A 288358-nucleotide genomic window follows, 5' to 3' on the forward strand; every position below is an offset into this window, starting at 1 on the left:
TATTTTTTTAAAAGTATTAATCTACAGCCCTAAATGAGGGCTCCATAAACTATGGTTTCGAAATCATTAAAATTCGAATATATAAAAAAGATGAGGTTAACGCGGAAAGCGGGCCTACAAAAACTAACGAAGGTGAACTAGCGGTTGGTGAACCTGGGACGTCGTCTTCTCTCCTAACAGAGGGTGACGATGCACCCTTGTCCTCTCCAATCGCGAATGCACCCTCTACAAAAGTCGTGGACAGTCCATCCTTAATGGAGACTGAGGACGACCTTATAACATGATCCTTCTGAGCGAGCACGAACTCTTGGGTTCATCCTCAGACTCAGAGGATCAAAACAAAACCGTGGTGGAGGTTGATCTGCCTAATTGTAGCCAAAATGCTGCATAAAGGCCTCGGCCTCACTTCTTCTCCGTCTGGCGACTAAGGGGGAAGATATTGTCCTGATCCAAGAGCCATGGATTGCAGGATCCGTTGTTCGAGGACTCAGGACTCCTGGATACTACACACTTTGTGTGACAGATAAAGGTGAACCTAGATCTTGCATACTAGTGAAACGTAGCCTTAATGTATTTTTACTCCATCGTTTCAGTGACAAAGATACCACCGTAGCTATGCTAGAAACAACCAAAGGAAGTTTCTGGCTGGTATCGGCGTATCTTGGGCATGACCACCTTGGCCCTCTCCCTGGAAAAACCCTGGAGAAAGTCGACGCTGAAGCGGAAAGGCAAACGATCCGCCTAATTATTGGGAGCGATGCTAACGCTCATCATACTGCATGGGGCAGTACGAATATCAACGACAGAGGTGAGTCTCTTTTTGATTATATTCTTGGTACTAACCTCTTAGTAAGTAATGTTGGTAATGAACCAACCTTCATAACTAAAACTCGACAAGAAGTCTTAGACATAACTCTTGTCTCAGATAGTATACACCATATGATCTTGGACTGGAAAGTATCCAAAGAACACTCGTTCTCTGATCATAGATATATCCAGTTCAATATAAATGTGGATGATAACCCGAGTCCATTGACTTTTCGAAACTATCGGAAAACTGACTGGGCTTTATACAGGAACTCATTACAGAGTTTACTAGAACCTGGACTATCTAGTCCTTCCTCTAACGCTAACGAACTTGACAACAAAGTCAATGACCTTACCTCAGCTATGAACACATTGTCCACTTATACACATAAGAGGAAAGAGGAAACCACAATGGTGGGCCTCAGAGCTTGACTCGCTCAGGAAGGAATGCAGGAAACTTTTCAACCGGGCCAAAGCTGCAAGACTAGCCTCTCATTGGGACTCCTACAAAGAATCCCTAAGAATCTACAAGAAGGCACTAAGGAAATCCAAGCGATCTTCTTCGCGATCCTTCTCTGGCATGATAGATGAAACTTCTGAAGCCTCTAGGTTACGGAAAATTCTTTCAACTAATCCAGCTATGCCAAGCTGCTTGAAAAATACAGACGGCTCCTGGACAAATTCAAGTAATGAATCGCTGAATTTACTATTGGACACTCACTTTCCTGGTAGTTCTCTTACCGAAACTTGCAACAGTTTTATACGTTCAAGTTCAAATACAACATATCCACAAGGTCTAATCACACAGGATAAGCTACAATGGGCTCTAAACAGCTTCAAACCATTTAAAGCTGCAAGACCAGATGGAATAATACCAGCAGAATTACAAAAAGCTTCTGATATAATTGCACCAATCCTTGATGCAATTTTTACCAGCTGTCTTTACCTGGTCCATGTTCCCTCGGCATGGAGAGAAGTTAAAGTTGTTTTTATACCTAAAGCTGGTTAATGCTACCAAGTCAATCCTTAAGATCTACGACCAATAAGTCTATCATCGTTCCTTCTTAAGACCCTGGAAAGATTGATTGATATCCATTTAAGGGCACGTATCGATACAAGACTTCTGTCTTCGTCTCAACATGCCTACTGTAAAGGTAAATCGGTGGAAACAGCGTTACACACTTTAGTACGCACCATCGAATATTCCCTCCATCATAAAGAGTTCACTTTGGTTGCTTTACTTGACATCGAAGGCGCCTTTAACAACGCGGTCACATCTGCAATCACATCTGCACTGACATCTCTAAATGTAGAGAGTTCGCTTCGGGAGTTAATTCATATAATGCTTACTAGCAGAATAATTAACTCAAAACTGGGCAACTCTTCTTGCAGACGATTCGTTAGTAGAGGGACACCGCAAGGTGGTGTTCTATCCCCTCTCCTCTGGAACCTAGTGGTGAATGAAATCCTAACTAGTCTGGATGCGGAGGGTTTCAGAGTGATAGCTTATGCGGACGACGTTGCTATAGCAGTTTCAGGAAAGCATCTTAATATCCTAAAAGAACTCTTACAAAATGCTTTGAACAGACTAATACTTTGGGCTGATCGGTGTGGACTGGGTGTTAACCCACACAAAACCGATCTGGTCTTATTTTCGAGGAGATACAAAATTCCAATTATCAACCCTCCTTATATTAAAGGAATCCAATTAAAATTCCCAGACGAGGCCAAATACCTAGGTCTTGTCTTAGACAAAAAACTAAATTGGAAACACAACGTACAGGAAAGAGTCAATAAAGCTACTGTAGCTCTCTTTTCTTGCAAAAAAGCTATTGGTAATAAATGGGGTTTACAACCCAGAATCACGCATTGGCTATACACATCGGTAATCAGACCGATTTTAACGTACTGTGTAGCAGAATGGTGGACTGCTTTAGAGAAAGGTATAAACAGGGATAAGTTAAATAAAGTCCAACGTTCAGCCTGCCTATGTATAAGCGGATCGTTTCGCACGACCCCGTCTGCGGCACTGGACACATTGCTCTACCTTACACCTCTTGACATATTTAGTAAACAAATAGCTGCAAGCTCTGCTATTCGCCTCAATGCTTCGTCGCAGTGGACTAACAACAACATTGGCCACTCCGTAATTCTAAGGTACTTAGAACCAGTTCTAAAGCACACAGACTACACCATCTCCCAACTACAATTCGACAGAAACTTCCAGATTTCTATACCTACCAGATCTTTTTGGGAGGATAGGACATTCTTGGAGGATGAGTCAATCCACTTTTACACAGATGGCTCAAAGACCAAAGAAGGGGTTGGTGGTGGTGTGTACTCTGAAAGACTGAAATTAAGTCTCTCATTCCGCCATCCCAATCATTGTAGCGTGTTCCAGGCGGAACTTTTGGCGATTAAGGAAGTCTTGTCTTGGCTCAAAGAAAACGTGATCATCTGATATCCGTATTTTCTCCTACAGCCAGGCCGCTATCAAATCTCTGGACTCGGCCTCTACAAACTCTATAACAGTGCATAACTGTCGATCATCTCTAATGGAGATGGCGCAACAGTTTAATATTCACCTTTGCTGGGTGCCGGGCCATAGAGACATTCCAGGTAACTGTAAGGCAGATGAACTCGCCAGGAACGGTACAGTACAGTCCATCCTACCACGTTTGGCAAGTACTGGCATACCAATCGCTACTTGTAAACTGCTACTAATGCAAGACGCTGTGAGGAGGGCAGGCACCAGGTGGACCAACATCACCACGTGTCAAGTCACAAAAAACATCTGGCCAACACTGGATTTAAAACGTTCAAGGTGCTTGCTCTCTCTAAGCAGATCGCATATAAGCTCGATAATAGGTGTCATAACCGGACACTGTCTAATAGGAAAGCACGCCACGAGACTAGGCGTATTCTCAAATGACTTTTGCAGAAGCTGTATGGACGAGGAAGAAGAAGAAACGGTTCTTCATCTTCTCTGCACATGCCCTGCTCTAGCTCGAAAACGCAAGAATTACCTAGGAGAATTCTTCTTTAACGATCTAAACGATCTAAATCATATCGGTATAATCAGCCTCTCACGTTTCGTAAGGGACTCTAACTGGTTCCATTGAGCTTAGGAGGAAGCCTCAAGATTCATGTGGTATCACAATGGGCCATTGAACTGGCCTAAGTGTGTCCGTTCCATCTTGGACAGCCACTATAACCTAACCTAACCATTAATCTACAAAAATACCACTGCATAAATTTGGAACATTTGAATGTCTCTTCTGTTAACAGTTTGACTTAGGACACAATAGGAAGTTACCAGTGTGGGTGGTATCCCAAAATTAAGCAGCATTTCAATTTTTGAACTCGTTTATTAAACATAAATGGTTATCACATAATACAAATATACATAAGTATGTACTTATAATATGTACATTTTTAAAACACACATATGAATCTAACATGTAAGTCTAAGCCTCAAGCTCAGTCTCAGGCTCAGGCTCAGTTAGTTCATCAGCAGGCTCAACCTGTTTTACACCATGGTTATTTATAAGTGATAAGATATGTCGTGAACTTGGCGTCACTATACTTATATCAGAACAACCTTTATAGTTCTTCTGAAACGGTCCACAACCCAAACCAAGACTGCCATCTTCACATTTACCCCAATTATTTCCTAAAATTGAAATTATTGTTATTTATTTTAAACTTTCATCAAGTCCTTACAAACAACATATAAATTACCTGCTACATAGTTCCATCTCAAAACACAGTGCATACAATTTAATTCTGGAGGAAAAATTACTGTTGCATTTAACCATCCGACCGTTTCATCAATATAAAACTTATCACTGCCATCAGCCAATAGAATGGGATTTTCCTTAAAACAATCCTCAGATTCTTCATGAAACTCGTCCAAGTTGCAAATATCGAAGTAGAAGAAACCCATGTGGTTTACGATGACTTGTATGCCCAATTCGACCTGGGATTCATTAACGTACTGTTTGGTAATTACTCCCTCTCCAAAGGTTCCACCCAGTTCATTGGGACGAGGTGTTGGTAAACTGTAATCATCTCCACACAATCCACATTCACCAGCATTAGTACCCCACATTACCTGGAAAATAAAGCTCATGAGGAATGTAAAGATAAAATAAAAATTAGTTGCAAAACTTAAATCGGCTCCTCCACAATTGAGCATGTTATCTTCGTAATTTTTCGGGGCTGATTCATCATATCGCCACCTAGATGAACGACTAACAGGATCTAAAAGCATTCCATGACCAATTACCTTGGTACAGAAAATATTAAGGACTGCAATAAGCGTTGCGATAGGATAAAATTCATGTTTAAACATATTATAATATACTCTTATTGAACAACTTTTTACGGTTCTTGAACTTTTGAAGCTTGAAATGATGTGGTTGTCTCCGGTTGTGGTTCAATAATATACAAAAACGAATATTAAATTTTAACTTTATATATATTATTTTGTTTTATTTTTGAAAAACACTAATTTTCACAACTTTTAATTTGTCATCCATCATCGGGCGTATAATTGACTCAATTATAAGTCAATTATACGCCCGATGGTGACAAATATCCGAAACGCGTCGAGATATATCAACCAAATTAAAAGTTGTGAAAATCATTTTTTTTTTCAAAAATAAAACAAAATAATTTATATAAAGTTAAAATTTAATATTTTTACCAAGTCAATCCTTAAGATCTACGACTAATAAGTCTATCATCGTTCCTTCTTAAGACCCTGGAAAGATTGATTGATATCCATTTAAGGGCACGTATCGATACAAGACTTCTGTCTTCGTCTCAACATGCCTACTGTAAAGGTAAATCGGTGGAAACAGCGTTACACACTTTAGTACGCACCATCGAATATTCCCTCCATCATAAAGAGTTCACTTTGGTTGCTTTTCTTGACATCGAAGGCGCCTTTAACAACGCGGACACATCTGCAATCACATCTGCACTGACATCTCTAAATGTAGAGAGTTCGCTTCGGGAGTTAATTCATTTAATGCTTACTAGCAGAATAATTAACTCAAAACTGGGCAACTCTTCTAGTAGCAATTCGTTAGTAGAGGGACACCTCAAGGCGGTGTTTTAGCCCCTCTCCTCTGGAACCTAGTGGTGAATGAAATCCTAACTAGTCTGGATGCGAAGGGTTTCAGAGTGATAGCTTATGCGGACGAAGCGGACGTTGCTATAGCAGTTTCAGGAAAGCATCTTAACATCCTAAAAGAACTCTTAAAAAATGCCTTGGACAGACTAATACTTAAGGCTGTCCGGTGTAGACTTATTTTCGAGGAGATACAAAATTCCATTTGTCAACCCTCCCTATATTAAAGGAATCCAATTAAAATTCTCAGACGAGGCTAAATACCTGGGTCTTGTCTTAGACAAAAAACTAAATTGGAAACGCAACGTACAGGAAAGAGTCAAAAAAGCTACTGTAGTTCTCTTTTCTTGCAAAAAAGCTATTGGTAATAAATGGGGTTTACAACCCAGAATCACGCATTGGCTATACACATCGCTAATCAGACCGATTTTAACGTACGGTGTGGGAGTATGGTGGACTGTTTTAGAGAAAGATATAAACAGGGATAAGCTAAATAAAGTCCAACATTCAGCCTGCCTATGTATGTATAAGCGGATCGCTTCGCACGACCCCGTCTGCGGCACTGGACACATTGCTCTACCTTACACCTCTTGACATATTTAGTAAACAAATAGCTGCAAGCTCTGCTATTCGCCTCAATGCTTCGTCGCAGTGGACTAACAACAACATTGGCCACTCCGTAATTCTAAGGTACTTAGAACCAGTTCTAAAGCACACAGACTACACCATCTCCCAACTACAATTCGACAGAAACTTCCAGATTTCTATACCTACCAGATCTTTTTGGGAGGATAGGACATTCTTGGAGGATGAGTCAATCCACTTTTACACAGATGGCTAAAAGACCAAAGTAGGGGTTGGTGGTGGTGTGTACTCTGAACGACTGAAATTAAGTCTCTCATTCCGCCATCCCAATCATTGTAGCGTGTTCCAGGCGGAACTTTTGGCGATTAAGGAAGTCTTGTCTTGGCTCAAAGAAAACGTGATCATCTGATATCCGTATTTTCTCCGACAGCCAGGCCGCTATCAAATCTCTGGACTCGGCCTCTACAAACTCTATAACAGTGCATAACTGTCGATCATCTCTAATGGAGATGGCGCAACAGTTTAATATTCACCTTTGCTGGGTGCCGGGCCATAGAGACATTCCAGGTAACTGTAAGGCAGATGAACTCGCCAGGAACGGTACAGTACAGTCCATCCTACCACGTTTGGCAAGTACTGGCATACCAATCGCTACTTGTAAACTGCTACTAATGCAAGACGCTGTGAGAAGGCAGGCACCAGGTGGACCAACATCACCACGTGTCAAGTCACAAAAAACATCTGGCCAACACTGGATTTAAAACGTTCAAGGTGCTTGCTCTCTCTAAGCAGATCGCATATAAGCTCGATAATAGGTGTCATAACCGGACACTGTCTAATAGGAAAGCACGCCACGAGACTAGGCGTATTCTCAAATGACTTTTGCAGAAGCTGTATGGACGAGGAAGAAGAAGAAACGGTTCTTCATCTTCTCTGCACATGCCCTGCTCTAGCTCGAAAACGCAAGAATTACCTAGGAGAATTCTTCTTTAACGATCTAAACGATCTAAATCATATCGGTATAATCAGCCTCTCACGTTTCGTAAGGGACTCTAACTGGTTCCATTGAGCTTAGGAGGAAGCCTCAAGATTCATGTGGTATCACAATGGGCCATTAAACTGGCCTAAGTGTGTCCGTTCCATCTTGGACAGCCACTATAACCGAACCTAACCATTAATCTACAAAAATACCACTGCATAAATTTGGAACATTTGAATGTCTCTTCTGTTAACAGTTTGACTTAGGACACAATAGGAAGTTACCAGTGTGGGTGGTATCCCAAAATTAAGCAGCATTTCAATTTTTGAACTCGTTTATTAAACATAAATGGTTATCACATAATACAAATATACATAAGTATGTACTTATAATATGTACATTTTTAAAACACACATATGAATCTAACATGTAAGTCTAAGCCTCAAGCTCAGTCTCAGTCAATATACTTATATCAGAACAACCTTTATAGTTCTCCTGATGCGGTCCACAACCCAAACCAAGACTGTCATCTTCACAATTATCTCCTAAAATTGAAATTATTGTTATTTATTTTAAACTTTCATCAATTCCTTACAAACAACATATAAATTACCTGCTACATAGTTCCATCTCAAAACACAGTGCATACAATTTAATTCTGGAGGAAAAATTACTGTTGCATTTAACCATCCGACCGTTTTATCAATATAAAACTTATCACTGCCATCAGCCAATAGAATGGGATTTTCCTTAAAACAATCCTCAGATTCTTCATGAAACTCGTCCAAGTTGCAAATATCGAAGTAGAAGAAACCCACGTCGTTTACGATGACTTGTATGCCCAATTCGACCTGGGATTCATTAACGTACTGTTTGGTAATTACTCCCTCTCCAAAGGTTCCACCCAGTTCATTGGGACGAGGTGTTGGTAAACTGTAATCATCTCCACACAATCCACATTCACCAGCATTAGTACCCCACATTACCTGGAAAATAAAGCTCATGAGGAATGTAAAGATAAAATAAAAATTAGTTGCAAAACTTACATCGGCTCCTCCACAATTGAGCATGTAATCTTCGTAATTTTTCGGGGCTGATTCATCATATCGCCACCTAGATGAACGACTAACAGGATCTAAAAGCATTCCATGACCAATTACCTTGGTACAGAAAATATTAAGGACTGCAATAAGCGTTGCGATAGGATAAAATTCATGTTTAAACATATTATAATATACTCTTATTGAACAACTTTTTACGGTTCTTGAACTTTTGAAGCTTGAAATGATGTGGTTGTCTCCGGTTGTGGTTCAATAATATACAAAAACGAATATTAAATTTTAACTTTATATATATTATTTTGTTTTATTTTTGAAAAACACTAATTTTCACAACTTTTAATTTGTCATCCATCATCGGGCGTATAATTGACTCAATTATAAGTCAATTATACGCCCGATGGTGACAAATATCCGAAACGCGTCGAGATATATCAACCAAATTAAAAGTTGTGAAAATCATTTTTTTTTTCAAAAATAAAACAAAATAATATATATAAAGTTAAAATTTAATATTCGTTTTTGTATATTATTGAACCACAACCGGAGACAACCACATCATTTCAAGCTTCAAAAGTTCAAGAACCGTAAAAAGTTGTTCAATAAGAGTATATTATAATATGTTTAAACATGAATTTTATCCTATCGCAACGCTTATTGCAGTCCTTAATATTTTCTGTACCAAGGTAATTGGTCATGGAATGCTTTTAGATCCTGTTAGTCGTTCATCTAGGTGGCGATATGATGAATCAGCCCCGAAAAATTACGAAGATAACATGCTCAATTGTGGAGGAGCCGATGTAAGTTTTGCAACTAATTTTTATTTTATCTTTACATTCCTCATGAGCTTTATTTTCCAGGTAATGTGGGGTACTAATGCTGGTGAATGTGGATTGTGTGGAGATGATTACAGTTTACCAACACCTCGTCCCAATGAACTGGGTGGAACCTTTGGAGAGGGAGTAATTACCAAACAGTACGTTAATGAATACCAGGTCGAATTGGGCATACAAGTCATCGTAAACCACATGGGTTTCTTCTACTTCGATATTTGCAACTTGGACGAGTTTCATGAAGAATCTGAGGATTGTTTTAAGGAAAATCCCATTCTATTGGCTGATGGCAGTGATAAGTTTTATATTGATGAAACGGTCGGATGGTTAAATGCAACAGTAATTTTTCCTCCAGAATTAAATTGTATGCACTGTGTTTTGAGATGGAACTATGAAGCAGGTAATTTATATGTTGTTTGTGAAATTGATGAAAGTTTAAAATAAATAACAATAATTTCAATTTTAGGAGATAATTGTGAAGATGGCAGTCTTGGTTTGGGTTGTGGACCGCATCAGGAGAACTATAAAGGTTGTTCTGATATAAGTATATTGACGCCAAGTTCACGACATGTAAATGTGGGATTGAACCTTTCGTTTACACTTTTAAATCATGAGACAAATATTAACAATGCAGCACCACTTATAAATAACCATGGTGTAAAACAGGTTGAGCCTGCTGATGAACTAACTGAGCCTGAGACTGAGCTTGAGGATTAGACTTACATGTTAGATTCATATGTGTGTTTTAAAAATGTACATATTATAAGTACATACTTATGTATATTTGTATTATGTGATAACCATTTATGTTTAATAAACGAGTTCAAAAATTGAAATGCTGCTTAATTTTGGGATACCACCCACACTGGTAACTTCCTATTGTGTCCTAAGTCAAACTGTTAACAGAAGAGACATTCAAATGTTCCAAATTTATGCAGTGGTATTTTTGTAGATTAATGGTTAGGTTAGGTTATAGTGGCTGTCCAAGATGGAACGGACACACTTAGGCCAGTTCAATGGCCCATTGTGATACCACATGAATCTTGAGGCTTCCTCCTAAGCTCAATGGAACCAGTTAGAGTCCCTTACGAAACGTGAGAGGCTGATTATACCGATATGATTTAGATCGTTTAGATCGTTAAAGAAGAATTCTCCTAGGTAATTCTTGCGTTTTCGAGCTAGAGCAGGGCATGTGCAGAGAAGATGAAGAACCGTTTCTTCTTCTTCCTCGTCCATACAGCTTCTGCAAAAGTCATTTGAGAATACGCCTAGTCTCGTGGCGTGCTTTCCTATTAGACAGTGTCCGGTTATGACACCTATTATCGAGCTTATATGCGATCTGCTTAGAGAGAGCAAGCACCTTGAACGTTTTAAATCCAGTGTTGGCCAGATGTTTTTTGTGACTTGACACGTGGTGATGTTGGTCCACCTGGTGCCTGCCCTCCTCACAGCGTCTTGCATTAGTAGCAGTTTACAAGTAGCGATTGGTATGCCAGTACTTGCCAAACGTGGTAGGATGGACTGTACTGTACCGTTCCTGGCGAGTTCATCTGCCTTACAGTTACCTGGAATGTCTCTATGGCCCGGCACCCAGCAAAGGTGAATATTAAACTGTTGCGCCATCTCCATTAGAGATGATCGACAGTTATGCACTGTTATAGAGTTTGTAGAGGCCGAGTCCAGAGATTTGATAGCGGCCTGGCTGTAGGAGAAAATACGGATATCAGATGATCACGTTTTCTTTGAGCCAAGACAAGACTTCCTTAATCGCCAAAAGTTCCGCCTGGAACACGCTACAATGATTGGGATGGCGGAATGAGAGACTTAATTTCAGTCTTTCAGAGTACACACCACCACCAACCCCTTCTTTGGTCTTTGAGCCATCTGTGTAAAAGTGGATTGACTCATCCTCCAAGAATGTCCTATCCTCCCAAAAAGATCTGGTAGGTATAGAAATCTGGAAGTTTCTGTCGAATTGTAGTTGGGAGATGGTGTAGTCTGTGTGCTTTAGAACTGGTTCTAAGTACCTTAGAATTACGGAGTGGCCAATGTTGTTGTTAGTCCACTGCGACGAAGCATTGAGGCGAATAGCAGAGCTTGCAGCTATTTGTTTACTAAATATGTCAAGAGGTGTAAGGTAGAGCAATGTGTCCAGTGCCGCAGACGGGGTCGTGCGAAACGATCCGCTTATACATAGGCAGGCTGAACGTTGGACTTTATTTAACTTATCCCTGTTTATACCTTTCTCTAAAGCAGTCCACCATTCTGCTACACAGTACGTTAAAATCGGTCTGATTACCGATGTGTATAGCCAATGCGTGATTCTGGGTTGTAAACCCCATTTATTACCAATAGCTTTTTTGCAAGAAAAGAGAGCTACAGTAGCTTTATTGACTCTTTCCTGTACGTTGTGTTTCCAATTTAGTTTTTTGTCTAAGACAAGACCTAGGTATTTGGCCTCGTCTGGGAATTTTAATTGGATTCCTTTAATATAAGGAGGGTTGATAATTGGAATTTTGTATCTCCTCGAAAATAAGACCAGATCGGTTTTGTGTGGGTTAACACCCAGTCCACACCGATCAGCCCAAAGTATTAGTCTGTTCAAAGCATTTTGTAAGAGTTCTTTTAGGATATTAAGATGCTTTCCTGAAACTGCTATAGCAACGTCGTCCGCATAAGCTATCACTCTGAAACCCTCCGCATCCAGACTAGTTAGGATTTCATTCACCACTAGGTTCCAGAGGAGAGGGGATAGAACACCACCTTGCGGTGTCCCTCTACTAACGAATCGTCTGCAAGAAGAGTTGCCCAGTTTTGAGTTAATTATTCTGCTAGTAAGCATTATATGAATTAACTCCCGAAGCGAACTCTCTACATTTAGAGATGTCAGTGCAGATGTGATTGCAGATGTGACCGCGTTGTTAAAGGCGCCTTCGATGTCAAGTAAAGCAACCAAAGTGAACTCTTTATGATGGAGGGAATATTCGATGGTGCGTACTAAAGTGTGTAACGCTGTTTCCACCGATTTACCTTTACAGTAGGCATGTTGAGACGAAGACAGAAGTCTTGTATCGATACGTGCCCTTAAATGGATATCAATCAATCTTTCCAGGGTCTTAAGAAGGAACGATGATAGACTTATTAGTCGTAGATCTTAAGGATTGACTTGGTAAAAATATTAAATTTTAACTTTATATAAATTATTTTGTTTTATTTTTGAAAAAAAAAAATGATTTTCACAACTTTTAATTTGGTTGATATATCTCGACGCGTTTCGGATATTTGTCACCATCGGGCGTATAATTGACTTATAATTGAGTCAATTATACGCCCGATGATGGATGACAAATTAAAAGTTGTGAAAATTAGTGTTTTTCAAAAATAAAACAAAATAATATATATAAAGTTAAAATTTAATATTCGTTTTTGTATATTATTGAACCACAACCGGAGACAACCACATCATTTCAAGCTTCAAAAGTTCAAGAACCGTAAAAAGTTGTTCAATAAGAGTATATTATAATATGTTTAAACATGAATTTTATCCTATCGCAACGCTTATTGCAGTCCTTAATATTTTCTGTACCAAGGTAATTGGTCATGGAATGCTTTTAGATCCTGTTAGTCGTTCATCTAGGTGGCGATATGATGAATCAGCCCCGAAAAATTACGAAGATAACATGCTCAATTGTGGAGGAGCCGATTTAAGTTTTGCAACTAATTTTTATTTTATCTTTACATTCCTCATGAGCTTTATTTTCCAGGTAATGTGGGGTACTAATGCTGGTGAATGTGGATTGTGTGGAGATGATTACAGTTTACCAACACCTCGTCCCAATGAACTGGGTGGAACCTTTGGAGAGGGAGTAATTACCAAACAGTACGTTAATGAATACCAGGTCGAATTGGGCATACAAGTCATCGTAAACCACATGGGTTTCTTCTACTTCGATATTTGCAACTTGGACGAGTTTCATGAAGAATCTGAGGATTGTTTTAAGGAAAATCCCGTTCTATTGGCTGATGGCAGTGATAAGTTTTATGTTGAAGAAAAGGTCGGATGGTTAAATGTACAAATAATGTTTCCTCCAGAATTAGATTGTATGCACTGTGTTTTGAGATGGAACTATGAAGCAGGTAATTTATATGTTGTTTGTGAAATTGATGAAAGTTTAAAATAAATAACAATAATTTCAATTTTAGGAGATAATTGTGAAGATGGCAGTCTTGGTTTGGGTTGTGGACCGCATCAGGAGAACTATAAAGGTTGTTCTGATATAAGTATATTGACGCCAAGTTCACGACATGTAAATGTGGGATTGAACCTTTCGTTTACACTTTTAAATCATGAGACAAATATTAACAATGCAGCACCACTTATAAATAACCATGGTGTAAAACAGGTTGAGCCTGCTGATGAACTAACTGAGCCTGAGACTGAGCTTGAGGATTAGACTTACATGTTAGATTCATATGTGTGTTTTAAAAATGTACATATTATAAGTACATACTTATGTATATTTGTATTATGTGATAACCATTTATGTTTAATAAACGAGTTCAAAAATTGAAATGCTGCTTAATTTTGGGATACCACCCACACTGGTAACTTCCTATTGTGTCCTAAGTCAAACTGTTAACAGAAGAGACATTCAAATGTTCCAAATTTATGCAGTGGTATTTTTGTAGATTAATGGTTAGGTTAGGTTATAGTGGCTGTCCAAGATGGAACGGACACACTTAGGCCAGTTCAATGGCCCATTGTGATACCACATGAATCTTGAGGCTTCCTCCTAAGCTCAATGGAACCAGTTAGAGTCCCTTACGAAACGTGAGAGGCTGATTATACCGATATGATTTAGATCGTTTAGATCGTTAAAGAAGAATTCTCCTAGGTAATTCTTGCGTTTTCGAGCTAGAGCAGGGCATGTGCAGAGAAGATGAAGAACCGTTTCTTCTTCTTCCTCGTCCATACAGCTTCTGCAAAAGTCATTTGAGAATACGCCTAGTCTCGTGGCGTGCTTTCCTATTAGACAGTGTCCGGTTATGACACCTATTATCGAGCTTATATGCGATCTGCTTAGAGAGAGCAAGCACCTTGAACGTTTTAAATCCAGTGTTGGCCAGATGTTTTTTGTGACTTGACACGTGGTGATGTTGGTCCACCTGGTGCCTGCCCTCCTCACAGCGTCTTGCATTAGTAGCAGTTTACAAGTAGCGATTGGTATGCCAGTACTTGCCAAACGTGGTAGGATGGACTGTACTGTACCGTTCCTGGCGAGTTCATCTGCCTTACAGTTACCTGGAATGTCTCTATGGCCCGGCACCCAGCAAAGGTGAATATTAAACTGTTGCGCCATCTCCATTAGAGATGATCGACAGTTATGCACTGTTATAGAGTTTGTAGAGGCCGAGTCCAGAGATTTGATAGCGGCCTGGCTGTAGGAGAAAATACGGATATCAGATGATCACGTTTTCTTTGAGCCAAGACAAGACTTCCTTAATCGCCAAAAGTTCCGCCTGGAACACGCTACAATGATTGGGATGGCGGAATGAGAGACTTAATTTCAGTCTTTCAGAGTACACACCACCACCAACCCCTTCTTTGGTCTTTGAGCCATCTGTGTAAAAGTGGATTGACTCATCCTCCAAGAATGTCCTATCCTCCCAAAAAGATCTGGTAGGTATAGAAATCTGGAAGTTTCTGTCGAATTGTAGTTGGGAGATGGTGTAGTCTGTGTGCTTTAGAACTGGTTCTAAGTACCTTAGAATTACGGAGTGGCCAATGTTGTTGTTAGTCCACTGCGACGAAGCATTGAGGCGAATAGCAGAGCTTGCAGCTATTTGTTTACTAAATATGTCAAGAGGTGTAAGGTAGAGCAATGTGTCCAGTGCCGCAGACGGGGTCGTGCGAAACGATCCGCTTATACATAGGCAGGCTGAACGTTGGACTTTATTTAACTTATCCCTGTTTATACCTTTCTCTAAAGCAGTCCACCATTCTGCTACACAGTACGTTAAAATCGGTCTGATTACCGATGTGTATAGCCAATGCGTGATTCTGGGTTGTAAACCCCATTTATTACCAATAGCTTTTTTGCAAGAAAAGAGAGCTACAGTAGCTTTATTGACTCTTTCCTGTACGTTGTGTTTCCAATTTAGTTTTTTGTCTAAGACAAGACCTAGGTATTTGGCCTCGTCTGGGAATTTTAATTGGATTCCTTTAATATAAGGAGGGTTGATAATTGGAATTTTGTATCTCCTCGAAAATAAGACCAGATCGGTTTTGTGTGGGTTAACACCCAGTCCACACCGATCAGCCCAAAGTATTAGTCTGTTCAAAGCATTTTGTAAGAGTTCTTTTAGGATATTAAGATGCTTTCCTGAAACTGCTATAGCAACGTCGTCCGCATAAGCTATCACTCTGAAACCCTCCGCATCCAGACTAGTTAGGATTTCATTCACCACTAGGTTCCAGAGGAGAGGGGATAGAACACCACCTTGCGGTGTCCCTCTACTAACGAATCGTCTGCAAGAAGAGTTGCCCAGTTTTGAGTTAATTATTCTGCTAGTAAGCATTATATGAATTAACTCCCGAAGCGAACTCTCTACATTTAGAGATGTCAGTGCAGATGTGATTGCAGATGTGACCGCGTTGTTAAAGGCGCCTTCGATGTCAAGTAAAGCAACCAAAGTGAACTCTTTATGATGGAGGGAATATTCGATGGTGCGTACTAAAGTGTGTAACGCTGTTTCCACCGATTTACCTTTACAGTAGGCATGTTGAGACGAAGACAGAAGTCTTGTATCGATACGTGCCCTTGAATGGATATCAATCAATCTTTCCAGGGTCTTAAGAAGGAACGATGATAGACTTATTGGTCGTAGATCTTAAGGATTGACTTGGTAGCATTAACCAGCTTTAGGTATAAAAACAACTTTAACTTCTCTCCATGCCGAGGGAACATGGACCAGGTAAAGACAGCTGGTAAAAATTGCATCAAGGATTGGTGCAATTATATCAGAAGCTTTTTGTAATTCTGCTGGTATTATTCCATCTGGTCTTGCAGCTTTAAATGGTTTGAAGCTGTTTAGAGCCCATTGTAGCTTATCCTGTTTGATTAGACCTTGTGGATATGTTGTATTTGAACTTGAACGTATAAAACTGTTGCAAGTTTCGGTAAGAGAACTACCAGGAAAGTGAGTGTCCAATAGTAAATTCAGCGATTCATTACTTGAATTTGTCCAGGAGCCGTCTGTATTTTTCAAGCAGCTTGGCATAGCTGGATTAGTTGAAAGAATTTTCCGTAACCTAGAGGCTTCAGAAGTTTCATCTATCATGCCAGAGAAGGATCGCGAAGAAGATCGCTTGGATTTCCTTAGTGCCTTCTTGTAGATTCTTAGGGATTCTTTGTAGGAGTCCCAATGAGAGGCTAGTCTTGCAGCTTTGGCCCGGTTGAAAAGTTTCCTGCATTCCTTCCTGAGCGAGTCAAGCTCTGAGGCCCACCATTGTGGTTTCCTCTTTCCTCTTATGTGTATAAGTGGACAATGTGTTCATAGCTGAGGTAAGGTCATTGACTTTGTTGTCAAGTTCGTTAGCGTTAGAGGAAGGACTAGATAGTCCAGGTTCTAGTAAACTCTGTAATGAGTTCCTGTATAAAGCCCAGTCAGTTTTCCGATAGTTTCGAAAAGTCAATGGACTCGGGTTATCATCCACATTTATATTGAACTGGATATATCTATGATCAGAGAACGAGTGTTCTTTGGATACTTTCCAGTCCAAGATCATATGGTGTATACTATCTGAGACAAGAGTTATGTCTAAGACTTCTTGTCGAGTTTTAGTTATGAAGGTTGGTTCATTACCAACATTACTTACTAAGAGGTTAGTACCAAGAATATAATCAAAAAGAGACTCACCTCTGTCGTTGATATTCGTACTGCCCCATGCAGTATGATGAGCGTTAGCATCGCTCCCAATAATTAGGCGGATCGTTTGCCTTTCCGCTTCAGCGTCGACTTTCTCCAGGGTTTTTCCAGGGAGAGGGCCAAGGTGGTCATGCCCAAGATACGCCGATACCAGCCAGAAACTTCCTTTGGTTGTTTCTAGCATAGCTACGGTGGTATCTTTGTCACTGAAACGATGGAGTAAAAATACATTAAGGCTACGTTTCACTAGTATGCAAGATCTAGGTTCACCTTTATCTGTCACACAAAGTGTGTAGTATCCAGGAGTCCTGAGTCCTCGAACAACGGATCCTGCAATCCATGGCTCTTGGATCAGGACAATATCTTCCCCCTTAGTCGCCAGACGGAGAAGAAGTGAGGCCGAGGCCTTTATGCAGCATTTTGGCTACAATTAGGCAGATCAACCTCCACCACGGTTTTGTTTTGATCCTCTGAGTCTGAGGATGAACCCAAGAGTTCGTGCTCGCTCAGAAGGATCATGTTATAAGGTCGTCCTCAGTCTCCATTAAGGATGGACTGTCCACGACTTTTGTAGAGGGTGCATTCGCGATTGGAGAGGACAAGGGTGCATCGTCACCCTCTGTTAGGAGAGAAGACGACGTCCCAGGTTCACCAACCGCTAGTTCACCTTCGTTAGTTTTTGTAGGCCCGCTTTCCGCGTTAACCTCATCTTTTTTATATATTCGAATTTTAATGATTTCGAAACCATAGTTTATGGAGCCCTCATTTAGGGCTGTAGATTAATACTTTTAAAAAAATAATGTCCAAGTTCGATTTCGATTTCTCTTGAAATTTTATAAAACTTTTAAAAAATTTCATTAAAAGGAACAATTTTGAATGTCAATTTTTATTCTGAAAGGCGAACAAAAGTATTTCTTTATTTATTTATTTATTATGTAACATCTACAAGCAGCTAACAAATTATGGTAAAAATAGATATTAATATATGTACATATATAACATTACTAAAAAGTAAATATAAATAAAAGACTAGCCTTAAAGGAATCTCTCGAAGAATTTAAATCAATTAATTGACAAACTTAATTGAACTGTTTTAAGCCCTAGAAATTTTCTCATTACCACCATAGCAGGTCCGATGGTTTCGTACAAAAAGCAAATGCCTTAAGCGAAGTAATCTTGATTGTGCATAGATTGGTATGAAAGAAAGCAAAGGAGGGCATATAATATGATAGCATTGCACCTCCAGGGTCTCGATTCCAGGGATTTAATTCCTATCACACAGACAAAAAAAAAACACAACGTAAAATCAACAAAAGCAATAATAATTCAACATAAAATAAGGGGCAACATATAATGCTTCGTTAAGCATCAAATAATTAAGAGGAGAACTCGCTTCGTTAAGCATCGAGAAACATCTAGTGATTAAGAGGAGAACTAACTTCGAGAACATTCAGCGCATACAAGAACCTCGAAGGGGCAACATCTAGTGATTAAGGGGAGAACTAGCTTTGTTAAGCATCGAGAACAACCTAGTAGTTTGTCGAACCGATTTGAGGTATATAAATAGGCGCTCATAAGCGAAGCGGGATTATTGGTGCACTGCGATAAAGTAAAGACCATTGAATAATTACAAATAGAAGGGACACCGGGCAAATCCTGCTCTAGATGGCGACACTTATTTCTCAAATGCTCATAAGTCGCTAGTATCGCCGGCGAGTTATTGTATCTCAGTCTATCAAATACAACACCCAATTTAACAGATTTGGTTCTTATGGGAAATTTACTCACAATTTGTTGTCGAGAAAGAGAATAAAAAACAACAATAACAACTGTGTAGGTATACATGTGTGTGGCATTCAAGGCCAAATCACGTTCGCTACAGAAAATGTATTTTGAAGGTTTGTTTTCCTTTTTTAAATTTCGTTCTCATTTATAAAACGAAAATGATGATGTTTTGTGAGTATTTCTTCAATTTCGTTGTTAGTTTGATATGGGTTGGGATGGGTTTATTTTTAAATTTCTTTTTTTTCTGAAAATAGGGATAGTGGACGAATCATACTTTCTACAATGTACATACATAAGCATAGGTAGGTAGGTATATATTGTTTAGGCTAATGTTAGGTAGGTAATTGCACAAATGGAGGTTAGTAGGAACATACATATGTATGGAGGTATATATGACATATGTATATATATATAACAGTAGTAAGGGGCGTACCTATTAGATTTTTCAACCATTTTTGGCAGATTTATTTGCTTTAAAGCAAAAAACTTTGGAGTGAAGAAAAAAATATATAATCAAAGTAGAGTAAAAAAGGATTCTTAAAGCCATTTTGGATCATGTTACCATTTACCAGTGCACTGTGCGTACACGAATAACATACAATTTCATCTTGCATTGTTAAATTTGTTTATATACATTTTGTGGTAGGTACTTACATACCTACATGGCTTTAAGAATTAATTTTCTATTTTGTTTTTGTTTTTACGTATTTTTTTGTGATATTGTTTTGCTTTAGGGTGACGGTTGCATGGAAGTAGTTTTGACTTTAAGCAGTTTTTGTAGTCACATGTCAGTGGTAAAGAAGTTGTCTTCTTATTATACCTCGCTTTATTTTTATAACAATGTGATGTGCCAACCTTGAATAAGACATAGGTACATAATTATATTTATAGATGAGTTGTTTTAATTAAATGAAATTTACAAATGTACCTATCTAAAAAAGTTATGAAAGTTAACCGACTTTTGGTGAAATATTTATCTACATACCTACTTATAATTTTCAAGGCCAGTAAGGTACTAACATATACCTAAAGTATGTTCTTGAACCTTTTCCGATTTACGTTGTATATCAATGTTTTGATCAACTTTACATACTTTGAATGTAAAGCTGAAGATTTTAAGTAATTTTTGTTTTGCTTGAAAAAAAAATTGTAAATTGAATATTTTTACAAACCACATTAAATTAAGTTGCAACATTGTGTCAAAACTCTAAAATAAAATTATTCCGGACTCAATATCATTGTTTGCTTTCGAGACATTCTAGTCGAAAACCATTTTTGAATAATTTTTAGTAATTTTACCAATCCCTTGGATGGTGTATTTTGACACATGTGTGTTTTTTCTTTCTTTCGATGACTGAGTGATCGACATCGCACTCTAAATGAATGTGTCCGGGTTCTAAAAACGTATGGTCAATTATCAAAAGATTGGGATTTCTTTCTAAAGCTGCCATAAACATAACACTCACGTGTAAATTCTTGTTCTGCCCCGCACAAGAATCGCTATATAAAATCAGATTGCTGACATTGATTGGAACATTTAAAAGATGTTCGTATAAGCAAGATGAAATTTCATTTCCTCCTCTTTTTGCTGTACCTTCATGCCACATATAACAGAAGGGCTTATTTGTTGAAAGATCATGCACTGTGAGATTGTATGTCCAGAGCTGACGCTTATAAAAAGCTATGTTGGATTTTAGGAAAGGTGTAGGGAGGCACTGCTGCAAATCAAAAGCGTACACTTTTGTGTTTGGGTTTTCTCTGGCCAAAACTTTGTCTTGTCTCTTGCAGCTATATGCCGCATCAGTTATTTTTTGATGAAGCGTTTGAAGCTCCATTAGGGTGTTCTTTTCTTCAGGGTTCTGGGTAATCGATATTTTAGTAGCCTATCTACACAGTTCCACAGGTATCCAGTTTAGGACTCTTTATTTTTAGATTAAGTTCTCGAAAAACCTGAGAGTACTTTGATAAACTGACTGGGGTGTCCACTTCGGAACAATAAAGCTCGTACATCTTTGTTATAGTAAGGCCAGGCTGCAAATATTTCTTGGTCGTGTCGCGCCTGCAGTAATGGCTCTCATAAGCTGGAAATCTATTTATTTGATTTCTTATCTCATCAAGTAAACTCAACGGCAGTTTATTAGAAGGTGTTGATGAACCTCTTTTGTCCAGCAAATCTAGACCATCCGATGCAATGTTTTTTGCAATTACGCTTCTAATAAATAAATTTGTTTCACCAAAACAATCCAAGAAACATTTTTTGCAAACTTTTCTTTTTTCTTTTGCAAATTCAATTGAATAATCAATAGAAATTTGCCTATTTTTGTAAACAGTGTTTGGTTTCTGGGTTTTCGTTGAGGCCTTATCTTTTACGGTGATCATTGAGTTCATGAATAAAACTCGTGCGTTGTAGCTCCCAAGTGCCCAATATTTTTCAAAAACGAGTTTTTGTTTTTCATTGGAAATTTTGTCCTTGCAGTTGTTTCTACATGAAGACAAGTACTTTAGTTTTCTTCCTCCGATAGCTTTTCCGGCTTTCGATTTATAAGGCAAGCCCTTATTTCGTTTACGCTGTCGTATTTTTTTAGAATTGTTATTATCATGGCATTCTTTGTCTACATTATCAGCATCTAAAGGCTGATGTGATGGAACTTCAAGGTCAATAAGGAGGGTATCTGGAACAACACTATTGACAGTAGTCATTCCTAGCTGCTTGGGATTAACAGGATCTGCTGGAGAGGGTACAAAGTAGTCATAAACGGGTTCATTGACAGTTATTTCATTGGCAGTTGCCCTTCGAAGGCATTTATTGAGAAGAGCGTTTTCAAACTCGGAAAGAGTCAAATTTTGTTGGGCTATCAATAAAAATACACGCAATATTGAGAATCCGAAATTAAAACTACATTAATTATGCTAATAACAAGAACAAACACAAATCAAAAATGAATGCAATATCTGGTGCTTTGGAGATGCGATTTAAGAAAAAAAATTATTTTGCTGGATATCTGTTAAGAGCTAGTAGCATCTGAATATACAAAGATTTTTTGAACTAAGGTAATATTATATTGTATCCCTTGAGAAATAGGATATTCTAAGGCTTTGCTTCACAATATCTTATTAGTTTCAGTTAATATATTTAAGACCTATTTGACATAAAATAAAAACAAATTATTATTTTTATAAAAAACTAATGTTACTGCCGGTTATTTTAACTGGAACTTATTAAAAGATTATGAAACAAATACTAAGTTAAACATCAAACAGAAAACAAAATTAAACTTACCAACAGTCTTTACTGTTGCATTTATAGTCTTGTTTTCAAAGTTTGTATTCACCTTAGTAATGGCTAGTGCCAACATTTTACCTGCCCGAGTATTCATTATTTCACAAATGATTTTTTTTAATATATATTTAACACTTTTTATATTTAGCACAGTTTTTTTAAAGGTAATTAACAATAGGAACGAGTAAAAATGTTTATTATTATTTCCATCAACAACTGGAAGAAAACCTTATACAAATGCAGCACAACTACCTTAAGCAGAGGATATTTGCTTGTGGAATAAACGAATAAGTGCAGTTATTTTATACAAAATATTTGAAACGAATAAGGGAAAAATGACATAAGTCAACTTAGCTGCAGATGTGTGATGATTTCTTATTATGGAAAAACAACCTAAGTACAGTTAGGTCTAGGCACTGTGTTCTTCACTGAAATGGAAAAAAAGCACAAGTAGACATGTGCTTACATGAATGAACTAACGAAATTCGGAAGAAAAGCATAAGTAGACATGTGCCTACAGGAATTAATGAAAAAATTGGGAAAAAAAGCATAAGTTGACTTATGTCTGTGGACTTTCGAATAACGATATTGCTTTAATGACATAAGTAGTTCGGTTTTTCGGATACTTATGACTTGTGTTGTTTTTCCTTTTGCTTATTTGGAATTTCCTGACTTATGTTTTTTTCAAAGAGCTATATCTTTGTAACGGACAAAGATATTAAAATGAAAAATTGACAGACTGAAGCAACAAGAAAATGGAAAAAAATTGCACCATTAACTCAATTTGAGCATAAGTCGACTTATGCTGTTATGGGTTATTGCCACAGATTTGTATTCAAATTTTATTTAGGCTAAAATAAGTATACGATCTACTACATCATTAGGAGAAACAAAATATATACCGATTAATAACGGTATCTCATACCTGCTGCACCGCTTTTCGTAAATTTTTTTAACAATAAATGAAAATAATTTGAAGTCAATGTCTTTTATTATTCACGAGATATCGAGAACAAAACATCAATTTTTTTATATTCATGAAAATATTTATTTGGTGATTTAAATTAACTTACGTTACATTCCCATTACAAACTTTTTTATTTTGTTGTATTGCCATCAAATTTGCGGTTTTGCAATTATAAGGTACTGCATCCATATTCAAACGCGATCTTATGCTGTTCAAACATATTTCACTTTTATTAAAATGGTCTGCACAAATAAAAATTGGCTCATTGTTTATTAGCTTTTCGGAATAGCTATTTCCGGAGTTTACTAGCCAAATTTTGGCTAGACCTTCGTTTTGTGGCAGTCGAAACCGCGGCACACCTGAACTTTTTTTATTTAAACAATCCTTATAATCACAATACATTTTTAATTTAACTACAAATTTCAATCGACCCGTAGACAAAACCGCACTCAATAAAATACAAAAACTTACAACAAAAAGTCATCTACATATAGGTATGATAAACACAAATGAAATACATATACAAACATACATAATATGTCTGGATTGATAATTAATTTTTCCTCCAAAGATGTAGGTATACCTTGCCTATTCTTAAAATTGTTTTTTTCAACGTGTACACATTGATATTAGTGTCCTTTTTAAAAAAGATCCCAAAGGGACTTTTTTAATCCCTTTTGACTTTGTATACAAAAACCTTTTGAGCATTTAAATTAGCATATACAAAAACCAATATCATGAAAATGATATTCAAGCTACTAATAGTACTCACTGGGTGCTCATAAGTCGCATGGTCGTTTGAGCAATGTTCGGTGTCTACTTCTATTTGTAATTATTCAATGATTTTGAGCCAGGTATATTTTTCAATCCTAAAATTTAGTAAATATTTTTAAATAGACTAGGTATAGAATTTTTTTCAATTTAAGTCATTACTTCTAAAATTGCCTATACCTACTGCACGTAAAGAAATAAAAACCCGTTTCGATAGTCAAAAGCGCACGCTTTTGACCAAATCTTGGAGGCGAAGCTATTGTCCTCTCCCATTCTGCTTACAACCTTTGAAACTTAAAGCTTAAAACTGTTTTTTCAAAATAACTTATCTCGGGTTATCTATAGCATCATTAAATGTTTGGTTTCTTTCGTAAATTTGCCTTGGAGTTTAATTTTATTATTAATACCGATATTTTAAAACAGTAGTTAAACTTTATGTTTATTCCAAATGTATAGAAAAATTACCCCAAATTTAAAAACTTTGCTCTGACAGAAAAAAATTGCATTTGCTAAAATTTAGATATTTTACGACTGGAACAAAGTCATCAAATGTATGTATGTAGGTAATTACAATTACAAAGTCTAATATTTCTCTAAAAATAAAGATCTAAACAAAGTTTATGTAAGTTTAAAAATGAGCCAGGGTAGGTTTACTAAAATAAAAGAAAGCATTTCCTTACATCCTTGATAACTTACTATTGTAGATAGATTATAATAAATGCCTACATATAGCATAATATCATAAGAACTTAAGTAAAACTGTCTTCAAATTTGTCCTTGAAACACTTTTTTGATTGGAAGTTATAACTACCTAGGTACTTTATAAACTCAATTATTTGTATTAATTTTTAAAACAAAAGATTTTAAAAGTTCCTCATCCCATTTAAAAAATTCACTACCATTAAAAAACGTCCAAGCTGAAATTTCCTTAAATTATTCGATAATAGGTAGGTATGTGTACTATATTTTTATATTTGTAAACAATTTAACATGCATCAAAATATTTCACTATAAGTTGTCAATAATTGTGTAACCAGCAACAAATTTGTTTATTAAAAAAAACATCGTTCTAAGACTTTGAAGATTTAGACTTCTTTATGCTCGATTTGAAAACAAACTATAAGAAAGGATTAGGCGATCAAATTAAAAAAAAAATATTTATTATCTGTTATTTCATAACAATACAATACCTACACATTATTTGCTTCCCTATAATAGTTCAACTTATAATTCCCTAATACAATTCTCAAATCATCAAAAATATAAAATCTCAACCAAGAATATAAAATTTTCTCCACGAAATCGCAATTCACCTGTTTTTGTCTTATCATCTTTGTATAGAAAGTCTACCGTTTTGCGTATGTAAAAATAAAACCAAACCAAAATACAAACACAAAGATACAAATGTGTATTCCCCTCGCACTCAGACTTTCGTTAGTTCACTATAGTCTTTCTCTATTGCAAATTATAGCATTTATAAGTCTCCCGACTGCAATCGATTTCTCCATTAATGCCTTCGCTAGACGTTCCACAAAAAATATGTAGATGCCGCTCTATTCGATTTCCACCATGACAGTACTATGGTTTTCATATACAAAGGTCTTTACTTTATCGCAGTGCACAACCAATAATCCCGCTTCGCTTATGAGCGCCTATTTATATACCTCAAATCGGTTCGACAAACTACTAGGTTGTTCTCGATGCTTAACAAAGCTAGTTCTCCCCTTAATCACTAGACGTTGCCCCTTCGAGGTTCTTGTATGCGCTGAATGTTCTCGAAGTTAGTTCTCCTCTTAATCACTAGATGTTTCTCGATGCTTAACGAAGCGAGTTCTCCTCTTAATTATTTGATGCTTAACGAAGCATTATATGTTGCCCCTTATTTTATGTTGAATTATTATTGCTTTTGTTGATTTTACGTTGTGTTTTTTTTTGTCTGTGTGATAGGAATTAAATCCCTGGAATCGAGACCCTGGAGGTGCAATGCTATCATATTATATGCCCTCCTTTGCTTTCTTTCATACCAATCTATGCACAATCAAGATTACTTCGCTTAAGGCATTTGCTTTTTGTACGAAACCATCGGACCTGCTATGGTGGTAATGAGAAAATTTCTAGGGCTTAAAACAGTTCAATTAAGTTTGTCAATTAATTGATTTAAATTCTTCGAGAGATTCCTTTAAGGCTAGTCTTTTATTTATATTTACTTTTTAGTAATGTTATATATGTACATATATTAATATCTATTTTTACCATAATTTGTTAGCTGCTTGTAGATGTTACATAATAAATAAATAAATAAAGAAATACTTTTGTTCGCCTTTCAGAATAAAAATTGACATTCAAAATTGTTCCTTTTAATGAAATTTTTTAAAAGTTTTATAAAATTTCAAGAGAAATCGAAAACGAACTTGGACATTTTTTTTAAAAAAAAGTATTAATCTACAAAAATACCACTGCATAAATTTGGAACATTTGAATGTCTCTTCTGTTAACAGTTTGACTTAGGACACAATAGGAAGTTACCAGTGTGGGTGGCATCCCAAAATTAAGCAGCATTTCAATTTTTGAACTCGTTTATTAAACATAAATGGTTATCACATAATACAAATATACATAAGTATGTACTTATAATATGTACATTTTTAAAACACACATATGAATCTAACATGTAAGTCTAAGCCTCAAGCTCAGTCTCAGGCTCAGTTAGTTCATCAGCAGGCTCAACCTGTTTTACACCATGGTTATTTATAAGTGGTGCTGCATTGTTAACATTTGTCTCATGATTTAAAACTGTAAACGAAAGGTTCAATCCCACATTTATATGTCGTGAACTTGGCGTCAATATACTTATATCAGAACAACCTTTATAGTTCTCCTGATGCGGTCCACAACCCAAACCAAGACTGCCATCTTCACAATTATCTCCTAAAATTGAAATTATTGTTATTTATTTTAAACTTTCATCAATTCCTTACAAACAACATATAAATTACCTGCTTGATAGTTCCATCTCAAAACACAGTGCATACAATCTAATTCTGGAGGAAACATTATTTGTACATTTAACCATCCGACCTTTTCTTCAACATAAAACTTATCACTGCCATCAGCCAATAGAACGGGATTTTCCTTAAAACAATCCTCAGATTCTTCATGAAACTCGTCCAAGTTGCAAATATCGAAGTAGAAGAAACCCTTGTGGTTTACGAGGATTTGTATGGCCAATTCGGCCTCGGATTCATTAACGTACTGTTTGGTAATTACTCCCTCTCCAAAGGTTCCACCCAGTTCATTGGGACGAGGTGTTGGTAAACTGTAATCATCTCCACACAATCCACATTCACCAGCATTAGTACCCCACATTACCTGGAAAATAAAGCTCATGAGGAATGTAAAGATAAAATAAAAATTAGTTGCAAAACTTACATCGGCTCCTCCACAATTGAGCATGTAATCTTCGTAATTTTTCGGGGCTGATTCATCATATCGCCACCTAGATGAACGACTAACAGGATCTAAAAGCATTCCATGACCAATTACCTTGGTACAGAAAATATTAAGGACTGCAATAAGCGTTGCGATAGGATAAAATTCATGTTTAAACATATTATAATATACTCTTATTGAACAACTTTTTACGGTTCTTGAACTTTTGAAGCTTGAAATGATGTGGTTGTCTCCGGTTGTGGTTCAATAATATACAAAAACGAATATTAAATTTTAACTTTATATATATTATTTTGTTTTATTTTTGAAAAAAAAAAATGATTTTCACAACTTTTAATTTGGTTGATATATCTCGACGCGTTTCGGATATTTGTCACCATCGGGCGTATAATTGACTTATAATTGAGTCAATTATACGCCCGATGATGGATGACAAATTAAAAGTTGTGAAAATTAGTGTTTTTCAAAAATAAAACAAAATAATATATATAAAGTTAAAATTTAATATTCGTTTTTGTATATTATTGAACCACAACCGGAGACAACCACATCATTTCAAGCTTCAAAAGTTCAAGAACCGTAAAAAGTTGTTCAATAAGAGTATATTATAATATGTTTAAACATGAATTTTATCCTATCGCAACGCTTATTGCAGTCCTTAATATTTTCTGTACCAAGGTAATTGGTCATGGAATGCTTTTAGATCCTGTTAGTCGTTCATCTAGGTGGCGATATGATGAATCAGCCCCGAAAAATTACGAAGATAACATGCTCAATTGTGGAGGAGCCGATTTAAGTTTTGCAACTAATTTTTATTTTATCTTTACATTCCTCATGAGCTTTATTTTCCAGGTAATGTGGGGTACTAATGCTGGTGAATGTGGATTGTGTGGAGATGATTACAGTTTACCAACACCTCGTCCCAATGAACTGGGTGGAACCTTTGGAGAGGGAGTAATTACCAAACAGTACGTTAATGAATACCAGGTCGAATTGGGCATACAAGTCATCGTAAACCACATGGGTTTCTTCTACTTCGATATTTGCAACTTGGACGAGTTTCATGAAGAATCTGAGGATTGTTTTAAGGAAAATCCCATTCTATTGGCTGATGGCAGTGATAAGTTTTATATTGATGAAACGGTCGGATGGTTAAATGCAACAGTAATTTTTCCTCCAGAATTAAATTGTATGCACTGTGTTTTGAGATGGAACTATGTAGCAGGTAATTTATATGTTGTTTGTAAGGACTTGATGAAAGTTTAAAATAAATAACAATAATTTCAATTTTAGGAAATAATTGGGGTAAATGTGAAGATGGCAGTCTTGGTTTGGGTTGTGGACCGTTTCAGAAGAACTATAAAGGTTGTTCTGATATAAGTATAGTGACGCCAAGTTCACGACATATCTTATCACTTATAAATAACCATGGTGTAAAACAGGTTGAGCCTGCTGATGAACTAACTGAGCCTGAGCCTGAGACTGAGCTTGAGGCTTAGACTTACATGTTAGATTCATATGTGTGTTTTAAAAATGTACATATTATAAGTACATACTTATGTATATTTGTATTATGTGATAACCATTTATGTTTAATAAACGAGTTCAAAAATTGAAATGCTGCTTAATTTTGGGATACCACCCACACTGGTAACTTCCTATTGTGTCCTAAGTCAAACTGTTAACAGAAGAGACATTCAAATGTTCCAAATTTATGCAGTGGTATTTTTGTAGATTAATGGTTAGGTTAGGTTATAGTGGCTGTCCAAGATGGAACGGACACACTTAGGCCAGTTTAATGGCCCATTGTGATACCACATGAATCTTGAGGCTTCCTCCTAAGCTCAATGGAACCAGTTAGAGTCCCTTACGAAACGTGAGAGGCTGATTATACCGATATGATTTAGATCGTTTAGATCGTTAAAGAAGAATTCTCCTAGGTAATTCTTGCGTTTTCGAGCTAGAGCAGGGCATGTGCAGAGAAGATGAAGAACCGTTTCTTCTTCTTCCTCGTCCATACAGCTTCTGCAAAAGTCATTTGAGAATACGCCTAGTCTCGTGGCGTGCTTTCCTATTAGACAGTGTCCGGTTATGACACCTATTATCGAGCTTATATGCGATCTGCTTAGAGAGAGCAAGCACCTTGAACGTTTTAAATCCAGTGTTGGCCAGATGTTTTTAGTGACTTGACACGTGGTGATGTTGGTCCACCTGGTGCCTGCCCTCCTCACAGCGTCTTGCATTAGTAGCAGTTTACAAGTAGCGATTGGTATGCCAGTACTTGCCAAACGTGGTAGGATGGACTGTACTGTACCGTTCCTGGCGAGTTCATCTGCCTTACAGTTACCTGGAATGTCTCTATGGCCCGGCACCCAGCAAAGGTGAATATTAAACTGTTGCGCCATCTTCATTAGAGATGATCGACAGTTATGCACTGTTATAGAGTTTGTAGAGGCCGAGTCCAGAGATTTGATAGCGGCCTGGCTGTAGGAGAAAATACGGATATCAGATGATCACGTTTTCTTTGAGCCAAGACAAGACTTCCTTAATCGCCAAAAGTTCCGCCTGGAACACGCTACAATGATTGGGATGGCGGAATGAGAGACTTAATTTCAGTCTTTCAGAGTACACACCACCACCAACCCCTTCTTTGGTCTTTGAGCCATCTGTGTAAAAGTGGATTGACTCATCCTCCAAGAATGTCCTATCCTCCCAAAAAGATCTGGTAGGTATAGAAATCTGGAAGTTTCTGTCGAATTGTAGTTGGGGGATGGTGTAGTCTGTGTGCTTTAGAACTGGTTCTAAGTACCTTAGAATTACGGAGTGGCCAATGTTGTTGTTAGTCCACTGCGACGAAGCATTGAGGCGAATAGCAGAGCTTGCAGCTATTTGTTTACTAAATATGTCAAGAGGTGTAAGGTAGAGCAATGTGTCCAGTGCCGCAGACGGGGTCGTGCGAAACGATCCGCTTATACATAGGCAGGCTGAACGTTGGACTTTATTTAACTTATCCCTGTTTATACCTTTCTCTAAAGCAGTCCACCATTCTGCTACACAGTACGTTAAAATCGGTCTGATTACCGATGTGTATAGCCAATGCGTGATTCTGGGTTGTAAACCCCATTTATTACCAATAGCTTTTTTGCAAGAAAAGAGAGCTACAGTAGCTTTATTGACTCTTTCCTGTACGTTGTGTTTCCAATTTAGTTTTTTGTCTAAGACAAGACCTAGGTATTTGGCCTCGTCTGGGAATTTTAATTGGATTCCTTTAATATAAGGAGGGTTGATAATTGGAATTTTGTATCTCCTCGAAAATAAGACCAGATCGGTTTTGTGTGGGTTAACACCCAGTCCACACCGATCAGCCCAAAGTATTAGTCTGTTCAAAGCATTTTGTAAGAGTTCTTTTAGGATATTAAGATGCTTTCCTGAAACTGCTATAGCAACGTCGTCCGCATAAGCTATCACTCTGAAACCCTCCGCATCCAGACTAGTTAGGATTTCATTCACCACTAGGTTCCAGAGGAGAGGGGATAGAACACCACCTTGCGGTGTCCCTCTACTAACGAATCGTCTGCAAGAAGAGTTGCCCAGTTTTGAGTTAATTATTCTGCTAGTAAGCATTATATGAATTAACTCCCGAAGCGAACTCTCTACATTTAGAGATGTCAGTGCAGATGTGATTGCAGATGTGACCGCGTTGTTAAAGGCGCCTTCGATGTCAAGTAAAGCAACCAAAGTGAACTCTTTATGATGGAGGGAATATTCGATGGTGCGTACTAAAGTGTGTAACGCTGTTTCCACCGATTTACCTTTACAGTAGGCATGTTGAGACGAAGACAGAAGTCTTGTATCGATACATGCCCTTAAATGGATATCAATCAATCTTTCCAGGGTCTTAAGAAGGAACGATGATAGACTTATTGGTCGTAGATCTTAAGGATTGACTTGGTAGCATTAACCAGCTTTAGGTATAAAAACAACTTTGTTGAAAGAATTTTCCGTAACCTAGAGGCTTCAGAAGTTTCATCTATCATGCCAGAGAAGGATCGCGAAGAAGATCGCTTGGATTTCCTTAGTGCCTTCTTGTAGATTCTTAGGGATTCTTTGTAGGAGTCCCAATGAGAGGCTAGTCTTGCAGCTTTGGCCCGGTTGAAAAGTTTCCTGCATTCCTTCCTGAGCGAGTCAAGCTCTGAGGCCCACCATTGTGGTTTCCTCTTTCCTCTTATGTGTATAAGTGGACAATGTGTTCATAGCTGAGGTAAGGTCATTGACTTTGTTGTCAAGTTCGTTAGCGTTAGAGGAAGGACTAGATAGTCCAGGTTCTAGTAAACTCTGTAATGAGTTCCTGTATAAAGCCCAGTCAGTTTTCCGATAGTTTCGAAAAGTCAATGGACTCGGGTTATCATCCACATTTATATTGAACTGGATATATCTATGATCAGAGAACGAGTGTTCTTTGGATACTTTCCAGTCCAAGATCATATGGTGTGTACATATGCCCATACTTGCTGTATGAGTTCTTAAGTAATAAAAACATATTTTTCCCCAAAAAGAAAAAATCCAAAGCTAAGTTTTTTCTTTCGAAAAAATTTGCAAGTTCTTATGAACAATTCTATATCTCTGTAGACGCGTGGCTGCTACCGAACTTGTTCTTTTTGATGGATTAAATATTTCTGTTATTGCTTGCTGGTGTCCATAAATATATTTATGAAAGTGCTCTTTGGCAAATATAATTGCGAAGACTTCTCTGAGCAGCTATATCCAATTCTTTTGAGCTGGAGTTAATGAACGAGAAACGAATCGAATGGGTTTTTCAACTCCATTAACTAGGTGGGTCATAACTGCTCCAATGCCATAAGGGCTCGCGTCTGTGGCGATTAAAATTGGCTTTTTTGGATCGAAAAATTCCAAAACGCAATTATTTTTTAGCAATTGCTTACTTTGCTCAAAGCACATTTGCTCAGAAGTTCCCCATTTAAATTTCTGATTCTTTCTCAAGAGATCATAGAGTCATTTTAAATGAGAAGAGACATTGGGTAAAAGTTGGGAGTAATAGTTTAGCAACCCTAAATATGCTTGTAACTCTGTAATATTTTTTGGTTCAGAAGCATTCTCTATAGCTATAACTTTATCTTGCAATGGGCGAATAGTACCTTTACAAAGAATATGCCCCAAATATTTAACTTCGGTTACTAAAAATTTACATTTGTCTACATTGATTCGTACATTATGTTTGCTAAGTTTTTCTAACACTTCGAATAATCGACTTTCACATTCTTCGTAACTATTACCACCAATGAGTATATCATCCAGGTATGCAAAAGCTTCGCTTTCTAATACAATTCGATCAATGATTGATTGCCAAATAGCTGGACTGCGTGTATTGATATAACTCTTTTGGAGTGTTAACTATCAAAAACTCTCGATATTTTTTTTCTACTAAAACTTGCAAGTAAGCACCTACGCAATCAATGACACAAAAATACTTATAGCCTGCCAAACTTGCAAACAAATCTTCAGGAAGGGGTAGAGGATATTGCTCAATGTCAATGAATTTATTAATTGTCTTTTTAAGATCAACGCATAATCTAATTTGCCCGTTCGGCTTTGGAACCACAAACATTGGTGAGGCCCAACGGGCCGTCTTTACAGGCACCAATATATTTTGATTCACCAACTTATTTATTTCTTTCCCAACCTGTTCTCGAAATTTATAGGGTATGTTATAGGTCGTGCATCCGCATGCAGTTTTGATAGATTAATTTCTTGATTTAAAATATTTTGAAATTTTTCGCGTATGACATTTAATAAAGTTATATTAATATCTTCGATGTTCAAATGGTAGACATGTGCATTCAAGAGGACACAAGCGTCCACAGGTTTTTCTCAAAACCAACCTCTGTCTATCAAGTCCTACTCTCACCTCCCCGCGGTGAACATCAGGTGCCTAGTACCTCAACTGGAGATTGGGTTCCAACCCCAGTGGAAAGTTGTTGGGGGCAGCAAACGATAGAGGTGTTTCCACTATTTTCCTCTCCTTATCCAGCTTAAGAATTCCCGAGATGGAATCAACGGTGGCGTCTACAGTTCCAGTAAGGTTGAACTACTTAGTGAACACCTTATAGGGCTTTTTCGACTTATTCGGAGCCCAGGCCTATAAGGAGCGGTTTTATCCGGCTCCCTATCCTTGGAATTATACTTAGGATCTGGCCATCCAGGTTTGGGGTTGTGCCGTCGGGGTGACTTCCTAGCCACGTAAACGCTTTCATAGTTGCGAAGCACCAACAAGCCTCGGATACGGACGGATTTACTGTTGACAACCAACGCAAACGAATAAAGGACAACGAACTTCGGATATGCACGTGGAATGTTAGGCCCCTTAACAAACCACGTGTGGCCGAAGAATTAGCGGAGGCCCTAGACCGCTATAAAGCAGATATCACCGCCATCCAGGAAATACGATGGGATGGGCCGGGCAAAAAGAGGATGAAAAACTGCGATATTTACTACGGTGACTGCTACCACGAAAACCAACAGCGGCTTCGTCATTGGAGCCAGAAGTTTTGAGCTGTAGGTGCATCAATGAGTGCCATAACCATACGCATCAAGGCTAAATTCGGCAACATTAGCCTGATATGCACGCACGCCCCCACAGAAGAGAAAGACGACAACACCAAAGATATGTTCTTCAAGCTCCTAGACAAAACATATGAGCAGTGCCCTAGCTACGATATTAAGATAGTCCTGGGCGATTTTAATGCCAAGCTAGAAAGGGAAGACATCTTTGGTGGAATAATCGGGAAGAACAGCCTGCACGACAACACTTCCGACAACGGATTCAGGCTCATAGATTTTACTGCTGGGCGAAACGTCATGGTAGCCAGTACGCGTTTTCCACACCTCAACATCCACAAAGGTACTTGGACTTCTCTTTTCTCTATTGCGATCGAGGCCAGACACGCTTCCAGCATCATGGATGTACGAACTTTCCGAGGAGCTAACATCGACGCGGACAACTACCTCGTTGTAGCCAAGGTAGCACTTCGGATTTCCAGACCCAAGGCAAAACAGGGAGGTGCTGGGAGAAGGTACAACGTCGAACGGCTACAATCGCCAGAGATCGCCAAATCCTTTTCCGACCGAGTTACAAGTAACCTCTCTCGAAGTTCTCTTCGAGAAGCCGCCTCTGATGTGCTGGGTTTCAAACAGCCACCAATAAGGAACCATTGGTTTGATGAGGAATGTCGGCAGGCAAATGCAGCCAAACAACGGGCACGTAAAGCGGTGCAGCATAAAAGGACGAGAGTTGCTCGTGAGCTCTATGAGCAGAAGATGCGAGAGGAACGCCGACTTCTCAGAAGGAAAAAGAGAGGGCATGAGAAGCGTGCGGTCGAAGATGTTGAGAAGTTTAAAAGCAGGAATGAAGTTCGAAAACTGTATGAACAGGTGACGAAATTCACAGGTACATAAACCTAGAACCGAAGGCTGCAAAGACTAAAGTGGAAGCATCATAGAGGAACAGCAGTCAATGCTGAGGATATGGAAGGACCACAGAACCGAATTCCGCTGTCAATCAGGATGATCCATTCAACATAGACGACGAAAGCCAACAATCCCGTCCTCCCGACTTAGACGAAGTAAAGATTGCCATATCTAAGTTGAAGTCTAATAAAGCCGCTGGAGCGGATGGCTTGAATGCCGAGCTCTTTAGAGCAGCAGGAGATATGTTGGTTAGGAGCATGCACCAACTTATCTGTAAGATATGGTCGGAAGAAAGCATGTCCGATGAATGGAACCTCAGTATTGTTTGCCCGATCCTAAAAAAAAGGAGACCCTCTAAACTGCACCAGCTATGGAGGAATCAGTCTACTTAACATCGACCATAAAATCTTCTCTGCCGTAATATGTGAACGCCTAAACCCCATCGCTAGCAACCTGATAGATCCTTATCAGTGTGGCTTTAGACTAGGAAAGTCCACAGTTGATCAAATGTTCACATTACCGCAGATCCTGAAAAAAACCCAAGAACACCAAATCGACACCCAACATCTTTTCATTGATTTCAAAGCCGCATATGAAAGCATATACAGGGAGGAGATGTATAGGGCCATGTCTAGTTTTGGCATCCCATGGAGAATTCACGCTGCTCCATAAAGGTTGGAAACAACTTAACGGAACCTTTCGATGTCAAAAAAGGTTTTAGACAAGGTGATGCGCTGCCATGTGATTTTTTTAACATCGTGCTTGAAAGAATAGTGCAGAGCTCACACGTCAACACTAGAGGCACTACCTTTCAAAAGTCTGTCCAATTACTGGCATATGCTGATGACATTGACATAATCGAAAGAACTCAGCGTGATGTCAATGGGGCTTTTGTGAGTATTGAGGCAGAGGCCGCAAAAATGGGTTTAACTGTTAATGAGGGCAAAACAAAGTACATGCTGTCGTCAAGAAAGGACATACAACACCGACGTCTTGGTTAAAACGTCACCATCGACAAACGTAACTTTGAGGTAGTCAAGGACTTCGTTTACCTAGGCTCCGCTGTAAACGCAGAAAACAACACCAGCGCTGTGATCTACGGTCCCGTATGCATCGAAGGGGAGTGGAGGAGAAGATGGAACGACGAGCTGTACGGGTTGTACAGCGACGTAGACTTAGCCAGAAGAGTAAAAGTCCAACGACTAAGATGGCTGGGTCACATAGAGCGCATGGAAACCAATGCTCCGGCCCGGAAAGTCTTCGAATCCACACCCACAGGACAGCGCAGTCGATGAAGACCGCGGATCAGGTGGCGCGCACAAGAGGAAGGTGACCTCTTCCAACTTGGAACACGGAACTGGAGACATCTAGCTAGGGACCGAGCTAGATGGAGAAGTTTGTTGGGTGAGGCCCTAGGTCACACAGGACTGTAGCGACAACTCAAGTATGTAAGTGGTAAGTATGTAAGTACAAAAGTATATTAATTTCTTTTCCGCGTTTAACACATGCAACTGATTCTAATTTACTTTTTTATATTTAAGTGGACTTTTTAAAAACAATGCTCTCCATCCCGTGTCTACCTCAAATAAGACCTCTTCGCATTCGACGTTCAAAATACAACCTGCTGGTGGCGATGTACGTGCATCCGCTATATTGTTAATTTTTGAGTAACATTCGGCTCTGGTGTGACCTCTGCGATGACAGCAATAAAATATCAAATTTGAAGCTGAACTTGCACAGTCGTCTGAATGGTATTTTTTACATCGACTGCAATATCTACCGTTGTTTGAATTGATCGAATAATTTTGTTTATTTTGCTCGTTCCATCTACTTTTTTGACGACCTGAATTCTGATACCCCTGCCCTTACTTTTATCGTAATTTTTCTTTTCCATGAGGGATTGATTGTAGGGTTTAATTAAATTAATTTGGTGTGTTTCTATTATCTCTTTGGAACACCTGAACACCGGTTATTAACTTGTCAGATAGCTCTTCATCAAGATATTTGTCAAATTAACAATAAAGTGATAACTCCTTAAATCTTACGACATAATCAGATATTGATTCACCAAATTGTTGATAAGCCGTGTAAAATTTAACTCTCGAAACGTTTATGGGTCTTTGGAGCATAGTGGTTACAAAATTTCTTCCAGCGATTAACTATCTGGCCTATCTGGATACAGTAAACTTTTAAAAGCCTTACAGACCTCTCCTCCAGCCAATGTCAAATATAAGGGAACTTTATTACTTTCGTCGATTTTATTTATTTTTAGTATTTGAGCAAAACGTTTTTCATAAACTGTGAAGTCGTCGCCAGGTTATACCTCTAAATTTCCAATTGGCTCCATGCTTGTTGGATTAGAAAACACGTGTTCAGAATCCTCTTTTAATTTGGTAGTATCGTCACCTTCCATGACGGAAGGTTTTTTATATTTTAATATTTAATAAAAATAGAGTGATGTGCTAGATCAGAAGAATTTTTTACTTCAACCTAAAACTTAATTTGTTTGCTTGCTAAGTTATAAGTTAACTCTAATATAAGTCCTTGCTTTGGAAAAGATCAAATCAAGTCAAATTAACTTAAAATTAGTAATTGTCAGTGATTTCTTTTTGTGAAATAATCCATTAATTTGGAAGGTTTAATCGCATTTTCTATTCACCTCTAAATATAAACTCACTCAAAAAATCTACCGCTTAAATTGTCAAACACAATATAAACATGACCCACCAATACAATATAAAAACAATGAAGCTGTCACGCTCTCCGCACACACCCGCACAAGTACAGACACGAGCAGGAAAGGCCAAAATTGCAAAAGACTCACCTAAAATATCAGCAACATCATCTGCATCATCAACACCATCGTTAACAACATCATCTTCATTAACATCATCGTCATCAACAACTGACGTCACTATGATTTTGGACAAAATAAAATCTCAAGGCATCTCACTTTCACGACAATTGAAATCAATGGAAGAGAATCCTTTTTCCAGTTAACACTGATCAACCCACGCATTTTACTTCGTCTAGCTCCACTCTACTTGATACATTCCTGGTCAATCAACCACATCTTGTGAACTTCTATGGGCAGCTTGATGTTCCCAGATTTTCCAAGCATGACTTAATTATCGCTTTTTATAACATTAACCTAAATCCGACCTCAGAAACAGAAAGCATTTCATTTAGGAATTTCAATGCAATCGATATGCAATCATTGGTAACAAGTATATATAACTCTAATTTAGAAAATATATACTACATCTCAGACGTAGATGAGCAAGTTTATTTCTTTACTAACAAAATTAATTACCTTTTTGACACCTATGTGCCAATTAAAAACGTGCGAATCAAAAACCCTGAAATAGGATGGTACACTAGTTACATTGATAAACTTATTCTGAAAAGAAATATAGCTTACAAACGTTGGAAAAGGTTCAAGTTACCACTGTTGTTCATGCAGTACAAAACGTTAAGAAATGCAGTGAATATTCAAATCAGAAATTCCAAGCGAAGATTTTTTGCGTCGAGATTTAAAAATGTTTCTTCCAAAAAACTGTGGAAGAACATAAAATCTCTTGGTATTACGACGAAACAAAAGATTGCTGAGGATGACTGTGATGTAAATGAACTAAACAAACAGTTCGTAAGTTCTGTTTCTCACACAAATAATGGTGTTGCGTTTGACACAAACTTTGAAAGAAGTAATGAGCTTCTCTCTAGTTTCAGTTTTAAAAGAGTTTTTGAAGTTGAGGTATTTAAGGCCGTAAAAGACATAAAATCGGACGCTAGTGGACTAGACAATATGCATCCTAAGTTTGTAAAAATTATTCTTACTTTTATATCTCCTTTCTTGACACATATCTTTAATTCAATATTAACAAAGTCCTGTTACCCGGCACTATGGAAAGCTTCAAAAATATTGCCAATTCTTAAAAAGTCAAATTCGCAACAAAAAGTATACCGACCAATTTCTATCCTACCATTCATTTCAAAAGCGTTCGAAAAGATCGTTAGTCAGCAGATAACAGCATTCTTGGAAACACGGAATTTAATTACACCGACGCAATCTGGCTTTTGACCGAAACACAGCTGTACGACTGCGCTTCTTAAGATAAGCGACGACATACGACAACAAATCGATAATAATAAAGCCACAACTCTGGTTCTCCTTGATTTCTCTAAGGCGTTCGACACTGTTTCACATACAATTCTTCTGAAAAAACTGCATTCTTTCTTCTTCTTTAAAAACTCAGCCTTAACCCTCATAGCACAGTATCTAAGCCATCGAACATAGGCTGTTTTTGCTAACTCTAGGCTGTCGGATTTCCTCCCTACCCCTAATGGTGTGCCCCAGGGATCGATTTTGGGACCTTCCATCTGTACTCAGGCATTGCAAAATTCATATGTATGCTGACGACGTTCAAATTCATTTGAGCTACAAAATCGGCATGGTTGAAGACGCAACTGCCAGAATAAATGAAGATTTGATGTGTATAAACCAGTGGTCCAGGGAGGATCATCTTAACTTAACCCTAAGAAATGTTGGAAATAAAACCCAGAATTTGTATTACTTATAATAATGAGCTTTAATTCAAAGTATATTTTAATATAAAAGAATATGTTAAGTAATTTTAGATAATAAGAACAAAAAATAAAAGTGATGTTAAATTAAGAAGGTGACGACAGCGACTGACTCAATCGACTTCAGTTAGTCAGAAGCAAAGTTTTTGTTGTTAAGAAGCAATGTTAAGTCATACGATGCGGATTAAGAAAGGGATTAACTGGCTATCAGCTTCTTCATCTACTGTCAGGGTTGACCGACCCATGTGTCGCGCCCAACATTCGGCCATCCTCTTTCAACCGTCTCGGCTTGATGATAAGTTCCAAGGCTTTATGAATTCAGCTACAGTTGTTGTATGTTTTGGTCCTTCACCATCTCCTATGCGCTCCACAGAATAACGGTCTCTGCCATCAGAGCTAATGATTTTGTATGGACCTAGAAATAATGATTTTAATTTGTTACCGGGCCCAAATTGGGTTCGTTTTATAGCGACAATATCATTAGCCACAAATAGATTTGCCTTCTTTCTCCTCAAGTTGTATGTTTTCTTCATTTCATCTTGAACTTTACCTATTTGAGCTTTGGCTGCAGCTCTTACTTCCTGCCTGCTTTTCTCGAACTCCGTAACTAGCTCCTGGTGAAGAGTCTCTAGTAAAGTTATATCTTCTTTTTGTCGCATTTTAACTCCAACCAGTACTTCAAACGGGGACATGTTTATGGATCTTTGAATAGTTGAATTCAGAACTCGTTGCACCTTCTCTATGTGCTTATACCAGTGGTCAGCCTTCTTCTCGGAAAGTTTCTTCAACATTGGGATGACAATTTGATGAATTCTTTCCACCTGTCCATTCGAACGTGGTACGCCAGTGGTTATTAGGTGGTGTTTAATGCCTTCAGAATCACAAAATTCTTTAAAAGCTTGTGAGGTGAACGCTGCTCCTCGATCCGTCACAATTGTAGCAGGATTCCCGAAAACCATCTGCTGAGTTTTTAATTTGCTTAGCACTTCCGCTGCGTTTGTTGTTTTTGTAGGATACAGCCAAACAAATTTCGAAAACCCATCGATTACTGCAAATATGTATTTGTATTGTTTACTTGTTGCTGTCATTGGCCCCAAATGGTCAACATGGTAAACTGACAGAGGTGCATCTCCTTTCTCGACTGGGTTCAATAACCCCTCTTTTTTACCTCGCTTGCGCTCTGAAAGAATACAAGGCACACAAGAATTAACGCAACGTAAAATTTTGTCATGTACATTTTTTATATAAAATTCTCTATTGAGAATATCTTCTACTTTTTTTGAGCCGATGTGTCCATTCTCATGAACGTTTCGAATAATTTCCGATTGTAAACTTTCAGGGATGACCAACAAAACCTCTCCTCTGACCTGCTTATACAAAACTTGATTTTTTAGAACATACCCATCGTAATCTGGCTGCGACTGAAGAACAGTTTTTATCGCCTTTATTGTTTCATCTGAATTCTGGGACTCTTGAATAACTTTTGTCAATGTCGTCTCAGCATACATTACCGGATTTCTAGAAAGTGCATCGACATGCTTCATTCTAACTCCGCTCCGATGCTCCACAGTGTAGTCGAAATCCTCGAGAAACATTGCCCACCTAGCAATTTTCGGGGACAGTTCTTTTTTCTGCAAAGTTTTAGTGAACGCCTCACAGTCTGTCACCAACTTAAACTTTGTGCCCAGCAAATAAACTCTGAATTTTGTCACCGCATATATAACAGCCAAAATCTCAAGCTCGAAACTGCAATAGTTTCTCTCGGTAGGTGATGTTTTCTTACTCATGAAGTGAACAGGATGCAAAGATTCCTCATGTGGCTTTCTCTGCAACAAAATAGCTCCAAAACCGTCAATACATGCGTCTGTGTGGAGCTCAGTCAATGAATTGTTATCAAAGATTCGTAGTATGGGATTGGAAGAGAGAAGTCCTTTCAGTTGGTTCATCGCTTGCCGTTGTTCATTCCCAAAATAGAAAGGCGACTTTTTCCGGAGCATATCTGTAAGTGGTTTAGCAATTAATGAATATTTTTGTATAAATTTTCTAAAGAATCCACTAAGTCCCAAAAAGCTTTGAATCTGCTTGAGATTAGTTGGTTCTGGGAAATTTTGAACAGCTACAACCTTAGTGGGGGATGGTTGGATCTTACCATCCTCTATAACATGGCCCAGAAATTCAATGCGGCTTTCCAAAAAACTACACTTTTTCCAGTTTATTTGTAGGCCGTTTTCTTCTGCCGTCTGCAAAACCAATTTCAAGTTCCGCATACCCTCTGCTCTATCCTTACCTTTAATCACAAAATCATCGACAAAGATTACCACAATTTTCATTGCCAACAGTTCCTTGAAAACGTTTTTAATGAATCGCTTGAAAGTTGCCGGCGAGATGCACAAACCAAATGGTGTTCGTACAAACTCGTATAAATCATTTCCGGTAGCAAAAGCTGTATATTTTCGCGACTCCTTTGCAACGGGAACATGGAAAAATCCATTGCGAAGGTCCAGAGTTGAAAATACCGATGAATCTGCACATTGATCTAGCTGCTCTTCAATCAAATCCATAGGGAAACGATCCTTAACGATTTTTTTGTTGAGTCTCCTGTAGTCAATACAGACGCGCATGCTTCCGTCTTTTTTTTTACCATCACTACTGGGCTCGCATATTCGGAAGTACTAGGAACAATAATACCATTAGCAAGCCATTCATTTACCTGTTTCTCCAACTCGGCCGACTCCTTCGGTGCCAATCTTCGTGGTCTTGAATAGACTGGAATTTCATCGGTAAGTATAATTTTGGTTTCTATTGGTGTCTGGACGTTTTTTCTCGGTTTGTAGTTCCTAATAAGATTACTAATTTCAGCTCTTTCAGATATATTTAGTTCTCCATTTAGTTCCATTTCGTCGACATCGGTTATGTTCATTATTTCATGCACCGCCTTGTCTATGCCATCTTCATTTTTCGGAACCCATTTTGAAATTATTATTCCCTCGGGGCTTACTTGTAAGACTGCGTTTTCAAGAAGTTCTCGTCCGACGATAGTTTTAACTTGAGACGCTCCATCTGGAATAACATAAAACTTGGAAAAAAATGTGTGAGAATCAATTTTAATTTGTATCTCTATAAAACCGAGTGGAACTATTTCCTTCCCACCAAGACCAATAAGAGTTTTACAGGTCGGATTGAGTTGTGGCTTTTCTAAAATGAGATAAACTTCATTGGTTAGAATATTTAAAGAGCTACCAGTGTCAATCAAAGCCTCAAAGTTTTTATCATTTATAGACACCATTTTGTGAAAATTGTCCCCATCACGAACAGCACTTGAATAACTTTGTTGCTCTTTTGCAATTACCTGCTTGTTTCCCGATGTAGTGTCTTCAGTATTTGCAACACATTTTGAAGCAAAATGGCCTCTAACCCCACATTTCCAGCACCTACCTCGTGGTCGTCCATCCTTTCCCTCATCTGCTTTTTTGTCCTTCGTGTCTGATGAATGGCTGCCATTAAATGAACCACCACCACGATCAAATTTCTTACCGCTTGCTCCACTAGTACCACTGCGATTCGATTTCATTTTTTCAAAGCAGTCCAATTTAATCTTGAATTCCTTAAAATTGGATGCCCCATATAAAACCATTTTGTTTAATTCATCACCCGCTATTCCATTGATCACGTAATGGATTACTGATCCCTGATCCATCTCAATATTGCTACCCATCTCCTGCATAGTATATAGATACTGCCTGTAGCTTTCCGTAGGAAGTTTTTTTCTTTTCTGCATCGCAGCGTGGATCTCAGCAGCAGATTTTTTCTCCTCAAACTCCTCCATCAAGCGAATTTTTAATATCGTCCAGGAACGTATGCCATGTAACGAGCTGGCGAAAGCTCTTGCGGAGCCCTTTAACAACCTTTTGGCATACACCAACATTTGTAGCTTGCTCCACTCTAAAATGACGGCCATCTCCTCGAATTCATTGCACCACCTGGAAATTTTAAGATTATCATCGCCTGAAAATGCCTGTACAGTCTGCTCGATGTCTTGAAAGGAAAAATGACTCCCATGTGTTTTTGGTATGGATGGAAATGATTCCTCAACATTCGTCTTCTGAATGTTCTCTCGGTAACCATGTTCTTCTGATTTGTTAGCCACTTGTTTCCCATCAAGCTCTCCGCGAACAGCACCATCGTTTCCATCTGCTTCTTTGTTCTGAGTAAGAACATCTGAGCTATCATCTTCGTCGATGTTTTCCATTCCACCAAGCAAATGCTTCCTCAGCTTATTCAATAAAACTGGTCGTATTCCTTTTGAACATATTTTATAGCTCTCTAGCAGAGCGCGAAGATCTTCAAGTGAAAGCTTGTCCGCCTTGCTCATAACTTTATCTGCAGCTTCCATATCCAACGTTGTATTCTGCAGCAATCAATGCACTCAGATCTCTCAACGTATAATATGTGACAACCCGCAACAACAGCAACTCCAGCAAACGGCAACAACAGCTCTGACTCTTTAATAATATATAAAGGAATATTCTGATTAATTTAATTGCTCGGTTTGTATCGCCACCTTCAAATTCAATTAATAAAGCAATTGGTTGAGCCCCCAATTATGTTGGAAATAAAACCCAGAATTTGTATTACTTATAATAATGAGCTTTAATTCAAAGCATATTTTAATATAAAAGAATATGTTAAGTAATTTTAGATAATAAGAACAAAAAATAAAAGTGATGTTAAATTAAGAAGGTGACGACAGCGACTGACTCAATCGACTTCAGTTAGTCAGAAGCAAAGTTTTTGTTGTTAAGAAGCAATGTTAAGTCATACGATGCGGATTAAGAAAGGGATTAACTGGCTATCAGCTTCTTCATCTACTGTCAGGGTTGACCGACCCATGTGTCGCGCCCAACAGAAATGTCAGGCAATCGTCATCAGTAACACTGCAATAGATACTTCTTATTTCCCTAGTATTGAACTTGAGAGGAAAACGTTAAGCTACGTTAGAACAGTTAAGAATCTTGGGATTGTTTTTAACCAGAAACTTACATGGGACGATCACTTGACTTGTGCCGTTGGTCGAATATATGGTCGAATAGTTGTCTTCCAGTTTCAACAAAAATGACTATAGCAAAATCTCTTGTCCTACCAATACTTTTCTATGGCAGTCCCATTTTCTGTGCCCTTGACAGCGCTAATAAACGAAAACTTCAAGTCGCGTTTAATAATGTTGTTCGCTTTATTTATGACTTGCGACGGTTCGATCATGTTTCGATGCAAGCAAGTAGTGTTTTCAACATGACCTTCAACAACTACATAAACTATCAAACTTTGACATTTCTTTTTAGACTTATTCATACTAGATCTCCTGAATATCTATACGAAAGGCTTAGGTTCCCAGTATCACAAAGAAGTCATGTTCTAATTGTCCCTTCCTTCAAATTCAGAAATTCAAAACAACAGTTCTTTGTACACGCTGTTTCCCTATGGAACTTCTTGCCTGCTAACCTGAGAGGGATACACAGCAGCACTCGTTTTGAGAACTCTTTAAAGAACTTATACAAATGCTGAAAATGTTTCCAAAATAAAAATCACTTTGTCTTAGAATTTAAAAATGTATGTTATTTAATTTTTCAACATGACCATTTATCTTAAAACAAATTTTCTCTTAACTTCAAGCAAATTGTAAATTTAGCATACTAATTTGATTCCTCTTTTAATTTGATGAAATTTAAATCTGAACATAACAAGTATTAAAAATAAGACTCTATATGTTTTAAAATGCTTAATGATAATAAATAAATACAAAAAAAAAAAAATATTTAACTTATACCTAATTAAATTCCACACAATTTAACAACCTGTTTTTTTTTTGTTTAACTTTATTATGGCACCATCCTCGTCGCCAATTGTTTTTTCAATTATTTGTTCTTTATTCCATGAGGTAATATACAAGACTGCAAAGTTTTAATTAATTGACGAATAATATTAGAAAAACTAATGTATTATCCTTTTTGGGAACCCAAGCGGTTTTAACCTGTAGACAACATATTATTACGAGAATTGTTCAAGAACTTTTAAAAATTGTCTTTCATAGCCTTAAACGGTACCATTATTGCTATCATCAAAGTGATTATAAACATAACTAAAACTTTGTTATTGGTGTCAAAAACAATTAAAACGAAATTGAATTATTCTTACAAATTTTAAAATTACCAACAATATTTTTTATATAAAGAAATGGTTTAGTTTGAAAATCTAGTTTTGTTAATAGATTTTTAGTCGAAAGCAAATTTTTACTCATTTTAGTAGCATTTCTCAAATTTTTACAAATTGGATGAATGAAATTAATTTGAGAGATATCAAAAACCAAACATCAATTTTTACCAAATTTGCGTACTATTTTTTGTAGATTTTATTTTGTTTATAAAAAAACGGGACTGTTGCATTTAAAAAAAAAAAAACTACTTAATATCGAAAACAATATTTTCTGTGAAATAAAAAGAGTTTGAATTTGAGCCGAAAGTACATTTTTACCAAGTTTTAGTATTGTTTTTTTGTTAGGTTTTTATTTTTTGTAAAAAATAAATGTTAATTAGATTTTCCTCAAAATTTTACTGATTGTTGACAACAATATTTTTTAAAAGATAAAAGTAGCTAAAGCTTAAAAGATTTAGATAAGATTAAATAGATTTTTATTGCTCGTCTTAAATAATTTACTCTGTTTACAAAAATCAAAAAAAACATGGCATTCTGCCTAGTTGACAAAACATATTTAGATTGGAAACTTATTTTTAATGAAATATAATTTATAAATAAACGAATTAGGTACATGATTTAAAAAGTCTTTTCTTTGAATAGTTTACTATTGAAATTAAATATTATCTTCAGAAACTCTCATTAACAATTGTCCCCCTATAATTTAGAGCCAGTTTGCAGTACAAATGTATTAAGTTTTTTAACGTCGACTTCGTTCAAAAATGATACAATTTCATTTTCTTTTAAAAACCCCGTTCCAGAACATTTCTCCTGATGTCTTCAAGAATTGGACATTTACCCATGAAGTGAAATACATTTTCTCTCACTTGTAGATTACATAAGGAGCATATATTGGTAAATCCTCCCAATGTGGAATGAAGTTAAGAGATACGAGTTCACCACGCAGCTTTACCATCATCGAAATCCCATCTACGCTTTATTCATCCCGGAAATAGTTCTTCGCCTCCAAATTGTGATTGAGTTGACTGTAAGAGACTGCTCTGTGCAGAGACCCAGTTGCTTCATTAAGGCCTTTTTCCCATAACATATCATCCAATTGTGCAATTAGGTGGTACAGTGATCCTTTCCATTGATTGAAATCAAAGTTATCTATGTTAAGGTCCATGTCACTCTCCCTAGCAAGTTTCATCTATTCTGCATACCATCCCGACCGCTCTCGAATAGTTTGAAGTGCCACTATCTTCGGTAACCGGTAATTATCCATGTTCATGATTTTGATTTTGTATTCGAAGTGTTCGTACAGAGTGGCTGCAGTCCCGTTTCCAACATAACTATAACGTAGAAGCGTAACAATTTTTCCACATCTTCATATTGCTTCGCTACCCACACTTGGGGAAAGATATTTAAGTCGAAAATCAATTTTTAATAACTTTTGTTAAATTTTCTTTCAAATTTTTATTAACTTCCCATAGGAAGTTATTGTAATGGGTCCGATTTGTCAAATTGAAAATTTTGACATTTCTCGACGTTTCAAGGTCCCTAGAGTCGAAATAAAAGATTTTTAGAAAGATGTCTGTGCGTGCGTGTGTACGTACGTTTGTACGTCCGTACTCCGTACGTTCGCGACGTTTTTTTCGTCGTCCATAGCTCAAGAACCAGAAGAGATATCGACTTCAAATAAATTTTGTTATACAGATAATAAGGCAGAAAGATGCAGAAAGGGCTCTCAGAAAAATTGCGTGGGTGGTTTTTTTACCATAGCAGTTTGAAAAAAAGGTGAAAATTTTGGTTAACGCTAAATATCTTACGGACCAAAACCGCTAGAGACTTGTATTAAATTTTATATAATATATTGTAACATGATACCAAACAGGTATATTTTTTGAAACAAATCAATATAACGGTTTTTTTTTTAAATCAATAAAACTGAAAAAAAAATTGTCAACTCCAAAATTTTACGACTGAAATATGATTTCATCTCTAAAACAATTTTGTGCAACGAAGAATAATGTTTTTGACATCTGATAAAATTTTGAGAAAAATCGAATTGATAGTTTTTTTACAAAAAATAAAAACCTAAAAAAAAAATTTATAAAAGTTGGTAAAAATTGATTTTCGATTCAAATATCTTTTCAAAACTATGAGATATTGGCTTTAATTTACTTTTATCTTTCAAAAAATCTTGTTGTCAACATTCAGTTAAAGTTTGAAAAAAATCGAATTGACAGTTTTTTTACAAAAAATAAAAACCTAAAAAAAAATGTATAAAAGTTGGTAAAAATTGATTTTCGACTCAAATATCTTTTCAAAAATTTTAAATATTGGCTTCAAAGTAATTTTATCTCATAAGAAATATTGTTTTCAATATTTGTTAAAATTTTTAAAAAATTGAATTGACAGTTTTTTTACAAAAAATAAAACTCTAAAAAAAAAAACAATAATAAAACTTCGTAAAAATTTACTTTCGACTCAAATAGCTTTTCAAATCTTAAAAATATTGGCTTGAAACTTATTTTATTTCACAGAAAATATTGTTTTCAATATTTAGTAATTTTTATATAAAAATCCAACATTCCGTTTTTTCATAAAAAATAAAATCTACAAAAAATAGTACGCAAATTTGGTACGAGTACATATAGACAAACTTTTAAGCAAGACAAATCGACAGACGGGATGGGAAGTTATCAGTGTGGGTCGCATCCCAGCCTCTTTTTTTTTGTTAAAACAACTGTCAATGCGATTTTTTTCAAAATTTACTGAATATTGAAAACAATATTTTTTCAAAGATAAAAGTAGTTTAAAGTCAATATCTCAAAGCTTGAAAAAGATATATGAGTCGATAATCAATTTTGCCAACTTTTATTAATTTTTTTGTTTAGGTTTTTAATGTTTGTAAAAAAAAACTTACCATTCGATTTTTCTCAAAATTGTTTCGAATGTTGAAAACAATATTTTTTGTAAGTTAAAATTAGCTGGAAGCCATAATCTATCTTAAAGCTTTGAAAATATATTTAAAAAAAAACTGTCAATTAGATTTTTCTCAAAATTTTACTGGATGTTGAAAACAATATTTTTTCAAAGATAAAAGTAGTTTAAAGTCAATATCTCAAAGTTTGGAAAAGATATTTGAGTCGAAAATCAATTTTGCCAACTTTTATTAATTTTTTTGTTTAGGTTTTTATTTTTTGTTAAAAAACTGTCAACTAGATTTTTCTCAAAAATTTTACTGAGTGTTGACAACAATATTTTTTAAAAGATAAAAGTAGTTTAAAGCCAATATCTCAAAGTTTTGAAAAGATATTTGAGCGAAAATCAATTTTTATCAACTTTTATCAATCAATTTTTATCAACTTTTATTAATTAATTAATTTTAAAAAAACTTACGATTCGATTTTTCTCAAAATTGTTTCGAATTTTGAAAACAATATTTCTTGTAAATTACCTAAAAGTCATAATCTTAAAGTTTTGAAAAGATATTTGAGTCGAAAATCAATTTTTACCAAAACATTTTTGAAAAAAAACTGTCAATTCGATGTTTCTTAAAATTTTACCAGATGTTAAAAACTTTATTTTTCGTTGCACAAAATCGTTTTGGATTTAATTCGTAAAATTTTCGAGGTGACAATTTTTTTTTGTCAGTTTTTCTGATTTATAAAAAAAAAAACGGTAATTGGATTTTTTTTTTAAATATATTGGTTTGGTATCACGTAACAATATATTATATAAAATTTAATTCAAGTCTCTAGCGTTTTTGGTTCGTAAGATATTAAGAGTTGACCAATATTTTCACCTTTTTTTAAACTGGTATGGTAAAAAAAACCGCCCATGCAATTTTATTAAGAGTGCTTTCTGCCTTTTTATCTGTATAACAAAATGTATTTGAAGCCGATATCTCTTCTGGTTCTTGAGCTATGGACAACGAAAAAACGTCGCGAACGAACGGACGTACGAAAGTACGCACACACGCACAGACATCCTTCTAAAAACAAATTTATTTCGACTCTAGGGACCTTGAAACGTCGAGAAATGTTAAGATTTTCAATTTGACAAATCGAACCCATTACAATAACTTCCTATGGGAAGTTAAAAAACGGTTGATTCAATTTTTAGTAATTAGCGTTCTTATTTCTTACTAAAATAACTCGCACACAGGTACAGTTGCGAGTTGAAGATCATTAGGCCCTAGTTCTCAACGGACTGTTTCCCCACCTAATTTTTTAATACCGAACTTGAGAAGAATAACCTTCTGATAACAAAGCTCTAAATAAACACATGTCAATAAAATACTGAAAACAAAAAACAATGCTTCACTTAATTTTCATAAATTCACTTTTATTCGTTCTTTAAAAATAGAAAAAAAGTGTATACAGATGAAATGAGAATAAATTATTAAATCTATCGTAGTTTAAAGTGTAGTCGGAGCAACTGAAACTGGGGAAGAGATACCTACTTTAAAAAAAGCAACACTTCTTCAAAACTCATTTTGAAAGCTTTATATTCTATACTGGGTATGAAAATATCTCCCCATTCGGTTTTGTGGAGGCGGCATGATTGAAGATATGTTACTTTTTTAATCCCTGCACAAACTGGGTTATATCATATTCCTCGTCATATTGATTTTCGGACCACAGTTCTGGAAGATTTTCAATAACACTTGCCACAGACATTTGTCCACTTGAATTACTCGTAGATGCATTAGTTGCATCGCCAGTGCCACCTTTTAGCTTGTTGTCACTTAAATTGAAGAGATCAAATAACTGTTCTGTGGCCATTGTATCCATGGAGGCATTTTCAGCACTAACTACTGTATTTGCTGTTAAAATTTTGAATTTTTGTAATCCCATAATTTTTTCTTCGAGAGATTTTCGGGTAATCAAGCGATAAACGTTAACAACTTTCTTTTGACCAATACGATGTGCACGATCCATTGCCTGCAAATCTTTCATGGGATTCCAATCATGTTCGACAAAGATAACTGTATCGGCTCCTGTTAAATTCAAGCCCAATCCTCCAACCTGAGACACAAAAAGTTTATGAAAGTTGGAAAGTAATTTAATTACTTTTGAATTGTATTACCTGAGTCGTTAATAACAAAACATCGATACTAGGATCGCTATTGAAATTATTCACAATTTCTTGTCTGCATGATGCTGGTACACTTCCGTCCAATCTTAAATACGAAACAGAAGGTAAATGTTTCTTCAGCAGATCGTTCTCCACAATATTCAACATCGCTTTAAGTTGACAGAATATCAGAGCACGATGTTGGTTTACACTTTCCGTTTCAACTCCAATCCCACAGTCTAATAGAAGTTGTCTGTTTAAAAATTTAAAATTAAATTAAAAATATTAAGTTGAACAAAATAAAAAGACTCACTTTAAAGCAGGCAGCTTTGCTGAATGCTCAATATCGTTCAAGCAACTATTATACTGGCTTAGTTCTTGCGTTATCTTAGAATATTCTGGATGACTAGGGAGCAGGACAAGTTTCGGATGGTTGCAGACATTTTGCAAATAACGCAATGCATAGAATATATGCGTTTTCTTATTTAGATTTTCACTTTCGCCGAGATTTGCCAAACAGTCTTTTAGTTCTGAATTCAAATGTGTTCGACTAAAGTCCTCGTAGAGACGTTCCTGCAGAGGACTCAATTCGCACAACAAGTCTTGGGTTATTTTTGGTGGAAGATCGGTTAACACATCCTCTTTGACTCTTCGCAATAAAAATGGCAATATCTGACGATGCAAAGATTCCATAGCAAGTACCCCGGCCTCCTGTTCTTTGGGGGAACTCTTTGAATCACGACTAGATAAAATTGGACGACTAAAACGAGCAATGAATTGTTTTTCTGTTCCTAAGAACCCAGGCATGAGGAAATCAAACAATGACCACAGCTCTAGGACGTTATTTTGAATTGGAGTCCCTGAGAGAATCAAACGATGATTGGCTTTTAATTGCTTGATGGCTTTCGAGCTTTTGGTTTTGCCATTTTTAATGATGTGCCCTTCATCGAGAATACAATAATTCCAATGGACCGTACTAAAATATTCAATGTCTTTTCGGACGGTGTCATATGAGGCAACCACTAAATTACATTTGCCGATTTTCGGTCTTAGCTTTTCACGTCCTCCGGGCAAGCCGACGTAGTGCAATGGTCTTAGGAAGGATGATTTTAGAAATTTCTCAACTTCATATACCCAATGGCCGGTCAAAGTTGGTGGACAGATAACAAGGCTCGGCAATTCGGTGCATTTTTCTGCTATCCGCTGATGGTGATCTCCTGCCAAAATACATATCGCCTGAAGTGTTTTGCCCAGGCCCATGTCATCGCATAGAATTCCATGTAAATTATATTTGTTAAGAAACCAAAGCCAGTTAACACCGGCTTGCTGATAAGATCGCAACTCTACAGTTATTGGTACAGGAACCTTAAAATCTGGAATGGTTTTTGGCGCAAATAAATAATCCAAAAATTCCCGATCTCGAGTTTTTCGGGCTTGAAGTTCCTATAGAAAAGAATATACAATCTTAACTAGGAAAAGGAAATATTTATGCACGTGTATATACCTTTGAAGCTATTTCTGTTTTACTTAATTTACTATCCAGAGGCATTAGTTGAATTAGCGTAGCAAAGCAATGTGTTGATAATAAACGGACTGACTCATCTGGATCGCTCATGCAACCTAAAAAAAAAAAAAACAAGTTAAAAAGTGTAATTTTGATTGGTACGACATGTTCAAATCAACAACAAACGGAATTTTTTATAAGAGAGAACAAATATTTCTAGACTAAAAAAAAAAAAAAAACAAATCATGATCGATCCGTTAACAGTGGTTTATACGTTATAATTGACTCGTAGGCAGCAATTTGGTAAAAGAGTGAAATTAAAAACTTTCTTTTTTAATATAAATTAATTTTGTGGTGTAATAGTTTTTTTTTGCTGTTATTTTTATATTGTTATATTTAATGTAAATGGTTTCTTTCCTATGTTCCAAACGCCACCTCTCGGCCTTCTCACAAAAGATTATAATCTGGCAATGCCGGACAAGAAACAGAGGAAAAACAAGTGGAAGGCAGAAAATGAAGCCATCTTGTAATTTTTGGAGATTAATGAAGTTTGGATACGAAGAAGAAAAAGACTGATTCTGTGACTAAAGATATAAATTAATAAAGAAAAATTGAAAAAAAAAGTTTTATTACAGTGGAAAGAATTTATCCAAAAAATAAATTCAAGTAAGGTTAGTATTTTGATAATATAAATTCATGGTAGTTTTACATTGATTTTGATTTTTCAAATGAAATACAAGTGTTTTAGTGTCTGCATCAAAAATGATACATACTTCATGCAGTAAGGACTTGTTTTGAACTAGATGTTTTTAGGCAAAATTGTAAATGTTTTCTTTTTTTATAGAATGGCACGAAAAATACTTTTGGATAGTGATAGGGATATCGTCAATTTTTTGAGGAAATTAGAAAGAGGATGACGATGACGTTGATGAAGATGATCTTGAGAGTTGTTGACACGTTCGCAGCTGGAAGCGCTCCTCGAAAATTAAGTTTTTTTTTTTTTTTTTTTTTTTTTTTTTTATTTTTTTTTTTTTTTTTTATATCCGATGGAAATCTTCAAAAGACACTCGGTAAGAATCGGTACCGAGTAGTGTGGGACTCTTACCGCACTAAAACCACCGGTGAATCAGGACCAATCTATGAAAGATCGACAAATGATTTTTATTTCTTAATTTTTAAAATCGCATTGGGGGAAGTTTAAGGTTATAACACTTTCCCGTAGCTTTTAGCCCATCAGCTCATGAGGCTTGGTTCTTCTTAATCTCCGAACATTGTCTCGTACATTTAATACGGTCTCCATTTCAGAGTTAGTATGACTTTGCAGCCGCTTATTGTGTGATACAGCGTGTTTCTTAACCACTTCTGTAACCATTTCAATTTGAAGGTCACGATGTAGATCGCTATTTCTTATATACCAAGGGGCATTTATTATTCCACGAAGGACCTTGCTTTGGAATTTTTGGATGGGTTCAGCATTTGTTTTCTTTGTACAGCCCCATAGTTGGATGCCATATGTCCAAACGGGTTTCAATACTTGCTTATATAACATTAGTTTGTTCTGGATAGATAGGTCAGAGTTCTTTCCTATTAACCAGTACATTTTTCTGTACTTCAAGTTTAGTTCTTCTCTTTTCTTTTTGATGTGTTCTTTCCATCTAAGCTTTGCATCCAAATTCATTCCAAGGTATTTGGCGGTATTGGAGTAAGGTACTTCTGTACTGTTTATAAAAATTGGAACATTGTTTATGTTTTTGTTTGTAAAGTTTATATGCGTCGATTTTGTTTCGTTTAATTTGATACGCCATTTGTGCGTCCAATCACTAACTTTATCGACTGCATTTTGCAATTTTTGTGTAGCCTTCGTAACGGATTTATCTGGCACCAATATTGCAGTATCATCAGCAAAGGTGGCCATGATAGCGTTGATGTCCACTGGAATATCCCTTGTATATAACAGATACAGGGTTGGTCCTAGGACACTTCCTTGTGGTACACCGGCTTCAATTTTCTTAAGTTCCGAGTAATTTTGGTCGTACCGTACTCTAAAGAGTCGGTTCGTAACGTAGGATTTCAGTATTTCGTAGTACTGCCTGGGGAAGTCCCTATGCAGTTTGTACTCAAGTCCCAAGTGCCAAACCTTGTCAAAAGCTTGAGCAACATCTAAGAATACAGACGAGCATACTTGTTTTTCTTCAAGTGCCTTTTCCACAACATCCGTAATTCGATGCACTTGGTCTATCGTGGAATGTTTATTTCTAAATCCAAACTGATGGCTCGGAATTAGTCTTCTTTCTTCAATTATTTTGTTAAGCCTTTTAAGTAGCAGTTTTTCAAAAACTTTTGCCATGATTGGTATAAGCGATATTGGTCTGTAAGATGTAACTTCTGTTGGTGGCTTACCTTGTTTAGGTATAACAATGACTTCCGCAATTTTCCAATGATGTGGCACATATCTTAGTTTAAGGCATGCGTTTATTATAAATTGGAGTTTCTTGAAGGCTATAAGAGGCATTTCTTTCAGAACCTGAGCAGTTATAAGATCGTACCCTGGTGATTTTTTGAAAATTAAGTTGCAAATAAAAATGACCATGAACTTGTAGTGCAAATGAGGAGGCTGCCCCTGAAAACCAAGAGCATATTGTTCCGTTGGTTGAAGATGAAGACGGTTGGCCGCCGCCAGTAATACTCGTAAACAATGAATCAGGTCCAAGTAGCTCTCGTCGATTTGTGCCTAAGCGCATTGACATTCAATGGCTAATTTGGAAAAAAAATCGCTTGTGCATGATGAAGAAAAAATAAAATTTCACGGTCGCAACGACTTCCTATCACAGATAATGGAACTCGAAACTCAGATTCATTCTTTTCTTATATTTTTACGTCTGATTTTATCGATAAAATAGCCACAGAATCAAATAGATTTTCAGTTCAGAAGCACCTGATCGTCCTGATTGCGTGAAAGCTTGTGAATTTCGCAAGTACATGGGGATTTTGATTTTCATGCCAGTCTATCATTATCCAAGTGTTCGTTCATATTGGAGTAATAAACATGGACTTCAGGGCATAAAAGAAACTATGACGGTGAAACGAATCGAAAAAATAAGAAGAATTCTGCATTTCAACGACAGGCCTGTAAACGGCTCCAATCATGACAGGCTCGATTAGGTTCTTCCAGTGATAGACAACCTCAACGAAAGGTATGGAAGTGTACTCATGGATCAGTGACTCTCTATTCATCAGCAAACGTGTGCCACTAAAATTGGTCATTTCATGAAACAATATTTGCCCCTGAAACTGAAAATTGTATATGCTGTGTTCATTGACGGGATATGCCTATAAGTTCATCATCTATTCTGGAAAAGACAATGATCCCATGTTGGAAAATGAGATGGACGTTGGAGCGGTTGGAAATGTTGTGAATAGAAAGAAGAGTCAATCACATTGTTTATTTTGACAATTTCTACAGGTCCCTGCCACTTATGTATTACATTTCCAAAGAAGGAATTTTATGTCTGGGGACTATGCAAAGCCTTGGACAAAAATTGTAAGCTGCCGACGAAGCAAGAAGTTATGGCAAAATCGGTGTCAAGAGGATCGTACGAAGAATACGTCAAAGTTATGAAGGACTGGAAGGATAACAAACAAGTAACTTTTTTGTCAACGTATATTGGTGCAGATCGTGTTTCAAGCATAGAAAGGTACGACTAAACTGAAAAGAGAAGAAAAAATTTACCATGTCCAGAAATCGTCAAAGAATACAACGCCCATATGGGCGGGGCGGATTTGATGGATTCGTACTTGGGACGGTACCGTATCCGCATGAAAAGTAGAAAATGGTACTTGAGACTTTTCTATTACCTCCTGGACCTTACTGTGATAAACTCATGTGTCTCATACAAGCAAGTTTCGTCTAGGAAAGGGAAAGGACCGAAAGAAATTTTGAATCTTGTCGATTTTAGAAGCGAACTTGCCGCTTACTTACGCTTTGTAAATATAAGGCACACAATCAGCCAACAAGGGGTCGGCCCAGAAGAAGCAGTAGTTTTTTGGAGGAACTAGCCCTTGTTGCAGGTTGTTCCGTCAACGGATGTGATACATGATGGAACTAATCGCAAGCAAACACGACAGAACAACCTCATGCGCATGATGCCAGGATGTAAGCTTTAGAGTAGCAATATGTGTGAAAAATGTAAGGTTTACTTATTGTTCTGGAATGGATTTATTATTACTATAATTTATTATGTCAACACTTTATTTTGTATTCATTTTTTTTTTTTTCTAATTTTTTGTTTGGTTAATTTTTCATTTGTAAATTTTTAGTTTCATTTGCCAAACATTTCCAATAATACCCTATGTTTGTATTGTAATCAGTTATAATGCTCTTAATCCTTTTGTTTGTTTAAACTTTGGTGATAAGTTAATCTCTACAATTGCTTTACATTGTACCTCCGTTGCTGCAGAAGATTTCATTGTACTTTTGCATAAATTCGATCTCTTCTGCAATCAACCACCATCGAGATCACATCGATTTTTCATAGTCCACATTTTGTCTTGGTCAATGTACAAAAGTAAAAAAAATAAAATTGTAATTGAGTTTGAAATTTGAACAATTTTGTATTGCTGATCAAAGTTGGTCCTAACGAGCCGGATATTTTGTAAAATTAAAGCAAATTTGGTGATTTATGGTGGTTGTTGCAAATTTGGCTGAATTGGACATTGATACCAGGTAACATTGTATCAAATTTTTGGTGATTGCTGTTGCTGTTGTTTTGCTGGTTTTGATGTTTGCTAGGCTGTTTAATAGAATTTTGCTGTTAGAGGAATCGAATGATAAAATCGTGTTAGATTTATTTATTGATTATTTAAGATGAATTTGTTGAAGCAATCTCGGGGTCATTTAAAAGGTGCTATAACACGTGCACATACGTATATTTTGGAAATGGTCGATGCCGACATCGATAGTTTAAAAACTCGGTTAGAACGTTTGGAAGAAGCGTGGAAGGGGTTTTGTGCGAATCAAAACGAACTTTTTCAATACGCGGAAGGCTTGGGCACTTCATGTTAATAATTCGGAAACCGTGACGGTTCAAGATCTTATCGATTTTTTGGAGGAAAGATGCGATGCCTTAGAAGCATGTGAAACTAAACGTGAAAAAGATACGAAAACTCGCTTGAATAAACAATTGACGCGTCCTGGTCTCGCTTCAGGTAGTGGCTCGAAAAATATTAAAAGCCTTGCAATTTCAAATCCGTCGTGTCCCATGTGTAAAGAAAGCCATGTTCTTCCACAATGCCCTCAATTTCTCACGTTGTCTATTACGTCTCGTCGCAATTATGCTAGGGATCAGAAATTGTGCTACAGTTGCTTAGGAAGCAGCCATTCCGCTTCGAGATGTCGTTCAAAGACCCGCTGTCCTCATTGCTCTGTTCGTCATCATGTCTTATTGCATTTAGATTCGTCAGGTAATCAAACTAGCAGTCTGAACACAGTACCACCTTCGCCTTCTAATACGGCTGCGATTGTTAGTAATCATTCACAAAATGAAATTCGTCCAATTGGTGTTTTGCCCACTGTTGTTGTGCAGGTCGTGGATGCGTTAGGTAAAACTCAACGTTGTCGCATGCTGCTGGACACAGGATCTCAAGCTTCATTTGTAACAGAAAGTTTAGTGAAACGATTAGGTCTTCGTCGTCGTCACGCTCGTCTTCCGATATCTGGTATATCTTCCGTTGAAGCTGGTGTTACCCAAGGAGCTGTGAGCCTTAAGCTTAGCTCTTGTATGGATTCAAACGAATTGGAAGTTGAAGCCTTCATTTTAAATCGAATAACTTCAAAAACCCCTCTATTGCCTTTTGATTTTGATAGAACCTTGTTGTTGGATGATTTGCAGTTGGCTGACCCAGGTTTCAACACGCCAGGTCCTATTGATGTGTTGTTAGGATCTGACAAAGCTTGGAGCATTTTGCGTGACGGTCGTCGCAACGATGGAGCCGGTAATTTGGTTGCTTACAACACTATTTTTGGGTGGGTAGTAACCGGAAGTATTCCAGACAAGGAAATCGTTGCGTTTCATATAGGGGTGGAAGAGGACGTTGATTTTCAAATGAAATAGTTTTGGGAAATTGAAGAGGTACTTCAAAATAATTATTCTTTGGATTCTGGCGACTTTGCTGATACTCACTTTATTGAAACTTTCTCTCGTGCGCCTGATAACAAATACATTGTTGAGTTACCTTTTAGTCACAAGGATATAGTTTTTAGTAATACTCTTTCTGGAGCATTGTCCAGGTTATTTGCAATGGAACGGCGTTTCGCTCGGCAAGATGATCTTCGTTTAGAATACTCTCGTTTTATGAAAGCTTACCAGGATCTAGGGCACATGGAACGTATTCCTGAACACGAGATAGAACCTTCTTCTGGGAAGACCTTCTACTTGCCACATCATGCTGTTGTCACAAACAAGCTAAGGGTAGTTTTTGACGGATCTCATAAGGACGGAAAGGGTAACAGCTTGAATGAGATGCTGCACACAGGGCCTCCACTCCAGCGTAACCTAATAAATGTTTGTTTAAGGTTTAGAATTCATAAGTATGTTTTTTGCGCCGACATTGTTAAAATGTTCCGACAAATTTGGATTGATACCAAACATCGGGATTTTCAACGAATTGTGTGGCGAGAAAATCCTGATCAGCCTGTTGAACATTATAGGCTTCGTACCGTCACTTACGGCACCTCACCAGCTCCATTTCTGTCGATGCGTGTTCTAAAACAAATCGCTTTAGATTACTCCAATCAATTCCCGATTGCTTCGCATTCCATTTTGCATGATTTTTATGTTGATGACATCATGACAGGGTCGGATTCAGTGGCAGGAATTTTGGAGTTGAAAAGGGAGTTGATTGAACTTTTGTCTTGTGGAGGTTTGCGGTTGAGCAAATGGAGCTCAAATTGTTGGCCGGTTTTGAAAGGTTTGGATTCAGAAGTTACCATTTCTCTTGATTTGGATAGTCGTGAAAATTGGACGAAAGTTCTCGGATTAGTTTGGATTCCTCATCGTGATGTTTTCACTTTCAAAATTTCGTTAGAGAAGGAATCGTCGTTGGCACCCACTAAGCGAATGATGTTGTCAGAGATTTCAAAAATCTTTGACCCTTTGGGTTTCCTGGCTCCTGCCACCATTTTGTTAAAAATGCTGTTTCAGGAGTTATGGGTGCATAAAACGAAGATCGGATGGGATGATCTACTGCCAACTGAAGTAGCTGACAAATGGATTTGCTACCGAAACGATTTACTCTACTTCGAAAAGATCGAGATTTTGAGGAGGTGCACTTTGAATTTGAAGCGTTTTGACTTGATAAGATTTTCAGATGCATCCGAGAAAGCGTACTCCGCGGTTGTTTACGCTCGAAGCGTGGCTGAAAATGGGAAAATCGAGGTTCAACTGGTTGCTGCTAAGACTCGCGTAGCCCCTGTTAAACAGCTTACAATTCCTCGCCTAGAACTTTGTGGGGCTCTCTTGTTAAGTCGTTTGATTGAATTGGTTCGTGCTTCGTTGGACGTCAGATCCGTCAACACTTTTGTATTTTGTGATTCCCAAATCGTATTAGCGTGGCTTTCTTCGCCCCCTCGTCGTTGGAATACTTTTGTTGCGAATCGTACTTCACAGATTCTTGATGTTCTTCCCCGTTCTGATTGGAACCATGTTCGGTCTGAAGAAAACCCAGCTGATTGTGCATCGAGAGGTGTCGAGCCCAAAAAGTTGTTGCAGTTGGGAATTTGGTGGAAAGGTCCTGATTGGATTTCAATGGATTTTGAGTCTTGGCCGAGATCTGCAGGATGGAAATAGATGAGGTGCCTGAAGGTAGGAAAGAAGTTGTGGTTGCAAATTTGTTGTGTGTGCAGGAGAATCTCATAGACAAACTAGGGACTCGAGTCTCTTCGTGGTCCCGAGCCATTCGAATTGTAGCAGTTTTCGTCCGTCGTGCTAGAAATAATCAACTTCCTCCAGAAGAACGAGTTAAAGGTGATTTGCGCTCATCAGAGCTGCTTTATGCAAAGCAGAAATGTCTTCTATGGGCTCAACAGGACGAATTCGGAGATGAAATAAAGGCATTGAAAGTTGAGAAGTGTGTGTCTAATACCTCCAAACTCAGTTCATTGTCACCGTTTCTGGATGAAAACGGGTTACTTCGTGTTGGGGGCAGAATTTCAAAAGCCGTTGACGTCCCTTTCAGTCTAAAGCACCCTCTTATCCTGCCAAAAGGTCATCCGGTTTCCAGGTTGATTCTTAGGGATGCTCATGTAAGATTCCTTCACGCAGGTGTATCAGAGCTTTTTTCATTGGTGAGGCAGGAGTTTTGGATTCTTGGAAGCAGAAACCTGATACGAAAAGTTGTTCACGATTGCATAGAATGTTTTCGCCAACGTCAAGCCACGTCATCGCAGCTCATGGGAAACTTGCCTTCTTCGAGACTTTCACCATCTTTTGCCTTCGATCGAACCGGTTGCGATTATGCTGGACCAATCACTCTTCGCCTATCCAGAGGAAGAAAACCCAAGTTCGTGAAAGGATACTTTGCGCTGTTTATTTGCATGGCAACAAAGGCTGTGCACTTGGAAGTCGTCAGCGATCTATCCACAGATGCATTCTTGGCGGCATTAAGGCGATTTATCGCTAGAAGAGGAAAATGCAGCGTCATCTACTCAGACAATGGCACCAATTTCCAGGGAGCTGCAAGAACATTGTCAGAATGGTATGCGTTGGTACGATCCGAGGAACATAATCACCGCATTTCGACAACATTGGCAGCTGAAAGCATAAAATGGGAGTTTATTCCTCCACAAAGTCCTCATTTTGGAGGTATTTGGGAAGCGGGGGTTAAAAGTGTGAAACAGCACCTTAGAAGAGTTGTAGGGAATACTATTCTGACCTTTGAAGAGTTGTCCACCTTGCTGTGTCAAATTGAGGCCATATTAAACTCTAGGCCCCTTTGTTCTGTCTCTGACTCAGATTTGAACCCATTAACACCCTCTCATTTACTTATAGGTAGACCATATACTGCAATACCAGAGCCCAGCTGTTTAGAGATTCCACTTAATAGACTTGGACGATGGCAGCTTATTCAAAATATGGCCCAAGGCTTTTGGCGTCGTTGGCATTTGGACTATCTAACATCGCTACAACAACGCCCTAAATGGCAAAAGCGAACCAAGAATTTTGAAGTTGGTGATCTGGTCGTCGTCAAAGAGCCCAATATGCCACCATCAAAATGGGCACTAGGACGAGTTGAGAAACTTCATCCAGGAGAGGACGATTTAGTACGAGTGGTGTCTATTCGCACCAAAAATGGCATTTTCAAACGATCTATAACAAAATTGGCTCTTTTACCATGTTCCTGAAATTCCTTCAGGGGGCGGCGGCGTGTTCTGGAATGGATTTATTATTACTATAATTTATTATGTCAACACTTTATTTTGTATTCATTTTTTTTTTTCTAATTTTTTGTTTGGTTAATTTTTCATTTGTAAATTTTTAGTTTCATTTGCCAAACATTTCCAATAATACCCTATGTTTGTATTGTAATCAGTTATAATGCTCTTAATCCTTTTGTTTGTTTAAACTTTGGTGATAAGTTAATCTCTACAATTGCTTTACATTGTACCTCCGTTGCTGCAGAAGATTTCAATGTACTTTTGCATAAATTCGATCTCTTCTGCAATCAACCACCATCGAGATCACATCGATTTTTCATAGTCCACATTTTGTCTTGGTCAATGTACAAAAGTAAAAAAAATAAAATTGTAATTGAGTTTGAAATTTGAACAATTTTGTATTGCTGATCACTTATGTTGTAAAAAAATGTTGATTGTTTTAATAAATTCCTTCATACAAATTATCAAATTAAATAACACACATTTTTGCAATTTTTTGTATTTCTTCAAATACAGGTCTAAATGAAGCCTATATGCATGTTGTATCAAAAATGATATATATTTTTCCAAATAAACCCGTTATTTCACAAACAGGATTTTTGAAACAATTTTTTGCATCATATATAAACATATTCACGTCCATTTTTTTTTTTTTAAATAAAAAATAATGCATTTAAGGGCTAATCTATTTATAAGGAGGGTAAGTAGATTAATAAGTTTTTAACAATCTTCATACGATGGAAAGAATAGATTATTTCCTAAAGACAGCGGAGTGTTTTGTATAGATTGGGAGTGAGAGTTCTGATTGTGAGACTAGCGTATTCAAGAATTGGTCTTACAAAGGTGGTGTATAGCGACCTAGTGACAAATGGGTTCGAGGAGTCCTTAGAATGATGGAAAGTCATGATTAAACGAGTGTACTATATATTGCTTAAACAGGTGGGATGTACTGGCAGATTAAGATGAGTGATGTTTTATTTTCGTTCGAATTTCTTCTCTGTATCTATTTTATTTGGAAGGTGCGATTATTTTCAATTTATTTTAAGCTATGGCATAGATTCTATCTCGGGCCTTGAGCGCGGGGACCGAATCCAGAAATTCCGTAACAAAACAAACCTAACGCCACCCACTCCGACCACCCACTTGAATTTAATGTATCGTCTAACGTCTTTTCAGTTCGGTAGTCTTCGACACGGTGCTTGTGTGCAACTAGCGACGTATTGTACGTCTCTACAAAGCTGCTTCGAAATAGGACGAATACACTTTTTTAAACGTGAGAAAATAAATGGGTGGTGTGATGGGTGATGACGAAAAAGGAGACTATGAGAGAACTATGTTTGTCAATTGTTTGCTCAGATTGGAACTTGGAAGATAAGAAGAAACAAAAAATACAAATGGCTGCTGGTGTGTGGTGAGAGAGTTTAATAGATGTTCGCATATTAAATACAGGGTCATTTGTAAAAGGTGCATCAAAAGGTTAGAGGGAAAAGATTGAGTAAAAATATAAGAAAAAACTATGGGAGAAGGAACTTTTGGACTAAAAAAATAAAAAATATGAACATTTAACTTACGAAAAATGTGCATGTATGTTTAGTGCTTAATTTTGGCGTCTTAGATCTTACTTTTCAGACACTAGATTAAAGTTAAAAATCGTATTCTGAAGATTTATGAAACAATATAATATGTAATTCTAATGATGTTGTTCATTGAACTGATTTTTAGAACACTCGTACAATAATTGAAATTTTTAAATAACAGTTAAATTTGAGATTTATGAAGTAGTTTTTTGGAATCAAAATGGTATCTCAGAATCGACTTCTTAAATATATAATAGAGTAATAGGCCTTGAGCGCGGGGACCGAATCCAGAAATTCCGTAACAAAAAAAACCTAACGCCACCCACTCCGACCGGCACGGGGGTGTGGCTTAAAGGCCATGCATCGTCTAACGTCGTTTCAGTTCGGCAAACGTATTGTACGGCTCTACGAAGCTCACACGAATCGAAACGAGCTGCTCCCAAATCGGACAAATACATAAGCAGCTGTTTATGAGAAAGTATATAGGTGTATAGGTATTTATGTACAACAGTGAATAGCTGTACTTGTAAAATTTGTGTAAAAAGCGTTTTGAAAATGAACGAAAAAAGGGCATTTATTAATGAAGAAAGTCACGAAAAAATAGTGAAAGAAAATGAGTGAGTTCTATATATATATACATTTTCTTATTATCACAAATGCAGAACTTATTTGTAATTGAAAATATAATACTGTTATAAATATAACAGACATTTTTGATATTAAAATGGTTTAGTTTAAATTCTCAATTTAGATTTATATTTATATATAAATTCATTCTTCATTATGTATATACCAGAAACCATCAAACCAAGCACGTGTACTATTCATTACCTTTGTTTTTGGTGTATAGATAATGTACATGAATCTATATAAATGTACCTCGTGCGAAATTCGATAATCATTCTTAATATCGTTATTTTTGTTCAAATTTTTAAAATATTTAAACTATAAGTTCATACAAAATGCTGTGCAATAGCTTTACGGCAGCAGTCCTCGAGTGACCCACGTCTTTTTTTTTAATTTAACACACGGTAAGAAATTAATTAAAAATAAAGATTTAAAAAAAACTTACCAAGTAATGGAACGACTAGAAGTACAACATAAGGAACCATTTTTATTTGCAACTTCTCAACCATTCTCTCAATAGTCTCGATGGCACCTTGTCGACATATGACATTCTCAATTTTCTTTAGAAGACCCATCAAATGATCAACAACGAAATTCATAGTTTTACAGATATCGATATTTCCAATAGTTGCAATACAACGTGCTACCATGTGTCGCACCTGCAGGTATAATAAAGAAAATACATTTTTAATAAGGCTCCTAACTAAAGAAAAAAGTATTCTCTTCAAAAAAATAACTTACGGCTTTTAATGGATGCGTTATTAACACTCCCAATTTTGGAAGCAATTGAAAAAGTTCTTCATTTAAGCTAACATCAATGCAAGGAGCTGCTATTTCAATTAACTGCAACGCAGTCATTAGATCATTTGTGGCTATTGGATCTACCAATTTATCCTTTAACAAATCCATTGTAGGATTGGCCAGAAGAAAACTATCAATTTTACCAAACATGATTTGCCAGATAACCGGAACTTTTGTATTCAAATTGACTCCGAAATATTTACAAATAAACTCAACCGTGTATGTTGACCCAATACGTTGTATACGACATTGTTTTGCTTCCTAAAAGAGAATTAAATTAATTATATAATGAAACTAATTCAATTGAGAGTTTATATTACGTTGCTATCGATAGTGGGATTTCCATTCTCAGCCGGAAGTTCAACTATAGTTGGAGGTCTACCCGGACCTCTAGATGCGTTAGTGTTATTGTTGTTACTCCCACCAATTTTCTGTTGTATTGATAGCGTGAGTATTCCGTAGTAATGATCTTTTGAATCCGTTCCATTTGTTTGAGGAGACATTTCAAGTGGAAGATCTGGAGTCAACTATAATAAAAACGATACAAACATTATAAATATGACAAAGTACGCATTTAGTTGAAACAAATTATTTGAGAGGTATTTTTATTGTATTTAATGTTGAAATGAGGTAGAAATAAAAAATAAAATTGATTGTGTTGAAAATTTATTCACAGAAAAACTAAAAAATCAACTAGTTAAAATTGAACAAAAACTTTACACTAAAGATTTTAATTTAGAAATAACATAAACAAACATTAACGTCAGAACAATAGAAAGAACTATATTCCATACAAACATAACATGAAAACCACGCTCAACGAAATAGAATACAGCACTTTTGTCTCAAAACAAACTCATTTATACAACCATATTTTTACAGAAACAAACCAAGAAGATTCTTCGATAATGGAAAAATTGAAAGAAAGTAAAGCAAAGGATTTCGGGATCACTTTAAATGAAGAATGGTTCGGCAATAAAACCAACATAGAATTTCCTAATGAAGCAAAATGGCTATTTTCATTGGGAGACAAATTTGCTTTACCCAGCGATTTCTCCAATTTTTAACCAATACAAATAATTGCACACATAGAACAAACCATCCAAACAATAGAAGATGACACAGAAAAAGAAATAACAAGATCCAAAATTGCTACCAAAATAACCGAACATAAAAGAACACTTAAAAATACACCTAATGAAAAGTTTAGGCCCTAAATCACACAGGACTGTAGCGCCACCTTAAGCAAGTAATGAAAAGTTTATTCTAAAAACATTCACGACAACTAAAAAATTTATATCCACACAAAAAAACAACATTATAATAACTAAAGCAGACAAAGGTAACAAGACAGTAATAATGTATATACAAGACTATGACCAAAAAATTAACAAACTTCTTGAAGATAATAACACATACAAAACAATAAGACTAGATCCAACAACAAAACTACAATCAACAAATAATACGCTTGTAAACGAAGTCTTCAAAAATGAATACATCGACCGCTGGCTTAAAAACAAATTGCACTGCTCTGCTGCCTTAGCACCGAGATTATACAGACTTCCAAAGATTCACAAACCCGGTCTACCTTTACGTCCAATATTATCGTCTATGAATGTCTATGTATAGTCTGTCAAAACACATTCGGACAATTGTTAAAAATATCATTTCAGACAAATACAACATCAAAAAATATTTCCAACTAAAAGAAAAACTAATTGATATAGTTTTAGACGACGATAATGTCATGGTTTCTTTTGCTGTAGTTTCACCATTTACTTATACACCAACATATTTATCTATTAAAAACATCTTGAAACAATGGGATGTAATAAAGAATCAAACAAAAATACCAAAGTCAAAGTTTCTCCAGCTTCTGCACTTTTGTCTACAAGCCAACAACTATTTTCAATTTGACGACAAATTCTATTTGCAAACATTCAGTATGGGAAACCCCCTTTCCCCAACAGTTGCAGACGTTATTTTGGACAACCTACTTGACGACACCATAGAACAACTTAACAACATCGGAATACACATTAAATTTATAGCCAAATACGTAGATGATATCTTTGCCATCATCAAAGTCAAAGAAAAAAAAAAACATAATCCTCAATATTCTTAATGAATATCACAACAAAATCCAATTTACAATAGAAAATGAGCACAACAATACTGCCTATAATCTCCTAAAGGCCCTATCTAAAAAATTTCCGATTTTGAGTTTTTTGCATATTTAGAGTTAGGGCATTGTCTCCGAATTTTCTACATTCATTTCTTAACCTTAAATCTTCAAATAAGCCAGAAAAACACAATTTCTAGAAGCCCTAACCACAAATCATGTGCATCAAAATTTATAAAAAGCCCTAACTAACACATAGGGCCTTTTATAATACACTGCATAGAGAAAGCATAATATTCATGTTCTTTTTTAAAAAGCTCTATGTGGCAGTTAGGGCTTTTTATAAATTTCGATGCAAGAATTTTTGTAGTTAGGGCTTTTTTTCTGGCTGCAATTTTGTATGTAAAAGGTTGTAACCTCGTAACGTGTTGAATCTTGTCGAGTTTTTTACGAATTTAGAATTTGATTTTGTTGGAGAGTGCGTTATTGGCCTTCAGTTGAATGAAAATTTTGATACGCAAAGGTCGTAACCTCGTTTCGTGCTTGGTCCTGTTTAACTCTTTAACGAATGTTGTTTTGTTTTTAGCAGAGGGCTTTATTATTATTTTTTTTTCATATATATTATTTACAATAAGTGATTAAACATGAACCGTTCAAGAATGCTTGTTAATTTAGCTTTAAATATTAATCACAGAAAAAAATCAAGTTAATGAAAACAGAAATAAGAAATGAAAATAAAAAAATCGGTTGAAGTGGATTCAGATTATGTTCCCGAAAATAGTAGTGATTCAGAAAATAATAAAATGCACGACTGGGTCGCACGAACTTGCTACTGTATGCAAAAAGTCTGTTTAAAAAAGTACTTATATTAGATTTTAAAATAAACGGTGATTTTTTAAGAGCTTGAGAAATTAAAAAAAAAAACGCATACAATTTGCAAAATCTCATCGATTCTTTATTTGAAACGTTAGATTGGTCCATGACATTTACTTTTTGAAGATAATTTCATTTAAATGTTGACCGCGGCTGCGTCTTAGGTGGTCCATTCGGAAAGTCCAATTTTGGGTAACTTTTTTGAGCATTTCGGCCGGAATAGCCCGAATTTCTTTGGAAATGTTGTCTTCCAAAGCTGGAATAGTTGCTGGCTTATTTGTGTAGACTTTAGACTTGACGTAGCCCCACAAAAAATAGTCTAAAGGCGTCAAATCGCATGACCTTGGTGGCCAACTTACCGGTCCATTCCTTGAGATGAATTGTTCTCCGAAGTTTTCCCTCAAAATGGCCATAGAATCGCGAGCTGTGTGGCATGTAGTGCCATCTTGTTGAAACCACATGTCAACCAAGTTCAGTTCTTCCATTTTTGGCAACAAAAAGTTTGTTAGCATTGAACGATAGCGATCGCCATTCACCGTAACGTTGCGTCCAACAGCATCTTTGAAAAAATACGGTCCAATGATTCCACCAGCGTACAAACCACACCAAACAGTGCATTTTTCGGTATGCATGGGCAGTTCTTGAACGGCTTCTGGTTGCTCTTCACTCCAAATGCGGCAATTTTGCTTATTTACGTAGCCATTCAACCAGAAATGAACCTCATCGCTGAACAAAATTTGTCGATAAAAAAGCGGATTTTCTGCCAACTTTTCTAGGGCCCATTCACTGAAAATTCGACGTTGTGGCAGATCGTTCGGCTTCAGTTCTTGCACGAGCTGTATTTTATACGGTTTTACACCAAGATCTTTGCGTAAAATCTTCCATGTGGTCGAATAACACAAACCCAATTGCTGCGATCGGCAACGAATCGACATTTCACGGTCTTCAGCAACACTCTCAGAAACAGACGCAATATTCTCTTCTGTACGCACTGTACGCATTCGTGTGGTTGGTTTAATGTCCAATAAAGTAAACTGAGTGCGAAACTTGGTCACAATCGCATTAATTGTTTGCTCACTTGGTCGATTATGTAGACCATAAATCGGACGTAAAGCGCGAAACACATTTCGAACCGAACACTGATTTTGGTAATAAAATTCAATGATTTGCAAGCGTTGCTCGTTAGTAAGTCTATTCATGATGAAATGTCAAAGCATACTGAGCATCTTTCTCTTTGACACCATGTCTGAAATCCCGCGTGGTCTGTCAAATACTAATGCATGAAAATCCTAACCTCAAAAAAATCACCCTTTATATCTGTAAAATAAGTTTGTCTTCAAAGATATAAATGCCATTTGATCTGTCAAAAAAACCCGCAATTCATCCACACAACTCATCCTAGGACATTTCATCATTAGAAGAACCAGGATGGAAAGTAAATTATCTGAAGATAAGAAAGAGGGAGAATATGTATGTTTAAATTATAAAGCGATCACCTATTGATTGTGTAGTTAGGTAGGTGTCTAAAACGAACATAGAATAGTTCACTTCGTGTGCTCAGCTTTATGCAGATATATAGATAATGACATGTTAATGATGATAGTGAAAGAATGTCATTGGTAGGTATCCTTCTTTCCTACAAGCTTTCAGCGCAAACATGGAGTTATTCCGTTCAGTTTATTTTTTTCGTTAAAGTTCAAGAAATTGCTATTCATGTGTTGGTTATAGTCAGGCTCTTGTGCGCTTTGGATTTTAGTTATGAAGTGACACGTAAGCAGTAGTTGTAGAGGTTGTACCGTTCTTTAACTAGTACTAAGTATTAATTCTTTTATGTAATCGAAAGCAAGTAAAATATGTGTTAAACAACCTTATTCTTAAAGAATAATATTTTAAAATCTAATATACCAAAGTGCCAAGATAATACTTCTTGATAGACACTTTAAAATAGATTGTTGATTAAATATATCACAGTTGCGCTACATGGGCGGCCATATCGTTGGTATTTACAATCATTTTAGTTATAAAAATACATAAATATGTACCAAAGGCACTAATTTAGATAAAAGCTAAGAATGTAATTACAATTTTGTTAAAATAATTTTTTAAATAATTTTTTAAAAAATCCAAACAATAATAAATTGCACTTTTGATAATCAAATATTGTTAAAGCAATATAAGAGCTCATTCAGCAATGCAAAGAAATCCCATTTGCTGCAATTTGGCAGTCCGGTAATTCCGGACACAAGAAAGAAGATATTATAAGCACTTTTAACGCTTTCTTTTTGCATCATCGGGATAAATTACACTTAAGTGTATGGGTTGATAATTGCGCGGCTCAAAATAAAAATTGGACATTATTTTCATATCTTGTAATGATTATCAATTCAAATGAGATATCTGCTACATCAATAACATTAAACTTTGAACCTGGTCACTCGGTTATGTCTGCTGACAGCTTTCACCATCAGGTTGAACTCTCTATAAAACGGAAGTTAAAACTATACGATTTCCAGGATTCCTTCGATTGTGCTCAACACGCAAACTCTTCAAAGGTTTACATTAAGCAAATGTCTGTATCGGATTTTTAAGACTGGCCCGATTGCTCGTCCTTATACAAAAAAAAAACAAATCCACACCAAGATCGTATTTACACGATATAGCATGCATAAAAGTAGAGAGAGGAAGCAAACATTTGTTCTACAAATTATCCTTTGAGTCGGATTTCATTACGCTAAATTTTCTAAAATATAAAGGTATGAAGTCATAACTCATAACTAAAATGTTTGAAATAAACTTATTTAATTTGAATTCTTATTTCATGTTTTATTAAGGATTTTTAATAAAGTATAACGTAAATTATTGTACATAGGGCCTTTTTTTTGTTTTCGTCCAAAGCTAAAAAGCCCTATCTACCTCGTTTTCCAAATGAATATTAATTTTGAGTTTAAAACTATTCCAAAAAATAAAGCAATAAAAAAGCTTTACAAAAAATATTTTTTGGTATTTTTCACTTTTTACATTCAGGTCGCGGATAACGATTTAGTGTTTTCATCATTATCTCGAAATAGTGAAAATGTTAGTTAGGGCCTTTACGAGATTACTCTTACATAGAGAGAACAACAAAATTTCATATAATTGGTACTCTAAACCAACTTCAACACAGAATTCAATTCATAAACAATGTTTTGGACCTCAGCGACGCTAAATATGAAACAAAAAAAAAACAAAAACTATCCATTCTACATAATTAACAACCTTTTAAGAAAAAGATCAACAGAATCAAAAGAAAAAAACAATAACAATCAAGTAAGAACCAAAACAGAAGCAAAAAAGTTCTTCTCAAAACAATATATTCCAAACTTAACTGATAAAAATTTACATAGAATAATAAATTAATAAAGAGAATATATTATTCTCTCATAAATCAAATTTGACACTTAAGTCAATTTTCACAACACCAAATCTAAAATAAAAAAACAACAACACAACGTAGTGTATAAAATTGAATGCAAAGGCAAAGAGAATGAGAAACGCGATCTGGTTTACATAGAACAAACAAAGAGAAACACAGGGACACTCATACAGCGTCTACAAGAAGAATTGATTCAGGATTTAGCGCCGTATAGACCTGGATCGGATCGAAATAGGATTACTCGATCCAATCCCAATGTGAGGTTTTGCTTGTGTGCGTGCGATAAGTTGTTTCCCTCTTGTTTGTTCTAAACAAAAATAGTCCATTTAATTGGAGTATTTTTGGTTCTAAGCTAACTTTAATTTGGCGCCCGTCTTTGTGTTGAGAGCATTGTTATAAAATTTGAAATTTATTTGAAAGTTATTCACCTAGCAGTGCGCACACAAATAAAACCCAAATGTCATTTCGATTGAATTCGATTCTTCGATCCAGTGCCATCATATACCTGGATCGAAATCTCAATTCGATTCGATTCGATTCCTCGATCTCCTTTTGTAACCAGGGTAATAAAGAAAAACAAAGAGACAACTGGATATAACACAAAGGGGAGTACAGGACACTAAGTGATATTTGAGGCCGAGGGAGTAAAAATATTGGATAAAGAGAGAAAAGGAAACACAAGACTAACTCTGAAAGTTTACGAATCCAACAAAAAATAAAGAGAACCATGAATACGAAAGAAGACATCGACAACATCAAACAAAGCTACTTTAAACCTTTAACATCTGTGACATAAGTATTTTTTCTGTTTAATTCAATAGTATTTTTGCTTGTTGTTTTCATCATATTTTGTATTTATTTTCAATTTGTTGTAGTGCCGTCAGGTGTGGAGATAAAAGAAAACACTATGATTTAATTCAAATGTAAGAAAATGTAAAATGAAACAAAGTATTTTGGCGAGACTATTGTAGTTGAAAATTTATTATTTATATGTATTCATACAGATTGAATAAAGAAAAATATCCCTTGAAGAAATAAGGAATTCTTACGAAACGTTGGGAGAAAGAATGAAATAGTTTTTTATTTGCATTTTCAAACCAAAAATACCAAAAGAGCCCATTTTCAACACAATCAATAAAACAAGTTCAAAGAATTGGTCAAACACAATCAACAAAAAATAAAATTGTATTTCAGAAATGTTTTCCAAGTCAAGCAATTGGTTAATAGGATTATTTCAGTCAGTTTTTTATCAGGTTTTCTAATAAGAACTTGACAACTTTACATTCAATCTGTGAGCGCGCACTCTCACTAATCATCGAACTGTTATTGTCAATTTATTTATTAAATACAACATTTTTATTATAGTAAAGAACACGAACGAGCAACGGTTGCCTTAACTTTTAAGTTAAATTTGTTGTCATATAATTTTAGCTTTAGGTTAGGTAAGTTTAGGTTAATGGCCCGACGGTTGGTCTTACTACTGTCACACTTCAATGTGATCTATTGTGAAACCCTAGATAAAAACCTACAGTTTCTGGCCATATTATTAGACACACGCAATATTTTTAACGCTCAAGAATGGATGTATAGTTACATTTTTATGCAAGATGGAGCTCCATGCCACACAGTCCGGTCCAGAAAAACTTATTTGAGGGAAGAAAACATCCCTCTGTTAGACTGGTCGGGAAACAGCCTTGATATGAACCTAATTAAAACCTGTGGGAGCTGATGAAGAGGGAAAAAGCTAAAGATGCGGTCACTTATTGAAAGAGTAATTCACTTGTGGAATCACCACCCACAAATGCAGGAAACAGTCAAATCATGCATTGACAGTATGCCGCTCAGAATTGAAGCTTTTATAAAAGCAAAAGGAGGTTCAACAAAATATTGAAAAAAAAAAAAAATTACAAAAAAAAATAAAAATATTAATTTAAAAAAAAATTCTTTAGATCCGTTGCTTAATTTGTAGGAAGAAGTTTATATTCTGCATACAAAGTAATTTAAATGCATTACAATATTCGAAAACCTGATTAAAAGAGCTGGAAATTAAGATTTTGTATAAAATCTAAAGTGCGTCTAATAATATGGCCATGGACTATTTACCTACTCCTCAAACGTTTTTGCGAGCTGTTACCGGAAGTTGTTTGTAGGTGTCATTCGGAATAATTCGGGAAAGGTTAACGCACCAATAATTTGGGAGTGTTCCCCTACTTAACTTAGAAGGAAGACCATTATCAATCCCAACCTTCATCTTTTGTTAGGGATATAAATCTACATCTGCTCGGCGAAGGGTTTAAACGAAAAGCTTCCCCCTTTTGTAGCGGTGACATTGGTACTCAGAATTGGGCAGTACTCAGCCAACATTGTAACATATTTTGGGTAAGGGTAGTGGTTTACAACCTTACCAGATCATGAACCAATTGAAGCGACTTACGTCCTCCGACGGGGCAAGCTCTCAAGTCCTTATTGGAAACTGTTTATTTAAATTTGGGTTTAGCTTATTAAACATAAAAAATAGAATTAGTTTAAGAAATGGTTTTAGAATAGGAAATATAGTAAGAATTTGACTTTTTTGTTTTAACGTTCACTTGGTGTTATTAAAGAATCCTGAAACTTAGCTGGAAAGGCTGGTATAGAGCATACCAACTTTGTAAGAACGATTAACAAATTACAACCATAAAATAAAATATGGGTACTTTTTATATAATGTTTTTTTTTTTAAGTAATTTTGTTTAACTTACTATTGGAGGAGTAAATTCTGTATCACTTTTTAGTAATGTACACAAGTTAGTGACTATTTTATTATTCGGACTAGGATTCCTATTACTTATTTGATCCATTAAATAAACTAAAAATTCCGCTGACAACTGCTGTAACAATTCACGTTCTTCACGTTTGATTGATTCCATTAATGGTTTAACAATTGGATTCAGCTTCTCTGGCAGACAACGCATACAAACAATTGCACCAGCAAGTGCAGCCTGCGTACTAAAATTAAGAAAATTAAACAATATATTGAATTGAAGACAGCTACAGCAAAAGAGAAATTTACCTGATATCAAGAACATTACGTTCCGTATTTGTTTGTTGATAAGAATTTTGCAATCCTTTACGTCTTTCTTCAAGCATATCTCCTAATTTTGGTTTAAGATTATGTTTCAATTTCAGATTTTCAGTCATTTTTGTGCTTAAGGCATCTATTTGTTCAAGCGTAAGAATTTTGGCATTGTTAAAATCATTTATTGGAATTTTATATTGCTTTAAAGTGGCAATAAAATCATGTGCCTCTTGTAAAAGTCTTAAATACAAAAAATAATTAATTTGTTAGTGAACTAAGCAGCAAAGTAGCCAATATTATTTAACAAACCTTGTTAAGGACAAAGCTACTTCATCGTAGTAAACGTATTCCATTACACAGTAACGAAGTTTTTCCTGCAGCTTTGGACAGTCAGGCCTCACAGTTGAATCGGATTGTGCCCAAAAGGCGATAATCAATCCACAAACTGTGCGTTGTACAGCTGATCGAGATTGCAAATGGCCATGTAAAACTTTGGTATAACAGTCCATTGGACTTTCTGTAACCGAATTATATTCAACTCCAGGTGCTGGTTGTACGAGAAAGTGTGATAGGGCACCTAGAACCCTCGCCGCATTTATACGAGCACGAACAAAATTTTTCTCTCTCACTTCAATAGGTGTGGCTTCATTACCACCTAGAAACAATTTTTGTTGAAGATTAGAACCTCCACCTAAATCATCCCGTATGCGCCGTCGTTCACTGACTTGGGTGTGGGCAGCTTGAATGAGAATATTGGTGTCGAATGGTAAACGCGCTGGTTGCATTGCCAGACAAATCCAAGGAGAGACATAAGGACAAGCAGCATGAAGTAATGCTGTCAAATTCGCATAATCTATAAGATTCATCCAAACTTCCTTGGCTAGCTCTTGAATATCCCATTGAGGTTCTACTAGAATTCTTTGATAGATATGTCGAAGTGCTTCTTGTAACAATGGTGGCTGCCAATCAATAACTCCGAAATTCAATTTCAAATTCTTAGAATCAAAACTTATATCATCTTTGGCATCTGTTTCTAATTTCTGGCCTGGGGCGACTCCTTCTTCACCTTTCGTTCCCTGCGTTAGTGTTTTGAGGGTTGTTAGTGTTGATTTTCGAACAGAATTTGTGTTGTGACTGAGAAACGGCCACAATCGTGGGACTAGAGTAGACATGGGTTCCATTCTGAAGTAGAAAATAGAGTATACATTAATTATTGGTATTGCAAATTGAAATTGAAACAATTGAAACTTACTGAATCCATGTCGAAGCATTTGGCAAACATAGAATAGCTGCCAATAACCCCATGAAACTATTGCAAGCTGATGTTAATTCGTCCTGATCAAGCAGCAGGTCCCATAGCATTTTAACAATCGTCGATACTTGACTTGGATTTAATAATTTTGGAAGCCATGATGCAACTGGAATTAAAGTGGAAGCAGCTACTGCACCAACATCATCTACAGAATCGAATAATCCTATCAAGATGTCAGATATGGTCAGGGGAAGAAATATTTCCAGGAGATCTTCACGAGCTACAAAAATATACTTCAAGCCAAGCAATCCACCGTGACGTACTTCCCAATCATTTTGTTTGATTAACTTCAGAAGAACGCTAACTGTCTCATGGACCTTTTCTGTTGGCATATCACGAACTATGGTACCTAAGACCTGAGCACAAGTTTCTCTTACAGGCGCCACAACTTGATCTGATACAAAATCACCAAATCGGTCAAGGGCAAGTACACACAGAAGTCGTAGAGCAGCGTCTTCCAACCACAAAGTATGACCGTGCTCCATCTTAAAAAAGTAAAAAAACAAAACTTAAAACTTGAACACAAATTATTCCACAATCAAACTATGTACCTCGTCCTGAGTCACATTCATTGATTTTCCAGCGCCCGCCGAGTGAGTGTTTATCAATTTTCTTAAAGCTGTTGCCGCACCATGTCGTATTTCCCACTTAGGATTGAATAGATCCAGGTAGAGGCGACCACAGAAGTTCTCCAGAGGCCAGGACACAGCATCAACCCATGTACCAGTTGCGTCAGGAACTGGAGCTAATAAAATCAAAGCAAAACACTTAGTTATCGATTTTAATAAATGTAATAAATGAGGGAAGACTTTTAACTGCGCAGCGCGAATGGATTTCGACTGTTGACAGAGTGTAAGAAAGAAGTAAAAAAAGTAAAAGTTAGAAAGTAAAATAGTAGTAGATATTCCTTCTCCGTGGAATCTGGGCAAGAGTAAAAGCATAAGAAAATGAGAAAAAACTTTTTCCTTAAAATTAAACTAATGTTCCACAGTACACATGACTTTTTTATTTGTTATCATAATCTCACCATTTATGCTATAGAAAAGCTCTGTAGCAGCTCGACCCACTGTTTCTGATTTAATCTTTTTCTTATCAGGCTCATCTGGGGGTATGCTGCCGTTACTGGACGAGTTACTGCGACTGAGATTGGCGGATGAGGTGGTTGCATTTATCGCAACATTTTGTCGAGCTTTCCTTTTAGCGCGGTTTATTTCACGGCAACTTAGGGTGTGCCCATTTGATGAAGTACTAGCTGAATGGCTAGAGTTTGTGTTAATATTTAGGATATGTTCAACGGGTACCTGACAAGTTTGAATAATTGTTTTTAAAAAATTACTTAAGTAAGTTTCAAAATTCATACACACCTTTTCTTCATTTATATTATAATCATTCGATGCTTCCTTAACATCTTCATCTGTAATCATATCTGTGAGATTAACACCGAGTTTTGTTGCTTGCGTGATTCCAAGTTTTTCATTTAGCAACGCTCTTTGTCTGCTTAAACGTTCTGCTGACTTTGTGGCATCACCTTCCTCGTGAACGTCAAATTCACTTCCCTCGGAACCGATTAAACGTGCTCCTTTCTGAAGAATATGTGATAGATTGAACTCGGCAAAAGATAACAAATTTGCGGTTTCAATATTGTTTTTCTCATCGCTTTCACATTTTATTTGTTCTTGTTTTTGTTGTTGGTTTTGTTCTTTTTTAATAACAATTGGAGTCCAATCGGGTACATTTTTTAATATCGCCTCAACTGCTTGAGCTGCAGCTATACGCGTGTCCCATGAATTACTATGCAAATAAGTTATCAATCTATTTAAAAGATGATGCAATTCGTGTGGATAAAGTTTTTGAACTTCGCCTATTTGTTTCGCTGCAGCTCTACGCGTTACTGCGGAAGAACCTGACTCAAGCAGGATAAATAATCGATCGAGTCTATAAAAAAATCACCGTTTTAGAGATTATAATAATATATAAATTAGTTTTTACCTCGAAGTCATATTTGCATATGTATTAGGTATACTTTCTTTTTATGAACGCAGTTATTTTCTGTAATTAGAATTAAAAACCAAAATTATACATAAACAAATAAATTAATACAATTTTAGGAATTTTGTATTGTGTGACTATGAGGATGTGATTTTTATTATATTACGCAAAATCCATCGCAAATGTAAATTTGTTGATATTTGTGAAGCACACAGGGAACAAGCTTTATTCTATATATTTATAAATCGCTATATTAATTAGTTTGTCTGAGGTGAAAATTACTGTACTACCTTAACTATAAAATTCTGGCGGTGGAGGAAGCTTCACTTAAATCTATCACTTTGATAAATATGATTTAAAACTAAGAAAATAAATATAAATCAGCATAAAAGTGTTCATATATGCTTTTCGCCCCGATGTAATGGTTGGGCTCTTCAGAAGATGACCACTACACCTTGTCTTGACACATATTTTCCCGCATAAATCGAGATTCCATATAATCCGAGCTGCATAGAGCAGCAACAAGTCTTCAAAGATTATATGGAATCTCGATTTATTCGGGAAATTATGCGTCAAGACAAGGTGTAATGGTCATCTTGTGATGAGCCCAACCATTACATCGGGGCGAAACGCATTAATGAACACTTTTATGTTGGTTTATATTTATTTTCGTGATTGTAAATCATATTTATTAAAATAAACGTTGTTCGGAAAAAACAATTCGATTAACAGTAAAATATTTCTATCACTTTGAGTTGTTAACTGCACTCAATCGATAGATAAGTCCTAAAACCGAATATTAGACTCTCTTTTGTCAAGATATAAGATCGATTGCATCGTCTTGATATCTCTTATAGAATGAAGCAGGGACAACAGATTATGGTTTTATTTTAGAGCTGTTTTCATGCTTTTACTTTTTTTGGAATGGCCCACCATTAAAATTATTTTTTTGATAACTTGGTTTAAGTATGAACAAATTCGAACTGTGTCAAGTCAGCCACACGATGGCAAGAATTACGGAAATTCAGATTGAATCGCTTTTTGCCAGGACCACTTGAAGACACCGGTGTCCCCATAATCATTTTGAAAAATATGTCAGATGATGTCGCCATATCATAAAAAAAACAACAAATTAATTTATTTACACACTCGCTCATTGAAGAATTGAGATAGTCTCCCATCAACAGTTACAGCTCACCATTAAAGAACGACAAGACAGTCTTTTATTTTCGATGTTTCATTATCTATGCTAAATGCTATAAGGAAATTTAGTTGTGACATCCTTAACACATAGAATTCTGAAGCAAATCTGCAATACAAAAAATGGCGCTTGGAGAAAATCAATCAGGCATTTAGACTTGGGCAAACAAGAAACTCTAAGGCTAGGCGGGCACATGCAACTTTTAGTTTCGAAACTGGTTTCTAAACTGAGCACTATAGAGTTATACAGGGTGCACCAGAGAAACTTACTTATTTGAAGGGTCAATAAAAAAAAGTACTTCAGTTATTGTTTTAATTTTTTTTTTATTTGAGAATACAGTATCCCAATTTTTTGTATGCAGTCTTAAAAATGACATCGAATACCCCCATTGCGCATACACTGATGAAGTCAATTTTTGAAATTCGTATCCACTCTTCGCAGCATATCAATCGGTATGTTGGCAATGGCGTCGCGAATGTTGTTCTTGAGGTGTGCTATGGTCCATGATCGATCGACATAAACCAGGGATTTCAAATAAACCCATACAAAGAAATCGCTTGGAATCAAATCTGGAGAGCGTGCCGTGCATTGGAGATCGCCTCTGAGAGAGATGAGGCGGTCGGGGAAATGTTGTCGCAACAAATTCATTGAGTCTCGTGCTGTGTGTGCTGTGGCTCCATCTTGCTGAAACCACACGTTCATAACGTTCATTTCTTCGAGTTTTGGAGGAAAAAATTCTCGATCATGTTCCTGTAACGAGCTATATTCACGGTAACTGCGCGTTCGTTTTCTTCAAAAAAAATAAGGACCAATTATTCCCATTACCGACATCGAACACCAGACTGTAACTCTCTCACAATTAAGTGGCTTCTGGTGAAACTCACGCGGAATTACACTACACCAATAACGCATGTTTTGCTTGTTGACGCAGCCGGAAATGTGGAAGTGAGCCTCGTCACTAAAAAAAAAACGACCGCGTCTTCAGGCAGGTTGTCAATCAGCATTTCACATGCATTTTGACCGGCAACAAAATCGCGTTCAGTTAATTCTTGCACAACAGCCAATTTATAGGGATTAAATTGAAGGTCTTTATGGAGAATTCGTCGAACAGTGGTGTCAGAAAATCCCTTAGCAGATGCGTGTTTTCGAGCCGAACGCCGGGGAGAACGCACAACTGACTGCCTCACTCTTTCGATATTTTCCGGAGTTCTGATGGTCCTTTGAAGTCCATTTCTGGGTTTAGCGACACTTCCACACTCCCGAAATGAGTTAACCCACGACAGAATCGAATTACGGACAGGAACGAGTCTGCGAAGAGGAATTTCAAAGCGAGCGCGGAAGGCACGTTGCGTAGCAACAAGTGAGCGACCGTTAGAAAAGAAGCTCTCAACTGCGAAGGCCCGCTGCTCTCTAGACCAGAGCATGATGGCAACTGACTGGAGGGAGAAACAAACTTGGGAACTTCCCCCTCCAGATGCGCCCCCTCTTGCCCTTCTACCCACCCAACTCACCGCGCGGGAATTTTTTTCAAATAAGTAAGTTTCTCTGGCGCACCCTGTATGAGAGTCCACGCGCATGTAAAAACTATTCTGTATTTGTATTTGTATTTGTATTTGTATTTGTATTTGTATTTGTATTTGTATTTGTATTTGTATTTGTATTTGTATTTGTATTTGTATTTGTATTTGTATTTGTATTTGTATTTGTATTTGTATTTGTATTTGTATTTGTATTTGTATTTGTATTTGTATTTGTATTTGTATTTGTATTTGTATTTGTATTTGTATTTGTATTTGTATTTGTATTTGTATTTGTATTTGTATTTGTATTTGTATTTGTATTTGTATTTATTTATTATCATTAAGCATTTTAAAACATAGAGTCTTATTATTAATACTTATTATGTTCAGATTTAAATATTATAAATTTAAATTGTGTATTGGTTTATTTCGTATGATTACTTTCGGAGTTGCTTATGTGCGCGATGTTTTGGCAACTAACGATCGATCGAACTATTTGGTTTCGAAAAAGTTGCATGCCTAAGGAATTATTGAAGATTACGAGTTTAAAATGAATCTCAGTTCACAATAGGAATAGGACTGACTACAGAAGACTTATCAGTTTACTTCAAAAATATCCTTTGTGGCAAGTTGACCCTAAACAAACACTATGCGGCATATCTGGCTTGTAAGGAAATCTAAGATCAGAAAACATTTTCACAAACTACATAAATGTGCTGGTATCCAAAGAGCGAAGGATGGAAAAGCCCCAAGAAATAAGAAGGTTTTTGCATTCTTTGCTGATGTCCCAGCCAGCTCTCATTACTCAAAATTGTTCACAACGAAAAATAGTATCAATCAAGGGCGTCTGCTTAGTGCGCTCTTCATTAATGACATAGTAATTTACCTTCCTGAAGGAATTCAGATTTTTGGTATGTCAATCATTGTATCATTGCATGCCCATAATCTGGAATTGCTGGCAGAATAACCAGAAGTTCTTCACCTGATGATTAACCTTCTGTAGGAGTATTTCGGTATGAGATTCGTAAATTTTACCAAATGGTAAAAAAACCTCCCAAGGGTACCAGCCACGAACCGAAGCCTGTAAAAACGATCAGAGGAACGTCGTAGTAGAACCGCAGTCGATGCTGAGAATATGGAAAGATCACTTCTCCAAATTATATAACGGCGATGACGAACCGAACTCCGCTGTAAGGGAGATAGAACCACTCAACCTCGGCGACGCAGATCAACAATTCCGCCTACCCGACCTTGACGAAGTGAAGATAGCTATATCTAAACTTAAGTCAAACAAAGCTGCTGGAACTGACGGCATCGCTGCCAAACTATTCAAAGCAGCAGGCGATGACTTGGTACGGAGCATGCACCAACTCATCTGAAGAAAGCATGCCCGATGAGTGGAATCTCAGCATAGTATGCCCGATACATATAAGATCCTCTCTGCCGTATTATGTGAACGCCTGAAGCCATTCGTCAACAACCTGATTGGTCCTTATCAGTGTTGCTTCAGACCAGGAAAGTCCACTATCGACCAAATATTCACACTACGGCAGATCTTGGAAAAAGCACAGGAGCTTCAAATCGATACCCACCATCTCTTTATCGATTTTAAAGCCGCGTATGACAGCATCTATAGGGAAGAGCTCTACCGAGCAATGTCTAGTTTTGGCATCCCTGTCAAACTTATCCGTTTGTGCAGAATGACGATGAAGAATGCACGCTGCTCTATCAAGGTCGGAAAAGAAAAAAGGTTTTAGACAAGGCGATGCACTGTCATGCGACTTCTTCAACATCGTTCTGGAAAGAATTGTGCAAAACTCAACTGTCAACACTAGAGGTACAATCTTTCAAAAGTCCATCCAATTACTCGGATATGCAGAAGATATTGACATAATTGGAAGATCAAAGCGTGTCAGTGGAGCGTTTTTGAGCATTGCGACGGAAGCGAAGAAGATGGGTTAAGTGGTCAATGAAGGCAAGACCAAGTATATGCTGTCAACGTCACCAAAACGTCACCATGTACAGCTATAACTTTGAGGTAGTTAAGGACTTTGTCTACCTAGGCACCCCTATTAATACAGACAACGACACCAGCGCTGAAATCAAACGAGGAATAACTCTTGCAAATCGCTGCTTCTTTGGACTTAGAAGGAAATTGAGAAGTAAAGTCCTCTCTTGAGCATGTAAAATCACCATCTATAAGACACTCACCATCCTGGTTCGCATTTATGGCGCTGAGGCCTGGACACTGTCAAAGAAAGATGAGAGCGTCTTAGGATGCTTCGAGAGAAAAATTCTTCGGGTGATTTTTGGTCCCGTACGCATAGATGGAGAATGGAGGAGAAGATATAACGACGAACTGTGTACAGTGACAATGACCTAGTTAGCAGAATTAAAGTCCAACGGCTTAGATGGCTAGGTCATGTAGAGCGGATGGACATCAACGCTCCAGCCCGGAAGGTCTTCAAATCCAATCCTGAGGGACGGCGCAGTAGAGGAAGTCCGCGACTCAGGTGGCGCACCCAGGTGGGAGAGGACCTCAACCAACTTGGCGTGCGAAACTGGAGACAGCTAGCTATTGACCGAGCTGGCTGGAGACGAATGTTGGTTGAGGCCCAGGTCCGCGCCAGACTGTAGCGCCACCTTAAGTAAGTAAGGAGTATTTCGACAAATGAGGCTTTCTTATTAACGCCATCAAATCCAAAGTCATGGTATTTTCAAGATCGTTCAGAACCCAAAGCCGTTTAATTGGTTCTTTGATGTTTTTTTTCTAGTAGATTTGTTCCAAGAGGTTTCATAACACTAACCAAATCCATTTGTGCAAAATGTAATTGAAACTTTCGGGAACAAAAGGTTAATAATATTATAAATGGTTTGAGAATACACTTCCTTAGAAGTGAAATTTAAACGGACCTTTTTTTAATGAACAATTAGTTTAAAAAAAAAAAACAGATTTTTGTCAAAGTATATTAAATCTTTCGTAGTACCCCCGTTGCGTGGTGGTTTGTGCGTAGGGCTGTAACAACAGCAGTCTTGGGTTCAATCTCTGCCTGTGTCATGAATACTGCCTCTTGCAAAGAATTGACAAATCCTCCAAGAGTAATACTTTTTACGAAAAGTGCTTTCTTAAATTATCCATGACATGACATCTGACACGACTCGCACACAGGAATGGTTTATTTAGTTTAATATATTTACATTAAATCTGCTGTAATCTGTTCTTAAACAAAAGTTTATTGCAATAAATTACAAGATTTTCGACACTGTTTCAAGAATACTAAACTTTCTTTTCGGCGCAAGTACAGCTTATAGACGAGTATGAAGAGATTGAAAAATTGCAACGAAATTTCATACAAACCCTAAGCGATGCAATAAACATAGAAACAGGATTTCCCAAGTTTAATTTCAATCAATAACGAACTATAGTGAAAGCTTAAAATCACTACACCACCACTATATTGGTTGACAAGGAAGAACACCAAACAATGTCAAACAAGTATATTTTTAACAGGGTCCATTGGTCATGCACAAATCAATTTTTTATCAAAATTCAAATTTCTCGATACAAAAAGAGAAAACTTAAAATTGTTGTTCAAAAGTTAATTGCACTTGGCTTGGGAAAACTTATAACATTAAGATTTCCACCCAAAACATTATCTTAATTAAGGTTAAGTAAACCAATTATGAAAAGTATTTCTGAAATGCTTCAGCGTCTCGGAAGTGCAATTAGAATAAAAAAAAAAAAAAAAAAACAAAAACATATTGTTACTGCTGATAATATATTGTATAAAAAATAAAAATATAAACTCATATTTATTTTTTATTTGTTTAAATAGATAAGAAAAATTATTTAACAAAAAACTTTGTGCCAATAGCCTGGTAAATTTATTAAAAAAAAAAATACAAAGACTAGATTGAGTCTTTGATGTTAAAAAAAAGCTGCATGTATAGTTCAAAAACTATTATTCTAAACAAGCTTATCGTTTATAAGTTTTGCTACATATTTGATTAAAAGTGCTGTTTACACTTTATTTATACAGCTTTTTTTAAATATTTTTCGAGAGAACTTTATTATAAGGTATACAACACGTATTCGAAATGATATATAATAAATAAATATTTTAACATCTGATGCTAATCATGATTTGATGTGGTGACCTGTTTTTTGTGTCAACCAACCAAAAGAGATTACGTGGTCTGTGAAGGAAGTAAATTTGGTTGATATGATGACGAAAATATTTGTCATGCGCGTTTTTCCTTTTAACGTATTACCTCAGATTAAACAGATAACAAATAATAATAAATTAATTAATTAACCTTTTTAAATTATCTATATTAATATAATATTATATAAGAATTATAGAGAAAGTTAAAGTAAATAAATTGAATTACTAGAAGATACTTCACATGAAAATTGAAAGAACATTAAAACACAAAATAGAAAAAAGGTAGAACATGAGGAAACTATGATGAAGGAAATGCTGGTAAAATTTAGTTTGAATGCTTTATGAAGAGAGCAAATGTAATATCCTACGCTTTAAGCCCAAAAACGTGAATGTGTAAAAATGAAAATATGTGTAGAAATGAAAATATTAGGAACTAACGTTTCTGTAGCTATGTACATACAATACAGTCCCTAAGATTTGAGTATCCTCACACATAATTTATTTTCCAATTAGATGTCATTATATCGAAATGTGTATTTAATGATTAGAAAAATTCAAGTGATTTTCAAAATCTGCCGGAATTTTGTGAGGTGGTTTTGTTTGTAGTCGCAAAAACGTATATTTTTTTGTCACATTAGAAGAGCCTCACCAACTTTTTTTTAATCAGAATGAAAACAAATTCATTTTTTTTAAGAAAACAGTTTTTATTTATTTTATGTAGTTAATAACATCATTTTAGTACTTTGAACAGCCACCCTTATTTTGAATTACGTCAAAAACGAGATCTTTTAGGGAATCATACAAAGATTTTAGGAGATCTAAAGAAATTTGTGCCCAGGCCACTTTAATGGCTTCAATAAGCTCCTCTTTATTTGCGTACTGCTTACCAAGTTCATAAACTTTGCGTGTTAATCACCCTCAAACATTTTCGATTATGTTTTAATCTGAAGAGTAGGGTGGCCAGGATGGTTAGGTTAGGTTATAGTGGCTGTCCAAGATGGAAACGGACACACTTAGGCCAATTTAATGGCCCATTGTGATACCACATGAATCTTGAGGCTTCCTCCTAAGGTCAATGGAACCAGCTTAGTCCCTTACGAAACCTTGAACGTTTTATATCCAGTATTGGCCAGATGTTTTTTGTGGCTTGACACGTGGAGATGTTGTTCCACCTGGTGCCTGCCCTCCTCGCAGCGTCTTGCATTAGCAACAGTTTACAAGTAGCGATTGGTATGCCAGTACTTGCCAAACGTGGTAAGATGGGCTGTACTGTACCGTTCCTGGCGGAACGTCATCTGCCTTACAGTTACCTGGAATGTCTCTATGGCCCGGCACCCAGCAAAGGTGAATATTAAACTGTTGCGCCATCTCCATTAGAGATGATCGACAGTTATGGACTGTTATAGAGTTTGTAGAGACAGAGTCCAGAGATTTGATAGCGGCCTGGCTATCAGAGAAAATATGGATATTAGATGTTGATATCACGTTTTCTTTGAGCCAAGACAAGACTTCTTTTATCGCCAAAAGTTCCGCCTGAAACACGCTACAATGATTGGGAAGACGGAATGAGAGACTTAATTTCAGTCGTTTAGAGTACACACCTCCACCAACCCCTTCTTTTGTTTTTGACCTATCTGTGTAAAAATGGATTGACTCATCCTCCAAGAATGTCCTCTCCTCCCAAAACGATCTGGTAGGTATAGAAATCTGGAAGTTTCTGTCGAATTGTAGTTGGGGGATGGTGTAGTCTGTGTGCTTTGGAATTGATTCTAAGTACCTTAGAATTACGGAGTGGCCAATGTTGTTGTTAGTCCACTGCGACCAAGCTTTGAGGCGAATAGCAGAGCTTGCAGCTATTTGTTTTCTAAATATGTCAAGAGGTGTAAGGTAGAGCAAGGTGTCAAGTGCCGCAGACGGGGTCGTGCGAAGCGATCCGCTTATACATAGGCAGGCTAAACGTTGGACTTTATTTAACTTATCCCTGTTTATACCTTTCTCTAAAGCAGTCCACCATACTGCTACACCGTACGTTAAAATCGGTCTGATTACCGCTGTGTATAGCCAATGCGTGATTCTGGGATGTATACCCCATTTATTACCAATAGCTTTTTTGCGAGAAAAGAGAGCTACAGTAGCTTTTTTGACTCTTTCCTGTACGTTGCGTTTCCAATTTAGTTAGTAGTTAATATAAGGAGGGTTGACAAATGGAATTTTGTATCTCCTCGAAAATAAGACCAGATCGGTTTTGTGTGGGTTAACACCCAGTCCACACCGATCAGCCCAAAGTATTAGTCTGTCTAAGGCATTTTGTAAGAGTTCTTTTAGGATATTAAGATGCTTTCCTGAAACTGCTATAGCAACGTCATCCGCATAGGCTATCACTCTAAAACCCTCCGCATCCAGACTAGTTAGGATTTCATTCACCACTAGATTCCAGAGGAGAGGGGATAGAACACCACCTTGCGGTGTCCCTTTACTAACGAATCGAGGGTGGCCAGGATAATTGTTGAATATTTTGGTCTTGCAACCATGTTTTAATTACACCAGAAGTGTGGATAGGTGCGTTGTCCTGTTGGAAAATAATCGGAATCGGTCTAAAAGTATCCTGGAACTGAGGTAGTTCTTTTTCTAATATAGTCTTGTAGTATGCCGCCGTCATTATACAGTTCACAAAATATAAGTCAATTGTGCAATAAAATGATATTGCACCCCATACCATTACTCCTCCCTCTCGGCTATGATGTCGATCTAAAAATAACTGTTTCTTTCTTAAATCATGGAAGTAATAGTTATATCCGTCCGGCCCATTCTAAAGGGTGTCCCAAAATTAACACAAGATTTGAATTAAATAGAAAACGCCGTTTTAAGTCTTTTGATAGTTATATTTTTATTGACTCGTAAAGTACATAGGAAAGGGTTATGTATGGAATAACACATCGGACAAATGGCCTCCACGGCTTTGCATGCACATGCGCACTCTTTTGTTGAAATTTTCCATGACCATTCTGCATAAATGTGGCTGAATTTCGTTGATGCAGCGTTGAATCTCCTCCTTTAATGCACGGGTGGTTGTGGGCTTGTTGACATAGACTTTTGATTTCAAATAACCCCATAAAAAGAAGTCTAATGGTGTTAAATCACACGATCTAGGAGGCCAATTTTGATCACCGAAACGAGAGAGTACACGACCTGGAAATGTCTCACGCAGTAATTGAATTGTTTCACGGGCTGTATGACATGTGGCACCGTCTTGTTGAAACCACATATTGGACACATCAATATCATCCAATTTTGGGAGAAAGAACTGTGTAATCATGTCGCGATATCGAGCACCAGTAACAGTCACTGCTTGACCAGCATCATTTTCAAAAAAATATGGCCCAATTATGCCTCCAGCCCAAAATCCACACCATACAGTCACGCGTTGTATTTGTTTTTCGACAATCACATGTGGGTTCTCCGAACCCCAAATGCGGCAATTTTGGCGACTGACAAAGCCATCAAGATGAAAATGTGCTTCATCGCTTAGGATGATTTTGCTCGAAAAATTAGGGTCCATTTGTTGATGTTCAATAATCCATTCAACGAACTCTCTTCTCTGTTCATGGTCATTAGGCTTCAATTGTTGTGTTAATTGAATTTTGTAAGCATGAAGACACAGATCTTTGGTGAGTATACGCTGTAGAGAGGTTCTTGAAATCTGCAATTCTTGTCCACGAGCGACGTCGAATTGAGGTTCCTGGATTGTCAGCAACACTCTCACGCACTGCTTCGACATTCACATTTGAACGGCTTGTTTTTGGACGACCAGTGTGTTTGGCGTCTCCAACGGATCCAGTCTCCATGAATTTTTCAATTAATCTCTTCACAGTTGACGACAGTTAAAACACTATTCCGACCATATTTTGTATGAAATTTTCGAACTACAGCCGACAAGCTTTCACTATTTTTGAAATATTCTTTAATAATGAAGACACGTTGTTCTATCGTGTAACGCTCCATTTTCAATAACCCTATACTGTTAGCTGTCAAATTGCCTTTTTTCAGGGTTGCCAACACTTCACTGCACAAATGGCGGAAAATTCAAATCTTGCGTTAATTTTGGGACACACTTTAGTTAAATTTGTTCTCGTCGGAAAATATTACTTTTCGACAATCGTTTGAATGGCTGCTGCCATCGGCATTCCATGTCATGTGAAGTCTTGCAAAATTGAGCCGCTGTAACTTACGCATATTGTTCAGTGGTGGTTTATTCTTTAGTTTTAGGCGCTTCAAGTGTCCAGCACCTTTAATGACTCTACTTATTATCATTCTTCTAACTTCTAATCCAACTTCGTGCCTTATCTTATTCAGAGAGTAGGTAGAATTGGAAGCTAACTTTTGGGCTTCGATTAAGTTTATTAGCTATAGATCCATTAGAAAACCCCTAGCTCACTATAGGGCTTCTATTTTGGCTATTTCCGTTGAACATAATAATCTTTTTCTGTCCATTTAAACGATTTAAAGAAAAACAAATTAAATAGAAACTGAAGATATAAACTATTTATAAATTCCCGATGGCTTTCCGATACTCTCTCTGGCAAATTTTCGTTTAAACTGTGTTATAAGTTAAGTAGTATTCACATGAGCGCGACTAACGAACGACGAATGAATTACAAAATGTGAGTTTATATTAGTTTGAAGACATATTTCCACACGAATTCTTAACAAAACGATAGCAATATAGTTTCTATTTGATTTAAGATACATACTTTTACTTTTCAATATAATATATTAATAAATTTAAGAAAACAAATTTATTCGTCGCAAAAAAAATTATAGTTGATACGAACTGTCAAACTTTATTCGCGTTCCACATAATCCACACTCGCAACGAATAAATTAATCGCGCGTACTTAACCCAAAAAATCATTCTTATTTTGGTTTCGGTGGTGAATGGTGTTCGGCTGTGGCTTCATTCGCGACGAATTAAAAACTCTCATGTGAAAGAAACGTCAAAATCTACGAATATTCGTTCATTCGTTGGTCGTGCTCATGTGAATAGTACTTTAAATGAGGCTATTCTAATGTTACAAAAAAATGGACATTTTATTGACTGCAAACAATATTAGCTCAAAAAAAACCGTTAAGGTTAAGAGATTGGTTAAAAACTCTCTTAATCTCAAGAAAACTCTCTTATCTTTAGATCTGATATGTATTTCGTTATGTTCTCATCAAAAAAGCATTAAAAACAGTTAGTCCCAAACAAAACAAAAGGTGAGGCTATCCAAATGTTACGGACTGTATTTATGAGGTCTATTATGTCTATTTATCGGATATAAAAATTTCTTGGAAGTAGTTAGAATATACAGTGGAGGGCATATAATTAAAAAACAACAATTCTAAACGCACTTTATCAAATATAATGTTTCCTATAAGCATAAGTGTGCTAAGCTTGTACCCTTAGTCTATGACAACTGATATGTATTTCCGAATATGAGTTTCTCTGAACGTGAACCCCAACAATAACACCATAATATCGAAAATTAGGCCCAAAAGAAGACAGATTGGTATGCCGAATTAGCAAAGGCAATCCTTTTTTGACTTCAGCTAAAATAAAAGAGGTTGTTTCACCTCAATTGGGTCAAGAGTTATCAGCTAGAGCCATAGGGTATCGTCTTCTTAAACAAAGTTTACGTGGATGCTCTACCAGGAAAAAAACACATTTTTCCAAAAATAATTTGAAGGGACGTTTCACTTTTGCTAAGCTTCACGCAAATAAAGCCATGGGAATCTGGAAAAACACACTTTGGATTGATGAATCCAAATTTAACTTATTCAAATCACATAGTAAAGTTTATGTTCGATGTCTTTAGAAGTAAGAATTGAATCCAAAAACGATATACATTGAAGACCGTTAAGCACGGAGAACAAAACATGATGGTTTGGGATGCGTTCTCGTGGGATGGAGTTGGCCTATTAGAAACGATAAATGGTTGCATGAACCAACATGTTTATAAAGGCATCTTCAAAATGTCTTGGAGCCTTATTCATTTGCACACACGCAAATAAGTTATGTTTTCCAGCACGATAACAATCAAAAGCATACAGCACAGATTGTTAAGCAATGTTTTTGAGATATAAAAACTAGTGTTATGGAATAGTCCGCAGAAAGTTCGAACTTGAATCTTATTGAGCACTTGTGGGCAAACGTCAAGAGAAGACTAAAGCTGAAAAAGCCAAACAAATTTGTTGAACTTTTTGAAAACTGAAAGGTCTGGGAGGATATACAACCACCAAGATGCCGCCTCTTGGTAGAAAGTATGCAGGCAAGATTGACCGCAGTGACGAAAAATAAGGGATTCCCTACAAAATATTATTTTTTATCGAATATGTTTTAAAAAATTCCAATATGTTGTTTGTGTTTCTAATTAAATGGCCAGGTGTGATTTAGGTTTAATAAATGATAACAACGTTCTAAGGTTAGTGTCGGCTTACATTTTTTACAAGTCATGGATTATTTAAAGAATCACTAACCAACCTAGTAGTACCCGTGGCATGATGGTTAGTGCGTTGGCCCGAAAGGTTGAGGTTATTAGAATTCTCTTGCAGCGTGATTTCGACAAGATTCAGCGATACTGCGACGACTGGAAACTGAAAATAAATGTCCAGAAGTCGGAGACAATTCTGTTCCGGACTCCGTTGGCTGGGGCCACGAGGGATACGTGCAAGAATTGGCGCAAGATGGTCATCGTTGATCTTCACGGGCAGCCATTAGCGAGCAAAAGTGTTGTGAAGTACCTCGGTATTTGGTTAGATCAGTATTTATATTTCGACAGACATATAAATGCTGCTCTGACCAGGGCCAGAGGAGCCTTCGCTCTGACGAAACGGCTGTTTTTTAGCAGTCGGCTTGACCCCAGAGTGAAGGTAATTTGCTACATGGCCCTTATACGGCCAATGATCGTTTATGGTTGCCCTGTGTGGTTCAACGTTGCCCCTTCCCAGATGGAGAAGTTTCGGGTGTTCGAGCGGCAGTGTTTGCGACGTTGTACCGGCTTATATCGAACAGCTGAATCTTCTTATGTGCATTACTATTCCAACGAGTCCCTATACAACGGGGCTCGAATCAACAGAATTGAAAATTTCGTGATAAAACTCGTTCGAGGTCACATTGCAAGAGCTATGTCTTCGACCAACAATTTAATTTACGGGGCGTTCTATCCGAACGACGAGTATTTTGAAAGTGCACGCTTGAGCGGCTTCATTCCACCAGAGGCATTCCTGTTTTTAGACAGATGCTGTCTGATACAGGATAGATTGGCAGTTCCGCTAATCTACCACGTGAGACGAAGAACCGTGGATAGGCGACTCCTGTACAATCGGGACGTCATGGCACAAGGCGGAGCAGAGCTCCTTCGGTTCAGTAGGGCTGTGTCCGAATGGTGGCTTCAATCGGCACTTGATATTGGGTAGTCGGGATGGGGTTTTAAGCCTTGGCCGGCTTACATACTTGTTTAATAGTATTAGGGTTTAGTTTTAAGTAGAATAGGCATGGTGGCACGAAAAGAAATAGAAAAAAAAAATACAAAAATACAAAAAAAGGAAAAAAAAAATAAATTAAAAAAAAAAAACATTAAAATAAAAAAAAAAATAGACAACAAAATATGAAAAACAAAAATGTTAGATAGTTAGATTTGCTGCTGTGGTTGTTCTAGTTTTAAGTAGTTTATAGGTAGAATAGGTAGTTTAAGTTAGTTTTAAGTTTTATTTAAGGACCTTATTTTAAGTAGTTTGTAAGTAAAAATAAAAAAGGTTATTGATAATAGTTTTTTCAAAATTTTCTAATAAAAACAAAACAAATAAAATTTAAATTGAAGTAAAATAGATCTTAAGGCCGAAAGGCATTAGTAATTAGTGTTATAGTTTAGCTTAGAGTGTCCGTATGGGACCATTAAGTTAGTTGTAAGTTATGGATAATTAGGCTAGTTTTATGAATTTTTGTCTAGCTTTAAGATAGGTTTAAGATTGAATTAAATAAAAATGAATTTGAAAAAAAAAAAAGTGCGTTGGACTATCATGCAAGGGGTCTTGGGTTCAATCCCTACCTGTGCCACCTTAATTTAAAAAAAAAATTAATTTTCGCGGGTACTGCCTCTTGCGAGGAATTGACAAATCCTTCAAGAGTAATTCTTGTCATGAAAGAGTGCTTTCTCAAACTAGCCGTTCGGATTCGGCCTAAAATTGTAGGTCCCTTCCATTCCTGACAACAGTACTCGCACACAGGAATGGTTGAGAGTTGTAAGTCACTAGGCCCTGGTTCACAACGGACTGTTGCGCCACCCCATTTGATTTTTGAACCAACCTATAGATTTCCTAAAAAAAAGTTACGCAATATAATATCGTTACAAAATTGTCGTTTCTAATTTTAAGGCCGTATTTGGATCCCTTGTGCTTCTCTTGGAGATAGCAAGCTAGTCTCAGAACACTTAAATTTAAAAAAAGATCGCTTATTTTTTAAATTAAATCAACAAAAACAAGGTTTGTTGTAATAAAACATGGGTTTAAAGCATCTTGCACATAAGCTACGAACTGTGAATGTTCGCATATTTCTCTTTCACATAAGCTTTATTTTTATTACCCCTTTCAACAAACAAAAGTTTTGAGGTTAATACCAAAGTGTTTTTACAAAATGTTCCTCTTTTAAGGAGCAAAATGTTAATTTTATTATCCTAACACAAGTGTCAAATGGTTTTTTTATAATTTAAATGTGGTTTTGTTTGAAATTGACTTTTTGAAATGTGTAAAATCACGTTTTTTCGTCCATTCGTTGTTCGCTCTCATGTGCAAGGCCCTTAAAAGACACTTTTCAAACAGCTTCATAATTTGGAGCTCCTTACGAATATAAAGAAAACTTCATACAGTCCCTGGCCATATTATTAGATGCACTTTAGATTTTATGCAAAATCTCAATTTTCAGCTATTTTAATAACGTTTTCGAATATAGTAATGCAGTGCGTCTAATAATATGACCAGGGACTGTACATAAAGTTGCGGTCAAAACTTGCACTGCAACCTGAAATATTTTCAAATTTAAAAATGGTTGTGGCAGCAAAATTGGCCTTGAAATTTCGAACTCAACCACAAACACACCTCAAAAATTGTTAAACGTTTAATATCTAGTATAATGATCTGCATCAGTTTTTCATATTACAGTGTAGGAAATCTTTATGTTAAGATACGGGAGGGTGAGATGTTGCATTGTGCGTCTGAAGAGATGCAAACTAACCATTTAATGTTTCTGGATAACAAAGTTTATATTAGTAATTGGCCTGCACAGAATCCTTTTGTTGTAAGAAGCTGAATTTAAAATCTATCATTGTATAGTTATTTAAAATTCTGGTTGATTTAACGTTAGGCAAATGTGCTCGAAGTACGGAATCAGTTCTTACATTTTATAAATTCGATGATTTTACTATACTACTACTAAGACTATTTTTTTCTTGCATCTGTATATTAAGAGTAGATATAGGGTCTGTTTCACAATGTAAAAGTAAAGTTCTGATTAGTTACCCAACAATTAAAATACTTTACAGTTAAATCCTCCCGTTAGTGAACATTGCGTTTCACATCTATCTTTCTCATAAATGTACATATTTTCTAGTGTTTTAAAGGTTTTGACAAATGAGAATTTTTTCTAAACTGCAAAATCGCTCACTATACCCGCTGTTGTCAGGTTTAATGGAATATCTCTAATAATTAAAGGATGTGATTTTTAATTATCCAAATTTTTTTAATGTGTTTTTGTGTGACAGGGAAAATTTCGTTCTGTAATGGAAAATGAAAAGTTAGGGGTCATTCTGTAAAACGATTATCGTCAAACGATAGCGTTTTGACGATAGTCCTACTTCAGGTAAGACGATAATCGTCAAAGTAATATGGCTAAAACGATAGCGTTTGTACGAGAGCTAAATAGGTATCGTCTGTCATTGATTTGCAAATACTAACTAAGCAAATTGAAATAAAAATATTTCGACGTAATTGAGTTTTGTTACAAAATGAAAGTGAACATTCAGAAAAAAACTAAATGAATACGGTTATGGAGACAAATAAGAGATAAATCAGAACCTCTATCTCTTCCAACCTATATGTATGTAAGCCTTTTTGCTTTTTCGTTCTCACTTGTATAATAATCTAAACCATTAAAATTGTGTTTAAAGTTTTTCAAAAGACGCGTTTATAATTTCAATTTGGGGTAGATAGTGGTTCAAAAAATTCAATCCAAAAAATGTATTCCTCTTCTTTATTCATGTTAACTCTATGAAAATTGGCATCGGTTTGAGCAAAATTCAATACACACCACACAAACGTGTTTGTGTAGGCACGGAAAATTAAATTTTTTTTTATTTTGTTCAAACCGCTTGCGCAAACACGAATCATCGCTACACACTACTCAAACAGTTTGCACAAACATTTTTACTTAGATGTTGAAATTATAGTTACAAATAGTTGATAAGTTTGGTAAGAAGCAATTTGTTACAAATTTTCACAATTTCCCATAGAAAAAAGCCAAGTTTAATAACATTTTCAAGTTATAGAACAAGCATTATCTTTCGTTAAGTTCATTTTGACATTTCAGTCATCTTATACAGAAAACGATAGACAAGGCGATAGTGACAAAGTTACGTGAAGCAATTTATTGACGATATCGTTAATGATAATGGGCAGGTTCCGACAACATAAGGGACTACATTTGCAGTCAACTTCATTCTTTGAACGTAAAATTTGATCAAGGCAACTAGTTAGTTTTCCAAGTGTCATGAATTTCAAATTCAGTACTTTACTTCGCATACCATTACTTTATGTTCATAGTACAAAAACTCTCTAAAAAACACTCCCCAGGCAAGCTGCAAGTCCATCACGATTTGTATTTTGTATTGTAAAGAAATATTACTTATTTCTTTTCCGAATTGACAAGTAAACCATTTATAGGAAACATTAAATGGAGTCGTGCAGAAAATAAATAAATCATAGAGTAATAAAGTTCAGCATTCAGTTGAATGAAAAAGCACGATCAACTGTCACTTTGATAGAAGGAGACTTGACTTAATAGTTAGGGAGATTATTTTTGACTAACTTTCCAATCAACTTTCCATTAAAGTTGCCTTACTTGGAAGGTAATTTTTTGGCAGCTTGCCTATCAGAGCCTAGAAACTTGCCTTACTCTCAAGTCCCTTATGGCGTCTTAACCTGCCCAATGATGGTTTTAAAAATTACGGAATGACTCCCCTCCCCAGACTTCGTTCAAAGATTCCATTTAGTTTGTTTTCATTTAAAATAAACGATTTCTTTGTAGTGTTGTTATTCTGTTAAAAAAAAAAAACTTATCGAATTCATTCTGTTAGGTATCAAAAATAAAATTAATTTTGAGGAAAATTAAAAACATTCAGATGTCTTTGATATTGGGTACTTTATCCACCCAGTAACTTGACATATTAACATCAAGTTAGAATTAGAAACACTAAGGTGAATTTTATTTGCTGATTAGGTTCCAAGTAGCTTAACTGTTACTTTACTTATGTATATGTTGTGAAACAGGCGCTAAAACACCGAACAAATCAACCCTGGTAATTTCCTTAGTTCAATAACATTTTAAAATGATGGGTAGGTTACAAATTAACTGACTAGATTTCGGGTACTTCCTGTACATGTATTCAATAAATTACTATTTTGCTTGTATTATCGTCGTCTGCACCATCTTCCCGTACTTCTAAATAAAAAAAAACAACCGAAAGCTTTGATGCTCCAACTCTGGCACGAGCTGCAATTTGCTCATCGATTAAATTAAAATTAACATGTTCCAAAGTAATAGAAAATTAGACCTCTAAAATCTGATTTTTCAGAGCTGTAATTAAAATACATGATTATAACTTCGTAAGGTTCGGATAACCTTTAAATTATTTTGTAAAGCAACTCAAATATTAAAAAAAAATATATAAAATAAGTATATTATCTGGTTCGAAGTAAATGGAGCACAACAGCAGACCATCTGTAAAAATTTCATCAAAATCGGTTAAATAATTCAGGCCCTATGGATTTAAGAATGGCCTATTACAAAAATTGAATTAATACTTATTTAAATAAACAAAGCATTGAATTATTACGACTGCAGCAAGGACACACTTGAGTCAAGAATTAGGCCTTTACCAAAAACACATGAGACTTGAGACTTTATTTACAATTTGTACTCTTAACGACATGAGAATCAATAGGTTTTAATCATTTAGTTGGAGCAAAAACGTTTGTCCCTCTTTATCTGCAGGAATATTTGCCTCGAATTACATTTTTAGGAAAAGGTAAAGTTTCTGATCATCTTATAAACGTATAGACGTACGTGGTCCGGTGGTGTTATTCAAAATGCTTTAAAATTGCAATGGACCTTGTTATTTGAGTGATTAGTGGAAATATAGTTTTCCGTCGGCTTTTTTGGTCGCTGTAGTTTTTGCAAAGAAACAATTAAGTTCCATTAACTTTCCCAACGGTTCAGCAGGGATTTCTGCCTTCTTCAGGGGAACTTTATTAACACAAAAATATATAAAATTAATCTTAGTTAGATCAATGGGATACAAATACAATAAAGTTTACTCACTAAAGAAAAATAGAAAAAAAAATTAATAATAATTATATTAATTAATATAAATTAAAAATAAAACTATGAATATAATTAGCACTTCGAAGAATGAAATTAAGTCTAAATTGAATAAAGCACAAATTACATTTAAGGAGAAAGAAGAGAACAATATACAGCAGAAATGTTTTGTGTGTCTTGTTTTCGGTTCATGTTGTTTTTTTATTGAGAATATGTAATGTTTCTAACGTGTATCGTTTCGAAACAAGTTCCTCTGTCTGTAGAACTTCCACATCTTTAAAGTTTGGAGAATGACCGCTTACAATGCTGTGACTGGCCAGGGCTATCTTCTCAGATTTTTTTAGTTTTATGTCGAACTTATGATTCGAGATGCGTTGTCTAAGAAGCTGTTTTGTGGTCCCAATATAGTACAGGTTGGACCATTGCAGTTAATTTTGTAGATCACTTCTCTTGAGTTTAGTAAGTGTTTTGTTTGATTTGAAAGCAAGGCAATTTTTTAGAAATGGATTTTTTGAAGTTTTTGGATAAAGTTATGACGTAGACCATGGTTTTGTTGTGCATTCTAACGGGTTTATCAATCATGTTATTTAAGTCATAAATGCCAACGTCATTTCATTCTCTACTTTTCATACATTATCGTCATCTACCTCGTTCTCATCACGCACATACATAAACGGTTTGTTTGTTGAGCAATTTAAGAGGCGCCAAGTTAGCAAACAAAGTTGAAATAGGAGTGCTTGGCATAAAAAAGTATTGGACCAAAATTTGAAAGCTTCTAAATATCCGTAATATAAGTTATACCAATAACAAGTATCACTTTGAATAGTGCGATATTTGACCAGTATCACTATTAAACCTATTATCTTTTTACAATTTTATAATAAAAAGGTCACAAAAAGGAACCACATTCCAATTCAGGCACAACAAAGTTATTATTCAGTTTCCCATTGACTGAAACTATACAGCCGCCTCCATTTTTTGAAGAAATGTGGACCAATGATTCCCTCTGCCCATACAGCATACCAAACAGTCACTTTTTGACAAATTAACGGCGTCTCAACAATGGCGTGTGGACTATGATCATTCAACCAAAATTGAGCTTGGGCTCCTGTGAAAATCGGGTTCGATGACCCCGTTCTTGGGCTTTTTCATCGAACGTGCGACGCGCTTGATAGTTGTTTGGATTGATACATTCGTGAGAGGCTGATTATGCTAATATGATTTAGATCGTTTAGATCGTTAAAGAAGAATTCTCCTAGGTAATTCTTTAGTTTTTGAGCCAGAGCAGGGCATGTACAGAGAAGATGAAGAACTGTTTTCTCCTCATCCATTCAGCTTCTGCAAAAGTCATTGAGAATACGGCTAGTCGCGTGGCGTGCTCCAATTATGACACCTATTATTGAGCTTATATACGATCTGCTTAGAGATAGCTAGCACCTTGTTTTTTGTAACCTGTCACGTGGTGATGTTGTTCCATATAGTGTTTGCCTTTTTCATAGCGTCTTGCATTAGCAAGAGTTTACAAGTAGCGATGGTATGCCAGTATGTGCCAAACGTGGTAGGATGGGCTGCACTTTACCGTTTCTGGCTGGTTCATCTGCCTTACAGTTACCTGGAATATCTCTATGGCCCGGCACCCAGCTAAGGTGAATATTAAACTGTTGTGCCATCTCCATTAGAGATAGAGAGATTTAAAAGCGGCTTGACTACCTGAGAAAATACGGATATCAGATGTTGATATCACGTTTTCTTTAAGCCAGGACAAGACTTTTTTTATCTCCAAAAGTTCCGCCTGGAACGCGCTACAATGAAAGACTTAATTTCAGTCGTTCAGAGTACACACCCACACCAACCCCTTCTTTTGTTTTTAAACCATCTGCACGGTTGCGGATATCAGATGTTGATATCACGTTTTCTTTAAGCCAGGACAAGACTTCTTTTATCTCCAAAAGTTCCGCCTGGAAGACTTAATTTCAGTCGTTCAAAGTACAAACCCCTACCAACCCTACCAACCTCCTCACAGCTCAGCTGCTGCTAAGTGGACACTTTTTTTATTAACTTTGATTAAAACTAAAGGCAGACTTAATTTTGATACCTTTAATAATATAATGCTGGCCAAAGAGCTTCAAGATGAGAAAAATAACCAAAGCGTTTGGCCTTTAAAAACATTTTTTTTAAATTGATTTTATATAAATTTTACTAAGCGATAGTATTTGGTCTCCTCAAATAATGTTAAAATATTACGATCTTAAACAAAAAGAGGCTGGGTTGTGACCCACACTGATAACTTCTCATTCCGTCTCTCTATTTGTCTTACTTAAATGGTTTGCCGGCTTTTGTATTTTATTAAAAAGTTGTCCGTTGAATTATTCTAACAAATTTTAAAAAATTACCAACAATATTTTGAATATGATGAAATAGTTTGATTTCAAAATCTATTTCTGTCAACGAACTTTTTTAGTAGAAAACCAATTTTAGTAGCACTTTCGTACTATTTTGTGTAGATTTAAGTTTTTTATGAAAAAAACTGACCGTTGGATTTTTATAATAAAATTACGGAATGCCGGAAACAGTATTCTTAAAAGAAATTAGATTAGCCATTTTTTTTTTTTAATTTTTGAAAAGATATTTGAGTTGAAAGTAATTTTTTAACAACTTTTAGTAAAGTTTTTTTTTTAGGTTTTAATATATTACACTGGTCAACACTGGTTTTGTCACAAGAATTTTGATAGCTAATTTTGTTTTGTCAATCTAGTCTCATTATTAAATCACAATTTTCAAGAGTCAATTAGCCTCAGTTTTGCTGTGATACGGTATAACTCAAAACTTGTACTAAGCAGCAAATTAACAGAAGCGCTTCCAAGTAAACCGTTTTAAAAATATTTGTGGTTGCATTTTTACACCTTTTTGTTTTAGCATTTTTTTGTTATTAACCCTGTGAACATGTCGAGGAAGTGTAACAATGATCCTATCTATTTATGTTATGTTTGCGGAGAACTGACATTCAAATAACAAAGACTAAACTTTACGAATCTTGTGTTGGAGTGTTATCACCAATGTTTTGGTTTTTCTATCGCCCATCAAGACAAATCCTGGGCTCCTTATGTCTGTTGTATAACGTGTGTGAAAAATTCAACCGACTGGAAGAAAGGCGTACCTATTCCGTTTGCAGTACCCATGATATGGACTGAACAGCGAGATCACGTTTCGGATTGCTATTTTTGTCTCACTGACATAAACGGTATAAAATAAAAGAAAAAAAAATACTGTTATTTACCCTAACTTATCTTCAGCTATAAGACCAGTCTCTAATTGTAAAAAATTGCCAGAACTATTACTAGTTGCAACTACGTCTGTTGAGAATGACCATTCACAAACGTCCACTTCAGGTAAATGTGTTGACGAGGACGATGACTTTCAGTTTAAAGGAATCGCAAACGTGCCACATTTCATAACTCAAGGAGACTTAAATGATTTAGTTCGGAATCTAAATTTGTCCAAAAAACAATCAGAACTATTAGGATCTCGTCTAAGAACTAAGCGATTTAGAAAAATCTGCATGGAAGGCTTTTAAAAATGTTGTTGCAAATTTGTTGGGAAACCACAAGAGTGACAGCTACAGGGAGTTGGTATGTATGTATGTATGTATTTTATTGAGATTTTTTTGTTTTTTACATTTGTGATTCTTTATTCTATGTATACACAGTTATTTCAATATCTTTTTATTAATTTGCCGACTTAGGAATTGGTTAAGCTACACAGTTTTTTTTTTTTAATTTAAATTCAGTTTATTTTTGTAAAGCACATTAGTAGTTTTCTAGACATAGTCTCTTGATTTTATTTCCTGACAATTAAGTGCCTGTCAGCGACGAGCACGGTGAGAGGTTCCATCAACACATTTTGAAAATGGAAAAGCAGTACTAGGGCAAATGGAACCCAAATATGTTAGCGGATTACTGCAGGGCAATTAAAATAGACCAACCAAAAGCGAAACATGGAAGAAAATCTAAGATCTATTAAGTCATTTATAAAAAAATACGGTTTTGATTAACAAGATATGTGTTATTTCGCAATATTTTAAATTGCTCAATTAAATTTTTCTTATAATCACCAACTAAAGCAAAAAATATCAAAAAAGTCCGTGTGGCAAAAATAAGTAAAAATTTTGTTGACCAGTGTTATTAATTTATATTACTAAAAAAAGTATGAATTCGATTTTTCTTAAAATTTGACCAGATGTCAAGAACTTTATTCTTCGTTGCATACAATTATTTCCGAGTTATAACCATTTTTTGTTCGTCAAATATTCGAGGTGACAGTTGTTTTTTTGTCAGTTATTTTGAGTTATAAAAAACGTAATTGGATTTTTTCCAAAAAAAATACTTGTTTATTATAAAATTACAATATTTTTTATAATATAAAATTTAATTCAAGTCGCTAGCGTTATTGGTTTGAGAGCTATTTTGGGTTAACCAATTTTTTTTAATTGCTGCGGTTAGGAAAACACCCACTCAATTTTTTTGAGAGTCCTTTCTGTATCTTTCCTTAGTAATATCTGTATAACAAAATTTATTTGAAGTCGATACCTCTACTCGTACGGATGTACGAATGTACGCACACACTCACGCACAGAAATTTCATTAAAAATCGTTGAGAGATATTAGTTGCGTGACGTTTTTCATCTTAATCAGACCTACCTACGGACACGGAGCAATGAGTGATTTAGCATGTATAGCTTTGATTATTACCTTGGCTATTAAAAAAAAAAAATTTTGGTGTCCAAAAAATTTGTTCCCCTTGTTAACTTTTTGAAAATTGGCTTTGGTTTAAGCAAAATCCAATACACACCACACAAACATGTTTGTGCAGGCATGGAAAATTCAAATTTTTTTTGATTTTGTTCAAACCGCTTGCGCAAACACGCATCATCGCTACACACTACTCAAACAGTTTGCACAAACATTTTTAAAACAACAAAATTCATTCGTTTGCTCAAAACAGTTTGTGTAGTGTATGGGCCCTATTAGACTCTAGAAACCTTGAAACGTCGAGACACATGTCAAAATTTTCAATTCTACAAATCAGATCAATTACAATAACTTCCTATGGGAAATTAAAAACCGTTGCGGACAAAAATTATTTTTGGAAGGTAAAGAAATCTGAAATTTTTTTCGAATTGCAGTTGGGGGATGGTGTAGTCTGTTTGCTTTCGAATTGATTCTAAATACCTTAGAATTACAGAGCAATGTTGTTATAAGTCAACTGCGACGAAGCTTAATTGAAGCAAGACTCTTGAATATTTCGATTAAGGTTTTTGATTCCAAGTTGACGTTTTAACATCATAACTAATCTATTAATTTTCATAAATAAAAGTTCTTTATTTCCCTGCCCTGTATGTTTTGAATGGTTTGAATTTAATTTACCCTACCTAAAAATATATTTTTGTCTAGTCCAAGACTGTGTAGTAGTTATAAATCCAAAAGTCAAAGAAACCAAAATTCGTCACAATGTACCTTTCCTATTGAACCAGTTTGTTCAATACTAGACATCTAAACTGTCATAGATTTACAACCCCTTTGAATCCAACCTATAATTCATCACTCGAAACAGTTTCTATCTAAAAGCTTGTAGCTTAACATACATAATTAAAATTTAAATTATTTAAATACACAACCGGCTTAAGAAATACAACAACAAAAACGACAACAACAAAAACTTGCCTTGACTCAGCTTTATCTCCTAATAGCGGGGTAGAGCCAAGCAAGTACCTACTGATACCGAATTGCGCCAGTATAAGTGCATGAGTTGTTGCACAGACACATTAATTTTTATGCTTTAAGAAGTAATTGGGAATCTCATCTAAAAACTGGCCTAGCCATCTGTACAAATAGTGGAAATAACTCCAGTCACCCAAATTCAAACAACTTAGTTCAATTTCACTTCAAACAAACCCCATTTGAGTACACAATAGATTTCAAGTATCTTTTCTATTTTTTCTATTTGTACTTTTTTTAGGGCTTCAAGGCTTTTTGTGTTTTAATTGTCTTTCCAATAAATAACGCTTTAAATTTCATTAAACATAAAAAAATAAATGAGAACATAACTGCATGCGTGTGACGATGAAACGACGACGACGAAAAAAAAAACAAAAGCGGCGAAGGCGATGGCGATGGTGGATGAAGGCAAAAGCAGACAAATCGATTAGCTTCGACTTCGACATCGACATTGCGATTGCCATTGCATGCAATGCACCACTCTAATCAGCGTTTGAGGATTTTTTCTTGATTTGATTTCGATTCGAAAGAAAAACTAAAAATCGGGCACAATGCCCTGGAATTTGCTTTGCAACTCTCAATTCTATAAAATATCGTATTCCGATAACTTTGGAAGCATTTTTGCAGAATTTTCCATTGTCCAATTGGGTGAGTAAATAGAAAGAATATTTTTTTTCACAAATGACGACGACGACGAGGCACAAGTCAGAGTCGAGGAGAAGACGATTATCTCAGAGATGTGTGTATTATTTATTTTATTTTTTATAAAACTTTATATTATGATGATGGGCGGAGGAAAGAAAGATGATAATAAATTACCTTTAAGAGACTAGTTCATTGTATTTTATTTACATCACTTGGGCGGCACTTGTTTTATTTTAAGGGCTTCTTTTTTTAATGATCACTGCTACTACAACAACCGCACAATTATTTTAATTTTACACTTGGCTTATTCAAAGAAAAACTTATATTCTTTAAATTTATTAAATTTCCACTTTTCCCAGGGAAAGCAGCCATCGTTGAAAGTCAAATTTATACTGTCAGCCATTCCGACGATGTAAGGCGATTTTGTGGCTGTCAAACAGGTATTGCCATATTAGAAAAGTTAAATATTATTTAATCGTTCGTGGTAGGTGGTGAATTGAAGGATGCGTTCAGCGAGTATACGAATTGAAAATTTTCTATTTTATTTGCCGCAACTTTAATTGCATGTGATTTATCCTATGAAATAACTTTTCAACAAAAAAATACCTTTTGTCAGCTCGCGTATTGATGAATTCGTATGAAATTGGAACTTTCCATTACCGCAGAATGGAAGCATGGCGTGTTTGATAGATATTTTCAAATAAATGATAATTATCGAAATTTAAGAGCGAGGAAACATATATTTCTATTTAAATTAATTTAATTTAAAGTTCACATTTTCACATAAAACACGCAAAAATGGTTGATTATGACATTTCTTCCGTTTTTTGTTTCAGTGCGGTTATAGTTGATTTTTTGGGAGATTTCAATGTTTTTTTTTTTAATTATGGTTTTAAATTATACATACATTCAACAAAACAAAATAAATAAAGAAATTGTATGTTTTTTGGTAGATTAGATTAAATAGATTTTTTTTTTTTTATTTGGTGGCGCTACAGTCCGTTGAGAACCAAAGCCTAGTGATTTACAACTCTCAACCATTCCTGTGTGCGAGTAATGTTGTCAGGAATTAAGGGGACCTACAGTTTATATGCCGACTCCGAACGGCTGATTTTGAGAAAGCACTTTTTCATGACAATAGTTACTCTTGGAGAATTTGTCAATTCCTCGCAAGAGGCAGTACCCGTGAAAAGACTTTAGATGGCATAGGCAGGGATCGAACCCAAGACCTCTAGCATGACAGTCCAACGCACTAACCTTCATGCCACGGGTACCACAGATTTTGTATTAGAATGTTATAAATACATTTAACAAATCATATTTTTACATATATACAAAAAAATCATTATGACATGGGAATTGCCGTCTGACAATTAACATAAACTGTACAAATATTGTAATAAGCTTTTATAATTATTTATGTGGATTTAAAAAAGAAGATAATTTTAATTTTTTTTTCAAATTTAAGATTGAATTAATTTAAGTGAATTATTGTTTGATAAATCAGAGAGCTTCGTTCATAATTCTAGATCTATAACTTAACGCGCTTTTGCAATATTTGTACAAATTGCCGACACTCATCTTATTCAGCAAGGCAACAACTTGTTCATCCGATAAGAAGTCGCTTCCATAAAAGCTCCTTCTTGTTTCCTTTAAAATAGGGCATTTTCCAACGAAATGAATAACGTCCTCTCTTTCTCTAAAATTGCACATACTGCACTCCAATGGTAATTCGGGTTTATAAGTTCGCTTCGGAGTCTAACCATTGTTAAAATCTCGTTCACACTACTTGCATCACTGAAGTAGTTTCTTTCAGCAAGATTGTGGTTCAGCCTTCTATAAATAGTTCTGAATAAGAACTCGGAAACTTCAGCTACATAATCTTCTCTACATTTTTCATCTACTTTCGCTATCACATCATATAAAATATCCTTGCAACTTGATATGCTTCCAACGTTTGAATTGAACTCCACGTTACATCCTTCGGCGAGGCAAATCCACTCCCTGTACCAGCTATTTTGATTTTGTACTGCTTTAATAGCTACTTTCTTGACCAGTCGGGAATCAGTCATCTTGAAAACTTTCAGTAAATAGTCCAGGGGTTTACTATGTGCTATGTTGACTTTCATAAAAAGTCTTTTCAATGCTATATTTATAGCTTTTTTTGCTTTTTGCAGTTTTTCTACTATATGCTTTTCCATGTTTAAGTTGCTCGAAAAGATGACGTCTAGGTATTTGTACTCCTTGACGCATTCAATGTCTTCTCCGTTAAACACCCACTTTACATTCGATGCGTTCCGTCCACCTCCTCTTTTAAAAATTATCACCTCGGATTTTTGAGTGTTAACAACCAAATTCCATAAACAACAGTAATTGTAAACATTGTTTATCATAAGTTGGAGTGTTTCTGGAGAGTAAGCATCCGCGAATATCAAAGCTTTAATAGGAAGGAAATCAATAAGATCATTGATGAAGAGCGAAAAGAGGGTAGGACGCAGTGTGCATCCCTGCCTCACTCCTGACGAAGTTGCAAACCAATCCGAAAGTTCCGCTCCATTCCAAACTACAGCCCATGTTCCTCTGTAAAACTCTTCGAGTATTAAGCCAAACTTCAACAAAAATCCCAGATTGTACAATTTGTAAAATAAAGCACCTCTGTTGATCGTATCAAAAGCTGCTTTGAAATCAATGAAAAATACATACAATTTTTTACCCTGCATGCAAAAGTTTTCAGCAAGGGTCCTGAGGACAAAGACATTTTGCGTTGTAATCCATCTTGTAAGTCGTTTCTGTAACGTTGTTGTGAAGATCTTATATGTTGCATTTAGAAAAGAGATTCCTCGATAGTTCGCTGCATCCAACAAGGATACTTTTTTGTGTATGGGGAATATTACAGTCCTGAATTTATCTATCAAAAGCTTCCCCTCACAATCATTATTAAATAATGTTACTAGATGTTCTTTCAGTGTGACGCTTCCGTATTCTAGTATGCAAATGCGAAAAGTGCTTATATATAAATCTTATAGTGTGCCAAGCAGGGGGGCAATATATCCCTTACATACTACGCTGTTAATATGCCGAACTAAACATTAAAAAATGGTTAGTTCCAAAAAAGAAAACATTTGTTTGTATGACTTCTTCCCTCGCTTTAATATTTTAAACTTGTTCTTTTGAAACTCCTACCTAACTATACAAAAATCAAAAGGATACTCGTGCTGTGGTAATTTCGCCCCGAATTATCAATGGAACACTTTGAAAAATTAAAATGGAGTCTGAAGTTTGTCTCATCATTGAAAACAATCTGTCATTGAAACTGTATTAAATTGAAGCATAAATCAGTGAAGCAATTCGTTTAATTTTTGACATATTCGAATCCGCTGTTCAGCAAAATGAATTTTGATGCAGAAAATGGAAAAATATATTTCTATAAAAAAGTAAACTAAAAATTGTTATTTTTCACCTGTCACATTCGTTGTTTTTGTCACCATAATCAAATTTATGAATAAAATTGCTGAACTTTAAGTTGAAATTTAAAAAATAATAAGACTTTATACTGACAAATTTATATTTAATGGATATTGGACTTCTATCTATGAACAAAAGTAAAATGTTAAATCCATACCTCGTGCCAACTTTTCTTTGTAAGTTTTTGGTACCTCGTAGCAATTTTAATCATGAAAAATCATTTTTATCAAACATCTGCTAGACAAATTTGATTTCGTTTTACTATTCCTGAAGATTGTGGTTATTTTATTTACCTAATTTAATGAACGCTGTTACCACGCATTGACTTAATTTTACTTTAATGGTGCCCGAGTTGTACTTTTATTTGATAGATTTATTACCTAAAGTAATGTAAATAACAATTTTAAAGTGAGAAACTTTGTACATGTATTTTTAGCTAATTTTTAAAGTTTTTACTTTCCATATCAAACACATGCAGCCCTACGAATAAAACATTTTTTTTATAATTAAACGGTTTTTCCTCACCGTAATATTTTAAAGCTAATCCGTTAAGACCTTTAGCTCACATGTACAAAACAGTCTAAAATTATAAGCATGTATCCTTAGTGGAAAGTCACCAACGATCATCAGTTAAAGCATTCAGTTGCCTCATGTTCTAGTGATAACTACTACTGTCCTTTTAGTTTATGTCCTTTTCGTTTAAAATCTAAAAGTTGCTTGCAATTGAACTTCAGTGTGTGGAATGAAACATCGTTTGCAATCTAAACCCACATTTTTTGAACACATCTCAATCCTTCATTTTGAACACTACCGCCGTTTAAGAATGTCTCACCACGTTAATGTCAAGAAAAAAGAAACAACAACAAAACAATTCGGCATACAAAAAGTCGCATCTGTCAGTTTTGTACTTTGTGCTGTGTGCGTGTGCGTCCGTTTTGTCGTTATTTTCTTGGAAAAAAATATTTTCTTAATCAGAATCAAAACAGAAATCCCCCTAAAATGGTTACTCTAGGTCCCAAAAAGGACGGAAATCCTAATGTGGAGTTTTTCCAATCACCCGAATCGATGCAAGGATTCGATACCATAAGAGTTTGGCTACAAAAGAATTGTAAAAAAGTGAGTCTTGTATCCCTTGTAAAGCAGTGGTGTACCCTTTCAGAAGTAGCAAAACAAAAATGGCGGTCTTTGGCGCATAATTTTTCCTATTTTCTTATTTAAATAAAGTCAAACAATTTTTAATTGTTAAATATTTCAGTATTTAGCCAACAGTCCCGATCCTATTACGAGTCAATCACTATGCAATTTACTCATTCAATTTCTTCAATATATGGAGGCGAAGTTGGGCAAGAACACCGCAGAACCAGCCACAACTCGAATACCAGTATGTATCTGCGCTTCTCAACTTTTCTTTTGTGTTAAAACAATTTGTGTTTGTAGATGCGATGCTTCCTAGATTTCAAGCCAAGTGGTGGGTTATGTGTCATCTTTGCGACGATGTTCCGATTCCGTGCCGAGCAGCGAGGGCGAAAGTTTGATTTTACAATTGGGAAGAATCCGCAGCGCAAGGATCCCAATATTCAATTGATGATGGATATCGAGCAGGCTTTGATTGAGGCCGACCTCTATCGTACTCCTTACATTTACATCCGTCCAGAGGTGGACAAGGCTTTGGCTGCTCGTCTGCGTGATATTTTATCTACCAGACGTGTCGAGATTGTCTCTGACGAAGAGGACGAAGTGACTCATGTTATCTATCCCGTGGTTGATCCTCACCCCGACGAGTATGCTCGCCCAATATTTAAACGTGGAAGTCATATCATGTTGCATTGGTATTGCTTTCCAGAATCGTATGACTCGTGGACTCTGAATACATACGATTTGCCAGACAATATTCCAGATAATCCGGAATCTCCTTCGGGGAGATGGCGAGTTTCAGCTTCTTGGATTCTCGATCTGGAGCAATATAATGAATGGATGGCTGAGGAGGACTACGAAGTAGACGAAAGTGGCAAGAAGAAAATGCATAAGCATCGATTGTCCGTTGAAGATCTAATGGCCTATTCGGGAGATGAGAAGAAGAGATCTAGCAACAAGCAGAAGCGTCGGCGCTCACCATCGCCGGCTCAAAAAGCAGGCAAGAGAAAACGATCACCTGCTGTTTTGCATAAGAAGTCCCGCAGTGGCGATGGTGATGACGATGAAGATCTTACCCGAGACATGGATGATCCAATTGCCGAACCGAATATTCAAGAAGTTATAAAACCATCGACTATGCAGAGTACTGCCAGTCCGGCTCCGGCTTCCAAGTCAAGAGACAACGATATGATGCCAATTAAGGGAGGAACCATGACGGACTTGGACGATGATATGGAACGTAATGCTGGCAGTGGTTCTGGTGGAGTTGGTCAGATTATGGCTCCAGCCGAAGGGGAAAACTCTCAACCTGGAAAAACAAGTGAGAATAGTAACACCCAAGAGTTCACAACTAAGGAGGACATGGAAGACAATGTTACCGAACAGACTCATCATATAATTGTGCCCTCGTATTCGGCTTGGTTTGACTACAATTCGATCCACGTCATTGAAAAACGGGCAATGCCAGAGTTCTTTAATAGCAAGAACAAGTCAAAAACTCCAGAAATTTACATGGCTTATAGAAATTTTATGATTGATACTTATAGGTAAGTAAAATTGCTATTTTTGTATTCGTTATCTAGTCGCGTAGATCAATCAATATTTTAGTTAGGTAGTGCTTTTATTTGTTAGGTTTATTCACACATTGATACTTTAAAATTTACAATAATTTTATAATAAGCATTTGATTGAATATATTTACATTACAGTTAAACAAGTATGTGTACGTAAAATTAATTAAATTACAAGAAACAAATAATTCAATCAAGGTTTAAAACTAATTTAAATATATACATTATTTGAAAAGAGAGGTATAATTTTAGGTTATCTGAGCATAAGCCTCCCCCAGACTTCTCCATCTTCTTCTATCTAGTGCTTCTCTCCAATAATGTGGGCATATTTTTCGGATGTCATCCTTCCAGCGTTTATGTTGTCCACCTACGCTTCTTTTGCTTTCTAAGGGTATCCATTCGGTTACTAATTTTGTTTATCGATTATCAGGTGTACGTATTACATGTCCTGCCCATTCCCATTTGAGTTTCTTAAGCCAGTGTCTAACGTCTTTAAAATTAGTTTGACTTCTTATATTCTGATGGTTAATTTGCTGGGCATTATGAACGTTCAAAATAGCTCTCTCCATTGCTCTCTGACATGATTGGAGTTTCATTTCAGTGTTTTTTCGTGACTTACCAAGTTTGGCACCCATAGGTGAGGACTGGAAGAACTGTTGAGTCAACCACATATTTCCTTGTTTTATTCGAAATATTCAATGTAAGAAGATGCTTAACGTTCCAGAACTGACTCCAAGCGTTCGTCATTCGCTGCTCTATATCCTTTTTTTCTTTGTCTTTGAATGAGATAATCTGACCAAGGTATGAATAGTCTTCAACGTATTCTAATATATTGATATTAACAATAACTGGATCAGAAGCAACATTTGTCATATTTTAGTTTTCTGTTGATTTGTTGACAACCCAATATTTCTGCATTCTGAGCACAGTTCGTTCAGCATCGTTTGAAGTTCTTCACTGCTGTTTGCGAAAATTATAATGTCATCGGCAAATCGGAGGTTTGAGAGACATTTGCCATTTATCTTCAATCCTTTGTCTTCCCAGTCTAGCTTTCTAAATACTCCTTCTAATGCTGCGGAAAAGAGTGCTGGTGAAATTTGATCTCCTTGCCTTACACCTCGCGATATTTTAAAATCTGGTCCGATGCATTCCGTTTTTATGTGGGATGTTCTCCTGTCATACATTTTCTTTAGGATTCGAACTATTTTTTCGTCTACACCTTGATTGAGAAGCGCCTTCCAAATAAATCTCTGCTCTACTGTGTCAAACGCTTTTGCAAAATCGATGAAGGCAAAGTATATTGTGATGTTATACTCTTTGCATTTTTCTATTATTTGATTAACGGTTTTTAGATGATCTATTGTCGAAAAACTTGATCTAAAACCGGCTTGTTCAAAAGGTTGATTTAAATTAAGAGTGGTTTTCATTCTCTCAAATAAACACTTCGCAAAAACCTTGTATATCGATGATATTATGCTTATTGGGCGATAATAGTTGATATCGTCCCTGTTCCCTTTTTTATGTATGAGAATTATTTCCGATTTCGTCCATTGGTCTGGGACTTCCTCGGTGACCAAAACCTGATTGAAAATAGTAGTCAACCAGTTGGGAAGTGAAAAGTTGCCGTAGGTATTCAGCTAATATCCCATCGTTTCCTTTGCTTTTTTCATTCTTTAAACTATTTATTGCTCGCTCTATTTCACTTTTAAGAAATGGTGGAAAATCTTCTTCCTGGTTTTGTCGCTCTAGAAAAATATCATCAGAGTCTACTATGTGTGTTTTGTATAGATCAATGTAGAAGTTTGTAGCTATTTGGTTAATATTCTTCCTTTCGTGAATTCTTTTATCATTATCCGCCATTGCTGTTATTCACTCTTTATAATCTTGGAATGCATTCTTTGCCTTTTTTATTGATCTCGTTTCTTCGATTACTGTCTTTAAGAGGTTGTCATTGAATTTTTGGATGTCTTCTTGACAACGTTTCTTGATGTTCTTCCGTACATTTTTCAGATCCTGTTTTTCTTGGGGAATTCAGATTGGTCTTTTTTCGAATACTATCACGAAGTGCTATCATATTTAGAGTTTCACTGGATAGTTTTTACGGTTTTTGAGATACAGCAGTAAGAATATAACTGTCTGCAGATTCTTTTATAGTTTTTTCCATTTTGTTATATTCTATTTGAGTAGGTTCATTTAACCTTGATATAATGTTATATCGTTGTTAAAGATCAGCATTATAACTTTTGATTATATCTGTACTTATCGATTGTGTTAATACTTTTCTTGTAGTTTTATGAAGTTGTCTAGTTTTATGGTTGATCAACAACTCCGCGCGTATAATCCGATGATCTGATTCGAATTGAAAGTTATTAAGTACGGACACATCTTTAATGATTGATCTTTTATTGCAAAGAATAAAATCTTGGTTTTTGTACTTTTGGCCTGGTGAATTCTAGGTCCATTGATTTTGCGGTTTCTTTTTTAAATAGCGAGTTTCCAACTATAAGTTTTTGTTGCCAAATATATTGGATAAGACGACTACCTCTTTCATTTCGATTACCGTAGCCATATTCTCAAATAATTGTTTCTTCGCCATTTTTACTGAAACCTAATTTAGCATTGAAATCACCGATTATCAGTGAAATCTCTGTTTTAAAGTGTGCTGTCGCTATTTCCAGTGTCTTGTAAAAGCGATTCATCTCGTCATCAGTTGCTTTCTAAGTTGGTGCATAGACTCGTATGATGGATATGTTACAATTCTCTACTTTGACTTTCATTCCTATTATCCTATCGTTAAATCCTTTAATTCCTTGAATATTCTTTTTTAACTCTTTGTTTATAAGGAAACCGACGCCATAAAGACCTTGTTTAGTTCCGAAGTAAGCAAATATATTTTCGTTGTTGAGTTCTTGTATGCTTTCGCCTTGTCGCCTTACTTCTGCTAAACCGATTATATCCCAGTGTATCTTATTAAGCGCGTTTTCTAGTTCAACAAATTTGTCTTTTGATTGGAGAGTTAGTGTGTTTAGAGTTGCTACGTATAAGGGTTTCGTACCTGTATTGCATTTATTAGTATAGTAGTTTTTGTTTGTATGTTTTTTGTTTAGTGAGATGCTTTCCGCAAATTTATAAAAGGGGGGTGTTGGCCGAAATCCTCCACGGTGGCCGACCGTCGGGTTGGTTGTAGATATAACGAACTGGTATTAGTTTCGGGTGCCTGTGTGTCAGGATCGTGTTCTTCTCACTTATAACAAATCTCGTTTCGCTACGTTCCTTTTAATTTTCTTATTTTACATCACTTATAGTTTTAAACTTTTTAATTAAAACAAATTAACAAAGAGAACATATAAAAGTAGTAGGGTTATGTTCAGAATTCCGAAAAATTAACTAGAAATAAATACATTATTATTTTAACTGTACTACATTCGAGGTAGTAAGAAGTACCCGTAGCGTGCGTTTGACTCTCATGCTAGGGGTCTTGGGTTCAATCCCTGCCTGTGCCACCTAACTTTTTTCATGGGTACTGCCGCTGCGTGGAATTGACAAATCCTCCAAGAGTAATTCTTGTCATGAAAAGTGCTTGCTCAGGTGCTTGCTATCTCTATGCAGATCGCATATAGGCTAGATAATTGGTTTCATATATGGATGAGGAAGGGTTCTTCACCTCTTCTATATATGCCCTCCTCTTACTCAAAAACGCAAGACTTACCTATGAGAATGTTTCTAAAACAATCTAAATCATATTACAATCATGCCTATTACCGATGTCGTCTCGTTTTTTCGACGACTCTCGTTTTCTTTGTCGTGTCGGTTTTTAAGTGGCATTCTATAACTTTTTCGACGCGACTATTTTGTAGCAGATTTTTAAACGATGGAAATGTATCAGAGATCTGTCAAACTGCAATCAAATTCTAAATTATTTCATTAATCGATATTCAACAAATGTGTTTTTATTAAATTATTATCAAATAAATTATTAAAATGATAAGTGTTGAAATGTATTACAACACAAGCAGCGATAGTGATAATGATTAAGAAGGTTGAGAGCGAAATATTGCAAAGGCACAATTAATTGTACAAATAGGACAGTGAAGCGTCGGCATCTGCATTTGTAGCCTGAATTTGCTTTAACTTATGTATGTCTGGATCATGAAGGTGTTGAAGTGGTTGGGAGCTGCGATACACCAATTGCATTTCCACTCGGGCTTAACGATCTGTTTATATTTAAGTAGATTTGCAACATCAAGTTCGTAAAAGAATGCTTTTCCAAAGTATTTCATTCTAGTGTTTGCCAAAGCTGGACATTTGCAGAGGAAATGGAATGCAGATTGTGTCGTGTCGTATATTTTGCTGTCATTTACGACATCGATAATAGGGGTGAATAATCAGTCTTTCACGTTTTTTTGGTTTCATTGAGCTTAGAAGAAAGCCTCAAGATTCATGTGGTATCAAGATGGGTTGTTAATTGGCCTAAGTGTGTCCTACTTCATTGCATTCAGTCACTTTAACCTAACCTACATATATCAATGAAGATCCATTATGTTACCCTGAAGTAGATTAGATTTAATTCTTTATTTCGATAATAAAATTACATTAATTTAAAGCTAAGGATATAAGGACATGGCGTTGTTGCCGCTGATAGACATTTCAGTTAAACATTATGAACGTTTTTTTTTTGTTTTGTTTTTAGTATAAGAAAATAAAACCTGTATTTTTTAGTGATTTTTCTTAACAATTTTCAAATATAACAGATGAATAATTTATTAACTTGAATGAATATTTATAAAAAAGAAGATAAATAAAGCAATTTTGAATAATTTTATAATCTTTAAAGATATGTACACAATTTTGACATGATTTCAAACACAAAAAATATGAGTTTAAATAGCACTATTCTTGTTTCGTTTTTACATTCTTAGTGATTGGAGACTTAAAACATAAATTTTTCCGTGATTTGAAACACAAAATCTTTAAAATAAACCTTTCCGTTTTTAAAAATAATTTTAGTAGATGAACCCAAGTTCAATTTTGCCGTGATTTCAAACACAAAAAATATTTAAATTCTCAATCGCCATAATTAGATACATGTCCGCTCAAAAGCTACTTCTATAAGCTTAAGCAAGTTTGCAAAATTCAAACATATTCGTCCAACCACTTAGCCCGCTAAGAATGTCAATAAGTTGGTCCATAGACAAAAAACTCACTTGGAAATATAGCCGTCGTATTTCTTGTAATGTTGGACAAACTGCTATGAAATTATTTATATCCTCCACATCTCTTCTATTGCACAGAGTGCAAATTTGTGGGAGGTCCGATCTATGGGGGACAAAGTTGAGATTAAGGATTTCGACTCCGGAGTCATTTCTTTACAAAAATAGTTTGAAGTTGACAATTGATGATTTAAGCGCTTGTATATGTTTCTGCTTGCCGATGAGGACGCACTTTGTAGGTGTTCTAAATAAAGTTTTTCATCAATTTTAGCTAATAAAACCGCGAAAATATTTTGTCATTCCTCTATTCGACATGTATGGCGTACGTATGTGTAGCGTTAGGTAGTTTAAAGTCTTTTAAAAAAGTATCTTTGTAAAGTCTCAAATTCCTCTATTTGAGCGTATCCAAATGCTTGTACACCGTAACATAAGCAAGTATTTATTGTTGCATTAAAGACTCTGTACTTTGATGAGAGGTCGATAAGTTGGTTGCTAAAAAAATTGGGCTACATCAGGTTTAGGGCCAGTTTGGCCTCATGATTGCACCAGTTTAGGTTATAGGTCAGCAATACACCTAGATATTTAAACTCACTCACAATTACCCTAAAGTATTGAACTTGCCTAAAAAGATGATTAAACCTATGATATTATGGGTTATCTTGTTCTAGCCACTAAGAGGCTTTGGTGAAGCCTAATAGGCTATTCTTGGAATATCTTCAAGTTCTTCAAGATTAATGAAGAATTGTTCATCTAAGAATTTGTGTCTAGCGTGGAATAGTGCTGGGGCATATTTGCATGCTCTGCAAATGTCATCGGTAGCAAGGTGCATTTCTTTTTATGGTAACCCAGTAGGTTGTGGCCTTGGGATCATTCTGTAAAACTATTATAGTCAAACGATTGCAATTTGTTGCAAATTTTCACAACTTCCAAATTTCAAAACCAAGTTTAATAACATTTTCAAGTTATCGAACAAGCATCATGTTTAGTTTTGAAAATTTCCCAATCACTCCCAGCTGTTCTATGCTCACAAGAAATCGTAGAGACTTTTTGTCTAGGTGCATAATCGAATGGTATCTAGTTTACACCATCATAGAGACTCATTTTGCAGCGTATGTCACACTGCCTCTTTCACAAACCTCGGCTTGAGAGAGACTGTTGTGATCGTCAATTTTGAAGGAGTTGACAAGATTTATTGTCTCAAGGATGAAACCTGCCCCTACTCTAGCATCCGTTTTTGAGCCATCAATATATATTAATATTGACGACTTATTAATGTGTGGACCATTATCTATACATTTGTTTCTTTTAGGAAAAATGGAGTCAAAGGTTTTGTTAAGGTGAAGACAGGGTAGCATGTAGTCTGTGCATACATAGGGAACAATCTATGTTCCTAATAGGGCTAAAATTATAAAAAGCAACTCTGAAAAAAGGTAAAGTAAAGATCTATTAATTTCTTTCAATTTCAGATTAAACCCTACAGAATACTTGACGAGCACTGCATGTAGACGTAATCTAGCTGGTGACGTTTGTGCTATTATGCGTGTGCATGCATTCCTGGAACAATGGGGCTTGATTAATTATCAAATCGATGCTGAACTGCGCCCCACACCAATGGGCCCTCCACCAACTTCGCATTTCCACATTTTGAGTGACACCCCATCTGGGTTGCAATCACTGAATCCTCAAAAGACACCACAACCATCGGCTGCTAAAGCCTTGCTTGACTTTGATAAGAAAAAAGAAGGTTCAAAGGAAGGCGATGGTGAAAAACCAACACTTCTTACAGCCGGAGCTGCCGTCAAAGTGGAGACCATCGAAAATGGTGGTGGACAATTTGGCCTCAAATTAGATCAGTACACAAAGAAACCGGCTGCAATGAAAAATCGCACTGCCGCTAATATGGCTCGAGAATGGACAGATCAGGAAACTCTTTTACTGCTTGAAGGGTTGGAAATGTATAAGGACGACTGGAACAAAGTGTGCGAGCATGTTGGCACACGTACTCAAGACGAATGTATTTTGCATTTCCTTCGATTACCAATTGAAGATCCTTATTTGGAGGATGATGGCGGATTTTTGGGTCCACTTGGCTATCAACCAATTCCGTTTAGCAAGTCTGGAAATCCAATTATGTCGACCGTTGCGTTTTTGGCTTCAGTTGTTGATCCAAGGGTTGCTGCTGCGGCAGCCAAAGCTGCTATGGAAGAATTTGCTGCAATTAAGGTTGATATTTTTTTTGTTGATATCTTTATTCACTAAGAACTTGGTAAACGTATTTTCGTATTTTTAATTTCTTTAAGGATGAGGTTCCATCGTCCATAATGGATACTCATTACAAAAATGTTGAGAAACTAAATTCCACTGGAAAGTTCGATCCCTATGCTGGTTTGTCGAACAGCGGTATAGCTGGAACCGGAGCTGACAAAGAAGATGAAGATCCTTCAAAGCCCCCAGTTGCAATGATAATGCCGCCAAATGCATCTCAAGACGAAGAAATGAAAGACATAACCAAGAAAGAGGGAACAGGTAAAACTAGCTTGATTATTTTTTTTTAAATGCTTTTTGCGTTTTTTTGGTTTGTTTTTATTTTGTTTTATCGTATGCCCTTGATTCCTAGCTGATTCTAGCAATCCTGAATCCCCTAAATCCGAATCTTCCTCCCAACCTTCTGCTGGAGTTGAGCCTAATAAATCTTCAAACCCCACCGTTTCAACAGGTATAGATGAGAAAGAAATTAAAACTGAAGAATCGTCAATGGAATCAACATCAGGAAGTACCGAGGCAACTAATGGTTCCAAAGAAAATGGCGATGGTAGCCGTAAGCAAATTTTCAACGAAGCGAATCTCCAGACTGCTGCTGCTGCAGCTCTTGCCTCGGCTGCAGTTAAAGCTAAACATCTAGCTGCACTTGAAGAACGTAAAATCAAATCTCTTGTGGCTCTGTTGGTAGAGACTCAAATGAAGAAATTGGAAATTAAATTGAGGCACTTTGAAGAACTAGAGACTACCATGGAAAAGGAACGCGAAGGTCTAGAGTATCAGAGACAGCAACTGATAACAGAGCGCCAGCAATTCCACTTGGAGCAATTGAAAGCAGCTGAATTCCGTGCAAGGCAACAAGCTCATCATCGTCTACAACAAGAGCAGCAGTGGCAAGGTAATGCAGCCCAAGCTCCACCACCAGGAGCCGCTGCGGCTACGCCAATGCCTGGTGCAACAGGTCCAACCCCACCATCGTCAACAGGTGTAACAGCACCTACAGCATCGCAACCTACAGCCCAACCATCTGGTACTGTTCCACCACAGCCCCCAAGCGTATTACAGAACCCAGCTGTGTTAGGTATGGCAAATGGCAATCAAAATAGGAATCATTATGACATGTTTTGTTTTTCTTTTCTAGAACCACATTCCCAACAACCCCCCATACCACCAGTTGTTCCAGTAGAGCCAGCCATGCCGCCACAAGGACCTCCGCCAGTAAACCCAGGTGCTCTCCAACCAACTCCACCACAGCCGATGCCGCCACAGCAGCCCCCCTCAGTTGCTCCTCCTACTATCCTTCCGGTTCCTCCTTCGCCATCAGCTCAGACCTAGAACCAAGTGTCAAAAATGCAATGGCTATACAAAAATATTTAGTAATTTTAAGATGTATGCACTTCTTGTGCTTATAATATACACAGACTAGATGTATCTTAAACACTTTTTCTTGGCACATTTTAAATTAGTATCCCATACGCAACATTCACTCTAAGAGAATGACAAATTAAAAAAAGAAGCAAGTGTTTTTTGACCATAGATTACGCTCGTAACGGTATTAGCATATATGAAGCTAAGCATTAAAAAATAGTAATTATAGTGTTTTTTTGAGAACTCAAACTTAAAATATATACAATAACATTATTTGTGTCTGCTGAAAGTTTTGTTTTATTTATATTAAGAAAGACTCCTTTCTAAATGCTTATGAATAGAAGGTGAATGTGCGGGCTGTAGAAGGATAAAAGTCGACTTAGATGGTTGAGTCACGTAGAGCGCATGAAAACTAATGATCCGACCCGCAAAGTCTTCGAATTCAGAGGTCTTTAACATCGTGCTTGAAAGAAAAGTGCAGAGCTCACACGTCAACACTAGAGGCACTATCTTTCAAAAGTCTGTCCAATTACTAGCATATGCTGATGACATTGACATAATCGGAAAAACTCAGCGTGATGTCAATGGAGCTTTTGTGAGTATTGAGGCAGAGGCGGCAAAAATGGTTTTAACGGTTAATAAGGGTAAAACAAAGTACATGCTGTCGTCAAGAAAGGACATACAACACCGACGTCTTGGTCAAAACGTCGCCATCGACACACGTAACTTTGAGGTAGTCAAGGACTTTGACTACCTGTAAACGCTGAGATCAAACGCAGAATAACTCTTGCTAACCGCTGTTTCTTTGGACTAAGAAAGCAATTGAGTGGTAAAGTCCTCTCTCTCGGGGGCCAAAGTGTCGCTATATAAGACCCTTATCATCTCCGTCCTGCTATACGGTGCAGAAGAATGGACAATGACAAAAGCGGATGAAAGCACCTTAGGTAGCTTCGAGAGAAAATGAAACGACGAGCTGTATGGGCTGTACAGCGACGTAGACTTAGCCAGAAGGGTAAAATTTCAACCACTAAGATGGCTGAGTCACGTAGAGCGAATGAAAACCAATGCTCCGGCCCGGAAAGTCTTCGAATCCACACCCACAGGACAGCGCAGTAAAGGAAGAACGCGGATAATGTGGCACGCACAAAAGGAAAGTGATCTCACCGAGCTTGGAGCGCGAAACTGGAGCTAGATGGAGAAGTTTGTTGGGTAAGGCCCTAGTTCACACAGGACTGTAACGCCACCTTAAGTAAGTAGACTTATTGGTAATCTATTAAATACAAAAATATATAAGATCTTAATAAATTGAAGAAATCTACTTTTTAAGGTAAAATTGCTTGGGATTCTCTATAATTGAGATCTAAACATGAATTTCAAGAATATAAATGTTCCAAAATGCTAATTGAAAAACGTTATCAACGTTTCATATCTATTAAAGTGAGAAGAGATTCTATTACGTGTATGAGTGCCACACTAGTTTTTTCCCACATTTTTTTCTTACTTTAGTATGCTTTCAGAGAAATAAAATGCGCCTATTTCTTCAAATTCAAGAAATAAACTTTTTTTTTCTGATTTTGAAGATTTGCTGACTCCTTTTTGATTAAAATATTTGCGAAAGTTTCACGCAAAACAGTATTTTTTTTAAAAAATATGTCTTCTGGCATCAGCTTCAATCTATGAGTAAGCAGACTGAAGTTGATAGTGATAATAGACTCCCGAAAATTGCTTCAGAAGAAAATACGCCACAAAATTCTTCAAATTAGATTCTGTTTCATTTTTTTAGAAAAAAAGTAAAATTATTTTTGTATCAATAGAAATGGCAGAATATATTATTTTTGGAAAAAAGCTACGTTTCAACACAATTTCTAACATTTCCACATAATTTCCAAAACTATTGTATTTTAGCTCTTTAATAGGGCATTTTTAGAAAACTATTATAATTTAGGAGTACTTTCATATGTAGGAAGCCGTCCAAGTTAAATATTAAGACCATACCTTGAGGTACAACAATGTTAAAAAACTTGATGTTTATAGTCTTATTACTACGAATTCGTAATAAGAACAAAAACTGTTTTTATACTGTTCTACGTTTTTATGTTAATAACCGTTTTAAATGTTGGGCAGGGGAAGACTTACAACTTTATAACTTTTTTGAAAAAATAATAAGATACTTTAAAGTATTTAAACGGAATATTGACTATAAAGGATTGAAGATTTGAAAAATCATCAAGAATTTTATTTAACAAGGGCCCTACTATGTAACTCTATTCTACTTTTGATTCTATTTGAAACTCATTTCCGATTCTACTTTGAAATCGTACTACGTATCAAAGTAGAATCGAATGCCGGTTATACCAACTTGTTTTCAAAAAGTTTTGTAATTTCGAACGTAAAGTATCGAGTTGTTTGACAGTCTTACAAATATAAAACAAAAAAACATCAAATTTTTGATCAAGAATATTATTACAAAAATGGACACCGTTGGAATTAATTGAATTGAAAGCAGAAAAATAAGAGATGTGCCCGCTGATGATGAATTTTGAAATGAATGAGGAGGAGAAACGTCCAAACGCAATTTTTGGCAAAAATCTCGAATTCCCGGTGTAATTGGGGTGGTAGTGGTAGATGGAACTCATATTCAACATTTCCCTTACACTTTGACAAAAAAAAACTTCGCTCGTAAACACATTTGATGTAGAGTGATTATTTTCGATTTTGCCTTGTTTTGAATTCTACTTTCGAGTTACGTAGTTCATCGTTTAATAGAAAATTCATAAGAATATATTTGGCACTATTCGATTCTAGTTGGTGCGAAAGTAGTCAAATAGATACATAGAATAGGGGCGTTCAATATATTCTCGGTATCGGGGTGAAGCTGTGGTTATATATATAAATTGACTTATTTATCAAGTAATACTATTATTTTAGTGCATTCATGTAAAATTTCATATAAATGTGAATATTATTTACCGTTAAATCTCTATTTAAACAGAATTATAATGGCAACTAAGACGATGATGGTGAAAATTGAGCATCGCGCTGTAATTAAATTTCTCACTAAGCAAGGAAAAAGTCAAAAAACTATTCATGAAGAAATGGTGGCAGTTTACCAGGGTTCCGCACCTTCATTATCAACTGTGCAAAAGTGGTCAAGTGAGTTCAAGAGAGGCAGAGAGAGCATTGAAGACGACCCCCGCTCTGGCGCCCTGGCTAGTGCTTGTACGGGAGAAAGCATCAAAGAAGTCGAAAAACTTGTTCTCGAGGATGCCCGAATAAAGGTGAAAATGATGGCAGAGATCACCAAGCTTTCGACTGGTACCATTCACACCATCCTTCATGACCATCTTAACCTTTCAAAGGTCAGTGCAAGGTGGGTGCCACGAATGCTCACGGCACCTCAGAAAAAAGTGAGAATCGCATGCTGTAGAGAGCTTTTGGAGATGTGTAGTGAGAACGCGGACGGTGTTATGCATCGGATTGTTACTGGGGACGAAACATGGGTTCACTACTATGACCCTGAAAGCAAACAAGAGTCATGCAGTGGCATAAAAAAGGAACAGACCTCCCGAAGAAGTTCAAAGTCACTCCGTCTGCCGGGAAGCTCATGGCCACAGTTTTTTGGGACTCAAAGGGAATCTTACTCATTGAGTACAAAAAAAAGGTGAAACCATCAACGCCAAATCCTACGCTTCCACTTTGCATAATTTGCGGGAGAAAATTAAAAAGAAAAGACGGGGTAAACTCGCAGCGGGTGTGTTGCTTCTTCATGACAACGCTCCTGTTCACACGGCGCGACTTTCCAAGGCTGCTGTGCGAGATTGTGGTTTTGAAGAAATTCAACATCCACCCTATAGTCCAGACCTTGCCCCTAGTGATTACTTCCTGTTTCCGGTTTTTAAAAAATGTCTTCGTGGAAAAAGATTTTTGGATGATGAAGAACTCAAGTCGGCAATAAATGGGTATTTTGCAGGGAAACAGGAAACTTATTTTTTTGATGGTTTAAAAAAGCTTATCTCAAGATGTAACAAATGCATTGATGTTAGGGGAGATTATATAGTATATTGGAAAATAAAAACAATTTAAATTGAATTCGCATTTTCCTTCATATCGATACCGAGAATATATTGAACGCCCCTCGTACATAGTAGAGCCCCAAATCTTCTATCGGAAAGATAAGCATCATTAAAAACCTTTGAAAAAGTGTAAATTGACTACCAACTGCATAATTTCTTAATGGTCCCAAAAACATGATGTTTATTATTTTGTGAGCGGGACCAGGCCGCCTTAATCGTTTACCATGTGCTCAGACCATTAAAGCTTTTCAATATCAAAAGCAAAACTGTCAGTGTCAAAAAAATACAAAGTTTCAATTTGCCTCATTCAAGTAATCAAGTGCACAATTACTATTAACTATTTCCAGTTTCCAGATAATACTACCTTGATCTTCCTGTTGCGTTGAGATTGGTGAGTGCATATTAAACTTTAATTTCAATTTCACCAAAGTAACAACGGATTTTATGTGTTCATCCAATTGCACGAAGTAATTGAAACATTTAACTTTTGTCTAGCATTTACCGAAACCGCACAAGAATCGCCAACAAAATGTCTGCTACCGAAGGAAAGGTACATTGTGATGTGATTTCACAAAAATTTAATTCAATTTACATTTATGTACATAATGTGATAAGAAAATCTTGTTCACATTATCTATAGGTTATTAAGTGTCGTGCTGCTGTTGCTTGGGAAGCAAAAAAACCTCTATCTATCGAAGAAATCGAGGTTGATCCACCAAAAGCTAATGAAGTTCGTATAAAAATTCTCTCGACTGGAGTGTGCCACACCGACGCTTACACTTTGGACGGCTGTGATCCCGAGGGAGTATTCCCAGTTGTTTTAGGCCATGAAGGCGCCGGTATTGTTGAGAGTGTTGGACCTGGAGTTACAAAATTCAAGGCTGGCGATCATGTCATTCCATTGTACGTTCCTCAGTGCAATGATTGTAAATTTTGTCGCAGTCCAAAAACTAATTTATGCCAAACAATTCGTCTAACTCAGGGACGAGGAGTGCTGCCGGATGGCACTTCACGATTCCGATGCAAAGGCCAATCGTTGTTTCATTTCATGGGAACTTCAACTTTTACAGAATATACTGTAGTTGCTGATATATCTGTTTGCAAGGTAGGTAATATAAATATTACATAGCAAAGCTTTGCCTTTCTTAAATTGCAATAAGTAAGAACTTTTGTCTCGCTTTTCTTAATATTTTTTGGTTTTGCTTTCAGATTAATGAGAAGGCACCATTTGACAAAGTTTGCTTATTGGGTTGTGGTATTCCAACTGGATATGGAGCCGCATTGAATACTGCTAAGGTAAGGCATTTCTAATTAATTTTTTGTATAACCTTAAATTCTTAAACATATTTATTGCTATTGCTAATTCTGTGTGATATTATCATTACAATGTATAAAGTCAAATTATCTTCTATGTCACAATTTTTTTTTGTTAAGTTATTATTTATGAAAAAGGAGAAATGTTTTTTAACATCTAAAATCACAATTATTAAACACTACGATATTTATTTATTTATTCATCTACGATACTTAATCCACAGGTTTGCTTATAATATATACAATTTCGTTGTTATTGTTTAATATCAATAAATATATTAAGTTACATAAATAGGAACAATTAAGAGAAGTTATTATGCAATAATGATTATGATGAATTTTTAAATTGATTTCTTCTAAGATATATAGGTATCTAGTTCATTATTGTACATATTAAAAAATTTACAACAGTGGCAAATAGGTTCACGCTGGGCATAATTTGTAGAATGAGGATGTTCAAATATGAAATTTCTCGTTCTTAAGGATCGACTAGGTGCATAAATATTAATCAAAGATAGCAAAAACTCGCAATCAATGTCATTTGAAAAATTATCACGAATAAACATAACACTAAACATTCTACTACTTGATTCAAGAGTTTGCATGCCTAACAAAACGCATTTAGATGTATAATCAAGATTTAAGTAAGCATTTAAACTAAAATTTCTTAAAGCAAATCTCAAGAAATTATTTTGGAATATTTTCAATTCTTGTTATCAACTTTTTAGTATCAGGATTCCAAATGGCAGAACAATACTCCATGATTGGTCTAACAAGTGAACAAAAAATAGCTTTCAGTGTTTATGGGTACTTAAGATCAGAAGAATTCCGTTTAAGGAAACCTTACATAGAGTTAGCTTTTGAAACAATATAGGAGACATATGAAAAAAGTTAAGTTTCTCATCAAATACTACGCGTTGGTCATGTTTGATTCCTTTGAAATAATCAAAAATTATGTGGTTTTTAAAGTAACTGTAAGTTAACACAGAACACTTTGACAGGTCAAGATCTTTTTGTTCACACCAATTTTCAAATTTTAAAATGTCTAACTTTAAACATTTTTATATCATCTGCAAATATTAATCAGTTGGCTCTTGATAAAACTGATGGAAAATCATTAATAAACAAGTCAAATAATAGTGGTCCCAAATGGCTACCTTTGAAACACCTTAATAAACTAAGATCGGGATAGACTCCAAGTGACCAATCCTAACAATTTGTTTCCTACCAGTGAGATAGGAGTTGAACCAGTTTAGTAGATTGCCATCAACGCCATAACTTTTTTAATTTTTTAATTAAAATGAGGTGATTTATTCTACTAAATGCCCATAAAAATCGGTATAAAATAAACCACATCCATTTGAGAATGCTTTTCTACTGCGTTAAACACTGATAAGAAAAGCAAGTCAAATTAGTAGTTGCGGATCGACCACTTATGAAACCATGTTGAAATTTAGAGAAATGGCATTTGATTATTGCATATAGCTTGTTTTTTACTATTTTGTTAAAAAGCTTCGGAATAGTTGAAAGTTTATTAATTGGGCGATAATTTGTAACCAACTTTTTATCTTCGGACTTAAAAATTGTATTAATATAAGACACTTTCCATTCATCTAAAAAAATAACATTTGAAAGAGATTGGTTAAAAATAATCTGAAGGGGTAAACATAGAGTACTCTAACAGTGTTTCAACACAATTGGAAAAACACCATGAATATATGGTGATCTAGATGGAACCAATTCACGTAAGGCGGTAGAAACATCTTCTAATTCTCACTGAAAACTACAACAATCTGTTATTTGCAATATAGAGTTACAATCGTACATAGTTATTGCCGACAACTAAATCTGAAGTGCTGTAAATACTTTGAAAAAATTCAGCAAACCAATCAACAATAGACTGGGGTTCATTATAAGCCATTACTGAAGGAAACCCAATGGATTTCCGTTTTACATTTACGAATTTCCAAAACTTCTTTGGGTTTTGCTTCATTTCGATCTCTGTAGTATGTACGTAGACCGATGATCTAGTATTTCAAGCAGAATCACCTAAAGTTCTTTAACTGATGATTAACTGGCAGTGTACGACAGACAAATGAGACCTAATCAACACCAACAAATCTAAAAACATGATAATTTCGAGATCGGCCAGGAGGCAGAGCCGATATATTTGGTACTTCAACTTTAAAGCATTACAAATCGTTAGAGAATAATGAGCACTTAGTTTCAAAAAAAAATTATTGTTCAAAGTATATTAAATCTGACGAAGAGTAATGTTTCGTCAAACAAGCGGATTCCAATATAATCCCAAGCCATGCACTATCTATCGAAATAGGACTTCTCACCAGAACCCTAAAGACTTAGACGGATTATATTTTGAAACTTTTTCCTCACCCAGATGAACGGTTGTCTTAAAAAACTTGTTTACGAAATAAGGAATGACAATTGGTGGTGGAAAAATATGGCAATCAGTTTTGATACAGTAGTTTCGATGGATACGAACAACTTAATCGATTGACAGTTTCATCAAATAATTGAGAAAAAAGAAAACCCTGTACTTTTTAAGAAAAATACTGTACTCGCAGCATAATATGTGTTTAACAACAGCCTTCAACACTTCAACATTTTAAAGCAAGTATGAACTCTTGGGACTTAGCCGAGTACCTAACAATGGAAGATTTAACCAATTAAAGACTGCTTTCATTTCATGAGCATGTGTCCCATTTTTAGCTTTACGTTGATTCTCATATTTTGAAGAAGAACCCTTTCAGTTGAAGAAACATTTGAATGGGACTGATTAAAATATTTTCAATATAATTGAATGGTCAAAAAAATCAGGTGCAAAACTTTCAATTGAAAATATAAACTGCTTCAATTATGTGGCAAACAATATTGTCAACAACCCAACCTTAACATAAACAGCACTATGATAAATAATGTTAGGAACTAAAGTATTTTAGGATTGATATTTAAATGTAAATATTCTTGGAAAGAACATTGTTTAGAGCTTAAGAAATCCCTAGCTCCACGAACTAACATAATAAGATATTTAGCAACAAATAAAAGCAATTTACATATTAACACCCTTTCATACATAACCAAAACTTTAGTTCTTAATAAATTTGATTATAGGCTGTTTATATATGGTCACTGCCCAAAGTATGTTTTAAATTTCATAAAACACATCTACCACACAGCAGCTAGAAGAAGCATAAACGCCTTTCCAACAACTCCAACAAAAAATATTCTAACTGAAGCAGGCCTCCCAGCATCGAAGAACGAAGATACACACTAACTTTAAAAATGCTCGCAAAAGTAGTACTCTCCAAGAACTCCATCATGGAAAAGGACTTAAAAAACAAACAAAACATCAAAAACTAACTAAACGTATTCCATCCGCCATCGGTAAATTCTTAAAGAATGAAGGCTTAACAATCTGCCAACCAAACGAGAAGGATCATCGCCCACGCTACCCGCCATGGTCGATCAATCCTGAATCGCTGATATTGGATCTAACAAAATATAAAAAAATTAAAACAGCAAACATCGCCGTCTTTATTTATGTATCGCGTCTGACTTAAGATTTAACGGATGGAGATTTATCTTCACCGATGCGGTGACTGATGAAAACGGATCAACCATAAGCATTGGTATTCTCCCAGATTTTGCCTCGGTTTTTACAGCAGAAGCATTTGCCATACTTTAAGCTACTAAAGCTGCAGCCAATTTTTTTGAAAAATGCATTATATGCCCCGACAGCGTCTCAGTAATCAATGTAATTTACAACGCAAACAACAATACCGAAATCATATCAGTAATTAGATATCAACTCATAAAACTGAAAAACATTAAACTTATGTGGATTCGAGGCCATGTTGGAATACTCGGAAACGAATATGCCTACAGTGCAGCTAACTCAGCCAAAAACGCACCTGTACTCACCTTCAATATTTTCACCAAATTCGATCTCCTCAATATATCGGAAAGATATCTTTTGCAAAAAATATCCACGGCTGGAACCTATATAAGCATCTCTACAAGGATATAAACCCCTTAAAATCTACGCCGATGTATGTACCCTACTAACTGTTCGAAACAAAAAATAACTAACTTCGTTAGACTTAGACTTGGACACACTACTGCTTTCTCCAACACCTCCTCAACAAAAACGACCCAACAACCTGCTCCACTTGCAACACCCGCCTTGATTTAAAACATATTTTGGTACATTGTCAGTTGGCCCATAATTAAAAAAATTTCAAAAATATTTTCTTATATGAAATCCTCAAAAAACCCTTCTTAACAAATATAAATAGTGTTACTTAGTTTCTCAAAAAAGCAAATTTTGTAACTTGCATTTTCAAGCAAAAAAGCCAATAGTCTCTGCAGCTAGGCTATTAAGTTATACAAATTATTTTAAATGTCACTCTTTAAAAATATTCATACTGTTTACAGAATTCAGTGAATGCGATACGAATATACTCAACAATAGTCTCAATTTTTTGCAAACCGTTGTTTAGACTTTTAGATGAAGAATATATTTCTATCAAATGTTTCCATTTGTTCCCTTCAATTTATCAAATCGTAGCCGACTTCTGAATGTGGACGACTTCCCTTGCCATTAACTTATTTACTTTTAGTATCAAATTTATCAATATAGTAAGTTTGTCGTTTTCTATGTAAATCTCTTTTCGAAATTGACATACAGTTTCGGTCATAAGTAGTTGCAAAAAGAGTGTCCAAATAATTAAAATTATTAACTAAAGCTATTCAATATTATTCCTTATATTTTCAATGGAACTTATTTAAACAGTAACATATATTATCACTTAACAAGTTTTAAACTAATTTTGAACAAAACAAAATATATCCCATATCTTTTTGCAGGTTGAGCCCGGTAGTACTTGTGCCATTTGGGGTCTAGGTGCAGTCGGTCTTGCCGTTGCAATGGGTTGCAAAAAAGCCGGTGCATCTAAAATCTATGGCATCGACATCAATCCAAATAAATTTGAAATTGGAAAAAAATTCGGAGTTACTGATTTTATCAATCCAAAGGATTACGAAGGTAAAGGTCCAATCCAAAATGTTTTAATAGATCTTTTGGATGGTGGATTTGATTATTCATTCGAATGCATTGGTAATATAAATACAATGCGAGCTGCGCTCGAGTCAACTCACAAGGGTTGGGGTGTATCGGTTATTATTGGAGTTGCTGCATCTGGCCAAGAGATTAGTACCCGTCCGTTCCAACTTGTTGTCGGTCGTACATGGAAGGGCACGGCTTTTGGTGGATGGAAAAGTGTTGAATCAGTTCCAAAATTAGTCGATGAATATTTAGAGAAGAAATTGATGATTGATGAGTTTGTAACACACAATATGGAACTGAACGATATCAATAAGGCCTTTGAACTTATGCACGAAGGTGCTAGCATTCGAAGTGTTGTAAAATTGTAAAGTTTTTGATTTAATGTAATGTGTTAATCAATTTATGCTGATTTAATAATTTTGTATGAATAAAATAATTGCTATAATTTTATAAAATTGTTTTTCAAAAGTTATGCAGAATATCGTAGAAGGTATTGAAAATGTGAACAATTCTCCAACAGTCAGATGCCACCACTAAAATAACTGGGGTCAATGGAGAAGTTATAATGAGGCTCAAAGTAATATTGAACGTTTTGAATTGCAGACAGAGAAGTAGTGAATGCAGTTAAATTTGGGCAGTACACTAAGAAAACGGCAGTGCTTTTAAAACAAAAGTATCCTGAAAAACAACTCACCTACTCTACACAAAATATTGGTTCATAGTCAAAATATCATTGAATATCAATCACTACCACTTGTCGAACCTTCAGAAGAAGCCCAGGAATTCAAAAATAAAGACTACAAGAAATATCGATATCAGAATACGTGTAAAGTTTCAAGAATTAAGAAGAATGAGGACCTATTTAACATGGTAGCAACCTCTTCGGATCCACTTATTTCTTCCTTAAGGCACGTAAGCAGCCAAAAAGATCTGAAAGAACGATACTCTCCAGAAATAATGAGTTTATTACACATTTCCCCGGCCTTAGATGATAGTTTTCAAGAAATTTAGTTATTATATATTAATTTGTTTTGTTTTTATTTCTTTTTCCACTGTTTGACTTTTGATATATCACCAAAATACTTTATGTATTCTTGAATACTGGAAAATAAGAAAAAATGCCTTAAAATAAAAAAAAAAAACTTTTTTTCACTCGAATTGGTCCTTTTTCTTTTTGCTCCTGTTTCAATTCACTTAGATTAAAAAATTGATTTTGACGATTGCATATAAAATACCACTATGTTAATCACCTTCGTCAAAACTTCTTATTTTAACACAAATTTCTGAAACACCCTGTAAACAGTTTTTTTTTAAAGTCACAATTTGATTTTTGCAACCAAAAAAGTCAAAACGGGCCACTGTGCGGCGTCCAATCTCAAACAGATAGGGTAATCGGGTCGAGATACCTTTTTGCAAATGTTTTACGCGTGTAAAGGATCAGGATGTCAAATAAATAATGCAAAGTCATCTGAGAATTTATATTTGGGTATTTGACAAAATAGCTGATTCAACGTATGGTTCAATTTGAAGAAACTGGACAATTAATTTGAAAGTTGTGTTTTTCGATAAAAACCCAGTGAATAATTAAAAAATCCATTCACCTATTCGACATGAAATTGATCTCAGCCAATGAATAGACTAAACTAAACTTCTGGAAAACGTTTGCAAATCGTCCAAATTTATTACAAAACGCAACGAAACAATCACTTTATTGAAGTAAGTATTGTCGAGCGCATTATTTAATGGCGTGGCCTGAAAGATCGTGCAATCTAACGCCTCTGATGTATTTTTGGTGGTGTTTTGTGAAATCGCTTCTCTACGCAGATAAGCTTGAGACGATTAACGCCTTGGAGGAAAAATTGGGCGAGTAGTTGATGTCATTCGTCCCCAATTGCTGCAAAAATGGTTGAAAATTGGGCGTCGGCTAGAATTTATTTGAGCCAGCTGCAGCTCCCACTACTTGGGTTCGATCCCTGCCTTGTGAGGAATTAATAAATTCTCGAAGAGTAATTCTTGTCTTGAAAAAGTGCTTTCTCAAATTAGCCGTTCGGATTCGGCATATAAACTGTAGGTCCCTCCATCCCTGCAATTACTCGCACACAGGAATGGTTGAGAGTTGTAAGTCACTAGGCCCTGGTTCTTTACGGACTGTTGCACCACCTAATTTATTTATTTTGCAGCTCCCACTTGCCGGAAATAATTCTAAAAACGTAAGGGAAAACTCCTTTATAATAAATCTAAATTGTTGGCTATAATATTACATTATATTCATTTTATTTCTTCTTGAAAACCGCACGACTAAAAAAATACCCTTTATTTGGTTTAGTAAAATGGGGTTTTGTATAAACAAAGATAAACCTCTGGTTTGCTTGCAATATCTTATCATCACGAATCTACAAAAAAATGAAAGAGATAAGTTAATCTGGTTTTATTTTTTCTTTCATTTTGTAAAAAATATGTTTCTGTTCGATAAATTTACTTTTAATAAAACAAAAAGTTTTTTATCGTTATTCTTAAATCTGATCACAAACTTGTTTCAATGAATATTAAAACTATTCAATTCAAATGTATAGATAAGAATATTTCTGCTACGTTATGTATAATACATTAATTTAAATGTTCTTATAATCTAAAACTTGAATTCAATATAAGTTTATATAAACGAATTCAGTTTAAATTAAAAAATGAATCTTTGTGCTTTGCAATATTTTTGTGCAATTTAAATAATAGCTTTCTAGCTAATCTGAGGAATTTACGAGTTTTTATGAGTTTAATAAAGACTCCTTTTCTTTGCGGCGTTTTTGTAAACTTTTTTGGGGTTTACTCGTATCATCAGTTGTTATCGGGGCCAGTGAAGAGCTTAACTCTACTATTTCCTCTGAGTCGCTTATCGGATTTTCGTCGAAGTAGCTTATATCATCATCGTCTACTATGCTCTTATCGCTGAGGGCTGGCGATTCGAAAGAATCTTTGCCTTTCACTCGTTGCCTTAAGGATCTGTTTGACATAGAAAGTCTACTCAGTCGCATGTACTTGGCTTGCAGATTCTTCACCCAGGTTGTGTCAGACCAATGGTACCAACTCAGTATGAACACTATCATAATGAAGAACAAATTAGAACTGATACCTATGGGAATAGAAATGAGAAAACGTCTACTTGGTTAGAACATGGGTAATGAATCAAAAGCCAGAAGAGTTCATTGCTTACCAACAAGAGCCGACATTGCAGGGAAGTTAAATATAACGTAACGGAGGCCTGTGAAATCTGCACTAATGTGAAGTGTAACGGTGTAGAATTGTATTTTGTGCGATTGTATCTCCACATAGACATCAGTAATGGGATGTTGTCGTTCTTCAAGATAACGAGAGAATATAACGACGGGAACCTTTTGGAATTCTTCTCTTAGACCAAGAACGAAGAGCGGACTGAGCGCCCAGGTAGTCAATGTGCGGATTAAAGGTGATCTGTAACGAAGCATAGCTGATCGGCAGGAATGTCCACGAAGGAGGGATTCGATGTCTCGCATTTCTGCACAAACCATGAACATACCTAGTTCTTGATTCTGGGGCGATTCAGGCATATCTATCTCTATGGATACCTTATATGCCTGGCCAACCATAAGTAGCTGTTGCCTTTTTGTAAGTGCAACATGAGCGTGTGGAAATGTACATGGCCCACTAGTGTCCAAGCATGTTCTAAAATAGATGATTAAAAAATAAAATTAATAATAGAATCATAAGCTTCCTCTTCCATTTTGTTATTAACTTACTTAAATTGCATGTGAACTGGTCTAATATGCGACATAGCCGGCATGTAGGCATAGTAAAAAGCTACATAAAGAAAAACTGCACTCCAGATGATTAGGGCAACTGCAAAGCTGACGATAAATAGCCGCAAGGAAAGTTCCTTTATTGTAAGAACTCCATTGTTGGTTTTTGTACGAAATTGATCATAAATGTTGGAAGTTAAATTTAAAGCCGGTCGAAAAAACAACTTTCGCATGATCCCCAAGGGATCGAAGAAGAAAATTATTATATTTAAAAGACCCATAGATATTTGATTAAACAACCTTAGGTTTTTGATAATAAACGATTCACTGCATTAATAATGTTTAACTGTCCAGAAATAACTTTTCGGGCTAAGAACTAACTTTCTGATAAGAATTTTATAGGTACGTTATCAGGCCTTACGGCAACGGTCAATATATCAATCGATAATTGATAAGGGTTCTAAAGGTCATGTTATGCGTTTGAAGATAAATGATAAAGTTAAATAAGTGACTGATTCATTAAAGAATTAAGTTAATAATTTTATGATTGTAATTAATTGAACTTAATGTAAGGTAAGCCTAAGTAGACTACGACGAGGCAGACTTATGGAATGATACGGATCAGAAAAATGATAATCAAAACAGAAGAAAAATTCAGCGATGGTATTTGCGTAATAAATAAAATTACATTGAATAGGTCAGTTTACAATATTCGACTCTCTCAACGCATGAAAACTGAGAACTTAGTTTAGGTCTATGTTCACATTGACGACTAATTTTTCTATATCTTTTTTTAATCATCAGATCGGAACGAAGTATAATAGTAAGACGTCAAATGGGTTGAATCGTCATTGAAACTCATATGTTATTTACATTCAAAATTGAAGTACCCGAAAATTAAGCATCAAATTATTGTTGCATACAATTAAGTAGTTATAAAACGTTCTATGAAAACACTGACGTACCAACGAATACTGTACGATTGTATCTCCACATAGTATTGGTTGCATTGACACTGACTTGATATGAACTGCTAGCCTATTTATATTCCCTCTTCAAACTGATTCCACCTATTTAGTTATGCTTTCCCTCTTGTAGGTTTAGTGGATAATTTAAAAACTCCGCATCTTGTTTCCAGGCTTCAAAAACCTATTTTTTTTTCAAATACATCTAATTGTTATGAATTTTGACAAAATAAACAAAAAACAAAAGTTTCTCACAATGCCACCAAAACCTACGAAAAATTAATATTACTTTGCAGTCCATTTGTAGTATGTCAATGCCTTCCTTACTAAGAAAAACTGCTAAAGGTTTATATTCACAGTCTTGAAAAGTCGAGATAAAGGCGACGTTTTATTATCACAATAATCTAATCTGGATATGATCAAGCTCCGATCATCGTATTTAAATTATATTATTTAAATTATAAAGCACTAATGTCATTCGATTAATTTGTAGTAGTGGGCATTACATAATTTTAACTTAAGCAAAATGTTGATAGCAAGTAAGATGTTAAAATGTTAACATGTTAAATGTTAAAATTAGCATCTTTTAATATTATAAGCAGGATTTCGATCTATCGTTGTAATAAAAATTAAAGAATGCTATGATCTGGATCACAGGAAAAATAAAATACTGTTTTATTATAGTGTATATATAGTATATGTACGACTGCGAGCGAGTATTTTACATCAAGTAAGCTAAACTTATAACTTGTGTTCAAATAAAAGAAATAACTCATTAGTTATTCCAAGCTCATGGGTCCTTCTGACCTTCGGAGCGGAAAAGCCCGATACCAACAACTAAATATGGACTGCTCGTCATCTATAATCTTCACGTAACCTTCCCACTAAAAGTGTTTAAACCTCTTGAACATGCTTAACCCATTTTTTCGGTTTGGTGAAAAAATAAATAATTTTTAAAAACCATCACTTGATTCTTTGCCTCAACCAGCTCTTTTTCAAAGAACCAACGAATATCTATTACTTTTTATTATTACAATAGGCAGATATTCAAATTTTTATTTCATGCATTTATTTCGAAAATTGTTTCTTCTGGTTTTAATAGGTAAGTTTTATTTCAAAATAAAAATAACCAAAATGATAGCCGATTTATTTTAATAATGAAGCATATGAAGAATCTGACGAGATGACTTCAACATAAGGTTGGCTAAGCAATCCATATGTAGTAGTCAATGTTGATACCATTTTGCAATCAGATCTTGACTCTTGAAAATCAAGCACACAAAATCTCTTGCACATAATTTGTATTGCAAGAGAGATTTTTCTGAAAGTGATTCATACACAAACAATACATTCAGGAATGAATTTGAAGTTATTTTAAATTCCAAATACGAATGACTTTTAAAAATATACTATTGTATAGATCACTTTAAGGAAAATCAACGATTTGCTTATGTATTTCATTTATTAAACCAAGGATATTGAATTTAACGAAAGTAACAATAAAAATTATTTGGAAAACAAAGCATATATTTGTGGTAACTGTAAACAAGTGATAGAAGTTTGTAAAAAGTAAAAAAGAGTTACTAACTTGTGTTTTTTTTATCCAACTTTCGAGTTTTGACACATATATAACTAGCTCTCCACTTCTGAGTCAAGAACTGGATATGCTATCTGATATTCTTAAACATCGGAAATGTTTTTAAATGACCAAAACCGGATAAGTAACATTATCTGCCAAAAACAAAAATAAAAACAGCTGGAAAAATAATCTAATAGGCTTTTCACCCCAAAGACAAATCCGAGTTGTTGACAAAAAGTTTAAAACCTGAAAATAGTTCACACTGCATGCTTACAAGCTTTCTTTTGACATCGATTTGTAAGTACAATTTTATTTCTTCAAACATTATTTGTGAAAGTAAACCCTTTGGGATCAACAAAAATTTATTTCATTATATAAAAAAAGTGTAACAAAATATATATTTTCAAAATATTTTCGTTAAATACTTTTGCGTCTTCCACAATTATTCCAACAGAGAAACGTTATTTTAATATTTTGAAAGGTTTGTTTTAGTTCAACTTTGAATTGTTTTAATACTTATAGCCTTTCCACACTAAACCAAAAACCCGGTTGTCGGCGAAAAATTTTCGATAACTTATAAAATGTTCACACCGAGTATTTACAAGTTTTCGTTTGACATTTCCAATATTTTGATACTAATTGTCAAATTTTGTATAAATAGTATATTTTTAATTTAAAAATGTATTGGTTTTCGAATAATTTGTGAAATAAAATGAATTCTCGTCAAATTGGGTTGATTTCTACAAAGAAAATGGAACAAAGTATGAAGTTCTTGCTCAACTTCATATCATTACTTCAAGGATCTACCATGACCAGAAAACTTCATACGAAATTCATACGAAACCTTCCTCAAAAGTAATTCGAGCTCTTTAACTAGTTTAATTTTTGAACGCCATCTATTGTTCTTTTAGTTCAAGTTAACTAAGGGCATCTATTATTATAAAATTTGACAAAATAAACAAAATGTGAATATCAAGTTCAAAAGTTTTTCAATATATAACAAAATTGCTAGTAGAGTTCAGAAATGGATAAAACTAACTTGAAGTTTGCTATTAGCAGTTTATATCTACGAAGTCAATGGTGTAAGTGCTACTAATATACATTTTTGTTTTTATTATTCCAATTTTTTTACTTTGAAAATAGAATTCAAATAATCAACAAACAACATTGTATCTTGACCGTCGAACGCGGCAATTCTCTATTGAAAAAGCGAATCACACTTTTAATAGTCACGCGAACGCTCCTGAAGCTGAAATCAAATCAAACAAAACCTTGAAATTGTTTAAACGTCAAATTCTAAATGTCAATTTTCATTCGAAATCATAAATAAACTTTACATTTTTGTATTCTACTGCACAAACAAAATCAAAAATATTTTTGTATTCAATGTTGTGCATTACAATAAAATAAAAAAGGATTAATTTAATTTCATAGAAAAACGCTTAAAAAATGCATTCAATAAATTCATGTCGAATATGTCTCAAAGCAGATGAAGGTTCCGAAATGGAGCTACCCTTCGAGTTGATACTGGAAGAAAGTATTTTGTTGAATAAAATTGAAATCTGTGGAGGCATAAAGCTGGAACTAAGAGAGGATCTTCCGAAGAAAGTATGCAGCAAATGCGTAACATCACTTAACATTTCCTATGAGTTTCGAGACCTTTGCCAAACTACCGATTTGAAACTCAAAGAAATGCTAGACTCGAAAGATTTAAAGCTCCCTTCAGAAGATGTTAATGTAAATGTTTTATAATTAAATAGAAATAATATTATGTTTCAAATGAAAAATATTTGTATTTCAGCTCGATATAAAAGATGAACCACACTTTGAATACGTTTCAGATTTAGGAAAATTTGAAAGTCTTTTACTATCAGAACGTTCCAATCAATCCGATAGTGATGTATCATTAAGCACAAAAGTTAAACAGGAAAAAAAGAAAAAAGTCCGTAAGGAACCTAAAGTGAAAAAAGAGAAAAACTTCCCTTCGCGAAAAGTTGGACGACCTCGAACGAAAGACAGTCAAATCTGTGAACTTTGTGGTAACGTCTATCCAACTGTCTACCAATTGACGATGCATAGAAGAAGACACGACTCAGAAAAACCTTTCAGTTGCGAGTAATTTTGTAGCATATAATTTGTTTTTAATTTGATTAAATGAAAAAGAAAATTTTTTCTATACTTTCAAGAATTTGTCAAAAAAAGTTTGCAAACCAACAAGAGACTAATCGGCATATGAGAGTACACACTGGAGACCGACCATTTAAGTGCAAATACTGCGATAGGACCTTTGGTGATCGAAGCACCAATATCAAACATGAACGTATACATACCAATGAGCGACCATTCAAATGCGATACTTGTGGTAAATCATTTACCTACTCCAATGTGCTAAAGAATCACTTGTTGACGCATACAGGCGAAAAACGTTTTGAGTAAGTTCTTTTTTTTCTTTTCCTTTGAATAATTGCATAAGGCTGGTAATTAAGAATGGGACATTCTTTTAAAAAGCGAGAAACTTTCAAACTGCCACTTTTCAGATTTTACTAAAACTTTCTTTGCTTGTTCTATATTCCTCTTTTAAGTTTATTTGAAGTAAGGATTACAAATCAGGTGATTTAAATTGGTTATAATTAGACAAACTTTTGGTTTACACTATTCTTTCAACGAATATGTTTAAGAAATTAAAAGACTGCGTAACCTTGCCTAGAGCTCTATGCAGTTCGCCCCTGTAGTTGCTGTCATATTGGGCTTGGAAGTCGATGAAAAGATGGTGGGTTTCGATTTGATATTCTTCTGTTTTTTCCCTTATCTGCCGTAATGTGAATATGTGATCGACTGTGGACTTTTTTGGTCTAATACCACACTTATAATGACTTACCAGATTATTGGATGGGTTCAAGACATTCACATATTATGGCAGAAAAGATTTTTGGTGCAGTTTAGGGGTCACCTTCTTTCAATATCAGGCAAATAATAGTTAGGTGAGGTTAGGTTAAAGTGGCTGTCCATGATGGCATCGGACACACTTAAGCCAGTTTAATGGCCCATTGTGATGCGAAGGTGAAGAACCATTTCCTCCTCTTCCTGTCCATACAGCTTCTGCAAAAGTCATTTGAGAATGCATTTTTTCATTTGACCATATTGTACCGATAAGTTGGTGCATGGTCCTAACAAAATTACTTCCAACCACTTTAAAAAGCTCGGCATATAAGTCATTTGCTCAAGCGGTTTTTTTTTAGACTAGCTTAAATATGCTAATTTTTACCTCGTCTACACGGGGAAGATGGATTTGTTGGTTTTCGTTGTCTATATTAAATGGATCAGGACATTCGGTTCGTCCGGCTTTATTCAATCTGCAAATTTGGTCCTTCCATATCCACAGCATTGACTAGGTTAAAGTGGCTGTTGGTTGGGAAGTCCAATACACTTAGACCAAAGTATGGTCCGTTGTGATACCACATGGATCAGTTCATCAGCTTTACTCGTAAATAATGTTAGATTTTTTTAGATCGCTGGTATCGTTAAAGTAGTAGTCTCCAAGGTGGATTCTACGTCTTTGTGATAAGGCAATTCCTACAAAAATCATTTGCAGGGGCTCCAAGTCGAATAGCATGCCTTCCTTTAAGGCAGTGCCCAGTCAGGGCACCTATAACGTAGCTAATGTGCAATCTACTTGGAGAGATTAATTGTTTTGAGCGCCTGGCACTAAGATTAGGCCAAATTTGTCGCTAAACAGTTGTTATTCCAACTGAAGTTTGTTTTTTCTATGGTACCTTACTTTAGCATGAGTTTACATGCAGCTAAGGGAATACCTATGCCACCATTGTGAGCCAGCAGAGGTAAAGTTGTTCCGCTTTTTGCAAGTTCGTCAGCTCTGAAATTTCCTAGAATGTCTCTATGGCCCGGCACCCAGAAAAGGTGAATGTTGAACTGTGTAGCCATCTCCGTGAGAGATGATCGACAATTTAGGGCTGTTAGTGAGTTAGTGGAGACAGAGTCTAGGGACTTTAACGCAGCTTTGCTATCCGAGAATATGCGTATATCATTAGTTGATATAACTTTTTCTCTAAGCTATGATAGGACTTCTTTTATAGCCAGGATTTCAGCTTGGAACACGCTACAATGATCGGGTAGACGAAAGGAGAGACTTAAGTTTAGTCTATCTGAGTATACGCCTCCACCAACCCCATCCTCCGTTTTTGATCCGTCTGTATAAAAGTTTATAGGATCATTGTTCAAAAATGATGTATTCTCCTAAGAAGACCTGGGAGGCATAGTTATTTTGAAGCTATAGTTATTAAACTGAGGATGGGGTATGGTGTAGTCAATATTACTGTTTATAGTTCTGAACGAGTTCAAAATAGTGGTGTGGCCAATTCCATTATTAATCCACAGAGAGGAGGCTTGAAGCCGTATGGCTGTATTAGTAGCCGTTTGCTTACTGAAAATGTCCAGCGGTTTTAGATGGAACAGAACATCAAGTGTGGCGGAGGGGGTAGAGCGAAGTGCCCCTCCCATTCACAGGCAGGCTGTTCGTTGGACTTTGCTGAGTTTATCGTGATTTTTCGCCAGCATTGACTACGGTTGTGCTATTATATTTCCACTTTCGTTATTGCACCCTTCGTTTAAAGATTTATTCCCTTTTGAAATTCATTTAACGTGCTCTCAGAATCTTCGAATTTCATTTCTTCTTCTGAACCTCTCAAAATAGTTGACCGCACGCTACTCATGCTGTGTATTTTTCTTTCTGAGAAGTCAGTGTATTTCTCTCCTCTGCTCTCCTATGCAGCCCCGGTTGGTGTGTCTGTTGTTTGGCCGACGTTCCTTATCAATCCAGAGTTTTCTTTTTGGCGGATGTTTGAATCCCAGCACGTCAAAAGCAGCTTCTCTGATTGCATATTGGCAACGGTGCAACGTGTTCTTGATACATTGTGTTGGTGGCAGAGAACTTCGAGAACGATTACAAGTGACTCGGTGAGAGAAAAATTTGGTAATCTTTTACGATTGTATCAGCTTGAAGTTATATCTTCTCCCTATTCTGCCCGAAGTGTTATCTTGAATACAACAAAGTAGTGGTTTGAGTCGAAAGTTTAAATAACCAGGATGCTGGTAGTGTGCCCAGCGTTGATCGCAATATTTTCAAATACATTTTTTTTTACAAAGCTAAGTTATTCCAATACAGCATCTTTAAACCTATTCTCTAGTAGGAGCTTCCTTTCATTCACACTATCCAGAACAACCGGAATCGTTTCTAGCATTTACATTAAATAATGTATAATCTAAATGATATCCAAAGATTTATCAATTCAAAAATTCTTGTACATATAATAGAACTTCTTAAACCACATACGTTTCTATTGCAAGTCACTTAGACTACAGTAGCAAGTATGTAATTGCACATAGTGTTGTGTACTTCATTCTTTTTGAAACTCAACATATTAATAATATATTGTTATTAAGTAGGCAAACATAATACATAATTCGGAAAATACTTTTAAATTAGATTTAAACTTAAAAACAAATTAAATTATTTATATTTTTCCACTTTTTCACAGATGTGATGTATGCGACAAAAAATTTTCCCGGATATGCGAGTTGAAACAACATTTAGCTACAATAACCCACAAACAGAGAGAAGCAAAACTGAATTATCCCATCAAAAAAGATGAAAGTTTTCACATTGATTTAAATATTTCAAATTAGTTGATAAATTTAGGTTTTCTTTTCAAGTTAAAATTGAATAAATACAAATAGAAGGTGGCAGAAGAACAACAACAAATGGTGTAGAACTTATAAGGTAGTAATTGTCATTATTACAGAATGTTTTTTAAAGATAACATATTACTTACTTTAGTTATATATTTAATTAAATTTCCAACCATATGATTCAATCAATTACTCTATTTTAAATCAGTATTGAGAGTATGCATTGAAGATTGTCCAATTTAGGAACGCAGTAATCGGACCAGTTTAATAAGTGTGACCATATCAATTGTCTTATTAAGTTAAATTTACCAAAATTATAAACAAACAAAATTGCCTTACAATCCTACAAAATCTCTGTCAATTTTAAATGTCTTTCCATATTTCTTATGGGATACGTTAGCTTATTCATATAGTATAATATATGTTTAAGTTTTTTGCATCTAGGGGTATTATTTTGAGAATCTATTAGTTAAAATAGAAAAGCAGTCAAGTAAAATACAAATCTTTAGTTTAATTTAACTTTTTTATATTGAAGTTTTCCCAACCAACGAAATTTGAAAAACCCAATACTTGTTCATAGCTCCTTATTAACTCGAATTTGACACTGAAATGAGAGTCAAAGTTTTCTAGAAACTTTATTCTAATATCAATCAATACAAGTATTGTATTCGAAATTAAATTATTTTCTTTTTAATAGGTTCTCACAATAAGACGACCTCATCAGATAAGCAATATTGTTTAGATTATGTACAAAAGCTCTAAATTTAAATTAAGCACGCTTTTGGACAGATATTTATAAAAAGTCCTAGATAACATTTAAATTTCCCGATTTAAAATAATGAATTTTTAATACTTTCAAACCTAAAGTAGAGAATTTTAATAACTTAGTTAATTTAATTCAAACCTTTGATGAAACCAAACTACAATATTAGAAAATAAATGAGTATCACTTTCGTTTCCCTTCACAATAAAACATGAAGGTAGTAAGGACTGATCTTCTATATTCATGATAAACTTGACCAAGAAAACATAACATGGTATTTTGAGGAAGGTTATGCTTCCGTATGCTTAGAACATTATACCAGTCAGATGGGATTTTTAGCAAGAAAACTATCATAAATCCTTCAAAATTGGTTACCTGTCCATCTCGTCTCCGCCCGTCTTCCATTTTAACCCGATTGAGAATTTATGAGCGGATCTAAAAAATTCTAACCACAATAGTTTTCAACAATAAACACCAACCACGCCATTCCCTATTATCCGCGGCATGGTGGTTAGTGCGTTGGACTGTAGTGCCAGAAGTCCTGGGTTCCCTGTCTGTTCCATCTAAAGTTTTTTTTACGGGTCCTGCCTCTTGTGAGAAACTGACAAATCCTCCAAGAGTAATTCTTGTCATGAAAAGTGCTTTCTCAAATTAGCCGTTCGGATTTGGCTTAAAATAGTAGGTCCCCTCTATCCCTGATAACAGTAATCGCACACAGGAATGGTTGTGAGAGTTGTGAGTCACTAGGCCCTAGTTCTCAACAGACTGTTGCACCATCTATTTTATTTTATATTATCCAAAACTAGAATTTGGTAGAAAAGAAAACATTTTGAAGAAACACGCTCAATTGCAAATACAATTCCAATTCTTTGGCATTACTTATAAATAACTCAAAATTTCATTTAATTTGTCTCTTTTTTTTAATACTAACAACTTGACTCTAGAATAACTGACAAATATCGTATTAATTTAGTCTAATAAGCTTCATATTTTGTTCTTATGTTGACGTCTTTAGTTCGTTGAGTCTGTCTGACTTAAGTCATTTTTGCCTAACACCAAAGAATTGTAATTGCTTTTCGGTCGTATAGTTTCTAAAATGTTTAAAAATAAGTTGGCTTTTTGTTTTCCCTGTTATTTTAATGTGTGAGCTTTATCTTCGCCTTAAATATTTAAGATTTGAATACGAAGAAATACGTTCATTCTGTTTTTAAGTTAGTTAGGCTCATTTCCTGCGAAAACATAAATACTAATGTAACAATGGGAAAATATGAAAGCGGAATCTCTTATGTGTAACTAAAATATTTTAGTTTTTGAATTTAAAACATACATACACTCCGCTTCAACTGAATACATAAACATTTTCGAAAGTGCCTTTTGCATTTACAAATATTGAGGTTTTTTGTAACATCTATCGATGCTAACTACTCCCTTAAGATGTTAACAAAACAAAATATGCTAATTAAACTGCGATTCTTGTTTTCGCCCACTTTTAAAGTATTTTATACGTAAAGTAATTTTTTTTTAGCCAACTGAATAGGTACAACGACAATTTAATCCTTATTTATGAGCGTTTTCATGTAGCCAAGGGATTCTGATTGGCTAAATCTAACTAAAAAAGTATTTGAAATTTTCCCTCCGACGTAGTGTAAAAAATTCAGCTACAAAGTAAGTGGAGAATGATTTTGACGTTGCACAATCAGCTGCTCGGTAAGGACACACGAGTTCAAAATGAAATAAATTGTTCAATAATTAAATACAAATATAAAGCATTCAAATTGTGTCTTAAATTTGATTTTATTGAATTTAAAAACACATCATCAGTATACCCTCGAGCCCAACTTCGGTCGTACCGCCAAGTACAGAGATTCGTTCTTTAGCCGTACTACCCGAATGTGGAATGCCTTACCACACTCTGTCTTTCCTAGTCCTTGCAATATTCAGGAATTCAAAATTAATGTGCACCGACATCTCCTTTTAAACCCTCTCTTCTCTTCTTAGTGCTCACACTGTGCCTTTGCATAATAAGGGTAGTAATATCCCCTTGAGTGTGTGTATTATAAAAAAAAAAAAAAAACAAAAGATAAGTTAAAGTTATCAAATCAAAAATGTTTCTTATTTTATATATTTGCTTTTGCCAATAATATGACAGTTCAGATTGACTAGTAGTGAATGCGACCAATTTTATTGTTTTAAGTGAATTTCAATTTTTGATTTAAAATTTAAAGACCAATAGATCTTTATGCCTTAGCAGTGTTTCAAAAGCTAAAATCGAATTGGCTCGACACCAAGAACTAACCAGACGTGTAGCAGCTGATAAGATTGGGAGAGGGCTTAATGGATTTTATTCTTACCTATAAAATACAGATAAATCTTAAAGGGAGGTGAAAAGAACTGCAAAAATAGTTGATTTTAAGGTGTGGATCTTATACTTGTTATTCTGGGACAAAAATTAAACAAAAAATTGGCGTGAACGCAAGTTTCTCAATAGTTTTAAGACTTATTAAAGTTAGATCCATTTTAAACGAATTAAACTTAAGAAAAAAAAACGCTAATTCGAAAACAACGGAAAGTTCTGCTTTTAGAATTTTTTAAAAAATAATATGAAAAAAAAAGATTGGTATCACGTGTTTTTTTTAGGTCGATAAAACATTAATTTCCGTGCTCCTTATGGGTCAACCTTTTATTTTATACGATTTGTTAAAAGCTTCATCACAACTGTGAAAGAGGTGTTGTTAGAATGAAAGCTGTCAGTAATTATGGTACAGTTAAGGTTGAGGTGTTAACATTAAAAATCTGGGATAGAACTTTTCCTAAATAATCTAACATATTTTGACCCATAAGCTTAGTCTATCAACATGATAATCCGCCAATTCACTTGGTGCGCTTAATAAAAGATTCCAGAGAGGAGCAAAATTTGCACTTCTCTTAATGACTACCGTACTCATCTGGTATAAACATTACTAAATATACTTGGGGATGGTTAGAATTAACAGTCTATGAGGGTGATCGTCAGTTTAAACACAAAGAATCTTTAATTTCTGCAATCAAGTTAGCGTGAAGTAAAAGTTCTTTAAACTACATTAAAAGACTGTAGGATTCATACCGCAACTTATGAACGAAATGATTAAAAGTAATGGTGGAAGTACCAATTAGAAGACTTAACAGAAACTTCTTTTACCCTAGAAAGATAACCTATGTCGAATCGACGTATAAATCATGTGTATCACTTATGGTCTATCAAATATGGTTATCTTTCTAGGGTTTATTGCAATTCAATAACAAAATGATCAAATTATTTCCTAAATGTTTGTGCTCATTCATATGAAGCGGAGTGTACATTTGTATGAATGTATGTCTCGATAAATACCTGTTTTATAATTTAGGGAAATTATTTCCAAAACGGTAGATACATTATAGTGGTTAATTAACAGAGCATGACCTTTTTATTGTGGTGCAAGACATAATTAAATTTCCGAAAAAAATATTGTTTTGAATTCTGTTGTTCACAAATTTTTGAATAAAACCTATCGTCTCTTTGTATTTATTCAATAGCAATATTTAGCATAAATTCTGATGTCAGAAGCGGATTCTTATTTTTAATTTTTATATACATACCTATTTTAGAAGTAGTTTTAAGTTCTGAGTATTTTTTGTGTAAAATAAACTGATATTTTAAAAAGATTTTTCGGCATTTTTTTCCATTGATACAGTTTTTATTCATCATTCTTCTAGAAACCAATTCAGTATTTAAAAAGGCTTTTTATTTTTATATTTTGAAATTGTGCACAGGGTTAAACTGATGAGCATTCCTAGAAGAACGGGTATTACGGTTGAATTGTTTGAGAGGGGGAATGCAACTGGCTATTTTACTAGAGCCTTGGGCAGGTTCAGGCAACATAAGGGACTTCATTTGCAGTTAACTTTATTGGGCAGGTTAAGACAAAGAGATTTGAAAGTAAGGCAAGTTTCTAGCATCTGATTGGCCAGTTGCTAAAAAACTTCCTTCCAATTAAAGCAACTTTATTGGAAACATGACTGGAAAGTAAGTCAAGAGAAATTTCCCTATCAAGTCAAGTCATATTATTTTTAGATTGACAATCGATCATGTTTTTTAATTAACTGAAAGTTGAACGTAAATTTTCACCAAGGCGGCTAGTTACTTTTTCAAGTGTCATGAATTTCAAATTCAGAACCTTACTTCACAAACCTATACTTTAAGTTCATAGTACAAAAATTACCAACAAAATTATTGTCTACAAAGCACTACTCAGGCAAGCTACAAGTTCATCGCAATTTGTATTTTGTATTGTAGAGAAATATTAGTTATTTCTTTTCCAAGTTGACAAGGAACCTTTTTACAAAAAGCATTAAATGAAGTTGTGCAGAAAATAAATGAATCATATAGTAATACAATTCAACTTTCAGTTCAATGGAAATGATCAACTGTCATGAGCAACTGTCATTTTGATAGAAGTACACTTGACTTAATAGTTAGGTAGATTTTCCTTGATTAACTTTCCTTTCAACTTTTCATTAAAGTTGCCTTAATTGGAAGTTCATTTTTTGGCAGCTGGCCAATCAGGTACTAGAAAATTGACTAACTTTCAAGTTCATTGGTCGCATTCACAAAGCTAGTGGCTACGTAGTCAAGGGATTCTGATTGGTTAAATCTAACTACAAAAGTAGTTGAAATTTCCCCTCCGACGTAGTGTACAAAATACGGCTACAAAGTTAGTTAAGGATGATTTTGATGTTTCACAATCAACTGCTCTGTAAAAACACACGAATTCAAAATAAAATAAATCGTTCAGTATTTAAATACAAATATAAATCATTCAAATTGTGTCTTAAATTTGATTTCATTGAATTTAAAACACAAAAGATAAGTTAAAGATATCAAATCAAAATGTTTTCTTATTTTATATATTTGCATTTGTCAAAAGTATGACAGCTCCAAATTGACTAGCTTTGTAGTGTAGTTTTGCATTCACAAAGCTAGTTGAATTTTGACTACGTAGCCACTAGCTTTGTGAATGCGCCCATTATGTCCTCTGAACCTGCCCATTGTTTATTGAAATTGCTTTAAAATAATGACAGGAATGAAATCGTACGACGGTGATCAAGAGATACAAAAGTTTCAGTTAAACAACGGTCACCTTTCATTTTTAGGGTTCTCTTTTGAATTTTGTACAAGGCATTCAAGTGGGTTATTGGAGCACCTACACAGATATGGGAATTGTACACCTACCTAGATATGGGAATTGTACTCTAGTCCAATTATAGTCAGATCAGAAAGAGGTTAATAACTGCAAGCACCACCCATGGATAGTGGCATTGGGGGAGGGTTACACCTTTGTGACAATAGACACCATTGAGTTTTACAAGCATTTAATTCTACACGGCTTTTGATTCCCCATTGGATAATGCTGTCAAGATCAGTATTTTATGAGCTTATCACACGCTGCTGCTGCTGTTGGCAGTCCAAATCCGAAGAGCAAGGATGAGAATCTAAAAACGAATATAAAAAGCAGAGGGTTTTGTCATCAGCGAAACAATGTATTGGGTTAGAAGTGTCAGCTAAAAGATTATTTATGAATATAAGGAAGAGAGTTGGAGACAAAACGGAGCCCTGGGGCACACCAGCGTTTATATTGTGGAAATCAGATTTGAACACGTCTAATACTACTTGAATTGAACGGTTCGAATGATAATATCTAACCCAACAAAGATCAGATTCATCAATCAATACTTACTCTATTAAATGCCTTTTTAATATCAAGTGCAATAATCTTACTTTCTCCAAAACGATGTAAAGATTAGTTATATTGTTCGGTAAGGTAAACCATGTGATCACCAGTGGACCTATTGCTACGAAAGTAAAGCTACCGGTTATTAAGAAGCTTTCGTTCTTCAAGATATTTCTTAAGCTAAAAATTAATCAGGGTTGGAAAGAAGGGGCGTAAGTGCAATTGGACTATAGTAAGAGGATGAGGAGGACACGTCTCGCATTCACTCGGAAAGAGACCTTTAGAATAGGATATATTAAAAAGCTTACGCAGTGGTTTAACCAGTGTTGGAGAACACCTCTTCAGAACAATAGCGGGGATACTATCCTTGAAAGCGGATTTGTGAATGTTAAAATCTTTAAGTATTCTAGGAACTGTACGGGTACGATTAAAGATTCATCCCATAAAACCGTTTACGCTCTCAACAACAGAATGACTCATGACACTCTCTGGCAGAGTCAAATAACAAGAAAATGAGGTGGAAGCAAATTGGCTTTATCAATCGAGCTTACAAAAGGAGTGTCATTTAAAAGAAGCGTAGAAACCGACGAAAACGTAGTGTTGCGTAAATTCTTTACAAATGACCAGTCATTTCTTTTATTTTTGGGACATTATAGTATTGGATTGCCGTAATTTCTGGTAATGCAAACATTTAATGCTTCGAATATGTCCGTTAGAGGTATTCCTAGCTTGCTTAAACTTATTCCGGTTTTCCCCAGTCTATTTGGCTTTGTATGTCCGAAAACTCACGTTTTTGATCCTAATAACCTCTTTACAGCTCATATCTTTCTTTGGGTTTAAAAGATTTTACCCTATTCGGGATAAAATTTCTCTTTCCACAAAAAATTATGTTTGTAACCATATCTGCGCTGGAATCCAAGAATTTAGCTGAAATTTACCTATAAAAACAGTGATTCAATGGGCAGTTTTCACAAAAAATGATCTATACTGCGGGTTTCACAATCCTTACCTTGAACATTTTTATATCAATTGCTATTAAAAGTAAAAAAAATAGCAATGTATAGAACTCCCTAGAGGCTTAGAGTTAAAAGCTCGAGAACACAACAAATTATTAAAACACCATAATGTTGATTTGGTTTACTGATGTCTAGCAACATTTTTATTCTCTTAAATTTATCTTTTATACTAAACTTATATGTATTTATTATACAAAGTGTATCTAAAAAAACCTAAGTGTCTAAAGATGATTAAGGTACGGATTATAAGGCCCCATGGCCCTATAAGCATGCTTGATGCACCCAGAATTTGTTGGCCCGCTCTTAAATTGAAAAAAAAACTATTATATATGAGCATGCTTTAGAACTTTTATCCTAAAATAAAGCCGGTCCAATTCTCGAAATGAACCCTTCAGAAAGTCTAATTCAACTTTGGGTTAGCATCGACTTCTTCAAAGAAAGGATGCTGCAATGCTTCCTCCGCTGAAATACGTTTGTAAGGATTAAGTTCTAACAATTTGTATAACAAATCGTAGGCGCTTGTCGGAAAAATATCATTACATAGAGGTTCCTTAGAATCATAAGGTGAGTCTTTGCATAAGCAATTGTAATATAACTGCTCACAATTCTTACAGACCTCAGGCGTGCTGGCATCTACGGTCATGTATTTTGTTTCCAATTCGGAGGCCCAGCTTAGCTTTTTGTGATTACGTAATCGAACACAAAGTTTTCGCAAGTCCAGAGGTTTAGTCCAATGGCTCAGAGTTACAAGACGTCCCAGAGCAAAGGCCGTCTTGCGAATTGCTTTGTCGCCGAAAATAGTCACCATCTCAGCAAGCGCAACGTAGTCATCGGGTGCCTTGAAAAAGGGATAAACGGAGGAGAGTATCGAGAGTAAAATTACACCTACTGCCCAAATATCAACTGCAGTAGATTGATCTGGGTACTTCATCAATACTTCCGGTGAGCGGTAGCCAGGAGTTCCAGCACGAGAAGCATGAACTTCCTTTTTTATCAAACAGATATTGCAGATTTGGGGTTTTCCATAGCAATAACACTTGGCATTCAGTTTGCGATTTGTACTGTATTGTGGTGTGCGGCTGGTATCAGCTAATGACGGTGGTGTTACAACGTTTTCCGCTCTATGCGGTCCGGTATTGTTTTTATGCCTCTGTTGTAAACGGTCCGTTAAGCTTACCCCCAGAAGAACGGACTTAACTTGCCTACTGAGGGGTGATTGCAGATGTCCATCGTTATTCGAATTCTTTGTTGGCGTTGTCAGGATGTTAAGTTGTCTTAGGGGCATTTTGAATGGTGTAGTTGGGGTTGGGGATTCAGTCTGCTCGGAACATCGAAGACGTTTTGCACTGCTTGCCTCGCCTGGCGAAGTTGAAATTTTGTCGTCATTTAACGTAGCATCACGTCTTTTTGTTTTAACTGGGACACTAGTTTTAACTGGTATTGGTGCGATTTCTTGAGCTAATCCGAAATCGACTAATAGAAATTGGCGGGAATGGCGGTTATATAAAAAATTACTGGGCTTAACGTCCCTGTGGATGACATTAAATTTATGTACACGACGTAAAGCTATGAGGAGATTCTTTATGAAGCACTGAATCTCTTCTAAGGGCATTTTGTCATAGAAATCGTGAAATCTATCATGCGATAAGTATGGCATAACAAATGCTACCGATTCATTGTGCCGGATAGTACAGTAGATTCCGACAACATTCTCTTTTCCGCCAATCTCAGTCATGCACTTTAACTCTTTGATAATTCGGTCTGGGTGGCTTGTGGGCACATGATGTTTAATGGCGTACTTTCTTCGATGTTTATGTACTTGGTTCTGATCCTTTTTTAATGTTGCAAGAAGCACTGTACTGAATGTGCCATTTCCAATTCGACCAAGAACATTGAAGATGTTGTCAATTTCTGGGATTTTCGCCTTGAGATCAGAAACCGCTTCTTGACTTTTGTTTCCAGCTAAAGGAGTAACCGATGAGGATCTAGGGCCACCCTTTTCCATAGCTTTATTTAATTCAATATTTACAAAATAAAAATTATTTGAATATCGATTTTTGAAGAGCGTGTTCACAACTACAAACCCATTCCCACTTTTTTTTATTTTTGACAGTTCTCTTTAGATAAACGTCAAGAAATAAAATAGGCCAGTTCATTTTGATGAAGAACACAAGTCACCTTCCACATGAGAAAACTGATAAATCAACGACTTTTAAGCCTTGTATAAACCGAAACCATTTTCAACGACATTAATTTTTATTTAAATTAATTTTTTACTTATAGTACGTTTCCACCAAAAAATAATCCGAGATGAGGTGTTTCCACCAAAGAAAAGGAGATTAATTTGACGTTGTCGTAATAACCAATCGTAATTAGTTTTATTTTATTATTGTATTTATTATTTTTGTATACTTACATTTACATTTTATTTCGTTTTTGATTTCTTTCGTTTTCGTTTTTGAGTTGTTTATTGTTTATTGTTTTCAATTTGAATCATATGGTGAGGCAATAAACAAAATTGGCGTTTAAATGGGTCGGTTCAACAATTATTCTCCGAAACAAAAGTTTGTTTGATTTGACAAACTAATGTTTCCATGTAGATTTCAATGAGTTTTATTTGAAATCTTCATTTGAGGAGATTAAAATTTCTATTGTAAATCTGTGAGATTTCAAGGAAATTTGTGATAAATCTAGCTAAATCTCGGTTTAGTGCCCGGTGTAAACGTAGTATTAGATAACAAGAAAATATCTCTTTTGTTTTTGGATGACCCTAGTTTTTGGGCAATAGTGGCACCGAGTAGGTGGAAGTTTGAATGAAGTTGCCTCACACAGTGATTTTTTACTATATTCGTTACCTGCTTTTAAATGCACAAATGATTTTTAAGTAAGTCCGGTATTGCACAGAGCATGTATTTAATGTGCATTAATAGGCTATTTTATTTGGAAGTGTCATTCGGATATGCGGGCGTTATTACACAGAGACTTTTTTGATTTTTAAGTCTGTGTATTCTTTTGATAGATATCTTTTATTACTACGTTCGATGATCGCTCGGTGTTCTTTGTTTAGCAATTGGTTCAGTGTTTAAAAGAAAAGTAATAAAATAACAAAAATTGAATCGGATTTAAACAATACATTAGATTCAGTGGCAATACTCGTTGAGTGTTTAAATACCGACTACAGTTCAGGTAAGGAAATTGTATTAGAGTTGGTAAATGTATGTGCAAATGCATATACAAATCATTAAGACAACAAAAAGAAAAGAAATTGGATAAAGCCCTGGAGGAAGGAAAACCAAACCCAGGGATAGCACAATTTTGTAATAAGTGAACCAAATCTAAACGACAAGGAATCCTTGCTAAATTATATACGAATGGATGAATCCACGTTAACTTGCTTGACAAAAAGATGAGAGACTCTATTTCACCAGCTGAGAAATTATTCGTCACGTTAAGGTTCTTAGCCACTGGTGAAACATTCAAGAGCTTGAACTATCAAACGAGACTATCACAACCTTTTCTCGACAAGCTGTATTAGATGTTTGTGATGCAATTTAAAATCAAATAAAACTTGAAGAAAAATTAATATTATGCAACATTAATGTCTTCGTCCTCAAATAGTCTTATCATCAGCTGTTCCAGAAGGTCTTGAGTAAAAGAACTAGTCGCATCTGAGTTTGCAGATGGTGGATTTAACTGCACGTTTAAAAATAGAGTCCTCGAAATATGTATAGCTGGGAATGATTCACGTGACCCTGAGGGTGATGGCGTAGTTTCAAACCTCGGCCATGCACTTTTTGAAGAGCCAAATCTTCCTTGACACTTTAGTAGGAGTAGTTTTTGAATGGTCCAGGAAGTTTTCCTTTTTATGGATTCATTCTGTATCCTGTCGATCTCAAAAACTACTTGTTTTAATAGCCTGCTATAGGAAGATTTTGTCTCCATTTTGTTTTGTATGAGGTCAGCTACTGAATTCATTTTCGCCTCAACTGATGATGTTCTCTGCAAAAAAATGTTGTTTTAGTATTAAAATTGTATTTATTATTAAAATTTTAGTTTTTATATAATTGCTAATATTTTTAGTTTCCAGATTCAATATTGAAATGGGAAAAAATAGCTCAAGAATTTGCCATACGTTGGCAGTTTCCAAATTGTCTTGGGGCTCTTGAAGGAAAGCATATAGCTTTCCGGAGTTTAAGAAAAGAAGGCACTTACTATCATAATTATAAAGGCACAAACCACATAATTTTGCTAGCTTTGGCAGGCACAAACTGCAGATTGATATAGGTTAACATAGGAAGCAATGGACATACTTATAACGTTGGAGTGTTGCTGCAAAGTTCTTTGCAAAGGGTTATTGATGATGGAGACAATCAATTTCCACCAAATAAAATTGTTGGAGATGGAATCGTTCTTCCATATGTGATTGTTGGGGATGACACTTTCCCCCTGCATACATACATTATGAAGCCATATCCGTTTAAAACGCAATGTCCTAGAAAAAGAATCTTCAACATAAGATTAAATAGAGCGAGACATGTGGTTGAACACACATTTAGAATACTTTCAAACAGATTCAAGGTTCTACAATCTACTATGAATCAGCAGGTAGAACATGTTGAAAGTATTTCAAAAGCTTGTTGCGTTCTACATAATTTTTTGTTTAAGCATAAAAACAGTGATATCAATTATAACAATTTAAATGAATCACCATCTTCTTCAACTGCAAACACTGCCTTGGAAAGTCAAAATATGTATAATCCCCGTAGAGGAGCAGCAGAGCCAATACGCCAAAATTTTACTAAGTATTTTTGTGAAGCAGAAGAAGTTGATTGGCAAAAAAGACAAATTTAAAAACAAACGCATGTATTCACTTTTCTTTTTGGAGGGAAATCGTTGGAATCATCCTGTTGGGTTGCTTCTGCGTAGCGGGGGGACTTGGAATATTCTCTTTTTCGTTCTAAAGAAAATGAAATATATTAAATCATATTTTATATATTGAATAAAAATGCACTCAAAATATATAAGTTTTAAATTACCTTGTTGATTCTCTGATAAATTTTTTACACAATTAGCTTCTATTTAGCGAATTGTTTGGACCGGTTGAAGTGAACTAAGAGGATAGCTGCAGCCAAGCGAGCTTGTAGTTCTTCCTGGTTCATGCCATGAGCTCATTTCACCCGTCCATAGAACTTCAGTTGAATCTCTTTTTCTAGACAAGCTATTGTTACGTTAAAACCAAACTGAATTGGTTAGAATTCATTTTATTTTGACAAATAATTTAAGAAGAACAAAACTTTTTACTCACAAATTTTTTCATTAATACAAAATTTGACAGCCGGCGTTGAACAAATTTAAATGTCAAAAAAACATTTTTTGCGAAAACACGGGTTTGAGTTTGGTGTTTTCGCTAGCACCATCAGGACCCATGTTCTGTAACTCTGACGATAACTTTTCGCATCGTTAAAAAATTAAACGATTCGTTCCCCACTTATCGCCACTGGAAAAAATTGTGTGTCTATAACTGAACGCGATAACTTTAGTTTTAGGATTTTTTTTACTGGAATTTCCATTGGAAGGCGATAATTCAATCTGTCATTTTTTGATTTTTAAAACAAAAATCTAAAATTGAAATCTTTTATTTTTTTTCTTTTAATTTCTTCGTTTTGGCGTTTTAAATTTCATTTTGTTGAATTAGTTTTTCATTTTGTTTGAAAATTTTATCATTGGATTCTTCGAGCTTTCCGAATCTGAGCTCAAATGCTTCTTGCATCATTTTAGCCTCCTCTAATGCGTTTTGTAACCCGAATTTTCTGGCTTTCTTACCTTTTTTGGTTGGCTTTCAGGACACTCATCGGATTCAAATTCAAAGATAGGCTAAAATTATGAACAAAAATAAAAAACGAACAATTTCATTTCATTTCAATATTTTTTCTTTATAAATAAGGGGGATATGTTTTATTTACGGTGTTTGAAGATACCCCGGATTCGGGAGTCAACCTATCTCCATCCACAGCATGTGTTGAGATTATTGCGAGTATTTTTTCCTCAAATTCGTTTGAATCTCGGGGCGCGTCCACGATGCTGCCACCTCCCGTTCTGTTAAAAAATGCTTTCCGGGAAATGCATTGTTTCCGCACCCCGGACTTCAAGTCAGTCCAACACTGAAAAGAAATAAATGTTTAAATTACATGCAATGCAATACATGAGCCTAATGTTTTGGATACCTTTTTCCACTGAACAATTGATTTTGTTATGGGTCCCATAGCATTTAAATTGAGCGCCAATATTTCCCACATATTCAATGAGCTTTGGTGGGAGTTTGGGCAGTTGAATTGCCCCCTGGCAAACTCTTTGTGGTCCTCCTTAAATTGTACCAAGCATTCTTTTTGGGCCCTTGTAACCCGGGAACATCTCTGAAAATACAGTTTATTTATTTATTTATTATTATTCTATCAATAATAAGCAATTTATGTACATTTATTTATGAACCTTAATACTTTGTACTTAGCTTTGCGACTTCGCTCATTTTAAAGTTTTATGTTGTTTTCTATAATTCCTTCCTTATCGCCGCTTTTAATAAAGTGATATATTTTGACGTTTAATGTGAAAAAGTTATCGACTTTTAGAGATACAGAAACCCATTTTATCGCATTTTTCCAGTATTTCTATTCCGTTTGTTCCAGTCGATAAAGTTATCGCCTGTCAAAGTTACAGAAACCCGATTATGCAATAAAATGAGTTTTATTTCAATTCTCACCGTTTCTCGACAAGTTTTATCGCTTCGCAAGTTTCAGAACATGGGTCCAGATTTATTTTTTTATCATTTTGAGACTTATTTAGACATTTCAGTTTTATTAAATCAAAAGCTTTGCAGACACGGACTAGTCGATTTTTACACTATGTTTCCATCATGAATTAATCAAGAATTAATTATTGTATTGTTTTTTAATTTAATACTATCGTACAAATTTATTTTTAAATGTACAACAATGAAATATTTAATTTTAATGAGTGGGTTGCACAAAATTATTTATATATGTTTGATTAAGTAAAACCGTAAACCAATTTTTTTTTTTATTTTATTTTGAATATTTGTATGGATTTAATAGATTTAACACTAAAAAAAGGAAAAAATGTGAAATACAATTGAAAGCCAGATAAGATAAATAATTTTTAAAATTCAAAGCTACCAAACAGTTTTATAATTTTAGAAATATGTTGCAGTTGGCTAGCTTGTTAATTTAAGCGAACAGTACTACTTTACCCAATGACAAACGTCAACAAAGCCAATATTTTTTTCACGCTACTTAATTATTTTTGTTTCTATTGAAATTGAAATTGTTTAATAAATACAATTATTCTTCAAAAACCTATTCGGTTTTTTTAAATAATAATAAACAAAAGAGCAAAGAAAATGAGTTCCGTAGATTCTTGCAGAATTTGTTTACTTCCAGACGAAAACTCTGTAATGGAACCTCTTTTCAAAGAATTCCCCGAAGAAAATTTAATAATTGAAAAAATTGAACTTTGCGGTGGCATTAAAGTATATATTTTAACATAATTGTATACAGAATCTTTAATTGTTAAAAAAATATATTTCAGATAGAAGTTCGGGAGGATTTACCGAGGAAGATCTGCGGACAGTGTTTATTTTCCCTCAATATTTCCTATAACTTTCGCAATCTTTGTCAGACTAACGACTTGAAATTGAAAGATATTTATGTTACTGGAAAGGTAAAATTAGAAAATATTATAATTATTATATAAATATATTTGTTTTACCAGATAAGGGATTAGTGTATAAGGAAATCTTAAACCTTGTCAAAAAGAAATGGGGTAGTTCTTTTAAACTCTTGTCACAACTACTATTGTTATTGAATTAATTTTCTTGACTTAGAAGACGAGAAATATTCGACTTATCCTTTCTCTATACCAATTCCATATATTACTCTATAACATATAACGTAGATCAATCATGTTTAGCATCTCTTTGTAAAGAAATTGCTTGTATGATGATTTGCCTGATTACCATGACTAGAAATAGAAACATTAGCACTAATCAATTCAATTTTTTATTTAATTCAAATAGATTTATCGTTATAAGAAAATGTAATTTTTAATATTTTAACAATATTAATTCTAAGGAAATGGCTAAAAGCTTTCTGCTAGAAACTATCAATTTGTTAATGCATTTACATCATGAGTTTTTTATTTTTATTTACTATTAATAGTATTTAAGAGTATAGGAAAAGTTTAGTTTTCACTTCCTTTTTTATCTAAAGTCTGTGAACGTACTATTCAAAAACGACTAAATGATTTTTTCATCTGAAGCAATCTTTAAGTCGGAATACAAACAGTTTTTTTTTTTCAAATCATAGCTGTAACCGGCCCTAACTAGAATAATCGAAGATGTAAGGGCTGACCTCGATGCAGATAAAGCAACCCTTCTAGAAGCTATAAATCGAACTTCTTCTTTTTAAAGTGATAGGGAACAAACAAGGTGTCAAAAGCATTAGTGCCCCAACATACCATTTCTTATTTATAACTTTTGTAACGTATAATCAGAGTAGACACTTTTATTCTTAAGTCCAAACAAAAGTTCATTAAAAAATGTCCTTGTTTGTTTTTACTTTATTTCTACGGACTTAATTCTGTATTATACATTTTATCGAAACATTTAACGTTTCACTTCATTATAAACATATGAAAATCTTCCATTTTTTAATATTAAAATCTTCAACAAATGTATTTTGTTAGCGCGACTTAGTTTTGAAACTTAAATAGTTAAACAAACTAATTAAGTTTTATAAACCACGAAATGCTTTTATTTTTCATAAAAATATTTTTTTAAGAGCGTTAAAATAATCACCTATTGAGCTTTAATGACGTGCGCAATTTTTGATTTTTTGCACGAAGAAGGAAAGATGAAGATGTCATTATTATGGTATTGAAAATATAATCAAAATAGCGTAGGATAAGAGGAAGTAGAATTCTGACAAAAGTCAGGGTGAAAATTGTTCAGACCCATAGCTTTGGATTTGATGGAAGACACTGCATTTTCATTTTCTATGGTACTCAGTGGTGTTGACTATGCTGAGATAGAATACGAGATGGTAGTGATAAACTAATGACTAAAAGAATCTATAATTTTTTTTTAGAGTCGAACACATTATCTTAATAGTTTAGTTAAGCAAGGTTGATAAGTTTTGTAACAAGGTTACGAGAAGTTTTAAAACTACGAAGTATTTCACCAAAGCCAAAACTTTCCACCGACGTTTTTCTTTGTTTTAGAGAGCGAATTTTAAAGATGATAATTCCATTGTATTTTAAATGTATTCACAGCTTTTTGTTTTCAATTTGTTTTTTGGGCCCTTATTTAACTTTTGGTTCTTTTTTTCTACTCATTTTAATTTTAAATGAACTTTTTTTTTGCGTGCTCAGTGATATTTTTTCGTGTCATGAAAGTGTAATGCAATTATGAAGGATTTTAGGATATCTACACAAATTTTCTCCGACTACATGCCCTTAGAATTCACTTGTTTAGTCTCAAGTGCAGATGAGAATGTACACACAAAGCAACTTGGATTACTACCAAAATTAAGATGGAGAGATGGTTCGATGCTGAATGCCGGAAAGCCAGACAAAAATCCTTTTCATTCTTGCGGCTCCTAAGGAAGCAAATACAGATCTTTTTAAAAGTATGTAAGCAGCAGCTAATAAAAGCTTTAACAAACTCTATCTATTCAAGAGGAAACAACTGGAGGAAAAAATTTTGCTATCTTTAATTGATCACAATCTTCTGCAGATTTTTGGAAAGCCGCTAAAATTATCACTGGAAGAACCAAAACAATTTCAGCGACATTGCATGCGTTTGAGTTCAGTGAACATTTTAAAAGTTTACTTAACACTGATATTCTCTCCGCTTACGCACTACGCAGCCCCTTTTTTAAGTGATGATTTCTTAGATGCGCCGTTTACAACTGATGAAGTACGGAACGTAATAGATAAATCTAAGGCGGGAAAAATTCCAGGTGATGATCGAGTACCAGCAGAATTTTATAAAAATTGTTCTTTTGAATTCTTAGCCGCCTTAACAAAAGATTATAATATAATATTTGAGACATCAACTGTTCCTGCAAGCTTTGAAAGGGCAATTATATATCCACTGCACAAAAAAGGATCATACGATAATCGCGAAAATTACAAATACAAAGACATCTCTTTTTTTAATACATCGGCGAAGCTATTTAGTGCTCTGATTTTTAATAGGCTTACGAGGTGGGTAAATGATAAGGAAATACTGTGCGAATTTCAAGCTGGGTTTAGGAGAAACTACTCGACCTTAGATCAATTATTCACCCTCTTTTATATTGCGGAAAGCTTCAAACGAAGGAAGAAAAAACTGATTGCTTTTTTCGTCGATTCAGCTTTTGATACAATCGCACGTGAAGCACTCTTTTATAAGCTATATAAATTAGGAATATCTTCCAAAATTGTAGTTCTTTTAAAAGCAATGTACGAGGACAATGTGGCGTATGTATGGGATGGCGAGTTTGTTTCCGAGGCGTTCACAACACAAATGGGAGTAAAAAAGGATATGTCTTAAGCACTCTACTCTTAATCTTGTTTATAAATAATATCGTAGAAGCAACCAGTGGAGGAATCCAGTTTGAAAACATGCGAATACCTGCTTTAATGTTTGCTGATGACATAGTATTTTTGGCTGAATCTGTCGATGGAATGCAGCGAACGATGAATCGTCTTGAAAGCTACTGCAAACTTTAGAATCTGTCCGTCAAACTGAAAGAATCTAAAATGATGATCTTCAGGAAAGGAGGTGGTAGGCACGCAAACAACGAAAATGGAGATATCAAAGAGAATATGTTACAATAGTGCGGGAGTATAAATACTTAGGGGTGATAGTCACTGCATATCTCAGCATGAGAAAACATTTTCAAAGTAAGATGGCCGAAGCAGGAAGGGCAGTTTCTTCAGTGTAGAAAATATTGGAGTTGAATGAGGGAAGGTTACCAAAACAAATACTGCAGCACACCTTAACTACTGGGGGAAATCTTGTCATGAAGTGGGAGGAGCTGGCAAATGTTCTTGGTGAAAACTCCCGAATTTCATCCGAAATAAGTTCTATGGACCTAAGTAACATGTTTAATGGGATCATTGAGAGAATAAGCCACACTTATTATGAAAAATTTAAAACGGAAGCGCAATCATCACGATACAGAATGATATACTCTACAGCAAACTGAACTTCGACCTTAAAGAACTGACGTACTTTGAAAACAGCTTTTCACTCAACATGATGAGCGTTTTATTTAAAGCAAGAGGCGAAATCATCAATTTAAACTTCATACCACATCGACCGGACCTTAAAATTTTGTGTGATATTTGCAACCTTAAGGAGATAGAGGATATATAGGTATATCATTTCATTGTCAGGTGTCCCATCCTAAAAGCATCGGGTTAGTCATTTTGTTGTTACTTTGATGGATTTCGATGCAGTCATCGATATCTTGAATGGAAAATTTGGTTGGGTAATATTGTGTATATATAGGCATTTCCACAGAATCTTTCATTTTCAATAATTGAATTTTTTTTTTTTTTTATTTTGAGGCACATCTATAAACAAACATTTTCTTGGTTGTTTATCATCTAAATAACAAGAAAATACTTGCGTGATTCATTTTGAAACATCGTTAAATAATATCTTCAGTTCTGTGCAGTGCAGTGGAGATGTGTGCATTCAATGAAAAACCCTCATTTCATACAAAAATTTGATTTTGTACTGTCGTAAAAACTTTGAAACTTAAAAATTTCGATCAACGGCTTGTTTTTACTATTGATTATTCGTAAAATTATCATTCACAATCATTTATCTTTCTGTAAGACCTTATCGATAGGTGTGCCGCTAAAAAAATCACATATTCTATACCAATCACGTTTTCAATTTTAAACTTTAAAATGACATTATTTATTTTTAAATAGAGGCACATGATCCAATTAAATTTTAAATGATTTATTGATTGATAGAGAATAATTTAAGTCTATAAAATACTACCAGAATCGATCGTTGAGAAAGTTATATAGAGAAAAAGATCAGATTTTAATATTTGTAAAAACGGAGGTACTCTAATTTAATTGCTTTGTACTATTTTTTAAATGGTAGCACACCTTTCTTTCGAGGTTTTTCTATCAGTGTATATTATAAATAATTATAAATTAATGATGTTAAGTTGGGTCAAAGGTCGTTGAAATGTTTTTTGTTTATAAAACTTAATAAATTTGCATCTGGTACGCTTGAAATTTGCAATATTTAAGCCTATTTTTTATTAATTTTAATTACAAATTTTAGTCCAATCAAGTCAAAAGTACATTATATAATTGAAATAAGTCATGATACGAAAATCTATCCACTTAGAAAGTGCCAATTTCATTTCAAAGGCTTAATATACTGTGGTAAGATGAAAGTTAAAAATACTGTGGAAATGCCCATATATTGTAATTGAACTTAAAACTGTCAATTTGGAAGACGGCCTTTATCCAAACCGTATCAAACTTAAGATGGAATTGTTAATTTAAAATTATTTTGTGCTCAATAAAGTTTTCAATAACTAACTAACTAAATGAACTTTTTGGAATTTTGTATAAATTTTCCCTAAACAATTTACCAACTCCGAATACATCCTTCGCTTCTTATCTAAATTATTTGAATTCCTTATAAGTAACCAAATAAGGGAATTTATAAAAGTCAATCAGCTTTTTAGTCCTTTACAGTCTGGTTTTCGATGTAAGCTTCCATCCCACTTTATTTAGGGGTCTGATGACGTGGCAACATTATTGGACTATTCGAAAGCACTTGAATGTGTTTATAATGGTGTTTTTTGGTCCATTACTGTTTTCAATGTTTTTTAATGACTTACCTTACTTACGGGCGATTTGGAACTCTATATTAGTTTTTCGATTATAATGGGCGAAGACTTAATAACTAAATTGAATAAAGGTCTTTTTGATATAAATGAATGGTCCAAACGTAATGATCTTAAACTAAACCCAGACAAAGCCACCAACCACATTAACCTCACTTTAATCCTATCCTTTCAAACTTACTCACAGTTGACTAAAAATCTTGGTATAATATTAAACAATTAACAAAATAGGGATAACCACATCATTCCAATTATTTCAAAAGTGTATATCAAGTCAAATCGTAGCTGACTTTGGGTTGTTTGCCGATCCAGATTACCTGTGCTCATGTGCCTGATATGTTTTCAATATTTTAAATTAAATCCTGTCCTATTTATAAGTTCATCTTGATTTTTCAAATAAATACAAATACAAAATAAAAGCTCGTTTGAATTTAAATTCAGCAATTTAAGAAGGTTTTGAAAGCAATTGAATTGTGCTTCACTGAAAACAACTTTACTTGCCTTTTACGAAATAATGTCTAATCTTTGGAATAGTATTTTGTATCTTTTGTAATATAATTAACTTTCAGCTCTAAAAAGTTCACAAAAAAAAATGTATGCTTTAAATATTATAATAAAATGAATATTTTCTTCGTAGGTAAAGATAAAAGATGAACCAGCAACAGATCGCAATTCAGTTTTGGAAATTCAAGATGCTACTCCATTTATGTCAGAACTTTCAAATGATTCTAGCGATTATGTCCCTTGTGGAGATGACATCAAAAACGAAGAAGCCGAAGATGATGACGATGAAGAAGAAGAACCAGAAGACGATAAAGAATACAAACCAATAATTCAAAATAAAAAGAAGAAAAAGAAAATAGATTCGCTTCCATTTCCAGCACGACGATTGGGACGGCGGCCGAAGAAAAAAGAAATACAAATTTGTGAATTATGTGGAAATGTTTATTCACGTCCCAGTCTTTTGGTTATGCATATGCGAAGGCATGCTGATGTCAAACCATTTAGCTGCGAGTACGTTTCCATTGGATTGTTAGTTTTTTTTCCAATAGATTACTGATTTGATTTCTTTTCTTTTTTCCTTAATTTAGAATATGCCAGAAAAGGTTTACCTGTCAATCAGAAATTAATCGTCATATGAGAGTTCATACCGGTGTACGTCCGTTTAAATGTCAATATTGCGATAGGAGATTCAGTGATCGCAGCACAAATATTAAACACGAACGTACTCATACAAATGAGCGTCCATTCGAGTGTCTGACATGCGGCAAAGCTTTCACTTATTCAAATGTCCTCAAAAACCATATGCTTACACATACAGGCGAAAAACGTTTTAAGTAAGTTTCTATTTTAAATAATTTTAGTATAGGTTTTCCAAAAAAGAAATATTTAAAGAAGGTTCCTTTGCTCATCCATCATCGGGGCATTGAGAATCTAACTAACCTAACAGTCATTTTCAATTATACCCTATTATAGTGATAGTATAAAGTTCTTCTTGTCATACTGAAATTTGACAAGGTTGGATATGGGGCAGGTTTATTTCTTGACTTCGTAACACCAGAATCAAACGTCGACTCAAAAGAATTACTGCAATGTAACTGCTCCAAAGTTGAAAAAAACTCAGTAACATTAAATCGAGTGACAGTGAGTGTCATTAATATTTGGTTTTTATTCTTAAACATAATTTTGGTGTTTTTTCGTAATAAAAGTAGAGTTTAGGTTTATTATTTGGTTATTTTATAAATTAGTATATTATTCCCTAAATTTTTCATTACAAACATTTTTGCAATCACTTAACTGCATTAAGATATACGATAAACAACGCAAAAACGACACATGTTAAGGCTTCATTAATATTCGGATTTTTGTTTTCGTTGCTGAGTTTGACATATGCTCCGATTAACAGTTTGTCTATCCAAGAGTAACGTTAAAATAAAATGTTGACTAGACATACATACATTTGCATACATTTTTAAAACGATTAAGTGTAAGATCGTTGGGTTTTATTTAAAAAGTTAATCATAGGGCGCAAAGGAAAAAATGCAAACCTTGAAAAAAGAAACCTTGTTATTTTTCACCATAATAAAGGTGACACATACAAACAAATTGCTGATACTTTAGACATGAGCCAAACACTGTCGTTGATATTGTGTGGAGGTATAAAAGGGAACGAAGGATCGAACCAAAGAAGCAGATGGGTCAACCAAAAAAGTAAAAGTTAACAATGAAAGAAGAACGGCTTATAGTAAGAAAAATTAAAGCAAATCCTCGTTAAAGTGCACCAAAAATTGTGCAAGAAGTGTTAATGGAATGCAAATAGAAAATATTTGCATCAACGGCACGCCGAACCATAAAGATAATGGTGGTGTTGCCCGTAAAAAGCCATTTATCAATATGCGCAACAGGCAAATTTGGATTAAATTTGCGAGGTAACACAAAAATAAGGATGCAACTTGGTGGGATGATGTAATATTTGCTGACGAGAGTAAGTACAACCCCTTTGGATCGGATGGAAGAGTTTTGGTGTGGCGCAAGCCAAATGAGCTTAATAGCAGGAACACAAAGCAAACAGTGAAGTATGGAGGCGGGCACATCATCGTTTGGGGGTGCATTTCGGCAAGAGGCATTGGAAATTTAGTATTCATCGACGGTATATTGAACAAGGAATACTATTTGAGGATCTCAAAACAAAATTTAAGGCAAAGTGCCTTAAAAAACGACCCGAGAACAAGGCGTATGTTGTAAAGGAATGGCTTCTGTATAACTCCTTAACCTTCGCGAAAACCCTGTCTCTTCAATAAGTGCACTAAAGCAACGGCTTCAAGAAGAATGAAGCAAAATAGACAAACATTTATACAAGATATGCCCAAGCGACTGGACGGAGTTTTATCCAATCAAGGGTATCCAACAAAATATTAAAATCAATCTAAGAAAGATTAATTAAAAAGTTAATATAAGTGTGTAAAAAAAACCGAAATTAATGAAGTGTTATTTTTTGAGTTGTCGTATTCTTTATTTATTTTATTTTGTTAATTTACTATTTTAATTAAAGAATTTATATACATATATTGAAATTATTAAATACAAAACATTTTAAAGAAAAACTGTTTTAACTTTTTAAAGTTTAAAGTGAAAAGTAAAGTGTTTTTATGGAAAGAAACAAAAAAAAACAAATATTAATGGCACTCACTGTACATATATAAACCGTTGCTAATCGTAAAGCAACTTTATAGAAAAGTTAGGCTAAACAAATTTACTATCAACGCAAGTCACTTATGTCAGCTGATCATGTTTTTTCATTCAACTGAAAGCTGAACTTTATTACTCTATGATGTATTTATTGACAGTTGTATTATACAATTTTATTTAAGGTTTAATTTAAAAGTGTTCCTTGTCATATTTGAAAAGGAATAAGTATTTTTTCTTTACAATACTTATTATGGATTTGTACCTTTATTTAATTTATGCAACTATAATTAAATTTTCTACACAAATATGACAATCTAAAATCATCTTTCAAATAGAAGCTATTGATAAAAGAAATCGTGCAGAATACTCTATCAGAAGTGACGGAAACATTAACTCATTTCACATTTTAAAGGAAATAAGTACAGATAATCCTTTTATGCCATAATGGTTTTATAAATGTTATGTTCACTGAATGAATGAAGCTCGTCCACAATGACACTCCCTATTTAAGTTCGATTGATAAAGCCAATTTGCTTGCAGCACAGTTTGCTGTTAACTCGACGCTACCGGAAAGTGTCATGGGTCCTCCTGTTCTTGAGAGCGTAAATGATTCTATGGGACGAATCTTCTTTCGCAATCGTGCAGTCGCAGGAGTACTGAAAGACCTTGACATTCACAAATCCGCTGGCCCGGATAGTATTCCCCCTATTGTTCTGAAGAGGCGTTCTTCAACGCTGGCAGAAATACTGCATAAGCTTTTCCATTTGTCCTATTCTACAGGTATCTTCCCAAGTGGATGGAAAACTGCATTTGTCCAGCCTGTACTAAAAAAGGCAAATCCTTCTTCCCTTCAAACAATCGTCCAATTGCACTTACGTCGCTTCTTTTCAAGGTCATGGAAACGCAGATTAATTTTCAGCTTAAGAAATATCTTGAAGAACGGAAGCTTCTTAATGACCGACAGTATGGCTTTCGTAGCAATAGGTCCACTGGTGATCTCATGGTTCATCTCACCGAACAGTGGAACAAATCTTTAAACCGTTTTGGAGAAAGTAAGATTATTGCACTTAATATTTCAAAAGCATTTCATAGAGTTTGGCACCAAGCTCTCTTATCGAAAATGCGTGCTTTTGGTATTGATGAATCTCTTCTTCAATACGTTCGTTCAATACAAGTTGTATTAGATGGTTTCAAGTCTGAAATTCATAAAATAAATGCTGGTGTTCCCAGGGCTCCGTTTTGTCTCCGACTCTCTTCCTTTTATTCATAAATGATCTTTTGTCTGTCAATTCTAATCCATTAAACTGTTTCGCCGACTACAGTACCCTCAGCTTTTCATATTCTGATCTTGACAACCGTGTAGAATATAAAGCTTCGAAAACTCAATACTGTCTCCTGTCGTTAGAGCGTAACGCACTCCCGATGCAACTATCTATGAGTGGCACTTGCATCAAGGAAACCAATCAACTATCATTCTCGGTATGTGTATTACAGATCACCTCTTATGAAATTATCACATATTAGATATCGCCAAAAATGCTGCCAGGTGCTTAGGATTTCTCCGACGATGCAAGAAATTTTTCATCCCTTCTGATGTGACTATAATCTACAAAGCTTTTATCCGTCCAAAGCTTGAATATAATTCCTAAAGAAGTTTAAATCTCTTGTATAGAATTCAAAAAAGGGCTTTAAAAATTATAGGCGATAGAACTATAATCGAAACATTTACATCGGTAGAACACCGCCACAATGTTTCATGCCTTTCGTTGTTTTATCGATATTTTTATAAACAATGTTTTGTCTAATTAGCCAGTTGCATTCAACCCCTTAAACTATTTAGCCGTAATATTCGCACTTCTAGGAATGCTCATCAGTTTAGCCTTGAGCTCAATTTCGGGCGTATTGTCAAGTATAGAAATTCTTTCTTAAATCGTACATCGAGAATGTGGAATGCTTTAGCCAACTCTGTTTTTCCCTACCAATATCTCTTTTTAAATCTTTCCCTATTTACCTAATGCTCGCACTGTGTTTAAATATAAACATATAAAGGGTACTAAGAACCCCTTGAGTGCTTGTAAATTATGTAAAAAAAGCTTATTAGTATCTCAGGACCAAATTATAGCCCACTCTCCCCATGTTTTCACAATGCTTAACAATTTTAGGGTATTCGTAACCCCTTGTGTGCGTGTATAATATATGTCAACAGGAAACTAAATAATTTCAATTAAGCTAATTGACACGGATTTGACATTTTGGGGCCGTCTACAAACTGGACGTTACAGATCTGAAATACAGTTCTGTAGAATTTTTGCATTTTAAGTAATTTAATTTTTTATCTTTTCAGTTGCCTCTTTAAAAAGATAATATCGGGTCTTTTACCTTACTTCCCTACTTAAAGTGGCGCCACAATCGTGTGTTAAAAAGGGGCCTCGCCGAAAAAAAACTTTTCCATCTAGCTTCTTACCAGCTAGTTTCTCCAGTTGCACACTACAAATCGGGTGAGGTTAACCGTGCGTGTATCCTAATCCGCGATTTTCCTCCATTCGCTCCGCTATTCTGTGGGCACAGATACAATGACTTCCCGGGCTGGAGCATTGGTTTCCATGCACTCTACGTGGCCCAGCCATCTCAGGCGTTGGACTTTTATCCTCAGCTCGTCGTGCGATCTTCTCCTCCACTCACCTTCTACGCATACGGATATCAAAACTTTTTTTTCTCGAAACGACCCAACTACTCAATTGCTTTATTACCCAAAGAAACAGCGGCTTACAAGATTAATTCTTTGTTTGATGTCAGTACTGGTCTACCTATGGCGGAGCCTAGTTAGACAAAGTCTTTAACTACCTCAATGTTTCGCCTGTCGATGACAACGTTTTGACTGAGTCGTCGGTGTTGTAGATCCTTTCTTGATGACAGCATGTGCTTAGTTTTGCTCCCATTTTTTTGCTCAATACTCAAAAAAGACCCTTGGACAAACTGAGTTCTTCCAATTTTGTCAATATCATAAGAATATGCTTAAACTAGTGCCTCTGGTGTTGACATCGGAACTCTGCAGTATTCTTTCAAGGATGTTGATAAAGAATCCACATGTCAGTGCATCACCTTCTCTAAGGCCTTATTTAACAGCTCCAAACAGTTCTCCATGGTCATTTTGCACAAATGGACGAGTTTGACAGGGATGCCCAAACTAGACATGGCTCTTTTTTAAGTTCATCATTGTTGATGCTATCATATGCGCCCTTGAAATCGATGAAAATATGGTGGGTTTCGATTTGATGTTCGACTGTGGACTTTCCTGGTCTACAGCCATACTGATAAGTAACTATCAAGTTGTTGACGATATTCTTTAGAGGTTTACATATCACGGGAGAGAAGACTTTGTATACGATGTGGAGTCTCTAATTGGGTGCAGTTTAGAAGGTTGCCATGTTTTTTCCGACCATATTTTAAAACAAGTGCAAGCTCGTAACGAAATTAGCTATAGCTGCTGTAAAAATCTCCTCATTAAAGCCATCTGTTCGAGCGGCTTTATAGACTCCCGCTTAAATATGGCACTCTTTTAATGGTCTAAGTCGGGTAGACCGAATTACTGGCTTTCGTTGTCTAAATTAATCATTCTACTTGACAGTGAAACGGTTCTTTGTTCGCGTTATACAGAAGAAGTCCTTCCATATTCTCAGAATTGATTGCGGTTCTACTATAATGTTTTCACTTTCGTCTTTGCAACATACGGTTTGTGGTTTTCGCTTCACCTGCTTATAAAACTTTCGAACTTCATTTCATTTCTACTTATGAACCTCTCAAAATCTTAGATCGCCCGCTCTCTCTGAGAAGTCTGTTTTTCTCTCTCCTCTTCTGCTCAGAGGTCGTTTGCAGTTCTCCTCTAGCTCTATGCAGCTCCAGTGCGTCTATTATCTCCCAGAACCAAATTTGAATCGAGAGTTCGTGGCTTGCAACTTAATATCAAATGTCATGATGTCTTTTGAGATCCTTATATTGCACTGCGAAGTGTGTTTTTGATTTACAGACTTACAAATAAATTTAAACATTTTTTTTTAAAAACAAATAATTGTCTTTTTTTTAGATGTGAAATTTGCAACAAAACATTCTCTCGTACCCATCAATTGAAGCAACATCTCCTCACAATAATCCACCAACAAAAGGAAGCCCAAATGAATCTTTACACCAAAGTGGAAGTAATAAGCAATGACGATGTCATAACCAGTTAAATTTATATACCTAATCTAATTAATAGTAATTTGATAATAATTTGCGTTTGATAACTCTAAAAAAGAAAAATAAAAAAAAAATAAAGTATCGTGGATAAAGCTATCGCAGAATTTTTATTTGAAAGTTTTCTCGATAAAAAAGTTTGCTTTTGATTTTCTTTTCTATTTGTTTATAGATCATGGAAAGTTTTACATAAAATATATAATTTATTTTTGTTTCAATAATTTATCCAGGCGCAACACAGTCTCAAGAATCTTTTCTTATACTTTTGTTTTGTTTTAACAATAAATTAAAAATATATAAAACAGAAGAACAGCTGCTGCTCTCTACCTCAAGACTACGGCCAGAAGGTTCTTCATATATTATATTTCTCTTTTGGATTTTGGAGCAACAATGATAGTCTTGGGAATCATAAACAGCAGGTACAGCTAACTGTTTTCATTTCTTAAGTGTATATAGGATTTTTTTTTCTTTTTTCTTTTCCTTTTCTATTCATTTAGTTTTTTTTTTGTCTAGTTTCAATACGAACTTGTTGTTGAGTTGTCTTCGGTATTGTCTTCCGATTCGTAAGTTGATTCCCGACCACCATTCTTTGATTTGGACGTACTGTCAGCAGATTCAGAGCGCGTTGAACGATCTACACTGCTTGTTCTTGACTCATTGATTTCTGAGAAATATTGAAGTGATTTTGTAACACTTATTGGTGGAACGTTAAAAAGTGGGTGGGTAGGGAGGAGTTCGTTGGAAGGATCACCTAAAACAATGGGGTACAATGATGATTCACAGTGTTGAGCTATCGATACCCCACTGAGAGTATAACACGTATGATAGAGATCTTGTGGCCTGTGAATATTTTAATTAAGCCAAAATTAAGTTCAATTATGGATAAATGTTTTTATCTTCTACTTACTTTCCTGGCTTGTCTATGAGTCCACCATTTGGTTTCTGACAGCACAGTAGGATGTATTCTTGGAGCGCGATACAGTCGAAGAGTGATTTTTTAATAGGATGTCCTGAATTGAATACAAATTTATTGCAAATTTTAAAAATACTCAAGTCAAAGTTTTATTTTTTGTTTACCTTCTTTTGATATAATTGCCTCAACAATTGGGAAAATAGCTCCAACCCAAAATGAGTAACATCCATCAACTAACTTGTTGGTTCTTCCCTGAAAGCCACCTTCAAATGTCATTTGTCGCCCAAGAGCCCATCTCTAGAAGCAACAAGTAAACATGAATAATTTGATGGATTAATATTGTAATAGATTTTCTAACCAAAAGGAGCTCTGTATCACATTTACTGCCCTCATTCAACATAGCCAATGCCGATATCGCACAGAATGTATAGCCCCCATGTGCCTCTAAATCGGGTGCCCCACCAAATCCACCTTCATAGGTTTGGCAACTGGCAATCCAATCAGCAGTGCCGGCAAATAACTTGCTCATTTCTTCTTCAGGAACATTAGTTAACTTGGCGCACGAAATAGCACAATACGCTCCTCGGACGTCAGTCTCTCCATCCACATGCAGTCTAAACGAACCATCGGGCTCTCGAATTGACCAAAGAAATTTTACTAACGAATCCCTGTCTATTGCACGGTAAGAAGCTTCCGTTCCAATTATGCACAGACTATTGACTGCTGCATAGGTGGGTGCTAGATGTGCATGTTGTCCTGGTCCGCCGGCAAAGCCACCTTTTGGTGAACGACATCTACAGAGAAAAAAAAATAAATCAGATACCTCCAAAGCCATAGGTCGTCAAAAACTTACTTTTCTAGGAAACCTACAACATGTCCGAGTACCTCATCAGAGAAGTGAAAACTTAGCAAATGGGCTGCATTTAGAATCCAATAGACATTCCATGGACTATTTTAATTAAAGAATTTATATACATATATTGAAATTATTAAATACAAAACATTTTAAAGAAAAACTGTTTTAACTTTTTAAAGTTTAAAGTGAAAAGTAAAGTGTTTTTATGGAAAGAAACAAAAAAAAACAAATATTAATGGCACTCACTGTACATATATAAACCGTTGCTAATCGTAAAGCAACTTTATAGAAAAGTTAGGCTAAACAAATTTACTATCAACGCAAGTCACTTATGTCAGCTGATCATGTTTTTTCATTCAACTGAAAGCTGAACTTTATTACTCTATGATGTATTTATTGACAGTTGTATTATACAATTTTATTTAAGGTTTAATTTAAAAGTGTTCCTTGTCATATTTGAAAAGGAATAAGTATTTTTTCTTTACAATACTTATTATGGATTTGTACCTTTATTTAATTTATGCAACTATAATTAAATTTTCTACACAAATATGACAATCTAAAATCATCTTTCAAATAGAAGCTATTGATAAAAGAAATCGTGCAGAATACTCTATCAGAAGTGACGGAAACATTAACTCATTTCACATTTTAAAGGAAATAAGTACAGATAATCCTTTTATGCCATAATGGTTTTATAAATGTTATGTTCACTGAATGAATGAAGCTCGTCCACAATGACACTCCCTATTTAAGTTCGATTGATAAAGCCAATTTGCTTGCAGCACAGTTTGCTGTTAACTCGACGCTACCGGAAAGTGTCATGGGTCCTCCTGTTCTTGAGAGCGTAAATGATTCTATGGGACGAATCTTCTTTCGCAATCGTGCAGTCGCAGGAGTACTGAAAGACCTTGACATTCACAAATCCGCTGGCCCGGATAGTATTCCCCCTATTGTTCTGAAGAGGCGTTCTTCAACGCTGGCAGAAATACTGCATAAGCTTTTCCATTTGTCCTATTCTACAGGTATCTTCCCAAGTGGATGGAAAACTGCATTTGTCCAGCCTGTACTAAAAAAGGCAAATCCTTCTTCCCTTCAAACAATCGTCCAATTGCACTTACGTCGCTTCTTTTCAAGGTCATGGAAACGCAGATTAATTTTCAGCTTAAGAAATATCTTGAAGAACGGAAGCTTCTTAATGACCGACAGTATGGCTTTCGTAGCAATAGGTCCACTGGTGATCTCATGGTTCATCTCACCGAACAGTGGAACAAATCTTTAAACCGTTTTGGAGAAAGTAAGATTATTGCACTTAATATTTCAAAAGCATTTCATAGAGTTTGGCACCAAGCTCTCTTATCGAAAATGCGTGCTTTTGGTATTGATGAATCTCTTCTTCAATACGTTCGTTCAATACAAGTTGTATTAGATGGTTTCAAGTCTGAAATTCATAAAATAAATGCTGGTGTTCCCAGGGCTCCGTTTTGTCTCCGACTCTCTTCCTTTTATTCATAAATGATCTTTTGTCTGTCAATTCTAATCCATTAAACTGTTTCGCCGACTACAGTACCCTCAGCTTTTCATATTCTGATCTTGACAACCGTGTAGAATATAAAGCTTCGAAAACTCAATACTGTCTCCTGTCGTTAGAGCGTAACGCACTCCCGATGCAACTATCTATGAGTGGCACTTGCATCAAGGAAACCAATCAACTATCATTCTCGGTATGTGTATTACAGATCACCTCTTATGAAATTATCACATATTAGATATCGCCAAAAATGCTGCCAGGTGCTTAGGATTTCTCCGACGATGCAAGAAATTTTTCATCCCTTCTGATGTGACTATAATCTACAAAGCTTTTATCCGTCCAAAGCTTGAATATAATTCCTAAAGAAGTTTAAATCTCTTGTATAGAATTCAAAAAAGGGCTTTAAAAATTATAGGCGATAGAACTATAATCGAAACATTTACATCGGTAGAACACCGCCACAATGTTTCATGCCTTTCGTTGTTTTATCGATATTTTTATAAACAATGTTTTGTCTAATTAGCCAGTTGCATTCAACCCCTTAAACTACTTAGCCGTAATATTCGCACTTCTAGGAATGCTCATCAGTTTAGCCTTGAGCTCAATTTCGGGCGTATTGTCAAGTATAGAAATTCTTTCTTAAATCGTACATCGAGAATGTGGAATGCTTTAGCCAACTCTGTTTTTCCCTACCAATATCTCTTTTTAAATCTTTCCCTATTTACCTAATGCTCGCACTGTGTTTAAATATAAACATATAAAGGGTACTAAGAACCCCTTGAGTGCTTGTAAATTATGTAAAAAAAGCTTATTAGTATCTCAGGACCAAATTATAGCCCACTCTCCCCATGTTTTCACAATGCTTAACAATTTTAGGGTATTCGTAACCCCTTGTGTGCGTGTATAATATATGTCAACAGGAAACTAAATAATTTCAATTAAGCTAATTGACACGGATTTGACATTTTGGGGCCGTCTACAAACTGGACGTTACAGATCTGAAATACAGTTCTGTAGAATTTTTGCATTTTAAGTAATTTAATTTTTTATCTTTTCAGTTGCCTCTTTAAAAAGATAATATCGGGTCTTTTACCTTACTTCCCTACTTAAAGTGGCGCTACAATCGTGTGTTAAAAAGGGGCCTCGCCGAAAAAAAACTTTTCCATCTAGCTTCTTACCAGCTAGTTTCTCCAGTTGCACACTACAAATCGGGTGAGGTTAACCGTGCGTGTATCCTAATCCGCGATTTTCCTCCATTCGCTCCGCTATTCTGTGGGCACAGATACAATGACTTCCCGGGCTGGAGCATTGGTTTCCATGCACTCTACGTGGCCCAGCCATCTCAGGCGTTGGACTTTTATCCTCAGCTCGTCGTGCGATCTTCTCCTCCACTCACCTTCTACGCATACGGATATCAAAACTTTTTTTTCTCGAAACGACCCAACTACTCAATTGCTTTATTACCCAAAGAAACAGCGGCTTACAAGATTAATTCTTTGTTTGATGTCAGTACTGGTCTACCTATGGCGGAGCCTAGTTAGACAAAGTCTTTAACTACCTCAATGTTTCGCCTGTCGATGACAACGTTTTGACTGAGTCGTCGGTGTTGTAGATCCTTTCTTGATGACAGCATGTGCTTAGTTTTGCTCCCATTTTTTTGCTCAATACTCAAAAAAGACCCTTGGACAAACTGAGTTCTTCCAATTTTGTCAATATCATAAGAATATGCTTAAACTAGTGCCTCTGGTGTTGACATCGGAACTCTGCAGTATTCTTTCAAGGATGTTGATAAAGAATCCACATGTCAGTGCATCACCTTCTCTAAGGCCTTATTTAACAGCTCCAAACAGTTCTCCATGGTCATTTTGCACAAATGGACGAGTTTGACAGGGATGCCCAAACTAGACATGGCTCTTTTTTAAGTTCATCATTGTTGATGCTATCATATGCGCCCTTGAAATCGATGAAAATATGGTGGGTTTCGATTTGATGTTCGACTGTGGACTTTCCTGGTCTACAGCCATACTGATAAGTAACTATCAAGTTGTTGACGATATTCTTTAGAGGTTTACATATCACGGGAGAGAAGACTTTGTATACGATGTGGAGTCTCTAATTGGGTGCAGTTTAGAAGGTTGCCATGTTTTTTCCGACCATATTTTAAAACAAGTGCAAGCTCGTAACGAAATTAGCTATAGCTGCTGTAAAAATCTCCTCATTAAAGCCATCTGTTCGAGCGGCTTTATAGACTCCCGCTTAAATATGGCACTCTTTTAATGGTCTAAGTCGGGTAGACCGAATTACTGGCTTTCGTTGTCTAAATTAATCATTCTACTTGACAGTGAAACGGTTCTTTGTTCGCGTTATACAGAAGAAGTCCTTCCATATTCTCAGAATTGATTGCGGTTCTACTATAATGTTTTCACTTTCGTCTTTGCAACATACGGTTTGTGGTTTTCGCTTCACCTGCTTATAAAACTTTCGAACTTCATTTCATTTCTACTTATGAACCTCTCAAAATCTTAGATCGCCCGCTCTCTCTGAGAAGTCTGTTTTTCTCTCTCCTCTTCTGCTCAGAGGTCGTTTGCAGTTCTCCTCTAGCTCTATGCAGCTCCAGTGCGTCTATTATCTCCCAGAACCAAATTTGAATCGAGAGTTCGTGGCTTGCAACTTAATATCAAATGTCATGATGTCCTAACATAAAACCTTCTTTAAATCTTAAGTCTTCTTTTGAGATCCTTATATTGCACTGCGAAGTGTGTTTTTGATTTACAGACTTACAAATAAATTTAAACATTTTTTTTTAAAAACAAATAATTGTCTTTTTTTTAGATGTGAAATTTGCAACAAAACATTCTCTCGTACCCATCAATTGAAGCAACATCTCCTCACAATAATCCACCAACAAAAGGAAGCCCAAATGAATCTTTACACCAAAGTGGAAGTAATAAGCAATGACGATGTCATAACCAGTTAAATTTATATACCTAATCTAATTAATAGTAATTTGATAATAATTTGCGTTTGATAACTCTAAAAAAGAAAAATAAAAAAAAAATAAAGTATCGTGGATAAAGCTATCGCAGAATTTTTATTTGAAAGTTTTCTCGATAAAAAAGTTTGCTTTTGATTTTCTTTTCTATTTGTTTATAGATCATGGAAAGTTTTACATAAAATATATAATTTATTTTTGTTTCAATAATTTATCCAGGCGCAACACAGTCTCAAGAATCTTTTCTTATACTTTTGTTTTGTTTTAACAATAAATTAAAAATATATAAAACAGAAGAACAGCTGCTGCTCTCTACCTCAAGACTACGGCCAGAAGGTTCTTCATATATTATATTTCTCTTTTGGATTTTGGAGCAACAATGATAGTCTTGGGAATCATAAACAGCAGGTACAGCTAACTGTTTTCATTTCTTAAGTGTATATAGGATTTTTTTTTCTTTTTTCTTTTCCTTTTCTATTCATTTAGTTTTTTTTTTGTCTAGTTTCAATACGAACTTGTTGTTGAGTTGTCTTCGGTATTGTCTTCCGATTCGTAAGTTGATTCCCGACCACCATTCTTTGATTTGGACGTACTGTCAGCAGATTCAGAGCGCGTTGAACGATCTACACTGCTTGTTCTTGACTCATTGATTTCTGAGAAATATTGAAGTGATTTTGTAACACTTATTGGTGGAACGTTAAAAAGTGGGTGGGTAGGGAGGAGTTCGTTGGAAGGATCACCTAAAACAATGGGGTACAATGATGATTCACAGTGTTGAGCTATCGATACCCCACTGAGAGTATAACACGTATGATAGAGATCTTGTGGCCTGTGAACATTTTAATTAAGCCAAAATTAAGATGAATAATGGATAAATGTTTATCACTTCTACTTACTTTCCTGGCTTGTCTATGAGTCCACCATTTGGTTTCTGACAGCACAGGAGGATGTATTCTTGGAGCGCGATACAGTCGAAGAGTGATTTTTTAATAGGGTGTCCTGAATTGAATACAAATTTATTGCAAATGCTAAAAAGTTTTATTTTTTGTTTATACCTTCTTTTGATATAATTGCCTCAACAATTGGGAAAATAGCTCCAACCCAAAATGAGTAACATCCATCAACTAACTTGTTGGTTCTTCCCTGAAAGCCACCTTCAAATGTCATTTGTCGCCCAAGAGCCCATCTCTAGAAGCAACAAGTAAACATGAATGATTTGATGGATTAATATTGTAATAGATTTTCTTACCAAAAGGAGCTCTGTATCACATTTACTGCCCTCATTCAACATAGCCAATGCCGATATCGCACAGAATGTATAGCCCCCATGTGCCTCTAAATCGGGTGCCCCACCAAATCCACCTTCATAGGTTTGGCAACTGGCAATCCAATCAGCAGTGCCGGCAAATAACTTGCTCATTTCTTCTTCAGGAACATTAGTTAACTTGGCGCACGAAATAGCACAATACGCTCCTCGGACGTCAGTCTCTCCATCCACATGCAGTCTAAACGAACCATCGGGCTCTCGAATTGACCAAAGAAATTTTACTAACGAATCCCTGTCTATTGCACGGTAAGAAGCTTCCGTTCCAATTATGCACAGACTATTGACTGCTGCATAGGTGGGTGCTAGATGTGCATGTTGTCCTGGTCCGCCGGCAAAGCCACCTTTTGGTGAACGACATCTACAGAGAAAAAAAAATAAACAAATCAGATACCTCCAAAGCCATAGGGCGTCAAAAACTTACTTTTCAAGAAAACCTACAACATGTCCTAGTACTTCATCAGAGAAGTGAAAACTTAGCAAATGGGCTGCATTTAGAATCCAATAGACATTCCATGGACGGCTCGAGTCGAGGCACTCATACTTGGTTGGCAATCGTCGGAGGTATGCCTCGACATAGCGCTGGTGTTCTTCACGAAAGAATTCTGTTAGATTTGGACTATGATAGTGATAGGACAATGATTGCAGGTATCTATCGAAACATTTTTCAACACTGCCTTCAGTTTTTTGCTAGAAAAAATAAGGACATTTCATCCGATGATTCGTTCGTTCGTTTTGTTTTTGATTTAGGTTTACCTGATCGCGGGATGTTATTGTGGATACCTTCTCGTCGTCAAATTTAAAATTTTTCAGTGCTGTATAATCACGGACGTTTATTTCCATTTTAATTTGCAAAGAAATAATTAAAAACAAAAGAAATAAATATATCTATAATATTTGTTGAAAAAGAAGTGACTTCGGTTTCAGTGCACCGTAGTTTCTTGACTTGTCTTGTCTTGTCAAAAAATAGATAGTAAGCTCCTCAAGAATGACAGATGTGAAAAGCTTTGATTCTTACGATATTTTAGATCGTAGATGTACTGTTTGTTTTGTTTCAAGAGAACTGTTTGTTTTAAATATTGCATTTTTTGTTGTACTTTGTTCACACTACTTTAAAATAGTTAGAGGAAAAAGTTTTTCAAAAATATTTTTGCAATCCATTTAACGACATCGGTAAAAACAGCATATATGTATTTATGTTGGCTCTTTGTGCTTCTTCAACTAAATCGAAATATGTTAAAATTGATGTTTTTATTAAAAAATGAGTGATTCACTATGCCCATTACAAAAAAAATAATTAAACCAGATGTCAAAATTAAAGTGGATTTGCATAATTGCAAGATGTTCAATAATTCCTATAAAATACTATATATTTTTTACAGCAAAGTGTAATGGAATGACATAAATTGAAAAATGTAACAAAAACTAAAAATAGAAAGAAAATCGGAAATATTTTATGACATCCAAAAAGTATTGCTGTACAAAGAAAAAAATTTTCTATAATTAGGTACACGGTGTTTTTCTTTAGTTTTAAAATAATAATTAAAAGGTACCTACAATTCGGTTAGGTATCACACTAAACTGAGAAAGAAATAAGTTGAATGAATCTCACAATTTACAAAACGTAAACAATGTAACATAATACATTCAAAAATTAAGAAGAATATGAATTTACTATAATCTTTATTTCTGCATTTCTCGAATCTCCTATAATGCAGAAATGAATGCCCTCTGCATTTTGTTCTTTTCTCTCTATCTTACAAACACTGGCGTAACATTTTAAATGATTTAGTAAAATTTTAAAGCCATTTGAAAAAATGTACTAAATTTAAACATCTTACCATCTCTTAACAATTTTCTTAAGGTAAAATTACAGAATGGCTAGTTTAATTTTTAGTAATTTGCTAAATCTTTATGACATGTACAATTATTCTTATAAAAGCAGAAGATTGAATGGTCCAGTCAACAGTTGGGAATTCCAATTAGAAGGTCCGTTTAAGCGTATTTGCTTTGTTTATTTTTACGAACTGTCACTTTTTAGACATGTTTGGAAGCTCGTTTTTTAATAAAAGTCAATTTATTAGTTAGCAAAACGAAAAGAAAAGTTAAAAAGTTTTAGTAAAGTGCTAAATATTTAGCAAATTGCTTACAAGTTACATTATTAAATGTATCATGTAAGTATTAATGTTTCAAATTTTGCGACATTAATTTTATATGTAGCATCTCTTTTTTGCATGATACTTTTCCGTTGAAATGCTAGCTCTATTTAAAATAATATTAAACTCTTTTATTGCAGAATTTGTCACTGGCTTTTTTACACTTGCATAGCTATTTTGATACCATTTAGTACGTGTTCAATTTCAGTCAACAGAATTATAACTAGAACACCGAAAGATAATGACATTGGCCTAATTTTTGGTAATCCGATCTAAGTGCAAGTGCATGTATTTGATAATTAAACCTAATTTTGAATTTTTAGATATAAACTTTATAAATACGGCAAATGAAGAAAAAGAATTATTAGAATGTCACATTCGTTCGGAAAATGAGTGCTGTATAAATTTGACAGAAAGCATAGTAACCACCAATGTATGTAAATATAAATATATCAAACCAACAAATGTCATACATTTTTAAAACATCTCATCATTTTATTTCGTTGTCACTGAATAGTGAAATATACAGTTAACATTTTATCTCGCTCCAACTTTCTTATTGTAGTGGATGCGAGATGGAATTGTTAGACGTCAAAATAAATCACATAAATTACATTAAACATTTAAACTTGTCAAATTGTTATTGTACACCAAATCTGCTTTGCCTATGAGTTTTAATTGAAATAACAAATTTGTTTAAATTTATAGGCTGGCAAAATTGTTGGTGGTTTCTTTGGATATATTGAACCAGGTGAAATGAAAACTGTTTCTGTAATTTGGCCAACAACTGTAAGAATGTCAAAATAATATTCAAATACCATTAAATTAAATTAATTTCTTTTATTTTCAACTTTTTACTTTACAAAGGAATTATTCAATCGTGTCGGATACTGTGATATTATAATTAGTTCAACAAATAATGTCAAAAACGAAGAAAAACACTTTACTGAAAAATTAAAATTTGACACTAGATTTGCCCAAATAGATCCATCGGGAACGACATTTAGAAAACGTAAGTATAAAAAAGAATTTATTTTAAGAAACTTTAAAGGCTTTTAAACATACATCTACAGGCCCTGATTATCAAGAGTGTTTGAATTGGGATATGGATTTTTTAAATAACTGTACACGCATAAATTGTGAAGAAAAATACTTTGGTAAAAGAAACTTCTATAATATAACAACAAAGATGTGCGAACCTGCTGCAAAATGTGAAGGAAAAAATGAAGTATAATTATTTGTATTAATTATCTGCTCAGTTTTTAACACTTAAGAGATAGGAGGAGTTGGGGGCCTCTAGGAAAAGTGATAATCGTGATTCACGGATTTTCACCGACGAATTTGGTCAGTTTACTGAGGTTTGATATAGCTTTAGTGCTCACGAGCCTCGAACAACGATTAAACCTCATACCTCACTTACTGCTTGAACAGAATGAGATGCAGCTGTAGCTAAAAAAATCACTGTAGTATAAGCTGTCAATAAAAACGGTCACTAATTTAGCAAAGGTCGCCCACAATGGTGTAGCGCAGGAAATTTATTCGGGCATGTTCAACGCATATGAAATTTATATTTGAACTGAATTTGTATGGTAGCATACTATAAAAAAGTTGTAAAACCAGAAAAAATTCTCAAATGCATTGAACGCTCCCAAAAAAAAAAAATGAAAAGTCAAAGAATGAAATGGGTTTCCCCATCTGTCATCTCAAATGTAGCTTGTAGCGTCGCCAAAAGTTAAAGTTGAGTCAACTTGCGCTGCAGCTACTGCTACAGCTACAGCTTCTCATTGTGTCCATGTATACTATTTTCGTATCTTTTAACTTTGACCAGCGTTGCCGCCAAAAAATAAAATTTCGTGCAACGTTTTTTGAAAAAATGTGCCATTTATGAAATTTTCGTGCCATACGAAAATAAAACTGAAGTTGTTCTTTTAAAATAAATATAAATTGTTACTATTAAAAAAAATCACTTCCTCTATTCGTGCATGTAGGTATTATTATTAAAAATATGTATAAATAATATAAAAATATAAATACGTAATAAAGCTTTGTTATAATAATTTAAATAAATAAATTAGCTGAAGGTTAAAATTTTGACAATTATTAGGCCTAATAATTTCATTATATGACATTATAGCATTAATTGTTTTGTATGACAATTTGTTTTCGTTGTTTGTTTTAATAATATTTAGCCTTAAAAACACTCATTTTGCTGATGCACTTCCGTGAGGCAATCATACATTTGGAAATATTAATGAACAATGCTTCATCAATTATATTTTTTAATTCATACAACTTAAGCCTAAACGTGTTTGAATCTTCAAGAAAAACGCTAGCCCGAAATTTTGTCTTATAACATCTTTCTCGCACTATAATAGATGAGAAAATTCTGATATGAAAATATTAAATGTGGCAAAAAACTTTTTTATGTTTGAATTATTTTTTAAACACATTAACATTAAATTAAGTTTTTTTTTTTCAAATTCTTGCGAAAGTTTTTATAGAATATTTGACAATCTTTTAAAACATTCAATTTTTCGTTAGTCTCTAAATTTCGAACCTCTTCTGTGCATTCAAATCCCAAAAAAATATCATCTATTAGCTTACAGTTTTCGGTTTCATATCAAATATCATGTTTGTTTTTTGAAGAATTAACATAATCATCTTTAAAAAAGTTTATTTAGGAAAATTTGGTGAAAAATAGTTATTTCTGAAATTTATACATTTATTTTTGGGGCTTCGCTTTGAAATGACAATAAGTTTGTCTGTAGAAGGTAGAACGTAATCCAAAAAAATTGAAATATGATTTTATTCAGTTATCATTCAGTAGGTCAAGGAGTCTTTTTGACTTTTCACTATTTTCTTCTTTTGCAGCGAGTAGAAAAAAATGAGAAAAAACCATCCAATTTCTTAACAAACATTTAACACAAATAAAAGCCTGAGAATTGAAATCATTTGCCATTTTACTTTGCCTTTTAAGACTGTTTTTTAAAAAACTATATACACCATTGGCTAATTCATGTATTTCTTTCGGAAGAGTAGAGCACGCATTTGAAACATATTTGAAAGAATGTGAAGTTCAACTGCTTGAGCAAATATTGAACTCCCCCTTTTTTACCAATTAAGTTTGATATGGGAATATTATAAGTTTCTAAAAAATTAAGTATGGTTCTTGATACACTGTTCTTTTAATGGATATTGACACTGCGTTTACACTATGAGTTTAAATTTATGTAAAAAGATTTACATAATAAAACGTGCCATATTCTGTTCAAGCAGTTAACTCACCGAATCGGCTAGTTACAATTACTGAACCACCCATTGGTTAGACATTTACATTCTGGGCACCTAACTGTCATAACTTATGGGGTTTTCATGGATACAATATAGAAATTTATTCTTAATTTATATCTGTCACAACACAATTTGAACCTGTTTTTGCATTGCATAGGGCAAAATAAATTGATTTAAGATAAAATCTGCTGAATTGGATTTTTCGGCAGATTCACCCCTCTTTGTACCAATGCTAATCAAATTTTTAAAACGTTTAGGTGGAAATTTGACGTACACTTATACAATGACACAAAAAAACTATTCCAATCGTATTCCATGCGCCACGAAAACAAACATTTTTGTAGATGACCATTATTCTCTCCTGAGTGTGAAAAGAATAAGTTGTGTCTACACTTTTATATAATAATTATGTATTGTAGATAGTTTAAAAATTTGCAATATATTTTTAACTTGATAGATTTATGATATCTACTCAAATGAATGTTTGAACTCCGATGAACTAATGGATCCTGAAGAAATAGAAAATATAAAACGGGGATATTATGAGAATAATACTTTGGATTTTTCGAAGGTGAGTAGACATTTCATACCTAAACTTGTACCTTTGCAAATAAAAAAAATGTATCGTAGAAATATTGTAAATTTTTGTCTTTGCTTAATAAGTGGTATTGTTCTTAGACGTGTTCTCAATTAAAACGCATGTAATTTAATGCTAGGACCAAGAATTAAGCTTTATTATGTAAACAGAAGGGTTTGCCATAATGTTTTAATAATGGTTTCAGGCAAATGGCCACCACGGCTAGCCCACTTTTCGACCTCTGTTTGTATCAATTGGGGCCGTTTATCAGCAATTAGATGCCGAATATTCTCTTCGAAGGTGACAATCTTCTCGGGCTTATCCGGGCTTCGCAAAACCCAACAAAAAATAATCCAACTGGGTTAAATCACACGATCTTGCAGGCCACGCCATAAGCTCACCACCATAATTTGGTAAAAAATTTGCAAAAACGTTGTTCAGGAGCAAGATTACTCAATATGGGACGGCATATAAAACTTAGCATAAATCAAGTGACAGCTGTCAAAAACACGAACTACGAAAAAAGTATTGGGCAAGTTCAGTCGACATAAGGGATTTAAACTTAAGGCAAGTTTTTATTATCTGATTGGCCAACTGTCGAAAAATTTCCTTCCAACTAAGGCAACTTTATTAGAAAGTTGACTGGCAAGTAAGTCAAGAAAAACCTTCCTTACTTCAAGTTAAGTTTATTTATGTCTAAATAATTGTTTAACATGATCAACCGTCATTTTGACATAAAAAAAACATGATTTTTTATTCAACTGAAAGCTAAAAGTTTTTACTCTTTGATTTATTTATGTTCTGCACAATTTCTGCATATTTAAGTTGTGTTGTTAAATTGGAGAAGAAATAAGTAATATTTCTTTACAATACAAAATACAAATCGTGACGGACTTGTAGAGTACCTGAGAAATCTTTTGTAGACAATAATATTTTTGGTAGTTTTTGTACGATGAAATGAAGGTTATAGTGAAGTTAAGATCTGAGTATAAAATAAAAATAAAATTAGGTGGCGCAACAGTCCATGAAGATACAGGGCCTAGTGACTTACAACTCTCAACCATTCCTGTGTGCGAGATGGAAGGAACCTACAGTTTATATGCCGAAACCGAACAGCTAATTTTGAGAAAGTACTTTTTATATCAAGAATTACTTTTAGAGGATTTGTCAATTGATCATTTTTTTGTGCTACCATGTATATTCTACTTAAAACTAAACCCTAAAACAATAAAACAAGAATACCGGCCAAGGCTTAAAACCCCATCGCGACTACCCACTATCAAGTGCCGATTGAAGCTATACCAAAACTGGTTCTCCTGCTTCACCCTATCAGTTCGGTCCCGTTCGGACACAGCCCTACTGAGCCGAAGGAGCTCTGGTCCACCTTGTGCCATGACGTCCCGATTGTACGGGAGTCACCTATCCACGGTTTTTCGTCTGACGTGGTAGATTAGCCAATCTATCCTGTATCAGACTGCATCTATCTAAAAAGAGGAATGCCTCTGGTGGAATGAAGCCGCTCAAGCGTGCACTCTCTAAATACTCGTCGCGTCGTTCGGATAGAACCCCCCGAAAATTAAATTGTTGGTCGAAGATATAGCTCTTGCAATGTGACCTCGAATGAGTTTTATCACGAAATTGTCAATTCTGTTGATTCGTGCCCCGTAATATAGGACCTCGTTGGAATAGTAATGCACGTAATAACATTCGGCTGTTCGATATAAGCAAATTATCTTCACTCTGGGGTCAAGCCGACTGCTGTAAAACAGCCGTTTCGTCAGAGCGAAGGCTCCTCTGGCACTGGTCAGAGCAGCATTTATGTGTCTGTCGAAATATAAATACTGATCTAACCAGATACCGAGACAGTCCAACGCACTAACCATGAGTATGTATGTATAAATTTATGGCGTTTAAAAGACTATCTAGTTGCCTTGGTAAAAATATATGTACCTAGTTTAAAAGTATGCAGTTTACTGTAAATGTTGTCCCTAATATTGTCTGAACTGTCAAGTTATTAGAAAATACTGAATTGAAAATGAATTGGCAAGTATGAATTCCTGGTCCTTGGAAATAACTTAAGTGATATTTATGAAGTGTAAATCATTTTAAAGGTTGATAAGAGCATTACAAAAAAGTTATAAGCAAAGACAATTTAGTCAAAAATAAACTTCTCGAGATTTTTTAAAACAAATGCAAAAAATGTATTTTTTAAGCAACCCAAAAATTAAAAATTTCTCACCCAAAAAAAGAAATTAATAAAATTTGTTGACTAAATGGGCTGCCAGTAGAGATGGCAGAGTAGATTACGTCAGATAATCTACTCGGTAAACTACGTGTAGTTAATTGGATAAATTACACGTTTGATTTGTTTCATTTCCTACCTTAAATTTGTTACGTGTGCTACCTTTACAAAAAACGTTAAATTTCAAAAAGAATTTAAAAAAACAACGAGTGAATAAGTAACGACTAACGATTGAAAAACACTGAAATATACATAAGAACCAAATATGTTGCGTAAATGAAATAAATCAAGGTATTCGAAGTTTTATGAAAGAAAAATGCAAATTTAATAATCATCTGTTGTCGTTCATTTTAAGAGTACCTATAGTGTATATGATATCTATCAATTTTTTGGAACGTTCTAGTTAAGCCTGTTCCGAATTTTCGAGAGTTCGTTTTTCTTTTTTTTTGCAATTTTTTCTTTTCGATGCAATTTGTCAATTTGGTGGTTGAATGGACATTTCAAACTACGTTTTGACGTCTACCGCTACGACTGCTACATTTACGTAGCAGACGTAACAAATGTAGTAAATCAAAAAAAATCGCATTTCTGCCATCTCTGGCTGCCAGCATTGTATTTGAATGTTTCTCTTCAAAATATCGATTGTGCTAATAAAATTGTGGGTCGGTTTACATGTGTCGGCTATATTGTGTACTCAGAAAATAAACTTTTTGCACAACTCTAAACTAAAAGGTTTTTTTTTAAGAAGTGTTAAGGATAGACTTCCGCCAGTTCAACTTTTATCGGAATTTTGTTTAAGTTAAGCCATTGTAACTGTCATATAGCAACAATATGGCAAGTTTTGCATTCTTAAAAAACTTTGAACTAGATATTCTAGTCAAACATGACATTATGATGGTAGGGAAGTATACAAAAGTAGGTCTCCGTTTCCGTCCGTTAGTAGGTCCAAGAAAAATTTGTTTGCTGAAAAGAAAATTCAAATTTTCTTAAAACCAAATGGCTAAGGTAATAGTTGACTATAACTTTTTTGACAGTCAAAGTGACTATCATTTTCATTCCGTCTGTGTAAGATTATTCAACTCAATTCAATTCGATTGAACAATTTTAGATTCAAATTGTCAAAATTCGTTTTTGCCTTTGTGAAATTTTAAATTGATTCTTATAATATCATAATATCTAAATGAAAGAATCAAATTGGCTGTGTTTGAATAAAATTCTTTCTTTTCTTGATTTTTTAGAATTTCGTAAGCTTGTCGGTCACAGGAATGTGTTTTTTAAAAGAAACAAAGTGAACTAAGAAAATTTTCCAACCGTTTGTGTAAGCGTCTGGTAGCTCTATTCGGAATTTTTTTGTGACAGCTTTTTATGTATCAATTTGACCTACGTAGATCAAATTCGATTATTTCGATTTGACAAATAAAATTTTACTTGTATTGCTCCATAATGGTACGCCCTATAGAACCGTTATTATTTTTTTTTAATAATTATCTGCAAAAGCTCTTGGTTTCGATAATATTTGATGATCAAAAATGCATTGTAATTAATTTTTATAAAAAAAATATTGAACATTTTTTGAAATACGATTTCTTGAAATCGCGTAATTTTTTTTAACGAAATTACAATTTTAAACTTAAAAATATTTTTTGGCTCTGATTAAAAAATTTTACGTATAAAAAATTAGCTAAAAACAAAAACGATCTAACGATTTTCAAATAAAATTGTTGAAAATTAAATTTTAATTTTGAGAAATCAAATTACATTAAAATTTTTTAAAACAAACTTTCGTTGCTGATACCTTTTTAAATGTTTAATTCAGGAAATATTTAACAGGCACTTTGCAAACATGAGCAAGTTCTTTTTTACACAGAAAAGAGAAAAACAGTCAAACTTCTTTATAACGAACTTTCAAAGGAACAAAAAATCGCTTCGTTATAAAGAAGTTTTATAAAAAATTCGTCATATAGACACGTCAAGTGTTCTTTTATATTTTCAAAAAAAAGTGTCACAAAAATTTATTTTAAAGAAATGAATGTCAGTTTTGATTTTTGTTTTATTATAAAAATCTTCCAATTTAGTAAGGTGAAAATATGCATCATCTGATGTTTTATCTCTTGTTTCGAATATTATCAAATGCAGTTCACATATCATTATCATCGTGTTTTTTCGAAGAAATTCGATTACAGCATTGTCATGTGATGAGTTGGCTTCTGTGTGAACTTTCTTCGACAAACTTTAAAATTGTGCATTCATTCTTTAAAATTGTCGACAATGTACTAAACGATACACCAAATTTTTCTGCAACATATTTTTTCTTTTCTCCCCTTTTAACTTTTTCAATCATCAATAACTTCTCTGATAGCGAAATAGGTAATTTTTCTACTACATATCCATGCATACACACAGGTTCAAGGCGGGTCATGACACAATTCATGCTGCGTCTAAACTCGTTTCTGAAATCCAATGGAATAAATCAAAACAACAATGCACAGGTTCTGTTCTGGTTGATTTGGAAAAGGCCTTTGACACCGTATGGTTAACCTAAAACTGAGCAGGCTTGGCATAAGCAAGCCATTGTTGTACATACTTTATGATATGATTAACGATAGAAAGTTTGTTGTCAAAAGTGGCAATGTAACTTCTACCACAACATTCTCAATTAAAAATGGTCTTCAACAGGGAGCGGTGAATTCGCCGATTCTCTTCAGCATTTACACCAGCGATCTGATAGGTAGTCTTACAAAGGCAATTGCGTACGCCGACGATCTAATTGCGTACAGAACGGCCCGAAAGGTTGAGGTTATTAGAATTCTCTTGCAGCGTGATTTCGACAAGATTCAGCGATATTGCGACGACTGGAAACTGAAAATAAATGTCCAGAATTCAGAGACAATTCTGTTCCGGACTCCGTTGGCTAGGGCCACGAGGGATACGTGTAAGAATTGGCGCAAGATGGTAATCGTTGATCTTCACGGGCAGTCATTAGCGAGCAAAAGTGTAGTGAATTACCTCGGTATCTGGTTAGATCAGTATTTATATTTCGACATACATATAAATGCTGCTCTGACCAGGGCCAGAGGAGCCTTCGCTCTGACGAAACGGCTGTTTTTTAGCAGTCGGCTTGACCCCAGAGTGAAGGTAATTTGCTACATGGCCCTCATACGGCCAATGATCGTTTATGGTTGTCCTGTGTGGTTCAACGTTGCCCCTTCCCAGATGGAGAAGTTTCGGGTGTTCGAGCGGCAGTGTTTACGACGCTGTACCGGCTTATATCGAACAGCCGAATCTTCTTATGTGCATTATTATTCAAACGAGGTCCTATTCAACGGGGCTCGAATCAACAGAATTGGCGTTCTATCCGAACAACGAGTATTTTGAGAGTGCACGCTTGAGCGGCTTCATTCCCCCAGAGGCATTCCTCTTTTTAGATAGATGCGGTCTGATACAGGATAGATTGGCAGTTCCGTTAATCTACCACGTCAGACGAAGAACCGTGGATAGGCGACTCCTGTACAATCGGGACGTCATGGCACAAGGCGGAGCAGAGCTCCTTCGGTTCAGTAGGGCTGTGTCCGAACGGGACCGAACTGATAGAGTGAAGCAGGAGAACCAGTTTTGGTGGCTTCAATCGGCACTTGATATTGGGTAGTCGGGATGGGGTTTTAAGCCTTGGCCGGCTTACATATTTGTTTTATAGTTTTAGGGTTTAGTTTTAAGTAGAATAGGCATGGTGGCACAAAAAAAAAATACAAAAATAAAAAAAAAAAATAAAAAAAAAACATTAACAAAAAGCATTAAAAAAAAATAAATAATTATTAAAAAATAAAAAAAGACAACAAAATATGAAAAACAAAAAGGTTAGATAGTTAGATTTGCTGCTGTGGTTGTTCTAGTTTTAAATAGTTTATAGGTAGAATAGGTAGTCTAAGCTAGCTTTAAGTTTTATTTAAGGACCTAATTGTAAGTAGTTTGTAAGTAAATATAAAAAGGATACTGATATTAGTTTTTTAAATTTTCTAATGAATACAAAAATAAATGAAATTGAATTGAAGTTAAAATAGATCTTAGGGCCGAAAGACATTAGTATTAGGTATCATTGTTTAACTTAGAGTGTCCGTATGGGACCATTAAGTTAGTTGTAAGTTATGGATAATTAGGCTAGTTTTATGAATTTTTGTCTACTCTAGGTTTAAGATTGAATTAATAAAAATGAATTAAAAAAAAAAAAACGATACACCAAATTTTTCTGCAACATATTTTTTCTTTTCTCCCCTTTTAACTTTTTCAATCATCAATAACTTCTCTGATAGCGAAATAGCTTTTGCAAAAATTCTCGACTTAAACAATTCACCTGTTGATACGCGTAATTTTTCTACTACACATCCATGCATATACACATTCACTTTAAGAAAATTCTTCTCAAAACGGGTAGTTCCGTTTTAAAATGAGGAATACAAATCGTAGTAACCTTTGTTTTAAAATTTTAAAATTAACGTGTGTTTGAACAAAAATAGTTTCGCCACACACTACACAAACATGTTTGAGAGATATTAGTTGCTTGGTACAAAAAACATCTATTTTTGGACACTATAATTTATTAAATAAATTGAAAAACTCGTCCAGCGTTGACTTTAACAATTTTCATGGTAACTTTATGAAAATTGGCATCGGTTTGAGCAAAATTCAATACACACCACACAAACATGTTTGTGCAGGCATGGAAAATTCAAATTTTTTTGATTTTGTTCAAACCGTTTGCGCAAACACGCATCATCGCTACGCACGACTCAAACAGTTCGCACAAACATTTTTACAACAAAATACATTCGTTTGCTCAAACAGTTTGTGTAGTGTATGGGCCCTATTACTTTCGGGACACAAAATAAGTTCCTTATAAAGAGAATTTCGCTATAAAGAATTTTGTTATAAAGAACCTAATTCGTATGAGATATTTCTTAAGGGGAAGGGGAACAAAATGAAATTCTCTATTACGATTACGTTATAAAGAACTTCGTTATAAAGAAGTTTGACTGAAATGAGGAAGTTAACTTTTGTGCTACCACATATTTGTTTATAAATCTAACTGACTACTGTATACTTTGTAAAAAAAAAAAAAACAAGCAAAAGAATGGAATAGAGCATAAACAAGTTCGAATTTAATTTTAAATTGAGTGATTAAACAATGCATTCCGTTGAAAAGCTAAAACTAATTAAATCACAATTCAATATTTTGCATTTTGTTGATAAAGTTAAAATTTTAAATCGTAAAAGCTTTTGGAGAAAATGACAAAAAGCTGCTGTGGCAACAATTAGAAAAGAGGGCGCCGTGGCTTAGTTGGTTAAAGCGCCTGTCTAGTAAACAGGAGATCGTGAGTTCGAATCTCGCCGGGGCCTAAGGTTAGAAAATTAAACCTTAACTTTTTTATTTTAAAATTTGGCTGTAAAGAACATTGGTCGACAAAGTTAAGTTTGTTTGTCAGTTCCACAGCAAAAGAACACTTTTTTCACAGAATTAAGTTATTCTGAATTGGCTTTATAATTTTTCTATCACATCACGTTTTTAAAATATGCCTCATTAAAAACGATTAAACTATAGATTCTTTGTAAATTCCTATATAGTTATGAGTGTGATGCATTTTACTCTTTTGAAGTATTGAGAAACCTTAAATTTAATGCTTTAGGTAATGGTTTGGAAAGATACACTGCGTAGTTAATTTTAAGTGATGATACCCGTTTTAAACATAATTTTTATATTCCTTCAACTAATTTAAAAAACTTGATGTTAAGACGACTAACTCTTCAAAAAAAAAATGACTTTCAAACTGTTTTGGTATGATTTCAATTTGATAAGAGGAAAACGTTTAAAAACTATATAGTAGTTTCACTGAAAGGAAACCTTGACTTTCTCAAATGATAACATTTTAAACTGCCTTACGCAAAAAACCGCAGCTAGCTGTCATATGCGTCAACACTGTTGATTGGTGTGATCTATGGGACTATTCTAATCCCACCTGAAGTGATTTCGAAAAGTATTCAAAATTATGAAATCGATCGAATGATAGAATTCTGAAAATAATTTCACTTAATTTTCAATTCAGATATTGATTTCATTTCACCCGTTGAAACTTTAGTTTCAAAACATTTTTTTTTCTTATTTCAAAAAGTAATATCTCAAAAACCACTCAGATTTGAATAAAGCTATCAGAACGCATTGCTGAAATGTAATTTGGTTGACAGGAACAATAGCTTGTTTATTACCAAAATAATGGTTAGGTCGCGCTACATGGCATATAGCTACAGAAACGATCAATATATTGAAGGAAACTTTTGGTAAGCACTTTACCTATGCAGATAAGTCCGAGACGATTGATGTCTTGGAAGAGAATGTGTGTGCACTATTGCTAACATATACGGCCCAATTGCTACGCACAATGGGAATCGTGGCTGGGATTTATTCGAACCAGACGCGGTGGCCACTTGCCCGAAATCATTTTCAAAATCTATTGGCAAACCCTTATTTTTATAATTAAGCTTAATTCTTAGACATAGCATTAAATTATAAGCTTGAAACATCTAAGAACAACATGCTTTACAAAATAATAACAAGCTAAAGCACAATAACGCGGAGTTTGTAGCGATTTGTTTTAAAGGTATCTACCTAAAACCATTTTAAAATAAATGTGAACTAACTACGCTGGCTTTGAATGACACTCCCAATATGACATTTCGAAATTGGCGCTTCGTGTCGTTAGCAGTTGTGTGTTCTTCATGGCTGGAAAAACCACTGTGTAAGCTTTTTCATCTGTCCTACTCCTCAGGTCTCGTTCCGAGCGGATGGAAAACCGCATTTGTCCAGCCTATTCCCAAAAAAGGCGAATCTTCCTCACCGTCTAATTATCGACCGATTGCACTTACGTCCCTTCTTTCCAAGGTCATGGAAACGCTGATTAATTATCAGCTCAAGAAATATCTTGAAGAACGGAAGCTTCTTAATGACCGACAGTATGGCTTTCGTAGCAATAGGTCCACTGGTGATCTCATGGTTCATCTCACCGAACAGTGGAACAAATCTTTACATAGTTTTGGAGAAAGTAAGATTATTGCACTAGATATTTCAAAAGCATTTGATAGGGTTTGGCATCAGGCTCTCTTATCGAAAATGCGTGCTTTCGGTTTGCATGAATCCCCCTTCATTGGATTAGTAATTACCTTTCGAATCGTTCAATACAAGTTGTATTGGATGGATTCAAGTCTGAAAACCACAAAATAAATGCTGGTGTGCCCCAGGGCTCTGTTCTATCTCCAACACTCTTTCTCATTTTTATTAATGATCTCCTGCCTGCAACATCTAATCCAATACATTGTTTCGCTGACGATAGTACTCTTAGCTTTTCATATTCGTTTTCAGATTCACACCCCTCTTCTTCGGATGTGGAACTGCAACGACAAAATATGATAAGCTCATTAAATTCCGACTTAAACAGCATTGTACAATGGGGAATAAGAAACCGCGTGGAATTTAATGCTTCGAAAACGCAATGCTGTCTTGTATCGTTAAAGCGAAATATACCCCCCCTGAGATTATCCATAAATGGCACTTGCATCGAGGAAACTGAAAATCTGGATATTCTTGGTATGTGTATCACCAACCACCTTTTGTGGAACGATCACATACGCGATGTGGCCAAGGCGATGCAAGAAGTTTTTCTCCCCCTCTGATCTGGCTGTTATTTACAAGACTTATATACGTCCAAAGCTTGAGTATAATTCCCATATCTGGGCTGGTGCTCCTGCAACTTACTTAAGCCTCTTGGATAGTATTGAACGTAGAGCATTTAGATTGATTGGTGATATTACCATCATAAGATCATTTACGTCACTTGAACATCGTCGAAATGTTTCTTGTCTCACCCTGTTTTACCGTTTTTTTAATGGTTTATGCTCTAGAGAAATAGCCAGCTGCATTCCTCCCCAGTTCAACCGTAATACTCGCGCTTCTAGGAATGCTCATCAATATACCCTCGAGCCCATCTTCGGTCGTACTGTCAAGTACAGAGATTCGTTCTTTAGCCGTACTATGCGAATGTGGAATGCCTTGCCACACTCTGTCTTTCCCAGCTATTGCAATATTGGTGTTGTTTTCTGTGTTCATAGCGGATCCTAGGTAGACAGAGACCTTTGCTACCTCAAAGTAGCGTCTGTCGATGATGATGTTTTGACCGAGACGTCGGTGTTGTAGGTCGTTTCTTGATGACAGCATGTAAAGGGTGATTTAAGCTATTATCTTGTTGGCAACACTGGTTTAAACAGCTGACGCACATTTCGTGTTTTGTTTCACTTTCAAACATCTTCAGTCTATAATTTAACAATGAATCGTCTTAAAAACAAACAACGCTTGCAAATTATTGGATTTTCTTATCAAAATGAGTGCTCTGTTAAGAAAGTTCATCGCGCGCTTCTTCCATTTTATGGTCAGTTCAGCGACGAAGCTCATTTTTGGCTCAATGGGTACGCAAATAAGCAGAATTGTCGATTTTCAGCTAGAAGAATTGCAAGAGCTATCAATGTATCCAGAAAAAGTCACAGTTTGGTAAAATTATGGGCCGGTGCCATCATTGGACCGTACTTCTTCAAAGTTGTTGCGAATGTAACTGTGAATGATGACCGCTACCATAAGATGATGACTTGACTTGACTTGCATGAAATGTGGTTTCAACAAAACGGTGCCACATACCATACAGCACTCGCAACAACGAACTTACTTAGAGGCAAGTTCGGTGAACATTTATTTCACGTTCGGGACCGGTCAATTGGCCACCTAGATCGTGTGGTTTAACGCCTTGACACTATTTTTTGTGGGTTATGTTAAAGCTCATGTCTATACAGACAAGCCGGTATCGTGAGATACCGGCCGAAATTTTAGAAAGAGGATGCTAAAATTGGACTAAGCGGGTGGATTATTGGAGGTGCAGTCAAGGTCAACATTTGCATGAAAGAATCTTTAAACATAAAATTATAATTATAAATTACCGTACATCGATCCAACTAACGATTTCATGCATTTTTCTGAATTGTATGTTTTTTTTTTTGAAAAACTTTCTTATAGCTTTTAAAAAATCACTCTATAATTTATTTTGCCTTAATTAAACGGTAGGCCCATTTTTGCCGCCTCTGAATCAATACTCCCAAAAGATCCATTGACGTCATGCTGAGATTTTTCCGATTATGTCAATATCATCAGCATATGGCAGGAAGGACGATGTTTAAGAAACCATATGACCTTGTATAAAGCCTTTTTTGACATCAAAGGTTTCGGTTGAGTTTTTTTTTCATATTTTAAATAGCAGGGCGAGATCTCATGGTCATCCTAAACGGAAGATATGCCAAAAGTTGACATGCCCACACTAATAAGGGCCTATCAGGTTGCTGACAAAGTTCTTTATACGTTTGTTTGTTACGGAGAAGATGATTTTGTAAGCTATTTTAAGTAGACTGATTTCACTATAGTCGACGCAGTTTAGAGGATCTCCTCTTTCCAGTATCGGGCAAACAATATAGTGGTTCTATTCATCGGGTATGCTTTCTTCTGACCATATCTTACAGATAAGTTGGTGCATGCTCCTAATCAAGTTATCCCCAGCTGCTTTGAAGAGCTCGGCATTCAAGCCATCTGCTCTATTAAGCTTTAGCTTAGATATGGCGATCTTTGCTTAGTCTAAGTCGGCGAGACGGGATTGTTGGTTTTCTTCTACTATATTGAATGGATCATCCTGCTTGACAGCGGAATTCGGTTCATCGCCGTCGCCGTTATACTGTCTGCAGAAGTGGTCCTTCTATATTCCCAGGATTGACTGCGGTTCTACTATGATGTTTCCAGTTTCATCTTTGCAGCCTTCGGTTAGAGGTGTATGTACTCCTGAATTTCGTTACTCATGTATGTATAATAAATCTGGAGCTCTCCAATCGGTCAAAAAATCATATATGGACCCAGCTGTTCTTTTATAGCAATGAATACGTACCAACAATTCTTGGAAACCTTTGGATATTTTTTCTGAAATCTCTTTTTTTTTCATTATCTTTTATCTTACACTAACAAAAAGATATGCGGATACCATTTCTATATAAGATTGAACGCAGCTATTCAATCACAACTAACGGAAAATTACTGGTCAGTAAAGTATTCAAGAAATTATGCGTTTAAAAACATAGAAATTATAGGCCGACCAAGTTAAAAACCTACGAACTTTTGGATAGGAACTGTTTTGTTTTGCTAAGTTGATATACTTTAAATTTAGGTAGACTAAGAACTTCAAACCGAGGGGTCATATCAAATACAGTGAAGCATAACATTATATTAAATATTGACAAATTATTTCTATTTCTTTAATCCAAAACACATTAAAAAATTTGTTTCTATTTTAAATACAGCCTAACCATGAGAATGCTAATACAAATGACGAAAATATCTGCCCGTCAGTAGAGATGTATCGTAAAGTCAAAGAACAAACAATTTGGACAGAAATTATAAACGGACTTTCTATAGTAAGTTTGTTAAAAAATAATTTTTGAATCTTCTTTTCGTATAATAGTCGGGTAAAAATAAGCGTTTCACTTGGGAATGGGGGTTTATATGAAATTATATAGAAACACTTAAGGCCCTACTCTAATAGATTTAACAGAGCTTAAGACATCTTAAGGGAACGAACCAATACGCAGCCTTATATGTCACTAACCATAATAGACGTTCCGCTCAGTTTCGTTAAATTTCGCTAACTTTCGCGCAATTACGCAAGAGCCATTATGGTTACTTTTTGTTTTGACGATAACTTCTGATAACTTTTCGTTCGGTTTTGACATTAGCTTACTTTTGGTTAAGTCTATTATAGTTGGGCCATTACAAAACAACATTTTAGTTGAAGATAACACTTCCAGTAATATCGGAGCTCGGGACAATATAACGGTATATCAACACAAGTGAAGTTGGTTTTATGATTTTATGGGAAAAAGGCTATGTTTCGTTATTCAGTAATATTTTTGGCTGATTCGGCAATTTTCGGCATAAAACCTTAAGTTACTTTTTACACTGGATATTTGAAGCACTCTTTTTCGTTTTTTCAAACCTGGGGGCAGTTCCAATTCAACCCTGCCAGTGAGTGTTATGACTTCGCCTGTTATCGAGCGCGTCAGTGAATCTATAGGTCAAATCTTTTTTTGCACTCGTACTGTAGCGAGAGTCCTAAAAGATCTTAACATACATATGGAAATCCGCTGGTCCGGATGGAATCCCCGCTATTGTTCTGAAGAGGCCTTCTTCAACGCTAGCAAAACCACTTCGTAAGCTTTTTCATCTCTCCTACTCCTCAAGTCTCTTTCAAGCCTATCCCAAAAAAAGGTGAATCTTCCTCATCCTCTAATTATGGACCGATTGGACTTACATACGTCACTTCTTTCCAGAATCATGGAAACGCTGATTAATTATCAGCTCAGGAAATATCTCGAAGATCGGAAACTTCTTAATGACCAACAATACTGCTTTCGCAGCAATAGGTCCACTGGTTATCTCATAGTTCATCTCACCGAACAGTGAAGCAAATCTTAACATCGTTCTTAAGAAAGTAAGATTATGGCACTTGATATTTCAAAACAATTTGATAGGGTTTGGCATCAGGCTCTCTTATCGAAAATGCGTGCTTTCGGTTCTCATGAATCAATTCTTCATTGGATTAGTAATTATCTTTCTGATCTTTCAATACAAGTATTATAAGATGGGTTCAAGCCTGAAAAGCACAAAATAAATGCTGGTGTGCCCCAGGGCTCTGTTTTATCTCAGACACTCTTTCTCATTTTTACTAATGATCTCCTGTCTGCAACTTCTAATCCAATTTTGTTTCCCTGACGATAGCTTTTCATATTCGTTTTCAGAATATCATCCCTCTTATTCGGGTGTGGAACTGCAACGACAAAATATGATAAGCTCATTAAATTTCGACCTAAACAGCATTGCTTGGAATTTTCGGTATATGTACCACCAACCGTCTCTTGTGGAACGATCACATATGTATACGCGAAGTCGCCAAAAATACCGCAAGATGTTTGGGTTTTCGAAGGCGATGCAAGAAGTTGCTCCAAGAAGCTTTGAATATAACACCCATATCTGGGCTGGTGCTCCTGCAACGTACCTAAGCCTCTGGGACAGTATTGAACGTAGAACATTTAGACTGATTGGTTATAATACCATAATAGGATCATTTACGTCGCTTAAAAATCGTCGTAAAGTTTCTCGTCTCACCCTCTTTTACAGTTATTTTAACTGTTTATGCTCTAGTGAAATAGCCAGCTGCATTCCTCCCCTTAAACAGTTCAACCCTAATACTCGCGCTTCTAGGAATGCTTATAAGTACAGAGATTCTTTCTTTAGCCGTACTACGCGAATGTGGAATGCCTTACCACACTGTCTTTCCCAGCCATTGCAATATTCAGGAATTCAAAACCAATCAATGTGCACCGACTACTCCTTTCTCAATTTACAAGTGCTCTCACTGTGTCTTTACATAATAAGGGTGGTAATATCCCCTTGAGTGTGCGCTTGTTATAAAAAAAAATTAAGATATCTTCAGTTTCTGTACCTATTTTCATCAAAATGCGAACTATATAATGTTGGAAGATACACTAACATTTTCTATGTTATAACCATTTGCAAACCATAAATTACTATTTTAAGCCCTTCAACTCACACTCTTGAAAAAAGGATTCAAAAAAATTAATATTTTTCCATAACATTTGTAATTTGTTGATAAAGTTGATTTTACTTTTTCTTCTACAGGTGATAGCGACAATTACAATTTATTCTTCAGTCTGCTTTTGTGTTTTTCTTCTCGTTAATTGGATGTCGAAAATGTCTGTCAACAACAACATTCCTCCACATAAGAATCTATAAAGAACTACATCAGTGCCCAGTTCCGTATACGACTAGATGCCTAATCCTTAACACATAATTAATGAGTAAAGGTTTAAATGAATTTAATTATACAAGTCGGTGTTCAAGTTCACTTTATATAAGATGCATTTTAAATACATTAAGATTATTTATAACTCCTGTGAAATGCTTTTGTAAGTTATTGTTCAACTCAAGGCGTTGTTGTAGAATGTAAGATCTAGGAAGAATGAAGAAAAATGCACTTGCACTAAAATCTGAGATTAAGATTTATGTTTACCTTCGTTACGGTTCGATTGAGGTAGACATATCATCAAAGGGGCATCATTTTAATAGTATTTAGCTTCTTTTGAAGTTAGGGTCTGGATTTTAGTTGCAATTTAAAAACTAGAGTTTGAGTTATGTGCAAGAAACTGAATCTCTTTATAAGAAATTCATTACTCATATCGATGACATAATAGATATAGACTTACAGACCGATTCTTCCCAAAGTCACTGATGCGGATGCCTCACATCACAAGTTACAAGAAGAGGTGAAAATAAAAACTGTGATATCCGTCAGAGCAGGTTACAACATTTTTGAAGTTTGATGGATTAACATACACTATATGAATTTTGTAAGAAAATTTTGTAGATTTAATATAAAAATAATATTCTCTTTGAGTTTTCATTTCGTAAGTGGATATAGCTTCTTCTTTGATCTACATTTTTTTTTTTAACTTCTCATAGGAAGTTATTTCTCGACGTTTCAAGGTCCCTAGAGTCGAAATAAAAGATTTTTAGAGAGATGTCTGTGCTTGAGTGTGTTCGTACGTCTGTACGTTCGTGACGTTTTGTTCGTCGTCCATAGCTCAAGAACTAGAAGACATATCGACTTCAATTAAATTTTGTTAGACAGATAATAATGAAGAAAGATTCAGAAAGCGCCCTCAAGAAAATTGAGTGGATGAATTGACAGTTTTCTTACAAAAAAATAAAAACATTATTAAAAGTTCGTGAAAATAGATTTTCGACTTAAATATCTTTTCAAAACTTTGAGATATTGGCTTTAAACTAATTTGATGTTATGAAAAATATTCTTTTCAACATTCAATAAAATTTTGAGTAAAATCGAATCGACAGTTTTTTACAAAAAATAAAAACCTAGAAAAGCATTCCTTAAAGTTCGTGAAAATAGATTTTCGACTCAAATATCTTTTCAAAAATTTGAGATTTCGGTGTCAAATTAATTTTATTTAAAAAAAATATGATTTTTAACATTTGATAAAATTTTGTGAAAAAATTGAATTTTATAGTTTTTTTTTTTACAAAAAATTAAAACCTTAAAAAACCATTACTAAAAGTTCGTAAAAATTGAAAAATTTAGATATTGGCATCAAAATAATTTTATTTCATAAAAAATATTATTTTCAACATTCGGTAAAATTTTGAGAAAAATTGAATTGACAGTTTTCTTACAAAATATAAAAAACTAAACAAAACATTATTAAAAGTTTATGAAATCTACAAAAACCAGTACGCAAATTTGGTAAAAATTGATGTTCGGTTCTCGATATCTCGTGAATGATAGAAGATATTTTGATTTCAAACAATTTCTCATTCATCCAATTTGTATTTGCTTAAGAAATAAAAACTTTTAAGAAATTCTACTAAAATTGGTAAAAATTGGTTAACGACCAAAAATCTGGTTAACAAAAATAGATTTTGAAATCAAACTGTTTCTTCAAATGCAAAATATTGTTGGTAAATTTAAAATTTTTAAGAATAATTCAACGGACAACTTTGAAAAAAAAAAACATGAAAGCCTGCAAAACTTTTCATCAGGACAAATGGACTGACCGGATGGGAAGTTATCAGTGTCCGTCGTATCACAGCCTATTTTTTAATATTGCTTTAAACGAAAATACGTTACGTGGGATCGTAGCGTTAATGACCCCCCTGGGAGATAATTTTTTTTATTGTCCTAGGAACTCCCCTGAATTTAAAACTATCGTATTGCGTTAATGGATATGACTCCCATTATATTTTTAATTATTTATTTCTTAGATTACACATATGAAACAAGATTTATATTTTACTTCCTTGAACTTTGTTTGCCAAAAGTACTATTATTAACAGAGCACTGGACCAAGAACATAATATGAATCGGAATTCAGCCCTTTTCCAATAAAGCAGCACACATTCATCAACTTTTGACCACTGGATGATCCAAGGCAGTCATCGACTGGTTTACAGCAGCTAGATTACCCGACAACACTTTAACATTTAAAAATGAAAAAGAGGCTGGGATGCGACCCACACTGATAACTTCCCATCCCGTCTGTCGATTTGTCTTGCTTAAAAGTTTGTCTTTATGTACTCGTATCAATTTTTACCAAATTTGCGTACTCTTTTTGTAGATTTTATTTTTTATATGAAAAAACGGACTGTTGGATTTTTATATTAAAATTACTGAATATCGAAAACAATATTTTTTGTGAAATAAAATAAGTTTCAAGCCAATATTTTTAAGTTTTGAAAAGCTGTTTGAGCCGAAAGTAAATTTTTACCAAGTAAAACTTGGTATTGTTTTATTTTAGAGTTTTATTTTTTGTAAAAAAAAACTGTCAATTCGATTTTTTAAAAATTTTACCAACAATATTTCTTATGAGATAAAATTACTTTAAAGCCAATACTTAAAATTTTTAAAGAGATATTTGAGTCGAAAATCAATTTTTACCAACTTTTATACATTTTTTTTAGGTTTTTATTTTTTGTAAAAAAAACTGTCAATTCGATTTTTTTTCAAACTCTAATTGAATGTTGACAGCAAGATTTTTTGAAAGATAAAAGTAAATTAAAGCCAATATCTCAAAGTTTTGAAAAGATATTTGAGTCGAAAATCAATTTTTACCAACTTTTATAAATTATTTTTTTAGGTTTTTATTTTTTGTAAAAAAACTATCAATTCGATTTTTTTCAAACTTTAATGTATGTTGACAACAAGATTTTTTGAAAGTTAAAAGATAATTAAAGCCAATATCTCAAAGTTTTGAAAAGATATTTGAGTCAAAAATCAATTTTTACCAACTTTTATAAATTATTTTTTTTAGGTTTTTAGTTTTTGTAAAGAAAACTATCAATCCGATTTTTTTCAAACTTTAATTGTATGTTGACAACAAGATTGTTTGAAAGATAAAAGATAATTAAAGCCAATATCTCAAAGTTTTGAAAAGATATTTGAGTCGAAAATCAATTTTTACCAACTTTTATAATTTTTTTTTTAGGTTTTTATTTTTTGTAAAAAAACTGTCAATTCGATTTTTTTCAAACTTTAACTGAATGTTGACAACAATATTTTTTAAAAGATAAAAGTAAATAAAAGCCAATATCTCAAAGTTTTGAAAAGATATTCGAGTCGAAAATCAATTTTTACCAACTTTTATAATTTTTTTTTTTAGGTTTTAATTTTATGTAAAAAAACTGTCAATTCGATTTTTTTCAAACTTTAACTGAATATTGACAACAAGATTTTTTGAAAGATAAAAGTAAATAAAAGCCAATATCTCAAAGTTTTGAAAAGATATTTGAGTCGAAAATCAATTTTTACCAACTTTTATAAATTTTTTGTTTAGGTTTTTATTTTTTGTAAAAAAAACTGTCAATTCGATTTTTTCAAACTTTAATTGTATGTTGACAACAAGATTTTTTGAAAGATAAAAGTAAATTAAAGCCAATATCTCAAAGTTTTGAAAAGATATTCGAGTCGAAAATCAATTTTTACCAACTTTTATAAATTTTTTTTTTAGGTTTTTATTTTTTGTAAAAAAAACTGTCAATTCGATTTTTCTCAAAATTTTTCAGAATGTTGAAAACAATATTTCTTATAAGATTAAATAAAATTGAAGCCTTAATTTCAAGTTTTTGAAAAGATATTTGAATCGATATTCAATTTTTACGAACTTTGAATAATGTTTTTTTTTAGATTTTTATTTTTTATAAAAAAACTGTCAATTAGATTTTTCTCAAAATCTTATCAGATGTCAAAAACATTATTTTTCGTTGCACAAAATTGTTTTAGAGATAAAATCATATTTCAGTCGTAAAATTTTGGAGGTGACAAATTTTTTTTTTCAGTTTTATTGATTTAAAAAAAAAAACGTTATATTGATTTTTTTCAAAAAATATACCTGTTTGGTATCACGTTACAATCTATTATATAAAATTTAATTCAAGTCTTTAGCGTTTTTGGTTCGTAAGATATTTAGGGTTAACCAAAATTTTCACCATTTTTTCAAACTGCTATAGTAAAAAAACCACCCACGCAATTTTCTTGAGAGCCCTTTCTGCATCTTTCTGCCTTATTATCTGTATAACAAAATTTATTTGAAGTCGATATCTCTTCTGGTTCTTGAGCTATGGACAACGAAAAAAACGTCGCGAACGTACGGACGTACGGACGTACGGACGTACGGACGTACGGACATACGGACGTACGGACGTACGGACGTACAAACGTACGTACACACGCACGCACAGACATCTTTCTAAAAATCTTTTATTTCGACTCTAGGGACCTTGAAACGTCGAGAAATGTCAAAATTTTCAATTTGACAAATCGGACCCATTACAATAACTTCCTATGGGAAGTTAAAAATGTCACGAGGGCATAAACAGAGAATTACTTTAAGGGTATGTCTCCCGCAGAAGCGAACTCAGAACTCATGTAAATGAATTTGAATGTATTAGTGAAAGATCGTTACTCTCTTCATTATCAAATTCAAAATTTGAATTTCCAATTACTCTATATTTGCCTCTTGATCTTTTTTGTCTCTCAGAGCGAGGGATATATTTCCGCACAAGCAGCCAATCAAAGAAATAAGAAATAGAACAACGTTGCATGATAAACCGGTTTTTTTTGGTATGTCTAGTTAGGTAGATTTGTTGTTGTCTTTTGCATATGGTTCGAATTTTATAAAGCAAGTGGGTATTTTGCTATCGAAGGAGATGTTTTTTTCTTGAATTTCTTTTTTTGGTCGACATTTTCTAATTATTGAAAATAATTATTTTATTTTAATATTTTTTTACTTCCCATTGGAAATTATTGTAATGGGTCCGATTTGTCAAATTGAAAATTTTGACATTTCTCGAGGTTTCAAGGTCCCTAGAATCAAAATAAAAGGTTTTTAGAAACATGTCTGTGCGTGCGTGTGTACGTACGTTCGTGCGTCCGTACTTTCGCGACGTTTTTTTCGTCGTCCATAGCTCAAGAACCAGAAGAGATATCGACTTCAAATAAATTTTGTTATACAGATAATAAGGCAGAAAGATGCAGAAAGGGCTCTCAAGAAAATTGCGTAGGTGTTTTTTTTACCATAGCAGTTTAAAAAAAAGGTGAAAATTTTGGATAACCCTAAATATCTTACGAACCAAAAACGCTAGAGACTTGAATTAAATTTTATATAATATATTGTAACGTGATATCAACCAAGTATATTTTTTGAAAAAAATCCATTTAACGGTTTTTTTATAAATCAAAAAACTGAAAAAAAAAATGTGTCACCTACCAAATTTTACGACTAAAATATGATTTCATCTCCAACGTGCAACGAAAAATAATGTTTTTGAAATTTGATAAAATTTTGAGAAAAATCGAATTGACAGTTTTTTTTATACAAAATAAAAATCTAAAAAAACTTTACTCAAAGTTGGTAAAAATTGAATATCGATTCAAAACTCTTTTCATTTCATTTTTATATAAAAATCCAACAGTCCGTTTTTTCATAAAAAATAAAATCTACAAAAAATAGTACGCAAATTTGGTCAAAATTGATACGAGTACATATAGACAAACTTTTAAGAAAGACAAATTGACAGACGGGATGGGAAGTTATAAGTGTGGGTCACATCTCAGCCTCTTTTTTGAAATAGTTTGACAGGATTGTGCACACTGATAACTTCCCATCACGTCTGTCGATTTGTCTTGCTTAAAAGTTTGTCTATCAATTTTTAGCAAATTTGCGTTTTATTTTTTGTAGATTTTATTTTTATGAAAAAACGGACTGTTGGATTTTTATATAAAAATCACTAAATATCGAAAACAATATTTTCTGTGAAATAAAAAAAGGTTTGAAGCCAATATTTTTAATTTTTGAAAAGCTATTTGAGTTGAAAGTAAATGTTTACCAAGTTTTAGTATTGTTTTTTTTTTTAGAGTTTTATTTTTTGTAAAAAAACTGTCAATGAGATTTTCTTCAAATTTCTATCAAATGTTGAAAACAATATTTCATATAAGATAAAATTAGTTTGAAGCCAATATTTCAAATTTTTAAAAAGATATTTGAGGTGAAAATCAATTTTTACCAACTTTTGTTAAATTTTTTTTTAGGTTTTTAATTTTTTGTACAAAAACTGTCAATTTGATTTTGTTCAAAATTTGACTGAATGTTCAAAATAATATTTCTTATAAGATAAAACTAGTTTGAAGCCTAAATTTCAAATTTTTGAAAAGATATTTGAATCGATATTCAATTTTTACCAACTTTGAGTAAAGTTTTTTTAGATTTTTATTTTGTATAAAAAAAACTGTCAATTCGATTTTTCTCAAAATTGTATCATATTGGCAAAAACATTCTTCTTCGTTGCACAAAATTGTTTTGGAGATGAAATCATATTTTAGTCGTAAAATTTGGTAGGTGACACATTTTTTTTTTCAGTTTTTTGATTTATAAAAAAACCGTTAAATGGATTTTTTTCAAAAAATATACTTGGTTGATATCACGTTACAATATATTATATAAAATTTAATTCAAGTCTCTAGCGTTTTTGGTTCGTAAGATATTTAGGGTTAACCAAAATTTTCACCTTTTTTTTCAAACTGCTATGGTAAAAAACCCACCTACGCAATATTCTTGAGAGCCCTTTCTGCATCTTTCTGCCTTATTATCTGTATAGCAAAATTTATTTGAAGTCGATATCTCTTCTGGTTCTTGAGCTATGGAAGACGAAAAAAACGTCGCGAAAGTACGGACGTACGAACGTACGTACACACGCACGCACAGACATCTTTCTAAAAATCTTTTATTTCGACTCTAGGGACCTTGAAACGTCGAAAAATGTCAAAATTTTCAATTTGACAAATCGGACCTATTATAATAACTTCGTATGGGAAGTTAAAAAAATGCAATACCCAGGAGTGATAGTACGCAAAAAAAATCAAGAAAACAAAATATATGACAGCGAATTCACGATACCTACAATACCTCTTTACCCTTTTTTATACCTACACTACAATGTGCAACCACAAAACTTGCCGAAAGTTGAACCAAAAATCAAATTCTGCGTATACGATTGACTACGTAACACCCAAATCACGAGTCCATGACCTTACATCGTACCACATACGAGAAATAAAAAAATATTTCTAAGAAATGTCTTTTTTTTGTTGTATTTTCTGTTATTGTATACCGCAAGCAAAACAAAGGATACAAAAACTAAATGAGCCATGAGACCAACAACAAAAAAAAATCTGAGAGAGGATGGGCGGGCGAAATTCTTTTGCAAAGAATTCTCTTCTTGAGCGCTGAGATGCAGTGGCATTCTTGGGAACTGGAAACTTCATTGTGTGCGTTTACAAAGAAATTTGTTGTTAAAAAATGCAAAATAGACCTCTTTTATAAAAATTAAATTAAATAAACAGTAGACGCAAGAACTTTTTACTTTTTTAAATAGAATAAACAAAATGCCAAAAAAAAATAAAAAAAATATTTTGCAATTACTTAAACTCCCAATCCCTCACAATTGCACCACAAATGTTGTTATATTGAAATGCATTTTTAATTATGTTGCGACAAATATTTTTTTTTTTCAAAATCGATAGTAAGAGTAATATATATGGTCCTTTTTTTTTAAAAAAAAATTAAAACTAAAAAAATAAAAATCAGCTCGCCCCATGAATTCGCAAAAAATATTGGAAAAAAAAGAATGCATTTTTTATTTTTTGTCTAAAAAAGTTACTATAACTATTTTTTAAAAAAAAAATTTAAAAGCAAATATCTGAACATATATTTAGAATTTGAAAAAAAGTTCAATTGACTTAGCTAGCTGTTATACTTTGGAAGTTTTATCAAATATTGCACCTATGCCACAATGCAAATTTGCCCTATTTTTCATAGTTTTCTACAATTTTTCTTGGAATAAATAAATAAATTAAAAAAAAAAGAAAATCGACACTATTTATAAAAATTTATTGTTTTTTGGAAAAAAATATAAAAAAAATAAAAAATTATATTTTACACACTGCCCCATTGATTTTCGCAAGTAACTACCTGAATTTAATGATTTTTTAGTGATTCTAGTGCTGTTAAGGAACAAACAATTTGTTTAAATTTTTTATTCCTTTATACATATTTAGCCCAATATATTTTCAATCAAAACCCGTTTATTTCGTTTAAATATTTAAAAAAATGTGAACGCTACAAAGCTAAGCGCAAAGCACCAATCAATTTTTTTGCATGCGACATGCCCTTAATGTTGGCTGCAAACATGGATGGATGTGATAAACTCAAAATCCTTTTAATATGTAAAAGTAACAAGCCTCGTGTTTTAAATGGTTACTTGTTGATTACAAAGCAAACTCCAAGGCGTGAATAGCTGGACAATTTTTTGAAAAATGGGTTGTTAAGTTAGATAAGCAATTTTGAGAAAAAGGGAGAAAAGTAATACTCTTTATTGAAGTCAATTAAACTAGCATTTTTTCCGCCAAATATGACTTCAAAACTACAACCACTTGACCAGTTAGTGATTAAAAATTTAAAATGTCATTATCGCCTCAGAGTCTTAAAAGAAACTTTGAAGCATATGGATACAGGAAAAAAACACGATATCACATTACTTGAATGCATCAATAGCGTTGCAAAAATTTGGTACATTGACGTCAAAAGTCAGACTATAGCTAATTGCTTCAAAAAAGATGGTTTTGGCCAATTTTCCACATGGGACGAAGAGGATGATATTCCTCTTGTTTTTCTCAATAATATTGATGGAAGCTGAATATGATGAATTGATAAGGCAGAGTGATAGAGCAATGAACATAACCCTAGATGACTATAAGGAGGTAGAACGATATTTGTACGTCGCGTCGGCCTTTCTTTCAGACGAGGATATTATTGAGCAGTGTAGCTCTGAATCGTTGAACCAACTTCAATCAATATTGAAAGTGATGACGATACTTCCATTGAAGAGGAACTCATTCAGCAGCCTTCAAAGTGTGTTGTGGCAGATGTATTGGATAATTTGAATTTGTATTTGCAAACGTCTAAAGACACAACAGACGAAATGTATGCTCTAAATAAACTAGAATTTTTGTTATCAAAAAAAAAAAAAACAATCAAAAAAACTACTTGCAGACACAAATAACTGAATATATGATATAAGTTTTTGATTGGTGTTACTTATGTGTGTATGAATTTATGTATGTATGTTTAACTTATTTGATAATATAAAGCACATAATGTTGTGCATATGAATTTGCGATATACTATTGTTTTATTATAAAATGATTTTTTATTTTGAGGATAAATTTTGATAACTCAAAAAGTCGAACTTCTTTCGTGGATAGTAGTAGTTCGAGTTATCGAAGTTCGACTGTATTTATAAAACTGTTGAAATCTTGGAATGTTTTCATATTTAGTGAATCGTCCAAACTAAAAAATGTTACCATACCTTTATATAATTTTATAACTAAAGTTGTCACTTCAGCCCTTGAAATGTGTTAATGTAAGGTGCACGTTATGTTATTTTTTTTTTATCAGGGGGGTTATTATGAAAAACGAAACTCGTTCAAAATAATGCTTATTCGTTAAATTGCGATTAGAAAAAACAAAAAAAAAAAAATTAAGAAAAACGAGAATAGTAAAAATAACGGTACTCGTATTTTTATTTACGAGTGCCTTCAGCTCTAGTTCAGCTTTCGTTTTTGGGGGTAGTTGTAAAATGTCATTTATATTTTTGTTTTTGTTTGCTTGGTTTTTGTTTTGTTAAGTAAGCAAAACAATGTAAGTAAATAATAAATACAATTGTGAAAAACATACAAATAAGTTATTTCTAGGCCTACAACTAATGCTAAGCAGTTGGATTTGTCAGCTTTTATGAAAACCAATCCAAATATAGCAAAAAATTACTTGCCGACGAGCCAAGCCAAAGCCAAATCCAAAATTCTTTAGAAGGCTTTGCCTGATAAGCTAAATGCATGCGGTCCTCCAGAGAAACCAATGGATGGTTGGAAAAGATTTACATTTGAAATTTTGAAGGTGAGGATCGATCTCTTCAAATACATATTTGAATGCGTCCTTGTTCAAACGATAAAGAAGCTTGAACCTGGCAAATATTTTAGGAGTTTTTTTTAATACTAGATGGAAAGGATTTCACTTTACTTACGTTTAACTTGGAAGGCTTATTGGGTTCGATGAATCTCTTATAATTCTTCTTTTTATACGCATTTCCTCTTCTTCGTTAGTTTGGGATTCATCTTCGCTTTCAAGGAAATAATCGCAGTGAAAAAACATTTTATAGAATTTATGCAAATTAAATTTATTTTTGAAACTTCCTCGACTTTATTTATATTTTGACATTTGTTAATAGTTACTCCTTTTTCGTAATTCATAATAAGGTCCCAGGCTCCTTTAAGGAACATTAAAGTACATTTTTAAGTGGTGAGTAAAAAATTGTCTATATGTTAAGTGTGTGACCCCCCCGAGATTTTAATCAAACATGATATTACGATGGTAGAGATGTCGAAAAAAGTGGGGTTTGTCTGTCTGTCTACGCTCCTACAGCCTAAACCATTGGGTCGATTGAGGTCAAACTTGGAAGTTAAGGTTTTGAGCATATTCGCGTTAGGAGTTTTTTTCATATTGTTTTTTTAAGATCAAAACTAACAGTGGTCAAAAAACGAAAACTCGAATTTTCTCAAACACAAACCGAAAGATTTTTCTTAAATTGTCTCTAAAATATTATTTTTTAACTTGGCTTCTTTTAAAAAGAAAAACATATGTTTGTATTGCTCAGGAATGGTACCGCTCATAGAACCGTTATTTTGTTTTTTAATTTTCCCAGCAACTTATGAACTGATTTCAATAATTTTTTTTCTGAGCAAGCTCTTATATTGCCTTAATAATATTTGATTATCAAAAGTGCAATTTTGTATTGCTTGGATTTTAAAAAAATATTGATTTTTTTTTTCAAAATTCAATATCTCAAAAACGGGTCAACATTTTTTTACAAAATTCAAATATATAAAATGGCATTTAAATTATTGAAGACAAACTTATTTTTAGGTAAAATTTTGAATCTTAAAATATTTTTTTTTAAATTATTTTAACTATATTTAAAGTAAATTATTTTGACAAAATTTTAATTAGGTACATTCCTATCTTTTATCCAAATTAATGCATTTGGTACATATTTATGTATTTTTATAACTATAACTATACTTTTGTAGGTATATATGATTTCAAAATATTATTCTTTAAGAATAAGGTTGTTTAACACATATTTTACTTGCCTTGGCCTCTATTAAAAATAAATACTTAGTACTAGTTAAAGAAACGTACAACCTGTACAACTACTGCTTACGTGTCACTTCATAACTAAAATCCAAAACGCACAAGAGCCTGACTGTAACCAACACAAAAATAGCAATTTCTTGTACTTTAACGAAAAAAATAATCTGGATCCCTACTATGTATCTCGATTCTACTTTTGATTCTATTCGAAACTCATTTCCGATTCTACTTTGGAATCGTACTACCTATGAAAGTAGAATCGAACGCCGGTTATACCAACTTGTTTTCAAAAAATGTTCTACTTTCGAACAAGTATCGAGGTGTTTGACAGTTTTAAAAACAAAAATAAAACATCAAATTTTCGGACGTTGGAATTTGGTTTAATTTGCGAGCAAATTGAACGCTGAAGCATAATAATTCCAACATAATGGAGTTGAGTGAGAAAACGTTTGTACATATATATGTACATATATGGTAGAATGTTTGGACTCATTCTTAATGTAAAATATGTACATATATAATTTTGTTTTGGTTTTGTTAAGAACTATCGTTTTTCTAAAGACGGGTTTATGTTCTTACTTAACACCATATCATCCGACATGACTTCACGCTGAAGACAAAATGCTGTTCCGATTGTCATTAAGTTATCAGCAGCATTGAAATTTTTGGCAACAGGATGTTACCAAAACCAAATCGATGGTGACAAGAACGCTGAAATTGCACAGCAAACCATGTCAAAAATACTTGCCGACCTGCTGATCATGAATTTTGAAATCAAGGAAGAAAAACTATAGCTCAAACGCTATTTTTGGAAAAATCACGACTTCCAGGTGTGATTTGGGTGGTAGATGGAACTCATATTTAACATTTTACTTACACCCTGACAAAAAACCTGCGCTCGCAAACACATTTGTTGTAGAGCGATTATTTTCGATTTTGCCTTTTTTGAATTCTACTTTCGAGTTACGTAGTTCCTAGTTCATAAGAATATAGTTGGCACTACTAGAACTATTCGATTCTCGTTCGTTCGAAAGCAGTCAAATAGATACATAGTACCAATCAACATAGTAATCCCAGAGGTAATCATCTTTTTAATTTGATGAATCTTTACAGCGTTGAGTATGGCGTCGACCTGCTGGCTACTGAAAGGCCATCGTATCCAAGGAGCGGCTCCTTTCTGGACCTTTTGCTGTACGACACCAGACTGACAGTTACAGACAAAGTGGGTAATCACCCGCGAAACTGCTTACAGACAGTCGAGTACGACAGTGATCACTGCGGACTGGCTGCTGTAATGCAGATTCCGAACGAACGCGTGGAGTTGGAGGAATACGTTCCAACGCATTCTTACAATTACAGTAAGATGCGTTGGCCCCGTTTCACCAATGCCCTAGCGAGAGAACTTCGTTCGAGTGACATAGCCCCACCAAACAACAGAAACCTGACAAATACAGAAATTGACCAACACTTACAACAGATGGACGAAACAATAAAACGAACGATGGAACGGACAATCCCAAAGTACAAAGAACGGGACCAAATGGACGCTTACAGAAACGCGACAATTGACGCACTACGTAGGCATAAGAGTGGCTTACTGACAAGACTCAAAAACTTGCACAGACGACTTACAGACCCACACGACTTGGAGGTTAGGACACTGAAATCGTCAATAAAAAATGTCAATCTGTTGATTAAGGAGAACTACAGGTTATCAATTAACAAGTACTGGGACCGCAAGATCCGGTCAGTTAATTCAAGTGACCCTAGTATGATCCCCAAAATCAACAAGATATTCAGGAAAAAAAAACGATAATGACCTTCCGTGCCTTAAACTCCAAAGAACTGAAGAGAACAGAGACGTACTCAGGACAGCGCAAATAGATCCAGAAGAAGCCATCCTTGACGATGACTTTTACATAATTGAAGATCCGAAGGAAAAAGTGGAGGCAGTGGGAGCTGCTTTCCAGCAAGTGTACAAGGTGAATGTTAGTATTCGCCCCAACCACGACCTGGAAAACAGAGCCCTACTTAATCACTTTTACCTCCGTAATGATATCACACATTGGCGATCTGAGAACCGCGGTTTCGTGCGGTTCAATGACGATTCCTTGACAAATGCCATAATCGCCGAGCAAACGGGACCAAGTCCCTTGTTAGTGACGAAGGTTGAGCTTCAGCTCATCTTTTACTCAATAAAAAACAAAAAGTCAGCAGGTGTCGATGGTATATCCAACGTTGTGCTAAGACATTTACCGACGGAAGCAATTGACATTTACAACACACTCTTTAACAATGCACTGAATAATGCATATTATCCAGTGCATTGGAAGACCGCTGTGGTTCATCCTCTCCTGAAAAAGGGAAAGGACAACACCAACCCGTCAAATCTTCGGTCGATAAGTCTTCTTCCGAGCATCAGCAAAGTTTTCGAAAAGATCATTAATAGGGCTCTGACTAAGTGGGCTGCGGACAACAAAATAATTCCAGATAAACAGTTCGGGTTCAAGGCGGGTCATGACACAATTCATGCTGCGTCTAAACTCGTTTCTGATATCCAATGGAATAAATCAAAACAACAATGCACAGGTTGATTTGGAAAAGGCCTTTGACACCGTATGGTTAGAGGGTCTTTACCTAAAACTGAGCAGGCTTGGCATAAGCAAGCCATTGTTGTATATACTTTATGATATGCTTAACGGTAGAAAGTATGTTGTCAAAAGTGGCAATGTAACTTCTACCACAACATTCTCAATTAAAAATGGTCTTCAACAGGGAGCGGTGAATTCGCCGATTCTCTTCAGCATTTACACCAGCGATCTGATAGGTAGTCTTACAAAGGCAATGGCGTACGCCGACGCTCTAATTGCGTACAGAACGGCCCGAAAGGTTGAGGTTATTAGAATTCTCTTGCAGCGTGATTTCGACAAGATTCAGCGATATTGCGACGACTGGAAACTGAAAATAAATGTCCAGAAGTCAGAGACAATTCTGTTCCGGACTCCGTTGGCTAGGGCCACGAGGGATACGTGTAAGAATTGGCGCAAGATGGTCATCGTTGATCTTCACGGGCAGCCATTAGCGAGCAAAAGTGTAGTGAAGTACCTCGGTATCTGGTTAGATCAGTATTTATATTTCGACAGAAACATAAATTCTGCTCTGACCAGGGCCAGAGGAGCCTTCGCTCTGACGAAACGGCTGTTTTTTAGCAGTCGGCTTGACCCCAGAGTGAAGGTCATTTGCTACATGGCCCTCATACGGCCAATGATCGTTTATGGTTGTCCTGTGTGGTTCAACGTTGCCCCTTCCCAGATTTAGAAGTTTCGGGTGTTTGAGCGGCAGTGTTTACGACGCTGTACTGGCTTATATCGAACAGCCGAGTCTTCTTATGTGCATTACTATTCCAACGAGGTCCTATACAACGGGAGTCGAATCAACAGAATTGACAATTTCATGATAAAACTCGTTCGAGGTCACATTGCAAGAGCTATGTCTTCGACCAACAATTTAATTTAATTTTCGGGGCGTTCTATCCAAATGACGAGTATTTTGAGAGTGCACGCTTGAGCGGCTTCATTCCCCCAGAGGCATTCCTCTTTTTAGATAGATGCGGTCTGATACAGGATAGATTGGCAGTTCCGTTAATCTACCACGTCAGACGAAGAACCGTGGATAGGCGACTCCTGTACAATCGGGACGTCATGGCACAAGGCGGAGCAGAGCTCCTTCTGTTCAGTAGGGCTGTGTCCGAACGGGACCGAACTGATAGGGTGAAGCAGGAGAACCAGTTTTGGTGGCTTCAATCGGCACTTGATAGTGGGTAGTCGGGATGGGGTTTTAAGCCTTGGCCGGCTTACATACTTGTTTAATAGTATTATTATTTAATAATAGGTTTAGTTTTAAGTAGAATAGGTATGGTGGCACGAAAAAAAAAAATAAAAAAAAGTAAAAAAAAAAAAATAATAAAAAACATTAACAAAAAGCATTAAAAAAAAAATAATTAATAAAAAATAAAAAAAGAAAAAAAAGACAACAAAATATGAAAAACAAAACTGTTAGATAATTAGATTTGCTGTTGTGGTTGTTCTAGTTTTAAGTAGTTTATAGGTAGAATAGGTAGTTTAAGTTAGCTTTAAGTTTTATTTAAGGACCTAATTTAAAGTAGTTTGTAAGTAAAAATAAAAAAGGATATTGATATCAGTTTTTTTTTCAAATTTTCTAATAAATACAAAAATAAATAAAATTAAAATGAAGTAAAATAGATCTTAGGGCCGAAAGGCATTAGTTTTAAATGTTATAGTTTAACTTAGAGTGTCTGTATGTGACCATTAAGTTAGTTGTAAGTTATGGATAATTAGATCGCTTTAGAATTTAAACATACATATTCTTCCTCTTTCTTATCTTCAGATAATTTACTTTCCATCCTGGTTCTTCTAATATGAAAATAAAATAAGGCTATCCGAAGGAAAAAGCTTTGAACGAAATAGTTGAATAAACAAACAATTGTTTTCGTTAAGTACGCTTACAAGTATATTTCACTTGCGGGATGAAATGTCCTAGGATGAGTTGTGTCTTGGGATAAATTGCGGTTTTTTTTTTTGACAAATCAAATGGCATTTATATCTTTGAAGACAAACTTATTTTACAGATATATTTTAAAATCTTGTATAAGTACTTTTTTAAACAGACTTTTTGCATACAGGAGCAAGTTCGTGCGACCCAGTCATGCATTTTATTTTCGACACATGGATATTTCAAGATTGAGCGACTAAGCGTTTTTGATTAGAAGTAAGTAGCCTAGATATAAGTAGTTAATGAATTAAACTAATGTTTTTTTAAGGTTATGAGCCTCATAGACTTATTATACTTAACAAAAGGCGGAATTGTTCTATAAGCCTATACAGTCGGAGAGTTAAAGGTAGTGTTATATTAGTTACTTAGTAGAAGAGGTATGTCTTTACCAATACGAAAAATAATCAATAATTTGGATTACATGATAAGATCTTAATAAAAAGAAATTTCTTTAATTCTTCAACGCTTTCTTGATTCATATATTTACAATATAAAGTTGTATTAACCCCTAATCTTACAAAGTACAATATAAACCAGCTGCTTTTTGTAAGTGCTTATCAGCAGAAGATAGGTAAGTGTATACGCGCATACCTAACTACCTATACACATTTTAATTTGAAACATCGAATAACATTTGCCCAGAATTCGAAATTATTAAATTGATTAAGTCTTATCTTTGAACATTGCGAAAAGCCATCGTCACTGTAATTATATAGGATATCCTTGTTGCTTCTGAAATTACCATGCCAACGAGGATTAAACAAAGTCCTGTCTTAAAACAAGAAATAAACCTATACTAGGCGCGAATGCAGGACATTGTTTCTTATATTTATAAACGAAAATACAAACAAAAATTACCTGCAGTCTGAACGGAATTAAACTGAACTGAACTGAACAATTCCTTAAATTATTCCCATCGTCAAACTTGTCTAACTGGTAATATGCACACGTGTATATTTCACATTTTGAACCAATTTTAATTAATTTAAATTAACCATCGAGGATGGATGGGACGCCGCCGCGCCGGCCGCGGCCGCGAAAGTAAATGCAAACGCTAACGTTCACCTGCCACCGATTACCATGCCAGAAAAAGTGTCCGCGCACGCACAGGTACCTATTGTATAATAGGTATCGTATATGGTGCAGAAATAAACAGATATATAGCGCAAGTTGCAGATCCTCATTTTCCGCACTCACAAAGAATTCGGGGACAACGCGACGGCAACGTCACCATTCCCATCACCATCCTCGCAAAACCAAACCATATTAAGGAAGAAAATCCCGCCGCTCGCAAATAAATTGTTTGTCAAAAATTAAGAAGGGAAACTGACTTAGTATGGATATTATATCTTATGTTTTAGGGGTCCCTTGTGCTTCCTCCACTTTTTGTTTTTGAATTTCCGTCAATGTTGTGCTACGATTAATATGCACAATGCGCATCAATGTGTCCTGCTATATGTGTCCCCCTTACGGATGAATGTCAAATTTTACCACTAATAGTCGTCCATTTAATTAAAGTGCAATTTTAAGTCTTGTTTCGCAAACGGCAAAATACAAATAATATCGACATTGACCGTTATCTCGATTGTCCTTTAAAACAAGGTATCGTATAAACAAAGTAGTTTCCGGTTTTTGTTAAGATAATAACGGAGAACCATGGTCAGTTAGCAACATGACAAATGAATGAACTTTGTCAAGGAAAAAAGAATAATAATAATGGGAACTATTCGAAAAGCCCAGAAGCGGTAGATGATATCATTTAGTATACAAAAATTAATATGACTTTTGAAACCATTTTTACTTAAAAAATTGTATTATTCTTAATTTAATTGCAACGATTTATGAATGCGATAACTGCTCTGGAGTGACAGTTTTCAACTTTGAAATATTTCTGTTGAATAAATCAATCTGTAAAGGAAGCCCCGAGGAAGAGCCGCGTTTACCCTGACTGATGTACGTATTTGCGAAGGCGAAGATAGATCCAGAGCTTGAAACTCGACTAAATTCTTTATATACCTGAATCGAGTTGAAATGAGCTTGATTCGCCTAGATTTCGGTCGGGGGTCGGATTCGAGTCAAAATTTGCGAAGAAAAACCTGTGGCCCGTGACAGTGTGTCCCAAAACTCACTGACACCTGATGCTAGTCAGTGAATTTTTTTCCGAGTCGATCAGTGAACTGACGCCTTAAAAACTGACTATCACACTACACTGACACATGATTCACTGGCACATAGCACTGGCAAGTGGCGTCAGTGAAATTTACATGAAATTGGGTCAGTGACCAGTTTTGCTATCACACTATACTGGCAGCACTGAATATCAAAAGCCAGTGGCTGTCAGTTTCTTGTTTTTGTTTATATTATGTTGTCAATGGTCTTGTGTGGACGCATAAATAAATTAAATCAAAAAAAATAATATCTTTTTTAAACGGAGGAACAATGTGGCTGCGTTAAAAATGTTGGAAGAAGAATTGTTCGAGATGGCAGAAACTGCAACGATGGCTTATTTGGCGGGGTGTGTGTTGGAAAGCATCAGCGACGATGATGACGACAGGAGAAAGCTTGTTTAAAAAAGCTTTAAAATTGCTTCGTAGATTATACCACTTGATTTTTGCTTCTTCGACCTTGATCTTGTCGATGTTTAATTCCCTCACGACTTCCCCCCACAAATCACTTTTTATATTTGGGCATGTATAGTCTTGGTGGGTGCAGTTCCAAAGCGGTTGTCACTTATCCACATGCTCTATTAGACACGTCTCCTGCTCAAATATCCATTTCTTGGCTTTAATGGATGCTTCGGAATCAGCCACGTTATTGCCTCCACTCATTTTATATAAATAAAACCTCCTGAAGAAAACATGCAAATGTCAAAAAAACCTGCCAGTTCACTGACAGCACATGAAATTACATGGGTTGTCAGTGATGGGACACTGTCAGTGTACTGACGCTCTTGTCAAAAAAGTCTGCCAGTTGTCCCATTTGTCAGTGACTATTTATCACACTTGCCATTTTTCGTGTCAGTTACTGACGCAATTTGGGCTTGTCAGTGAACACGTCAGTGCACTGACATACTGGCTATCACACTATGCGCAACCACACTGACGACTTTGTGGCGTAATTTTTACGTCATAGCCTGTCAGTTGTCAGTGAATTCACTGGTAGTGTGATGCTAGCTTTAATCATTTTTAAATCGTCTTGTGCGGTGGGAACACCAAAAAGATTTATTTAATCTAAACTAGGATAAACCTTTGGTGGAGATATAGCAAAACTTAATTATCTTTTCTATTGATTTCTCTTGCAAAATAAGCCCAGTTCAGTTAGTCCATTTTCATTAACAAAACAAATTAATATCAACAGTAACAGATTGATTTTTTTCCCCAATGGGAAAATTCAAAATCACAACTACTCAACGAACACAGCCATCGAGATACAAATGCAATATCAATCGTACCAACATTTGAGAACGAAATCACATAAGATCTATTCGAGACTCGTATAAATGTCAAAAACCCATCCATAGTAAGATTCTACTTTAACTTTTATCTGTAGTATTCATACTGCGGATATTGTTTTTGTTATTCGTGTAAAATCCTATTATTCTATGGATACATTTTTTAACAAAACACGTTCTCCAAACTTGGTTTCCAATAAACTTATTGTGACATTCGCTGTGTGTCAGGTGGCGCCGGCCGTCCTGTTGGAACAACACATCCCCCAAGTCCATATCATCCAATTGGGCTAAAAATATTCGTTATCATTGAACGGTAGCGATCCCCATTCACAGTAACGTGCTGGTCTTGTACGGTCCAATGAAGCCACCGGCCCATTAAGCCAACCCCTAATTTTTTCGGGATGCAATGATTACTCATGTAGTACATGTGGATTGCTACCTGACCAATACCACATATTTTGTTCAGCCAGAAATGAGCCTCATCGCTGAAGTCCGAATCAATTTCAAGTTGTTGCTCAGCCTAATTCACGAACATACGACGGTGGTCAAGCGCCTTCAGTTCTTGCTTTAATTTGATTTTTTAAGAATGTAAACCAAGATCTTTTCGCAAAATTTGCCACAACGACGTCACAAAGATGCTCTACTCTTAAAAACGACGTGTGAGACACTTTTGGGCTTTCTGCAACTGAAGCCTCAGCGGCAGCAATATTCTCGACACTACGGGTACTTCTTTGTCTCACTGGGACGAGAACATTTTGTACTGTGCGTGTGGATTTAAATTTGACCACTAGACGCTTAATTGTTGATCTGCTAGGACAATTATGACGACCATAAATTGGACGTAGCGCTCATAACGTTGAGGCCAATGACTCCTCATTTCGGTAATAGATTTTAATAATTTCTACTCGTTGTTGGCTCGTGTATCTTTCCATCATGAAATGTCAAACCTTACTGAAGAGAAATGTCAAAGGAGCGGAAAGAAAATGGCGTCGTTTGCTGTCCCTGTGGCTCCACTTTTGAAGCGCCTCTGTTGAAAAACCTTGTGCCATAAAGCGCGATCAAAATTTTTAAAACCTCTTGGGAAGAAATTTTACCCACAGCCAATTCAGTTTGTATTAAGTGGCAAACGAGTCTGTCATTGATTTCAGTTTGTTAAATAAGTTGTCGATTTAAATTAATATTAATATACATTTTTTCTGTGAACCAATGATTAATTTGTGTATTTTCAATATTATTTTGTATTGTTTGCTTTTCAAATGTTTTGGTCATGTGTTTCTAGTAAGTTTTCGTTCATAGAATTGAATGGCAAATGTAAAGACACTACCGAACGGCTGATTGTGATTTAGCTTTAATGAAGGCGATTGGAATGGCGCTAGGAAGCTAACGATTTTATTAGAGAAACCGTTTTGAGTGTATATACATATGTAGGTTAAAACCGTACATTTTTTAAAAACAAAAATGAAATTAAATGTATGTATGTTAATTCTACAATTTTCGAAAAGTGTATCAGTATATATTAACGTAACTTTATCTATTTTATACGTCAATATGGGAAACGCACCGAAGATGATCTTGAGGCAGATTCACGGAAGAACAATATAATTAAAAATTGGTTATAGAAGTCCCATAATTTCGAGAGACAGAGAGTAACTGAGACAGCCTTACGGTACAAAAACTGGCCGAAAATACAATTTTATTTTCATTACGACATTTGTAATATCAGTTAATACTTTAGAAGGGTTTTGCTAACTAACCTTAACCTGACTCTTGAAGGCATTCTTTTAGTCTCAATTACATGTGTTTTCCTACTTAGAAAACTCCAACAATAATTTCTCCAGACAACTTCAAAGCTTCCCAAAAATAAGACTTTTTTGTAAAATAAATTTTCTATTTAATAGAAACTTTACAAATCTGTTCAATCTGAAGATATCACAAAAAAAGAGACTTTTCTGTGGCCTCCTCACATCCGTTTAATTTCTTTAGATTGCATGTATTGGCGGTTCACGATTCTAAGCTTTTGGCTAAGCTTTGTTTTGAATCCAATTCCACTTTCTCTAAATTTCGAAATAGCTTTAAAAAAAGGAATTGTTCAAAATGAAGTTAGCATAATGAACGTATTTAGGACGACTCCGTCCAACACACTTTGAACGTAACCTTCCCAAACCGACATAATTTAAGATTGAAAAAAAATATTTTTAAATGATGTAGGTCTTTCTCAATTATATGTGTAGCTTCTGTCGAACCTTTCGTTGTCGAACAAAGACAGTTCGTCAAAGACCTGTTTTTGTAACATTTCCAAGATGTTTTGAGGACAACCTGCTGGCTGGATTGTCCAGGTTCGCTGTGACCGTTGGCAGCATTTGAAAGAGGCATTAAAAAAGGTAGAGGTACTTTGTGGCTTTCTGTAAAAAGTCAATTCATACGTGAAAGAATATTGTTCTCAAGTTTCATCCACCATCGATGAAAATTTTCTACAGCAGATGATCTTAAACAATTGTTGTTCCTTATAAAGAGAATAAAAAAGTTTGAAAAGGATTTGGGTACCTACATTCCATTATAAGAAATGTTAGCAATTATGTTGAGACGTAGCTGTTTTTTTCAAAAACGTATTTTTTTAAATGCGAAAAAGGCTTCAAAAATTTAGAGGCAACAAGCCAGAAAATGAGAAAGTTTGACAACAAAAATTGAGCTGTTTTCCTAGAAAAATTAAAGAGAGTATAATATGAAGAATTATCTGGCTTTTTTGGCGTACTTTGATGGGATCCGGGAGTCTATTTCAATTTCAGTTTGCGTACTCGTAGATTGAAACTAGAAGACCAATTCTAAACAAATACTGATTTGCTTGAATCTCTTGAAAATGTTTTGTTTTTAAAAGATTTTGATTCTTGAACTTATCCAAAAAGATACATTTAGATTCAAAATTTCTCTAAACATTTAAACCAAACAAATTAAGTTAAAAAGAACATAAAGCGGAAAAAACAAAGATACTTTTGTGTTAGCGTTGAGTGAAGTTTAAAGTTGAACCATACAAATCGCTTACAACCTATCACAATGTTGCTTTTAAGATCATCCTTTATTTCGACGATCGTAAAGAGAACGTAACATACACGTAACGCGGCATAAGCGGTTGAAATATTTTCTTTGAGCGTTTTTTGTCTTAAATTGTCACTTTGTGTATGTTTTTCAAAGTAAGTGAAGCAAAACAATTCTCTGTGGAAAAAAAACAAAAAATCTTTAAATACATCATATAAAAACAAATTATTAAAATGTCATTTCAGGAGAATTTGATATCCTTGGTAAAGGAGGAAGAATATCTTTTTAATACAAAGTCAAGATCATATAAAAATACGACAAAAAGAGCCGTCGTCGCCTGGGACAAAATAAGCGCCCAACTTAAAAGACCAGGTAAAGTAGTTCCCTATATTACATGCTACCTCAAATGGATACGAACAATGCCAATGTGCTATTGTTTTATCGCATCAACATCGTACAGTGCTCAGTGACGCTGTGTACAATAAAGCATTGATTGCTGTTGAGGATCTTTGCGTTACCATTGCCAACTTACCGCTCAGTTATTTTGGTATGCGTTCACCAAATCAAAATGCATCTGAATTAGTAGACACTGAATTGAATCATGAACTACAATATAATACTATAGAAATGGCAGCAATTGTTGCTATAAATGAAGAACAAAGAACCATTTTTGACCACATCATGCTCACAGTTTCGGCAGGACAAGGTGGATTCTTTTTTTGGATGCACCAGGTGGAACTGGTAAAACATTCCTTATTTCGCGAATTCTTGCTAAATAAGTTCAAATAATAGTATCGCATTGGATGTTGCATCTTGTGGTATTGCGGCAAATTTATTGGTTGGAGGCAGAACAGCTCATTCAGTATTTAAACTGCCACAAAATATTCAATATAAAACAGACGAGGTGTGCAACATACAAAAACAATCATCCATTGCCACAGTGTAAAATTTTCATCTGGGATGAAATCAACGCGTGCTTAAAATCATCGTCACTGTGGCGTAAAGTTGAAAGAGTACAACTGAAAGTAAATATGCGTGTTCAAATGCTTCAAGATTCATCCACTGAAACATTCTCATTGACCAGATATTGCCCAATCTAAACAGACAATATACAAATCATGAGTTGCTCGCAAAAAGATCAATTTTAACAGCAAAAAATGTGGATGTCAACGAATTTAATCTCAAGACACAACTTTTGTTACTAGGAGACTTGGTGTCATACAAATCTATTGATACACTTTGTGATGCTATACCGAAGCTGTAAATAATCCAACTGAGTTTTTGAATAATTTACAACTGAAGGTTTAATCTCCGGTAGGTTTATTTCGTAACCCACCAATTAAAAAATTTATGAAAAATGTTATCGAAGCCATTACTCTAAATGGCAAATTCCTAGGTGAAAATATATTATTAATACGAATCCCCGTTACACCCACAGATGTGCAAATTCAATTTAAACGCTCTCAATTTCCAATTAGATTGCCATTTGCAATAACTATCAATAAGTCTCGAGGCCAAAAAATGTCTGTATGTGGCTAAGATTTGGGCACTTCATGTTTTTCACACTGCTAATTATACGTGGCGTGCTCTCGAGTTGGCAAACCATCCAGTTTGTTTGTATGGGCGAAATAAGTAGTTTAGTCAAAATTAGCGATATATTGAATATAATTCTAAAGAATTAATTTTAATAAATTACAAATATGGAGATTGTACAGAGGTCTGTACCTCTCCCACTTATATACCACATCTTTACACGCTTGCAGTAAGTTATTTATTTCTAGCAAAATATTCTCTAGAAATTGATTATATGACAAAACAACGTATATCGGGTCAGCTAGTTTGTATGTATAATAAATACAAAATTTAAAAAATGAGGGTTCATATCCATTAACGCAAAACGATTAAATTTGAATTCAAGTGAAATCCTTAAAAAAAATACTCTCCCAGAGGATCCGCTCTGGATACGCTATTTCCAACCCATCTTATACAACTCTTCAAAGGCGCCATTTTTGATCCGTTTAAGAAATATTCTTTCACTAAAATCCATTCTTTTGTTACAATTTAACCCAAAGGCCATGCTATAACTTATCTTTTAAAACTATGTTATAACGAAATAAAGTCCTTTAATAATTATACATATTTATGCATAAGTGGTGTTTATTTTTATCGAAATTTCGCTATTGTGTTGTGTTCTTCAATTTTAAATATACCCACGCCATTTTTGTCTGCGGCACATTATGTAGGTATACATGTGTAGTTTACTTTTTCACATGCGGCTACACCTCTAAAATCCACCCATTTGATTTCCATTACCAACTATAACTATTTACAATACTTGGACTACGTATACTTGTTACTGTAGTCTAATCGGGCTCAATTAATCTGAAATATGCCACAATGATTATTTAAAATGAGAATAAACCGAATGCAACCATCTAAACTATAAGGGTGTCGGGTGTTGTTAGAACGATATCAATATATGCATACACAGGATTAAGTACAATATATGAAGTTATAGGTAAGGGCTTCTATGAGGCTTAGTAAATAATGTCACAATAAAAAAAAAAAACAAAAATTGAATAAAGTTTTCATGTAGTGTAGGTATGGCATGGACTTATGCAAGGGTTGATACAAAATAGTGTCTTAAATATGTCTATGCCTTCCATGTTTTTATCGACATAATTACCCTTAATTGGGGTCCCGTTGTACTCCTGTTGTTTGTATTAGATTATTTTTAAAAGATTAAAATATATAAGTATATGTATGAATGTTTTAGGTACATAAATACATATATAAACAGATATTTTTTTTCTTAAGGAATGACGTAGGTTTAGACTTTTACAACTCTTTTTTAGCTAAAAATAAAGTTACAAGAGGCTGAGATGCAAAATTCGACCACCACACTGACAAGTTCTCATTGTAAAACCCAATGAAATAAAACTATAATTTATGGAACTTCATTAAACATGTAATTGAATGTAAGAAATTTAAGATTTTGTAATTTAATGTCTGTTCAATATGTCAAAAACGGCTTGACCGAACACGTGATTGTGGTTTACCTATAAACCGAAGTATTCAGGACGTTTATTCAATTTTATTCGAGTCGAAAAACATTTTCTACCAAACCAACTAGACTATATAAGGTGAAACGTCGAGAAATGTCAATGTTAATTTGAAACCTCGAACGGATTACAATTATAACTTTCATTGGGAAGTTAATAAACAAAAACTCAAGAAAAGGAACCTGAAAGATATTTGAACACTTAATTAATATAACTTGTTCACTTACATAACGGTAAAAATAATATATTTCTCTTACGAACAGAATATAAAATTGTTTTAATCTTAATTATTGATCGCTATTAAAAATCTCGACACTCGTTTTTTTTTTTTGCTACTCTTGCTCGCTTCACTGCTTTTCCTATTGTTGGAGAAGGTATACACGCGAGTACCTATCCTTGTTGAGCCTCCAAATAAAGTTCGACTGGTTTCGTTATTCAATAAGTAAAATATAAACCACCAAATTCAAGAATCATTAAAATCCAAAAACATGCAACATGTTATTTTTGTATCACTTTTATTAGATAAATATTTTAACAGCAACATGAACCTTAATTATAAAAATTTAAAACTAGACGAATAGGCTCTACTAATAATCAAATTTAGAGTGGACTTTAAAATTTTGGAAAAATTACCTTGTATGGAAATCTCCTGATCAATCAACCGTCAACCAGATTGACCACATTGCGATCGACGCACGACGCTTCTCCAGTATACAGGATATCAGAACATTCCGAGGGCCCAACATTGACTCGCACCCTTACCTGGTTGTAGCCAAGGTACGGCTACGGATATCCCGATCCAAGCCAAAACAAGGCAGTACTGTGAGAAGATTCGACGTAAGACGGCTACAATTGTAAAGAGACTGCCATGTCCTTTTCCGATCGAGTCTTTAATAACCTCTTAAGAAGTCCTATGCTGCCTGCATTAAGCATTGAAAACCAGTAGGAACATTGCCCTGCAACCATTAGAGATGCCACCTCTGAAGTGCTCTGTTTCACACGGCCACAACAGTGAAACCCCTAGTAAAAAAAAACCTCCCAAGAATACCAGCCACGAACCGAACCCTGTAAGGACGATAAGAATATGGAAAGACCACTTCTCCAAATTATATAACGGCGATGAAAAATCGAATTCCGCTGTAAGGGAGATAGAACTACTCAACCTAGGCGACGCAGATCAACAATTCCGCCTACGAAGTGAAGATAGCTACATTTAAACTGAAGCAAAACAAAGCTACTAGAGCTGACGGAATCGCTGCCGAACTTTTTAAAGCAGCAGGCGACGACTTGGAAGGGAGCATGCACCAACTAATCTGGAGGAAGAAAGCATGCCCGATGAGTGGAATCTTAGCATAGTTTGCCCGGTACATAAAAAATGACACCCTCTAAATTGCGCCAAACTACAAAGGCATCAGTCTCCTTTACATTGCATATAAGATTCTTTTTGCCGTATTATGTGAACGTCTTAGAAGAGCTCTACAGAGCAATGTCTAGTTTTGGCATCCATGTCATACTTATCCGTTTGTGCAGAATGACGATCTAGAATGCACGCGGCTCTATCAAGGTCAGAAAAGATCTCACCGATGCATTTGATGTCAAAAAAGGTTTTTGGCAAGGCGATGCACTGTCATTTGACTTCTTCAATATCGTTCTGGAAAGAATTATGCAAAACTCAACTGTCAACACAAGAGGCACAATCTTCCAAAGATCCATGCAATTACTCGGATACGCAGATGATATTGACATAATTGGAAGATCAAAGAGTGATGTCAGTGGAGCGTTTTGAGCATTGCGACGGGAGCGAAGAAGATCTGTTTAGTGGTCAATGAGGGCAAGACCAAGTATATGTGGCCCAGCTCCACCCCGGACTGTAGCGCCATCTTAAGCAAGTAAGTAAGATATTGCATCTGATAACTCTTTTTGCATATTCGACACAGTTTTGGCGAAATAAGTTTGTTTTAAGTTTTAAGTTTTCTATTATGGAATAGACGTGTAGGCTATGGCAAATACGTGATGAGAAAAATGCCTGAAACAACTTTGTTTAATTGGGGATTTTTTTACCTTCCCGCCCTGATGCAGGTCTTAAAGACAATTTCTTATATTGAACTTTATTATCCTTAGCAAATAGCAACTAGACATATTATTGAAATGAAGGTGCAATTGCTTTTATTGCAAACTCTGGTGCTCCCCACGGCAGCCATTTAGGCTCAATATTATTTAGTTTATTTATAATAGCTTGGTTATGATCTTAAAAAAAAAATACACTGATGATATAACATTTTTCAAAAGTACACACTACATTTGACTGCCTACTTCTCCAAGAAGACTTTATATTATTAATTGAATGGTGCAATAAAAATCGACTTAAAAGTTGAAAAATGTAAAACCATGAATTTTGTAAGAATAAGTTTTGCACTTAAAACTCACATTTACATTTTATTAAACTATACACGATTTAGATAAGGTTTTTGCGTTTTTGTCTCTGCTCTCCCTCTTGGTTTAATGGAAATATTCTGCTCCCTTCTTCTTAAAGTCTTACTTTTACTTTTATTAATCTTCCTGCGTTGACAAACCACAGAAAATATTTACAATTTTGTTTTCTTCAGCAATACAAAATGGAACTTTATCATCATTATTTGTACTTATACTTTAGTATAAGTCGATCTTTTTTTAAAATATTTAATACACTTAATTTTCTTAAAAGTTAGCAAGTAACAATTTTAAGAATTTCAAAAAAATGTTTAATAAAAGTTTACATTAAAATTAGATGTTTAGTAGTTTTTAAGTTTATAAATAAATAAGCATTTTGAGTGAAGAATATTTAGTCAAATGATTCGCCACGTTGCTTATGCAAATGCACAATTTGCTCTATTAATAGTCGTGCCAATAGTTCATAGTTGTTGTTTCATTTTAGCCGTAAAATTAGTTCAGCCTTTAGCCCTTATGCCCTTAAACGTTATTTCAATAGTGGCTCGCTCTATTTCTATTGATATTTTTGACACTGCTTCCGTTTTTAAAATTCTGACTACAAAAAGTAATTTTAAGCATTAAAATATTGACTTTTCAAGACCCAAGCTTACGTTTTTCTAAAACCTAAGATGCTGACTCTAAGGTAAAAATCTTTTCATTTGAAAAAGAAAGAATTATTTGATTCTTAAATATCCGTGTCACAGCAAAAGCCCTTTGACTATTTACACAATAACTTTTTTTAAATCAAGAAATTAACAAATAATCTTTAAAGCTCCAATGAGGTATATGAGGTTTTTTGTTCCAGAGATGATTTAAAATTTTAAATTTTTAAGCTGCCCATATACACCACACTTGTATTTACACTTGCGCCGATGTGCAGAAATATGTGTTGTGTGTGGGCTGGAGCAGACACCGGACACATTTACTATGCAGCTGTAGCTCTATGTAGCTCAGATTATCTATATGGAATCTCGATTTATTGAAGAAAATATGCGTTAAGAAAAGATGTAATGGTCATCTTCTGATGAGCCCAACCATTAAATCGGGGCGAAACGCATATATGAACAAATATACTGGGGTGGAATCGGGTAAGGTGATTTGTGATAGGTGACAGTCACAATCAACAAATTCGGTCTGTGTAAGGTGATAGTCACCGGTGACAATCACGATTTGGTGACTTTTTCTGTTGACAGCTCTTTAGTTGTCACTTTCATTGGAAATTGATTTTTATTTTTAGTTGCTGGAATTTCAAGACCATATGAATGTGTTTGTGCCTTTGATTTTACATTCTGAAAATATTAATCATAATAGAAATGTCCGGCTCTTGAGGATTAACCTCCGCAATAAAATAAACATTGTTGATCTTCCAAGTCCAAAGTAAGTACGCATATGTGCTATATATGCGGTCAACACACATTCCCTCTATTCTTCGATTAGCCGTGACTTTAAATTTTCTTGGAGGTGGTGGCTACCAAAGGCAAGTTGGTGCTGACTGGTCGGCTCCAATGGGCCAAAGTACTGTTTGTGAGGTTATTTCTTTGACCTTAAAACAAATGGAGAGGAAATTTTGCCCACTTACAATCAAATTTAATCAATGGGCTTCAGAAGCAACAAAAATGTTCTTCTACAAAAAATATCAAATTCCTGGGGGTAGGATTTTGTTTCTTAGTAAAAATAAACTAATTTTATTACTTGTTTTTTATTTTATTATTTGTTTCCTAGTAATCGGCTGCTTTGATGGGAGTCATATTATGATTCTCCGCCCTTCGGAAAATGAGCATATGTATTTCAATAGAAAAGGAAGACATAGTGTAAACGCTATGATCTCAAGTCAATTTTTTGATTTATTAATTTTTGTTGCCTAGATCTGCAAAGAGAACAGAAAAATTCTGGCAATAAATGCAAAATATGGCGGGAGTGCTCACGACAGCTTTGTATGGCGACAGAATGCTCAACGAGAAAACTTAAATGCTGACTATTTACAGGCAGAACGCAGAACATCATCGTGGCTACTCGTTACATCAAAACTTATAATTACATAATAATCCGGATAGCTTCAGATTGATTTTTGATTACAACCACTGAAATTGTAACAAACGTCAGTGAATTTCTTTTAAAGTGATACCAAATTCTAAACAAAATTTGGTGATCACCTTACACAGACGCAAAAATTAGTTTGATCACTTTTTATGATCACAAAGGTGACAATCAAAAATCACCTTAGCCGATTCCACCCCTGGTTTATTATTATTTTTATTTTCATGATTATAAATCATATTTATTAAAATCTTCAAGCTTAAACGTCACTCATTCTGATATTTCTTCTTTGAACAACTTATGTGTGCACGATTTTGTGTGTAGTGTATGGCGGAATGCCGCACAGGGTGTTAGTACACAAATGTGGTTTCTATTGGCCGCCTAATCATATCATCAGAGGTAAAGTTACAGTCCCTAGAATCAAAAACAACAGAACACAAAAACTTACATTATATATTATACATGTATACTAAAAAGAGGCTGGGATACGACCCACACTAATAACTTCCCATAGGTTTGTAGGTTTTCGTGTTGTGTTGAAAATGTTGTCAGTTGAATTATTCTTAAAAATTTTAAAATTACCAACAATATTTTGCATATAATGAAATAGTTTGATTTCGAAATGTATTTTTGTTAAGAAGATTTTTAGTTTTTTACCAATTTTAGTAGAATTTCTTAAAAGTTTTTATTTCTTATATAAGCACATACAAATTGGATGAATGAGAGATTGTTTGAAGTCAATAACTTCTATCATTCACGAGATATTGAGAACTGAACATCAATTTTTACCAAATTTGCATACTATTTTTTGTAGATTTTATATGTGAAAAAATTTGCTGTTGGATTTTATAAAAATGTACTGAATGTCGAAAACAATCTTTTCTGTGAGATAAAATAAGTTTGAACCCCATATTTTAAATTTTTAAAAAGATATTTTTTTCAAATTCAGCACATCACATGTTCCTCGAACTATTTGAGGTGTCACTCTTAATATTTAAAAAGTTAAAAAAAAAACACCACTAAAGACTAAACTCTGTAAGAAAGGAACATCGGTTAGAATACGCTCGTCTTCACATGATATAAGTTACGCAGGTTGGGAGTTTTCTAAATTGGAAAAATTTGGTGTTTTCTGAAGAGAAAAGTTCAACCTAGATGGTCCTATGGTATAATTTGTATTTCATGACATCCGCAAAGACGAACGCTTTCATACTACGGAGCCTTTGAGTTGGTTTTTGTGTCTCATAAAATGACAGGAATTTCTTATAAAGCTCTTTTACAGACAGCTTTTCCAGGCATAAGAGAGGTTTTTGCACCTATTTAGTGGATCTTACAATAAGATAATGTCCCGATCCACAACGCCACAACGTTGTTAAATCATGTCTCGCCACCATACTCACCTGATCTTTACATCATGGAAAACCGTTGGTGATTTCTGACGCATCAAATTTCTGAAGGAGGCAAGCAGTAAGAAGGAGCTGTTAGGAGCTTATTGCCGCAATAAAAGAAGCCTGGTTTAAGATTTCATTGGATTATTAAAAAGGAATTGTACGATTTTTGATGTCATTTCGAGTCGTGGAGGTTGGTCGAAGTATTAAAACTGTGAAAAATGACTATTACAATAATAAGCAAAATAAAAATGTTATAAATCGATCAACTTCTTTTTTTTACTCTTAACAGGTGCGCTTTGACCTTTTTTTGCACTAGTGCACTAGTGCCCATACAAACCGCTGTCTAAAATAAAACACATGCTTTTTCAAACACTGTTATTATTATTTTTATTTGTTTTAACTTACAAAATAAAAAAGAAAAAAGAAAAATTAAACAAATTCATAAAAAAAATATAAAAAATATTTTGAAAATTAAATTTTTAAAAATGACTTTTTTACATGCAATTTTCTCAAATTTGAAATAAGCGGGTAGGAACTTAAAAGAAGACTATTTAAAAGGTCCTTATTAGTGACGATCCGTTACCTTTTTCTTGTGTAATTCAATCGGTACTTTTTGATGTTCTTATTTCTGGATTCAGCGGATTCCTAACTTAACTCGCCTGTTGAAATAAGTCCATGATGCTCAATCACGGATGCACCATGCAATAATGCTTTGTGAACTGAAGCTTCGATTATTTGTTCAGCTGCATTTAGGGCGAAAACTCTAAATTTATCTGCATCGATATTAAGACCTGTATTCAAAGCCTGTAAGATAGTTGCACATCTGTCAATCAATTTTTTTGTCTATTCCAATTATTTTCGCTGAAATTTCGGAATTGTAAAAAAATTCCTGGCTGTATTTCCATCATTCGAAGAACCACTTTCTCCCGGTTTCGGTCTGTCTACCATTAATTCAAGTTTTGCTCTGAATTCAGCTTGGATTATTTTCTTTTTTTTCAAATTCTGTTTTGTCATCACCTCTTACCTGCCATTTTTTAATATTTAGTCTGTAGGAAATATGAACAAAAAACTCGAAAAATCTAATCCAAGCATGGAGTGAGGATAAACCAAAACATAAACTGTTCTCATTGACCTTTTTTTGAAGGCAAAATTCAATGTTGTTCATTTCCTTTGGTGTCGCTCCATCTTAATAATTTTGTAGCTAGACATTGCATTTTTTTTAATCTTGGTTTTGACAAAATTCTGAATAAGTAAGTACTGGTTCTTTGTAAGCTTTGCTTCTACAAACAGCGATAGTTATTCACAATGCGTTGCACTCATTGTATTTTCTTTTATATATGTCGTTTCGCGCAAAGCTGTACCAATTGATTCGTCGGTTCCCGATATTTCAGCCACACGTCTTCGTTTACTCCGCGCAGCACATTCTTGGAAACTTTTTTAGGACGACCTCGTTGTTGTGATGTACTTGGATAATCTTCGTCAGGATTACTTAAAAAGACAGTCTCAGATTTGTCAAGCCAAGATGAATAATTTCTTATAATTAAATTTTGTCGGGCCTTATTATTGTTCTTCCAAAATTCTGTTAACTTCTTGCATACGAAATAAATCCGGTCATAGAAGTGATCAAATTCAATTTTATCAACACCTTGATAAGGCCAACTGTGTTTAATGTTTTCCAGGATTTGGCTGGCTTGTGTTGACAATGTTGGATTATTTTTTCGACTTTCAAGTTACAAAAAGTACATCACGTAGGGGTCCTATTATGTTAACACCTTAACTTATTAAAATATAAAATGTATCTTTTTAGAAAGTACGTACCTTCTTTTTTGCACCGTTAAGCGGGCTGAATGTTTAATTATGTTTTAACTATGAATGGTTATAAGGGAATGAAAAAAAAATAATGCGTACAAATTTTGTTTGGTTTTGGTTTAACAGGATTTTTAAGAACCTGATTAACAGTTTGAGTTCTTGATTAGTGACATTTATTTATTTTCAATTTTGGCCTATGTAGGTACCCACTGTGTAGTGGGAAAAAAGAGATCAATACAACCGTTGAGTTCATCTCATTAATTTTGCATTTTTTTTTTTTTTTTCGAAGAGAATTTAATAACTTTTCATATAAATCCATTGTTTGGTAGTTCAAGAAAAAAAAAATAAATAAACAGAAAAACCAACAATGTGAACAGCAATGTGTCAAAATTTTCAATTCGACAAATCGGACCAATTACAATAACTTCCTATGGGAAGTTAATAAGCAACTGGGATGTCATCTTTGTATAAACCTTCTATTGTATTATCTTGGAGCTGTCCTTTTTTACCTTCTCCGTAGCCTCAAGATGGTTAAAAGTTTTATAGTCAAAAGTGAAGTAAAAAAAACTACAATAGGTAATGAGGTAATGTTGCCTCCATAGCCACTAGGTGCGGCCTCCATAAATATCCACGATGACAGTACTAAAGGTTTTAAAAATAATCATCTCGTAGATGCGTTGGGCATGTCAAAAATTGACAACGTCGATAGGCAAGTTCAAAAATGATAAGGTAGTTTTGGGCAACAGCAATGCAGTTCATCCGGCGAACTTTAAAATTATAAGTTTAACTACAATGCTAATGAATCGAGATGATTTACCGTGAGTACAATTCTTAAAATCCTGATGAAATGATATTTTCGGTGGAGTAATTAAATTTTAGTATCGAAACTTTTATTCCATAACTGAGTTTACCTATTTCATTCATTTGAACAAAATTGTTTGCACGAATTTGGCAGCCCCGATAAACTCTTTCCATTATAGACATCATTTAAATTCGCATTAGAGTTATGACCATAATAAATATAATCAGACGCAAAATAAAAACTCATCATATTTATTTTAATAGCTGGCATGCTTTGATACATATTTGCATGTATGTATATTGTGTGTAATGTGTGACCATGTATCTGAATAAATACCTTGCGAACGGTTTACTTGTTAATTGTTTGTGCTGAAAAAAACTTTTATATTCCATTAGGTAGATCCCAAATGAAGAAAAACACCACCTCTTTTCTTTGCCATTGCATTTTTATGGATACAAAAGTTGCGATAAAATTTCCACTTTTTTCCACTTTTGACTGCAGGCTTAAGGAGTACGAGTAGTTGCCATGAGTGAACATGTCGCTGCATAATATGGCGTTATTTCTATTGTTTTGTATCACCACCGCACCGGCTCGGCGCGGCGCAGCGGCCTTCGGCGTTATGATTAAGCAATATAAAAATGCACTCCATTTTAATTCTGCTCTGCTATGCTCAAGGTTTGGAAGTCTGTTCTATAACAACGCAATGGTTTTTCCTTCTTTTTTTTTTAAATAAATATTCTTATGACTGCGAGGGGTTTGAAGGGGTCCAGGTATGTACCTATTGCACTGCGATTCACTGTACTTTCTGGCTGTGTTCCGGAATTAGGGAATGAGAAGAGCATACATATGAAATAAAGTCATAATTCATTAATGATTTATGAAATAAAAAAAGAAACAAAAATTATTAACATATCAACTCACGCACAGGGTTTTAAATGTTTTTATTTTTCGCGTTATTTTCTTTATACATATACATACATATACAGTATACACACATTATGTAGGTAAGTATATTTTTGTGCAAAATTAAAAGTAAAAAAAAGCCAAATGTTTTCTACATCTTCGTTGAGTGTTTTTATTTCTTGTATAGTTTGCATTTAATTTAATCATGCAATTAACATGCATTTGGGCTTAAGCACGATGGACTGATGAACATTTTGTATGTATGTAGGTACCCATACCTACCTATAACTTGGAGTATTTTGGCAATTTAGGGTGAAGTCAGAAAGTTTTTATTGAATACAAATAAAGTTGGAAGTTTGAAAGAAAGTTATTGAAAGGTGTTTAACTACTGTGAGCGTCAAAATAAGGTGTACAGCTATTAACTGCATTTTCGCAACCCTGTTAAAGCAAGTAGGTTCGTTATTTTAGTAAAATACTTATGTATGTTATTTTTTAAGATAGTTTTTTTGTTCAATGAATTGCCATATAAAACTTAACAGAAATTAATATCGTACAAAAAAATTCAGCTTTAAAGCGTAAAAAAAAGTGTACCTACATTATTCATTTAAAGTAACAAACTTAAACCTAGTACTTTGTCTGCTTCCCTTTCGTCTTTAAAACAGCATCAATGCGTCTGGGTATTGACTCTACCAGCTTCCTTGTTAATTCGGTTGGGATTTTTTGCCACTCTTCAACTAGAATTGACTTAAGTGACTCTCTGTTTGAAATGTTCCTCTTTCGGATCTGCTTGTCCAGATACTCCCACAAATGCTCGATTGGGTTTAAGTCTGGGAATTGCGGAGGGTGTACGGTAAAGTAGCCATTCCTTGACTATTTTCGATGTGTGCTTGACCTATATGAATCACTTAATTTCGCAACACTACTTGGCAAATTACTTACTTAAGGTGGCGCTACAATCCGGCCTCAACCAACAAGCGTCTCCAGCCAGCTCGGTCCCTAGCTATCTTTTTCCAGTTTCGCACGCCAAGTTGGTTGAGGTCCTCTCCCACCCGAGTGCGCCACCTGAGTCGCGGTCTTCTTCTACTACGCCGCGCCGTCCCTCGGGATTGGATTCGAAGACCTTCCGGGCTGGAGCGTTGATGTCCATCCGCTCTACATGACCTAGCCATCTAAGCCGTTAAACTTTAATTCTGCTAACCAGGTCAGTGTCGCTGTACAGCCCGTACATTTCGTCGTTATATCTTCTCCTCCATTCTCCATCTATGCGTACGGGACCAAAAATCACCCGAATAATTTTTCTCTCGAAGCATCCTAAGACGCTCTCATCTTTCTTTGACAGGGTCCAGGCCTCAGCGCCATAAATGCGAACCGGGATGATGAGTGTCTTATAGATGGTGATTTTACATGCTCGAGAGAGGACTTTACTTTTCAATTGCCTTCTAAGTTCAAAGAAGCAGCGATTTGCAAGAGTTATTTTTCGTTTGATTTCAGCGCTGGTGTCGTTGTCTGCATTAATAGCGGTGTCTAGGTAGACAAAGTCCTTAACTACCTCAAAGTTATAGCTGTCCATGGTGACGTTTTGTCCAAGACGTCTTTGTTCAATGTCCTTTTTTGATGACAGCATATACTTGGTCTTGCCCTCATTGACCACTAAACCCATCTTCTTCGCTTCCGTCGCAATGCTCAAAAACGCTCCACTGACATCACGCTTTGATCTTTGGAAGATTGTGCCTCTAGTGTTGACGATTGAGTTTTGCACAATTCTTTCCAGAACGATGTTGAAGAAGTCGCATGACAGTGCATCGCCTTGTCTAAAACCTTTTTTGACATCAAATGCATCGGTAAGATCTTTTCCGAATTTGATAGAGCAGCGTGCATTCTCCATCGTCATTCTGCACAATCGGATAAGTTTGACAGGGATGCCAAAACTAGACATTGCTCGGTAGAGCTCTTCCCTATAGATGCTGTCATACGCGGCTTTAAAATCAATAAAGAGGTGGTTGGTATCGATTTGAAGCTCCTGGGTTTTTTTCAAGATCTGCCGTAGTGTGAATATTTGGTCGATAGTGGACTTTCCTGGTCTGAAGCCACACTGATAAGGACCAATCAGGTTGTTGACGAATGGCTTCAGACGTTCACATAATACGGCAGAGAGGATCTTATACGCAATGTTAAGGAGACTGATGCCTCTGTAGTTGGCGCAGTTTAGAGAGTCTTCTTTCTTATGTATCGGGCACACTATGCTGAGATTCCACTCATCAGGCATGCTTTCTTCCGACCATATTTTGCAGATGAGTTGGTGCATGCTCCGTACTAAGTCATCGCCTGCTGCTTTGAATAGTTCGGCAGCGATGCCGTCAGCTCCAGAAGCTTTGTTTGACTTAAGTTTAGATATAGCTATCTTAACTTCGTCAAGGTCGGGTAGGCGGAATTGTTGATCTGCGTGGCCGAGGTTGAGTGGTTCTATCTCCCTTACAGCGGAATTCGGTTCCTCATCGCCGTTATATAATTTGGAGAAGTGATCTTTCCATATTCTCAGCATCGACTGCGGTTCTACTGCGATGTTCCCCTGATCGTCTTTACAGGCTTCGGTTCGTGGCTGGTACCCATGGGAGGTTTTTTTTTACCTTTTGGTAAAATTTACGAACCTCATTCCTGTTTTGACATTCCTCTATCTCCTCGATCGCGCGCTTCTCTTGGCAAATTGTCTCTTAAAATATTAAGATAATCTTCTTTTCGCATTGTATTGTCAATAAAGACGAGGTTCCCAACTCCAGATGATGCCATACATTCTCCATGCTTAATTGTTGAATTTAAATTTGTGTGTGCATATTCTGCTTTTTTCGTTCTCCATATTTTTGGTGGTTTTCTTGAAGCAATAATCTTAAATTTGCTCTCGTCACTAAAGAGAACATTTCCCCAGAATGAAGAACTTCCTTTTTGATAATTCTTGGCAAAAAGAAGTTTTCGCTTCTGATTTTATCAGAAATGTATGGTTTTTTGCGAGGAACTCTTTCATGTAGCCCGCTACTATGGAGGGTCCGCCGAATAGTGCTTGCGTTTACATTGACTCCAGAAGATTGTGTAATGTTTTCGGCAATTTTAACTGCACTAGACGCGGAATTTTTTCGTTCATCACTTTGCGGATAGCCTTCCGGAACGAGGTCGATATTTTACATTTTTTTTACCGTGTTATGGTATCTGCCCACTGTTTTGGCTATTTAGCGGTAAGATTTTTCTTCCTTTCTTAATTCTATAATAAGTTGTCGTGTTTACACTTTGTTTACCCATTTTGAAAAAAATCAAAAAAAAAAAAAAGAATTTAAGTAACAAGCAACTTTGGATTTAAATGCACTCAATAAAACTTTCACGTAGTTATGAGCTGTAAAGAAAACAAAGTTAATTTAATGGTTGCTTTCAAGATAAGCGGAAAGTTGTACAGTATGAGTGGAAAGTTGTAAACTTTTTCTTGACGCTTAAAAACTGAAACATATTTTTTAATTTTTGTATTGTATTGCAACTTCATTATTTTCTATTAAGTTTTATATGGCAATTCATTTAAAATAAACTAATTTCAAAAATAACATAAGTATTTTTCTAAAGGATCGAATCCCACTGTTATTTACACAGATTCTAAAATAAAACAAACAAAATTGCAATGACAATAAATATGCCAAAGCGCGATAAAATCGAAAATTTATCTAATCGGGTGTTGATGTCGAGTTTAAGATATTTACGATCTAAACTAAAGCGATAACAAATATTGAGCTCATAATATTGCTTCAGATTGCTCCATAAGAGTCGATTGTATCTATTAAATATATTAAAGTCGGCTCGACCGAACGTGTGATTGTATAGTTTTGCTATAAAACTCTAGACGAATTAGAAAAAGGAAATGAAGTGAATAAAGGGTGATTTTTTTAAGGGTAGGATTTTCATGCATTAGTATTTCACAGATCACGCGGGATTTCAGACATGGTGTCAAAGAGAAAGATGCTCAGTATGCTTTGACATTTCATCATGAATAGACTTACTTACGGTGAATGGCGATCGCTATCGTTCAATGCTAACAAACTTTTTGTTGACAAAAATGGAAGAACTGAACTTGGTTGACATGTGGTTTCAACAAGATGCCGCTACATGCCACACAGCTCGCGATTCTATGGCCATTTTGAGGGAAAACTTCGGAGAACAATTTATCTCAAGGAATGGACCGGTAAGTTGGCCACCAAGATCATGCGATTTGACGCCTTTATACTATTTTTTGTGAGGCTACGTCAAGTCTAAAGTCTACACAAATAAGCCAGCAACTATTCCAGCTTTGGAAGACAACATTTCCGAAGAAATTCGGGCTATTCCGGCCGAAATGCTCGAAAAAGTTACCCAAAATTGGACTTTCCGAATGGACCACCTAAGACGCAGCCGCGGTCAACATTTAAATGAAATTATCTTCAAAAAGTAAATGTCATGGACCAATCTAACGTTTCAAATAAAGAATCGATGAGATTTTGCAAATTTTATGCGTTTTTTTTTTTAAAGTTCTCAAGCTCTTAAAAAATCACCGTTTAGAAGTTATCATCAAAGCCTTTGATAAACTCAGCGAACAAATGATTTATCTTAAACTTAAAGCCTTTACTCTTCTATTTTTTTTATTTGATAGCTTAGATCAGTTTTTGTCAACGTGTGGGTCGCGACACCCTAGGGGGCCGCGAAGCCTTTTTAAGGGTGTCGCGAAGATTCATAAGAGAAATTGCAAAGGTTGAGTTAAGCTTAAAAAGATTTATAAAGAAAAATGATTATTACAGGTCATATCCATTTGTGTCAAGAAACAAAAAATAAAAATAACCTATGAGATATAATACCAAAGTATTTACCATCTTTTGGAACCATTCTGAAGTAGTCAGACCTATATGAATAACATCATTATTGAACAGAAACGGCAAAAAAGAAAAAGTTAACCATTCTTATCTATTAAACAGTTAACTGATTCGTGGCAATAATTAGTGTGTTTTACTTATAATTAAATTTAGTATTAAGATTAAATGAAAATCTTCAGATCATTTGTATCAAATTAACAAACAAATTATTCTTAATGCGAATGTTGCGCTTGTTTTTCCGAAATAAATTTCTCCCATCGTGAATCCGTTTTTGCTACATTGAGAATTAAATCGTTTTACAAATTTAAGAGATTTCTTTCTTTACTTTTTGGACCATTGATGAAAATATCCACTCGCACAGGTACGTGGTGGCAAATGGTATCTCACACTTTAAAGCCTCTAATGTTAATCCAGGGTATTCTTAATTCCTTCTTAATCGAAAGGTATCCCGATTGATAGGCTTAAATTCCAATTGCAGTACACCATCGGCAGATAGATCCAACAGACTTTCCTTGAGCTTGATTGCCAAATTTGCCTCATAACCAGCTGCATTTAAAAACGTATTTAAGGTCCACCTTTACCAAATATTCTTCGATCCGACTTCTTCAATAAAAGATTGTGTCGAGGAAAATGAATCTAAGTGGTTTTGATTAAGAGACGATGATCAAAATTCAACTTTGTTCGTAAAGCCATGGATTTTGTCTTTAGCAGTGATTTTCATCCCGCCCTTGAAGACTTTTATTCAAGATATTTACATAAATACTTAAATAAGTCAGAAAAAAAAAACCCAATTTCAAAAGGAATACCTGCTCGCAAATGGATTAAGAGTATTCTGACTTGGCCTGCTGCAAATTTAATAAAAGTTCAGCGCGAAGTTCCAACACTTTGGCTAGTACTTTGCCTCTTGACAACCACCTAACCTCAGTATGGTAAAGTAAATTTTGGTAGAGTGCAACGTGTCTGCAACGCTTTGCCTTTAATACAAATCACAATTTTTTGTAATGATATTTATAACTTGAAAGTATTCATGCGGCAAGATTTTGGCCGCAAGAGCTTGGCGATGGAGAAAACAATGCGTCCAATAAGCGTTTGACATCTGTTCTTTTAATCTGGTAATGAAACTAATATTTGCATAGGTCATGGCTTTTGCTCTGTCGTCGCTACAAATAGCAATCCCTTTTTTTTCCAAAAAATATTCATATTTTGCTTAGCTTAAATGAACGTATTATGCAAGCACTGGCCTGTAGCATTTGAGGGAAGCGCTCTTCAAAACAATATTTCTTCAATTAATTTTTCATTGGATTCAAATCGCACAAAAGCTACACAATCCGCATTATCCGTAGACTCGTCAAATTGCAAGGACACAAAATTACTTTCTTTTATTTTATCCTTATCCGCTTATCCTGCGTTGAATGTTATTGTCAGAGAGAGGTATGGTTTTGAGTTTTTCGACCTCTACTTTGCCAAACAAAATCTCCACATTATTTAAAGCCGCTGGTAGAATCAAATTTTCAGCAATAGTATGAGGTTTTCCTGCCGAACCATGCATTCCTTAATACAATTACAAATATAATTGAGGCCATCTGATTCTACATTACTCCAAAATGATTCTTGACTCATTTCAGACTTAATTCGTCAAAAATAATTTGCAATATAGCATTCGTTGTGTATAGTAAGACAAACCCAGTTGCTATAAGTTAACTTTCTGGTCAAAAATTTTAAAATCTAAGGTGCACTTTATGTGTTATCTGTTATAAGGGGTGGTTAAATTTTAAGGCCGATGTTGTTTTTTTTCGTGTTAAGTTTTATTCAACATTTTTAATTTTTATGAAAAGGGCGATCAAATCAAAATGCATATCTCCATTTTGTAGCTCAATTTAATCATCCATATGTGGACACAATCGGAAAATTATACAAAAATTTGACAAACCTGGTATGTAGGAGGGCTTGCTCGTACAGCTCGTCCTGCAGAAAAAATTGCTGCTATTTGTGATAGTTTGCCTAACAATCGCAACTCTCACGCTCATCGTTGATGAACATTATGCAATTCACTCAAGAACTTTAAAGCCTCTTGAGGCTCGTTTCACACTACACGTACGGCAAAAAAACCGGACGGCATAAACCGGATCAATGGCTAATTACACATTATACGGTTTTAACCGTACGGTACAAACACGATATATGCAGGGTTCCTGTGCTTAGTATACACAAGTAATCGCGTCTTGAAGTTGCTGATCGAACTCTGCCGCACGAAAAAAATCGTTAGATGTGAACACATGCAATTCCTCACGAACGCCACTAAGTATAGTGTGAAACGAGCCTGAGAATTTCAAACGTTGTCAATGATCACAATGATGGCAAGAAATAGCAAAAGTGGATAATCAATTTTCGAAGAAAATAATCTTCAGTGATAAGGCACATTTTCACCTCAGAGGATTTGCCAATATAGAAAAACTGCCGCATTTGGGCGATTGATAATCCAAGAGTGATTGTCAAAAAACCAATGCACCCATAAAGAGTTAATGTTTGGTGCAGATGTATTTTTTGAAACATGAGGCCGGTCAGGCACTTATTGTTAATGGTTGTTGCTATTGTGAGATGTTAACGATTGATGTTGAACATCTGACAAGCACCTTAATATCTCAAGCTTACTACATCGTCAAAGTCTGCAGCAACCATCAAATCACAAGACTTTCGAAAAAACTACTTTTATATGAGTTGAGAAACAAGGATTGGTGGTTTGCAAGGTGGCAATCTTTTGGCAATGAGAGTGAGATTGGATTATGATATCAGCAATGTAAACTATGTGAAAGACCAAATGTACAGCATTATAGAGAAAAATGAGGCGATAATGATAGAAGAAGCTCGAGGCTCATTCAGTAGAATAATCTACAGTCAGCTCAACTATAATCTTGGTTCCAGAAATTATTTTCAAGGATTCACTGAGTTATGAAGAATTATCCCTAATCTTTAAAGAAAGATGTGAAGTTCCCAACTAAAATGGAAGTCCTTAGTAGTTTTAACCAATTCTGTACGATGTGCAACTTAAATCAAAAGAAGTTTGTCAACATTTCATAGTTCATTGGTATCTGTCCAATATTCATAACTCAAGACGCTATTTTTTCGGGAAAAATATTCTTACCCTACAAGAGACTATAAACATCCTTAACGAGTATGATTGGAAAACATTTTTGTATTCTTGGCTGACAGCATAGCCATTGTATAACATTCTTGTAAATAAATGATTTACTTACTTACTACTTTCGATATGTGGTTTAAACAGGACGTTGCCACGTGCCACACAGCTAACAATCCAATGGTTTTTTGTGCTACAAATTCAATAGAGGTATCTCTCGGGTTGGCGTTGTCAATTGGCCGCACAGGGTAAAAACTGTTTTCGTACTATCTATTTTATTTGAAAACAAAAATTTAATGACAGTACTTTCAATATAAACACGTTTCAAATTAAATGCCCCCGAAACTTATTTAGTTTCCTAATAGACTTCAAAAAGTTACAGTTATTTTTGTGGTTTTTGACAAAGACATTCGTAAAATAATCCTTTTATTAGAAAGCAATTCTTACTTAATATTGTTCATCGGAGGTAAAAAGTTGGATACGAACGTTTTTTATTAAGAGCTAATGGTTATATACTTATATAGAATATCAAATTCCACAACTCTTCAGTATTGCAGCAATGAGGATAGCTCATGGTTCATCTCCCAGAACAGTGGAACAAATCCTTAGATCGTTTTGGAGAAAGTAAGATTAGTGCACTTGATATTTTAAAGGCATTTGATAAAGTCTGGCATCTTGCTCTTTAAACGAAAATGCGTGCTTTTGGTATTGACGAATCTCTTCTTCGTTGGACTAGAAATTTTCTTTCAAACCGTTCAATACAAATTGTTTTGGACGGATTCAAGTCTGAAACCCATAATATATGTAAATGCTGGTGCGCCCCAGGGCACCGTTTTGTCTCCGACCCTTTTCCACATTTTTATAATGATCTCCTTCTAATCCAATACATTGTTTCGCTGACAAAAGCACTCTCAGCTTTTCATATTCGTTACCAGACTCACAACCCTACTCTTCGGATGTGGAAGAGTGGGATTGCAACGATAAAATACTATAAGACAATTAAATTCCGACCTACGCAGCATTGTACGATGGGGAATAAAAAATCGCGTTGAATTTAATGCTTCGAAAACCCAATGCTTGTATCGTTAAAGAGAGATATACCCTCTTAGCCACTATCCATGAGTGACACTTGCATCATCAAAACTGAAAATCTCGACATCTTTGGAATGTGCATCAGCAACTACCTTTTGTAGAGCGATCGCATACGCGATGTCGCCAAAAATGAGACATGATGTCTAGGTTTGTTGCAACAATCTACAAAACCTATATACGTCCGAAACTTAAATATAACTTTCATCTGGGCTGGTGCTCCAGTTACTGATTTAAGCCTCTTGGACAGGATTCAAAGAAGAGCTTTTGAAATGATTGGTGACATTAACATCATCAACTCGCTTACGTGAATTGAACATCGACGAAAAGTTTCTAGACTCACCATTTGTTACCGTTATTTTAATGGACTATGCTATAGTGAAATAGGCAGTTGCATTCCTCCCCTCAAAAAATTTAACCGTAATACCCGCACTTCTGGGAATGCCCATCAGTTTACCCTTGAGCCCAACTTCGGCCGTACTTTGAAGTACAGAGATTCATTTTTTAGCCGTACTACGCGAATGTGAAATGCCTTGCCACGCTCTATCTTTCCCTGTCATTGCAATGTTCAGGAATTCAAAATCAATTTACACCGACACCTCCTATCCAACGCTTCCCTCTTTTCCTAATGCTCACACTGTGTCTTTGGCATATTAAAGGTATACAAAACAATTTTGGTGTTCGCTTATTATAAAAAAACGCATTTAACGGTTTTGAAAAGACTGGTATTTATCCAGTTAACAGCGATGTTTTTCAAGATTGGGTGTTCGAGCTATCTGACACAACAAACGGTATATTTTCCGAGGTGCAAGCTTTAGCAGAATAAACCGTAGAGCAATCAACAAATTTGCAGCTAAAAGAAATGTTTTCATTATATCCACTACAAGATCCCAATCCATTGAACCAATTAAACATTAACCAGTAAATAACCATTAACAGCAACTCCTAATAAACATCAAATCTTATCAATCGTCTCCAAAAGATCTTGTCAAATTTTCTATTATTTAAAAAAAGAGGTAGTTTACTTGGAGAAAAGCTATACGAAATAAATCTAAAAGATTTAAAAAAGTCCATCGTACAAATCAGATCTGGAAGCTCACCCCACTCCAAGAACGTTAAAGCGAACAAAACACCAGACTGTTAAGGTGACCAAAATATTTAAGGGGCAACCTAGAAGAATTGAAACCGAAAGTGCGGATGATAATGATAATTAAAGCATCACTTAAAGTACTAACTGACAAATACTTGCAAAAAAAAAAAGCTTTTTGTTTTACTTCCAAAACTCGTTCTAACAGGTTAAAAAACAGGCAACCCCAAAATATGTGGTTTTGCCTTCACTTACCCTATATGCAATAAAAAAGAACCTGATTTCACACTCCAGAAAACCGCCATCAGTAAATGCATCGGGGATTTCAATATAGTATCTAAAAATGTATTTAATTATTTTAAATATTACAAGCATTCTTAATGTGGTTCTCCCTTCCTTTCCTTTTGAAAAAAAAAAGAAACAAAAATAAAATAAATACGTTGAGCAAAATAGAAAACAAGAAAAAGCCAACAAATCTGCAAATCTCTTCGCACCATCTCAAATTGCTCATTAACATTTTGTGTTTTCATATCACCTGTGAAAATAGTCCTACTCGCGGACTCGGAAGAATACTCGTACCTCTTGCAGGCATTGCTCCTGCCATCAGAGGAGGATCTCTGTTTAAATAATATAATACCTACAGTATTTTCCCATACTTACTTAACTACATATAAAAGTCTATAGGTACAACACTTTAAGTGAAGATATCCTCCCTGGTCTTTGCTCTGCACTCTGCAGCTACCGTTTTAAAGGTCGTCTCTTCAAAACGCGAAATATAACCAAACCACCATCACCACCACCGTCATCACCATCATGCCGTAAAAAAGTTTCTCAATGAAAACGAATTTTGTTCAGATTGTCTGTCGCGACGAATCGAGTCGCAACTACTCGTCCTATTCCAGTCAAGTGGCAACGATTTATGTTTAATATTAAAATCGTTTAAATGGCAAATCTTTAACTCTCAACAGTAGTCAAAGTGTCCCTGTTGCCACTGTTCCGTCTTCCGTCCCTCCAATCTTCAAAACCAAACAAGGATGAGCAGTAAGCTCAGCAACCAGCCTCAGAACTCAGAACTCAGAAGCACTGTGCATGAAATCGCGAAAACAGATTTCTTAATTTAATTGGCTACTGAAGAAGAAGCACTAAGACGGATATAGTAAGCCACCATGGCATCATGAGCTCCAGTGACCGAAGAAGGAGCCATAGTTATACCTACATAAGGTTGCTCACCAGCCAAACTGTCTGAGTGCGCGATTCCCTTTATAGCTTAGGCTAACTAGGGGTACCTTTTGCTGCTCCATGATACATCGTGTGTGCAAACCGAACTAAATAAAATGCCAAATAGATGGATATCAGTGAAGTGAACTGAACTGTTGCATAGCTTTGGAATTTCAAGAGAGTAAACCCATCATTGGTTTTAGCTGTATAGGACGACAAGGTGTCTTAGGAGATTCACAAGAGTGTGTCTTAAACGTCTTAGCTTGATCTTTCCTTTATAAAAGTATCTACATTCATACATACGTATGTATGTATATCGATCTACCCTCATAATGTATCTACATATTGTAAGTGTGTCTTTTCTTCTTAGTTTGTTTATTTGTTTTTTGATTTAGAACGTGGGAAAAAATGCGATGAAGGATGTGAGATAAAATATTTGTTTTATTAATTACTAATGGAATAATTTATTTTTATTTTATTAATAAAAACAAAAGGTATTAATACTTTAGGTTTCTAGATTTATTGTATTGATCAGTTTTTGGAGGAAATAAGAACAAGAAAAATAATAAGAATAAGAATAAGAATAAGAATAAGAATAAGAACAAGAACAAGAATAAGAATAAGAATAAGAATAAGAATAAGAATAAGAATAAGAATAAGAATAAGAATAAGAATAAGAATAAGAAAAAGAATAAGAATAAGAATAAGAATAAGAATAAGAATAAGAATAAGAATAAGAATAAGAACAAGAATAAGAATAAGAAAAAGAATAAGAATAAGAATAAGAATAAGAATAAGAATAAGAATAAGAATAAGAATAAGAATAAGAATAAGAATAAGAATAAGAATAAGAATAAGAACAAGAATAAGAATAAGAATAAGAATAAGAATAAGAATAAGAATAAGAAAAAGAATAAGAATAAGAATAAGAATAAGAATAAGAATAAGAATAAGAATAAGAATAAGAATAAGAATAAGAATAAGAATAAGAATAAGAATAAGAATAAGAATAAGAATAAGAATAAGAATAAGAATAAGAATAAGAATAAGAATAAGAATAAGAATAAGAATAAGAATAAGAATAAGAATAAGAATAAGAATAAGAATAAGAATAAGAATAAGAATAAGAATAAGAATAAGAATAAGAATAAGAATAAGAATAAGAATAAGAATAAGAATAAGAATAAGAATAAGAATAAGAATAAGAATAAGAATAAGAATAAGAATAAGAATAAGAATAAGAATAAGAATAAGAATAAGAATAAGAATAAGAATAAGAATAAGAATAAGAATAAGAATAAGAATAAGAATAAGAATAAGAATAAGAATAAGAATAAGAATAAGAATAAGAATAAGAATAAGAATAAGAATAAGAATAAGAATAAGAATAAGAATAAGAATAAGAATAAGAATAAGAATAAGAATAAGAATAAGAATAAGAATAAGAATAAGAATAAGAATAAGAATAAGAATAAGAATAAGAATAAGAATAAGAATAAGAATAAGAATAAGAATAAGAATAAGAATAAGAATAAGAATAAGAATAAGAATAAGAATAAGAATAAGAATAGGAATAAGAATAAGAATAAGAATAAGAATAAGAATAAGAATAAGAATAAGAATAAGAATAAGAATAAGAATAAAAATAAGAATAAGAATAAGAATAAGAATAAGAATAAGAATAAGAATAAGAATAAGAATAAGAATAAGAATAAGAATAAGAATAAGAATAAGAATAAGAATAAGAATAAGAATAAGAATAAGAATAAGAATAAGAATAAGAATAAGAACAAGAATAAGAATAAGAATAAGAAAAAGAATAAGAATAAGAATAGGAAAAAGAGGCTGAGATTCGACCAACACTGATAACTTCCCATCACGTCTGTCGATTTGTCTTGCTTAAAAGTTTGAAGGTTTTCGTGTTGTTTTAAAAAAGTTGTTATAGTTGATTTATTCTTCAAAATTTTAAAATTACCAACAACATTTTCATATAAAGAAATAGTTTAGTTTGGAAATCAAGTTTTGTTAAATAGATTTTTAGTCGAAAACAAATTTTTACCAATTTTAGAAGCATTTCTTAAATTAAATTGAGAGACATCAAGAACCGATCATCAATTTTTACCAAATTTGCGTACTATTTCTTGTAGATTTTATTTTTGTATGAAAAACGGATTGTTATACCTAAAGATATTTGAGTCGAAATTCAATTTTTACCAACTTTGGGTAATGTTTTGTTTAGGTTTTTTTTTTTATAAAAAAAATTGTCAATTCGTTTTTTCTTAAAATTTTACCAGATATTAAAAACGTAGGGACCTTGAAATGTCAAAATTTTCAATTTGACAAATTGGACCCATTACAATAACTTCCGATGGGAAGTTAATAAGAATAAGAATATGAAAATTAAAAAACCAAAGGAAAAGGAAAATGCTTTTGAATCTGAAAACTTTAGGACGGGCATGTACCAAAAAAATAAAAATTTCCTTAAAACAATGAAAGAATTTCCGGATCATATATTTAAAACCATTTTCTTTTTTTTACAGAAATTACACAGAATTTTCAAGAATTTGTTCTTTTTATCCATTTGGAAGCTTGTAAAAATTGATCTTTAAGGGAAGTAAGTGGTTTCTTCATTATTGCTCAAGGATCAACAGAAATTAAACAAAATGGATGGTTTTTCATGCTCACGTTTCCGAATGTTCTTGGATGAGTAGACGGCATAAAATTGCCGAGTATAGCCCTCAAAATACTCACATTTACTTCTCTGCCATTTTCATGCAAATATTGCCATGTGCAAAGTAAAACTAATGCTGTACACGTATGTTTATATTTATGAAGCCATCTTGGCAACATAGGGGCCTGATTATGGGATTTGCGGCGAATCGTTTTACTTGCGAGTTTGACATTTTTCAATTATTTCCTTCGCTTTTAGGTTCTTCGTTTTGAATTCGACCAATTAACAAATTCAGCTTTTTTTTGCGCATTCCCATCATTTCTTATAATGTATCCACAATCCACAATAAAATTAAATTTAATATTGTGAATTGAATAAACAAAATTTGTGGAAAGCTGTCAAATCACTGGAATATTGAAAGAAAAAGTCAAACCAAAAGTGTAAAATTACTGGAATATAGGAAGAACTATTGTCGCTTCGGCTCGAATCCGTTAATAAGGAAATACGACGTTATATGAGGTTGAATTGAAAACGATCCGCCGCGAACCTCATAGTCAGGCCCCAGCAAGTTATAAAATTACAAGCTCAGTTCAACCTTCAGGGCCAATATAACACGATGTAAGATTACATAAGTGTTCAACAGAACCTATAGCACCAATTTTCCTCGAAGAAAGAGGAACGAAAGAGTAGACAATTTTATTTATTTAATTACATCATTTAGAGATTTTAAATCTACAGTTAGACTACCGAATACATGCTAATACATCGAGATGGACTTATAGCGTATTACATATAATAAAATATTTTTAATAAAATAAAAGTAAACATTAACAATATGACAACAGTAAAATTATATTGTAAAATTAAAAAATCAATTAAAATGAAAATACAATAACAATCTATTTTTTAAAGAAGATCTACTCAGATGAAAGTCAAATTCAATATAGGACGCAATAAGATTAGTTTCACTGACACAGCGGGTTATAGGTTCATTTTTTGCTAGTTAAATCTATTATCATCTTCACGAAATAAAGATCGTACTCTCAGTTGTCGCGATGGAGCATATAAATTAATTAAGGATAAAAGAAATGGGCACTTAATATAGTACTATAAAATATCGCTTATAAACATAACTGAATACATTTTTCGTCTATTTACAAGTGATTGCATATCTAAAAGTTGACATCTGTTAGTATATGATGGAGTTTCGATGTTCAAACCTAATTTCCTAATTGCGAACCTAGTAAATTTTTTTTGAATCATTTCAATTCTGTTTGAATGAATGTTATAGAATGGATTCCAAATAACACAGCAGTATTCTAATATGGATCTGACATAAGATGAATAGAGCGATTTAAGAGCAAAAGGGTCTTTGAAATCATTATACTATTACGTTTAATAAAGCCTAGCATGGAATTTGCTTGGATACACTGAACTCTATATGCTTGACAAAGTTTAATTAAGAGTCGAAAATTACCCCCAGATCTTTCTTTTCACAAACTCTATCAAGAACATGGCTATTAATTTTATATTCAAAGATAATTTGGGAAAAGTTACGACAAAAAGTAAAACATTCACACTTAGAGGCATTTAAATATAATTGGTTTACAGAGCACCATTCAGATAATTTACGAAGATCATTTTGCAACAGATGACAATCCGTAATAGACTTTATACATCTAAAAAACTTTAAGTCATCAGCAAATAGAAGTTGAACAGAATTTTCGAAAACATCAGGTAAGTCATTGATAAAAATTAGGAAAAGAAGTGGCCCAAGATGGCTACCTTGGGGAACACCTGAGGTTACCAAAACTGGACTTGAAACCATATTTTTAATTCTAACAAATTGAATACGATTCCTAAGGTAAGAGTCCAACCATTGCAAAAGATTTGAATGAAAACCAAAAGAAATTAATTTTTTCAACAAAAAAAGCTTTCGCAAAATCAGTGTAGATTACATCAATTTGGTGACCTTTTTCGAGTTTATTTAAAATAAAATTGGAGAAAATAGATAAATTGGTTGTTGTTGACCTTCCCGATACGAAACCGTGTTGAAATGGTGAAATCTGTTCTTTCACGAGGAAAGCTAACTTATTGTATATTAATTTTTCGAACAGTTTTGGTATACATGAGAATTTATAAATTGGACGATAATTGTTTATTTGATGCTTTGATCCAGATTTATGAATTGGAGTTAAAAATGATTTTTTCCACACTGATAGGAACTCACCATTAGATAGAGAGCTTTTGAAAATAAAAAAAAGAGGTTCTATTATTGCTAATGCACATTTTTTATGGATAATCGGTGGTATTTCGTCCGGACCTGGATTTATGTCCTCATTCAAACTCAAAAGGCCACTTTCTATTTCAGACATATTTAGCTCTATTTGGCCAATATTCACCTTACAATTTTGAGATAAAAATTCCCTATTACTTGAAGTGGCTTCGTCAGATCTGGTGTAATTTGATTGGAAATAATGAGCAAAGAGCAAATGAATTACAAAAAGATAAAAGATCTGAATGCGTTGAATCAAGGTAATCCATATTACTAGGAATGCCACAAGAAGATTTTTTGTTTTTAATATAAGACCAAAAACTTTTACTGTTTTTTTTTAAGGTTTGATTCAATTGCTAAAATATAAGATTTAAACAGAAATTTGTTAAGAACATCGAATTCTCGTTGTAATCGTATATAAACACCTGTTAAGTCATTATTATTTCCCGATGCCCGCGCTCGTTTATAGGCCTTGTTTTTTTATTACATAAAATAAAGCCTTATATTTTTCTCAAACTACCGAGCTATCAATATCAATATATAAAAACGGCTCGAAAATGGGTGCTGGAGTAGGAGCAGGTTTCATCTCTGAGACAGTCAATCTTGCCAACTCCTTCAGAATTCCCGATCTAAGCTTAATCTTTTAAGTCGAAATATTCTCTGTGTTTTATTGGAAAATTTATCAATAGTAAAGTAGGATTTTACACGAATAACAAAAACAATATCCGCAGTATGAATACTATCGATAAAAGTTTAAGTAGAATCTAACTACGGATAGGTTTTTGACTTTTAGATATACGAGTCTCGAAGGATCTTATTTGATTTCGATTTCAAATGTTGGTACAATTGATATTGCATTTGTATCTCGATGGCTGTGTTCGTTGAGCAGTTGTACATTTGGAATTATTGGGGAACAAATCAATCTGTTACTGTTGATATTATTTAGTTTTGTTAAAGAAAATAGACTAACTGGGCTTATTTTGCAAGGGAAAACAATAGAAAAGATAGTTATGTTTCCACCAAATGTTTATCTCAGTTTAGTTTAAATAAATCTTTTTGGTGTTTCCACCACACAAGAAGATTTAAAAATGATTAAGTTTGACAGCACTTTCTGCAATGCAAATAGTTTTCGATCTATCTTATGAAGTGCAAGTGAGATAGTTTAATTAGTGTCAAAAAATGAAAAACTGAATAGTTCATCATCATATAAGAATATGCTATCTACTCCATGTGCATTTTTTTTAATTTGATTCAAACAAAACTATATTTTTTGTACACACACATATGCAAATAAACAGACCATAAAGCATTATCAGTAAAACCAACTTCTCCACACAGGACCGGAATCAAGGCAGACGTCTTCAATAATTTTGAAAAACTTGAAGTTTTTTCAAGAAGTAGCCTATAAGGCTTCACCAAAGCCTCTCAGTGGCTAAAAGTTAGCAATGTGCTTTATATTTATCAGTTATAACTAATGAACATTGAAATTTTAAACCTTTCAACTTTCATTTCGTTTTGGTAACAACTAAATAGAGTATCTTCAAAAGAGGATGTTGATTTTCATGCGATTTTTTCTCAAACAAAGTTCTAGAAGCAGTGCAGACATGTGAACCAAAAAAAACAAGAAACCATTTGTAATCAAAATGCCGGATTATATTTTAGCTTACATTCGTATAAGGAATTCTTTTAAAAGACAATGGCAACGTTATCGCTTACAAGAGTACTGCAATGAAGTTACATTTTATAATAAAAAGATTGTGGAGTAAATAAGTAAATTTCGAAATAAAAACTGTAATGGAAACTTAGTAAGTTGGAAAAGAATGCTAAACCTTTCTGGAACATAGCGAAAATTATCAAAAATAATAACAAACAAATTCCTAAACTTTAAAATTATGATAAAGTTGTTTATCAAAATTCAGATAAAGCCAATGTCTTTGCAAGAACATTTTTGAAAAATCATTGTGTATCTCAACACCTTAGTGATGATCCTACTAAAATACTAGTAAGTGAAACAGCAAACACAGTTCACTTACAAATCACTGAAACTCCTAGGGATCAGTAAATATATTCAGGGAGGTTGTTAAATATATCGTTTCAAATTTAAAAGTAAAAAAACAGATTGGATTGGTAACATAAAAAACATTTATCTTAAAATACCACCAAGAGCACGGCTCGATTTTGTTACGATTTTGATAAACGCATGTGTCCAAAACGCAATATTTTTCATGGAATTGGAAATATGCAAAGGTAATACCGATTCCTAAACCTTGAAAACCGTCAAAACTCCCAACAAGCTATCGACCAATAAGTTTGCTAAGTAGTATAAGCAAAGTGTTCGATAAAATTTTGAAACGTACAAAATTGCGCATCGTTGATGAGCTTCAGATATTTCCAAATGAACAATCCGGATTCAGAATGCATCACAGTACTACTCAACAGGTATCTAGAGTCTGTAAACAGATTAAGAAAAATCGATCTCTTGGCAAATCGACTGGGCTTATTCTACTTGATATCGAAAAGGCATTTGACTCAGTTTGGCACGATGGAATTGTGTACAAGATGGCATATTTCAGATTTCCTTCGTATCTTGTAAAATTATCCAAAGTTTTTTGTCCAATCGTTACTTTAGTGTTTTCGTCAACAACTGTTCGTTTGACTATTATCAAGTCAGCTATGGTGTCCCGCAAGGATCAGTACTAGGTCCTTTACTGTACAATATTTATACTTCTGATATTCCTAGATTACTAGGTTGTCCGGTAGCCATATTTGCGGATGATACAGGCATCTTTTCATCGCATGAATTTAGTCTTACCATTGAGACAAATTTAAAAAATGCGATAGAATTGATGACTAATTATTAAACTAAATGGAAAATTAAGCTGAATGCTGACAAACTACAAGCCATCTTTTTCAGTAGAAAGAGAAAATCTTGTTACGTACCAAGTAATCAACTTACCGCTAATGGTGTAAATGTTAAATGGGAACCAAGTGTTAAATATCTTGGTATTTATTTAGATCAAAAACTGACTTTCAGAGAACATATTGCCAGAACTCTGCAAAAATTTAGCATTGCTATAAATATTTTGTATCCTTTTATAAATAGAAAGTCCTCTCTTAGCAACGACAATAAAATGATAATCCAAAAAGTAGTATTCCTAGTAATACCTCTGTATGGATGCCAGGTTTGTTGGAAATGTGCAAATTGTCATCTTAAAAAACTGCAAGTATCACAAAACAAGCTTCTAAAAATGATGCTTAACCTTCCACGATATCATTCCATCACAGACTTACAGGAAAAGGCAAATGTTGAATTGATTTCTCCAAGAATCAATAAACTGACTAACGCTTTCTTGCTAAATTGTGAAACTTTTGAAAACCCGCTCATTAATCAATTGATTCACTATAACCATTTTTCCGATATGTTTTAGTTAGTTTGAATTATTTGTACCTATGTATGTTCAAATATTACTCGTTTAATTGTAAATTTATTCATTTATTTTCTCTATGTTCATTATCTATGAATTATTTGACCATATGTCTTTTTATTAATTTACTTATTTATTCATTTATTTATTTATTGATTTATTTGTCTATTTATTTATCTGCTTATTTATTTTATTTATTTAATTTATTTAAACACTAATTTATTCATTTATTTAACAATAAACTAATTCTTACTAACAACATACTAATATATTAGATAAAATATATTTATCTATTATCATTTATACTAACCTTTTTTCTACTAACATACTTCTAAACTAAAGTTTGGAAATCTTAGTTTTATTTGAGTCAAAATAAACCTGCCCTTTTCAATTTGCGTTGAAGGTTTTGTTTGTATTTTCCTTCAAAAATATTACTTAAATTATTATTATCTAAATTCTTTATACAAATTAATATACTTGTTTAGTAGAAAGATATATCAAATATCTATTCTCTGTGTGTAAACTGTGCGGTAGCTTACCAAATGTAACTGTTAATACGAAAATAAGGAATAGCTATCTTTCTACTAAATTGCGTATTGCATTTAATTAAAAAACAAGCATGTCTGAAAAGTAATAGTTCGTGAGAATAATTGAAAACGCTTGAAAGGACCTATTATTTGGAGCTGAAGACTGGACCATTTCTTCCACTGCTGTTATAAAAATAGTTGTAGAGATGTCATATGGATTTAGAAAATTGCTAAAAGTTAAAGTAGCCATTGCGTGATTTTATTTTAAGAGATGTCATACAGCTAAATTTGCTTTAAATTAGGTAAATCATCTTTTAAGCTCATTTAAAATTGAGCGCCAATATAAGTCTTTAATAAGTCGACATCAAAATGTCATAGAATGCAAAACAAAACTAACAAGTCATGTTAAGGTTTCAGTTTTTTCTTTTACAACACTTAAATTATTGTCAAGTATTGACAGTAAGCTTATCGAAGCAATTGCAATTTTTTCTGAAATTGAGTTAAGAACGCCATAATGTCCCAAATGTCTAGTTTTATCCGTGGTAAAATTGACGTGATTGTATCTTTGCTAGTGCCCAAAAGAGGCCACTTTTTTGTTTGACACAAAAGTTTAAACTATAAAATTTTTCGGAGCAACAAAGTCGTACTCGTAATGTACCTTGCGCTCCACAATAGTTCAAACCCTTCACAAGCTCAAAAAAGAAACAGGTGAAAGATATAAAAGGTAAGAATATGAACTCTAACTCACTGAAGTGTGAACAGTTTATAAGTCAGCTATTTTTAGGACTCTTAAAGTCGATTCTGTAGGCCTATTTTAGGGCGATATAGTATTTTCAATAAGCAATCAAACTTTAACCGTGATTCCTGAACATTTAAGAAAATTGCATTTACGTCATTATTGCACCGGAGGTGCGATATGTAAAAGGTAGCCCGCGCTATTGACAGTTTACAAACAAATCCTTACTGTCATTAACAAAAATGTCATAATGACTTTGGGTGCTAGTATCTACTTTTTCTAATAATGTTTCTAAATCACAGCCTTAAAGGCTCAGTTGAAGTACCTAGTATTTTGTCTACATACATGAATCATTTTTTCAGATACAAACAGAACAACCCCACAAAGTAAAAACAAAAAAAAGGAACTCATTTAATTCCTAACAAATTACCATAAGTTTGGTTTTTTCTTAGCCAATGATTTCAGAGCTCAAGATTTTTTTACCACGATAAGATTCTGACATGTGTGCCATAAATATTCTGCATTTTAATTTCATAAACCGACTCCATTGTTTTACCTTCCGACGGATAATCTTCCACCAATGAATGCGCATTAGGTAAGGTATAGGGTATGCACTAGAAATTCCAATACAAAAAAAAATATACCCCAGCCCAGCAGTAACCATCGTGTAATAAGTTCGCGTATATTCGTTTTTACAACTTTTTGGGGCGGTTTACTTTTGTAATTTGGTTCAAATTAGCTGTGGATATCGTATGTAGATCTCTACCCTATATATAGAAAAGGGAACCTTTCTATTCAGTTAAAAAGTGAATTATTTATGTGAAAGCCACACGGCTTCAAGTGCAGAAGGCTACAGCATACTACTTACTTTGCATAATGATTACAGTATCAAAACCATATCGATGTACATACATATATACAAGCTACATTTAGGTATTATAAAGGCTTTGATGGCATATCAATAACATGTATATATTCAAATTACAAGCGTTGACCACTTTCGCATTCCATCAGTAAATTGAGTATCAAAATATTTACATTTTTAATTGCCTCGATCCATGTTCAAAATTTGTAAGGGGATGGAGAAATGGGTGATAAGGAATTTCAATCGAAAGATGTTCGGAACAGGTTATTTCAAACTTCTTGGGGACGCAATTATAGGGCTACCATAAATGTTTTTAGAAATCCGTATTATAAATTTTTATCATACAAGAATGTGAAATTTTAATCAAATAATTTTATCAATTTGATTAAATAATTTACAAATATTTTCAAAATAATGGTAATAGACTTAAATTGAAAATGACAGTACATAAAACAAAAACGTCAAGACAAAACATATCAGCTTTGAACAGCAACGATACTTAAAGTATAAAAAGTTATAATTACTTGCGCGAAATAATTTCAGCAGTTTATTCACCCGTAATATTTTTGTTCACCCGAATTTCAGAAAGATATCAGGAGTTTCGCCCGAACAAGATTTCACTTCGAATTTATAGTTCGGAAAATAGTTGTGTTCAGAAAAAAAATCTCAATAAGTGTTCACATCTCTGTGATGGAAACAGTGAATTAATCTGAACCGAGGGTTGTTATTGAACATACAAAAGTGCAAGATAGGTGATTTGTTGCGCAATTAATGGCCATTGAGTGCTGTGATAAGACTTTTTATCCTGCTCCAATCGATTTATTGGACAAAAAAAAACGTTTTAAGTAAGCAGGTATCACAATTTCTCCTTTCCGTTTTTAAGCAGGGTGCCTATTCGTGTTCGGAAAATGAACAAACCTAATTATCTGGATTTTTGTTTTAACGATTATAGTTGTTGTTTTGAAGAAAGTACAAAAAATAACATTAAATAATATTGCTCGAGGAAGAAGAAGAGGCAGAACTGCATCGAACTGTTCGGAGGCTTTTAAGAGACCATTTCAATCCGTTGGAGTTACCTGAATTATTTTAACTATTGTAACAATAAAATTACATTCTCAATTTCATTTCATCTCTAATTGTAAATAAATTTCAGAGTTAAACGGTATTTCCTAGAGTTCTTAACCACAATCCTTAGAAATTAAACACCCCCCCCCCCCATCAATATTCTGTAAATAGGCTTTAGTTCAAGTTACAACAGGAGGAACACAATACTGCTTATTCTTGAAATATAATTTCAAACATGATCATGTTGTTGATCTTCTTTTTTGTGCTATAGCTGGTAACTTAAAGTTGGTAAGGGCTTCAAGAAGTTATGAATTCCATAAAATAAAGTTGTTTGAAACGAAAATATAGCCTTTTGTCAAGCATACGTATATATTAATAATCATTTAATTAATTTTTTTGTTAAATACAAATAAATTTAAGTATTTAAAGAGGACATACTCATTGTTTTATGAGTTTCTCCGACACGTCATACCATATCAAAAAAATCCCCTTTTTCATTTCCTTTATTATGGGTTTTACCCCTAAAAATGCACCTTTGAAAGATCCCCTTAGCATTCAATTCGGGCAAAATATTACGCATTTAACAGATTATCATTTGACTTAATTTTAAGAGTACAAAAGCAAGCTTATTACTTAAGTTTTTCACCGGAATCGTTTATTATTAACATACATTTATCAATGTTTGTTTAATTTTGAAATTAACCAACTCTTAGGGAAACCTTGTCATAACGGCAATTTTAACCAATGGGGGAATTTCAAAGCATTGTATTGTACTTTGAAGGCCAATGCGGTGGTTAAGACCTCTATAATTAATACTATACGTACAAGCTCTACAGCTTCTTAAGTCTGAAATTTATTTACTGAGAAAATCTGAAAATATAATTTCATCCTTACAACCGTTTAGGTATCAACACTCCAACGGAATTTGAAAACAACAGGATCACCTGTCGAAAAAAAATTAGATAGATCGTTCAGTTTCTCAACACAAATGCACACCTTGCTTAAAATGGAGAGGAAAGTTTTTGTTCAAGAAAAACCGAAGGTTCAGATTTCACTCTCTGTTTCCATAACAGAGATGGAAAAATTTATTGAGAGTTATTTTCTGAACAAACCTATTTTTCGAACAGTCAATTCCAAATTGAAAGTGAAATATTATTTGGGCGAAACTACTGATAGTTTTTCAAAATTCGGGGGACCAATATATTACCCTTGAACGATTTTTTCGGGCGAAACTCATAATAGGGCTGATTAAAAAGAGGCTTGGATGAGACCCGCGCTGACATCTTCCCATTGGTGTCAGCTTAAAATGTTCTAACGATAGTTTTTGTAAAAGTCAATTTTATAATTTAGAAAAATTTGAAGATTTTTGAGAATTTTTTATAGAGATGTGTTCAAGAAGTTTAATTAATGTTGTACGCATGGATAGTAAATATTTTCTCTACATTTTAAACGATTTATTAAAATGTTAAATCCAGTTTTAGCAATTTATAAAGCATTTAAAGATAAATTAGTTAATTTGAAACGATTTTAACATCTAAATATCCCTTACCCTTTTCGCTAGAGTTTACATCACGGAATGGCCAATTGAACTCCAATTTGCAACATCCACGAGGCATCTGTTATTATCCTAGAAAAATATCTTACCGATTTTACTTAAAAAAGCAGATTTGTGTGTGTTTTTTTCATTTGTGAGCCACAATTGCTTTAAATTAGAAAATATTTTCGAACGACAAAGATTTGAAAATATTTGAGAACTCGGCTATGGACAATTAATTTTATAAGAGCAGTGGTAGATGGAATTGGCAAGTCTACAGTTCGGAATTCCAATTAATAGGTCTGTTTAAGTTTGTTCCATTTGTTTCTTATCACGAACTGTCACTATTTAGATATGTTTGGATGCCGGTTGTTCAATAAAAGGGAATCGGCTATACTAGTTCGCATGACGAAAAAAGAGCTTTTAAATTTTGAAGTCGCTAGTAAATTTAACAAAAGGTTGTTTAAAACTTTGCGATCCTTAAATGTTATAATTCATTAACAACAATATTTATATGGAATGAAACAACTTTGAAGTCTGTATCTTAATTTATTCTCAAGATATGGAATTTTTAGTCCTTTTTAGTATATCTTTGTTCTCAAGATATTTGAGTCGAAAATAAAGGTTTTGCTTAAATTGTCAATTGAATTTTAACCAACAATTAAAAAAAACGATAGCAACAACATTTTTGTATAAAAGCAAATACCTTCGAAGTCAATACTTTTATTTGATCTCGAGATGTTTGAGTCTTAAACACATTTTGATCGCAGTTTTTTTGTTAGCAAATATTTATAACAATATATGTTATCAGATGAATTTAGTTTTAGGCCAATATCTATGTTTTTCGTTAAGATAATCAAGTTGAAAATCAGTTTACAGTTCTGTAAAATAAGTATACATATTTCGGATTTTCTAAAAATGTTAACAGATGTCAAAAATGTTATTTTTCTTTTCATGTAATTATTATGAAAGTAATATCATTTTTTGTTCGCAAAATATTTAAGGTGACAGATATTAATTTGACAGTTTTTAGTTTTATAAAAATATTGATTTGATATCACGTTACAATATACATATAAAATATTTTAATTCGCAAGCGTTATTAGTATTTAAGATATTTTGTGTGTCAACAAAAATTTTCACACGCATTTAATTTTAAAATGTTTTAATTCTCCTCAGCATTTTTTGACATTATCTGTAATAAAATTTGAAGTCGATAATTCTAATTGTTCTTGAGATTCAACCTCGAGAAATGTCAAAACTTTCAATTTGACAAATCGGACTGATTGCAATAACTTCCAATGGGAGTTGCTCGAAGTTGCCTTGGTTGTGATTGAAAACAACTCGTTGTCGATAGCAACTAAACCAGGCCTTACTTAACTGGTTCATTTGATATCGTCATAATAAATTTAAAAGTTTAACAATCATCGCATCAAGATTTTCTCTATGAACTTAAAGATAAATGGTGGTAACCCTTTTACTGGTGTCCACCTTTTACGCTTTTGTTAATTTAAACTCAATAATTTATATCACTCAAAACATTGAACCGTGATGCGTTTGACATCTCATTGTGCTGAATTCCGGTCCCAGTAATTTTATTGCCATAAAATATTAAAGTTATTCTTCTCAATGCTATATTTAGGTGCATATACATAAAAATGATAGGATTAATTTACTGCCCCTAAAGATGCATCCGACAGAAGCAGTGATGCGGCTTATTAAAAAAGGTGTACCTACATTACGTAGCATATCATGTTGTTAGGTTGTATGTAAGTAGGTATATTTAATCTTGTTGGGGTTGCTGTTATACTACCTATATTAGGAATACCTGAATTGCAGGTGAAAATTAATTTCGCAATTATTATTAAGGCGTGTTAATTAGTAAGTATCATCTGTTCAACAAAAAAAAGCAGTTATAATGCGTTCACGTTTTTGTTATATGACGTATTGACCTTGCAAGCCATCAAAATGAATGAACGAGTTTAATTGTGTCAATATTATTCGGAGTAATTTTAATAAAATTATATACATTTAAAAACCAATACCTTTTCGGTTGTCCCTTTTACCAAGTTGAATGAACGAATGAGCTAAACTGACAGTTTTCGTCATTTCCGAAACATACATCTGTATGCTTTATGTAAATCAAAGCTGAAGAAATGTCTGTAAAATTCTGTGCAGATTTTTGAAATTTGTATGGTTTATTTGGATAGTTGAGGGATCCGGTTGAAAAGTTTTCACTTAAAATTGGTTTTGAAAAACCTTTGGTTTTCCGTTCTTGGTTTGTTTCATAAGTGTCATTGAATAATAACACATTTACATTACCAATGCAACAAAAGCTACTTTTTTGTCATCATCTTTGAAAGTTTTGTAAAGCAATCAATGAAAATTATAAATATATTCAACAAATAATGCATGACAACAAAACTCCGGTAAAAAATTGACACATGATTTGTTTTTTTTTACAGTTTCAAACTTAAATTCTTGTCACGCTTCACTCGTGACAGCTTCTGCTATTTTTTAAGCTTTAAGCTTCAACCTTTTGCAGGCGGTTACGCATATGTTGCGCTTTGAACAGAAAATGTAATATTCCATTCAATTCCAAAAGTGGTTGTCATAATTTTGGATTTCATTTTCTTTGTGTTAAAATTCACTTTTTAAAGTTTTTAAGAACTGTTTGATTTCTGTTTCACAAAATCAGATTTTGTATAAGATGACATGAGCAAACATTTCGTCAAACTAAATCTTTTTAATATACTCCTAAAAATTACTTAAAATGACTTCAGCTGCTTTTAATATTATTAATAAAAACATATTATTTGACTTAAAAAAATATGAATCAGAGGTTAATAGAGTTCGAACCCAGTTCTTAGAGTTCTGTGGCAGTAAGAAAATTCTTTAAAAGAAAGTTATAGTGCCCGCATGGCCTTCATTCAAAATTGTATAAAATAAACATCACCATCATCGACTCGATAACTGAATTCTAGCCCTGACATCATTGCCTCATTCAACAAGTCCCGATTGCAAGCCGAACGTCATCTAGTTCCGTGCCCCAAAGTTTTGGGAGCACTGTTCTATACACGCCATTTCTTGAACCACGCTGTGGCCTACCTTAAAATCTATTACAAAAAGGTCCTTTCGAGCTTGTTCAAACACGCCTAAGAGGTCGGAGTGCCTTTTTGTGGTGACGGTTGTTACTATTGAACCAAGGCTTTTAAAGGATTGCACTACTTCCAATTCAAGCTCCGCTACCTTCTTAGTTTGACAAATTGTTCTTCACCCTGTTAACATGTGCTTTGTTTTTCTCTCACTCACTCTCGATTCTCCCGATTATCTCGATGTAATTGATATTGTTTTAGATTAATAGTTTCTGAAATGTTTGTTTGATGCGTGAGGGGACCTAAAACCCTTTTAACGGGTGTTGTTTGTTAGTATCTGGCAATACTTTTTGTTGTAGTTGGTCTTTTTGACAGCTGTCACTGGATTTATGCTGCTTGATTAATCAAATCATGGTAATAAGACTTACTCCTAAACAACTTTTGTAAATAATGGTTCGGTTTGCGTGACGCATTAATTTATGAAAGGAAACTTTTGGTGAGCGCCTGTGGCGGGCGTGGCCTTAAATATCGCGCGATTTTACACTATTGAACAACTTTTTGTGGGTTAATATGAAGTGACTTTTCTACGCCGAAAAGTTTGAGATGATTGACGCTTTGAGGGACGTCCCAAATTTATTCGAGCCGTGGATATTATTTCTAAAACATAAAAGTGAACACCTATACCTTTAATACACCTACAGTAATTTTTTTGTTATAAAACTAAATTATAAACGTATGATTTCTTCTTAAAACACCCTTTATTATTAACCCTACAGAAAATACCTAAAACATTAATATTACAGATCAACAATTATGTTTGCATATTACACTAAACATGTATTCATCTTATTAGAATATTCGATGTTAAAACAAGAGGTTTACGTATAATATATACGAGTATTTCTATAAGTATTCGAAAATATTCAGAGAAATAAAAATTGAATTTGCCACTCTAAGGCCCCGGCGAGATTCGAACTCACGATCTCCTGTTTACTAGACAGGCGCTTTAACCAACTAAGCCACGGCGCCTTGGTCAATCCGGCAGGCTAAAATATTTAAAGTTATTAATGAAATTTAAGATAAAAAGCTTTTTATGCAGAGAACTTTCAGTTCATAAGAAAATAATTGTGTGTCAATAGTTGATGGCGTCTAATGTCATTTCCAAAAATACTCATTTACATCGTTGTATTTGTAAATTTGACATTGTATCCATAAATAGATATGAAAACCAACATCAAAACAATGCGGTAGCAAAATAGTAAGCTAAGTTAGTTTTGTTTTGACAGGTAAATCTTTTTTCAGTTATTGAATTTAGCTATTTTTAAACTTTTTACTTTTTTCGATTAAACATCAATTTTAAGCTAAAGTTTTGAAATTCATTAATTTACAATAATCGCCACGAAATTATTCAAAATTTCAAAATGTTGAATTAAAGATGCGTTTGAAGATTCATAAAATTAAGGGTGCGAACACATTTTATTTGTAGCATTATTATTTATAAAAAAAAAGTAATGAGTTGTATATATACGTTTTTGTCCTCAGTTACGAAAATGATGACTATATATGTATATGATTTATTCTTTTTTTCAATTACAATTGCTTTTGATGCTACTTAAAAGACCAAAATTGCAACTCAGAAACGTTCATATTCTTTTAATTTTAAAGCTCTACAAATTTTAAAATTTCAGCACTTGGAATTTTGTTGGTTAGGCAATCTTTGTTTTTTGAACGAGTCTATAAATCTTTCAAAATAAAACAATTTTATTCGTCCGAGGAGTAAATATTATATATAAGGATTATAGTATGCATGGTGACTAGTGCCAACATACTTGACATACAAACCCTTTTCACGGACAATGTTTGTACCAAAATGGTTAATGGTTATATTAAGTCACGAAAATCACCAAATTTTTAATTTCTGATTGTAATTTTATTTCGATTTTAAACCTTTCTCTTTAGTTTTGCTAATTATAGTGAATTGCTAAATCCCTTTTAATTAAAAACGGTCACCCGAACCTGTCCAAACAGTGACAGTGAAATAAACAAAGTTAAATGGACCTTTTTTTTATAAACACTCCCAATTGGTAGACTGGATCATTCCATCCACTGCTCTTATAAGATTAATTATGTGTATAGGTATAACTACACTTCCATGACGAAAGCATATACATATAAACATCCACCATCCGCGACAAGCTATTCAACTTGATCCCTCAACTATCATTATAGGTAAACCACACAAATGTCAAAAATCTGCGCAGCTTGAAGTTAAAAGTAGAAGTTCAAAATAAAGCTGAAAGATTAGGAGCATTTTGTGAAAGACTTTGAGATCAAAGAAATTCCATACTCGGATCATTTTCCAGTGGTTTAGTTTTTAGTTTAAGTTTTATTGACTTATAAAAATAATAATAAGTTCAAACATTCTTTGCTTATTTTAACAAACAAGTCTATTGTTTTGGCATAAAAGACGTCTACCAGACTGACATACTTTAAATTCTTATTTAAATTTTGATTATTAATTAACATAGACATACATATTTTTCTTTCTTGTTTCAAAAATTTTAGTTAACAATGCAATTTCGATATTTTAATGTTTTTCTAGTGAAATTAAAGAGTACTTCCCAGGCACATGATCCATTTAAAATTCTTAGCACTTCCTCTAATTCCAATGATTGAACTCCAAAATACTGCACTCGAAATTCCTTTAAAACGGTCTTCTCTTTCATAACGGTTGCATAAGGTACATATGATTGGTAACTCTGGTTGGTGTGGTATGAAATTGAGGTTGAATAATTCACCCCTTAATCGAAAGATTGTATTAATTCCGTAGAATGGTTAGCTAAAAAGCATGTTCTTTCATTTAAGTAGTGGTTGAATTGGCTATAATACAATCTGTACTGCGAATTCTGCGCTTCTTCCATGAATTTATGGTACATTCGGTTCCCTTTTTTCTTTAGCAATTCATCAAATTTTGGTTTTAGCGATTCCACTTGCTCTTCATCTGTAAATACCAGGATTACTCCATATTCGGATGCCAATTTCTCCAGTCTTGGACACATCCTCCTTCAATCGACAATAAGTGCATAAGTACTATTTTTGGTGTTCTCTGCTCATGCATTGGTAATACACGTACTATGAATGGAGCTTAAGAGTATCCAAACACATAGGCAGAACAATAGTTTCCAAATGACTGTACAGTCTGGGGAACACGTATTCTAAAAATTCTTGTAATAAAGTAACGTAGAAAATTCTCCACTGTTTCAAACGGTCGGTAACATAGCAGAATGGTTGTTGCGGTAGCACGAAATATCACTTGCTTTGATGTATGTGAAACACTTTTCTTATTTATGCAGCTGCCCCAAACAGAGCAGATAGCACGCTTTGCATCTGCTGGTTTGCCTTGAAGATGTTTTTTCATATTGGAATTCGATGAAATCAACACTCCCAGATATTTATACTCCTTGACGATTTCTATTTGCTGTCCGTTAAACGTCCACTTCTCCAGCCGTGAATATCTTCCTCCTCCACTTCTTAAGATCATCATTTTAGATTTAACCTGGTTGAAAGATAGATTTCAAATCTTACAACAACTTCCTAATCTGTTGATCATAAGCTCCATGCCTTCAACTGTCTATGCGAGGAAAACGATGTCATCTGCAAATAATATCCCCGGAATTTTCGTCTGACGGAACTCAATTCCACCTTTAACACAATCTGTGATATTATTTATGTATAAGATAAACAGAAGTGTGCTAAGAACGCACCCTTGCTTTACTCCTTATGTTGTTTCGAAATCTTCGGAAAGACATTTTCCATCCCAGATACGAGCAGTACTATTATGGTACAAAGCTTTCGATCAATTTATCATTTTTGACGATATCCCTAGCATATATAATTTATAGAAGAGTGCTTCTCGTGGTATGGAGTCAAAGGCTGCTCAAAAGTCGACAAAGAAAGCATAAAGATTTGTATTCCTATTTTTCTAAATCTCTGATTAGCTTAACAACGAAAATATTTGGTTTTTGAATTTCGGTGTACAGTTTGAAAAAACTCAAACGATATTCCGTCTTCACCTAGTGCTTTTTTATTTTTGGATTTGTAAATAACCTCTTCTATCTCAAGCAGTGATATTGGCGAGTCCAACTGTACATCCAATGCTGCATGAAGTGAGTTTTGAGCTGTTCTGCAGTAAAATTTCTTTTTCCTACAACCACTTTAGCTGCTTTCCAAAACTCTGTTGGCATTTGGCTTCGTTAATAATATCTATGTTTTTTAGATCATATGCTTTTGTCATAGGTTTTTAAATGTTTATTTGCTGCTGCTTAGTTTCCTTGTATTAAGCTGTTATTCATTTTCCGAAACAGTCGTAAAAATGCAAAGGAAATATCTCTTACTTTTCTGCATTCATCATCAAACCACTTTTGCTTAATTTGTTTGGTTCTGTAAGCCAGATTGTTGAACTTTGGGCCAGCGGTTTTTATCATTTCAGTTAGTTTTTCGACTTTGATATTTGTTATACACCCATTCGAAGCACTTAGAAGCTCGATTCCGTTGTTTAAATTTCGTTGAAAAATCGCACCATGACTATGCCTCCATAATAATTTTGGAATTAGTTCAAGTTGTTTAATGTCAGCTTTTTCTCTGCAGCCAGAAAACTTAAACAGTACTTGTAAGGCCATATGATCGGAAAAGGATTATGCTAGCATATGCGCGCATAAGTAAACGTTTGAATACAAAGAATCTCAATACGAGTGAAAATAATGGAGTCTAGCTTCGTTTCGTTCAATTTTTCTCAGTTTCTATAACTTAATCAAACTTAAGCAAGAGGGATCCCAGTAGCTCGACGCATAAGTAAAATCAGACATGTAGATACGTGAGCAAAATTGCATTATTGCTATGCAGTAATTTCACAAACTTAAGTGAATTTGCGTTGGGTTTTTGACTTATGTTTGCTGATGCCTATTATAGTTGGGCCTTCAACGTTGAAAGCTTGGAAGTTGTCTGGTAGACGGGAACATGTCAATGTTTTGCAGCATGACTTCCAAATCCAATTCGTTGTGTCAAAAACAGCAAGGTATAATCACAAGGAAACAACCGCTGTACTTGATGCGGATGTTTCCTTGTGATTATACCTTGCTGTTTTTGACACAACGAATTGGATTTGGAAGTCATGTTTTTTCAACAGAATAGTGCCACAAGCCACACAGCACCCCTCATAGTATAAATTGAATATTAAGTTCGTTGAGTGCCCCATCAATCGTTCAATTTAACGCCTCTAGACGAGGCCTACGTTATGTCATTGAGCTTAGGGCCAACATGTTTGTGTCTTATTTCTAAAAACAAAGTTGACAAGGCCTTATTGGAAAACTCATTACTTTTAGCGTGTACAAACACATTTTATAAGCCCAACAGCTTTTGTTCCATAAAGAACAGATGGAAATATATGAAATTTGTTTAGCATTTTTTAGGAAACATCGGTAAATCGAAATGTTTAAAATTTAGTTTGTTTTTAAATATTTCTAATTTAAGCCAAACCACATAACAGATTTAAAAATACATGTCTACTTATTTTTAGGAAGCACAGGCGCCCAGATATCATGTTGTTTTCGTATCATTTATAAATTGTTTTTATGTCTTTATGCTGAGAATTAAATCTGAATAAAAAATTTGAAATCCTTAGCGCGATCCAATTATGTGTTGCTCTGGCTTGGGCATCCACCAGCTTCAGCGGTCATACCATACGACAAACAAACGATTTTAAAAGCTAAAAGTTTATACCTCCTTGCATGGACCAAAACAAGCTACTAAATAAGCCGTAAGGATTCCGGTCATGTTTTAGCTGTCCTGTAAATTAGCAAGAAACAAGTTTATCTTGCAGGTAGAACCTTCACAGTTTGGTTTAAAACATGCGGATAGGTATGCAATGCACAAACGTGTCATGTTTTGGCCTTTCACATACATAACACTGAGAGACTGACTGAGGAATTTAGTATTTTCCCTTAACGCGCGCTGCTTGATGCTCCTTTTTTCTTCTAAGGATTGAACCAAAGACATGGTGGTGTTTTTCTTTAAGCGGTTTTCCAACTGAGATTACCTACCTATCTTTCATCCTCATCGGATACTGCCCCAGAACCTATTTGGCGCTTCTTGCGTATGACGAAGGTGTTCTTTCGTATATGTTCTCATGAGGCTAGGCTAGGTTGTATATGTTATGCTTATAGCTTCATAGATACATAACACATTTATCTATCATAATTGGAAGAGCTCTCTAAATTCTGTCAATACCACAGCTTAACACAATCTGTATATAGAGGTATACACACAACCTATATAACGTTGGGCTTTAAAGAAGCGACAGAGCTCAGAGGGCTGTCTTGAAAATACCACCCGTTGAGTATACACGTAATTGTTTGGAGCACACTGTCATGCCATGACGATGAAAGGAGTTAACGCGTTATCAGCATAACATTTGTGTAGCCATATATATACATATGTATATGGACCGATTATTTTAATATGCGACAAAAGACTTGAACGCATTAAATGTAAGACGGATATGATATATTTTCATAAAGAGTCAAAAATTCCAATTTGTTTAATTTCAATTTGAAATTTAAAACAATATCACTATCTAACTCATAAACTTAACTTAAGTATAATGAACTTGGTTTAAGTTTAAAAGGACTCCAGGATATACCGAGAACACTGCATATATCTTTTTTATCGCATAAGATTTAAAACGATGTGCAGTAGTCCGTTTTTTATATTTCTATAAGTTGATACAAATAGTTAAAAATTTGCGAAATTAAAATCATAACTAATTTAAGCTTAATAAAATAAAATAAAGAGGCTATCTTAAGAAAATATCAGGAATAATTTATGTTTAATTTGTTTTCATGTTTTTCATTTTGTAAATTGAAGTTGAATTAAATAAGAAGTGAAGGAAAGGGGTTTGTTCGTAGATTATAGTCTAACTATGTAGATTTTAGCGTGCGAAAGATGGCGCTATATTCATTGACACTAACTTTTTGCAAAATAACAAACAAATACAAAAGCTAACGTATATTAACGTATTATCAAACAACTAAGTCGAGTCATGTTAAAAACAGCATAACTATATTTTTATTTCGTTGTACAATTGGTAACGTTAAGGACCAGAATGAGATGCAAAATTTTAATTTTTCTTGATACGGAGTCACAACACATTTTTTTCAGAATGCTCAAAAATGTAAAATATGCATTCACAAAAACATTATGTAAAAAATGAGTTGTTTGCTAAATGGAAAACAACAAAAGTAATTTAATTACATTAGCGAACATTAGTTGAAATAAATTAAAAACAAAATTTTGCCAAGCCTTAGAGTTCGTCGTTTAAAATAACATTACCCGTGTTTTGTTGGAAAATCTGTCAATCCGCAGTATGAATAATTACTACCGATAAAAGTTAGAGTAGAATCTTACTACGGATGGGTTTTTGACATTTATACGAGTCTTGAATAGATCTTATGTGATTTCGTTCTCAAATATTGGTACGATTGATATTGCATTTGTATTTCGGTGGCTGTGTTCGTTGAGTAGTGGTGCATTTGGAATCATTTGTTTTTCACTGGGGAAAAAAATCAATCTGTTACCGTTGATATTATTTAGTTTTGTTAATGAAAGTGGATTAACTGGCCTTATTTTGCAATAGAAAACAGGAGAAAACATAATTAAGTTTAGGTGTGGAAAAATTCATTGAATATTTTGGTAGTCAATATGACTATTTGGTAAACTACGGTTGTCATATTGACCATTAGTCAATACGACAACTGCGGTAGTCAATATGACAATATTTTTAGAAAACCGAAATCTAATTCGGTCGATAGTCAATTTTGGGTAGTCAATATGGCAACCAAATAGTCATATTGACTACCGAAGTTGTTTTATTGACTATTCTTGTTTTCATATTGACTACCCAAAATTGACAATCGAAAATTGTTCTATTGACTATCGACGAATGTTAATATGACAACTTTTTTTTCTGTGCTCCAAAGGTCTATCTCAGTTTAGATTAAATAAATCTTTTTGATGTTTTCGCAAGACAAGAAGATTTATAAATAATTAAGTTTGACAGCACTTTCTAAAATGCAAATGGTGTTTCGATATTTCTTATGAAGTGCAAGTGAGATAATTTGATTTGTGTTAAACAACGAAGAACTGATTAGTTCAGCACAACATAAACATATGCTAGCTACTCCATGTGCAATTTTTTTGTATCTGATTAAAACAAAACTATATTTTTTGTACACAAACATGCAAATAAACAGACCATAATGCATTATCTGTAAAACCAACTCCTCCACACAGGTTTTTCTTCACAAATTTGGACTCAATTCCGGTCGGGGAATCAAGCTCATTTGAACTCGAGGTAGGTATATAAAGAATCGAGGCGAGCCTTAAGCTCGCTTCAGCACTACATGTTAATTTAGAAGTCAACGAACAAACCCCTTCTTGAAGTTTTTTATTTTATGTCAAATTGTTTGGTTAAAACTATTTAACTATTAAAAATCAGCTTCCTGATTTCACCCTTTGTCTGATTTTCGCTATTTTTCTTGGAAGTTTTTGATAAATTATTCTGCAAATATTCAATTGTATCAACTTTCAAATATAAGAACTGGACTCCTGCGGATCGGTTTTTTTGGCTATTTCTCACTGTACTATATATGGAATAACAAAAAACACTGTCATTATAATGTTTTGTATTTTATACATTGCTCTTCGAACACATCTTTCCAAACTCAATTAAGTATCAAACATACCTACACGTCTAGATATGTACAGTGATTACTGTGGTACTGCGGATGTTGAATTTGTTATCTATAAACTTTCTACTGTACTTTACCGACGACTTTTCAAAAAAACACTCCTTATTTCTTGAAGAAAAAAGAGGCTGGGATGCGACCCACACTGATAACTTCCCATCCCGACTGTCGATTTGTCTTGCTTAAAAGTTTGTCTATATGTACTCGTATCAATTTTTACCAAAATTTGAGTACTATTTTTTGTAGATTTTATTTTTTATAAAAAAACGGACTGTTGCATTCTTATATAAAAATGACTGAATATCGGAAACAATATTTTCTGTGAAATAAAAAAAGTTTGAAGCCAATATTTAAAATTTTTGAAGAGATATTTGAGTCTAAAATCAATCAACATTTTTTTTAGGTTTTTATTTTTTTGTAAAAAAAACTATCAATTCGATTTTTCTCAAAATTTGTCCTAATGTTGAAAACAATATTCCTTATAAGAAACAATTAGTTAGAAGCTATTATCTCAAAGTTTTTAAAAGATATTTGAGTCGAAAATCATTTTTTACCAACTTTTGTTATTTTTTTTTTGGTTTTTAATTTTTTATAAAAAAAACTGTCAATTTGATTTTTTTGAAACTTTAACTGAATGTTGACAAGAAGATTTTTTGAAATATAAAAGTAAATTAAAGCCAATATCTCAAAGTTTTAAAAAGATATTTGAGTCGAAATTTACTGAATATCGGAAACAATATTTTCTGTGAAATAAAAAAAGTTTGAAGCCAATATTTAAAATTTTCGAAGAGATATTTGAGTCGGAAATCAATCAACATTTTTTAAGGTTTTTTATTTTTTGTAAAAAAAACTGTCTATTCGATTTTTCTCAACATTTTTCAAAATGTTGAAAACAATATTTCTTATAAGATAAAATAAGATTGAAGCCCAAATTTCAAGTTTTTAAAAAGATATTTGAATCGATTTTCAATTTTTCCGAACTTTAAGTAATGGTTTTTTTAGATTTTTATTTTTTATAAAAAAAAAACTGCCAATTAGATTTTTCTAAAAATTTTATCAGGTGTCAAAAACATTATTCTTCGTTGCACAAAATTGTTCTAGAGATGAAATCATATTTCAGTCGTAAAATCTTAGAGGTGACAAATTTTTTTTTTCAGTTTTATTGATTTATAAAAAAAAACCGTTATATTGATTTTTTTCAAAAAATATACTTGTTTGGTATCACGTTACAATATATAATATAAAATTTAATTCAAGTCTCTAACGTTTTTGGTTCGTAAGATATTTAGGGTTAACCTAAATTTTCACCTTTTTTTCCAACTGCTATGGTAAAAAAACCACCCACGCAATTTTGTTGAGAGCCCTTTCTGCATCTTTCTGCCTTATTATCTGTATAACAAAATTTATTTGAAGTCGATATCTCTTCTGGTTCTTGAGCTATGGAGGACGAAAAAAACGTCGCGAACGTACGGACGTACAAACGTACATACGTACACACGCACGCACAGACATCTTTCTAAAAATCTTTTATTTCGACTCTAGGGACATTGAAACGTAGAGAAATGTCAAAATTTTCAATTTGGCAAATCGGACCCATTACAATAACTAAAAGATAATGTATTGACCAATGAATGTATACTTATGTGTATAGGAAAAATTAGGTTTTCCTTCGGCTTTTTTGGTCACTTTGAGATCCGCAGAATGACCTTTGTCTATTGAATGGGCCGCCAAGGTCATTCTCCGGATTTCGATGGTGTTAAAGTTCTTCAAACGGAAAAACATACTTCTAAGCGATATACACTCGAAACGCTCCATATCCTGAACAACAAAAGCAATATGAATCGCAAGCAAGACACACAGAGTATATCATCTGTATATTGCTCACTTGTTTCCTCAAGAGCTTTCTCTTTGTTTTTTGTAGTTATAGACTGAACTTCTTAATTAGAAGTGTTTTTTTTTACACTGTTTTAAAATTTAATTGTTAAATTGTAAGTTTTTTCTTATTCTTGTTGTCCACAATATTGTACTATGTGTTTTATATTTCATGTTTAATAAAGTTCCCCTGAGGAAGGCAGCAACCCCTGCCGAAACGTCGGAAAAGTTAATGTAACAACCTTGTTTCATTGCAACGATCAAAGTGACCAAAAAAGCCGAAGGAAAACCTAATTTTTCCTATACACATAACCATTACAATAACTTCCTATGGGAAGTTAATAATTTCAAAGTTTTTGTTTAAACTATAAAACTGGTGTAAAACCAATTTGTATATACTAATTGATAAATTCAACCAGTTGACATCCTATCTGATCGTCGCAATAAAGAATCTTGCCATGAGCTACGAACTGCGAACTGTATGGATGTTCGCATATTTTGAATTTTTGTTCACATAAGCTTTTATTTTTATTCGCAGACAGCGACGAATTGTCAATTTGGCCCAGGGACGTGTATTCAGAGAAAATTTATTTTCAACACATCCGTTTGCTTATGGTGCGTATGGCAGCAATGCTAATTCTACCGTTTTTTTTCAAATTCGCTTAAGAATCCTGACAACTTAACCTGCCGGAAGATGCACCACTTTCTAGAAAAACAAACAAAAACCTATTTGTTTTAATTGGGGATGAAGGCTTTGCATTAAAGTCAACAATTCTTCGGCCTTATGCGGGCCATAAACTCTCGGTAAAAGAAAGTATTTTCAATTACAGATAAGGTTATTTAAAATATATATTGTTCCTAGACTCGACGTCCAAATTAATTTTTTAATTTTATGTAGGTTGTCGAGGGCGAGAAGAGTTGTTGAGAACGCTTTAACCTCATACTAGGTTAAAACAGAATCGGCAATCAATGTTTTTCTTGTGTGTTGCATTTTGCACAATCTATTACGCATGGACATCCTTGAAAGCGAAACCTCACGTGAAACAACAAATTCCGCAGCAACACAAGTCGATAGGGACGAATCATCAGTTTCGGCTTCCAGTGGATACGATGTGCGAAGCTAATTTGCAGATTGGTGTGTAAATGAAGGGGATCTAGACTTTCAGTACAAAATGATATGAACTCAATTTTTGATATGTATATGGAAATATATTTATTATATTTTAAGATATTTTAATTAAAAAATAAACAAAATAATTCAAGAATTCTAGGAACTTTTATTCAGTCGTTTTATTTACATTGTATTTTATATCATAAATCTTTAGCTGAACTTAAACAATACAGAATAAGAACAAAAAAAAAATACATTTACATTTCATATCACAAAAACTTAATCTAACCATAAATAACATAAAATAATAAAAATACACAAAAAAAATAGCACACAAATCATTATTCATCCTCAAATTCAATTTGATGGAATAGTTGCAGGCAGTAGCGTAGCGTGGGGAGGGCAGGGGGGGTAACCTGAAATAATTTGCGGTAAACAAAATTTCGTATGCGGTGGCATCCAATCGACCTGTACCTATACCACCACAAACTTCATTTAACATAAGCATTAGACTGAAAATCTACGATGGTAAATCTTTTGCGAATTACGATCCACCCATCACACATTCAGATAAACAACAAAATCTTAAATAACAATTGCTTCACGATTAGCGGTTGTTGCGACCGAAAATCTCAAAGAAAATTTCTGAATAAGCAACGCAGCAAAACAATCCCTCATTAAATTATTCTTTGACAAGCAGAACACATATCTTTTGGGATGGGTGGTGAGGAGTCGACTCGTCAGCTACTAATTTTCACACAATCTAACTCCGATTCAGATCATAGCTATGCTTCTAAAGCATTGAAAGAGAATTTAACCCACAGGGATTTAGATGACATTGGAAGATAGCCGGCCAGACAGTATTGCACCAAAAATTAGAACTCTTCTTGTTCAACGAGGACCAGAAGTTGTGAAGCATCTTCAAAGTAACTTTGCTGCTGTATCTACAGTTTCAGGTACATCTAGGCGGTTAACGAAAGATTGGTTTTACCGAACACTAACAAATGGCGAAAAAGTATTAAGGAGCTGGTTAGCTTATTCTCCTTCTAAAATGTCAATTTTTTGTTATTGTTGCTCCTTATTTGAAGATAAGACCAGAGAGGGACAATCAATGTTCTGTTCAGCCAATGGATTCAATAACTGGAAAAAACTTAATCCCAAAGTACAGAACCATGAGTCAGGTCCAAAACATAACATAAATGTTTTTTTTTTTTTAAATGGAAAGAATTGGAAGTAAGACTTTAGAAGGATCAAACCATTGATAAAACTGAGAAAAAACTCTTGGCTAGTAAATCAAAAAAATGGCAAGAAATTCTTGTTAGAATGGTTGACATCATTAAATTTATAGCAAAACAAACTTTAGCTTTTCGTAGCCATAGAGAAGACACTACAAGCTCTAACAGAGGCAACTTCTTAGAGCTAGTACATCTCATCTTAAAGTATGACCCAGTCCTTCGTGAGCATCTTGTAAGAATAAAAATGAGTGAAAAAATATCAACAAGTTACATGTCGCCACAAATTCAAAATGAATTTAGAAACATTTTAGGAGAAGAAGTGCGACATCAAATTATTTCTGAAGTGAAAAAAGCGAAATACTATTCAATAATAAGCACTCCTGATATTTCCCACAAAGACCAGACCAGTCAAGTGTTGCGGTATATAAAAATTGAAGATCATCATATAAAAGTGGTGGAATCCTTTGTTGATTTCATTGAAACGAAAGATAAAACTGTTCAGGGCATTGCCGAGATGATCCTTTGTAAACTAAAAAACGACGGCCTCGATATAATGGATTGCAGGAATGCAGGGGTCAAGCTTACGACAATGCTGCGGTTATGGCCGGAAAAAACACCGGAGCCCAAAAAAGAATTCAAGACATAAACCCGCGAAAACTCAGTTCGTTCCATCCTCAAATCACTCTTTAGATCTTGTTTGCCTGCACGCTGCTGCAACTGAGTCCGACTCAATTACTTTTTTCGGAACATTAGAACGATGCTATGTGTTTTTTGCAATGTCAACTCATCGTTGGGACGTCCTGATTGCGACTACTGGTAAATCGTTGAAAAGGATTCAAGAAACAAGATGGAGTGGATGGATACTCTTAAACTCAAGGAATTTGTGTGGAGCTTAGGTATTTCCTTGGATCCTCCCAGAAGGTAAAAAAGAAAGTACATTTTTGGTGACGGAAGCACAGATGTTGGTCTGTCTCATGACGAAAAGTCGAGAAGAAACTTGTTTTCTTCCTTAGATAAAATCATCGTCGAAATCAAAGAGAGATTTAACCAATTGCAAAGTTTGGCCAAAAAATTCGACTTTCTTTCAGCTTCCAAGCTACTGGCTGAAAATTTTGATTACGATTCGGAACTTGCATTCAATGAGCATGATTTATCTCCCGATGATTTCAAAATAGAACGTGGTCGATTAAGAGCCTTTGCATATTCCTTGGAAAGACTACTTAACGATCTTAAAAGAACAAACAAAATATTAAATTTCATAGTACAGTCGAAGTCAGAAACAAGTTTGCTCTAAGGTTAAGTAACCTAGGAGTTCTAGCCATAGAAATGCAAAAAACTGATGCGATTGACACCGAAATAATAATAAAAGAATTTGTGTGTAAAAAACAAAGAAGACAAATAATTTAAACATTTTCTATGTTTTATAAATTATTAAATATGGGCAACGTTAAGTCAATGTCAGTTGATTTACTTGCCACATGTAATTTAAAAAATCAAATTTGCTTAATTAAAAAAATCAAAACAAATGTTCATTAAAAATAAAAATATACGAAACTTTCCTTATTAAAATGAATACAAAAATGAAATTTTTGATTTATATGTACTAGTATTAACCAAAATGAAGTGATTTAAAAAATTAAATATAATTTCTTAATCTTAATTTTAATTTATTTTTTGAGTTTTATTTTGTAGTGAGTATGCAATTTATAACATTAACCAAATTTGAATGTTAGGTTCCTTAAAATGTGGTTACTTTCAATATGGTTATAATCGATATACATCACCTACAAATAAATGGATACTCTGTAAGAATAGTTTATTATGGAAGAAATGGTAGTGTTCACCAACTTTGACAAAAAAAATTTGGGGCGGCGAAATTTGATCTGCCCCGGGCGGCAAAAACCCACGCTACGCCACTGGTTGCAGGGTCCGGATCTCCAGAGGGAACTGTTTTTTGCGGCTCCAGGTACTTGCACGTTGCGCAAGAGCTCCAGCGGGTGAGACTCGGGTTCGTTCATCTCACTCGACGCCGGCAAAAATTTGTCTGCGCCCAATTCAGACTTTTTTAGTTGTATTTGGTCTTCGGAATTACCCGGTCGCTTATAAGATTGATCTATTCAAGACAATGGAAATATTCTGCCACCCTTCTTCCTTCTTGTAGGGGGCCGAATATGAGCGTTCGGCTTTATTGTAGGGTGCTGGATTGGCTTCAACTTCTAAAATTAATCGTTCGTCAAATTCCTAGAATCAATATTCATAATATTTAAGCATTTTATTTATAATTACCTTTTCTCCATGTTTTCCTCAGCCATGACCTTTCGCACAAAAATCAAAACAAAAGTGGTATAACTTTGAGGTTAAGTTGCGCGCGAATAGAGTTTGACAGTTCGTAGCAGCCACACTGCAATTCGTTACTACCAAATTGTTTTTACAAAACGGTCTTGTTTTAGAGAACGAAATGCAAATTTTATTATCCTAACATAAGTATCAATTGGGTTTCTTATAATTTAAATGTGTTTTTAAATGTGTAAAATCACGTTTGTTCGTCTATTCATTCATTGGCTGTTCGCTCTCATGGCAAGACCATTAAATCACGTTTGTTCACTTAACTGAAAGTAAGGTGAGTTAAGTAAAGTTCTCATTTTGAACTGTATGACACTTAAAAATCTAACTAGTTGCCTTTGTCAAAAGTTACTATCGAAGAATGCAGTTGACTGCAAATGAAGTCTCTCATGTCATCTAAACCTTCCCAATGTTCGTTTCATAGCGCTTTTCGACGAGCATAACATATGTATTAAAAAAATTCAACATTGTCTCTATTTTAAAATTTACAGTACAGGTACACAGATACTTTAGAAACAAAAAGTAGCACCATGTAAATTCCCTACGCCAATTCCCTTACATTGAACAATTTAAATTAGCAGCTATAGGCAAGCATATTTATGATGAAGGTCGTAAAGGCTATCTTAAGAAAATATTACTATCTTAAGAAAATATCAGGAATAATTTATGTTTAATTTGTTTTCATGTTTTTCATTTTGTAAATTGAAGTTGAATTAAATAAGAAGTGAAGGAAAGGGGTTTGTTCGTAGATTATAGTCTAACTATGTAGATTTTAGCGTGCGAAAGATGGCGCTATATTCATTGACACTAACTTTTTGCAAAATAACAAACAAATACAAAAGCTAACGTATATTAACGTATTATCAAACAACTAAGTCGAGTCATGTTAAAAACAGCATAACTATATTTTTATTTCGTTGTACAATTGGTAACGTTAAGGACCAGAATGAGATGCAAAATTTTAATTTTTCTTGATACGGAGTCACAACACATTTTTTTCAGAATGCTCAAAAATGTAAAATATGCATTCACAAAAACATTATGTAAAAAATGAGTTGTTTGCTAAATGGAAAACAACAAAAGTAATTTAATTACATTAGCGAACATTAGTTGAAATAAATTAAAAACAAAATTTTGCCAAGCCTTAGAGTTCGTCGTTTAAAATAACATTACCCGTGTTTTGTTGGAAAATCTGTCAATCCGCAGTATGAATAATTACTACCGATAAAAGTTAGAGTAGAATCTTACTACGGATGGGTTTTTGACATTTATACGAGTCTTGAATAGATCTTATGTGATTTCGTTCTCAAATATTGGTACGATTGATATTGCATTTGTATTTCGGTGGCTGTGTTCGTTGAGTAGTGGTGCATTTGGAATCATTTGTTTTTCACTGGGGAAAAAAATCAATCTGTTACCGTTGATATTATTTAGTTTTGTTAATGAAAGTGGATTAACTGGCCTTATTTTGCAATAGAAAACAGGAGAAAACATAATTAAGTTTAGGTGTGGAAAAATTCATTGAATATTTTGGTAGTCAATATGACTATTTGGTAAACTACGGTTGTCATATTGACCATTAGTCAATACGACAACTGCGGTAGTCAATATGACAATATTTTTAGAAAACCGAAATCTAATTCGGTCGATAGTCAATTTTGGGTAGTCAATATGGCAACCAAATAGTCATATTGACTACCGAAGTTGTTTTATTGACTATTCTTGTTTTCATATTGACTACCCAAAATTGACAATCGAAAATTGTTCTATTGACTATCGACGAATGTTAATATGACAACTTTTTTTTCTGTGCTCCAAAGGTCTATCTCAGTTTAGATTAAATAAATCTTTTTGATGTTTTCGCAAGACAAGAAGATTTATAAATAATTAAGTTTGACAGCACTTTCTAAAATGCAAATGGTGTTTCGATATTTCTTATGAAGTGCAAGTGAGATAATTTGATTTGTGTTAAACAACGAAGAACTGATTAGTTCAGCACAACATAAACATATGCTAGCTACTCCATGTGCAATTTTTTTGTATCTGATTAAAACAAAACTATATTTTTTGTACACAAACATGCAAATAAACAGACCATAATGCATTATCTGTAAAACCAACTCCTCCACACAGGTTTTTCTTCACAAATTTGGACTCAATTCCGGTCGGGGAATCAAGCTCATTTGAACTCGAGGTAGGTATATAAAGAATCGAGGCGAGCCTTAAGCTCGCTTCAGCACTACATGTTAATTTAGAAGTCAACGAACAAACCCCTTCTTGAAGTTTTTTATTTTATGTCAAATTGTTTGGTTAAAACTATTTAACTATTAAAAATCAGCTTCCTGATTTCACCCTTTGTCTGATTTTCGCTATTTTTCTTGGAAGTTTTTGATAAATTATTCTGCAAATATTCAATTGTATCAACTTTCAAATATAAGAACTGGACTCCTGCGGATCGGTTTTTTTGGCTATTTCTCACTGTACTATATATGGAATAACAAAAAACACTGTCATTATAATGTTTTGTATTTTATACATTGCTCTTCGAACACATCTTTCCAAACTCAATTAAGTATCAAACATACCTACACGTCTAGATATGTACAGTGATTACTGTGGTACTGCGGATGTTGAATTTGTTATCTATAAACTTTCTACTGTACTTTACCGACGACTTTTCAAAAAAACACTCCTTATTTCTTGAAGAAAAAAGAGGCTGGGATGCGACCCACACTGATAACTTCCCATCCCGACTGTCGATTTGTCTTGCTTAAAAGTTTGTCTATATGTACTCGTATCAATTTTTACCAAAATTTGAGTACTATTTTTTGTAGATTTTATTTTTTATAAAAAAACGGACTGTTGCATTCTTATATAAAAATGACTGAATATCGGAAACAATATTTTCTGTGAAATAAAAAAAGTTTGAAGCCAATATTTAAAATTTTTGAAGAGATATTTGAGTCTAAAATCAATCAACATTTTTTTTAGGTTTTTATTTTTTTGTAAAAAAAACTATCAATTCGATTTTTCTCAAAATTTGTCCTAATGTTGAAAACAATATTCCTTATAAGAAACAATTAGTTAGAAGCTATTATCTCAAAGTTTTTAAAAGATATTTGAGTCGAAAATCATTTTTTACCAACTTTTGTTATTTTTTTTTTGGTTTTTAATTTTTTATAAAAAAAACTGTCAATTTGATTTTTTTGAAACTTTAACTGAATGATGACAAGAAGATTTTTTGAAATATAAAAGTAAATTAAAGCCAATATCTCAAAGTTTTAAAAAGATATTTGAGTCGAAATTTACTGAATATCGGAAACAATATTTTCTGTGAAATAAAAAAAGTTTGAAGCCAATATTTAAAATTTTCGAAGAGATATTTGAGTCGGAAATCAATCAACATTTTTTAAGGTTTTTTATTTTTTGTAAAAAAAACTGTCTATTCGATTTTTCTCAACATTTTTCAAAATGTTGAAAACAATATTTCTTATAAGATAAAATAAGATTGAAGCCCAAATTTCAAGTTTTTAAAAAGATATTTGAATCGATTTTCAATTTCTCCGAACTTTAAGTAATGGTTTTTTTAGATTTTTATTTTTTATAAAAAAAAAACTGCCAATTAGATTTTTCTAAAAATTTTATCAGGTGTCAAAAACATTATTCTTCGTTGCACAAAATTGTTCTAGAGATGAAATCATATTTCAGTCGTAAAATCTTAGAGGTGACAAATTTTTTTTTTCAGTTTTATTGATTTATAAAAAAAAACCGTTATATTGATTTTTTTCAAAAAATATACTTGTTTGGTATCACGTTACAATATATAATATAAAATTTAATTCAAGTCTCTAACGTTTTTGGTTCGTAAGATATTTAGGGTTAACCTAAATTTTCACCTTTTTTTCCAACTGCTATGGTAAAAAAACCACCCACGCAATTTTGTTGAGAGCCCTTTCTGCATCTTTCTGCCTTATTATCTGTATAACAAAATTTATTTGAAGTCGATATCTCTTCTGGTTCTTGAGCTATGGAGGACGAAAAAAACGTCGCGAACGTACGGACGTACAAACGTACATACGTACACACGCACGCACAGACATCTTTCTAAAAATCTTTTATTTCGACTCTAGGGACATTGAAACGTAGAGAAATGTCAAAATTTTCAATTTGGCAAATCGGACCCATTACAATAACTAAAAGATAATGTATTGACCAATGAATGTATACTTATGTGTATAGGAAAAATTAGGTTTTCCTTCGGCTTTTTTGGTCACTTTGAGATCCGCAGAATGACCTTTGTCTATTGAATGGGCCGCCAAGGTCATTCTCCGGATTTCGATGGTGTTAAAGTTCTTCAAACGGAAAAACATACTTCTAAGCGATATACACTCGAAACGCTCCATATCCTGAACAACAAAAGCAATATGAATCGCAAGCAAGACACACAGAGTATATCATCTGTATATTGCTCACTTGTTTCCTCAAGAGCTTTCTCTTTGTTTTTTGTAGTTATAGACTGAACTTCTTAATTAGAAGTGTTTTTTTTTACACTGTTTTAAAATTTAATTGTTAAATTGTAAGTTTTTTCTTATTCTTGTTGTCCACAATATTGTACTATGTGTTTTATATTTCATGTTTAATAAAGTTCCCCTGAGGAAGGCAGCAACCCCTGCCGAAACGTCGGAAAAGTTAATGTAACAACCTTGTTTCATTGCAACGATCAAAGTGACCAAAAAAGCCGAAGGAAAACCTAATTTTTCCTATACACATAACCATTACAATAACTTCCTATGGGAAGTTAATAATTTCAAAGTTTTTGTTTAAACTATAAAACTGGTGTAAAACCAATTTGTATATACTAATTGATAAATTCAACCAGTTGACATCCTATCTGATCGTCGCAATAAAGAATCTTGCCATGAGCTACGAACTGCGAACTGTATGGATGTTCGCATATTTTGAATTTTTGTTCACATAAGCTTTTATTTTTATTCGCAGACAGCGACGAATTGTCAATTTGGCCCAGGGACGTGTATTCAGAGAAAATTTATTTTCAACACATCCGTTTGCTTATGGTGCGTATGGCAGCAATGCTAATTCTACCGTTTTTTTTCAAATTCGCTTAAGAATCCTGACAACTTAACCTGCCGGAAGATGCACCACTTTCTAGAAAAACAAACAAAAACCTATTTGTTTTAATTGGGGATGAAGGCTTTGCATTAAAGTCAACAATTCTTCGGCCTTATGCGGGCCATAAACTCTCGGTAAAAGAAAGTATTTTCAATTACAGATAAGGTTATTTAAAATATATATTGTTCCTAGACTCGACGTCCAAATTAATTTTTTAATTTTATGTAGGTTGTCGAGGGCGAGAAGAGTTGTTGAGAACGCTTTAACCTCATACTAGGTTAAAACAGAATCGGCAATCAATGTTTTTCTTGTGTGTTGCATTTTGCACAATCTATTACGCATGGGCATCCTTGAAAGCGCAACCTCACGTGAAACAACAAATTCCGTAGCAACACAAGTCGATAGGGACGAATCATCAGTTTCGGCTTCCAGTGGATACGATGTGCGAAGCCAATTTGCAGATTGGTGTGTAAATGAAGGGGATCTAGACTTTCAATACAAAATGATATGAACTCGATTGTTGATATGTATAGGGAAATATATTTATTTTATTTTAAGATATTTTAATTAAAAAATAAAAAAAATAATTCAAGAGTTCTAGGAACTTTTATTCAGTCTTTTTGTTTACATTTCATTTCATTTCATTTTATAAATCTTTAGCTAAACTTAAACAATACAGAATAATAACAAAAAATAATACATTTACATTTCATATCACAAAAACTTAATCTAACCATAAATAACATAGAATAATAAAAATACACAAAAAAATAGCACACAAATCATTATTCATCCTCAAATTCAATTTGATGGAATAGTTGTAGCCAGTAGCAGTACCTACATGTAGGCGGTTAACTAAAGATTGGTTTAACCGCACACTAACAAATGGCGAAAAAGTATTAAGGAGCTGGTTAGCTTATTCTCCTTCTAAAATGTCAATTTTTTGTTATTGTTGCTGCTTATTTGAAGATAAGACCAGAGATTGACAATCAATGTTCTGTTCAACCAATGGAAAAAACTTAATCCCAAAGTACAGAACCATGAGTCAGGTCCAAAACATAACATAAATGTTTTTTTTTTAAATGGAAAGAATTGGAAGTAAGACTTTAGAAGGATCAAACCATTGATAAAACTGAGAAAAAACTCTTGGCTAATAAATCAAAAAAATGGCAAGAAATTCTTGTTAGAATGGTTGACATCATTAAATTTATAGCAAAACAAACTTTAGCTTTTCGTAGCCATAGAGAAGACACTACAAGCTCTAACAGAGGCAACTTCTTAGAGCTAGTACATCTCATCTTAAAGTATGACCCAGTCCTTCGTGAGCATCTTGTAAGAATAAAAATGAGTGAAAAAATATCAACAAGTTACATGTCGCCACAAATTCAAAATGAATTTAGAAACATTTTAGGAGAAGAAGTGCGACATCAAATTATTTCTGAAGTGAAAAAAGCGAAATACTATTCAATAATTTTTAATAGCACTCCTGATATTTCCCACAAAGACCAGACCTTTCAAGTGTTGCGGTATATAAAAATTGAAGATCATCATATAAAAGTGGTGGAGTCCTTTGTTGATTTCATTGAAACGAAAGATAAAACTGTTCAGGGCATTGCCGAGATGATCCTTTGTAAACTAAAAAACGACGGCCTCGATATAATGGATTGCAGGAATGCAGGGGTCAAGCTTACGACGATGCTGCTGTTATGGCCGGAAAAAACACCGCAGCCCAAAAAAGAATTCAAGACATAAACCCGAAAACCCAGTTCGTTCCATCCTCAAATCACTCTTCAAATCTTGTTTGCCTGCACGCTGCTGCAACTGAGTTCGACTCAATTACTTTTTTCGGAACATTGGAACGATGATATGTGTTTTTTGCAATGTCAACTCATCGTTGGGACGTCCTGATTGCGACTACTGGTAAATTGTTGAAAAGTATTCAAGAAACAAGATGGAGTGCAAGAGCTGATTCTGTGGAGACCACATACTCTTACTATGAGGATATTTTTAATTCTATAGAAAAGCTTACTGATACTGGCGAAAGCTTAAACACGAGAACAGATGCAGAAACTTTGCTTATAGCAATGCAATTCTTTTCTTTTCTCTGCTTTTTGGGCTTTTGGAAACCTGTTCTTCATGAAATAAGTAATTGTCAAATTTACCTTTATCAGTGTGCAGCTAAAATCAGTGCTCTACTGACTTTTCTTGAAGACACAAGAGAAAAATTAGTCAATGATGCTCTTGTTTATGCAAGGAATTTGTGTGGAGCTTAGGCATTTCCTTGGATCCTCCCAGAAGGAAAAACAGGAAGTACATTTTTGGTGACGGGAGCACAGATGTTGGTCTGTCTCATGACGAAGAGTCGAGAAGAAAATTGTTTTCTTCCTTATAGATAAAATCATCGTCGAAATCAAGGAGAGATTTAACCAATTGCAAAGTTTGGCCAAAAAATTCGACTTTCTTTCAGCTTCCAAGCTACTGTCTGAAAATTTTGATTACGATTCGGAACTTGCATTCAATGAGCATGATTTATCTCCCGATGATTTCAAAATAGAACGTGGTCGATTAAGAGCCTTTGCATATTCCTTGGAAAGACTACTTAACGATCTTAAAAAAACAAATAAAATATTAAATTTCAAAGTACAGTCGAAGTCAGAAACAAGTTTGCTCTAAGGTTAAGTAAACTAAGAGTTCTAGCCATAGAAATGCAAAAAACTGATGCGATTGACACCGAAATAATAATAAAAGAATTTGTGTGTAAAAAACAAAGAAGACAAATAATTTAAACATTTTCTATGTTTTATAAATTATTAAATATGGGTAACGTTAAGTCAATGTCAGTTGAGTTGCTTGCCACAATGTAATTTAAAAAATCAAATTTGCTTAATTTAAAAATCAAAACAAATGTTCATTAAAAATAAAAATATACGAAACTTTCCTTATTACAATGAATACAAAAATGAAATTTTTGATTTATATGTAGGTACTAGTAATAACCAAAATGAAGTGATTTAAAAAATTAAATATAATTTCTTAATATTAATTTATTTTTTTAGTTTTATTTTATAGTGAGTATGCAATTTATAACATTAACCAAGTTTGAATGTTAGGTTCCTTAAAATGTGGTTACTTTCAATATGGTTATAATCGATATATGTACATCACCTACAAATAAATGGATACTCTGTAAGAATAGTTTATTATGGAAGAAATGGTAGTATTCACCAACTTTGACAAAAAAAATTTGGGGCGGCGAAATTTGATTTGCCCCGGGCGGCAAAACCCACGCTGCGCCACTGGTTGCAGGGTCCGCATTTCCAGAGGGAACTGTTTTTTGCGGCTCCAGGTACTTGCACGTTGCGCAAGAGCTCCAGCGGGTGAGACTCGGGTTCGTTCATCTCACTCGACGCCGGAAAAAATTTGTCTGCGCCCAATTCAGACTTTTTTTAGCGGTGTTTGGTCTTCGGAATTATCCGGTCGCTTATAAGATTGATCTATTCAAGACAACGGAAATATTCTGCCACCCTTCTTCCTTCTTGTAGCGGCCCGAATATGAGCGTTCGGCTTTGTTGTAGGGTGCTGGATTGGCTTCAACTTCTAGAATGAATCGTTCGTCAAATTCCTAGAATCAATATTCATAATATTTAAGCATTTTATTTATAATTATCTTTTCTCCATGTTTTCCTCAGCCATGACCTTTCGCACAAAAATCAAAACAAAAGTGGTATAACTTTGAAGTTAATTTGCGCGCGAATAGAGTTTGACAAGTTCGTAGCAACCACACTGCAATTCGTTACTACCAAATTGTTTTTACGAAACTGTCTTGTTTTAGAGAACGAAATGCAAATTTTATTATCCTAACATAAGTATCAATTGGGTTTTTTATAATTTAAATTTGTTTTTATTGGAAATTGACTTTTTGAAATGTGTAAAATCACGTTTGTTCGTCTATTCAGTCATTGGTTGTTCGCTCTCATGGCAAGGCCATTAAATCACGTTTGTTCACTTGACTGAAAGTAAGGTGAGTTAAGTAAAGTTCTCAGCTTGAACTCTATGACACTTAAAAATCTAACTAGTTGCCTTTGTCAAAAGTTACTATCGAAGAATGCAGTTGACTGCAAATGAAGTCTCTCATGGCATCTAAACCTTCCCAATGTTCGTTTCATAGCGCTGTTCTACGAGCATAACATTTATTAAAAAAATTCAAAATTCAACATTTGTCTCTATTTCAAAATTAACAGTACATGTACACAGATACTTTAGAAACAAAAAGTAGCACCATGTAAATTCCCTTGCCAATTCCCTTGCATTGAACACTTTAAATTAGCAGCTATAGGCAAGCATATTTATGATGAAGGTTGTAAAGGCTTCTACAGAAATTACAATACCAAAATGCATCGATCTTGTATCTGTCACTAACGCTCTTCTGTTCCGCTGCCATTTGTTACCAATCGCCTCCGTCTGATATCAGTCAGACCAAATGTAAGGAATCGAAAGAATCCTAGAGAAACCCAAATTGGCATATTTGGCAGATTAAATCACCGCCGCTGACATGGGCCGCAGCAGCAGCAGCTATACTGTACCAAGCCAGCAGCAGGAAACAACCTTTCACTGGAATTGAACCCAACTGCAATGATCACCAGCAATCAACCGTCAAACCGATCGAGTGGTAATTGCCCCTAATAAGCTAAGCTACGATCACGATGAACGCAATGGACCGGTCGGTCGGTCGGTTCAATGATGGCGACCGGCCGGCGGTATCTTCTCTTCTAGCTCTCGAAATGAGTGACTGAAGCCTCAATTGAGGGGGCATAGCACCGTGTCTATATTTTGAAGAAGATTGACACTTTTTGTCATTTTATGGTAGGGCCCACCGCCACCGCACCGATGGCGACGATATAATTATATTTATCGACAATGACCATTCTGGATATGCGGTGGTTGTGGTATTGTGAACCTTCATACATATTTTTCAGCAAAACAACAAACGAATGAAACAAATTGGATTTGTATTCATTTTGTTTTGTTATAATTTCTGATCTGCTCCTTTTAAGTTTTAAAGTAAAAATTACCAACCGACGAACGACAATGACGCCGCTGCCGCCGGCCGTCTGTGTTTTTGTTGAACTGTCAATCATAAGTGCTGTTGGTGAAATGTGTTGTGTTTAAAATTTGTATTCGGTAACAATCGGATTTGGTAAGAGATCCCATGTTATTACCGTAAGTTAATTAAATTTTTTTTTTTTTGTGTGTTGTGTTTCTGGTGTTTTCTTTGTCTTTCATTGTTTTCTGTGAGTAGACGAGTAACATTGGGAAAATTTAACAATAACTAGATCGAAAAATGTATATTTATGTAGGTGTTAAAACCCAAAAAAATAATACTAACTTATTATTACGTAAAAATGTCACATTTTATTTTACAAAACAAAATATCAAGCTTTCACTTTGCACTCATACATTTTTTCGTCAACTGGCAAAACTCTGTGTTCGACAAAACTATACAATCTGATAAATGTTAAGTTGAAAATGTGTAATTTGAATAAAAAAATAAGATGGCGAGACAGTCCGTTTGAGAACTTAGGGTCTATATAGTTAAGTGACTTACAACTCTCAATTATTCCTATGTGTGAGTCATGTCAGGGATAGAGGGGACCTACAGTTTTATGCCGAATCCGAACGGCTTATTTGAGAAAGCACTATTCATGACAAGAATTGGGGGATTTTTCTATCCCCTTTATACTGTTTCGTTCCACACAAATAAATTGTATTTTTTCAAAGCGAAATGTGTTGATAAGTTTAATAAACGTTTTCAGTTAAAATGATCGCTTTACAAATGGATATTGTTATTACCAAGTAAGGATTTTATTGACCTAAAAAAATTCAAAAAACGCAAAACAAACACTTAAAAAGGCAAAGAAAAGGCATTTAATAAAAAATACTAGGAAAATAAACTAAAATACATTTAATCATAGAAGCATTGGAATACCAAGAGTTCTTTAAAGTTCTCAAGTAGCAATCTTCTTCGGTTGTTCTTTAGAAGAGCTTTAGAGGAGCTAAATAATCTCTCAACTTCAGCTTAAACAAGTGGTGGACATCTAAATTTTTCAACATTATTAACCTCAATATTTCCTGGAAGTTTGGAATCTACATCGCCGTTTATTACAGAATTTATCTACTCAATCGTTTTTATCCCTGTGTTTCCATTGAAAACGGCAGTAAACTTCTTCAAGGCTTTCTCTGCAATGGGCCCTTTTGCCTTGTTTAAATTTTCTTCTATGTCTTTCAAATCAGGCGATTAGAATATTGTTAGCTTAAATTATAAGTAAGTGCACTGTGCAGAATCTCAAATATGCCTGTTCTTCATCTTTAACCAGTTATTTTGCAAATGCAACACAGCTTGCATCATCTTCTATAACGCTGACGATTTTTTCGATCCGAGCAAAATAGTCCGCATAATATGCTGATGCCTTTAACCAAGAACCCCAGCGGGTTAAAACCTTGTTTAAATGTAAATTCAAAAATACGATTTAAACTTCAATTTTTAACAAACTTAAGCAGCATTCACATGAGCGCGACCAACGAACGACGATTGAATAATTACAAAATGTGAGTTTATATACTTTTGAAGACATATTTCCACACAAATTCTTAACAAAACGATAGCAATATATTTTCTATTTGATTTATGATGCACACTTTTATTTTTCAATATCATATATTAATAAATTTAAGAAAACAAATTTATTCGTCGTTCATTCGTTGGTCGTGCTCATGTGAATAGTGCTTTACAGGTTGAGGTTGCATTGGCAATTCAGGTCCCGAGTCCGAGATGGACACTTCAGAAATACTTTTTTGAAGTTCGACACGAAGGCGTCAACTTTTGAGTAGTGACTGCGTATGCTTTCACAAACTTTGTTTACACAATTTTAAGACATGAGCTTTTATTTGATGATGGGGAAGTCGCAAGCATTCTTAGGGACCAAAAACCTACAATTTTAAAGAGTATACTTTCTTTTAAACCGAATCTAGGTTGATTTCCTTGTGAATAAAATTGGAGACAAATTAATGCACATTGAGCGACGCAGTTATGCGTTGTCGGCTAAAAATCAACTGTTAAGGCCCAACTATAATAGGCATAAGCAAACATAAGCTTATGTCAAAAACCCAACGAAAATTCACTTAAGTTTGTGAAATTACTGCGGATAGCCATAATGCAATTTTGCTCACGTAGGTACATATATCTACATTTCAGGTTTTACTTATGCGGCGAGCGACTGGGATCGCTCTTGCTTAAGTTTGCTTAAGTTAACGAAACTGATAAAAATTGGACGAAACGGAGCTAGACTCCATTATGTTCACTCGTATTGAGATTCGTTGCATTCGCACGTTTACTTATGCGCGCATATGCTAGCTTATGCCGATTATAGTT

At 34.5% G+C, this 288358-nt stretch overlaps 17 protein-coding genes and 2 non-coding genes across 25 annotated transcripts; 10 read left to right on the forward strand and 9 right to left on the reverse strand.

Moving 5' to 3' along the window:
- Window positions 1–4155: 4155 nt before the first annotated feature.
- LOC129941255 (uncharacterized) lies at window positions 4156–5271 on the reverse strand. 3 transcript variants are annotated; one of them, XM_056049841.1, is made up of 3 exons: window positions 4982–5271; window positions 4549–4921; window positions 4156–4480 (listed from the first exon to the last, which is right to left on the reverse strand). In XM_056049841.1, exons 1-3 carry the CDS (start codon window positions 5159–5161, stop codon window positions 4275–4277), a joined length of 759 nt encoding a protein of 252 aa, XP_055905816.1. In that variant the 5' UTR covers window positions 5162–5271; the 3' UTR covers window positions 4156–4274. The 3 variants fall into 3 exon arrangements, with proteins under 3 accessions (XP_055905816.1, XP_055905817.1, XP_055905815.1); XM_056049842.1 differs by having other exon boundaries at window positions 4978–5271; XM_056049840.1 differs by having other exon boundaries at window positions 4549–5271.
- Window positions 5272–7824: 2553 nt separating this feature from the next.
- On the reverse strand, window positions 7825–8845 carry LOC129941974 (uncharacterized). The gene is made up of 3 exons (XM_056050761.1): window positions 8555–8845; window positions 8122–8494; window positions 7825–8053 (listed from the first exon to the last, which is right to left on the reverse strand). The coding sequence occupies exons 1-3, from the start codon at window positions 8732–8734 to the stop codon at window positions 7944–7946; spliced, it is 663 nt and encodes a 220-aa protein (XP_055906736.1). The 5' UTR covers window positions 8735–8845; the 3' UTR covers window positions 7825–7943.
- Window positions 8846–9074: 229 nt separating this feature from the next.
- LOC129941689 (uncharacterized) lies at window positions 9075–10235 on the forward strand. Its single transcript, XM_056050383.1, has 3 exons — window positions 9075–9366; window positions 9427–9799; window positions 9866–10235. Exons 1-3 carry the CDS (start codon window positions 9187–9189, stop codon window positions 10114–10116), a joined length of 804 nt encoding a protein of 267 aa, XP_055906358.1. The 5' UTR covers window positions 9075–9186; the 3' UTR covers window positions 10117–10235.
- A 2577-nt stretch (window positions 10236–12812) lies between these two features.
- LOC129941607 (uncharacterized) lies at window positions 12813–13972 on the forward strand. 2 transcript variants are annotated; one of them, XM_056050278.1, is made up of 3 exons: window positions 12813–13107; window positions 13164–13536; window positions 13603–13972. In XM_056050278.1, the coding sequence occupies exons 2-3, from the start codon at window positions 13167–13169 to the stop codon at window positions 13851–13853; spliced, it is 621 nt and encodes a 206-aa protein (XP_055906253.1). In that variant the 5' UTR covers window positions 12813–13107; window positions 13164–13166; the 3' UTR covers window positions 13854–13972. The 2 variants fall into 2 exon arrangements, with proteins under 2 accessions (XP_055906253.1, XP_055906252.1); XM_056050277.1 differs by having other exon boundaries at window positions 12813–13536.
- Window positions 13973–26689: 12717 nt separating this feature from the next.
- LOC129940438 (uncharacterized) lies at window positions 26690–27851 on the reverse strand. The gene is made up of 3 exons (XM_056048784.1): window positions 27561–27851; window positions 27128–27500; window positions 26690–27059 (listed from the first exon to the last, which is right to left on the reverse strand). The coding sequence occupies exons 1-3, from the start codon at window positions 27738–27740 to the stop codon at window positions 26809–26811; spliced, it is 804 nt and encodes a 267-aa protein (XP_055904759.1). The 5' UTR covers window positions 27741–27851; the 3' UTR covers window positions 26690–26808.
- Window positions 27852–28082: 231 nt separating this feature from the next.
- Window positions 28083–29199, forward strand: LOC129940437 (uncharacterized). 2 transcript variants are annotated; one of them, XM_056048783.1, is made up of 3 exons: window positions 28083–28377; window positions 28434–28806; window positions 28875–29199. In XM_056048783.1, exons 2-3 carry the CDS (start codon window positions 28437–28439, stop codon window positions 29078–29080), a joined length of 576 nt encoding a protein of 191 aa, XP_055904758.1. In that variant the 5' UTR covers window positions 28083–28377; window positions 28434–28436; the 3' UTR covers window positions 29081–29199. The 2 variants fall into 2 exon arrangements, with proteins under 2 accessions (XP_055904758.1, XP_055904757.1); XM_056048782.1 differs by having other exon boundaries at window positions 28083–28806.
- A 20972-nt stretch (window positions 29200–50171) lies between these two features.
- LOC129943244 (TATA-binding protein-associated factor 172) lies at window positions 50172–103954 on the reverse strand. The gene is made up of 16 exons (XM_056052550.1): window positions 103741–103954; window positions 77633–77692; window positions 77008–77578; window positions 76671–76944; window positions 76195–76388; window positions 75584–76128; window positions 74641–75513; window positions 74326–74571; window positions 74015–74261; window positions 65184–65390; window positions 64804–65124; window positions 64508–64721; window positions 52429–52544; window positions 51238–52367; window positions 50937–51177; window positions 50172–50875 (listed from the first exon to the last, which is right to left on the reverse strand). Exons 2-16 carry the CDS (start codon window positions 77641–77643, stop codon window positions 50423–50425), a joined length of 5643 nt encoding a protein of 1880 aa, XP_055908525.1. The 5' UTR covers window positions 77644–77692; window positions 103741–103954; the 3' UTR covers window positions 50172–50422.
- A 3964-nt stretch (window positions 103955–107918) lies between these two features.
- On the forward strand, window positions 107919–118862 carry LOC129938447 (SWI/SNF complex subunit SMARCC2). 2 transcript variants are annotated; one of them, XM_056046010.1, is made up of 7 exons: window positions 107919–108147; window positions 108287–108412; window positions 108469–109712; window positions 116413–117169; window positions 117247–117472; window positions 117564–118286; window positions 118347–118862. In XM_056046010.1, exons 1-7 carry the CDS (start codon window positions 108031–108033, stop codon window positions 118538–118540), a joined length of 3387 nt encoding a protein of 1128 aa, XP_055901985.1. In that variant the 5' UTR covers window positions 107919–108030; the 3' UTR covers window positions 118541–118862. The 2 variants fall into 2 exon arrangements, with proteins under 2 accessions (XP_055901985.1, XP_055901986.1); XM_056046011.1 differs by having other exon boundaries at window positions 117663–118286.
- Window positions 118863–121448: 2586 nt separating this feature from the next.
- LOC129942012 (protein GVQW3-like) lies at window positions 121449–122420 on the forward strand. The gene is made up of 2 exons (XM_056050804.1): window positions 121449–121483; window positions 121566–122420. Exon 2 carries the CDS (start codon window positions 121573–121575, stop codon window positions 122236–122238), a length of 666 nt encoding a protein of 221 aa, XP_055906779.1. The 5' UTR covers window positions 121449–121483; window positions 121566–121572; the 3' UTR covers window positions 122239–122420.
- Window positions 122421–122932: 512 nt separating this feature from the next.
- On the forward strand, window positions 122933–129501 carry LOC129940446 (alcohol dehydrogenase class-3). The gene is made up of 5 exons (XM_056048792.1): window positions 122933–123037; window positions 123142–123196; window positions 123287–123751; window positions 123856–123942; window positions 128848–129501. Exons 2-5 carry the CDS (start codon window positions 123176–123178, stop codon window positions 129412–129414), a joined length of 1140 nt encoding a protein of 379 aa, XP_055904767.1. The 5' UTR covers window positions 122933–123037; window positions 123142–123175; the 3' UTR covers window positions 129415–129501.
- Window positions 129502–131459: 1958 nt separating this feature from the next.
- On the reverse strand, window positions 131460–133419 carry LOC129938615 (seipin). Its single transcript, XM_056046279.1, has 3 exons — window positions 132817–133419; window positions 132255–132742; window positions 131460–132173 (listed from the first exon to the last, which is right to left on the reverse strand). Exons 1-3 carry the CDS (start codon window positions 133095–133097, stop codon window positions 131809–131811), a joined length of 1134 nt encoding a protein of 377 aa, XP_055902254.1. The 5' UTR covers window positions 133098–133419; the 3' UTR covers window positions 131460–131808.
- A 3267-nt stretch (window positions 133420–136686) lies between these two features.
- LOC129952655 (transcription factor Ouib-like) lies at window positions 136687–145510 on the forward strand. Its single transcript, XM_056065403.1, has 4 exons — window positions 136687–137097; window positions 137162–137475; window positions 137547–137792; window positions 140916–145510. Exons 1-4 carry the CDS (start codon window positions 136810–136812, stop codon window positions 141061–141063), a joined length of 996 nt encoding a protein of 331 aa, XP_055921378.1. The 5' UTR covers window positions 136687–136809; the 3' UTR covers window positions 141064–145510.
- A 3193-nt stretch (window positions 145511–148703) lies between these two features.
- On the reverse strand, window positions 148704–150695 carry LOC129952641 (cell division cycle 7-related protein kinase). Its single transcript, XM_056065382.1, has one exon. The coding sequence runs from the start codon at window positions 150595–150597 to the stop codon at window positions 148993–148995; it is 1605 nt and encodes a 534-aa protein (XP_055921357.1). The 5' UTR covers window positions 150598–150695; the 3' UTR covers window positions 148704–148992.
- A 5161-nt stretch (window positions 150696–155856) lies between these two features.
- LOC129952645 (transcription factor Ouib-like) lies at window positions 155857–169054 on the forward strand. Its single transcript, XM_056065393.1, has 5 exons — window positions 155857–156135; window positions 156195–156326; window positions 162171–162547; window positions 162625–162870; window positions 168807–169054. The coding sequence occupies exons 1-5, from the start codon at window positions 156007–156009 to the stop codon at window positions 168949–168951; spliced, it is 1029 nt and encodes a 342-aa protein (XP_055921368.1). The 5' UTR covers window positions 155857–156006; the 3' UTR covers window positions 168952–169054.
- LOC129944974 (protein farnesyltransferase subunit beta-like) lies at window positions 169040–173908 on the reverse strand. The gene is made up of 6 exons (XM_056054636.1): window positions 173814–173908; window positions 170722–170817; window positions 170227–170662; window positions 170033–170165; window positions 169863–169965; window positions 169040–169795 (listed from the first exon to the last, which is right to left on the reverse strand). Exons 1-6 carry the CDS (start codon window positions 173906–173908, stop codon window positions 169471–169473), a joined length of 1188 nt encoding a protein of 395 aa, XP_055910611.1. The 3' UTR covers window positions 169040–169470.
- A 1076-nt stretch (window positions 173909–174984) lies between these two features.
- Window positions 174985–197931, forward strand: LOC129941754 (uncharacterized). 2 transcript variants are annotated; one of them, XM_056050465.1, is made up of 9 exons: window positions 174985–175655; window positions 178868–178989; window positions 179051–179160; window positions 179436–179516; window positions 179595–179739; window positions 179801–179955; window positions 182476–182589; window positions 195263–195376; window positions 197634–197931. In XM_056050465.1, exons 1-9 carry the CDS (start codon window positions 175627–175629, stop codon window positions 197769–197771), a joined length of 1008 nt encoding a protein of 335 aa, XP_055906440.1. In that variant the 5' UTR covers window positions 174985–175626; the 3' UTR covers window positions 197772–197931. The 2 variants fall into 2 exon arrangements, with proteins under 2 accessions (XP_055906440.1, XP_055906441.1); XM_056050466.1 differs by having other exon boundaries at window positions 174986–175655; window positions 197658–197931.
- On the reverse strand, window positions 175321–177533 carry LOC129941752 (protein farnesyltransferase subunit beta-like). Its single transcript, XM_056050464.1, has 6 exons — window positions 177328–177533; window positions 176996–177261; window positions 176497–176932; window positions 176303–176435; window positions 176144–176246; window positions 175321–176076 (listed from the first exon to the last, which is right to left on the reverse strand). The coding sequence occupies exons 1-6, from the start codon at window positions 177412–177414 to the stop codon at window positions 175752–175754; spliced, it is 1350 nt and encodes a 449-aa protein (XP_055906439.1). The 5' UTR covers window positions 177415–177533; the 3' UTR covers window positions 175321–175751.
- Window positions 190155–190228, forward strand: Trnat-agu (transfer RNA threonine (anticodon AGU)). Its single transcript has one exon. It is a non-coding gene; the product is annotated as a tRNA-Thr (tRNA).
- Window positions 197932–261392: 63461 nt separating the features above from the next.
- Trnat-agu (transfer RNA threonine (anticodon AGU)) lies at window positions 261393–261466 on the reverse strand. Its single transcript has one exon. It is a non-coding gene; the product is annotated as a tRNA-Thr (tRNA).
- Window positions 261467–288358: the final 26892 nt, after the last annotated feature.

This window comes from Eupeodes corollae, chromosome 1, assembly GCF_945859685.1.
Source record: "Eupeodes corollae chromosome 1, idEupCoro1.1, whole genome shotgun sequence".
In the NCBI taxonomy this organism is placed as follows: Eukaryota; Metazoa; Arthropoda; class Insecta; order Diptera; family Syrphidae; genus Eupeodes; species Eupeodes corollae.

What these genes read in the sequence shown, in the direction of transcription:
- LOC129941255 (XM_056049840.1), bottom strand. Translation starts at nt 5,161, where the DNA reads ATGTTTAAACATGAATTTTATCCTATCGCAACGCTTATTGCAGTCCTT. An exon ending in GAGATGGAACTATGTAGCAG is followed by an intron (nt 4,481 to 4,548) that starts GTAATTTATATG and finishes TTTCAATTTTAG; the next exon opens with GAAATAATTGGGGTAAATGT.
- LOC129941974 (XM_056050761.1), bottom strand. Translation starts at nt 8,734, where the DNA reads ATGTTTAAACATGAATTTTATCCTATCGCAACGCTTATTGCAGTCCTT. An exon ending in TCAATTGTGGAGGAGCCGAT is followed by an intron (nt 8,495 to 8,554) that starts GTAAGTTTTGCA and finishes TTTATTTTCCAG; the next exon opens with GTAATGTGGGGTACTAATGC. An exon ending in GAGATGGAACTATGTAGCAG is followed by an intron (nt 8,054 to 8,121) that starts GTAATTTATATG and finishes TTTCAATTTTAG; the next exon opens with GAGATAATTGTGAAGATGAC.
- LOC129941689 (XM_056050383.1), top strand. Translation starts at nt 9,187, where the DNA reads ATGTTTAAACATGAATTTTATCCTATCGCAACGCTTATTGCAGTCCTT. An exon ending in TCAATTGTGGAGGAGCCGAT is followed by an intron (nt 9,367 to 9,426) that starts GTAAGTTTTGCA and finishes TTTATTTTCCAG; the next exon opens with GTAATGTGGGGTACTAATGC. An exon ending in GAGATGGAACTATGAAGCAG is followed by an intron (nt 9,800 to 9,865) that starts GTAATTTATATG and finishes TTTCAATTTTAG; the next exon opens with GAGATAATTGTGAAGATGGC.
- LOC129941607 (XM_056050277.1), top strand. Translation starts at nt 12,924, where the DNA reads ATGTTTAAACATGAATTTTATCCTATCGCAACGCTTATTGCAGTCCTT. An exon ending in GAGATGGAACTATGAAGCAG is followed by an intron (nt 13,537 to 13,602) that starts GTAATTTATATG and finishes TTTCAATTTTAG; the next exon opens with GAGATAATTGTGAAGATGGC.
- LOC129940438 (XM_056048784.1), bottom strand. Translation starts at nt 27,740, where the DNA reads ATGTTTAAACATGAATTTTATCCTATCGCAACGCTTATTGCAGTCCTT. An exon ending in TCAATTGTGGAGGAGCCGAT is followed by an intron (nt 27,501 to 27,560) that starts GTAAGTTTTGCA and finishes TTTATTTTCCAG; the next exon opens with GTAATGTGGGGTACTAATGC. An exon ending in GAGATGGAACTATCAAGCAG is followed by an intron (nt 27,060 to 27,127) that starts GTAATTTATATG and finishes TTTCAATTTTAG; the next exon opens with GAGATAATTGTGAAGATGGC.
- LOC129940437 (XM_056048782.1), top strand. Translation starts at nt 28,194, where the DNA reads ATGTTTAAACATGAATTTTATCCTATCGCAACGCTTATTGCAGTCCTT. An exon ending in GAGATGGAACTATGTAGCAG is followed by an intron (nt 28,807 to 28,874) that starts GTAATTTATATG and finishes TTTCAATTTTAG; the next exon opens with GAAATAATTGGGGTAAATGT.
- LOC129943244 (XM_056052550.1), bottom strand. An exon ending in TAACGCATCCATTAAAAGCC is followed by an intron (nt 64,722 to 64,803) that starts GTAAGTTATTTT and finishes TTATACCTGCAG; the next exon opens with GTGCGACACATGGTAGCACG. An exon ending in TTTTGTTATTAACGACTCAG is followed by an intron (nt 50,876 to 50,936) that starts GTAATACAATTC and finishes TTTGTGTCTCAG; the next exon opens with GTTGGAGGATTGGGCTTGAA.
- LOC129938447 (XM_056046010.1), top strand. Translation starts at nt 108,031, where the DNA reads ATGGTTACTCTAGGTCCCAAAAAGGACGGAAATCCTAATGTGGAGTTT. An exon ending in TTTATGATTGATACTTATAG is followed by an intron (nt 109,713 to 116,412) that starts GTAAGTAAAATT and finishes TTTCAATTTCAG; the next exon opens with ATTAAACCCTACAGAATACT. An exon ending in AAGAATTTGCTGCAATTAAG is followed by an intron (nt 117,170 to 117,246) that starts GTTGATATTTTT and finishes AATTTCTTTAAG; the next exon opens with GATGAGGTTCCATCGTCCAT.
- LOC129942012 (XM_056050804.1), top strand. Translation starts at nt 121,573, where the DNA reads ATGGCAACTAAGACGATGATGGTGAAAATTGAGCATCGCGCTGTAATT.
- LOC129940446 (XM_056048792.1), top strand. Translation starts at nt 123,176, where the DNA reads ATGTCTGCTACCGAAGGAAAG. An exon ending in CTGATATATCTGTTTGCAAG is followed by an intron (nt 123,752 to 123,855) that starts GTAGGTAATATA and finishes TTTTGCTTTCAG; the next exon opens with ATTAATGAGAAGGCACCATT. An exon ending in CCGCATTGAATACTGCTAAG is followed by an intron (nt 123,943 to 128,847) that starts GTAAGGCATTTC and finishes ATCTTTTTGCAG; the next exon opens with GTTGAGCCCGGTAGTACTTG.
- LOC129938615 (XM_056046279.1), bottom strand. Translation starts at nt 133,097, where the DNA reads ATGGGTCTTTTAAATATAATAATTTTCTTCTTCGATCCCTTGGGGATC. An exon ending in CCAGTTCACATGCAATTTAA is followed by an intron (nt 132,743 to 132,816) that starts GTAAGTTAATAA and finishes CATCTATTTTAG; the next exon opens with AACATGCTTGGACACTAGTG. An exon ending in TGCAATGTCGGCTCTTGTTG is followed by an intron (nt 132,174 to 132,254) that starts GTAAGCAATGAA and finishes CTATTCCCATAG; the next exon opens with GTATCAGTTCTAATTTGTTC.
- LOC129952655 (XM_056065403.1), top strand. Translation starts at nt 136,810, where the DNA reads ATGCATTCAATAAATTCATGTCGAATATGTCTCAAAGCAGATGAAGGT. An exon ending in GAAAAACCTTTCAGTTGCGA is followed by an intron (nt 137,476 to 137,546) that starts GTAATTTTGTAG and finishes TATACTTTCAAG; the next exon opens with AATTTGTCAAAAAAAGTTTG. An exon ending in ACAGGCGAAAAACGTTTTGA is followed by an intron (nt 137,793 to 140,915) that starts GTAAGTTCTTTT and finishes ACTTTTTCACAG; the next exon opens with ATGTGATGTATGCGACAAAA.
- LOC129952641 (XM_056065382.1), bottom strand. Translation starts at nt 150,597, where the DNA reads ATGGAAAAGGGTGGCCCTAGATCCTCATCGGTTACTCCTTTAGCTGGA.
- LOC129952645 (XM_056065393.1), top strand. Translation starts at nt 156,007, where the DNA reads ATGAGTTCCGTAGATTCTTGCAGAATTTGTTTACTTCCAGACGAAAAC. An exon ending in AACTTTGCGGTGGCATTAAA is followed by an intron (nt 156,136 to 156,194) that starts GTATATATTTTA and finishes AATATATTTCAG; the next exon opens with ATAGAAGTTCGGGAGGATTT. An exon ending in ATATTTATGTTACTGGAAAG is followed by an intron (nt 156,327 to 162,170) that starts GTAAAATTAGAA and finishes TTTTCTTCGTAG; the next exon opens with GTAAAGATAAAAGATGAACC.
- LOC129944974 (XM_056054636.1), bottom strand. Translation starts at nt 173,908, where the DNA reads ATGGGAGCAAAACTAAGCACATGCTGTCATCAAGAAAGGATCTACAAC. An exon ending in GTGATACAGAGCTCCTTTTG is followed by an intron (nt 170,166 to 170,226) that starts GTTAGAAAATCT and finishes TGTTGCTTCTAG; the next exon opens with AGATGGGCTCTTGGGCGACA. An exon ending in GGCAATTATATCAAAAGAAG is followed by an intron (nt 169,966 to 170,032) that starts GTAAACAAAAAA and finishes TATTCAATTCAG; the next exon opens with GACATCCTATTAAAAAATCA.
- LOC129941754 (XM_056050465.1), top strand. Translation starts at nt 175,627, where the DNA reads ATGATAGTCTTGGGAATCATAAACAGCAG. An exon ending in AATGTGAAGGAAAAAATGAA is followed by an intron (nt 179,956 to 182,475) that starts GTATAATTATTT and finishes TTAACTTGATAG; the next exon opens with ATTTATGATATCTACTCAAA. An exon ending in TTATAAACGGACTTTCTATA is followed by an intron (nt 195,377 to 197,633) that starts GTAAGTTTGTTA and finishes TTGTTGATAAAG; the next exon opens with TTGATTTTACTTTTTCTTCT.
- LOC129941752 (XM_056050464.1), bottom strand. Translation starts at nt 177,414, where the DNA reads ATGGAAATAAACGTCCGTGATTATACAGCACTGAAAAATTTTAAATTT. An exon ending in GTTGTAGGTTTTCTTGAAAA is followed by an intron (nt 176,933 to 176,995) that starts GTAAGTTTTTGA and finishes TTTTCTCTGTAG; the next exon opens with ATGTCGTTCACCAAAAGGTG. An exon ending in GTGATACAGAGCTCCTTTTG is followed by an intron (nt 176,436 to 176,496) that starts GTAAGAAAATCT and finishes TGTTGCTTCTAG; the next exon opens with AGATGGGCTCTTGGGCGACA.